The sequence below is a fragment of the Miniopterus natalensis genome, chromosome 3 (genome assembly GCF_054644295.1).
Source record: "Miniopterus natalensis isolate mMinNat1 chromosome 3, mMinNat1.hap1, whole genome shotgun sequence".
Lineage (NCBI taxonomy): Eukaryota > Metazoa > Chordata > Mammalia > Chiroptera > Miniopteridae > Miniopterus > Miniopterus natalensis.
Genome location: NC_142083.1, coordinates 76390916 through 76655237, shown reverse-complemented (window position 1 = coordinate 76655237; position 264322 = coordinate 76390916). Strand labels below are relative to the sequence as shown.

The 264322-nt window shown below is 47.7% G+C and overlaps 6 protein-coding genes and 1 non-coding gene across 11 annotated transcripts; 2 read left to right on the top strand and 5 right to left on the bottom strand.

Moving 5' to 3' along the window:
* Positions 1–31895: 31895 nt before the first annotated feature.
* CLIP2 (CAP-Gly domain containing linker protein 2) lies at positions 31896–100921 on the bottom strand. Of its 2 annotated transcripts, XM_016199034.2 has the most exons (17): positions 100836–100921; positions 82847–83037; positions 67754–68307; positions 60823–60947; positions 59173–59386; positions 58380–58577; positions 57137–57240; positions 55273–55333; positions 49047–49151; positions 46442–47377; positions 44241–44298; positions 40873–40956; positions 39760–39916; positions 37180–37339; positions 36144–36329; positions 35639–35701; positions 31896–32028 (listed from the first exon to the last, which is right to left on the bottom strand). In XM_016199034.2, the coding sequence occupies exons 2-17, from the start codon at positions 82968–82970 to the stop codon at positions 32017–32019; spliced, it is 3141 nt and encodes a 1046-aa protein (XP_016054520.2). In that variant the 5' UTR covers positions 82971–83037; positions 100836–100921; the 3' UTR covers positions 31896–32016. The 2 variants fall into 2 exon arrangements, with proteins under 2 accessions (XP_016054520.2, XP_087671728.1); XM_087815602.1 differs by lacking the exons at positions 31896–32028; positions 49047–49151 and having other exon boundaries at positions 34952–35701.
* Positions 81512–81850, top strand: LOC148093528 (pancreatic progenitor cell differentiation and proliferation factor-like). Of its 2 annotated transcripts, XM_087815103.1 has the most exons (2): positions 81512–81638; positions 81676–81767. In XM_087815103.1, the coding sequence occupies exons 1-2, from the start codon at positions 81512–81514 to the stop codon at positions 81765–81767; spliced, it is 219 nt and encodes a 72-aa protein (XP_087671229.1). The 2 variants fall into 2 exon arrangements, with proteins under 2 accessions (XP_087671229.1, XP_087671228.1); XM_087815102.1 differs by having other exon boundaries at positions 81512–81850.
* Positions 100922–125726: 24805 nt separating the features above from the next.
* RFC2 (replication factor C subunit 2) lies at positions 125727–144931 on the top strand. Its single transcript, XM_016199033.2, has 11 exons — positions 125727–125833; positions 128214–128283; positions 130439–130480; positions 130805–130911; positions 133981–134082; positions 135099–135199; positions 139511–139668; positions 139924–139989; positions 141680–141760; positions 143025–143138; positions 144547–144931. The coding sequence occupies exons 1-11, from the start codon at positions 125727–125729 to the stop codon at positions 144655–144657; spliced, it is 1059 nt and encodes a 352-aa protein (XP_016054519.2). The 3' UTR covers positions 144658–144931.
* On the bottom strand, positions 133049–133157 carry LOC148093527 (U6 spliceosomal RNA). Its single transcript, XR_015714339.1, has one exon. It is a non-coding gene; the product is annotated as a U6 spliceosomal RNA (small nuclear RNA).
* Positions 144932–147159: 2228 nt separating the features above from the next.
* Positions 147160–162115, bottom strand: LAT2 (linker for activation of T cells family member 2). Its single transcript, XM_087815204.1, is given in 18 exon segments — positions 147160–147443; positions 149845–149968; positions 150508–150575; positions 150892–150958; positions 152323–152378; positions 152913–152943; positions 153022–153057; positions 153295–153332; positions 153565–153625; positions 153793–153836; positions 156409–156448; positions 156934–157042; positions 158803–158817; positions 159302–159402; positions 161037–161144; positions 161147–161172; positions 161174–161201; positions 162064–162115. Coding segments are annotated over 17 exon segments (987 nt in total). The 3' UTR covers positions 147160–147443; positions 149845–149861.
* Positions 162116–168610: 6495 nt separating this feature from the next.
* On the bottom strand, positions 168611–191910 carry EIF4H (eukaryotic translation initiation factor 4H). 2 transcript variants are annotated; one of them, XM_016199031.2, is made up of 7 exons: positions 191806–191910; positions 177530–177717; positions 175650–175714; positions 175472–175568; positions 175111–175170; positions 170850–170987; positions 168611–170573 (listed from the first exon to the last, which is right to left on the bottom strand). In XM_016199031.2, exons 1-7 carry the CDS (start codon positions 191862–191864, stop codon positions 170434–170436), a joined length of 747 nt encoding a protein of 248 aa, XP_016054517.1. In that variant the 5' UTR covers positions 191865–191910; the 3' UTR covers positions 168611–170433. The 2 variants fall into 2 exon arrangements, with proteins under 2 accessions (XP_016054517.1, XP_016054518.1); XM_016199032.2 differs by lacking the exon at positions 175111–175170.
* A 40807-nt stretch (positions 191911–232717) lies between these two features.
* On the bottom strand, positions 232718–257682 carry LIMK1 (LIM domain kinase 1). Of its 2 annotated transcripts, XM_087815601.1 has the most exons (16): positions 257602–257682; positions 255728–255824; positions 249017–249155; positions 248560–248669; positions 247212–247418; positions 243004–243109; positions 242738–242904; positions 241436–241619; positions 240228–240314; positions 239767–239898; positions 238576–238635; positions 238241–238306; positions 235591–235747; positions 233908–233963; positions 233518–233675; positions 232718–233419 (listed from the first exon to the last, which is right to left on the bottom strand). In XM_087815601.1, exons 1-16 carry the CDS (start codon positions 257654–257656, stop codon positions 233257–233259), a joined length of 1944 nt encoding a protein of 647 aa, XP_087671727.1. In that variant the 5' UTR covers positions 257657–257682; the 3' UTR covers positions 232718–233256. The 2 variants fall into 2 exon arrangements, with proteins under 2 accessions (XP_087671727.1, XP_016054516.2); XM_016199030.2 differs by lacking the exons at positions 255728–255824; positions 257602–257682 and adding an exon at positions 252383–252494.
* Between the last annotated feature and the right edge of the window lie 6640 nt (positions 257683–264322).

Below are 264322 nucleotides of genomic sequence, written 5' to 3'. Positions count from 1 at the left end.
CCTCCATTGGCTGTCATTTACATACGGGATTAGCCCGCCCGGCCCGCCCCGCGCCCCAGCCTGGGCACCGCGGGGGGAGCGCCGCTCCCCCGCCCTGCGCTCCGCGCCCCAAGCGCGCGCCGCCCCAGCGCCAGCCGCCAGGGTTCCTGCGGGAGGGGCGCCCGCGGCCTCGGCGCCCCCTGGCTGCCTGGCGAGGCCCCTCCATCGCCCTAGCTCTGGATAGGGCGGATTAGGAAGCTGGGGCGCAGGGACCAGGCTGGAGGGTCAAGGTCACTCAGCGGGCGCGGGGAGGATCCCAGGAGGAGAGGCCGGGGCCTGGAGCAACCGCATGTAGGCCCTGGCGCCCCGTCTGGGGAGACTAAAGTCAGCACAGCTGGTCAGTCCCGCTTTGCCCAGGTATTCGTCCCGTGGCTTGGCCCAGGTACCTCTTTTCCGCCTTTGTCTCCTGGGATGTGGAGGAAGGCGGTGACATGCCCAAGGTCGCAGCAGATTCAATTGGACACACCAGGTCTCATCTCGTCTGGGCAGACCTCCTCCTGATCCTCTGACCCAGCCAGGTTTTTGCCACCACTTTCCCCTGCCATACCAGGTGTCCACCTCCCATCCTCTCCAAGGCCATACATGTTAACTCAGCATAAGGAGTGCCCTGAGCCCTGTGCTAGGTCCTTGTTATGCTGGACACTGAAGGGAGGGACAGAAACCAAGCAGGCCCCAACACCAGGGAACTCCTGGCCTAGATGGAGAGAGCCATATGTAGATTGAGAACTACTAGATCCTAGCAAAGCCCACAGGGTCTACTCCTGGCCCCCTGGGGCCCTGTTGGACACACAATGAGCACTTGGTAAAGGCTAATCTTGGCTGCCCAGGGCTCCCCCTGGCAAGTCCACAAACCCACCGGCATGAGAGCCCCTCCCAGACAGGCCATGCCAGCAATCCCCAGGCCAACACAGAGCCCAGGGGGGCTCTTGTGCCCACTGGATGCCTTGCCCACAGAGGGTGTGTTGGCTAGAGAAGTAGGGAATGAGGCCACCGACACTCCCTCCATCCCATGCCATCCCCTGACCTCTTGGGGTACCTCCTCATCTCCTTCATCACCAGGAGGCCTGGGGATACTTTGAGATATCCTGTCCTATAGTCCCTCTCAGACCCACATCTCTACCTGCCCTGTGCTCTCCCTGGCATAGCAACCTGGCTGAGAGGGGAGAGTCAAGGTCAGGAGCCTGATTGTTCAGGTTCAAATCCTGGTTCTTTTACCACTGTGTGACCTTGAGCAAGGCACATCACCTCTTTCGGTCTCCATATCCCCTTTCCTGAAGCCTCTCAGTCAACTGTAGTGTGGCCCCAGGGTGGATAAAGTGATGATGGCCACCTTTGTTAAGCGTCTACTAGGCACTGGGCATACTGCATATAAGATCTCTGTTCCTTACACTAAGCCTGCAAGGGGTGTCCTATTGGCCTCATTTTACAATGAGGTGAAGTGACTTGCTGAGGGACATATAGCATGTGGGTGGCACTGCTGAGACTGGCTTCATAGCCCTCGTTCTGCACGTTCACCTGTGGTCCCTGCATCACATCTACAGCTACACATGAGGTGCTGGGAGTAAGGCATGGCCTCAATGGGCCTGGCTGGGGGAAGTTGATCCCAGGAAGGGCTGGCTGGCTAGGCTTTTGGTTTCTTGGCAAAATGCTTCCCAGACCCCAAGTCCTGGGGCAGAGAGCCAGAAGCCTCTGGAGCCAAGGGCCTAGAGGAGCTGAGGTCTGGTGTGTGCTCAGTACTGCCCTCTGCAGGCAGAATCCAGAGCAGCAGTAATACAAGTGAACTGTTGGGGGTAGATACTACCCTTCTGCCTCTGGTCTCTCTTCACTGAGGCAGCAGCCAGCCTAACCCTAACCTCGTCCAGGCAGAGGCTGGGGGTAGTGTGAACAGCAGAAAGCCCTGGTCTGGCATGTCTAGGCCCCACTCAGTCACATGTGACCAGGGTATGAAGACTGGCTCCACGCTCACTGGCTGTGTGTCCTAGGCTTCTCTGGGCCTCAGCTTCCTCATCTGTAAAATGGAGCTAAGATAGTCCTTCATAAGATTGCAATGAGAATTAAATACATATAATACAGGAAAAATGGTTAGCATCATGCCTGCTGCATAGTAGGTGCTTGATAAAGGGTAGTTCTCACTTTCTTATTTGTTGGCTTCACCTAGGGATGAAATCAGAGTCAGAATCTTTGCCTGAACTGCTCTTCCTGGGGAGGTAGAAATGCTAAAGACAAGGTCATGGACATGGACATTTTTGTTAAGTTCAGTTCCTTCTCCTGAGAAGGGCAGCTGTAGCTCCCTCAGCTGCCAGAATTTTGGTTAAATCCTTGCCAGTGGCTACTCCCCACCTTCAGGAACTTCTCCTGCCAGCCTTTTGAAGCACATTTGCACTGGCCCTGCCACATCCTCCCCCAGGCCTGGCCAGGCTCCCCCGACTGTGCAGGTGTGGAAAATGAGGCTCCTCTCACTGCTCCAAGACTTGAAGCCACAGGACTTGAAGCCATAGGACTTCTCCCACTGCAAATCTCTTTCCATGCCCTCGCCACTTAACCAGATGGGCTTGACAGTACCCATTTCACAGATGGGAAAGTAGGATGTTGGGTCATTTGCGCAAGTGAATGTGTACCTGGGTGTCCTGTTTCCCCATCAGCCCAGGAATGCCCAAAGCAGGAGCTGGTCTCTTCCTTCTGGCCCAGTGTGTGTGTTCCAGGTTCTCTGACCAGCAGACTGGCCACCAGGGAGAACTGCCTATATGGACTCAACCCCCTGCTCCCCTGGGGTTTGGGCCCATCCTGGGTGCCTGACCTCCATGCATATTTTCCTTTCCTATGACTCTGGGCCAATTCTGGTTCCTTGTTCCTTGGAGACAAGACTCTATGGGGGGTGGGGAGGCAGGTAGACGGACAGACCAGCTATTCCCAACAAGGTAACCTTTCTCTGAACATTAGTGCAAACCCAGAGGTAGCCTTGGGCTCTGTTGCCCTATATGTGACCACAAGGGTCCAAAGGTGAGGACAATGAACCCAAAACTCTCATCTTTTGGGTAAACACACTACAGTACCCAGAGGCGAAGGACTGACCCACAGCAGCCCAGGGATAAGTGGCAGGGGTGGACCTCAGGACTCCCCATCCTCACTTGACTTTCTTTTACCATATCTATGGCTTTCCTTGTATTTTCAGGAATATGATTTTATCTGATAATTGTTATTTATCCTTTAAAAATGAGACAAATGGTTTCTGGAATCAGCAACTGTTTTCAGAGCAGCATATCTCCTATTCCATCACAGAAACCAAAGGGAAAGTAAAATTTGATGTTTGGGAATATGCTCTCCAGGAAACATGCAGGATCCCTGAAACAGGGAAAACCAGTTAGCCATAGGCGTGGTAGTCTAGATGGTAAATGTCCTGAGCCAGGGCGCTCAAGTGATATGGGGGACACAGAGGAAAAAGGGTGATGGACTTGCTTGGGGGCCCCAGAGTCTGTGACCCAAATCTGCAACCTCCTTCCCCGACGAAGAGCCATCCCCAGGCCTGTTACCTCTTTTCAATCCCTGCCTGAGCTCCATTTTCCCGGATCTTTGTCTCCATGGCTTGTCTAGGCTCTAAGGACAGAAAACCATTTCCCTCACTGGGGTATTTGATAAGCAGTGTACCCTCTTAGAGTCCTCTAAGCCTTCTGGAATCCGAAAAATAAAGCCCTAGTGTTGGGATTTCAGGCACCCTGACAAGCTGGGGCGGGGACAACTTGGATGCAGGGAGGTCTTCCATTAGGACACAGGCAGAACTGCAGCCCAGCCTCGCAGGCCCTAGGGTTGGCCCTGGTGAGTAGTCTAGGGCAGTGCTGGCCAAAAGAAATAGGATGTGAGCCACAAATGCATGCCACAGAGGAAATCTGAAATTTCCCAGTAGCCATGTTAAAAAAGTAAAAAGAAACAGGTGAAATTAATTTTAATAATATATTTTATTTAACCCAATATATCAAAAATACGCTCATTTCAACATGTAATATTTTTAAAATTGAGGAATTTTACATTTATTTCCTTGCACTAAGTCTTTGAAATCCAGTGCCTACTTGACACTCACAACTCAATTTGGATAAGACAGACTTTAATAGGTGTCTAGCAGCTACGTATTGGACAATGCAGGTCTGGGGGATAATTTTTCAACTCTTTTTATGCCACGGAGCCTTTTCCAATAGATTCTCACATAGAAATTCAGTCCATACAAGAGATAAATGTGGTGCTTCTGGGGTGGGAGCAGGAGTGGGTCTTGGAGATGCCCTCTCAAACCCCTTCATCTGCCAGTTCTTCTGAGAACTGCTCCTCAGAGCAGACGCTGAAAATACTAATAATAACGATAACTGACATTTTTGAATCTTACTTTAAGCCACGTGTGCTGCTAAACATCTCACATCATGCCCATTCTATGGAAGAAATGGGCTCAGGTTAGTGCTTCAGGTTAAATACTCAACTTCACATGTCCAACAACCCACCCAGCAGTGGGACTCACTGAGGCTGCCTGTGAGGCCTTCGTGACCCCTAGCTGCAAGGAGCTGGGATAAGTGGGGAACAAAGTCATTGCCCCTTGCACCCTCCCCCCCACGAGGGGCCCCTGTTTCCCAGGCCCGAGCACCTGCAGCCTCTCACCTGGGCCCAGCCCCCAACCCTGGCAGGAACCAGCAGGCTTGGTTTTCTAGCAGCTGCTCTGCTAAGCAAATTTAGTTATAAATTAGTGAAGACTTAGAACAACTTCAGGGCCGGAAAAGGGAAAACCAGGGAAAGCACTTCAAAGCTACTTTCCCAGACACTGCTGGGAAAAAACAAGGTCTGTCAGAAAGCTCTGGGGCATCTTGCTTGGTGTGTGTCTCGGTGGAGGGTCGGGGAGAGGGGGATGTGAAGCAGGCAGGCACCTTCTCCCTGCTAGAAGCTGAAACTTAGCACCATCATTTGGGGTGGTTTCTCCTTTGAGCCTCAGTTTTCTCATCTGCACAGGGGGTTTCTCTCACAGCCCAACGCCTACAGTGAGTTTAGTCCCAGCCCTGGTGAGTGGTTAGGGCCGTGCAGACAGGGACAAGCTGTGGCAAGTGGACGAGCCAGACCTGGGGGTCATGTGGTAGCATCTTCCATCTCAGCTCAGCCACTGATTTTGGGGGACCTGGGCCTCAGTTTTCTCACTTTGTGTACTTGTTAAGAGCATAGATCCAGACCCTTCCAGATGTGTTGGCTCAGACACGAGGGGTAGGGGCGAGGCCTAGGACTCTGCATTTTAGAACAGCGTCCCCAGCTTTTTCTGATCCATTCCAGTTTGGAGAGCATTGGCCTTCATGTTCCTGGAGAGCCATTCAGCCTCTGGCATGTGTGGTCTAACCCCACAGCCACGCAGTACTGGCCCTCAGCGCATCCCTTGTGCCATGGGGCACTTGATGCTGGCTCCTCTGTCACAAGCTGCCCGACTGGCCCTGAAGTGGTAGGGCCCGATTCCACACCAAAGCACCCTCTCTGCACCCGGTGTCGTGTACACCCGTCCCTGAACCTGGGAGCTCTGGTCCAGCAGGAGGGGCCCTTGGCACTGGAGCCGGAGGGGCACAATTCAGCCTGATGATGGAATGGGGGTTGCTGCGACCCCATGGGGAATGGTGAACCAACTGGGTCCAGCCTCCATGCCAAAGACCCACTAGTTCAGGGCCCTAGCGCATGCTAAAATAGTTCTCTCCCACCCCGGGATTTTGGGGAACCCAGGAGCCTGCACTCACTTCACCCCAAGGGAAGACTTATCACACTGGTCTCCCTTTCTCCCCCCCACCGCCTTCCATACCCTCCATGCCCCAATGAGAGGTCTTGCCCAGGTCTTGGGCCCAAGTCCTTGCTTTTGCATCAGCAAGTGAAAGTGGGCGTTTGCACAGTGTCTGCACACACAATCCTAAACCCAGTGCCCTGCCCGCCTCCACCAGGTCAGCTCCTCACCTCCCATCTCAGCCGTCCTGACTGCACCCACAGGGTCCCCTCCCCCCCAAAGGCTCTCAGAGACCCTTAGGAACTCTGAGCACTTGACCTGGCAGAAATTTTACATTGAGCCAGCAATTATTTGATCCCTGCCTGCATCACCCATTAAACTCTAAGCTCATGTGAGGCCAGAGGTGGGATGTGGGGGTTGGTCTTCGTGCATCTTGGTGTCCCCAGCATCCAGCCTGGCACACAGTAGGGCCCTACAAACATTTGCTGAATGGATGAATGAAAACAGGATTATCTGTCTACCCTTAGATGACTTGTTGGACTCTATTTTCTCTCTTTCTCTCCATCTGTTTGTTGCTGTCTTTTTAGGTAGCTCTTCCAGCAAAATGTGTGCGTGGGCCTGATTCTATGCCCTCGTTTTCGCCTTGGCTTCTGTCTCTCCTCCTGTATTCTCCCCATGTTTGATCCTGGCTCTCTCTCGATTGTCTCTTTGTCTCTCTGTCTAAATCAGCTGCGTCTTCCTGTGAGGTTTGCTGTCATCGTCATCTCTGAGCCTTTGGCTTTCCTCAGGTTTGTTATTTCTCTCTGTCTCTGGGGCTCGGTCTCTGTTGCTGGAGGACTCCGTGCCCATAGCTCTGCATCTCTCCCTCCTCGGACCTCTGTCTGTCTCTGTTGTCTCTGTTGTCTCTGCCTCCTCCTCTGATTCTGTCCTCTGGAATCTTTCAAGAACAGCGAGAGGCATGTAATTGAGCTGGGGCCGTCTCCATGGTTGCAGCTGTGGAGTAACTGAAAGATCAATTTGGAACGACTGTCTCTATAATAATTGTGCCTTAATAGTTTCTGTGAGGCGGAATGGGGCTCTGTGTGAGGTTGCCAGGACCACCCTGGGACCCTGGCAGGAAAAGGCCACCTGGGTTCCCAGTATCCCTGGGCCAGGCTCTGGAGGGGACGCTTGGCCTTGGCCAGAAACAGGAAGGGCATAGGAGTGGGTGAATGGGAAGGGGGGCCACTCTCAGCCCCCCATGCCCTCCCAGAGGTGCGCCTGCCTCTCTGCTTCTACCTGCTGTGCCCTGCTCCTGTTTATAATTTATGCTTATGATCAGAATTATCAGCAATAATGATAACATGATTATAATTGCCGAGCTGCCTGGCTCAATTGCAGTGCTGTTGGTAAATATTATGATAGAGAGTAGCATGAGGTCACTGCCTCCCAGAGCTTGAGAGATGGCATGGGGGATGGGAGTGCCACAAGGGCTACATGGTCCCTCCCCCTGCTCACAGCCAGACCCACCCATCCCTCTGCAGAGAACTCCCTGCTCCATCATTCGCTCATCCGTTTTAACGCCAGCAATCCTCCCTGTGTCTAAGTTCAATCATTTCTGCTTTAGGCTCAGCAGTAGCCATTTAGAAGGCTATGGGGTGTGGAGGCACGTCATCTGCCCCTTCACCAATAGAGGGCACTCCAGAGCTGTGGTGTGACTTCCTCCCGGGAGTTGAAGTATCTCAAAGAGGATGGTCCTTCCACACCTGAGTTAGGTTTGACTGGTGACTCAGTCCCCTAGGAGCTCAGAGGTGGTCTGGGGGATCTTGTCAGAGGGCCAAGGCAATGGACAGCACCACTGCCCTAGGCACAGGTCCTGGGAGATGGGGGACACTTCTAGCATCCGGAGACTCCCTTTCTGCCTAGGAGAAGTGAGGCTGAAGGCCAGGGTAACAGCAAAGATTGCAACCTGCCTCAGACATAAAAATAGCCCCTTTAAGAGAGCCCATCCATGCCCAGCTGGTGTGGCTCAGCTGGTTGAGCATTGGCCCATACACCAGGAGGTGGCCAGTTCAATTCCCAGTTGGGGCACATGCCTGGGTTGCCGGCTCGGTGCCCACTGGCAGGGCCGGAGGGAGGAGGCAGCCGATTGATACATTTCTCTCTCATCAATGTTTCTATCTCCCTCTCCCTTCCTCTGTCTGAAATCAATAAAAAAACATACTGAAAAAAATATAAATGATTTTAAAAAAGAGAGAGAGTGGTCATCCACATAATCCAAGGACAGGGTGAGATGTGCCCACTGCTGCCACCCAATGGCCCACTCTAAACAGAGCCCCCCTCGATGTCAGTGGAACGGGGCCCTCACTGCCTGTGTCCCCAGCAGTCTGGAATTACTGTCAATCTCTGCTGCTATCATCCATGTTTAGAAAAGGCTGGTGGGCTCTGGGGGTCAGTGAGGCCGTGAGCAAGGACATCAGTGCCCAAGGGGAGGCAGCACTGAGGACAGCACCTGCACTTCTCACTGCCCTGTGGGTGGCAAGAAGAGGCCCAGTGCCCCTGTTATATCTGGGGGCTCTAAGGCTCAGAGAGACCTGCCCAGTTACACAGAGCAGCAAGGGGCAGGGCAGGATTTGTCCAGGGCCCGTCTGTGGTGACTTGGAGCCTCTGGGACAGGACGAGCCAGCAAGGCCCCAGTCCCCGTGTGCTGCATTATTCATAAGCCCCACATTCCCCCCCGGGGGAAACATTCAGAAGGAGCATTTCAAACCCACTTGCCTGCTCTGAAAACAAATGAGCAGAGAACGCCGGCACACACGGAGGTGGCGGTCCAGGCTCCTCAGAGCCCTGGGAAAGTCCACAGGTGGCCTGTTTCTGTCCCCTCACCCAGGGCCCCTGAATGGCGGGGCCTGAGACCCATGAGCTTGGCAAGTTGGGCCAAGCCTAAAGAAGGGTCTGAGGCCAGACGCCCCTCTTTGCCCACTTTTTCTGTCCCGGGCTGGGGACAGTACAGCCCCCAACATCCCAGGTAACTGTGACTTGGGACCTGTTGGTTCCGGGCAGTTGGTACAACCTGGGGTCCTCCAGAAACTAGGAAGCTGGTCAGGCCCTGAGAACGCCTTGGCTCCTTGCTAGAATCAGGCTGATACACACTTAACTGGTGATTTTGTGGCCTAAAGATAAAGAAAAGAGGCACTACGCTGCTGTCTCCATCACCTGGAGGATGCCCAAAGCTGAGCCGCCTCTGTACTTCCCCACCCTCCCCTCCAGAGGAGCTCGCTACCCGGGAGGCCCTCAGCACCCACAGGGCCTGGAACTCCAGGGAGGACCTTTCCCAGACTGCATCCAAGATGGAAATGTTGATTTAGTTAAGCCCACATCAACATCGATTTTCAAAAGGAGGTCAGAGCTCTGAACCAAGGTCACAGAAAAGGACCTTGGTTTCAACAGCAAGAGGGCAAATTGCAAACTGCTGATCTGAAGTTCTAGGGGGGTGTGGGTCAGTCAGGGATGGGCGGGAACTGCACCTTCAGGGCTGGGCTGCTCAGATAAGGGGGGAAAGGGGAAGGTAGCCTAGGTAAAAAATGTGGAAGAATATATTCAACTAACTTATCAGCTCCAGCCCTCAAGGAGATGGCAAAGCGTGTGTCCTAGTTCCCCAGGTGTCAAGGGGAGCAGTACACAGATGCAGAGAGCCAGAGCTCCCTCGGAATCCCCATCACCACAGCTCCCACCTGCACCGGTGAGCTGAGTGTGGGCTGGATTTCTGCCACCGTCTGCCTCTCAGCACAAAATGCCCCTCGGCGCAGACTGCCCACTCACCAAGGCCTCACCTGCCAGGTTCCCCAAGGCTGAGGGCTGGGACCTTTTGAGATCTCGGAATGGAAATGTCCTTCAGGTGACAGACGGGGACTATTCGCTCCACTCCCGAGCAGGGAGGCAGGAGTTGCTGTGCAACTCTAGTCAAGTCTCTTCCCCTCTCTGAGCCTAGGTTCATTATTTTGTAAGATGAGAAGAGTTATCTAACATTCTAAGGGATCTCCCTTGGCTTCATTCTAAATGGTCTAAAAGGGGCCATCTAACCAGAACCAAAGGGAACCCAGAGATAAAGAGAAAGGGCTCATTGGCCTACAGGTTAAAAGTGCAAATCCCAGCGCTGCCCCTTACTAGCTGTGTGTTTTTGGGCAAATAATTTCATCTCTCTGTGCATCAGTGACTTCTCTGATCAAATGGGGACGAGGAGCTTTCTGCTTTTTTCAGAGCTTCCCAGCTCTAGGTCACCAACCTTCTGCCTGCTGGGCCCTCCTTAGAGGTGCTCCTTGACCCTTTTGGACATCTGGGTCTCTTGCCCAAGCTCCTTGAGAGCAACATCTGGCTCTGAGAAGCAGTGTGTCCAAGCCCACGCCATCTGAAGCCCCTCCGGACCTGGAGCTCCCTGTCACCACCGACGGCCGACACTGTCTTTCCCCAAACTCCTGGTCCTTTCCAGCTAGCTGTCCCCACAAGGCCAGGGCTCTGGTCTGTCTTGTTCTCTGCTCTATGTCCTGCACCCAGAATACCACCTGAAGAAGCTCAGTAGGTGTGTGTTCATTGAATGGGGGGGGGGGGGGGGTGCTATCTAGGGGCTGGACTGGAGCCCTGGGGCCCCCGTCTCTGAGGCATGATCTTCCATGCTTGCCTTGGGATGGGTTCTCTGGGGCCAGTGCTGAAGGCCTCCTGGAGTTGCTGTTCAGGTGGACACATGTGCCAGGGCCAGCCAGGCACTCAGAGAACCCTGAGGCTCCTGGATGGATGACCACCGGGTCAAAAGGCCCTTGTCTGCCTACCAATATTCTGTTCTCTTTAGACCCAGCTCTCCTGTCACTGCCTCCAGAAAGACGTCCCCAAACTCAGGCTGGTCAACGGTCTGTCTGGGTCCCCGCAGGCCCACAGTCCTGTCCCCCTGCTCAATCTGATTTGTAAAGAACTGGATAAAGACACAAGGCATGCCTCTCTTCCTGCCTGGCCCCTGAGTGGTTCAGACCCAGAGCTGGGACCAGCAATATAACTGCAGAACGAGAATGTGGGGCACCTTGTTTAATAAGCAGGAAAAACGTGTCCTCCAAAATACTGAAACAGCCCTGGCTGGTGTTGCTCAGTGGTTAGAGCATCGGCCTTTGGACTGAAGGGTTCCAGGTTCGATTCTGGCCGAGGGCGTGTACCTTGGTTGCAGGCTTGATCCTTGGCCCTGGTCAGGGCAACCAGTCGATGTGCCTCTCATTTCTCTCTCTCTCTCTTCCACTTTCTCTGAAAAGCGATGGGAAAAATATCCTCGGGTGAGAATTAAAAAAAAAATACTAAAACATGAAATTTTTCCTTTCTTCCATGGTTTCTCTTTCAACTTCTCATGTTGATTTTTTGTTTCGATTTGCTATTTGATGTCATTCTAAGTAAAGAAAAATTAAAGTGTTTAATTATTCACGTTGTGGCATCTCGTTGTTTACCACGCATCTTTATGTTGTTCAGTGCTGGTCTTGAATGCAGCTATAAGAGCATTTAACTCGTATGTGGAATCGTCAAATTTACACGATTCGTATTGTGGTTTGTACGTGCATATGTGTTTCCTTCTAGCCCCAGCAGTGGAACAAAACAAAGACAACTGTTTCTACTTCACTTTTTCTTTTTCTTTTTTAAACATATATTTTATTGATTTTTAGAGAGGAAGGGAGAGGGAGAGAGAGAAACGTCGATGTGTGAGGGAAACATCAATGGGCTGCCTCCTGCACGCCCCCCACCAGGGATGGAACCTGAAACCAGGGCAGGGGCCCTGACTCGGAATCGATGTCCAACCAACTGAGCCACACCGCCCAGGGCTACTTCACTTCTTCTTCTTCTTCTTTTTTTAATATATCTTTATTGATTTCAGAGAGGAAGGGAGAGGGAGAGAGAGAGAAGCATCAGTGATGAGAGAGTCATTGATCAGCTGCCTCCTGCTCACCCCCAGCTGGGGATCAAGCCTGCAACCCAGGCAGTGGCCTGACCGGGAACCGAACTACAATCTCCTGGATCCCAGGTAGATGCTCAACCGCTGAGCCACGCCCGGCCGGGTGCTACTTCACTTCTTACATGCAAACATTCACCCAGCTCCCTCTACCTTTGACTTACGATGTGTAAGGACTGAAAGGAAAAAAAACTCTGAGCGGCCCCGTCTTTCCTTTTCCTTCCCTGTCATCCTCTTGGCTAACACGGGGAAGTCCCGAGTGAGTGAGGATGTGATGCGGTTCCTCAGTCCTTTGTTTCTTAGGAAGCCATCGCCTTTCTGTGTTCGGAGCAAGGTCTGGTTTGAACAGAAGTGGGACCTCTCAAGGCGCTCAGGGGTTCATTGCTGTGACATCCTAACCTTGCACTTGCCCAGCCTCGCTGAACTCCTGCCCGTCATGGGCCATGAGAATTCCGCGCCCGGGGGCATCACCAACACTGTGTGTGAATGTGGCGGCGTGGAACAGGGACGCATGCTCTGAGTAGCCCCTCTCTTCCCATTCCTGCTCACTGTCCTGTTGGACTCACTTGCAGAACACACATTCAAAGATGAAACTATGAAGAATTTCCAAGACAGCAACAGCAGAGCATTTAACTGAGCATGGGGCCCTTCTGAGCACAAGGCCCCGTGTGGCCCAAGATTAGCCAGCCCTGCCAAGGGGAGCGTGATTCACTCATCCGCCTGATTGCACTTCCACCCCAGGACTGCATTTTTCTGCCAGACCCTAGGGACCCAGCCCAGGCCTGCCTGGGGCCCCCACCTGAGGCTGGTCAAAGCCATTGCCCCCAGCATGGCCTCCCTGGCTCATGGGCCCAAGCTTCAGCTTCCAGAGCCCTTTTGCTATCCCCACCCCCAACCAAACCTCCTTTTGCCAAAAAACCAGAAACCTGCCTCCCCACCCCTGCTGCTTATGACCTGTGCCACCTTGGGTGGGTGCCTCCCCTCTCTGAGTCTCAGGCGGAGGCAGTGACATGGGTTCCCTGACTGGCTCCGTGAGCTCACTATCAGCCAGGCCGGGGGAGCGGTTGTCCTCTCTCATCCACCTCTTTGCCATACTTGGGGACACTTTAGGGAACGGTCGATGGTCACGGTCATGTAGATTTCACTGTTCCTGGGCCTGGGGCAGCCTAGCCCCCTTCCCAGGTGGGGGGTGTTCATCCCACGGTGCGTTGGTTTCCTTCCCAGTTGGAGTTCCCACTGGCGCAGCCGTATTTTCAGCGCTGGCACTGTGTATTTAGGTCAGGCCTATTTTAATTCCGCTGGGACTGCTGCTGGGTTGAGACCGCCTTCTGGGCTGACAGAGAAGGACTGGGTTGGTTCAGTGCAGCTGGGCTGCTGAGAGTTTGGGGAAGTGGCAGAGGGAGAAAGAGCGAGGCAGGAAGGGGTAGGTTGCTTCAGTCCCCAAACTCTAGCCCATTTGAGGCCCCTTCCCCTGTCCCTTCCCTATGGAGACCCCTGACACACACACTTAGCTGGAAAGGAAGGGACAGGGTTTATGTTCCACCGACGTGCAGTATGATTTTGGCAGGTGGCGTCATCTCCTGCCTCAGTTTCCTCACTTGTGTCATGAAGGACTGCTTTGATGATGTTAGCCAGCATGTTTAGTGCCTTGTGTCCTTGTGGTTAAGAACACAGGCTGGTGTCCTGGTACTGCCACTTTCTAGCTGTGTGACCCCATAAAGTTACAAAACCTCTCTGTGCCTAAATGTCCCCAGCTGCAAAATGGGGATAAAAATAGGACCAATCTCAAGAGGCTATTGGGAGATGACAGAGGCATGTGAAAGTGGTCACATGGCCCCTGCCTGGTGACTGGGGAACTGCTCAGCAGGAGGTGACTTGTAGTAGTGACGTTATATTTATTACTGGTCACCCACACAAGGTGCCCCTCACCTGCCAGCCCCTCCTCAGCCCAGACTGAGCCTTAGAGGCCGGCTGCTCATTGACATTCTGACCACCAGGATCTGTACCCAGCCTGAGTAAACTTACCCTGCATCTATCACCAGATCTGGTAATTAATACCCTTGACGGTTTTTATTGGAATGAAGCAGGACCTGCACATGACTTGCTTTTTAATTAGTAACCAGTCTCCGTCCTCACTCGCCTCCCTCCCCCTGTTGTCCTTGAGGACAGGCTGGAGTGGGGGCCCAGGATTGCCCAGGCCTGTCCAACTACCTCTGGAGGAAGGGGTGCATGGCAGGGCACAGGGAAGTGGCCCTTGGTCATTCACCTACATAGACCCCAAACCTTTCCTATGCAGATGGGAAGAGCCAGCTCTGGGTGGGGCCAGGACCAGGGGATGTCCAGAGGTGGCCCCTGAGCTCGGGGAGCAAATAGCACAGGGTGGCCAGATCCACAAACACACCGATACCAAGAGCAGGTGCTATAAGAGAAGTCTCTGGAAGAGCAGAGCCAGAAACAACCAGCTTGGCCTGGAGGCACTGGGGAGGTGCCTTTGACTGATGCTTGAAAGGTGACTGCAGCTCTACTGGTGGAAAAGAGGAGACACTGCTGTTTCAGGCAGCAGAAATGACCTATGCAAAGGCTCAGAGTCGGGGCGAGGCCAGGCTGATCAAAAAGGGCATTCCCTCAGCTAGAGAGATGAGGAGCTCTGGGGACATGGTGAGATGAGAAGACCAGGCAGGATGGGCCTGAGCACTGGCTAAGAGCCTAGTTTTATCCTGAGGGCAACAGGCAGCCTCAGCAGGTTGTATATAGAGGAGCGATGTGGTCGGATCTGATTTTTAGAATCACTGCTCAGGTGTCCAGTGTATGAAAGGGACTAGTGGGAGCAGGACTTCAGTGGGCACCCTGACTGTTAGAGCTAGGGTCCATGATTAGGCTCTGAGGCCTGGTCACCCCACCAGGGGCCCAGGAGCCCAGGAGCCCAGGAGCCCAGGAGCCCAGGAGCCCAGGAGCCCAGGAGCCCAGGAGCCCAGGAGCCCCGGAGCCTTGGAGCCTGTACCTTCTTAGGGCATAGGGCCTGGCAGCCTCCTTGCACTCCCCAACTTATCTCCTTCCTTCTGCTATTTTTAATGTAGCACCTTGTTGAGATTCAAATGAGCATCTCCAATCTGGGCTCCTTTGCATAATTTCCTTCAATTAACATTTCTAAGACTCCAAAGAAGATAGCACCCGCCCCAACTGGGGACCCCCTCACTCTGGAGGGACCCAGCTTCTCTGCAGGCTCACACTCCCATCTTCCTGAAAGCCGAGTCCCAGAAAGGAACTTGTGGCGCTTGACTGAATGCTCTTGTGTGCGCCGTTGGCCTCTCTGGGCCTCAATTTCCCCATTTTTGAAATGAGGGGGCAGGCAGCATGATCTTTAAGGAGCTCTGCCCACTTCTGGCTCAGAAAACACGCACAGTCTTCTTTCCTCCCAGCAAAGTTGTGAGGATGATGAACCCATTTAACAGCTGAGAAAATGGAGCCAGAAAAAGGGAGAGGTATTTCCTGGCTTCGCTCAGGGCTTTGGTGGGAGAATTAGACCAGTCCTTTCATTTCAGCCAGTTGGGTCTTCTGAGCTCTATGGGCTCCTAAGTTATCTGGGGAGATCAGGCCCCCATGGGAAAATGATGAAAGGATGAGGCAAGCCAGGGCCACAGTCCCTGTGGATTGGGGAGCCAAGAAACCTTTCCTTTTTGTTCGCCAGGTCTCAGCCCCAACTTGCCTCTTCCAAGAAGTCTTCCCAGATCTCTTGATTTTTTGAGCTACTTTGTCCCTTGCTGTCCATGTTGTCCACCATCACCTGATCCCCTCGGGTAGTCTTCTTCTCCCAGGATGCTCTGGTTTCCTCACTGGACTAAGGCTTCGCTGAGGGTAGGGATGGAATCCCCTTTGTTCTGGGCCTTCCTGCCTTCCTGTCCCATGTGAGGTTTAGCAGACAGAGCTGGCTGTCCCTGAGTGCCTGCATTTCCAACATACAGCAGGACACTCCACATGCACTGGACATGTAAATGAATCCTGGTCACTGGGCGCTGACACAGGTCACCCTTTCCTCGGCTGGACCAGATGCACCCCGAGGGCAGGGTCCACGTTGTCTCTTTTTGGTTGCCAAGTCCTACCCTACAGGGCTGAGTTTACTGTTAGTGCTCAGCAAGACATTTGGGGACTTAGGTCACTTTGCCTCTCAGGTCCATGTCTCCTTGCTGAAAAATGAGAATTTACAAGTATTTTAGGGAGCATCTGCTATGTCAGGGCACAGTGATACACCCTGGGACCCACAGAGGAAGCAGATCTGAACATCCCCACGCTCTTGAACCTAAGCTTAGTTGGGAGACAGGCACATCTAGGAATGTTAAATACCAGGTAATTAGATCGATGCTCTGAGGAGGGCAAGTAACAGGCCCTGGGGATATGAGAGAGGAGGGGGTTGGGAGAAACACTGGTGTTTGAGCTGGACCTAGATGATGGGAGGAGGGTGAGGCCAGACCAGGAGGAGGGAAAAGCCTCAGCACAACCCAGGACACAGAATAATAAGTTGTCCAGCTTGATCCGAATGTGGGAGGAAAGGCAGGAAAGGGGAGTGGCAGACCTAGTGGGAAGGACCCTAAAGTGTGAGGGGGTTCAATTGTAATATTGGGGGAGGGACATGGCACAGTTTGTGGCACTTATACACACATGGCTGCGGCTGTTGGTGTCCTTCCTCTATGCCGATGGCCAACCTGAGGTCACCTGCCACGGCTTCCTGTGATTGCCTGAGGGTGATGTCTGGCTCCTGGTGAGTGCCCTGGGAGACCCTCAACCACTGAGGTGCGGGAGCTGGTGGCCTAACCCCTGAGCTGCCTCCGTGGTAGGACAATCCTGAGGTATGTTGTTCCAGCTTCCAGAGGGTCCCTAACAAGACAGAGCCCCAAAGGTCCTCTGCTCACCAACGCATTCTTCACTGACTTTACTCCCTCACGAGCACCTTAGCGTCACCTCCCAATCACTTGCACCCAAATTCTGGGGAAATCCGAGTGAAGACAGAATTTCCTCTTTCTCTGGGGTTGACTTGACCAGGAAGGGGAAGAGGCATTGCAGACAAGGTGGGAGAATGGGTCCAAGAGGGCGGAGCCCCAGGAGCCATGGATCAGGGGGGTGTCTGCAACTATAAAGGTTGAGACACCCAGATGTAAGGGTCTGTGGGAAATAGCATCTCCACCCCTTCATTTAGTCAGTGATCTGGACTGCACCTCATTTCAGAGAGGATTTAAAGCCACTTTTAACCTCATATATTTAACACATGTTCATTGGGGCCATTCTGTGCCTTATGGAGCAACATTGTCCCATTGCAGGGTTTTTAAGGTCACCACTTCAGCCTCCCACCCTGAGGTGCAGTGTTAACATTGTTAGTTTGTCTGGTACCCCTGCTCAGACCAAAGCCATTCTCTCTGGTCTCTGTTGAATGTTTTTTTCTTATTGATTTGTAGGAATTCTTTATATATGATAGGTCCCAATCCTTTGTCAGTTATATGCACTGCAAATCTTTTCCCAAACTCAGATTTATCTTTCATTTTGTTTTCAATATTTATTTATTAAGATAATTTAAATATTTTATTATAAGTTTTAGATTTTAATTTAGTCATATTTGTCAATATTTCCTTTTTAACATTTGTGCTTTCTGTATCTTGTTTCAGAAAAACTTTCTATGGAAATTCTATTGTTGGTGTCCAATATCCGTTCTACTTAACTTCCTTAGTAACAAAAGTCCAGGTTTTAGCTGGACACATGGCCGCCCAGCTATAAGACCGCATTTCCCAGCCTTCTTTCCAGCTGGGTGTGGCCATTGGACAGACATCTGGCCAATGAAATGTGAATAAAAGTGGGACTTCCCAGACATTTCCCTCCCTCACCTTCCTCATTCTGCCCTCCAGAAGGTAAATTTGAGCTGTAGCAGTCATCTTGGCCTTCGAGGTGACTTCAGTATGAAAACAATATGCTGAGTAATGGCAGGGCAGAAAGTTAGAAGCCTATTTCTTGATATCACTGTGAATCTGTCGTAATGGTTTTTCTAGTTTTTGTTGTTGTTGCCTACCTCTAGAATGATCAGACCTGAGAGAGAAATGATCATGAATAAAAGAGCTGACTTAAGCCACTACTGCTTGGGTTTTCCAATCTAATATATGTCCCTATTTTACATCTGCTTTTAAAAGGTTCACAACTTTACTTTTCACACATAGCTCTTTAATTCATCTGGAGTTGATTTTTGCTTATGTGGGAGGTGAGAATCTAATTTTATTATTCTCCATATGTACAGCTAATTGTCCTAGCATCATTTATTGAATGGTCCAAAACAAAAAAGAAGGTATTTTGGAATAAATTTAGTAAAACTTGCTCAAGACCTTTATAGATAAACATTGTAAAATTAACTTAGGGGTGTAAATTTTTTAAATGCTTAATAAATGGAAAGATATATCATGCTCACGGATGGGAAAATAATTCTTCCCTGAATCAATCTATAAATTCAATGCCACCCCAATCAAATCCTGCTGTAGGCTTTTCAAGTCATAGATGCAAAGATAAAATAAAACAAAAAACAAGTTAGGAAATTAGGAAAAACAAGGGCAGGGAAATAAGATGAAGCCGGAGGGGAGAGCAGGTGTAACGGCCAGAGGTGAGCCACGCACTTTCCCCTGAAACTTTTGGCAACTGATACAGAGGGGAGTTTGATGAGTTTCCATCTAAAAGATGCAAGCATGTCATTACCAGGTAAACAGCTGTTCCTAGGGTTGGTGGGCAGGTTGGGGGGCGATGGCTCAGGGGCACGGGCCTTCTTTTGGGGGTGATGAAAACATCCTGAAATTGATTGCGATGTTTGCACAACTCTGTGACTACACAAAAAACCTTTGAATTATGTCTCAAGAAAGCTGTTAAAAGATAAAAGGGGAACAAAGAACACACACAAGGAGGCATCATAGGTGTGTGGGTGTGAGTGTTGGCTTCCCGGCGAGCCCTCCACAATAAATGGGCTCCAACCCAGGCCTTGGGAACTCAGTGGGCCTTACCTAAAAGCCTGTCCCATCCGAGCATCGCCCAGTCGTGAGCTGGCACGGCGGGTCTGAGCCCTCTGATGGCGACCATTAGCAGGCAGGCTAGACCAGGCCAGGCCTCGGGAAGGCCACATCCTCTGCCTGCAGGATGCTTCCCTGTTAGTTTTTCAGAGAAGTATTACATGCAGAAAAGTACACAGATCATAAGTGTGCGGCAGGCTGGATTTCATAAACCCAACAGTCCCATGTAACCGGCTCCCAGGCCAGGAGAAAGAATGTGCCAGGCCCCCAGAAGTCCCCCGATACCTCCTGCTGGTCACTGCCCTGAAGGAAAAGTACCTGGACTTCCAACAGCATAGATACCATCACCTGTTTTATTCCTTAGCCACACGGAGTCCTACAGTATGTGCTGTTTTGTCTGACATCTTTCAACTGTCTACTTGTTTTCTGTTCTTTATAGCTGGGGGGAGGGGTGGGAAAAAGCTGAACAAACTTGTCAGATGGACATTCTAGGGGGTCCTGGTGACCGGTGTGGGTCCTGGCAGCGAAGTGCTAGGACAGGGTATCTAGCTGGGTGGCCTGCGTCATGAGCCCACATATGAACCAATCCTAGGTGACCCCAAATATGATCCCTGTTTAGGAGAAACTCTGCAAGAGCCACCTTGGCCCTCAGCTCACCAGGATCCTCGCCCAGTATCACTGCCTGGCGCTACGTGAATAGCACCCTGGAGTTGTGCAGGATGGCGGCCCAGTTGTGACACAGCCTTTCAGAGAATAGGACCAGGCCATCTGGGGCAGCCTAGAGTAGCGGTGGGCCGGTGGCCTGCTGTAGACACTGTCCTGTCCTCCCTCATGCCAGCTCTCTGGACTCCAGCATCAGGTCAGACCAGGGTTCCTCTGGAGAGCGGGGGACACTGGTGGGACCTCGTGCCCAGTGTCCCCTCCTTTAGGTTCCTGGCATCCTCCTGGCACAGTTTGCCCTGACTCCAATGGCCACAGGTGTCAGAGACCACGGGTTCTAAAACATACAGGTGTTTGGAGGCAGCCTGGGTGGCATGAGATTTTAGACAACCATGTGCTTCAGTAAATCAAGGGCATTTACCCCCTTTGGGTCTCATTTGCTCATCTGTGGAGCAGGGCTGATGACCATCACAGAAGACCAGTTGCATGTGTGAGGATCTAGTGCCTGGACGATTAAGAAGTAATGACTGAGAAAAATAAGAATTTTGAACTGAGAAAAAGCAAAAGCCAACAAAGACTTATAATCAAGAATTTTCTTCTTAAATAATGAAAAAACTTTAACATGAAAGAAATAAAAGACTAGGACCAGGAGATGGCAATTTTATAAAGGTGAGGCGAGCTAAAATATAGTGTCCCCCCAAAATGTATACACACATTTAGAATAATTATAAAGGCAGTGTTTATTAAAATATATTTCATTTTCAAAATTGAGCTATCAGCTGTTAAAGTGTGTACATTTTTTTGGGACACGCTGTACAATGCAAAGTTAAAATTAGTAAATATAAAATGAAAATTAAAAAAACAGGAAGTCGGGCTTAAAAATTACCCTTAACAAGAGATAAAAGTTAAGAGGCTTAAAATATTGATAAAATAAAGTGACAAAATGAATGTAATTTAAGTTAGAAGATCAAAGCCTAAAGTCTGAGATTGAAAGATTAAACACAGGAAAGTTAAAGATGTAAGAGTTTAAGAAGATGCAGACGACCACCCATGAGATGAAGAGGGATTTTCAAGAGGCCAGGACCGTGTATGAAAACTGACATTAAAAATGAAGACAGTTATGTTTACCTTATAAACAAGAAGTAAACTTTAAAGACAATTAAGAGAAAAATCATTTTAAAGGAAGCAATAGCAAAAAGCTTGAAGATTACAGACACAGATGGTGAAATAAACTCAGATTACCCAAAAAAAAAAAATGAGGACAATTAAGTGAATTGTAAAAAGCTACAGGAGAAGGAGCTTTTTTTTAGCACGGAGAGCAAATCTGGGAATGCTTGGAGCTCAGGGAAGATGGCAAAGAGGAGGGCAAGATTGAAGATTTAGTGTGTGTGTGTGTGTGTGTGTGTGTGTGTGTGTGTGTGTGTAGGGGAATAGATCCATCTGACAACTGTTAATTGAGCACCTACTATGTGCCAGGCACTGAACTAAAAGCCAGGGGTATGGGTGAACCTGGAGAGAGAATATATCTTCAGACTGTGATGTATGCCATGAGGGTGTGGAAGAGTACAGGGGGGGAGGAAAACAGTGTGTGTGGTCATTTGGAAAAGCTTCTCTGAGGATTGGGGTTTAAGCCAGGATCTGAGGGTTAAGCCAGAAGGGGATGGGGTACCCAAGAGAGGTCCAGACAGGAGAGGGGGTGAAGGACATAATGAAGTCCAGGGTTGTGCATCCAGTGAGGGGGAAAATGCAGATACCCCTGGTATATTTCAGGCCCCAGGCTTCTGGGAAATCAGATCCCAAGTTGTCTGTGTGGGTCAGAGGGGAGGGTGGCCTCTGCAGCTGGGAGACAGAGTCTGTAAGAGGCGTCTAGATGGATGTCGGGGCAGCTGGTGAGAAGCAGGTCCTTCCCTCCGTTGGTATGCTTGAGGGAAAGAGCAGAAAGCTTTGCCCAAGTTTCCAAAGAAGATTCTAGAACTAAGTCTTTTGGTTATTTGCCCTATCCCATGTTGCCTCCTGAATTTACACTGGACCCCCAACTTCAGTTTTGACATTTTCAGCCACTCTTGGGGAGTAGGAGAGGGGCCAGGGTGAGAGCCCAGAGTTAGGGTTGGTAAGGGGGAGATAAAGGTCAAGTTTAGGTCAGAGATCCAGGCCCAGGGGGCAGCCCATGGAGGGAGCAGAGCCTGGAGTCAGGAGGGGCACATCAAGACCCGAGGTCCTGCAGGGTGGAGAGGCCACGTCCTGGTCTGTGGGGTCCCCGTGATGGAATGAATATCCACCCCCTACGTGTCCTCTGTCCCAGGTGGGTCCTCATGAAGAGGAACCAAGTCTGGGGGCCACAGGGGCAGAGAGCTCTAGGGCTATGACTTGGGATATCGAGGTCCCCACCTGGTTCTGGCCTGTGAACTTGGCCACCGCCATCTGTGCCTCGTCTCCCCTCTGCGTCCACAGCTGGTGGCTTGATGCACAGTAGTGAGAGGACTGAGGGTGACACCTGGTGGCGAGTGGCAAGCATCACAAGCAAAGCTTGGCTGATGGGTCACCGTGGAGCCCGGGGGCCTGTTCCACTCTCCAGCTTCACCCCCAGTTCCCTCAGGAGAAGGCCCAGGTCGGCTTCCCAACTGACCTGGATGGTCCGACTGATGTCTCCTGGGGCAGGCAGAGCAAAGAAGGAGAAAGGGACAAGAGAGGGCCCAGAGTCTGAGACAACCCGCTCTCCGTGAGATAGTCCCCGGGTTGCCAGGAGGAATGTCGCATTTGATGGCCACAACTCCCTGCAATGTGTTTCATTGTCCTGACCATACTGGAGGTGGGGAGCAGGGGCTCAGGGAAGTTTAAGGGTCTGGCGAAGGTCATAAACCAGGTAAGTGGCTGAGCTGCAATTCAAACCCAGATTGTCTCATTCTTAAGCCTGATCAGGTGCCTTTCACATCCCAAGGGGCACTCTCTCCAAGGGCCAGTGTGCCTCAGGGCAGGCGTGTCACAAGGACACCCCGCTCCTCACTGCAGCCCACAGTGATTCAGTCCCACACCTGAACACTGCTGTTCCAACGTCTGCTTAACCTTCCCTAGGAGAGGCCCAATCCCAGGAAGAGTGGCCCCTGCCACTCATGATTCCCAACATTTCCCTCTCTGACCATTCCCCCGCCTGAGGATCGTGCTCCCCACTTCACAGGTGAGGAGACTGAGGCCTTGCCCAGGGCCACAGGTGGGTCAGGGAGTCAGAGATGGGACCTGGGTCTCAGCGGCTGCACAGCACTGCTCTTGATGAGTGCAAGGCCCTGTCCGCTATCTAAGGCCCCACTGGGCGGCTCCCCTCATCAGGAGTATAAAGGGGGCCCCCGGATGTGGGGGATGAAAGAGTCAGAGGAGGGCTGCTTCGGAGCAGCATTTCTCAACCTCAGCACCACTGACATTCTGGGCCAGATGAGTCATTGTTCTGGGGGCCTGTCCTGTGTATTGAAGGCCACTTAGCAGCATCCCTGGTCTCTACCCACTAATTGCCAGTAGCATCTTCCCAGCTGTGACCACCCAAAGTGTCTGGGGACATTGCTGAATGTTCCCCAGGGGAAACTCAGGTCGGGTTGAGAACCCCTGACTTTGAGAGAGCTGTGTCCCACCTTGGCGAGGGCAGGGCTGCTACCTCCTGGTGGGAGCCTGGTAGGAGGGACTTTAACAAGACCCCTTGGAGAGCTTGTTATGCTTTCCTCAAAGTTGGGGGACACAGTCGTGAATTGAGACTATGCTTACGATCAAAGTGACCTTGGTACTCTCTTACCTTTGAGTGCCTGTGGGGGTGGAGGGGTCTGCCAAGCTCTTGTGCAGGGACGAGGCAGGAGCACCCCCACTTGAACAGGTTTCATGACAAGGTGGGAGACAAAAATAGAGCTGCTCTTATGATTATATCCTGTGAGTTCTGCAGATTTAATGAAACGTGCCTAAGTGTAGATGTCTCTTTATTTATAATGCTCGTGATTCTTTGTATTTCACATTTATATCCTTTGTCAATTCTGGAAAGTTCTCAGGTGTTTCCTCTTTAAATAATTTTTCAATTCTCTCTATTTTCTTTTGAAACCCAATTAGACCCATAGAAGCCTCTCTTTTATTCTCTTCGTCTCTTATTTATTCAGCAAATATTTATTGAGCACTATGCCAGGCATGATTCTAGGCATTTGGCCTAGGTAAGCACCCTTGTAGATCTTTTTAATTTTATTTTATTGATTTTAGAGAAAGAGGTTTGTTGTTCCACTTACTTAGCATTCATCGGTTGATTCTTGAATGTGCTCTGATGGGGGATCTAACCTGCAACCTTGGTGTACAGGAACGATGCTGTAACCATCTGAGCTACCCGACCAGGGCTGCCTTGTGGGTCTTAACCAGTCTTTTCTATTTCCCACCTCTGGGTAATCTTTTCAGATCTATCTTCTAGTTTTCCAACTCCCCATCAGCTTTGTTTAACCTTTTGTTTTAAATATTTATTGAATTTTAATTTCAGTAATGAGATTTTCCATTTAAAATTTCTAATTAGGTCTTTTCAAACTAGTCTGGTCTTTTTTTTTTTTTTCGTGATAGTATCATATTCCTTGCTCTTGTTTTTAATTCAATCTTATTTCGTTAAAAATTAAAGATAAGCATTTCATATTTTGTATTAAACAATCCCAGTACCCAAAGTTCTTTTTCTTCTGGCTTTTGTTGGCTTTTGCTTTGTGTGTTACGTTTTGGACTGTGAGCTCATGTTCAGTGGGGATGCTGGACGCCTGGGATGACGGCACATTCCTTCAGAGGGGGTCGCACTGGCTTCTGCCAGGTGCTCTGTACCAGGACCACTTGCAAGTCCTTTGCTGGTGCCCTGGCTGGTGTGGCTCAGCTGGTTGAGCGTCTTCCCATGCACGGGGAGGTTGCCAGTCTGATTCTTGGTCAGGGTACCTGCCTGGGTTTCGGGCTCCATCGCCAATAGGGGGCATGTAGGGGGCAGCCGATGGATATTTCTCCCTCTCTCCCTTCCCCTTCCTCTCTAAAATCAAGAAAAACATATTAAAAAAAAGAAAAGAAAGTCTTTTGCTGGCTTAGTGTTTCCTGAATCACCCCAATGGCATAAATTCAGACTCCAATCTCTCATGAGGTTTGGGTTGTTAGAAAGTCTGTGAATTTTTTTCACACCCAGAGTCTAGGCCAAGACGCTCAAGTTTACTTGTCACCTCCTTTTGCCAGGGCAAAGATTTTTCTAGTCTGTACTTCTGTAGTTTTTGACTTTTGGCAGGCATCTTGGTTCCGATTTTCCGCTTTGCAAAGCCTTGCCTTCTGAGCCCCCTGTGGCCATAAAATCCCCAGCCTCTGGGTTTCCAACATGGGCGACTGCCCCGGGCAGCTGCAGCTCAACATCAGCTCACCGCTCTGGCTTCCAGACCTCGGTTTTCAGCTCTTAGGGATTTCCTGTATTTTCCTGCAAGCTCACCATATGCTTAACAGCATGTATAGTATATTTTATCTGGCACACTATATTGGGAGAAATTACATCGAGATATTTTTTTAAAATGAAGTTTAGTCTGCTGTATTGCCAGAAACAGAAATCTCACCATGTCCTCAGGCACACACTTGTAATTCTTCTGGATTCTGTGGTAGATTATTTTCAGAGGTTCCTTCTTCTATTCTGAGTCTCCAAGTGCTGTTCCCTTCCTTTGCTCTGCAGGGTTTTTATAGGTCCTATACTGCTGAGTGTCTCCCCCTCTTTCCTGACTCTCTGATGTGGGACTAGCTCAGTCAGTGCAGACAGGCAAGAGCAAGGGCCCGTTTGCCCCCTCCTGCGGTCGTCTTCGATTCCTAGTTGCAGGATGGGTGGGAGCTCAGTTCGCAGCCCGGCCTCCCCCTCGGCACCTCCCATGAGGCTGCAGTGGTGCTGGCCTCACTCCCCAGCACACAGGCAGTCCCCTGAGGTCCGGGTCAGGGGACTCCGAGGCTTCAATGTCACCAGGCCTCCTAGGTCCTGGCGTTAGGCTGTCTGTCCAACATTTTTTGGTGGTTGTTGTCAACCCTCACGGGCACAGGCCAGGCCCAGTCAGCTGAGTACCAGGCCCCGCTCCTCCCTACTTCTGCATTTGACTCCTTCATAACTTTTGTTTAAAATTTATTTTTCACTTAAAATTTTTTTCCAAAAGGAACATTGTGTTTTTATTTTTTCCAGCTTTACTGAAATATAATTGACACATAATATGACGTAAGCTTAAGGTGTATGATATGATGACTTGATATATGTATGTATAGTGAAATAATTACCATCCCTATAACTTAAATCAAGTAACATCAGGTAGATTCACTTGGGGGATGTAACGGACAGGATGGCGACTATAGTTACTAGTCCTGTATTGTATGCCTGGAATTTACGAAGAGAGTAGATCTCAAGTAATCTCACCACGTCAAAAAATGGTAACTATGATGTGTTTAATTAGCTTGATTGTGGTAATCATTTCACAATGTATACATATTAAAACAAGACGTTGTACACCTTAACATATATATAATTTTTTATTTGTAAATTATACCTCAATAAAGCTGGAAAAAAGCAAATGATAGGTACTGGCAAATGTAAAAAGAAAAAGTGGTATATATACATAGAATGAATATTATTCAGCCTTAAAAAGGAAATCCTGCTATTTGTGACAGCATGGATGGACCTTGAGGACATTATGCTAAGTAAAAGAAGCCAGTCACAAAAGGACAAATATTGCACGATTCCACTTATAAGAGAAATCTAAAGTACTCAAACTTATAGACACAGAAAATAGAATGGTGGCTGCCAGGGCAGAGTGGGGACAGAGAGTTGTTTTTAATAGGTACAGAGTTTCAGTGTTGCAAGATGAAAACATTCCAGAGATCTGTTGCAAAACCACTGAACAGAGTAAACACTACTGAACTGTATACTTTAAAATGGTTAAGATGTTAAATTCTATGTTCTGTGATTTTTAGCACAATTAAAAATGAAAAAATAAAAGATTTATTCACCCCCTGCCCAGCCCTCCTCTCACTCCAAGTCTAGCGTAGTTGCTGAAATGGTTCTTGGTCCTTTTCCCTTTTTTCTGTTAACATGATAAATTGCACCAATTGATACCCTCTCCCCCCAGGAGATGACCTGAACAAATGAAAATATGCACACATCACTATTTAGCAAAGATTCCTAACACAGTTTGGTGTTAATATTAACAAATCTCACTCTTTCCACAATCTTACTGGTACATATGTGAAAACATGGCAATGATCATAACGTAAAATTTTTCTTTTTAAAAAAAAATATCTTATTGAGGTGAAAATTACATAACATAAAATTAATCGTTTAAAGGAGGCACTCCACGGCATTCAGTACATTCCTAAGGTTGTGCAACCACGACCTCTATCGAGTTCTAAACCATCACTCCAAAGTGAATCTCGTATCAGTGAGCAGCCTCTCTCCATTTCCCTTCCCCTCAGGCCCTGGCAACCAGCAATCTGCTTTCTGTCTCTATGATTTACTTGTTCTGGACATTTCCTATAAATGGAATCATATGATACGTGTTTGTGTCTGGCTTCTTTCACTTAGCATAACGTTTTGTAGGTTTATCCACGTCGTAGCATGTGTCAATACTTCATTCCTTTCTATGGCCAAATAATATTCACTGTATGGAAATTACACTTTGTTTATCCATTACTCCACTGATGGACATTTACCTTGTTTCCACTCTTTGGCTATTGTGAATAATGCTGCTCTGAGAGTTTGTGTACAAGTTTTTGTGTGGACATGTTTTAACTTACCTTGGATATGTACCTAGGAGTGAAAATGCTGGGTCATATGGTAACTCTGTATTTAACATTTTGAGGAACAGCCAAACTATTTTCCAAAGTGGCTGGACCATCCTACATTCCCACCAGCAATGTATGAGAGTTCCAGTTTCTCCACATTCTCGTCAGCACTTACTAATGTCTGTCTTTTTTATTTTAGCCATCCTGGTGCATGTGATGTGATACCTAAGTGACTTGCATTTCCCTAATCATTAATGAGGCTAAGCATCTTTTCATGTGCTTATTGGACATCTGTGTATATGCCCTGGAAAGATGTATATTCAGATCCTTTGCTTATTTTTAAATTGAGTTGTCTTTTTATTGTTGAGTTGAAAGTGTTCCTTATATATTCTGGATGTTAGACCCTTATCAGATAAATGACTTGCAAACATTTTCTCACATTTGGTGGGTACTCTTTGGTGTAAAAAGTTTTAAATTTTGATGAAGTTCAATTAATCTATCTTCCCCCTTGGTCACTCGTGCTTTAGGCTCATATCTCAGTGGCTGATTCAGGGCTGTGGTGGGGGAAATACAAGATGAGTTTGGAGTATATTGCAGTACCCCAGAAAGTAAGGAGGTGCTTACAAAACAAAACAAGGGGGCATGTCAGAGACACGAGGTGGTGGTGGGGGAGCAATTGAAAGGGCTCCCAATGGCCAAAGCTAGCACAACTTGGACAACAAATAACAATAAGTATTGAATAATAACCCAAAGTATAAAATAAATATCCATGCATCCATAGTGACATAAATAAATAACTAGGTAAATGGGGGGAAAGAGATAGTTCTTCCTTACAGAAGAATTCCAGTTAATAGATGGAGATAGAATGAGGGAACTAGAAAATCACTATTAGAATATCACAGTGATAATTGCCTCAGGCAAGATCCACTGAGATAGTTAATAATCTGGCGAAAGTTTAAGGAGAAAATGGATATTGGCAGGCGGGGTTGGAGCCCCAGGGTGTCCAGTGCCTGAGCTCTTTCCAAGTGGTCTTGGCAGAGGTGCCTCTCCCACAGGGTTACAGCGCTGAAGGGTCATGGCTGCCTCCAGACCTTCGGCTTTGCACACACCTCCCTGAAGCCCCCACACCACATGCCTGGGGGTTCCCGGCCTAGAGGCTGGGAGCCCCCGAAGGCAGCTTTGGGTAGTAGTCTGTCATGGCCACCTCATGCCCCTCCTCCGCCTCAGAGGCCTCTCATCCTTCCTGGTGCTTTCCTTCCATCCCGCACCTCCTAGATGCACAGCCTGGGCAGACAAGGGCTCAGGAAGCTCCTTCTGGAAGATTCAAGCCCTTTGCCATCTGACCTCAAGTTTCAGGCCCCCTCAGCCTTGGTGACAGCAGGTAAGCCTTGCTCTGGAGCCTTGCCAGCCTGAGACGCCAGCTCCCACTCCCCCTGTGACAGTCCCTGCCTACTCCCCTTCTCCCTCCTCCCCCACCCAGCACCCTCTTCTTCACAGCAGCTGACACAACTTAGACTGCCCGCCTGGGAGCCACGAGTGGGTGGGGGCCTGGCTCTTCTCTGACCGCATGCCCCTGGTGTGGCGTTCCCACGGAAGTGAGTTCATTCTCTCTCCTGCAGCAAGCTGACCCCAGGGAAGGGTGACACATTTGGTGTCATCACCTCAAGTGACTGGGCTAAGCCAGTGGCTCCGGTAAAAGAAACCACAGGTCACAGTGGTGTTTGGTTTTAACAGGAAAGAACCTTGTTTGCAGCAGCTCTTTGAATTTCAAATGCTGGGCTGGTAAGAAAGTTCTGGAAGGACAGAGACCATATATATTCAAGGCAGCAGAAGCCCAGACAATAAATAGGGCACTTTAAATCTATCTCGTGATGGACACTGTGTTGATTGCACTCCATTTGTACCCACTCGGCACTCCCTCCATCCTGGCTGGGCCCCAGGGCTGGCCTCTTACCCTCCAACAGGCCCCTTGCCTTGGCTCTGGGTTGGGTTCCACTAAGAAGAGGCATCAGGAGGAGGGTGGGAGGAGAGGGGCCGGGTATTTACTCCTGCAGCTCCTTTGCTGCAGGGCCACCCACCTGCTGGAGTTCTTTCCACAGCTGCAGCGTTTGCCCAGTTCCAGTCACAGCCCCTTTGCTTTACCCCTGTGGGTAGCAGTGGCTCCCCAGAGTCCTTTGTGGGTTCCCTTAGCCCTGCCCACACCTGCACACATGGCCCTTTCTTTCAAGTCCTGTCCCACCCTGGGGTCCCACTGCTTGTCCCAGGACTGTGCTGATACAGCTCCCGAGAAAGGGCACAGTGCTTGCGGACACACTCAGCGGTGAGCCTCCAAGGCCTTGTTCAGTCTCCCGGGGAGGCAGCCTCAACTGCAAAGCCTGTGGAATGACCACAGAGCTTGCAGATGCTGACTGTTCACGTGACCTACAGACGGCTTGCTGCAGGAGACAGAGTTACCTCTGAACCTGAAAATGTTCTCACTCACCTAACTCAACAACTTGGTGCTAGCCCATCCCTATTTTGCGTATCAGGATTTTTTTTTTCTTGCAGGCCCACTTTTAACTCTTAACAGATTCAAGTTCAAACCCCTGCCCCTCTCCAAGAACTACTACAAACAAGATTTTCTGAAGACTCAGATTCAAATCCAAACAAGGCAGCTCAGCCTGGGGTGTCTTCAACATCAGCTCCTCTGAGGTCCTTGCCAGCCATTCACACTCAAGTCAAATTAGCTGGCAGGCAGCCCATCAGGAACAGGATTGAGACCAACTCCTGGCACCAGTGTGCTCACAAGCTGGGAGAGGCTGGGGAGCCCAGGGCACCGACAGAGAGAAGCAGACAACTGCACGGGTCCTGGACCTCAGTCACAAGCTTTATTGTCTCGAGCACGGACTCGCCACACTTCAACAATTCCACTTCGGGGAGGGGAAGGACCTGGGGAGGACTTGGGAAGGGGGCATGGCTGAGCCCACACTGGGCAGGCAGAGACGCTCACTGGGAAACCACTTCTTTGATACCTGCCACCTGCAAGCCCCTCCCGGTGTGGGCCTTTGGCGGTTAGTGGACCAATCAGCACCTCCTTTGGGTGGGCAGCTGCCTGATTTTGCTGGAAAGAGTACTATTAACTCTGGGTTAAGCCACTAAAGCATCGCTCCTAGACTGTTGTTAATAAAACCGCATGCGAGAGCTACCAAAAGCCAACAGGGAGGGGGTGGGGCCGATGGGACATACTGGTTGCCTCCAAGACGGGCTGCCTTCAGGCAGGTTGTGAGCACCACCCACCTGTACCTGGGAGCACTTTCAGGCTCCCTGGGCTGCTCCCTGGGCGGACTGCATAACCATCCTGGTGCACCTCGGGGGCGCCATAATGGGGCACCAGGCTTCCCCTGCAGCCCAGCAGCACTGCTACAGCACAAAGCCATAACCCATGGGCCCCCCAGCTCTAGTGGTGGGAGCTGCTGGGCCAAGGCTGGCTTTTCCTGCCATGCACAGGCCTAGAGAAACTCAGCAGGGCTTGAGAGGAAGAGGGAGAGGTCGTTCGAGTTTTCTCGCCAACAATATCCCTTGGGTTCTCTTTCTGGCTACAGGAGACAAGGTTGAGAAAGCTCTGGGCTGGTGCCTGGTAAGACTGAAGGGGGCTGTTGGTACGTGTGCATTTTGATGCGTGTGCCTGGCGTACACATCCCTGGACGCTCGCTGAGTGTACCGGGGGGTGTGCGCGCAGTCAGGTTGCAGGAATGTTTGTGGTGGTGCGAACACTACCTTGCCCGGCCTGGGGCTCAGTCCTGGAACCCAAGCATGTGCATCTGTGCGGCCTGAGCATGGCTGACTGCCAGCACCCCATCTGCATGGCCACGTATGACCCCTCTGAGTGTGCGTGTGTCAAGGGTCAGTGGGTGCATATGTCAGGGTGTGCATAGGTGTACCTGCGGTGGGAGGCCCAGTTTTGGAACATCTAGTCAGCCCAGGGGACACCAAATTACTGACCAGTCACAGCATGTCTGGACTACTGGTCTGAACTCCTGTGGCCACCCTACTCCAGCTCCAAGCCAGGTCAACTGTGGGGGTGAGGAGAGGGGCTTCCAAACTTTCCTAATACTGTGGCTCCTGGCCTTGGTGACCACCCTCTGGCCAGCAGCTTGGAGTGTGTGTGTGTATTGATGTTGGGGGGAAAAGGTCCTTGTACCCCAACACCTTGAACCTTGGACCTCGCTGGGCAGATGGGCTAAGGGGAGCTTGTACCACTGTCTGAAGGAGGCTCAGGATGTGGGGACAAGCAGCCCTGGGAACTGCCTTGGCCTGTAAATGGCTGCAGAAAAGGGGGTCCTCAACTGGCTCCTGAGGACTGGACTTCCCTCCTTGGTGCCTGCAAGGAGACCCTGGGCCTCCTCTGACCCTTTCCTGGGACAATAGCTCTCTGGGGTCAGTCTGAGCGGGACCCGGGAGAAGGAAGGGAAGAAAGGGAGGTTAGAGATGTGCCCAGGATGCCAAGATGGTCCTCAGGGCAGCTCGTTCTGGGGAGAGGTGCCTGGTCAGATAGCCTCAGCCTCCCCAAACAAACTCCAGAAACTGCTGGGGTGTCCTGGGTGTCTAGGCCGAAGGTTCCAGGGGCCAGGCCAGGTCTGTACCGCTCTCTGTGGAAGTTCGTGCTTGAGGAAGCCTCCTGGTCCGGCAGGGGGATTGAGGGTGGGGGATTGTCCAAGGTGGTAGGTACGTTATTGTTACAAACACTGTTCTTGTCTCCAAAGTGACAGTCCTGGCCGCTGCCTGGAGGGGGCGCCATTGGGGCAGAAAGGAGTGGCTCTGGTGTGGACTGGGCTGCTCCATGGTGTCCCTCAGGGTCAGTGCTTGTCCTGGAGAGAGCAAGGGCTTGATCAGCAAGTGTCTTCAGGAGTGGCAGAGGGGGTAGGTAAAAAGGGGGGGGTTGGGGGAGGAGAACCCATCTGTGCCAGGTAGAGGGAACAGCATGGGCAAAAGCCCTAGAGCAGAAAAAAATCTCTGCTGTGTGTTGAGGAACGGTGAAATAGGAAGTAGCGTGGGAGCTGTTTAGGGAAAGTTGAGGAGAGGCAAGAGCAGATGGGTTTACAGAGCCCTGAGTTCATGTGTGGAGGTTGAATTCAAGAAAATAAAAATTGAACATGAGACTCTAAGCCTTGGTTTTCATGTCTGCAAAATGAGATGACCACCGTGCCTCAAAGGGTTGACAAAGCCACACAAGGTTTGGATATCAGCACCCTGCCACTTCCCCCTACAGCTCTGTGCCCCTCCTCACACCATTTCTCTCTGTCCCTCCCCCACAGGTCTGGCCCTTGGCAGATTTTATGTCCAAGGTTCTCCAGTGTCTAGGTGAGCACCTTTGGCCAGGGGATCTACTGTCAGGGGTGGAAGGACAAGTTCCTAACCCCACTCCAGCCTCACTTGTCCCAGGTCACATAGCAAGCCTGGGACAGGGCCAGTGCTGGGCTCTTCCCTCCTTACTGGGCTGAGGCCGGGCCCCAGGTGGGTGTCTATAACACTGTGGGTAAAAGCAGGTGTTAACTGTGGGGTGGAGGCCACCAGGTACCCCCTTAAAACATAGCAGTCAAGCAGAGACATAATAATCACGGGAGTCACAGGCACCCTTCAGGCCCTTGGAAGTTCTAGAAAACCAATTTTACACCCACAATTTTATAAAATGTAGAAATTACAGAAACTGCTTAAGGAAGAGAGAAAATGCTTATGTTTAAAATATTCAGTGAAAAATACAGGAGGTGAAACTGAATATAGAGTGTGCGACTTACTCTATTGAAATGATGTATGTGCTGCTTTGCAACCATCGCAGTAAAGGCTGGCTCAGGGGAGAGTCATCCACGGACGCTAAATGTGGGGGAGGGGGCTCAGTGAGGAGCAGGGAATTCACATGGTCTTAAAGTCTCCACAGACCGATTGTTAGAAAAACCCACTAACTATACAGTGGAGAAATCAGGTAACTCCTTGACCAGGTGATCAAATTCACATGAGGCGTGCACGGCTGATGGACATCATGTCCCCATCTGGGTGCCGGAGGACACGGCATTGACGAAGTGCTCCAGCTGAGATGAGATGTAGGGCCTGGCTCGGATCACGAGGACCCATCAGACAAGCCCCAAATGAGGAATCTTCTATTAAAAAGAGTGGGGACTATATTTCAAAAGTGTCAATGTCATAAAAATCAAAGGGAAATTGAGAGCATGTTCCAGATTAAAGGAGACTAAAGAGCCATAGTAGCTCTTTAGTAAATGCAGTAAGCTGACAGCCTGGGACTAATCCTGCACTGAGGGGAAAACGGTGGGAGATGCTCCTGGGTCAACGAAGAAAATGAGCACGGAGAGCAGAATGGATACAGATTGATAACTGTACTGTCGTTATGTGTAATCATGCCCTTCTACTCGGGAAATACAGACCCAAGTGTTAAGGCCACGACACATGCACTCATGCTCGAATGGTTGAGAAGAAAAGCACAGGCACTGTGACACTCACATCTACACCCAGAGAGCAGGAGGCGAAGCCCACGGGGCAGCACCCTTACAGCGTTAAGGCGGAAAGCGCATCCGCCTATTTCCATCCTTGCAGGTTTGTTTTGTAATTTTGAAATTATTTCCAAATGAAATTAATGTTTACACACATGGACATACCTATACATATACATATAACAGCTTCCCATTATTCACAGTAGTTATGCTCTGTAAAGTCACCAACGCTGAATTATCAGATATCACTGCCACTGCCCTCGGGGGAAATACGGGGGTAGAGTCCTTCGAGCCTCCTCTGATCATGATGTTTTAGTCAACTGGTCATACATAACCATGTTTTGTGTGATTCTGTGTAAAGGCACCTTATTTTTTATTATTATTTTAAAATACGTTTTTATTAATTTCAGAGAGAGGAAGGGAGAGGGAGAGAAACATCAGTGATGAGAGTCATTGATGGGCTGCCTCCTGCACCCCCCTACTGGGGACCAAGCCGGCAACCGGGGCATGTGCCCTGACGGGGAATAGAACTGTGACCTCCTATTTACCACTGAGCCACTGCCACCTTATTTAATACATACTGTTGACTCATGAACTCAAGGCCAATAGTATGGCAGGTCTTCAAATAACATTGTTTTGTTACGTTGGTAAGAAAAAAGAAATTTGATTCTCGGCCGGGACCACAGTCTGTATGGCATCTGAATATCCTCCCCATGTCTGTGTGGGTTTTCTCCGGGGACTCTGGTTTCCCCCCACATTCCAAAGATGCGCCTGGGAGGTAAACTGGCATGTCTGAACTGTCCCAGTGTGAGTGGGTGTGGGTGTGAGTGGCCCCATGAGGAAGGGCGTCCGGTCCAGGACGGGTCCTGCCTTGTGCCCTGAGCTGCTGGGAGAGGCCCAGCCTCTTGTGACCCTGAACTGGAAGAAGCGGGTTGGAAAATAATTATCTTTCCTATTTTTATTCTTCTTTAATGTAAGTGTAGCTCACATTTATTTCAATGTTTAATATTGTAAGTGGTTTAGGTCTTTATTTAGAAGTTTGGTGATGTTTTTGTGACCAGAAATAATGCTGTAGGAACTTAACTCTTGTTTATATCAATTAGCCAGTGGTAAAGCTGGTTTTGTCATATGTCATTTTGCTTAAAGTTGCAATTTCTAAGAACCTGTGAATGACCTTAAGTGAGGACTTACTGTGTAATTCATGCCTGAACGAAGCCTATTTAAAACACTGATTTTCTTCCTAAGGCACAGAGCCATCTTCTCTCATTTAGAGACACTTCAACACTGCACTTGGGGGGTCATTTTAAACAGTAGAAATCGCCAAGAAAAAACACCAAAATGTGAAAAATGTGGCACTAAATTGATTTCAAAAAGGACATGTTTGCAGTATGAGAACTGAGACAAGAAGGCAGAGGTAGCCTTGTTACTCCTCAGCTGGGAACATGCAATTCAAACTTTGCTCTGCTCTGTGCATGTTCATGAATGACCACAAAATTGTTGCAAATATTGATTTTGGAGTCACAAATAAATCTTAGTGAGTAGGCAAATTTGCAAATGTCGAATCTGTGAATAATGAGAACTGACTGTACCCATATGAGTTACGCACATACACATACTTAGGAAAGTTCAGGAAGGCTACCACTTACAAACACTAACCTTGGTCATCTCTGAGTAGCAGGGCTACTAGCATTTTCTTCTTTATATATTTTTGTGTATTTTTCCCCCCAAAAGTTTCCCAATAGGCATGCATTACTTTAGAATAAACATTTTTTAAAAAAGGAAACAAGGTTAAAAAAGCAGGATAAATTCTGAATTAAGATGAACTGCACGGGTTCCTCTGTGAGAGTCCTATTGTAAAGCCTTTGCATAATGCATCTTTGTTTGTATTTTTGGTGACTTTTAAGGCTTTTTTTCTGCCTGTACGGGAGGGTGATGGGAGTTCCAGGGTGTCCCCTGGGGCCAGAGTGCCCCTTACCTCTTGTTTGTGGGCCTTGTCTTGCTGGTGGATGCCGTTTGCAGAACCAGAATTGCCGATGGCCTGTAAGAGTCATGGGCAGATGCTGAGGTTCGCCAGGCAGCAGTTCTTAGTACGTCCGCTAGATGGCGAGGTCTTCTTGATAGGATCACCTCAGGCTCCAAACTGACCAGAGCTCTTCAGAATGGGTGACCCAGGACCCCCACAGACCAAGGCTCTTAGGGTGAGGCCGCATCTCTCCCCTTAGTCTGAGATCCTCATGCCAAAGCCATGTACCTCTTGGGCTGGAACTCCCAGAGCACATGCCTGTGTCTCTCCCCTCAGACCAGGGTTTCCAGGACAGACAGGGCTGCCTCCCCCTTCAGACCGGGGTTCCCAGGATAGACAGAGCTGCCTCTGCCGCCCCCACCACCCTGTGGACCAGGGTTCCCAGGAAAGGGCCCTGCTCCATGGGAACACTGCCCTCTGGTTTGCCTGGTCAGCCCAGCCCTGGCCCATGGCTCACCGGGGACTTGTCAGGACTGCTCCTCATGGCCTCCATGAGCTTCTCCACCTGCTGAGCCTGGTCCAGTGCATCTCGCAGTGTGTCCTCTGTGCTCATCAACTGGTGCTGTAGCCGCAGGAGCTCAGGGGCTGAGGACGGGTCAATGAGGGAGTAGCGCCTCTGATCTGACAGTGACTTCTCTTTGTCCTGGAAGTGGCGGGAGAAAGGAAGAGCGTGTGTGCGTGTGTGCCTGTGTGCATGCACATGTGTGCCCGTGTGCATGTGTGTGCCAGGGGAGGGAAACCTCTCCTCCAAGCAAGAAACTCTCCTGGCCCCACCCCATCTCTGGGCCAGGCCAGAGCATCACCGGGACATTCCTCACCCCTCCCTCCCTCACTTGAGAGTCCCCACTGAAGCAGGCTCTGTCATATGCTTCACATCCTCCAAGTCCCGAAATCCAGACGCCCTCCTTCTTTCATTCTTGACCCTCACTTCCTCCCCACTGTCTTATATGGATCCCTCCTCTTCACCGTCAGACCCAAAGCCTCATCACCTTTTACCCTCCAGCCATCTGACCCCCTCCGATAGTGACTTCCACACCCCTCCTCCCAGCAGGACACAGCTGCCCCACCCACCATGGTCCCCGGAGACACACCTGCCTGGTTCCCACTCAAACTTGCCCCCCCCTTCCTCACATTCATGTGTGAATCCCCACTGTAGGACCCTAAACAAGTAGCTGCTTTCTGGTTACTTCTCAGGATGGGGAGCTCACAACCCTGCAGTAGCCCATCTTACCTCTGGATAGGCCTGATTCTTAGACAGTAGCCCTTTGCATTGCATCACCTAGACTGGCACACAGCAGCCAGCCACGATGTCTGCAAAAGCAGCTGCCTGTAGCCCCTCCACCAGCTATGTCACCGACCCTTTGGTTCTAGGGGATTTTGAATGCTCTCTAAGCTTGGTTGTTCCTGGGGTGGATCCAAGAGGTTACCACTCTCCCTGGCCTGACTGCAGGGCAGCCTCAGCCTCACCCTAGCATTCCCCTGCCCTCACATACCAGCCCAGTCAGCTTTTCACGAAGGCCCCGGATGTCATCCTTGAGTTTCTGCTCCTTGATCCGCCACTCAGCCTTGTGGACCTCACGGCTCAGGTCCCTCTCAGGCCCTGGGGAGTGGCGATTGGCCTCCAGCAACAATACCCGCAATTCGTTCAGACTCCTGGGGGAGGAATGTGGGGGGGCACAGAATAGCTACAGTCAGCCTCAGCCCCTCTACTCCCATACTCCAGCTATTAGCCTAATGCCTAGAGACTGGCTATTAAAACATCACCTGCGCCAGAAGGGGCCAGAGTGGAAACATGAGGCATGAAAAGATTCGACCATAGCCTCAGAGGGGCCAGGATTTAGGGATGGGACAGTGAAGGGGACTTGGCCTTTCCTAGAATATTTTAAAGGTTTTTTTAAAAAAGAGAATATTTGCTTAACTAAAAAACTTAAGCAAAACAAAGCAAAACAAAATATTTATCCAAGAGAGCCCAGAAGCAAGACTTTAAATGACGGAAATCAGATGAGTTTTATTGCCCATGCAAGCCCTTAATCAACTGGCAGTAGCTGCCTGGAGTACTGTGATAGAATGATTCTCAGGCACACTGAGGCCCTGTGGTGGTCAATCAGCAGTGTCTTCAATAGGCAGAGGATTAGAGAACAGAACACACTCCTTCTAAGCCTGTTCTCTTGCCTGCATCTACTATAGAGGAGGGGAAAACTCCCTTACTAGGTGGCGATGGGTAGTTGAGAACAAAGTGGAAATCTGCTGGTACTGCCCCTTTCCCTTTCCTCCTCCTTTCTGCTATGAATGTGATGGCCGGAGCTCCAGCAGCCACTATGCACCATGAGGAAGAGTCCAAGAGAACCAATTAGTTAGCACTGATTTTTTTAGCCACTAAACCAACTGTCATCCACAGCTACTCCCAGATTTCCTGTTATGTGAGAAAAATAAATCTCTACTTGTTAATCTGGCAACACATTCCTGGCTGATTTTCTACTCTCCTCGTTAGCACCACAGGAGCATGGAGAAGCTCATGGTGGCCTACTTCAATAAAGAAAGGCTTCAAGAAAGAGATGGGCTGTGAGCTAAGCCTCAAAAAATGGACTGGATTGAATAAAATGTCCAAAAAGAAGAAGGTAGGAATTGAGTGAGTGATGAGAGACAGAGGAAAAAATAAGCCAGTTGACAGCAGGAAGACAAACACCTCAGGGGAGGCAAGACTGGACGGAGCACAAAGAATAAAATATCTGATTTGGATGGGGGAGGGTATGGGGAGCAAGACATCAGTGGAGCCTTAACTGAGGAGCCTGGCTGGTCATGAGTTCATGTTGGGAAGGAATGTTCCCCAGTTGCACCTGTTTAACCCCCTCCTGGGATGGGCCACATTTTCTAGAGAGGTGTTAAATTTGAAGCAAATCTAGCATAGAAACTCCCAATGTGTACCTCAGACTTAAGAGGAGGGGAAGAGACGGCATTTCCTTTATAAAAAGATGCTTGTACTTTAACAAGATTCCTTTAAATCAGAGGTTGAACCTCAAATGTTTGCAGGGGCTGGTGAACCATGTCGGTGAGTGGGTGTAAGTAAAATAATGAAGAAGGGTGGGGGGCTTAGGAGACTGAAAGGGCCCTGCCCACTGAAAGGGTGCAGGTGCTCCCCAGCAATGGCTGGTTGTTTCTAGGCTGGAAGTCAGCCTAGTGTTGTCAAAACTTCCAATTTTTTTAAGGGAATCTGGAGAAATCTAAATTTTATGTGCAATCTTCTGATTTTTAAATGCTATCTAGTTTGTTTGTTTTTTTGTTTTTTTTTCTAAAGCCTCATATGGGTTACACAAACCATGTCTATAAACTGGAACCAAGAGGTTTTCCAAGTGTGGTATAGGGAACACTCAGGGGTCCCCAAGACCCTTTTAGCGGTCCATGCGTCAAAACTATTTTCACTATCATTTCTCATGCATATACAATGATTTCCCCCCCCTGGGGTCACATGGCATATTAATGATCTGAAAACAATATTAAAATACACTCTTTTCCAACTACATATCACTGTAAGGCCAGATTTTCATAATATATTTCAACCAAAACAACAAACTGCAAAGACTGAATACAAAATGTTAAACAATGCCACTATTCTCATTAATTTTGTTTTGTTTTGGAAAACAGTTACTTTTAATCAAAAGCATGTTATTTATGTTACATGCAATTGGTTTATTACTTTTAAATGAATTAATAAATATTTTTAAATTCCTTAATTTTAATTTCTAATGTGATAGATATAGAATAAATAAACACAAGCTTTGTGGGAATCCTCAATAGTGTTTAAGAGTTTAAAGGCATCCCTGAGACAAAGAAGTTTGGGAACCACTAATCTTTTCAGGAAGTTCTTCTTGGAGAGCTGTGTGAAGGAGGATTCTGAAGCTTCACCTGAGCTTGGCAGAGGAGACTACAACAATCGCTGGTGATGCCAGCCACCTGTCCTACCCAGTCCATCCTTGCCCACCTCTGGAGAGGACTGGCGAATGTCAGGGCCAGAGGGGAGACAGCGGGGTGGCAGGGCCAGGCGGGTCCAACTACCCTGCTCACAGCGGACTCACCGCTCCTTCCGGAGCAGCTCCTGGCTGATGAGGACCAGCTGGCCGGAGGCGTCGTGGGTCTTCCGGGACAGGGTCTCTAGCTCTGCCTCCAGGCGCCGCTTCTCTTTCTGGAGGGTGTCTGCCTTCTTCTCTCCAGACTTGCACCTGCTCTCCAGTGCTGAGGGTCAGCCAGCAGGAAGGAAGGAGACGGTCAGGATCACTGTGGGAATCTGTCCCACTCGAGGACCAAGGCCCGGGCAGGGAGCCAGTTTTCTCGGGTGGGGGGGATCACAGTGACACACTCCAATGACTGGGTCTCTCTCTCCTGCAGAGCCAGGCAGCTAGGGGTCACAGTGACACACTCCAATGACTGGGTCTCTCTCTCCTGCAGAGCCAGGCAGCTAGGGGCCGAGAGAACAGCCACAAAAAGCAGACCAGGACCCCCAAGCACAGCAGCGTGGGCCCTGTGGTGGTGGGAAGCAGTCCACCCTTCCTGAGACAGGACCCGGTGTTACACTGTTGCTTCATCTCTGCCTTGGAGGCATCTGAGGTCAACTGACCTTTGTTGGAACCAACTATGCCATGTGAACGTGATGGGAACTGGAGAGACGTGGGGGTGGGAACCATTCCCCGGGGTGGGGTCATCTCATGGACACTACCACTGGCACTCCAGCAGACAAGAAGCAGGGCCAGTCTTGCACCAAATCATAAATTCCTTGCCTCACCCCAGGCTCCCCTCTGTCCTCACTTCCCCTGTGTCTTGCTCTCTGCTGCAGCCGGTGTCCTTCCCCCCATTCTTAAATCCTGGTACTTCCTCCAGGGGCTGGGGGCAGACAGACTATACCAAAGTAGCCTATGAGAAACCAAAAAATCCTGATGGAATTTCAGAACAGAGTGGCCACTGGCGAGAGAAGCTGGCTGCGGTCCCCAATTGTATTATGGACCATGAGAGGGCTACCATTCCCCCACTCACTGCTGCCCAGTGGCAGTCCAGTGAAGGTGAACTGGCCCAGGCCACCTCCTCAAGGCAGAGTGCGGGAGGGCACCCTGACCCAGGCGCCAACCCTCTCCACGCTCCACTGACACGTGGCCCCATGAAACCCCCCGCATCTGCCCTGCGGGAGGGAGACTTACCACTTACTTGGGCCTTGAGCATCTCAGTCTGGGACGTCAAGGCTGTCACCTCTTTGTCCCTCTTGTTCAGCTTGTCCTGCAGGCCTAGGGGAGAAGGGAGAGACGAGGAGCCATTCATGCTCCAGGTTCAGTGCTGCGGTACAGTGGTCGCCACCCCTCACTCTGGGTAACCCACTCTGAAGTAGAGGCTCCACTACTGTGTGGTCTCAGGCAACTTAACTCTCAGAGTTTCCTCAAGCAAGAAATGGAGATGATAATAACGGTGCCCATGTCACAAGGTCATGTGCATTCAATACTGGATAGCCTCAGAGCCGTTGTAAAAAGATAATGCATGGGAAGTGCTAGAAACACATTAACTTTCCATAAGTTAATTTATAAGTTTAAGGTAATACCAATAAAAATACGAACAAGTTTTAATGCTTGTAGAACTAGATGAGCTGATTCTAAAATGTCTTGGAAAAATAAGCAAGAATAGTCAAGAGAGTTTGGCAAAAACTTCTTCAGATTTACCATATGACCTAGAGAGTTACCATATGACCTAGCAATTCCACTCTAGGTGTATGCCTCCCAAAACAGATATGCAACAAGTACTTGGACATGCATGTTTATAGCAGCACTATTCACAACAGCCAAAAGGTGGAGAGAGCCCAAATGTCCATCCACAGGTGGATGGATAAACAAACGGTGGCATATGCATGGGATGGAATATTACTCAGCCATAAACTGGGATGAAGCACTGACTCATGCTACAACATGGATGGACCTTGAATACATCATGCTATGTGCACTAAGCTAGACACAAAAGGCCACATATTGTAAGATTCTATTTATAGGAAATATCCAAAATAGGCAAACCCATAGAGACAGAAAGCAGATTAGTGGTTGTCAGCAGCTGGAGGGAGGGGAGAATAGAGTGACTGGTTTTGGGTATGAGGTTGCCTTTGGAAGTGACGAAAATGTTTTTGAACTAGATAGAGGTGGTGGGTGCAAAATACTGTGAATGTCACTGAATGTTTGCTTTAAACTGTTTAATTTTATGTTATGTTAATTTTTCCCTAATTAAAAAAAATGGTCTGGCCGAAGTGGCTCAGTTGGTTGCAGCGATGTCCCATGCACTAAAAGGTTGCTGGTTCAATTCTGGGTCAGTGCACATACCTGAGTTTTGGGTGTAACCCCTGGTTGGGGCACGTACAGAAGGCAACTGATCGATGTCTCTCTCCGTTTCTCTCTCTCCCTTCTCTCTCCTCCCCTTCTTCTCTCTACGCATGTTCTCAGGTGAGGATTAAAAAAAAATGGCGAGGAGAATTTTGAAAAAGCAGAGTAGGAAAGACTAGGCTTACCAGGAACTAAAAACCAAACCAAGCTTGAATAATTAAAACATTATAGGCCCTGGCTGGTGTGCCAGTTGGCTGGAGCATCACCCTGTGCACTGGAAGGTCACAGGTTCGATTTCTGGTCAGGGTGCGTATTGGAGGCAACTGATCGATGTGTGTGTCTCTCTCTCTCCCTTTTCCCCTCTCCAAACGCAATAAAAATAAATTAAAAACAAAAATGTTATAGAATTGGCACATGAACAGATAGAAAGGTCATTGGAAAGGAATAGACAAATTCAGAAATAGAGTCAGTTATACAAGAAAATTTAAAAATAATGCTTGCAATTCAAGTCAGTAGAGAGGGGAAGATAAGTTTTTCAAACATGGTATTATGGTATTGGGACAAGTGGGTACTCTTTTAGGAAAAAAATAAAAATGGGTCCCTACCTCATACCTTATAGAAGGATCAATTCTAGATGGACCAGAGATTTAAACATATAAAAAGTACTAGAAGAAACCATGGGATACATTTATAAAAATAATAAATCCAGAAGCCAAGAAACAGATCAGTTTAAGAAAATCTGCATGGCAAATACCACTATAAGAAAAGTCAAACAAGTGGGGGGAATGTTTGCAATGTCATATGTAAGGAGTTTCTAAAAATGAACAAAAAGATCAATAATCCAATAGGGGAAAAATGGGCAAAGGATGCCAGTAGAAATGGAAATGGCGCTTCATGCACAGTGAGAGAAAGGTAAACTGAAATTACATCAGGTGACATCTTTTACTGTTCAGACTGGCAGAGATCACAGTTTGATGAAACAATGTTGGTGAGGCTTGTGGGAAAACCCACTTTCAACCACAGCCAGTGGGAGTTAAAACTGGTTGAGCCCAAGGAGGTGGTAACTTGTAGTAGCGATGTTTGCAATAGGCAAAGAATAAAAACGACCTACAGTAGGAAACTGGCTAAATATACAATGGTGGCTCCACACAATGGGATATTCTGCACCACAGAAAAGACTGTAGTGATAAGGAAGAGTCTCCAAGATACATTATTAAATGGAAAAAAGTAAGGAGCTGAAGAGAATGAGAGGTATGGCACCATCTGTTACCTATTTGCTTGTATGTGCAGACACTCTCTGCATGGGGACAGACAGAAGTTGGCCGACGCTGTGCCTTTGGGAAGGGAACCAGGGAATAAGAGACCCTTCACCTTATGCCCTTTGAACTATTTGTAGTTTATACCTATTTTATTTTGTTAAATTTTGGGGGGGTGACATTGGTTAATATGATCATATAGGTTTCAGGTGTGTTTCTTTTTTTTTTTTTAATATATCTTTATTGATTTCAGAGAGAGGAAAGGAGAGGGAGAGAGAGAGCTAGAAACATCAATGGTGAGAGAGTCATTGATCAGCTGCAGCCCGCAACCCGGGCTTGTGCCCTGACCGGGAATCGAACCCTGATCGCCTGGATCCTAGGTCGACGCTTAACTGCTGAGCCACGCCCGGCCGGGCTCAGGTGTGTTTCTATGTTACAAGATCTGTATACTGCACTGTGTGCCCACCACCCAAAGTCAGATCTTCTCTTGTCACCATATGTTAGTTTTTACCTATTTTAAAAATAATGTAAAACCAGCCTGGCCAGCGTGACTCAGTGGTTGAGCATCGACCTATGATCCAAGAGATTTCAGTTTGATTCCCGGTCAGGGCACATGCCCGGGTTTCAGGCTCAATTCCCAGCAGTAGGCAGCCAATCAATGACTCTCATCATTGATGTTTCTGTCTCTCCCTCTCCCTTCCTCTCTCTGAAATCAATAAAAATATATTAAAAAAAGAAAAGAAAACGTAAAACCAAATAAATAACAGGGTATTTGCATGATGCCCAGAACTCAATAAACGGAGCCACAGCCCTCCTCACCTGCGGGGTGGCTTGAACATGCAGTAGGCACCTCTCACCAAATGGCAGATGGTGCAAAACCAAATGGCACCCAGCTCAAAGGCAGAACAAACCAGCCTGTCCCCAAAGCCCTGTCCCACCTGCCCAGCAGCCACTTACCCTCCACAGTCTCCTTCATCCTGATCTTCTCCCCTGAAATGTCATTCGACTCAATCATCTGAAAGAAGAGGCCTGTAAGGGGGACGCTCGCTTCCCCTCTGTCCCCAGCCCCAACCAACCCAACAAGCATGCCCCACCTTCACACTCCATAAGGGGACTTGCTGTGGCAGGGAGCACAGGTGTCCTTGATATAACCCCCCAGCAACAGAGGACCCCTCCTCTGCTCCCATCACCCCCAAGGCTGCTCTGTGGTTTCCATGGGCACACCTCCTACCCCTTCCTCTGTTGAAAATGTCTATTATATTAAACAGATGTCTCCTTCCCTGGGATACCTACAGAGGTGGGTCCTGAGAATCTGTTTCCACCAACATCCAGAGGCAAAATTCCAGCCTCAGTTTCCCCTCCATGAAACAAGTATCGACTGCCATGGGGAAGTGTGTGCAGGGCAAGCCCAGGGCTAGCTCCTAGAGGGACTTCAAGAAATGCTACTTCCTTTCTCTCCAACACTTCTTTTAAATAATAAACCCAGAAGCCGAAGAAGAAAATATTAAGAAGAAAAAAATCTGGGCAAACATCAACTGGCTCCTTACTGCTTCCTTCTCCAGAAGTTTCTGGCCTCCTGCTCATGCTGGCTGTCCTTTGAGCTTGTAGTTTGCCAGAGTCTAACACTGCAAATCAAGACAGCACAGAGCTGAGGAGGCAGTCACCTCCATCCACCTGTCCCTCATACTTTTCTTATACATCCCAACCCCCATTTTAGTCTCAGATAGTGATAACTAAGCCCCCTCGATCTTTATTTACAAACACGGCAGGGAAAATAAGGCACACACTAAAACATTCTTTAAAAATTCTCATACTTTCTACATGAGACCAAAAATCTAGTGTCCCTGGACATGTGGGTCCAGACTGAGACACCGTGTGTGTGGAAGTCAAGAGAGGTCTTCCTGAGGTCATCACCCATTCCTCAGTCCAAGGTTTGTGACTGAGGAGCAGGAGGCCACCCTCCGGCCTCTGTCCCCTATGCTCTGTGGAACTAGAGCAGCCACAAACCTCTCCTGCTAAGGGAGTCCAGGTGTGGGGTCCCAGGCCTGCCCACCCTGCCCTGAGAAGCCAATCAGGCCATATACACATAGGCTAACCTGGGGCTCTTCCTTTTCCTTCTGCCCAGGATCCTGGGAGAGCACTTGCTAAAAATGGTCACTTCCTAGCAGAAGGGGGCCAAAGGCTACTACATTGGGACCTCAAAGCATGACACAAGCAGAGCTCCTTTTACAAAAAGGCACCCTGTATTTGGAACTTCTGAAGACTTATTGCTGGAATGCTAAATTCTAATGTAAAAGTACGAGGAACTGAAGATCAAGAATCCCCGGGGTCTGTAAAAAGGCAATGATCATACTGCTAGTTGTCCCACTAGTGGGCAGAAACCCTGGAAAGATTGGCTCATCTATGAAATGGAGCCCATATTGACCTCATGGGAGTGAAAGTGAAATGGGGCAACACACGGCCTGGCACAAGGTGTAGTGCCCTGAACCACTCAAAGGCCCTTCCCAGCCCCACTGGAGAGAATACACCTGTATGGGCCTCCTTAGCTTGCTCATCTGAGATATCTACATTTGGAGAAAAGCTAATATTGTGGCAGTAGCCTCTCCAGGGCCATCTCCCTCCAGCCTTCCAGACCCCACTCCAGGGACCCCCACACTCTGGGGAAGTGACCACTGGACTGTTGCTCAGCCCGTCCTTAGATCCCCTTGGTTAGCACTCGAGTTGGAGATGGGAGCCCCAGGACTGGTCAGGGCTTGTCCTCCACGTTAATGCCAGCCTCATGGCATAAGAGCCTGCAGAGGACAAGTCCCTGGGTACATCAGGGACTTGGGGACTTGGAAGAAGCCTGTTCTCTGCTCTGAGGTACATCTCTCTCCAGGCCTGGTCTGTGGGGGACCCAACCAGGTCAGCTCAGACTACCTTGGGTCCCCACAGTCACCTAGGTCAGCTGCCCTTCTGACAGAGGGAGAAGAGGCTCCTCCTCTGAGCCTGATGCCCCCAGATTTCAAATGGGCATGTACCTGAGGGCAAGGAGAATGCTTCCCTGGGCTGGAAAAAAGAGGTCAATAAACACCTAGGCCCTCCCCAGCCAGCCCTCAGGCCTGAGCTGCTGTTGCCTGTGGGCCCCCACACAGCCCAGCAAGAAGGGTGCTGCATACGTTGGTGTGCTGGGACGAGCACAGGGACTCGACAGCTTGGAGTCTGTTTTCAGCGACCAGCAGCTTCTCCCGCAGCCTCTCGGCCTCCTGCTTGCTCTGGGCCTCCGACCGCTGTAGCAGCTCGTAGTCCAGCATCTTCTTCTCTGCCAGGGAGATCTGCTCCTTGAGGAACTCGATGGCCTGTGCCTGGCCCCGGTACTCCGCGTCCAGCTTCTCCAGCTCATGCACCCGCAGCTCAGCGTCCCGGCGCTGGTCCTGGGCCTCCTGCAGCTCCAGCCGGTGCTGGCTGGCCTGCACTTCCAGCTGGGCCCGCCAGTGCTGCTGCAGGCCGGCCAGCTCCTCCTGGGCCTCCTGCAGCTTCTGCCGCAGGCCCTCCTTCTCCTTCACGTGCATGGCGGTCTCAATGTCGTGCTTGGCGCGCAGGTTGCCCAACTCCAGCTGGTGCTCCATCTTAATGCCCTCCATCACAGCCTTCAGCTCCCCAATCTCCTTCTGCTGGGCACCTGGGCCCGAGTTCAGGGTGGCCTTGAGGTCCTCCAGGGACTTCTGGTGGTCCGAGGCTAGCGAGTCCAGCTTGGACTTCCAGTTGTCCATGAGCCCCATGTTCTCACTGGTGGCCTGCTGGACCTTGGCCTTGAGGTCCACCACTTCCTGTGCATACTTCTCGTTGGCAGCCCGGAGCTTCTCCAGCTCCGCCTGGTAGGCCCTCAGGGCCTTCTCATACTTGTCTCGCAGCACACCGCTCTCCCTCTGGTGCTCCTTACTGGCCGACAGCAGCCGCTCCCGCAGCCGCAGGGTCTCTGTGGCTTCAGGGTGGTCAGCAGGCGGTGGGCCCGAGTGCAGCAGGCACTGCTGCAGCTCCTCGATCTCACCGCGCCGCAGGTTCAGCTCCTCCTCCAGCTGCAGCACCCTCGACTTCTCGGCCACTGTGGTCAGCTACCAGGGAGAGAGGGAGACAGGATCAGCAGGCCAGCTGGAGAGCAAGGGGGATGCAACAGGAGTTTAGGGGGGGCTTCCTCACCACTCAAGGGCCCCAGCCCCAGTGGCAGAAGGTCATGAGAAGGGAAGGGCATCCACCCTTACCCGAGTGCTGGTTTTTCTCAGGGGCCTTGCCCACCACAGCTACCAGAAAGAACCCCCTGGCTTGTACCCCAGTGATTCAGGGAGTCAGCTGTCCCTGCTGCACTAGGCTTGGGGCAAATTGGTGGTTAAAAGAAACCACCTATTTGAGGTTATGGGTTTCTTTCAGTTCATGTTCTTTTTAAAGAGCAGAGACCATAGGGGATTTTTGCATTATCCTGTTCTCGAAAGTCCCCAGCTGGAATGGGTTGATTCAGAGGGGCTGTCTAGAGGGGGTAGCCAAAGGGTTGGCTTAATGTTTAAAGCAGAACAAAATTAATGCTCCCAGGCCTGCCTCCTGATAGAAAACTCTTGAGATCAGAGGTTCCACCCTCCAAAAACCCACACCTTGATCACGCCAATGGTCACAGATTTGGAAACAAAATATTTAAATGTTTTATATCTTTTACAAGCTTAAAATTTTTGTTTCTGAAGCTGACCTTTAGTTCAATGAACTTGTTTTTCAATTAAGTTGAAGCCTAGATTAAGATGCCTTGGTGTGGAGGGCTCCAGCGTGTCAACCATGACCAAGTCAGTTTCTGCAAGTAGCCTCTGTGCACATGCATGTGTACTGCATGAGCACACACGGTCACTGGGCAACAGTTAGTGTGTGTAAAATGAGCTCTGTGTCCCCAGGTGCCCACTGCCTGCACACACTCCCCTGTGTGCTGAGGCTGACATGCAGAAACTGACCGCTCCGCACACCACACTGCATGCTGTTTACACCCCAATCACTGCTCGCTGGCTGTTTAGCTGTTGCCAGAATTGCAGCTGGGCTGTCCCCTGGGCTAGAACAGCCAGCTGTTGGCATGTGTGTGCCTGCACAGGGGCCAGTCCCAGGATATTCATGGGCTAGCTGGGCCTGGAGCCTGGACTTGGAACCAGGCCCTGGGACTCAGGGGGAACTCACCTCCAAACAGAACTTTCCTTAGCTAGGAACTACTCCCTGATCCACAACGGCCATATCCTGGGCTGACACAGAAACCTAGATCCCCAGCCCCAGGTCCTTCAGGGGGCCCCTCCTGCCACCATATTCAAGACCTTCCAGGCTAGAGAAACCTGGATCTACAGTCCCCCAACCTCCAGCCTTCCCCAGCTGGGAGAAGGGAGGCATGGACAGGTTGTCTCTGTGCCTGCCCACAGAAGGCAGAATGTTCCCAAGAGACCCATGATTTCTGAACATGACCAAACTGTGTCATGGCAATGCATGGGAAGGGAGGGAGGCGGAGGGTCTCACAGGACATTCCCAGCCACTGGACTAGCTGGGGAGCAAAGTCACAGAGAGCCAAGCCCCCTCCCCCAACAGGCATCCATGGCAGTGGAGTACTGGCGCATTTCTGACCCTCCACTTCCCTCCTAGAAAGGGCGCAAAAGGAAAAAAACAATGAAGACAGCAGTCAAGGACAGAGAAAATAATAAAACAGAGGAGGCCCAGGTATGTCCACAGGCCAGGGCGCTGGCGGGCCAGAGGCGGAGGGCGCGTTACCCTGTTGTCGGCTAATTCTCGGAGCAGCCGCTCGGCCTGCGCCTTCTCCAGTAGCAGGCTCTGCTCCAGCTCCCCAATGCGCGCGTGCTCCAGCTGCGTCTGGGTCTGGTCCACCCAGGTGGGCGGGGAGGTAAGGACAGGGCAGAGGGCACAGGGAAAGGAAGCAGGAGGAAGAGAGAGAAAGAGAGAGAGGTGGCGTCATCTACCATGAACAAGACAGGAAAACAGGTCAAGGAGAGGAGGTGGCTCAGGGAAAGAGGAGGTCTGGGGAGGTGAGCCTTCCCCCTGCCCCTCAGCGTCCTGGCTGGGTTTCTTTAAGGGCAGAGGACAGGCTGTAGCACCCTGCCCAAGCTGGGTGGCAATGGGCACCCTGGGTCCCTTTTGTCACCTCCAGGTGGCCCTTTCCCTTACAGCTCTGGGAAGGAGCCCCAGCCTGCTCCCACTCCCCAGGAGAACCCTGTGGGCTGTTCATCATGCCAGGCACAGGAGGCCGCCAGGAGGGATGAGCAAGTAAATGACTGCAGGATTCTTGGTCCCCAGGCCTGTGCTGAAGGTGGACGAACCAAATGAATGGGAGGTTTTCAAAAATGTACCCGCACCATCATGATTCTCCCAGCCTGGCCTCCCTGGTGGAGGCTGAGCTGTGCCTCCCACTGCCCAGCCCCATGCCCAGCGCTGTCAGTGCCCACCCCCCAGGGCCCTGCAGAGAAAGCCTGGTCTCCCGAAAGCACAAGGGCATTTTTGTCCCAGCTTCACAACCCCCACTTCACACACTAACAAAGCCTGGCATTCTCCGGGCATCCAGGCTGGCATTTGGGTTTCCCGTGACAGATCTGTGAGCATTCAAAGCAGTATGGAGACCAAGTTCAGGTTAGGGAGAAGCTAGAGAATCCTCCTCATCCCCCTGCTTGTCCCGTCACCATCCAGGAGAAACAAGGTTAAAGCAAGTCTGTGTGGCAGCTCTGAAGAGGCAGGCTTAGCAACATAGCACGTATCCCTAAAAACAGGAATACGCACCCGACACTAGCATGGCTGACGGCAACGGTGTAAACCGATACCTCCCGTCCCAGAAACTCTTGCAATTTATCAAGAGCTACAGAGATGTTCATGTGCTTTGGCCTGTGACCTTATTTCTGTGAATTTTCCTATAAGAACAACTAAAAAGTTTCCCTCTTTCTCTCTCAAGAGGGCAGTACACCGCAGTGCTAACCAGCAGCCACACTCAGGCTCTTCCAGAAAATTACAGCCTTGCAGGGCATGTCCCCACCCTCCTCTCACTGAGGGTGGGCACAGTAGCGCTGCCCAGGACCCACGCTAGATGGAGCATGATCATAAATGCCCTACTGGTGACCCCATGGGCAAGAAAAAGCCCCCAGCTTCACAATTTTAAGGGCAATTGCATTTGGTGCCCCCCAACAGGACTCATCTCCATCACTTTCCAAACTTCTAGCTTCCTGGTCCATGGGCTGCAGTCTGTGGGGACACATGGGAGCTCAGTGGAGTTGTTTCCAGTACTCATTCAGTGAGGATAAATTCAACTTAGGAGCTTGGGTGGGGCAGCCTTAGAGGCTAGATTTTAGGTGGGTGGACGATCTAACCTCCATTCTGCTCCAGGGACACTGAGCAGGGCCTGAGGGGTGGGGGCCACCACCCTCCTGTTTTAGTCAGTATCGGGTCTCCTGGAGTTGATGTTCTGAAAACCACCATCAAGGCAGGCTCCCCATCCTGCAAGAGAGGCAGGCCACTCCAGGCAGAGAAAGCCTCGAGCTCAGAATCACGCTGCACCTTCGGGCAGAGCAAGGTCCAGACTCAGATGGCTGGACCTCAGAACTGGCATCTTACCTCAGACCATCCTGACTCCACAGAGGGGAGGCAAGGTTTCCGGCAGCCGCCTGGAGCAATGAAGGAGGCTCCTGAAGTGGGGAGCTCCCTGTCTCTCTGCCCCATTCCCAACCCTGGAAGCTCAGGCCAGCCCTGCCTGAGCCCTTGCCCTGCAGCTCTTTTCCTTCTCCTCACACAAACCATGTCTACTCCACTCCAAAGCACACCGCCATCCCTCTCACACTATTATTATTATTAACTAAATGGGGAAGGAGTTTCTCCAACCGCACGAGTGGGTCCTGAAGGTCACGGGCACTGTCATACCTCTTGATGTCCCTTCAGGCCTCGCACCAAATCCTTCTCAACAAACGCTGATTCTGAGTTCATAAAATTGGCTCTCTCTGCTACAATGGGTGTTCCCATGCAAATAAAAAATAACACTGAGGGGGCTATTTGATTAATAAAACAATAACCTGAACCCTGGTGGCAGAGAGTGGCACAGGTTTCCATGATGCAACATGGCAACACCCTTTTGAGAACCACAAAACATATCCCCAGCCTCTGCCCTATGATCCCACTCCTGAGGAGCACCTGACCATGCTCCTGTCCTGCTCTGGCATTGGGGATATAAACGTAAACAAGATGGACAGGGTCCCCACCCTCAAGGAGCTCACATTCTAGGGAAGGATGCAAACAATAAATGATTAGTGACAACAACTTCAGGTTGTGACTCGAATTAGGAACAGAGCACCAAGTGGAGAGCAAGTGGGATGGACGTAAAACGAGGAGGCAGGAAAGGCCTCTAAGAAATACAATTTAAGGTGAGACCTAAAGGAGAGGTAGGGACCCAGGCATGGGGAGGAGAAGGTCAGGCAGAGGAACCAGCACGAGCAGAAGCTCAGGGGCAGACAGGGCTTGGGGTATTCCAGAGGCAGATGGGAGCCCTCTGTGCCTGGAACAGATGTGTGTGGCAGGGCTGGGTCCCGAAGGTCCTCCCTTGGCCACTCTACAGAGCCTGGCTTTTATCTCAGGTGGTGGCCTGAGATGTGTGAGCAGAAAAGGAACTGGGTCTGATTTATGTTTTTAAAAGATGTGGTCATATGATGTCTGTGGTTTGCTTCAAAATAACATGAGAAGGGGCTGTGGGTGGGGGGTATGGCTGAAACTAGTGGCTGTGAGTTGAAAACCGTTGAAGCCGGGTAATGTGTAAATGGGGGTTCATGACGTCATCCTCTACTTAGAGATTCAAAATTTTCCAGTGTTAAAAATTAAAAAGACACTTTTATAAAGTCTATCTGGCTTCAGTGTGACAAATGACAGTTGAGGACTAAGAGCAGAAACAGAGCAGCCAAGAAGAGGCTATGCAGCTGTCCAAGGCAAGGCGCTGTGGCCTGGCCCAGGAAGGTGGCCGTGGGGATGAAGATGACTTTGGCAGCAAGGTCAAAAGGATTTCTGATAAAGGGAGGAGGGAAAAAGAAGGTTCGAGATAAATTTTATTTATTTATTTTTAAAATATATCTTTATTGATTCAGAGAGAGGAAAGGAGAGGGCAAGAGAGAGATAGAAACATCGATGATGAGAGAGTCATTGACTGAACCCACAACCCGGGCATGTGCCCTGACTGGGAATCGAACCCCAATTGCCTGGATCCTAGGTCGACGCTCAAGCTGAGCCACGCCCGGCTGGGCTCGAGATAAATTTTAGCTGTGGGGCCTGAGCAACTGTGTGAATTGTGGGCCAATTGTGAGATGAGAAAGGTAAGGGGAGTGGTGTTAGGGGGAGAGAGGAACAAATGGAGAGGTCTGCCTGGGACAAGTTACATGTGGGCTCCTGTACTGGGCTGAATAGCATCCCCCCAAATTTCATACCCTCCTGGAAACTCAGAACATGGCCTTGTTTAGAAATAGGGTCTTTGCCAAGTAATTAGTTAAAATGGGGTCATACTGGATTAAGTTGGGCCCAAAATCCAATGACTGGTGTCCTTCTAAGAAGGTCATGTGAAGAGACATAGGGATGACCCTGCCCGCACCTTGATTTCGGACTTCTAGCTTCCAGAATTGTCAAAGAATAAATCTATTCTTTTTAACCACCAAATTATAGTAAAAAAAATTTTTTTTACTGCAGCCCCAGGGGAATGCTAAAGGCGCTCATCACTTACTTGTCCTGGTGGAAGTGTCCAGCAGGCACACCCGTGCAGAGATCGGGCGAAGACCAGGGGAATCATGGGCTTATAAAGGGCATTTAATGTCACAGACTGAAAGCTCTCAGGGAGAGTGTAGACCAAGAGGCATGTGGGCCCAGACTGAGCCCTTGGACAGGCCAATGTCAGAGGTCAGGAAGGAGGCTGAGAGGCTGGAATGCGGCACCTCCTGGGGTTGGGGGATTGAGGTCAGAATAATGAGCAGGCAGATGGGGCGATAGAGCTGGAGGGGGACCAGGTGTTCTGAGTTTTATTTTTGACTTTTAAGATGAGTGGGGATGAATGGAATTTTGAATCAATTTGCCTTCTGCTTACCACGAATGTGGTCACAATAAAAACAGCAGTGACAGGACTCTTGCCCTTGGACTGAATTAGCTGTCAGTCATTGTCTGTCCCACCCCCTGTCTCTCCTAGCCAGGGCCAATTGGATCTGGGGTGGACAACTGATCTAAAGTCAGCCAGCGCATTAGCTAGTCTAGGACCAATCAGATTCTCTTGAGAGGACAGCTAGTATATGGTGGATGCTGGAGTCTGGGTGGGTCCAAGAAGCTGGGTAGGCAGTGGGGAGAGGGAGCAGATGTGCTAAGGGACATGGAGACACAGTGAGAGAGACAGACAGATAGGAAGCCTGACCACAAGTCATGAGGAGACCCCCGAGCAGGCGAGAATGGGCTTGGATCCTAATGCTGTTTCTTGTTCCAGTTCCCTGAACTGCCTGTGAGATTTCCCTTGTAACCTTTCCCTGCTGTTGACTGGAGTTAGCAGGAGGGGTCTCTTTCTTACACCTACAGGCACTCTTCCCAGAAACCCACCCCAAGTCCTGCAGGAGGCAGCCATCCAGGAGGAAAGCCAGCCAGACATAACCACATGACCTGCCCCCTTAGCTAAGAGGGAAACATCCATCAATGAGAACACCCTGGCACTGGGCTGGGGCCTCTACACCCGGTTGTGCTCTGACATCCATCCTTTAATCTTAAGAAGCAAAACCTGCTCCAACAGGAGTAGCTGGCAGTGACCCTATGTAGATCATACATGTCCCTCTCTCAGCTGGAGACAGGACAACCATTCAAAAGCTTTTGCTGTGCAGTGAAGTTATAAGGGTCTTAATATGGCTCTTTTGCAAAATCAGACACTGCAATTTCCGATTTGAGCTCAGAATGATCTAGTGCAGTGATTCCCAAAGTGTGGTGCCTAGACCAGCATCACCTGGGAACTTGTTAGAAATGCAAATTTCAGGTGCCACCCAAACTGGCTGAATGGCCACTCTGAGGCTGGGGTCAGCCTCTTGTATCTGAACAAGTCATCCAGGTGATGAATTCTCACTGACCTACTTCAACCTCTTCATTTTATAGCAAAGCAAACTGAGGCTTTGGAAGGGAAGAGGCTGCCCAAGGCCAGTTAGGGCAGGTCAGCATGTGGAGAAGGGCTGAACTCACTGTCACCTGCCCCGTCTGACAGCTCCAGGAGTCTGACAGACCCAGCTGTGGCCTAGTGAGCCCAGCCGTCTCTACATGCTTTGGGGAGGGCTGGGATGGGGGTGCTCACATCACTAATTGATGTGAGCACCCCTATCCCTGGGCTCAGAAAGGGTGGGTTGAAGAGTGAAAGGTCCGCCTGTGCCCAGACCACTTGCCCAGGTGTTATAACCAAGGAGGTGCTATAACTGGCATCCTTACGGGCTGAGCTCAGGAGTCAGGAGTCCTGGTCCCTGGTCCTAGGGGCTGCTGACTTGCTCTATTACTGGGTGAGTCCATTTGCCTTTCTGAGCCTGTTTTTCCATCTGTAAGTTCTGTGACTCAACAACAAGCTAATTTTAGCCAAAATTTTACCTGGAATCAAAGATGACTAAGGGCCCAAGGGTCACTTTTACGGCTATTACCCAACAAAGCAGGGACTGGGGAGTCAGCCAATATGTCCTCAGACTCAGCCCTTTGGATACCCTTGGTGCATCCCACCCAGTGGCCACAACCCCTCAGGCTCCTGGAGCTGAGCCATTCCCACCTATGACAACCGAGTCTCTTATGACCAACCCCCTTCCCATTCTCCCAGGGTATGACCTTTGACCCTTCTTTATTTCTCCCCCAAAATCCCCATAGCTCTCTCCCAGGGGGCCCAGAGTTGCTGCTTGAATCTCATGGCCATTTGCCCTACAAGGGCTGGGCCTGGGGTGCCAAGCAAGCTGGGGGTGGTGTCTTTGACTATTACCTCCAGGTCTCCCTTGGTAATGGACTCCTCCTCCACTCGGAACTGCAGGTCCTCCACTTTCCTGCAGGGGGAGAGGGGGTTGAGTGGGCTTTGCCCAGATAGATGGGCTTCCTCAAGTCATCAGTGACAGAGGTGAGGCCACAGATGGCCCAGAGTCCGTGCTCAGACCACGCAGAAGGTGCAGTCCCAATGGAGTAGGCGCCTGCCTGGAGCCATGTGGCTGATGGGGCAGAACACCCTGCAAACCTCCAGCCTTCCCAACTTCCTGACCTGTACTCCATGCAGAGACCACTGACTTCTCTAAAACAGGACTGTTTAATGCAACATCCTTCCTCCCAGGGTGGTTGTGGGAATAAATGATGGCATGATTGTAAATGGAAGCAGAGTGATGCTAGAGACCACTCTGTTTTCACCACTGCAGGGAAGAGACACTGCCATGTGGAACCGTTGGGGGGGGGGGGAGGAAGGTAGGCTCCTTCCCCTGCTGACCCTATGCTCACCCACAGGCCTCAAAATTGGGGACCAGAGTTCCAATTCCCACTACTCCCTGATGTGGAGGGCGCCAACCTCAGGGAGACACGTTCACCCACTCGCGTGCCAAGACACCACAGGGGAGACACAGGCATGTTATAGCTCACAAAGCTATTCTTACTGGGGCCTCTGACAGCTCCCAGCACACAGATGAGGAAAACTGAGGCCCAGAAAGGGCAAGTGACCTGCCCAAGTAGCAAGTATCTGGGACTTGTACCCAGCCTCTTCTTGAACACAACTCCCACAATGTCTTAAAGATTTGTTTTTGTTTGTCAGCAACAGGCACGTTGCCATGAGAACCAGATGTGTGGGTCCTGACAAGCAGCTCGGGCAGATATAAATAAGCCCTGCCCTCCCCTCCCCAGTCAGATGGTAAGAACAGCCTGTGGAGCACATGCCTGGCTGAAAGCCCCAAAACAGACCCATGGCGGGGTGGTGGGGGGAGAAGGGCGGCTGAGGTGGGAGCTGCCTGCTGTATGGGGTAGGGGAGAAAGCCACAGAAATCTATGTCAGCCAGGAAACAAAGAGAGGCTCCTGGGCCAGGGGAAATCCTGTCCCTTGTCAGCTCTGTGTCCCACCAGGAGACCCAGGACCAAGCCAGGCCAGTGTACCCACAGAGAGGGAACCATATCCCCACTAGCCACTGTGCCAGGGCAGAAAGAACCAGCAGCACAATTAATAGGCTGGTGGCCTCCAACAAGTTCCTTCCCTGCTCTGAGCCTCAGTTTCTCATTGGTGACATGAATTAATACCTGCCTCCTGGGCTAATGGTAAGATTGAGACGATGCAGTACAGCACTCAGCATGGGGCTGAAACCCAGGTACAAGGCATTTCAAGCACCCTTTTGCTGTTGCTTCTTTAAGCCTCAGTTTCTTGACATGTGAAATGGGAATGAGCTCCATGCACAGAACCTGGCCCAGCTGTGTGGAGCTGGTTCAAGGGGTGGGGACATTGGGTCTTCTTCATGGTGCATGTCTCCCCAGGGGCACGGGAGCCACCCCTTTCCCTGGGACATTCTCCTCTTGATAGGCTGCCTGAGCTGTTCGGGGCAGGAGCAGCAAACCCCACACAGGTGGGAAGGATGGTGTCCCATGCGTTCAGCACCATGCCGGGTGCTTTACTGGAATTATCTTGTAAGTCACCCCAACAGCTTGTAGAGTTGGGGATCATCACCCCACTCTATAGAAGAGATGACTGAGGCCCACAGAGAGCTCATGTCACTAGTCCACGTGACACATTCTGTAAGTGGTGGAGGCAGGAATTGGACCTGGGTCATCCTTAAGGAGGCTCAGAGAAAATGTCCTCCCAGGACCAGGGCAGGCACAGCACATACCTCCTCTCCTCCTCCAGCTGGTTGGACAGGTCTACCTTCTCCTTCCGCACACTCTCCACCAGCAGCCGGGCCCGCTGCAGCTTCTCCTCTGCTTCTGCAACATACTGGACCCCCAGCAAGGGCCAGAACCAGGTCAATCTCTTTCTGGGGACTAAGGGCCAGTGGGGGAAGGGTGGGAGAGGGCAGGTGTGGTTTGAGGAGCCGGGTCTGGAACCCCAGCCACCCCTAGTCCCCTGCCAGCCCTAGGTGGGCATGGACTGTGGGCCTGATATAAGGGGGTGGGCCCAGCTGACTCCTCACCCAAGGGGAACCTCAAGTCCACCTGTCCCCATATCTAGCACCCCAATAGCTGCCACCTGCCCCAACCTCCAAGGGCCTAAAACACATTGTCTTGTGAAGGCCCCTGTCACGATACACATGTGAGCTTGGCTTTATTAATTCCAGCACCCAAGAGAAGGGTGAGCTGGCCACAAATGGGGACAAGGGCTCAGGAGGGGGCTTTCATGCAGGTGACAAACATCAGGGAAAAGTAGACATGTGACAGCAGATGACCCAAGGCTTTGGGCAAGGGCTTACTTCCCTGAAGCCCAACCCACGAATCTGTTCGAAAGCACAATATGAAATGTGGATGGTTATGTACAAAAAAAACATGTACACAAGTATTATTTATAAAAAGTGAGACATTGGGAACAATTTAAACAAAGCAGGAGACTGGCCACATCAGCAAGGATGCAGTCTGTAACAGACGGCAATGTCGCTGTTCAAGCCGGGAAGAATTTTCCATAGCCAAGGAAATGCCCGCACTAAGGAAGTAGAAAAAGTTTATATCCAGGTTCTTTTTTTTTTTTTTAAATGTATCTTTATTGATTTCAGAGAAAGGAAGGGAGAGGGAGAGAGAGAGAGAGAGAAACATCAATGATGAGTCATTGATTGGCCGCCCCCTGCACGCCCCCCTTGCTGGGGATCAAGCCCGCAACCCGGGCATGTGCCCTGACCGGGAATCGAACCCCGACTGCCTGGATCCTAGGTCAACGCTCAACCGCTGAGCCATGCCTGGCCGGGCTATATCCAGGTTCTTAAGGTGTGTGAACCTATCCACTGGAAGGACACTCGCCAGGAGGAGGAGGAGTCTTCTCTGCACACCCAAGCCCTTCACTCCGAGTGTGAGTGAGTGATCTACAAGCCTGACCTGAGGAGGCTCTAGGTGCCCTCTGGGTGCCCACTGCCCCATCTGCCCACCCACCTGCTCGTGCTGTGCCTTGAGCAGGGCGATCTCCTTCTCCACCTCGCAGATGTGGCTTGTGGCCTTGGCCACCTCAGCCCGCTCCAGGTCCCGTTCAGCCAGCAACTGCTCAATGTGCTGCTGCTTCTCCTTCAGTGCTTCTTGCAAGGCAGTTGTGCCAGAGATCTTGCGGGCGTAGCGTGAAGAGGTCTCCGTGAGCTGCAGGAAGGCATGGGTGCAGGCAGGACTCAGGGATCTGCAGCGCCATCCAATAACTGACAGATACCCAGCAGGTAGGGGCCCAAGTACCTGGGTTTCCAGGGTCCTGCTCCTCCCCCTGCTAGTGCCCCTGCCTACTTATGCAAACAGAAGCATATTATTTCAGATTTAGGAAACGGCCCCCTCCCAGGAGAATCACAGCTGGTGGCCTCGTCTGGGCCACCTTCTCCTCGGCCAGGAGGAACTTTCCATTCTAGACTAAGCTTGGATAGAAGGCTCTCTGCCCAGAAGGGCAGCCTCACCTTTTCCCCTTACCCAGGGTCACTGCGGCAACCTTTTTGAAACCACTGCCCTGCACCTCCTTAACTCCCAGGAAAGGGCTTAGGCTACTGAAAATCAGTAATATAAAAATAACAATAATGTAAATGGAACAATTTCCCTTGTTAAAAGATATACACTTTCATCTTTGCTCAAAAACTCCAATCTGAGGATGTCTGGAACTAGTGCAAGTCAGGGGCAGATTGGGACACCTGGACCCCTCTGTCCCCAATCCCCATATACACACCAGGGCATCCCTCCCCAGCCCCAACCTCACCAGGCCACTGCGGCTTGGCCGGCCCCCCACAGAGGAAGCCACGGAGCTGACAGAGCTGATGGAGGAACTGCTGGGACTGTGGGTGAGCGCTGAAACACCCATGGCCATGCGCTTGGTCTTCTTGGCCTTGGCTGGACTGGTGGATGGGAAGCCGATGCGGATCACCTTGTGGATGGGAGCGAAGAGACCAAACTTGGGTGGGCACTGGAAGTACCTGGGGAAGCAAGAGAGACCCATGCTGCTGTCATGGCCACATGGCCTAGAGCCTCCCCTGCCTCCCCCACCTCTTTAGAGCCCAGCAGGGAGGCTCATCTTTGGGGCCCAATCACCCATATCCCAAGCCCAATAGATGGGACTCCCAGAAAGAGAATAGAGGTAAGTAGGGCCTGATTCTTTGCAGCTGTGAACAGCTGTTGGGCATATTTGGGGGGTGTAGGTGAATAACAGTTACTAAGCACATACTCTGTGCTAGTCCCTTTTCATGAATGCTCATTTCAAGCCCCCGACCATTCTATTGTTATCTACATATCAGAGGAGGAGACTGAGGCTCAGAAAGGTTAAGTAACTTGCCCACAGTCACACAACTAGTCAAGTGGCAAAGCTGGGACTGGACCCCCTGACCTGCTGGGCTCCAAAGCCAACTATGCTTGGTTCCCACACACCATCCAGAGGCAGACCCACTCTCATGGCTGCCTCTGGACCACCCGAGACCCTAGGAACTCCGTCAGCTCTCTGTCTATGGAGCTCCCTGCATAGAGAAGCAAAAGCCTGAGGGAGACACCGTGGGGGTGGGATGGGGACTTCCACCACCCAACCTGCCCCTGAATTCAGAAAGCAGGAGTAAGTTGAGAGAAACATCTGTCTTGAAAACAGGAAGGCAAAGTGTTATTATGGAAACTCTGGCTGGTCGTCTTCTCTTGAAATCTCTCTGGTCAAGGATTCTACACGGGACCAGGGGAGCTAGACCTGTCTAATTTCTGACTCACCTTGAAATGGCCACCCCATCCCTCCTCTTCCCACATTAAGGTCTTTGCTTGGGTTGTCCCCCGAGCCTAGCATATCTTCCTTCTCAGAGCTGTCACAGCCTCATCTGGGCCACAGAATCAAACCCAGGGACGGCCAATGCACAAACACAGGCCACCTAGCCTTAGCCCCACATCCCTGACACTGTTCACCCATCGTCTCATCCTACCCCACCCCAATGAGCCCAGACACAGCCTTAGACCCCCCTGACCCAGCATTCCCGGCAGTCATTTCCCTTTCATCAGAGATGGCGTGGAACCTGGAGCCAGTTGTGACCTACCCTTGGCTGCAAAGCACAGCTCACTGTCTGATTTCCTGTATCACCCAGGGAAATCCCTGGGAGGCAGGGACCACCACCTATCACAGGGTCTTCTCTTGACTGTGTGACCTTGAGCAATGACCTCTCTGGCCTCCGTTCTCTCATCTGTAAAATGGGGATGATAGTCCCACCATCTGCCCTGTGTGCTGCTGTGACAGAAGGATGGAGGCAGCATCTATACTGTGATGTCTGGCACAGCCACCCACACACTCAACACTGGCTTCCTCAGATGCCCCATCCATGTCCCCTGCACCCATCCCAGGCAAAGACGAGCCCCCTCCCACACTCCTGGGCGAAGCCCACCGTACCTGGTACCCGCCACCGCCCCATCGTTCTTCCCAAGGGGCTCATCCAGCTCCACGCCACACCACTCGCCCTTGGCAAAGTCCGTTTCCCCCACGTACCGCACCACGCCAGTCTTTGTCCCGCCAACCTGTTGGCACACAGAGAGACTCAGGTCTAGGGGATAAAAGTGGGCACAGGCAGAGATGGTGCAGGGACCCAGGTGCCCAGGCTCATCCCATCCCTCCCGTCCAGTATGCAGGAGAGAGGGGAGTCAGGGGCGGGGAGGGGGAGAGGCCTAAGGACAGCTGGGAGGGATACAGGTATAACCAGTACTTCCCAGGGCTGTCCCATGAAAGAGCTTGGAGACAGACAGATAGACCTGCATTTAATGCTGTATAAGCTTCGGCAAGTTACCTAACCTCTCTGAGCTTCAGCATCTTCGTCTTTAAAAAGGGGTTTTGTGAGGATTAAGTGCTGCATGTGCAGTATGACACATACTAGAAGTCTCAATACATTTTATCCTTAAAAAAGGTTCAAATGGCAGTGTCCAGGGGCTGGCAGGAAGAGGGGAAAAAAAGAGTTGTAGTTTAAGGGAATAGAGTTTCATGATGAAAAAGATCTGTGGATCTGTTGCACGACAGTGTGAATGTACTTAACACTAATGAAATGGTTAAGAAGGTAAATCTTGTTATGTGTATTTTACCAGTTAAAAAACTCACAGTACAGGCTAATAAGTGTGAATATTACTGTAAAAATAGTTAAAATCTCTTAAGATTAAAGTTATTTATACATAGATTAGAGAGTCAAATACTTCCAAAGGTTTAAAAAGCCCTAGAAGTTTCTCCACCTCTCCCCAGAAGCAAAACTTTAACTCTTTAAGCTGAACTTTTTGGTATTTTACCTCTGTATTTCTAGACAACATGCTTATATTGCTACTTCTTGCCTTTTCGATTTTGGGTGCCATTCATCGACCTCCCATCAAGGAAGGGGAGGTGTTAGTTCCCCATCACCACTGCTTCACACCTACTTCCAAGCTTGCCCTCTTCCACATGGCAATGTCTTAATTTTGATCAGATCTGGGTTTACGGTGCTATGACTAAGCAAACACTACTCACAGGTCCCTCTCGCCTCGTGTCGGAGTCTGGCTAGAGCACTAATAAGCCCTCACCAGCCCCAGGGATGTGTTGCTGCAACCTTAGTGCTCAGCGCCTCTGGAGCTGAATCCTTGTCAGTCCCTCCCTGTCTTCATTGGGATGAAACCAGGCAGGTATCTTCTTAGAGATGGGAGCAAAGCAGGAAGAGTGGGAATGTTTCCAGAGGGGACAGGTCTGGTGCCAGACCTCTGCCAAGGTCAGCACAACCTGGGGACGCTCATCTCCCTGAAGCCCCAGAGACTCCCTCACTGAGACCCCACCATGTGTGAGCCAGGCCTGCCCTCCAGTGATGAGACCTGTCTCTTCTCCCTTTATTTATTATTTTTATTATACTTAATTTAACTTAAAAAAAGAATACTTTATTTTTTAGAGAAGTTTTAGGTTTACAGAAAACCTGAGCAGAAAATACAGAGTCCCCATATATCCCTTCACATCCCTCCCTAGAGCCTCCCCTTATTAACACCCTGCGTCAGTGTGGCACATGTGTACAATGGTGAGCAAATACCGATCAGGACTATTAACTAAAGCCCACAGTTTACATTGTAGTTCACTCTTGGGTCTTGACAAATGTATCCGCCGTTACAGGCTCATACAAGATAGTTTTCCTGCTGTAAAAAACTGCGCTCTGCCTATTCTCTCTCTCCCTCCTACCACTTGATCTTTTTATTGTCCCCAGAGTTTGACCTTTTCCAGAATGTCATATAGTTGGAATCATACAGTCGGTAGCCTTTTCAGATTGGCTTCTGTCATTTAGTCATATGCATTTAAGGTACCTGCATGTCTTTTCATGACTTGGCAGCTCTTTTCTTTTCAGCACTGAATAATATTCCATTGCCTGGATATACCAAGGTTTATTTATCCAGTCACCTATTGAAGGACGTCTTGGTTGCTTCCAAGTTTTAGCAATTATGAATAAAAATTCTATAAATATTAGTGTGCAGGCTCTTGTGTAGACATAAGTTTTAAGCTCATTTAAATAAATACCAAGGAGCACAACTGCAGAATGGTATGGTGAGAATATGCCTACTTTTGTTAGAAACTGCCAAACTGGCCCGGCCGGGCGTAGCTCAGCGGTTAAGCGTCGACCTAGGATCCAGGTGATCAGGGTTCGATTCCTGGTCAGGGGGGCTGCAGCAGATCAATGACTCTCTCATCATTGATGTTTCTCTCTCTCTCTCTCCCTCTCCTTTCCTCTCTCTCTGAAATCAATAAAGATATATTAAAAAAAAAAAAAAAAAAGAAACTGCCAAACTGTCTTCCAAAGTGGCTGGACCATGCTGCATCCCATCAGCAATGCAGGGGAGTTCCTGCTGCTCCACTAAGGGGATGTCCCCTTCACGTCCACCCCCTGCATGCCAGGCCCAGTCTCCTGAGGGATGAGCCCCACCCCTTCCTTTTCCACCATCTGGAGGTCGCCTGTGGGCTTGCAGTCCCTTCTGGCTTGGGAACTAGATTCTAGGTCCCACGGAGTAATAGAGGTGGGAAAGCTGCATTAATCTGTGTCTCAGGGACTTTCCTCTGAGGAAGTCAAAACTGTTGACTCACTTAAAATAGCGACCTGTGCCTCGGGTGAGGGTCTCATCCACACAGTGAGGGAACAGCGCCTTGGAGCTGCCCAGCTCTGTCATTAGGAGGCTGGATGAGAGCTGCTGTGAGGGAACAGTGAGGGGTCCATGTTCGAGGCCTGGAGCAGCCCCTACTGGGGAGCTGTGGGAGGGGCAGGAGTGCTGGCAGGGAGGAGGCTGGCCAGGAGAGAACAGCAGGCGGCATTGGGCCACACTCAGGGAAAGGAAGGGACTGAGGTGGTGATCCTCCATGACAATGTCCACAGTTGCTGAACTGAATAATAGCTACCGAGAGTATCTGGGGTTCGACTAGTCTGTGGGGCACTGACATCATACATGTGGTGCCTTGCTCGCTTTCAGGCTCTGTAGTAGGAACATGGGAATGAAACAGGTAAGACCCCTCCTTGTGGAGCTCCCGGTCAGGGCAGGACACAGACAGTAAAGAAGGAAGTAAATAAATGTTGTTATTCCAGGTGGATGACAAGGGCTATGTGGAGTAATATGGGAGGCCTGTGTCTCCGAGGAGTGACAGTGACACACAGACCTAATTGAAGTGGGACAGCAAGCTACAAGCAGGCAGCCAGGCCTCTTCCTTCCTGAGACAGCTTTCTCTGTTCCTTGCTAATTACACCCCATACTGTCGAGTACAGATGACCAAGACATTTCTATCGCCACCCTCCCCACCCCCTGCTGAGACTCCTGGGCACACTGAAGGTCGAGGATACAGGGAACATTCCTAAGCCAGTAGGTAGAAGCCAAGAGGCCCCATCCCAGCCTTGCCCATGCCCTGCTTTATGACTCTGAGCAAGTACTTGCCCTCTCTGAGCCTCACTGTCCTCACCCATACAACAAACAGTTAGGACCTGGTGGCTTCTGTCCCAGCAGGCCTATGAGTCTGGATTGGCTCTCACTAATCAATGACCCTCTGGTCGGGTTGTCTTCCCAACCCCTCCTATCACTAGGTCTCAACCTGCCCTCTTGGTTCCTGCTGCTCTGTAATTCCAACCTGGAATGTCTTTTGTCTTCCATGACCTCAACCCTAAACTGGTGGCTGTGAGGCTGGCCCCTGAGTCTGCCACACCAGGCCATGCTGCCTCTGAAACTAACTTCCCTAAAACCCATGCAGACAGGCCACCTCCTAGGATGGACTTTCAGAACCATACCCTGGGGTTCCTACAGGGCCCCACGGGGACACACACAGCAGCTTTCCACGTCTTAGGTCAGCCAGGCAGCCAAGAGCCCTCCACATGTTCCCTGGGCCTGGAAGGTGCCCAGGACCAAAGGCAGTGGAGGGCTATCCCAGGCAGAAGGAAATGGAGAGGGCCTGGGGTAGCAGGGTCCCACCTGGCCTGGGTCCTGTCTCAGATCTGGTATGGTCTAAAAGGCTGTGTTACCTTGGACAAGTCACTGCACCTCTCTGCTCCCACCTCTGCCAGGAACCCCCACCCCAGACACCCAGAACCCTTGAATGCTCATCCAGAGCAGGACCCCAAACTCACCCAGGCTAAGCTTTAAGACAACTCGGGAGGAAGAATTTTAGAAGAGGAAATTGGGCAGAACAGAGCAGACCACTGCTAAAGAAATTTCAGGCGTTAGCCAGAAAGTTTACCTGTGTGTGTACTGGGGCTATGGAGGGGGCAGAGGGTGGGAAAGGACAAGGCAGGACAGCTAGCCTGTGGGCCCAGCTCAGTCACATCCACTTTAGGTGCTGTTGGGAAACTCAAGTCTCTGAGTCTCAGACCTCAATCTGTGAAATGGGCTACTGTGAGAACCATAGGTGAGCCACACAGCACAATGCACAACTCCAAACCACACCTGAAAATCTGGCTTAGACAGGCGTGTGACAAAACTTCCAATACTTAAGTGGCACTATTCCGGAAAGGTGAGGCATGTTTCTCCTGGGGCCTCCAGGTCTCCCTCTCACCCTCCAGAGGTTCCTCCAGGGACCAGGGTCTCTCAGGGTTGAAGAGGAAATGGATTATGCATGTAAAGTTCTTGGCACAGGGCTCTGTTCACAGTAAGTGCTTGACCAATAGAAACTGTGTGACTGGGAGGCTCCCTGAACTCTGAGGCCCTCACTGCACCTGGGACCCCATGGCCAAGGAGAATGCCCACCCATCATGGACTTTAATGCTGACAATAGCTAACACTTCACAGAGGTTACACAGAGCCACTTGAGGTAGGTGAATTATTATCCCCATTTTATAGGTGAAGAAACTGAGGCAGAGAGGATAAATAACTTGCCCATGATTACTTAGCTAGTACATGGACCTCATGGGTTAATGTTGAGGCCCAAATGAAACCAGGATTTAGAGGTATCTTTAAAGGGCAGCACAACTTAATGAACACAAATACCGTTACTTATGTTCATAAATAATAAATACTGCTCACGCCTCTGACCCAGGTCAGAAGCAGATTTGTGGTTGGTGAAGCTAACAGAGCTTAGGCATCAGGGACCCTCACCTGCACTGGCCCCTTCCAAGGACCTGACAATGCATTCATGGGAATCACATGATTTATAAAATTTGCAAAAGCAGTATTTTTTCTTGTTTTTCCTAGAGTTCCCCCATCCTCAAATGGTTTAAGTGCAGGCCTCTACAGTCACCCATGTCCAGGATATAATTTTTTGAGGGCGGGGTAGGGACAGGAAGGTGAGGTGTCAGATATTCACAGCAGGTACAGAGAAGAAAAGCAAGTGCCAGAGTCAGCCAAGCCAGCTGGGTCCTGGCAGTATACAGTGGACCAGGCCTGGAAGACTAACCCAAGGGAAGCTGCAGACTAGGGCGGGGTGGGGGATAGGTAAGGCCTGATCCTTGCGGTAGAAACAAACCTCCTGTTCAGATTCCTCTCCCTCACCCAGAATCTGAGCACATCCAGGGTAGGCACAGCTGATGAGTGAATAAAGGGATGAATGGCCCATAACCTCCTGGCTGTGTGTCCCTGGGCAGGCTGTTTTCCAGGGCTGAACTCAGTTTCCTCATCTGTAAAATTGGGGGGATAACCCTTACCTCATAAGGCAAAGGGGAGAGGACCCAAAGAGATAAGGTACAGAAAGTGCTAGGCACAGTGCCCAGTGTGGGGTACACCCCCAAGAAAACAGTGTCTCAAAGTGAGGATTCAACCTACTTGTGGGCTGGGAAGTCAATGGGGCCTATCTGCTGCTACTACTGCCAGCTCTGATGAAGGGATAGGGCCTGGCGGAAACTTCTAGAGCAGCGCCTGTCTTATGCCAGTTTGAGTGCCCCCTGCTCAGTAAGTTCAGTTCCCACACCCTGAAAAGGGACCAGGTACAAGGAGAGTTCTAGGCAGAATCAACGGGGTAAATCCTCCTGCTTCCCCACAATCAGGGACCAATCAGGGCTGGTCAATAACCCCCACAGCCGCCACTTCCCACCCGAGGTCGCAGACCGCCCCCCAGGGCACTCCCATGACACTAACCAGGCCTTGCACAGCCAGAGCCCTTCGTCACTATGAAGCACTCCCACATCCACCGGTTCTTTCTATGCTCCAACAAAAGCATCACATGGCGCAGGATGGTTACTAGACTTACTGTGGTGACCACTTAGTAAAATACATAAATGTCCAATCACTGTATTGTACACCTGAAACTAATATATTGTACGCCAACTGTAATTGAAAAAGAAATTATTTTTAAAAAGCATCACATGGGTGCTAACTATGCAGTTTTGCTGAATGGATAGGTGATGAATGAGTGAAAAAAATGAATGAATAAATGAGGATGAGGCTTGGTTAAGTGACTCTCTGTTATAGTTAATTAGATGTCTGAACCAACCACCCAACACTTGGCCAGGGGTCTTGAGCACTCTAGTCCCTGGCCTTTTCCAATACAGGCCTGGCACATCTGCGATGGTAGGCTAGATCAGTGGATATTATCAGTAATAGCTAACATTTATGGGGCACTTACTAAGTAGCAGGAACCATCTAAAGGCATTACATGTATTAATGCATTTCAACTTATGACAGAGGTACTATTAAAATTCCCATCTTATAGATGGGAAGACTGAGGCCCAGAAAGGTTAAGACACCTGCCCAGGGTCACACAGCGACAGTCTGAAGATCCCACTTCACCTGTTTCCCTGGTCCCTCTGTGTGGTTCTAACAAGGAGTGGGTGATCCAGCCAGGATCCCACCCAAGCCTCTTGAGTCCCCTCCTTACCAGTCCTCTCGGTTCAGCTTGCCCATGTGGGGTGTAGCAGTGGGGGGAAGGGACTCACCAACACGCGGTCTCCCAGGCGCAGGTCCTTGTCACCCCGCTTCACGGATCCACTGTCCGAGAGGTTGGAGCCTGACTCGTTGCCTGTCTTGACGGAGCTGTTGAGGACGCTCTCCCGGAGCGGGATAACGCGGCTGGTCAGCGGGGGTGTAGCTGTGCCAGAATGCAGTGACAGGTTCTGGGCAGTCAGTGACTCTACCGAGTGGGTGTCGCTGCCTGAGCCCTCGGCCGTAGGCTGCCGCGTTAGCTTGGAGGGCCGCGTGAAGATGCCCTGCAGGGCCGGGCACTCGAAGTAGCGCACGCCACCCACAGCGCCATCGTTCTTGCCCACAGGCTCATCCAGCACCACGCCGGCCCACTGGCCGGGTGCGAACTGCGTCTCGCCCAGGTACTGCACCACGCCCGGCTTCACGCCGTTCACCCATACCCGCTCGCCGACCTCGAAGTCCCCCACGAAGTCATCGCCCACCTCGGTGGCCTTTGGACCAGGCTTCTCAGGGGCAGCGGGTGGGGCCACAGAAGAGGGGCCCGAGGCCTGCTTATGCAGGGGAGAGCCTGTGGGGTGAGAAGACAGGCAGCAGTTAGGTCTGAGTGAGCGCTGGAAGGTATCAGTGCTGGTTACCTGATGGGGAAACTGAGGCAGGTGTGGTTGGCAGTGTGGCCTTGATCAGGTCTCATTCCTTGTGGGCCTTGGGTCCCATGAAAAGGCTGTCAACCTATCTGTGGACAGCTGGCCACAGCCACAGGCATCTTGGGGCAAAGAAAGAGCCAGGAAAACTCTCTTACTCCAGCCCTAAGCCTCCCTTCTCTTGCCTCCTCCTTCCCAAGCCTGAAGCTCCCGGGCTGCACAGACCAGGAAAAGTGGGAGGGAGAAGGGCAGGAGGAGGAAGTAAGTATGTCACCTCATTGGGGCTCTCTGGCCTGAGCTGGGTCCCCTGATCCAGCCCCTCCTTATAGGAAGAATGACCGTGAGGCTGAGAGAGGCAAGGGCCTTGCCCGAGACCACAGAGCAGAAATGGAACTCAAACTCTCGGAGGGGGGACTACCTCCCAGCCTGGGCTCCAATGCGCTCCAAGACACCGAAGAGAAAGGGAAGGGAAGCAACTTTCTCAAGGTCACTCAGGAAATGACAAAGTAGGGCTCAACCCCACCATGCTGTATGTGTATCTGGCTCTTGGGCCCCAGGCTCCTCGGCATGTGGGAACTCAGAAAGTCTGCCTGTTTGTGCCTCAAAGTCTGGAGGCCGTCCCTCCTTCCTGCCAGGGCAAGCATCACGTGGAGGAGGTCTCCTCTCCTCCAGAGGCTGACGGGCTTATGAAACACAGATGGGGACAGGGGCAAGCAGACGCTGCCACGCCCCCATCAGAGATGCCTATGTTTCTGGTTTTTTCCATGGGCAGCCAGTGGAGGGGGCACAGGGCAGCGGCTCCACCCGAGTCCTCCTTTCATCCAAGGCCAACGAACCCTGGTCCCCAGGCCTGGCTGGATGCTCTCAGGGCTGGAAGCCAACCCTTAAGGACAGAGCTTCCGGGGCACGAGGAAGCCACACGATTCCAAGGCAGGCCCAACACATGAGGACAAACAGGCAGGTTCTCCCTCTGGGCACTGGCAGCGGTGGTGGGAAAGCACATGGCCACCCAGGACCCGGGCAGCCAGGATGGGGGTCCTGACCAGGGGGGAAGGGGCTACCTCTCACCTGTGAGCTGGGCTCCTGGGAGATCGACGACCTTTGCTGCTGAATTTGATTAACAACCTCTATTATTGCACCCATTAATTAGTGCTCTGTGCTAAGAGGCTGACATACAGCAGTTCATCTGACCCTCACAGTTAACCCTGTGAAGTGATTTTGTTGTCCCAGTTTTAAAGATGAGGAAACTGGGGCTCAGAGATAACGGTGCTTTATCTAAGTTCCCAAGCAGTAGGCAGCAGAGCCAAGCTCTGGCCAAAGGCCTCTGGCTCTTGGTGCAGAGCACTTTCAATCATCTAACAAATGTATATGAAGTGCCCACAATGCCCAGCCCCAAACTACAACCACCCCAAATCTTGGACTCCTCTGCATGGACCTATTTTCCAGAATCTGGCTAAACCCTACAGTTCCCTGCAACCAGGAAATAATCTCATCTATTACTTCTTCCTATGTAAGGATGTCTCCTTCCATTTCTTGTTTATATGAGAACCCTGAGTGGGACGCTGGTTGGGGGCCCCAAGGCTCTCTTCCACCACTTAGATTCCATGAGGTCCCAGTGGCTGAGGGAGCAGAGCCTGGAGACCCGCAGACCTGCTCTCAAACCCAGCTTCCCCCGGCCCCATCTGTGTCCCTTACCTGCACCTCTCTCCTGGGCCATGTGGGATGATACGGACAGTGCCTGCTTGGCCCATACATGGACCCATGAGTGCTGACTATTGTTATTTTCATGAGAATGGCTTATATAAAAACTAAAAGGCTAGAAAATAATTGAAAACCATAAAAGGCCCAGGAGGCAGAAGAAGGGCCTCCAGGCAGGTTCTGGTCATCTTGGGCAAGTGGCTCTACCCCTGAGTAAAATGAGGCGGCTGTCTGAGACCTCTGAAACTGACATAAAACACCAAGTGTAAGTCAGCTAACACAGACCCCATCCAGCTGGTTCCCTGCTCCTGGGCCAATCTCCTGGGAGTCCTCAATCCTGATCTAGGACAATCCTGTATCACAAGGAGCTTCTACTGGGACCTGGGAACCCCACCCACTCCCCCACAGTGGCTTTCCACCTCACTGGGTCAGGCAGGCACCTTCCTTAGACAAAGCTGCTCTGAAAAGCAGCCAGATGGGAAGGAAGCCCCCAGCCCCCTCACAACACTGCCCAAGAAGCCTGTGGAACCCATCAACAATGAGATGTCAATATTGTCATTATTTAAACAGCAGCTCCTACCCTGGCTGGTGTGGCCCAGTAGTCAGGGTGTCAGCCTGTGCACAGAAGGGTTGCAGGTTTGATCCCTGGCCCCAGTCAGGGCGTGTATGGGGGCAACCAATCGATGTGTTGCTCTCACATCCATGTTTTTCTCTCTCTCTTTTTCCCTCCCTCCTTCCCTATATGAAATCAATGGAAAAATATCCCTAGGTGAGGATTAACCAAAATAAAATAAAACAGCAGCTACCATTCATGAAGTGCCTACTGCACGCCTCCAATGGACTGGGTACTTTTTACATATTACATTCTTATCTTGCAGATTAGGAAACAGAGGTTATGAAACTTGCCTAGTTACCTAGGCAGGAGTCAGGCCCAGCTGGTCGGGCTCAGAGCCCTCCCTATTGATGACTCCCCAATAAGGCACACATACACGACAGGTGCCTACCAGGTGCCAGTGCCGTTCCCATATCCATTTCTAGAACACTTCCCTGTGTCGAGGGGCTGAGTGATGTCTGCTAGCTGAACAGAATGGTGTGACCCAGGTAAGAGCCTTTCCCCACCTTTCCTTTTGCTTACAGAGGAGAGTCCCAGGTCGAGGGGGACCAAGCTATTCTGGGCTATTCTTGGCAAAAAGCTCCTCCTCAGCTGTTCTCCTCAGCTGTCCCAGCCCAGGCAGACCCTCAGGTAATCTTTCTTCCCCACTCCACCCCTTCCAGGGGTCACAGGCCCAGGGACCAGTTGTTTCAACAGCTGCTAAAATCCAGGTCACAAGCTTTTGGCAAACGCGCTCCAGTATTTTGCTCCATTTTTCCTCTTTGGTGCCCCTGGCTGCCTGTCTCGCCAGGGCAAACCCTCGTCAAATCCCCCTCTCACACTAAGGAGCTTTCAGCAGCCTGAGCTTGGGAAGGCATGGAAAACCCTTATAGAGCCAAAAAGAAGGAAATCTTGCCTTTTGCAACAGCATGGGAGGACCTGGAGATTATTATGCTAAGTAAAATAAGCCAGCCAGAGAAAGACAAATACCATATGATCTCACTTACATGTGGAATCTAATGAACAAAATAAACTGACGAACAAAATAGAAACAGAGGCATGGATACATGGAACAGACTGACAGCTGTCAGAGGGGAGGGAGCTTGGGGGCTGGATAAAAGAAGGTGAAGGGCTTAAGCAAAAAAAAAAAACAAAACACAAAATTAAAACCAGTAACCTAAGACACAGACAACAGTGTGGTGACAGCCAGAGGGAAAAGGGGGCTGAGCGGTAGATGGAGGTGGGCAAACAGGAAGAAAAGGGAACGAAAAGAGACTTTGCCCGGGGCAGCGGGCGCACAGTGCAGTGTGCAGATGATGTTTTGTTGAGTTTTACACTTGAAACTTTTGTGAACCAATGTCACCCCAATAAATTTTTAAAAACAAAACACCTAAAATAAATAAATAAAATTTTAAAAAATATATAATTAAAACAACATCAACAAAAGCTTACAGAGCCCCCTTCCCTCCAGGGAGCCATTATAACACATTGGCTAGGCCTGGCCAAGCCCCTTCTCATATCTGGGCCTGTTTCCCTATGGGACAACAAAGAACTGGGTCAGAAATAGCCAAGGTCCTGGCCAGCACTGATAGTCTATGGGTCCCACTTCTTCTGGAGGAGCTATTGTGAGTACTCAGGCTATCAGACCTGACCATACTCTCACAGCTCTGAAGCCAGGATCTGGGCTCTGCTCCCTCCAAGTTCCTGCACAGGCTAGCAGTGGCTCAGCACACCCCCAACGGCAGTGACAGACCTAAACCTCACAGGAGCAGCTGATCCTTCCCCAGACACAGGCATGAGGAAATTTATTGCTGGTTTCAAGTTCAAAGTAGAACTTTGATGAAAAGGGCTAATGGACATGGTGTAGAGTGGCAGCAGCTGGTGGCCTGGTCTTCCTGGGACCCACCTCCCCATCTTTCCCCTCTCCCCCAACTGGCTCTCCAACAGAGGCCAGAGCCCATGTGTGGCATCGACACGCTCAGCCCGCAAAACAGGAGCTTTCCCCTCCTGCCGTCACCTACTCTCCTTCCCAGCAAACAAGCTTTCCTCTCTCTATTTAAATGTTTATTACAAAGATCATTCATACGTCCACTGCAGAAAAATTAGAAAACATAGGTTACTGATTTTTAAAAAAAATGAAAGTACCTATAATTCCATCATACAAACATAACACAGTTAAAGTCTTGGCATATGTTTTTCTAGGCTTTATCTTGTGCATATACATTCATATATACTGCATAGTTAAAAACTCAAGTGAGGCCATATTTAGATATTACAGTACTTGGTCTTCTGCACTTCGCAAGGTGGGTATTTTTCGATCCAGAAGCATCTAGAAGGAAGTGGCTCTATCCACTGAGAAGACTCTGCTTCCTAGGCCCTCTCTGACCCTCAGCTCCTGATCTGTGCCCACTCCGGATACTGCTCATGGGAGGATGACACTACCTGTTCCCTACAGGGCAGTGGGCCCTTCCTGGCCCTGTGGTTCCTGTCCCAGCTATCCACCATGCTCTGAAAGTTCCCTGTTCCTATGACAGGACTGGGGGCCTCTCTGCCTCCTCCACCCGTCCACCCTGATGGTTCTTCCCAATGGGGCAGTCTCTGTTCATTCCTTTTTCCACCTGTGTTCCAGCCAGTGGTGTGGTGGTAAAGGCTTAACAACTAGCTCTCTGGGAGAAAATAAATAAGCAAGTCCGATTTGTAGCATTTGCCAATTTCCATGGTGTAAGTTCTCCCACCATAGCCAATTTCAAACTACTAGCATGATATCACAGAACATGGAGTTGGAAGAGATTATATAGTATTTCCACCACAGAATAAATAACCTCAAAAATGCAGATATTGTAAATCTTACTACTAGTAAATAGTAGTAAAATATAGAATTATTAGTGTATAAACACTAATAGAAGTACCACTAGAAGTCATGAGTTTTGACTATTACCTATGTGTGTTTTGTGGTGGTTGTTTTTTTGTTAATCCTCACCTAAGGATATTTTTTCCATTGATTTTTAGAGAGAGTGAAAGGGAGGGAGGGAGGGAGAAAGAGAGAGAAACATTGATGTAAGAGAGACACAATGATTGGTTGCCTCCTGCATGTGCCCTGATAGGGGCTGGGGACTGAAGCTGCAACTCAAGGACAATACCCTTGACCAGGAATTGAACGCTTGACCCTTTGGTGTGCAGGCTGACACTCCAACCAGTGAGTCACATTGTCCAGGGCCCTATGTTTTTAACAGAATTTATTTAATTGTAAATCCACACAATCTGATTTTTAAAATAATGGCCATGTTTAACATCTGGCTGGCAAAATTCCTGAAATTTCAGGAGCTGGCATGGGTTGGCGCTACCACACCACCGGTCCCCGCTCAGCCCACACCCTGGATGGGCGATCCATCCAGGCCCCATCTACGTTCTCTCTCTATCCCATGAATGAGACACAGGAAGAGGAGACAGAGAAGCACCAAGTCCCTGACTTGTCTCCACTCAGAGAGCTGGTGGGGAAGGGGTGAGAGGCAGAAGAAACATCCTTCTCTGGTTAGTACCCGGGGAACCCTGACCTACACTATGCTTCCCACATAATCCTACTCTCTCCTGAAGCTTTAGCTACTGCCTGTAGGCTGACATACTTCTGCTTTTTTAAAGACACTAATAAATTCTCCTTGTTAAAGATCTAAATGGCACAGGAAGATTAGAATGAAGTTGGGCCCCAATTGCGTTCTCCAGCCAAGATACCTTCCCTGGATACCAGCCATGCCCATCCAGCAGCTGCCTCCCCCAGGATGTCCCCCAGAATCTCACACTCGATATTCTGAACCAAAAGACTCCCTCCCTCTAAGAGCTCTTCCTCTGTCCTCCCCATCTCGGGAGTGCCCCCCTACCCATTCATCTACTCAGGCCACAGACCTTCATTACTCCTTCCCCTCCCACCCCATCAATCCAGTTATTCATCAAGATCCAGCAATTTCACAGAAGGAATAGCTCTTAAATCCACACCTCCATCTCAGGTCCTTGAGATTTCACACCTTGCCCAGCTCAACAACCTCCAAAATGGTCTCCCAGCCTCTAGTCAACCATCTTCGCTCCAGGCCCTTCTCCAGAGCCTTAGACAGCCCTCTGCAAGGCAAATCTAATCATGTCATCATCCCCCCACCCCATCCATTTGAAATCTTTAGATACAGATCACTTTTTATGTTAACTTTTTACTTTTTTAATGCTATTTTTAAAATAAAATACACTAAAAATGAAATACAACATTTTCAAAAATAAAAAATAAGGAATGTAATCTTCGGCCTTTTTCCCAATGAAATAATTTAGAAAGAAGAAACTGACTCACTGTCTTGTCATTCACAAAACAACAAAAAACAAAACCTGAATCTAAGTGCCCCAAAACAGGAGAGCAGTGATGTAAATTATAGTCAAGTCTTTCAGATTATCAAGCAACCTTTAAAAATAATTCTCGTAAGGGAAAGTGTTTCTGATGTGATGCTTGATGAGAAAGAAAGGTTTAAGAGTGTTCCAACACAGCACTGAGGCATGAAGGCCTGGAGCTAGGGAAGTGGGAACACAGGGAACAGGATAAAAAGGAACCAATTTGAAAACACACAAGTGAGGCTTTGCAGGGACCCACAGTGACAGATAGGCTGTGCAGTCTGCTTCCTCAAGGAAGCCGGCTTTCCTACCATGTTCCCCCTGAAAGGCCAGAGGGACCAGAGCATACCTATGCTTGAACCTGGTCCCTTGAGGAGCTGGTCAATTCACTAAATGTTCCACAGAACATAGTTCCACAGGGTGTTAACAGGTCTAGTGAAGAAAAAAATTTAATCTCCAAATTCAAACTAACTTTAGAACCAGTGGCTTAAACAAAGTTAAGGTTCTGTTGCTGCAAGACTTTTCAGAGCCTTTAATGTGCACTGTGACTGCTTAAGAGGGGCTATAAATAAGATAACCACACGATTCATCAGCCAAAACCAGACACCTTGGAGAAAAAGGAGGTGTTATTAATATAGCATCATGCCAAGACCACAGGCATAAACTAGGGCTGCCCCGGCAGAACATGGTCACCCTGGCCTTAAAGTACAGCATTTTCCTGTCTGTGCCTGCCCATCAGACCAGCTCTAATAGCCCTCATCGACAGCCACCCCCCAGGGCTCCATTCTTCCTTGGTTTGCATAGCCTGCCTCCCAGGATGCAGGGGTACGCATCTGCACCCCACCAGGAACACAAGCCCTGGGAGGTGGGGCCCATACCAACTCCCCTCTCCATCCTTGGAGCCCCAGGACCAGACTGAAATGCAGGCTGGCCATGACATTGAACTCCCCTCCCTGGTGGCCCCAAAGCAACAAACATAAATGCTGGCAAATCCTGAAGCTGCTTTCTGCTCTAAGGACCCCCTCCCGCACAGCAGGTGCTCATGAAGGAAGGGATGAGGTCTCTGTGGTCTTCCTCAAGGGAGCCGGCTTTCCCACCAGGAGCCCCCAGCCCAGTTCACCCCGAGTTCAGTCCTGATGGCAACCACCGATATGGCCTCCAAGGAGAGCTGAGCCCATCCCTCCCAGACCACCCTGACCAAGCAGGGTCCATCCCTTCTGGCCACCACAGGCCCTGTATCCCCCTGCCACGCTGCCTCCAGCCAGCCAGCCCTGGAGAAGGGACCGGCTATCAGCCACTGTGGAGCGGGCCTAAGTCCCAGGGATTGCTCATCACTTCCTGAGCCGAAGGGAACTCAGGAGTCCCCTTCCATCCCCCCTACTCCAAATCAAGAGAATAAAGCCCCTCCCAGCAGATTCAACCGGGGACCCAGGGAAGAAAGAAGTGGGTGGCTTACCCTGGAAAGAGCAGAGCCAGCTCCCCATGGAGAAGCCCTGCTGTGGCCACACACAGCAGGCAGTGCTGGCAGCTGGGCCCCCACCCCCTGGATCAATACCAGCGACGTCAGGAGCATTAGGAGGCTTCGCTGCCCCTCCTCCACACAGCCCAGCCACAAAAAAGCTCAGCTTGGCTTTCCCCATCCTGATGCCATTAAAAAGTTTAGGATGTGGTTAGGGAGAGCCAGAGAGGTTGACCTTGAAGGGAGTGAGTGCTGCCTGGGGGCTGTGCTGCTCTGCAGGAGCAAGGGCTGGAAGTAGTCCTAGTTCTGCCCAGGTTTGCACAGCATCTGGGACAAGTCACTTAGAATGTGGATGATGCCTCCCACCCTCCTAGGGAGCATGGCTACCAAGGTGAAAGACAACCCTCTGGGGATGGAGTGGGGTGGGGTCAGTGTCTGAGACTAGAGACCAGCTCTGGGGGTCCCACATGGAGCAGGGCAGGCTGGCTGCCACGTCTGGAGCACCGAGAGAATGCAGGGGCATCTGCGCCCAACTTAGTAATCCAGAACTAAAGCTCTGGGGCCAGCCCTGTGTGGGCCCTTTGGGAGGGATCAAGATATAGGGGTGAACCCCAACCTGAGTGGCCTGTTCACTGTCTGAGGGGGAGTCCCATGTACTCTTCCTTGACCTCCTGTGTCCTGGGTCTGCAGCACGAGGAAAGGCTGAAGGTAACCTGGAGGGCAGCTGTGACCAACTTAATGAATACAGCCCACTCCTCCCACCCTGCCCACCTGAGCGGGGCATGAGCTGAGTGTGTGAAGCTGGAACTGAACTTGGGGCCCCAGTCACCCCACCCCCGGGGTGGGACAGCAGGTGCTGGTGTAGTGAGACAGCTTTAGACCCAGCCTAGCCTGAGTCTCAACTCCCACTCCACCACTCTCTGGCCCTGCAACTCTCAGCAACTCAGCTGAGAGCTCAAAGCCTCAGTTTTCTCATCTTTAAAATGGAAAAAAGAGCAGTTATCTCACTGGTCTGTTAATGAGAAAAAAATGTGATAAGATGCCTGCTGCAGAGCCTGCTTGTGACATAACAAGGGTCAAATGTCATCCCTCCTGGACAGGACATCTACACTACAGGACAGCACACTACAAGGGATGGGAAAGGTCCTTCAGGGACCTACCTGCTCCTTCGGAGGAGCAAGGGCAGAGAGAACTCGACAGTGGTCTGTGGTCTGCCCTGACCTCAGGCTCAGAAGTGAACCCCATGGAAGTGCTAAGGGCCCCTGCTCACAGTGTGCTGCAGCTTCTTCTTTTCCACAACTGCGGGGCAGTGTCCAAACCTGCCTGACTACTGCAGGCTCCTCCTGACCCAAACGGAGGGCCATACACCAGCAGCAGTCTCGGGCCACCAGCTTGGAAGCCTGAACTTCCTCCTCCTTCAGGCACAGGCTAGATTCCAAACCCCCAGGCGCGCCAGTCACAGCTACCCAACTTCCATCTGGGGCCCTGACTCCTGCCCTAGCCCATTAGTGACACTCCCCTTGTCCACTCAAGCCGCTCTCTGGTTCTCAGACATCTCAAACCTCAGGGCCTTTGCATCACTATTCCCTCTGCCTTGATGTTCTTTCCCTAGTCATCTGGGTTGGCTTCTGTCACTCAGATCTTTGCACCAATGTCACCTCCTGAGAAAGACCCTCCCTGACCTCCCAATCTGAAGCTGCTTCCAGGTGCTCCATCCTGTCCAGCTGGGATGTCCCTGACTTCCATGCCCCACCCAGGCCTTTGTCTACAGGTGGGTCCCAGATCGCCCTCTGCACACCTGCTTTGACCACTGGATCACCACATAGTATGACAGACTCCATCCAACGGTCCCCTTGGCTTTGCCGCTCCCTGTGTGTCACAGCTCTGGGGACTGACACAGGCCCTTCCATCTCCATGGGGCAGGGGGCGGGGGCATCAGTCCAGGCCCAGCCCTTGGCCAGACCCTCTGCCAGGAAGCTGAGCTCATGTTTTGGGAGGCAGCCACTGCCGATTCCCAGAACAGATTCCAACTTTTAACTGTCCCCCAACCCCAGCCAGGCTCTAGTCTCTGCCAGATCCATCTCTCAGTGCCCTGGTGCCCCTCACACAGGGTCGCAGCCTCTGATGAGGGCAGCACCTCCAGCACCTTGGAGAGTAGATGGCCAGTTCCAAGGGATGGGGGAGGGAGTCTGAGGGGCCAACATGGGGGGTGGGGGGTGCAGGCACAGTCCTACGCTGCTGCTTCCACCCGCCCCTCCTCTCCAGAGACTCTTGTTATAAGACCTGGAGCAGGGACAAAAGTAGCTCTGGGTGGCAGAAATCTCCCTTCCCCTCTCACAGGGTTTCTCTGCCTCTGCCAACTCTCCCAGCTCTCCACTCCCCCTCCCCTAGCCTGGGTGTCTGCAAAGACAGCTGGTGCCAGAGGAGGGAGGGCACCACCAAGCCCTGCTGCAGCCTTTCATGCCCACGTGGAGCATGGGGTCATGGCTCTGTAATTAATCAGACATTCATGGAGTGGCACCTCCTTGCTCTGGAACAGCCCTTTAAGGTAGGAGGGCCCAGATCAAGTCAGACCACCCTCAGGGGCTCCCAGACCACTGTGCAGTGTGACTAGGAAGCAACCAGCATGCCACACTGTGTGCTCCATCCCCATTCCCTGGCTATGAAGGATGGCAAAGACTGCAAGCACAGTCAAAGGTGGAAACAAATGATGCAAATATGGGTACAATCCATGACTCAACTACTTAAAACAATATCTGCGGTAGGAAAAAAGATCAGAAGGAAATAAATCACAGCAGTGGCTGTGATTAGGTTCAGTGGAGGGCTTATCTTCTTTTATCACTTTCACGTTTTTTTCTATAATGAGATTATAGATGGATGGAAGGAAAAGAAATTACTCTTTAATGAGTTTTGTACCTACAGGCACTTCACATTCCTTAACTGACTTGATCACATCAGAGAGACGCTATTATCCCATTAGTGGCTCAGAGAGGTTAGGTAACTCTTCCAGGGGCAGAGCACATTAGATTCGGATCAGAGCCAGATTCAGGCCCCTCTTGATCAGCGAGGGAGCAATGAGGAAAGAACGCCAAAGGTGCTGTGGGACTCTCTCCACTAGAGAAGAGGGTCAGGGTCAGGCCTAGCTGGTGCCTTTCTCCATAGAGTGGCTACACAACTGCCACCGTCATCCCTAGCCCCCACTGGACCAAGCTCAGCCCATTTGATGCCTTTGCCCATGCTCTTCTCCACTGCCTGAAAGTCTTCCTCCTCTACAACACTTATATTCCCCCATTCTCAAGGCTAGGCTCTTTTAGGCTTCCTTCAGGAAGTCTTCCCTGATGGCCCACTCAGGTAGTGGTGGTCAACCCCTCAACATCTCAGAGCCCTGGCAGTGAGTGCTGACATCCTCGCCTGGGTGACCACATGTCACTGGTCTCTCCAACCCCTGCTCCTAACCCCTGAAGCCCGTTCTTCACATGGCAGACTTAGGGATGTGTACATCCAGTCATTCCTCGGCTAATATCCTCCAACAGCTCCCATCACACTTAAACCCAAACCCCCTGCTCTTCATAATCTGCCTCTGCCACCCTCCCCAACCTCATTCACACTCCTCTCTACCCACACTTGCCTTCCTTCCCATCAAACATAACTCATTCCTGCCTCACAGCCTTTGCATCACTTCTTCTCTTCCCCTGGAACATCCTTCCCGCCCTGTTTTCTCTCCTAGCTTCTTCTCATCATTCAGGAGGGCCTTCCATGAGTAAAGGAAGGTTTGCCACTTGGAGGGGGAGTCTGGACCTTTAAACAAGGATGTACTGGGCAGACCTGCCCATGGGACACACTGTACAACTTCCTTACCCTGTCATGCTGGGTGTTTGGATCTGCCAGGGGCATGGTTCTGCCAACTGCCCAGGCCTTTGGCTCAAAACTTTCCTTGACCCAACCCAGAGGCCAGATTTCCCAAACTTCTGTTCCAATCAGACAAGATGGATAGCATCTTACCTTAATGGCTGCAGTATAATCAGAGTGAGGATTTGTGCCCAAAGATGTTCATCACAGCATCATTTATCAAAGTGAAAAGTAAAAAACAATCACAACTTTCAACTGCAGAGAATGGGTTAAGAAAAGTTTTTCAATTCCTCCTATTATATTCCTCTTGATTTACAACCCTCCAGTGGCTTCCCACTGCTATTAGGATGTTAGTAAAACTCCCCGCATAACGCCAAGCTGCCCCCACCCGGTCCACCATCTCACCAGCAAGCTTCTCACTGGTTATGTTTCAGCCTCACTTACTTTTTTTCCCTTCCTTTTACTTATCATGCTCCCTCCTGCCACTGAGCCTTTGCACATGCTGTCCCTCTGCCTGGAACACCCTCCCCTCTTCATCTAGTGAACCATTGCCTTCTAGACCCCAGCTCACACATCCCTACCTCCCAGACCTGGGCAGGCCCCCATTACTGGATATCATGACATTCAGTCTCCCTGCCCAGACTGGCAGCCCCTGAGGGCTGGGATCTCAACCAGTTTTGCTCAGAATGAGAGCTCCAGAGGCTAGGGGTTAGGACTATGTCAACAAAGCAGGCCCTTGACTTACATTTGTTGAATGAACAGAATATTTTACAGCCATTAAAAATGATGAGCAGCCCGGGCGGGCGTGGCTCAGCGGTTGAGTGTCGACCTGGGATCCAGGCAATCGGGGTTCGATTCCCAGTCAGGGCACTGCCCGGTTGTGGGCTCGATCAATGATTCTTCATCATTAATGATTCTGTCTCTCTCTCTCCCTCTCCTTTCCTCTCTCTGAAATCAATAAAGATATATTAAAAATAATAATAAAAATAAAAATAAATAAATAAAAATGATGAGCAGACCCCCATGTGTCGGTCATGGAGCGGCGTCACACGGACTCCTCCGCAAATGGGCTCTGTGGCCTAGCGCCCCCGTTCCTGCCACCCGGAATCGCGGGCCGAGGCCCACGGGGGGTCGCCACCGAGGTTTCCAGCAGTCCGCGAGCAAGAGCATGGCAGCCATCCCCTCCAGAGGCTCGCTCGTGGCCACCCACTACCAGCGCCGCCTGGGTTCCACTTCCAGTAACAGCTCCTGTGGAAGTGCTGAGTACCCTGGGGAAGCCGTCCCCCACCACCCTGGTCTCCCCAAGGCCAACTTGGGTCACTGGTGGGCAAGCTTCTTTTTTGGGAAGTCCACTCTCCCATTCACGGCCACAGTGTTGGAGTCACCAGAGCACTCGGAATCTCCTCAGGCCTCCAGCAGCATGATCACCTGTGGCCTGGCTTGGGAAGCCACAAGGAAGCAGCTTGGCGGCCAGCCTGGCAAAGCCAATACCAGGTCCCCATCCTGAGTGGCCACCACCAGCCACCAGACTTCTAGGGGTGCTAGGTTCTTTTGAGCCCCTCCCCCTCTATCTCTTTCCCCCCTCCTTACCCCACCCCATAGACTAGGCAGGCTGCAGCAAGCAGAAGCAATGGGCTCTTTTATAACAAAACAGCAAAACACCACAAAGAAGTTGAGAGCCCTGCTCTTTACTACCCAAGCCACACTCGAGCCTTCTGACACCCTGTAACCGTGTGCCTTGCACCAAGTGGAAAATAAACGACAAGCAGCCAGCATATAAAAAAAAAAAAAAAAAAAGATATGAAAAATTCACCTGATCATATTAAATGGAAAAAAGCAGATTTTCACATTGTAGATGCAGCATGATTACAAATAGTTAAGAAAAAAAAGAGTAAGAACATAAACACAAACCAAAATAATAGCTGCCTCCAGGGGTTGGGATTATAGGTAATTTTACTCCTGCATCAAACTTTCCACATACCCCACAGGGTCTGTCTTACTTTTATGATCAGAAAAGGCAAGTTACTAACAGCTCTTCTCTACCATTTGCCCTCAGAGCTGGTGCCTCCAGCCAGAGTGCCCTCTGCCCACCAGCAGGAAGACTAGAGATCAGATACGGAAAGGTTAAAGGGCATGGTTCTGGGTGGCAGACAAGAGGGCTGAGGGGAAGATGGGGCTGGCTCCACTAGGACAATCTCAGACCCTGGAAGGAGAATGAATGGGGGGGTCTGAGTGACCTTGGGCAAGATGCCAGGCCTCCCTGGAACTCCATTTCCTCATCTGCAGTGGAGCCAACAGTGGTACCCAACTCCTGGGGTGGTGGAGAATGAATAGGCAAGTGCGCATCAGTGTTTATCACCAGTTCGTTGTTCAAGGGATCACAGTCAGACTGAAATAAGAACTTCCAGGTGCTACTGGCCTCCAGGTTGGTCACAGAGCGGCTCTTCCAGGAGATCCACGTCCCCACCCAGCCCCTCACCCTACCACCCTTAGCCATGCGTACCTTCCTTGGAGCCGGTGGATGCCGCCGTGGCAGAGGCAGAGGCTGACCCAGTGGACGTCCGACCCATTGGGCTCGAGTGTTTCCCCCCACGGCCGGGGGGCTTCAGGCCACTGGGCTTCTGCATGGTGGTGCCACTCAGTGGGTGGGAAAGGGCCAGTGCAGGTCACGTTCTCTCTGCCATCGTCAGTCACCTGTGGGCAGATAACAGTAGTGATCACCCCAATGCTGACACAGCAGGATTCCAGCACTGCCAACACTGTAAGGCACAGACCTTTTCCTACGTAGGGAAACTGAGACACAGAGCAGTGACAGCAAGAGTGGGTCCAGTGTAGCAGCGGTGTGGCCAAGTGTACTGGTCTGCTGGACTCAGAGGTCTGGCATGTTCTCTCTGCCTACCTTCTGGGCCCAGGAGGTGAGAATCAGGAGCAAACTGGCTTGGAGTCTGCAGCAATGCTGTATGAACCCCAGCAATCCCAGACAAGGACCTCGAGGGCCAGCACAGCCACCAACAGCTGAGCGTGGCTCTCACTACAGAGCACAAGCTGGCGTGGATTCTGACACACACGACAAGCTGGTGAGTTCCTCTCCATCAGCCCCCAGACTCTCTAGGACTAGCCAATAACGCACATTCCTCCTGATGCAGGCTGGACAAAGCAACATCAGGCTACACTCCTGCTCTTGGGCTCACCTTCCCAGCACCTGCCCACTCCACCTGGTGTGCGGACATACACACAGAGAGACCTACATCCCTTGCCAGGATGGACTCATGTGCCCTCTGCTTGTCCTTCCACCGTTATAGCTCCCTGCCTATATAACTAAATAGAGAAGGGTGTGATGCATACGGTGTCCACGATGAATGGGGCACTAGCATTTGACAAAAGGGACACCTCCAGTCTCCAAGGTGATCAGTTCAGGGTACCAGATGCCAGCAGGACAGGGCTGGATGCAGGGGGACTGAAGGAGAGGCATGAAGGACAGGGCCGCCAGCCCCTGGCCTCCTCCAGCTCTGTCCCATGTGCACACCCTCTCTTGTACCAAGTGTCTATGGCGGGAGCACCATGGGCCAGGCCCCGTCCTGCCCCAGAGCCACAGGCCTCTGCCTTGGGAGCACACTGGGCAGTGGGGAGAAGGAATGCAGAGCACCACGGGACAAACAGAGGATGCTGGATGAAAGCTTCATCCCCTTGGGACCTGAGAACTGGAAATCAATGCCCTCTGGGCACCCCACTCTGATAGGGTCAGGGATGCCACACCCTCTGCCTGTCCAGCCATCTTCCTATCCTACCCTTGGTCATGGAACATGATTCCCTTTTAGAGAACCCTTTCCTCCACTCTTGATCCACATGATGTGTGTGGCTGAACCTGCATACACTCCTGGAGTAGACACGACCCAGGCCAGGTCAGAGCCCCCGCCCCTCTCCCCATGGTTAACTGAGGGGAATCACGTGACCCAAGCAGCATCAGGACCTGGACTCTGGCTGGAACCTTTAGGAAGAGGTGCTCTCCTTGCTCTGGGGCTGCATCGCTGTGGGATGGACGCCAGGAACTGCAGGGCCATCCCAGTTACCTCATGGGAGAGCCACCAGGAACGATGCCAACACAGAGAAAACAGAGCTGAGTGGCTGGATTTAGAGGGCCTGGATCCAGCTGAGCCTGAAGATGGTGACTGAGCCCCTCGCTTACATCAGCCAATACATACTTACACACACATGTATTGTTTTCTCTTTTTGTCTAAACTTATTTTTAGGGACTGTGTTGCTTGCAACCACAAAGTTCTGACTAATACAGAAGCCAACCTACAATGCTCATGGCAGGAATACGCAGTGTCTTCAGAATGGCTCTCAGTCCAGCAAGATGAGCCAGCAACACTATTATCTGTTCCGGGAAGGATCAACCATGGGAAAGATCAGCTCCTTACATGGGGCTGCCAGCCATAAGAACAGAGGAAAATAAGCTCCCCCAAGGCACAGAGTGATAACACCTACATGCCCAGGTAAGCTGAGAGGAGAATGGGGCATTTTTGCCTACCCTGATCTGGCCCTGGAGCCTGCAAATCCAACATTACAATCCCCTGATCCATGACTCTGATACCTCAGGAATTCTGGGGCCCAGAGACATTTGGTCAGGTTGGAGCATAAGCCTGCTCCCTTGCTCCCCAGAATCTGGCTCTCCAGGAAGTTCATTCACTGGGGAATTGCCCCATAGTTTGTGACATCTATCTCTGAGCCTGGTTAGGCTGTGTTGGAATCCCCAAACCTGACAGGGACTCGCTGAGCCAACAAGGGCATGTCTCTGGCGACAGCGAATGGGTGGCCACTCTGTGGGTGGCCAAATGGGCTTCCTGCTCCTGTGGCTTAGCTGGGGGGCCCTCTGACCTAGGAAATCTTGATGCAGAGCCCACATGCCTGAGGCAGAGGAGAGTGTGTTGCTGGAACTGAAGCGAGGTGTAAGGACCCTCTCCCCATGCCCATGGCCCCTTCTCTGCCCAAGACCCACTCAGAGAAAAAAAGCTACAAATCATATATCTAATAAAAGACTTGTATTCAGGACATATGAAGAACTCTTAGAACTCAGTAATAAGAAGACAACCTAATGAAAAATGAACAAAAGATCTGAATGCCATTTCACCCACCAAGGAAGATATGCAAACAGCAACAGGCACAAGAAAAGATGACCAACGAGGACCAAAAGCTCAGTGCTGCCACTTCACACCAACTGGAAAGGCTAAAGACAGGGAAACTGACAATATCAAGTGCTGATGAGAATGTACAGCAGCTGGAACATGCATATTGCTGGGGGAAATAAAAACGGTACAACCACTTTGGAAAACAGTTTGGCACTTTCTTAAAAAAATTAAATACATACCTACCATATGACACAACTACCTCAGAGAAATAAAAACATATATCCATACAAAGATTTATTTTAAAATGCTCATAGAAACTTTATTCATAATAGCCAAAGTGGTAAAAACCCAAATGTCCATCCTCTGGTGAACGCACAAACAGTACATCGATGTTATAGTATAGCACTCAGCAACAGTAAGAAAATATTGACTTATGCATTATACTAAGGGAAAGGCCCCAGACATGATTACATATTGTATGATTCTATTCACATAAAATTTCAAAACTATAGGCAGAAAGCAGATCAGCAGTTGCCTGGTGGTGGGAGCAGGGACTGGCTAGAAACAGATAAGAGAACTTCCTGAGTGGAAGAAATGTTCTAAAACTAGATTGTGGTAATGGCTGCACAACTGCTTATTTATATTAAAAGTCATCAAACTTTTAATATAAAAGTCACCCACTTAAAATGGGTGACTTTTATATCATGTAAATGAACCTCACCTTAAAAAATATATATTAAAAAAATCCTTGAAGCCTCTCCATAAAAGTTAGTACAATGGCCTTCAAGGCTCTCCTCACCTCATCTCCACCACTATCGACCCTCCCTCACCAACTCCACTGGCCTCTGGTCGCTCCTGGATCACACTAAGAATGTTCCAGCTTCAGGGCCTTTGCACATGTTGTTCCCTCTACTTGGAATGCATTTCCCTCAAATATTGAGGTGTGCTGCTCATCTCCTTCAAGTATCTGCTCCAGTGTTCCCTTCTAGGATTACAACCCCTACCCAGTCCTCCTGACCCTGACCCTGTTTTGTTTTTCTCTACTGCACGAGGACAGGGACTTTGGTCTGTTTTGTTTGCTGTGGTACCCTTAGTTCTGACAAGGGTGTCTACAGGAGCTCAATAAATCACTGTTGAATAAGTGATGCTGGCCCATGGCCGGGAGAGGCCCAGAAGGTCCCCCTCACCTCCACAGGGCCCAGTGGCTGAGTGGCTTGTGGTGATCAGCTCAGCTGGCTGGCTGATGCCATGGCATTTCATGTAGCTGGTCTGACCTCTCCACTAGCCAGTGTGCACTTGGAGACAGCAACCAGGTGTTATAACCATGTCCTTGCATTGGAGGCTCCCCAACCAGGCTTGCTGATGACCACACAACTGACACTTTCCCACGTCCATTTTCTCCCACCTGTGTTACTTCACCTATTCCAGCCACCTATGAGAACACCTAGCTTGACGCCTCCTCCTCTTCTAGGAACTCTCCCAGATTTTGGCCCACAGAGACGTCAGGACACACGCTGAGCTAGGAGAAAGGATATTGTTCTCATTTACCTTCATCTTGCCTCCTGAGAACTCCCAGGCAACCTCAGATGGGGTCACAGTCTCTCCTCCAGAACCCTGCCCCAGGTGAGGTCTGGCAAAGAGCCTATGATCAGGAAACTCCATAGAGAGCACACCTGCAGTGGCCCAGAGGACAAATCCCCATGGACACTCCTCCCAGAAAAGGCTTCTGGAGGCTCCCACAGTTGCCCTCCTGCCCTCCTACCCCGATGATCCCAGCAGACTCCAGTAGGAAGAACCTATTATGTACCAGACCTTGTAGAAACATGGCCTCATTAGTCCTCAAGAGCCCTGATGAGACAGTGCCCATCTTAGAGGCAGAGCACCTGAAGCTCAGAAAGTTCAAGATTCATCCAAAGTCACACGAAGCTCAGTGTCTGAGACCAGACCCTGGCCTGGCCCTCCCCTGCCTCCTCACACTGCCAGGCCCAGGCCTGGAATAACATTTGTGAGACTCCTGGCCTCTGGAGAAAGTGTCCACATGCTTTGTGCCTTGCTGACAAAGGGGACCAGAGGAGCTGGCGGGAGAAGAGAACCGAGGCAGCATTGACTCAGTCCAGCCACCACTGCTGAGGGTGTGGGGAGGCGAGGGGAGGAGAGGCAAGCAGCCCCCCCCCCCCCCCCCCCCCGCTCCAGGGCCTCCAAAGCTGGGGGAGATGAGAGAAGGCTGGTGAACAGGAAGGTGGGGGAGGCGTTGGGCAAACTGGCCTTTGTGACTCAGCCCTGTTCCTGGGGTAGAGGAAGAGAAAGGGATTCTTGGAAAAAGCTAGACATGGTGATAAATTGGCCTTTGGCCACACTGCAGTTGGTGGGGGAGGCCTGGGAGGAAATAAATTTAAGCTTTGTGGGTAGTCCAAACCCCAGACCCAGAGCGGCTGTGGGAGCTTGGCCTAGTGCCTCAGTTTCATCACCTGTAAAATGGGGTAAAAGTATTGCTACCTCAAAGAACGCAGCCCACAAGTGTCCCTCGGTGCCTGGCACACAGGAGCTGTTGGGAAGGGCAACTGTCGCTGCTGTCAGGCCTCTATTATGATCTCTGAAGGCCCGGGTGCCCACACCACCTCCCCCAGGGACTCGGGCCCAGACGAGGCAGGCGTGGGAGAGGGCGGGTGGCATTCAGGCCAACAGGCCCCCTTTGTGCTGCCCTCAATTACCATTTACTGAAGACAAGCCCAGGCTGCATTTCAGGGTTTCCATTTCAGCTGCCCAGGGGGTGGCACACCGAGGTTTCAGTGGAGTTGAGGACCAAGAACTTTCTGCCAACTGGCGGCCCAGGGTGGGGCCCTGACGGAAGGACAGCCAGTGCCAAATAGGGCAGCGGAAAGCCCATCTCTACATGACAGCCTGCCCAGAGGGCAAGAGAGGCGGCATCTGGAAGGGGGCTCCCAGGGCCAGTCTCTGATGCGGGACTGAGCCACAGCTCACCCCGGAGCCTTCTGCTTGGAAGGGAGGGCACTTTGGCAGGACACTGCTACTGGCTGAGGCAGCATGGCCCAGGCCTCATGGACACCCCCCAACAGTGGCAGCTCTCCCTGAGCTGTTCCTCCTCCCCCTTCAGAGGTTCTGGCAGCCATGCTCCCTGCTCCTCTCCTGAGCCTGTGACCAGAACGCAGACGTGTAGTGTCCAGAGGTGAACTTATAGCATGGCCCCTGCCCACTGGCGGAAAGCCCTGAGGCTCAGGCCACAACACACCATGCAGGCGGGGTGGGGATGGGGGCGGGCTCTGTTAACAGGGAGCGGGGCAGGGGTGAGGGGACTGGAACAGGCGAGGCACAGACCACACTCTGCCAGGTTGATCTAACAGCAGAGGACTTAGTGGCTAACATGTGTGTACAGGGGTGGGATTCAGAGGCTAGAAGGGACAGTGATGAGGAGGGGGAACTTCCAGTGCTGGCCACCAGGCCAAGGCTATTCAAACAAAGGTGAGCCCAATGTGAGAGGCTGGAGAGAAAGAAGAAAGGCATCACCGGGTATGGACTTGAGGGTGCCCCAACAACAGAAGGGCATGAATGGGGGAGCTTTTAAGGAGAGGATGTCCAGCTGAGCTGCTGGGCCTCCCAGTCATCAGGAAAATGCAAGTCCAAGGCACAAGGAGCTCCCATTTCCCACCTAATCAGGTGGGAAACAAGTCAGAAAGCCAGGTGATGCCAAGTGCTAGAAAGGCCATGGAGCAAGAGCTGGTGGGCCTGGGTGGGCACAGCCTGGGGGGCGCTGCAGTAGCAGGAGACCCAGCTATGAACCTCGGCCATGCATCCTGGGAGGCACCTACAGGGTGCTTATCACAGCCCTCCATGCAACAGCCGGGAAATGCGGTTTGGGGCTGGGTATTGGACTGGGAGGGGTAACTGGGGCTTCATTTCTATTTATAAGATTTGTTTCTTAGGTCTTACAGGATGTACATGGATGTTCATTGTATCCTCTCCATTCCTTTATTTGAATGCCTGAAATATTTCAAATCACTTCTTAAATAAACAAAAAAAACAAGTAAAGATAGACACAAGTGGAGAGCAAACAGTCCCTAAACGGAATGAACCCCCACAGGAGCTGGCCACCAGAACAAGCTCCCAAACTGAAGGTGAGCCCTTATGTGGACATGGCACAGGCTACCCCTAGCCCTGTCCCACTGGGCACCCCAACACTCATGCCTGCAACCCAGTGCTATCCCAACCCCCAGATACAGCAGGGTCCCAAAGATGGATGTGACCACCGCCCCCACAAGCCTACTCCCAGCTGGCACCTCCTGCCCATTCAGCTTGGAAGGGAGGTTCATTGTCTGCATCTGACCGAGGCTCAGGAAATTGCACCAGTGGTAACGCTAGAATCCCCAAGCACAAGCAGGGAGCAGGATAGGGCCGGGGCGGGCTCCCTTGAGTCCTGCCAGCTTGAGTCAGAAGCCAAAGCTCTGAGCCTCAGGCTAGCTGCCCCTCCAGCCCGGGAGAGCGAGGAAGATGGCGCCTGTCTGCTTGGGCCCCGTCCCAACACACACCCTCTGCTTTCACTGGGTTGTGAGGCCCTGCGGGAAGCTGCAGCCAGCCTGGGCCATACACACTCAGCACACTTGCCAACCAGGGGAAGGCAACAGGGGGCCCCAGAATGGGGTGGTAGGGTAGTAATGGACCTTGCTTGGGGTCCTGAGTTGCCCTGGCAGTACCAAGGGTCCTGGGAGCCATCCAGAACTGGTGTGGAGAAGGGACCCTCCCAAGCCTCAGAGCAGAACTGGGGCTGGAACCCAGGCTCCACCAGCCGATGTGGCTTCAAGAAAAGGGAGGGAGAGTGAAGCTGGAAAGACATGGGGCAGAGCAGAGCACACGGTGCCAGCAGCATGGATGAGAATGCAAGGGCACTCGTGGTGCTAAGCAGGGAAGGACAAACCAACCCAAGAGCCCAGGTCGACTCCTATCTTCTCTGGCACCTGCAGCTGGGAGACAAGCAGGGCCTGAGTCCAGAGCCTGGCTTCCAGTCCCACATGCCCACCATCCTCACAGCCTCTGAGCTTGAGTTGCAGGGAAGATAAAGTGTGCGTCTTCCCTGTCCTGCCAACAACCTGGAGCGACTGCAGAGCCCTGGAAGGCCAGTCTTGCCTGAGCTGGACCATCTTCCGTCAGGTTTGGAGGGATCCTATCTCCCAGCAAAGAACAAAGGGGGTCAGGGCTGTGCCAGGTCATGGGAGGGGAAGGGACGTCAATATATTTTTCTGTCTTTTGCAGGCATGCACGTGTGCGCAAGCGCGCGAGCGCGCGCACGCACACACACACACACACACACACACACACAGTTGGAATGCTCAGAATCAGGGCACAGCCATGGCCCCAGAGCCTACTCCTGGCTGTGTGGCTACCCATAGCCCTGCCAACCAGACAACTGGAGCTCTCCTGCCACTGGCCCAAGATGCTGGGCAGGCATCAGCATGGCTCTGCCAGATGGGGTCTCCACCAGGTCTAGGGAGAAAGGCTTGGGAACAACACAGCTCAAGTTGCCCTCTGACCCACCTTTATTCCCATTTCAAAGAATGAGAAACTGAGGCCCAGAGCAGATTCACCCAAGGTCACAGAGCAAGTGAACAGCACACTGAGACTCAAGTGTCCAAATGAAGAAAACCCTTGTGGGGCAAGAGGATCCCTGAGATCAGACAGAGGCCCAGGGAGAAGAGAGGCCTGCTAAGATGACCCAGCAACAAGGACAGAAAGGAAGGAATGGGCTCCAGTGTCCTGCCTCCCAGGCCAGGATAGTGACCCAATCGTCTTTCATGGTTGCCTCATCCACTTCTGACTTCTGTGGCAGCTCCATCCAATACATCTAGACCAGGTGGCTGCAAGAAAGCCACCCCATCTCCTGAGTTCTCCTCTCCAACCCAGTCTGCACAAGCAACTAAAAATTACCTGTGAGCAAAGGTTGGTCTTTACAATAAGTGGTGCTGGATCAACTGAATAGCCACATAGGAAAAATATTATGACCCCTCCTGTGGCTGGAAGAATAATGGCCCCCCCTAACAATGGTCCCCCATAACTTGTGAACATGTTTACATGACAAGAAGGAATTAAGGTTAGAGATGGAATTAAGGTTGCTAATGAGATGACCATGAGATGGGAAGATTATCCTGTACTATCCAGGCAAGCCCAATGTAACCACAAGGGTCCTTAGATGTGGAAGAGGGAGGCAGGAGCAAAAGAATCAGAGATATGGCAAAGAACTCAGCCCAATATTGCTGGCTTTGAAGATGGAGGCAGGGACCACCAGCTGAAGAATGTGGGCAATCTCTAGGAGCTGGAAAAGGCAAAGAAATAGAATCTTTCCTAGAGCTTCTAGAAGGAACCTGGCCCTGCTAACATCCTGATTTTGGCCTAGTGAGATCCATTTCAGACTTCTGACCTCCAGAATTATAAGATGATGCATTTGTGTTGTTTTAAACTACTAAGTGTGTGGTCATTTGCTATAGCAGCAGAAGGAAACTGATACTTATTTCACATCACACACAAAAATCAATTCCTCATGGAGAGCAGATCTAAATGTAAAAGGTAAAACAATACAGTGTTTAGAAGATCTTCATAATATCGGAGTAAGCAAAGATTCCTTTAACACAGGAAGTGCTAAAGATAAAGGAAAGAGACGGATAAATTGGACAAGATTAAGATTAAGAGCCTCTGTGCATCAAATGATATCACTGAGAGAGAGGGGTGGGCAAGCCACAAAAGGGGAGAAGACACTGGCAATTCCTGTAGTCTACAAAGGATGCATATTCAGAATATAAAAAGAATCCTGAGTTAGAAAAATCAGCAAAACACTTCACAAAAACAAAAGACTGATAAACATATGAAAAGATGTTCACCTTTATTAGTCATCAGGATAACAACATACACCCACCAGAACACATAAAATGAAACAGACTGACCACACCACAAGATGATGAAAATGTGGGTAATCCAAAACGCTCAGGCACTGCTAGGAGGAGTGTAAGTAAATTGGTACAAGTGATTTGGAAATCAGTTTGGAATTACATACTAAAGCTGGACATACCTAACCCTAAGACCCAGCAATTCCCCACCTAGGGTATACCCCCAACAGAAATATGTACATATGTGTACCCAAAGACATGCTCTTTTCCTAATACTCCCAAACTGAAAATAACCCAGATATCCACCACCATCAGAATGACTTAATAAGTTGTCACTTAGTCACATGTGTAAATAAATTTACACAATGGAATAAAACACAGCAATGAGAATGAATGAACTGCAACCACAGGAAACAGTGTGCATGAATCTCGTGACTATAATCAAGTGAAAAAAGCTGGATATAAAAGACTGCATGGAGTATGACTATGCTTCCATTTAAAATGAAGTTCACATTACTAAGATTAAGAACAGGACATTTAAAAATTTTACAGTTTAGGGCATATTTTGGACATGTAATATACTGTATTAAAGTGTCTCCTGTTAAAATGAAGTCCAAGGGCAGGCAACATTTATTTATTAATGGTGTTAGAAATCTGGGAAGGGGTCATGCTTGGGTCAGGCGTATTGACTGGAATGGGTTTCTGGGAGCTGGCAGGTTCCGGATCTGGGTACTGTTTCGGTCATTTCACTTTGAGAAAATTCAACCAGCAGTGCACTTATGACATGTGCACTTTTCTGTATGGGTGTTGTACTTCAATAAAAAGTTTTTAAAATTTTCCTGGGAAGGAGTGGAGGAAGTAGGGGTGGTCCCTGCTGCTCTGGGGCCTTCCAACCCATCAGACTGCCCCAGCTGGCGGCACCTAACCAACCATGCGGACCTACTTGAATGTCTGCCTCCCCACAGTTCTGTGAGCTCCCTGTGGGAAGGCCCAAGCCCATGGATTTCATGTGCCCAGTGTCTGGCATGCAGTGGTGCTGTGCTCACTGAGCAAGCTTCCCAGGCACCAACTTTCCCTAAAGAAGGCCTCTTAGTCAGCCTTCTTTCACACCTGAGCCTTCCCCTGCAAGGGGTGGGGAGGAGGTTGAGCCCACTGAGGTCCAGGCTTGGCGCCTCTGTGGCATGAGAGGCCCAACCAGAGGGGAGGGGTTGTAATCCAGGGCCTACAGGAAAGGGCCAGGGTGTGGCAGTCTGGTGAAAGGATGAACCAGCCAGGGGTCCAGGGGCACCATTTACACCTCTGAAGGGCAACCCAAAGCTGCTGGAGGGTGGAGGAGGGAAGGGTGGGGAAGGGGCAGAATTTGGTGGCCCTAGGGGTAAGGTCAGTCACTAACAAGCCCTCAAAGTCATGTTTTTTAAGTTGCTTTCAGAAAGGCAACCCCTGCCCTCCACTCCCTCACCCAGCTATCAAAATCTGGCAGAATGCCAGGCACCCACCCACGCCCATACAGACTGTCCCATCTCCAGGCCTTTATACACGCTGTTCCCCCTGCCTAGAATGTCCTTCCTCTGTGCCTCTGGCAAACTCCCTCAGCTGTCACTGAGAGCAGCTTAAGAGGTCAGGTTCTTTGCATATCTCGTTCGTGGCTGGGCACTCGGTACCTAGGACAGCGCCTAGCACTCACAGGAGCTCAAGCTGGCTAATACGGGGAGGAGGGAATGAAAATGCCTCCTCTGCCACCTGTATTCTCCCCACATCAGCCGGAGGCCCAGAGCAGCTAGTTCACAGCCCACAGTGGTACTCACCAGCTGGCTTGAAGCCACGTCTGGGAAGGACAGAGTGGAGCAATTCAAGGTTCTGAATGACTCGCATCCTGCAGGAAAGCTGGCACCAAGCACATCTGATGCACACAGCACACACCAGGTGCTCACTGCTGTGAGTCCAACGAGCGAAGAGGCAGGCAGTGAGCCCCCCATCACTGGATGGGGTTAAGCAGAGACTGAGGCCTGTTCTCAGAGCAGGTTTCTGCTCCAGTCGGCACCGCTTCCATAAGAAGCTCTCCCAAACTCATGCAACTATTATTACGTCAAAAACCACATTAGCAGGAACCTGCTGGGCACCCTCCACCTCCCAGGGCCAGCCCACCGCAGTGGGGGAGGGCGACCCATGTCCACACCTCTCTCTGTCATAGGACTTTGCTTCTTCATTATGCTTGACACTGAATGTGTGTGGGTGCACTCAGTGTGGGGCTCAGGTGGGATGAGGCCCCATCCTCCACTGAGTTGCTCCAGCCTAAGCAGCTGCAGATCAGTAACATTTGTTCTGCTCCAGGCACCAGTCTAAGTGCTTTATAAAATTAACCCATTTAATCTTCAAATAGCCCTGTGAAGAAGATACTATAATGAACCCCAATTTACTAATGGGGAAACTGAGGCCCAGAGAGGTCAAGCCACTTGACCAGGGTGAAGCAACAGATGAACAGCGGAGGTCTCATTGGAACTCAGGCCCCCTGGCCATGGAGCCTGTGCTCTTAACCACTTCTCTTTACTTCCTCAGAACCAAGACCAACTCTCCTCCAGGTACTGGGGTCAGGGGGACAAGGGCAAAGATTCAGGCAAGAGGTTAGACGGGCAGCCCACAGCCCTCTGCCAAAGCCACAGACTACAGCACTTCTGCCCGATGACCCAGCCCTCAACTGCTCTGCCCTTGTTTCCTGGACCCCCTTCCCCCAGCGCCCTGCATTCCGGCCTCCCTAAACTTCTCAGTGCTCCCTGAGGCACCCCATCCCATTGCCTGTTCTGCCAGAAATGCCTTCACCACTCTTCTATCCCTTAACCAACTCCTAGGATCAAGCGGGTGTGCCCAGACCTCTCTGCACTGTCCTGTATCACAGCCCCCCACAAGCTGGGGATTCTCGGGGCAGGGACCAGTCTGGCTCCTGGTTCACCGGGTCTCATCCACACCTAGAGCCCGTTAGACATTTGAGGGGGCTGGCTGCAAGTATCAGCCCTGCCACAGCTGCTGGCCAGGACTGTCCACGAGGAGGGTTAGAAGGAGCAGAAGGCTGCTGTTGCCCTCCCGCCCACCCTCTGCATTGTGGACATCTGTCTGTCCCAGGACCACACGATCCGGCTCCTCCCTGGAGGTGCTATCCCTCATTTAGGCTGTTGTTTTATACGCAGCATACAAAGCCACTCCAAACTTCCACTTCCCCCTCAGATCCAGTCGCGAGAAAGCTCAGAGTCAAATTACCTCCAACAGAGGGTGCAAGAAGTCCCCTTGGGCTTCATTTGACTTTTGCTACCCTGCGTTTCCTCTTGCTCCAATTTTCCCATGCCTTTTTTTTATCTCATTATACTGTGTTTACCTTTGCAAATCACCTCAAGTCTTTTTTGGAATCAGACAAAGAACACACATGACCCTCTGGGATGTTTTCCCTCCTCTATTCCTTGTTCCCTGAGCCCAGCACAACCACTGGTCTGAAAGCAGCTGAGTGTGAGCCCAGTGACCCAACCTACAAACAGATGAATTTATGAAGGGAACAATCTACCTTAGAAAAGGACCTGAGCAGAATCAGGACACAAGGCAGTCTTTCCCTCCCTCACCACAGGGTCCCACAACTAGACACAGACTTGGCTCCTCACTGAGCCCCCTAGCCAGACACCCTTCCCTCTCCTGCCCACACTTCACTTTTCTCCCCCTGCACCAGCAGTAAGGTCTTCCTTAACTGCCCCAAGCTAGGCCATCCTTCAAGATGCAGCCCAGGCATAGTCCTCCAGGGAGCCCCTAGACCATCTCCTCCATCTAGCGCCTTACCTACCTGAGTAACACAGAATGACTTGAAACCATTGCCAGGGCAATGACCCCACTGGGCACTGAGGCAGCTCTTCTACTCTGGCCTTAAAATGTTTCTCAAAGGTGCTGATCTTGTTTACATTTTCAGGAAGGGTGCTGACGTCTTCCTAATTCAGTAAAAGCTTCTCAAAGGCAGGGTCCAAAAGTGCTCTGTGCTCCCCACACACCGAGAGGCTGGTTTCTGCACAGCCATCACCCACTCCCACGCTTAATGTACATGTTGGGGGAGGGGGCTGGGGCCAGGCTGGGTCCAAGCAGGAGCAGATCAGCCCTGGCCACTCTCGGCACCGCCACCTTAGGGAAGGGAGGTTGGAAAACCAGGCACTCCTCGTGAGCCTGAAATTCCACCCTCTCACAGCAAAGAAGCCAAAAGGGCAAAGAGAGAAGTGGGACAGGAGTGGGAGTCTTTCTGGCTGCAGCTGGAGTCAAAGGTAAGATTCCAAGGATGGAGCAAGGGCTGCTCAGTGAAGACGGAAGCCAGTAAGTAGACAAGGCCCCACACTTATGCCTTGTTAATAAAAACCACCTGCCATGCTCTGCTTTCTATCCAGAAGGGAACCATTTCACTATCATTTTGAAGCATTTCTTCTGAAAACTTGAGCTTTGTATTACTGTTTCTGTGTACTGTCCCTGGCAGCACAGCCCAGAGAAGGGAACGGTGGGACAGGGTAGGTCCCATGCTGGAAAGAGGAACCCCAGTCTCCAGGTGCTAAAGAGAGAGCCTCCTCAGGTCCCAAGCCAAGGCTGGGGAGAACCATGAGGCACAGCCCCCGCCATCCTGTCCTGCCCCTGGAGATCAGCGAACTCCAGCTTCTCCCAAGGAATCACGGTGCCAAGTGGTGGAGACCCACACTTCATATCCTGTGGCATCTCAGTAAATGGCCATGGGTCTGCCTCTCCCATCATACTGAGAGCTCACAAGGAACAAGATGCCCCCACGTGCCCGTCCTCACCCAGAACACACCATGTGTCATAAATGCAGCCGACACTGTAGCAGAGCAGCTTTGCCCAGCGCTGTCTCCCACCCCCAACCCCAGAGACCATGTGACCTGCCCTCCACCAGCTGAATGGACAGGGTGGGCACCCTCACCCAGGCCAGGCCAATTGGTTTCTCTGGCACCCCAAGACCAAAGGGACTGCTCCTGGGAGGTCCTGTGGCCTCAAGCTGAAGCCACCATTCAGGTCAGCCACGCCAACAACCCAGAGAGAGCCAGCCTACAGTGGGAGATGGGGCAGATGCACCAGAAGAGGTGGCAAAAATGAAACCACCGTCCAGAGAGGAAAGCCAGAGGAGGGGCCGCCTGCCAGTTTCCCATGTCCTGGGGGAGCCAGGCTGCCTGCAATTGTTTGCTACACAAGTTCCCTTTCCCGCCTCTTAACTCTCCCTTCACTTAACCTAAGTGGAAGAGGTTTCCGTCCCTGGCAACAAAATTATCCGAGAGACATGGTCAGAGCCTCCCCTCCTTCCAGCTCAAGGGCAGGCCTACTCATCAAGCCATGCCCACTACTCAGTTTACAAGGTGAGGCAGGTCTGGGTAGGGCCAGCACTAGAGCGCGTGCTGGGAAGGCAAGAGAGCATCTGTACTTTGTACTTGAGCAAATGGGGTAGAGATGTCTGAGGATAGCATGGCCAACATTGTGCTTTAGGGAAATGAACATGGGAGGTGGCTCAAATGGCATGTAGGAGGGGAGCATGTCTCCTAGGTACACAGTAGATGCTTAACAAATGCATGGAGGGCAAACAGGGAAACCTCTCTATGCCTTGATTTCTCCATCTCTAAAACACAGGGAGTTATTAAGATAGCCACAAACTAATACATGCATTTAAAGAGCTCAAAACAGTTTTTGGCATACAGTGAACCTTCAATATGTTTTGTTTTGTTTTTTAAACCTACACAAAGACTGATGTTCTCCCCAAGAACTCCTGGTCTAAATGTTTGTGTCCCTCCAAAGTCATATGTTGAAGCCTAATGCCCAATGTGATAGTGTTAGAAGGTGGGGCCTTTGGGAGGTGATCAGGTCATGAGGATGGAGCCCCCATGAATGAGATTGTGCCCTTATAAAAGAGACCCCCCCAGAGTTCCCTTAGCCCCTTCCACCATAAGAAGATACAAGGAGATGGCTGCAACCTGGAAGAGGGCCTTCACCCAACCATACTGGCAGCCTGATCTCAGACTTCTGGCCTCCAGAACTGTGAGGAATAAGTTTCTGTTGTTAAAACAGCAAAATGGCAGTGAACCAGGAGGGTCAAGAATGTAGTTCCCCTCCTCTGGGCATAGAAGCAGAGGTAGGGTAGATGGCATCAAAAGGGCAAGGTCAATCATTAGGGTGGCAGGGCCAGGGAGGGAAGGGAACTGTCTCCTACTTTGTGGTGCAGAGTGGAGGGAACAGGAATGGCAAGGGCTGTAGGGATGGTGGCCTTCCCATTGCCAAGGGAGGTGCACCAGAGTGGAGGGGGCAGCTGAGTGGGGAGGCTGCAGTGAGGCAGAGAACGGGGCCTGGGCGGGGATAACAGGCGAGAGTGCCTAACAGTGGACAAACAGATGGGGAGAGAATGAGCTCTGTGTGTGTGTGTGTGTGTGTGTGTGTGTGTGTGTGTGTGTCTGTAGAATGTAGGGCCACCCAGCACAGCCACAATAACAAACATTGGATATTTGCTCCATGAAGTGAACATATTTCACATACATCCATTCAATTCTCTCAATAACCCTAACAGGTAGAAACCATAAGTATCCTAATTTTGATAGATGGGAAAAGGCAGAGAGATGTATAGTGACTTGTCTGAGGTAACAAAGCGAGTAGGTACCAAAGCTGGGATTTGAACCCAGGCTGTCAGGGTCCAGCATCCAAACTCTTAGCCTCCAAAGTGGACAGGAGATACTGGAAAAGGATTGGTGCCCAAGGGTGAATCCCCAACTTGCAATCTCAGGCTCTGGGTATGGAATTCTAAGCACCACCTTCCCAGCCTGCTGGGTGGACCTGGGGGTTTGCAGATGTGCACTGTGTGCCTTAGGTTCCCTCCAGGTCCTCTCTGCCAGGCTCTTGTGTCTCTGAAACTCCTCTCCATCTCTACCCCCCTTCACCTGTCACAGAGCCTGGACCCCACCATCACTTGTAGGCCAGGCACTGCAGACAAAATGCATCCTAGCTCACAGCTCATGAAGGCATATGAGGGGCCCCACCTGGGAAAGTAGGAAAGACAGGACAATCCCTTCCCTCAACAGAACTCCCCTGCCTTAAAGCCCACACCTAAATCCTTCACTGCTCCTCTAGCCCAACAGCTCTACCAGGCCTCCTGTCCTCTTCTCTGACTCCAGACCCTGCCCATGCTATTTCCCTGTCTGAAGCCCCTTGGCATTCTGGCAGCAAACTTCTGCAATGGGCTCCATCAAGCTTCCTCTCCATCTCATCCTCCAGGTGTCGGTCCTCTGTGCTCCCAGCTTCCCCACTACTTCACTCAGTGATGGGCTGTGCACCCTGGGGGCAGTGATGCCCCAGCCCTGTGTACCTGCCAGCCCCTGGCAGTGCTGGGCCAGGTGACAGCCGCGGGGTGAATGAAGGGTTCATTGTTTACTTACAACTGGTGAGGAGTATGTGCACACATGAGGTGAGGCAGCCCCACGTGGTGCTCCCTGAACCCTCCTCTTCCTCTGCCAGCAGCTCTAGGCCAGCCCATCCCCATTAGCCTCCTCTGGGCATCTTACAAGGGTGAGGGCAGCCAGCACCCCTCATTTGGACTCCCATTTCTCACCCAGAAGGGAGAGGTAGGAGCTCAGAGATTGGGGGATGGGCGCTGGCTGTGTGACTCCTCACGAGGTGCCCCTCTGCCCATCCTCCCCAGGGTGCGGGTGGGGCAGGGGCCAGCGTGGCAGTGCCCAGTGAGCACCCGCCCCACCCAGGCCCCGCCTGAAGGGACCAAACGGGCGGGTCCCGGAGGCCCAGCAAAGCATCCATGCCGGCCCGGCCCCTCCCAGTGGGGAGGGCAGAAAATCTGCTGCCTCACCAGCCACCAGCGCCAGCTTGGGGGGGGGGCACCCCCTGCGGGAAGCCGCCCCGCCCCAGTGTCCCCCTAACCCCCTCCGCCATACACTTCAACCAAGTTTTGCAAAGGGCATTGGCCAGGCGACTCCGGCCGCGGGCGAGCGCTCCGTGTCCTCCCAGACCCCGGGTCTGGAGCAGGGAGCTAGGGAGCCGCGCCCACCAGGCTGTGCCCCTCGGGCCTGTGAGCCCAGCGCCCTGAGGCGCGTCCAGCGGCCTCGGCTGCCCTTGGGAGAGGGGACGGGCGGCACCCCAAGCAGATACGCCGAACCCCAGCCTGTTGGTGGGGGAACAGGGTACAGGCGATGCCCTCACCGCGGGGACACGCAGCCGGGAAGCGCCTCCCAACACCAACAGCACCCCTTCCTCGCTTGCAGGCATATGGAAGTTGGGGTGCATCTCAAGACCGGCTCCGCTCACGCCCACCCACCAGCCCCGACCCTGCGGCCTCTCCCACGCCCGGCAACGTCCCGGGGCCGACGGGCTTCTGCCCAGGCTGGAGCCCCCGCCGCCTCCCGAATCCCTCGGTCCTTTGTTGTCCGACAAGCCCTCTCCTTCGGGGTTCCCCCGCTGCTCCTACCTTCGCCCCTCCAGCTTCAGGCTGAGCTGCGGCGACCCGGCACCGGCCTCCTCCTCTGCGGCCCGGCAGCCGCGGGGGGAGAGGATGCTGCGGCCGCTCCCCGCTCCCGGGCGCCCCACCCCCGGCGGAGCCCCTGCAGGCGCCGGGATACGGCGCTCGCGCTCGGGACCCGGGCGTCGCGCCGCGCGTGGGGCCGGCCGGCGGCGGGAAAGCAGGAGGAGCTGACCCGGGCAGCCCCGCCGCCGCCTACGCGCCCCGCGGCCGAGCCCAGCGAGCCGAGCGGAGCGGAGCGAGCGGCCCGGCTCCGGGAGGGAACAAAAGGGGCTGGCGCTGGGAAGAGCGCCGGAGGGCGGGGCCTGGCGCGGCGGGGGCGGGCGCGCGGGCTCACAGCTTTGCGGTTCTCGGGCCAAGGCGCCGAGCCGTCAGTGGGCGGGCGGGCAGAAAACGCCGCGGAATCTCCTAGTCTGCTCACAGTGGTCAGTTGAGGGTGTCCCATGTACGACAACACCTACTTAAGCGCGGGGCACCTATTGGTGCTTCAATCATGTTTGGCAAAGAACACTCTTCAGCCTTGCTCTGCTCACAAGGATGCCCAGACCTTTGGGAGAGATGGCAGCTTGGGAAGCTGGGGGAGGAACTGGGAAGTCCCAGGAAGGCTTCCCAGAAGAGGTGACGCTGGACGGGACAGGAAGAAATGAGGAGGGGATGATGTGACCGAGGTTCAAACTCCAGGTCTTACGGAGCTGTCCTGAGGCCAAAGTGGGTGGTGATAAATGACATGAGGTTCTTGGGGATTTGCTGCCAACATGTATTTGCAAAAAGTGGTACCCAAGACACAGATGAACCCTGAGCCCTCCGCCCCACCCCACCGCCAGGATCTCTCTCCTATGATATCAGAGAAGTTGACAGCTGTGCCATCCACCACCCTGAGTGGGGGAGCAGAGGCTAAGTGGTAGCCAGAGATAAGAATTACATGAATCCCAACACCCATAGGTGCCCGGCTGTGGTTGGCCTCTATGTCTTAATAACCCCTGAGCCTTTGCCTTGCTGGTTCTTCTATCAGTAGTGTGTGTCCCCCCTTAGACAAATCATCCCTCCCCTTCAAAGCCTAGCTCAAATTCACCTTCATTTCCCTTGAGCATGGGAACATGGGTGTGTTGGGGGAGATTGTGGTCTGTACAGTGAGACTCACTCGCTCTGGAGGGCAGGCACCAGGCACAGTCCCGTTTATATCCCCTAAGGCACCCACTACAGTTCCTGGCCAAGGGTAGATATTGAATGACACTTGTTGAATGGATGGATTTACTAAGTTGCCACCAACCATCCTTCCACTGCCATGGTATCCATAATCTTTGAGAAATGAGTTAACCTCTGGAACTCGGTTTCCCCACCTATAAATTGGAGATAGTGTTTCACTTCAGTTCAACAAATATGTAATGAATGGTATAAGATGGAGGCTGGAGGAGGGCCCCAGCTGGAGAGGGGTGCCAGACCTGGAGACCAACTGGGGAAGAGGGTGCAGAGTGAGCCCAGAGGAGAAGAGACTTCTGGAGGAGGTGTCAACTGGATGGGAAGGGAGGGAATTCGAGGTGGAAAGGGCTGTGTTCAGGAACAAGGGAGCAAATTGTTCCATGTGGCTGAGTGGTCCCAATATTAAGAGATGAGACCCAAGGCATCAGGCAGGGGTAAGAATCCAGCTCCATCACCTCCAGCTGATGGGCAATACTCCCTAGGCCTCTGTTTCCCCATCTATAAATGGAGCTAGTGTTAGATTGCCTCCTAGGGTTGTAGTCAAGCCCTTCACATTAATCTATGTGAAGGGCTTAGAACAAAGAGTGCCTAATGAGTAGTTAGCAGTTAAGAAGTGTGAATTTTTTTCAAAGAGCAAGGTCACAAAAGGACTTTGCATATTAGGAGTTTGGATTTTCTCCTGTGAGCTTCTCTCCCATGGAGAGGACAAGCACAGAGACTGAGGAGCAGAGCTTTTCTGGTTGCCCTCTTCCTGAAGTTCTGTCCACCCCTCCCTCTCTGGGAATTAGTGGTGGGAAGGGAGCCCAGGATGGCTGTCAGGGCCATGCAGATCCTGATGATGGAAAGCAGGTGAGGCCCGACCAGAAGCCATTCTGAATGTTCTCCTGGCAGCTCATGGGGACAGGCTGAGATCCTGAGAAACCAGCTGGAAGGCTCTGGGGGTCCAAGCTAAAGCTGGGGGGCTGGGACACTGTAAGGGTGAGGGAGCAGCAGAGCAAACCAAAGGAGAGGCCAGTCCAGGTCAGATTTAGGGGCACTCCTTTGAGACTGAAATCCATGGAGACTTCCCAGAAATATGTGATATGCTTGCATGCACACACACACACACACACACACACACACACACACACACACGCACACAGTTTTGTAGACAGGTCCAGGCAGTTCACAGACCCCTCGAAACCCCGCCTGGTCTGTACACCCAGGTTCCAGGGCGAGAGGGAGTGCTCAGAAAAAAAAAGGGCAAGTGGGATGGAGCTGAGAGTGTGATTTGTCCAAATGGGTGGGTTTCTGACCCAGACCAGATGGCACATGAGCCCCAGAGACACCCCTCCCTTCTTTGACACCCGAGCCTTCTGGAACCAAGAAAGTGGCTGAAGTTCCCAGGACATCAACACATCAGGGGTGGACTGAGAAGTTTCCTTATTAGAAAGGAAACCATCATTTTGTCCTGACCCCTCCTTGCACAAGTGGGTTAAGAGAGGCGAGGATTTCAGGTCACACAGATCCTGCTGCGATGCACCTGAGCTCACCTCCACCCAGCCTGCAGGTCCAGCCAACCCCTCCTAACTTCAGAAGGTGGGCAGAAGACCCACTGGCCCCCTCCCGCACTGACTGCCCTCAGTTCCTGCAGGGTACTCACTTCTTACCTGGGCTGGGTGGGCAGAGCTGCAAAGGCGCGACTCACCTGAGAGGAGCACTGATTGCCCTTGTGGCTGCTAGGCCTGTTCTAAGTGAGCTGCAGGCTTCTATCCTGTTGAAGTTTCAGTCTGAGTTTTCTGCTTCCTGCAGCCAAACAATGATGCAAATCTGGAAGGTGGAACTGGGCATGATGGGGTGGCAGGGTAGAGGGGGCTGGAGCTAACGGGAGGGAGGCTCGCCCAGCACACCTCTCACTCAGGCCTTTTGTCTCCATGGAAAGTGCTGATTTGACTATTTTCTTGCTGACACTGGCCATGATCAGCAGTCCCACATCAGGAATAACTGGGGGCTAGGGCAAAGGTCTCAGAGGCCTGCAGTGGGACAGCCACAGACAAGGCCTGGCTACCTTGCAGGTTACTGGCTCTCCAATATACTTTTTATTGTTTTATTTTATTTTTTAGGACCAATAGGATATCCACATGATGGAATATTTTATAGTCTCTGAATCACTGTTTATAAGAAGTTTGTAACAAATGGGGAAACACTCCTATATTTATGTTAAGTGAAAAATGCACATACAAAAATTGTGGATACAGTAGAATCTCAACTGTGTAAACTATAGAGGAAAAAAGCTGGTCACCGTGATGAGCTTTGCGGGGAGGGGGAGGGGGAACCATGGGTTTTTTTCTCCCCTTTTCTGCATTTTCCTAAACAAGCATGTGATACTTTTAGAGCCAACAAAAGAAGTTTTTATAGAGAAGCTCAAAGATTCCACCAAAAAAAACCTACTAGATCTGATAAATGAATTCATTAAATTAGCAGGATACAAAATAAATATCCAGAAATCAGTTGCATTTTTATACGCCAATAATGAACTATCAGAAAGAGAAACTAAGAAAACAACCCCATTTACAATTGTATCCAAAAATAAAAAAATAAAACACCTAAGAATAAGTTTAACCAAGGATGTAAAAGACCTGTACTTAGAAAGTTATAAGACACTGAAGAAAGAAAGTGAAGAAGACATAAAAAAGTGGAAGCATATGCTGTGCTCATGGATAAGAAGAATTAACATAATTTAAAAATGTCCATAAATTGTTTCTAAATGTGTATTTGTTGAGTCATAAAGCTTTTGATTTGACTCTTTTGTTTTCTAAATAAAAGATTTGCTTTAAAAGCTTTTCTAATAAAAATATTTAAAAAAAAGTCCATACTACCCAAAGCAATCTATAGATTCAATGCAATTCTTATCAAGATACTAATGGTGTATTTCACAGAACTAGAACAAATATTCCAAAAATTTATATGGAACCCCAAATAGCCACAGCAATCTTGAGAAATAAGAACAAAGTTGGAGGAATCATGTTACCTGATATGAAACTATACTACAAAGCTATAGTAATCAAAACAGCCTGGTATTAGCAGAAAAACAGATACATAGATCAATGGAACAGAATAGAGAGCCCAGAAATAAACCCACGCCTTTATGGTCAATTACTATTTGACAAAGGAGGCAAGAACATACTGTGGGGTAAAGACAGTCTCTTCAATAAATGGTGTTGGGAAAACTGGACAGGTAAGTACAAAAAAATGAAATCAGACCACCCTCTTACACCGTACACAAGAATAAACTCAAAATGGATTAAAAAACTTAAATGTAAGACTGGAAACCATAAAAATCTTAGAAGAAAATATAAGCAGTAAAATGTTGGACATTTCTCTTAGCAATATTTTTTTCTGATATATTTCCTCAGGCAATGGAAACAAAAGAAAAAGTTAACAAATGGGACTACATTAAACTAAAAAGGTTTTGCACAGCAAAGGAAACCATCAACAAAATGAAAAGATAACCTACTGAATGGGAGAACATATTCACAATGATCCATCTGATAACATTTTAATATCCAAAATTTATAAAGAACTTATAATACTCAACACCAAAGAAACAAACTCCAATTAAAAAATGGGCAAAGGACCTGAACAGACACTTCTCCAAAGAGGACATACAGATGCCCAATAGACATATGAAAAGATGCTCACCGTCATCACTAATCTTCAGAGAGATGCAAATGAAAACCACAATGAGCTATCCCCTCACACCTGTCAGAATGGCTCCATCAACAAATCAACCAACAAGTGTTGCTGAGGGTGCGGAGAGAAGGGGATCCTCGACACTGCCGGTGGGGATGCAGACTGGTGCAGCCACTGTGGAAAACAGTATGGAGCTTCCTCAAAACACTAAAAATGAAACTGCCTTATGACCCAACAATTCCACTTCTGGGACTATATCCAAAGAAACCCAAAATACTGAATCGAAAGGAATAGATGCACCTTATGTTCACTGCAGCATTATTGACAATAGCCAAGCTCTGGAAGCAGCTCAAGTGCCCACCAGTGGATGAGTGGATAAAAAGCTGTGGGACATTCACACCATGGAATACTATGCAGCTGTAAAAAAAAAAAGGGGGGGGGAACTCTTAACCTTTTGTGACAGCACGATGGACCTGGAGAGCATTATGCTAAGTGAAATAAGCCAGGCAGAGAAAGACAAGTGCCACATGATCTCACTTACACAGGAGTCTAATGAACAAAATAAGCTACAAACAAAAGAGAAACAGACTCATAGATACAGGGAACAGACTGGGGGCTGGGTGAAAAGGTGAAGTGATTAAGCAAAGGAAAAAAACAACTCAGGCACAGAAAAGAAAAATAAAGAAATTTAAACCCAAATCCTTTTCTGTTGAAAATACAAAAAATGATTGGATGTGGTCAGTGGCCCGGTACTGGGAGTCACATCACCATGGAGATATCCGCTGAGGTCATCGCTCTGAAGGCCACACCCCCACTTTCAAACGCGGGGGCTTTGCGGGGGTCCTGCTCTTCCTTCCCTGGAAGAAGAAGCCCAGGCGCCTCCTTGGTTGATCCAAGCCCATACAGCCTGTGGAGGAGGGAACCCTTTTGTCACTACAAAAGGTGTCTGCTACTGGGTGCTATGGACCCTTCCTGTGGGGACTTCCAAGGTCCTGGAGATCTTTTTCCATGCAGCCTCCTCCATGTGATCCTCAGGATTCCCCAAGAGCAGCGTCCATTAGTGGCCCATCCACAGCTGCGGGTCTGAAACTTGTGCACATTCAGGTGGCAGGTAGGGAGTGATGCCATGTGGGGCCCAGGCCGCCTGGGGCCAGAGCTGGTGTTTCAGTCCCTACATTTCCTGCCTCTGCAATGAAGCAGGGGCTGTGAATGGGCAGCAAGGGGGCACCTGCAATAGTCCAGGTGGCACAAACCCTCAGCTGAGACCTGCTAAGGTGAGTTGCTTTTCTTTGAGAGACTCCTGATTGGGTGTCTTCAACAGGAGACCCTGGAAATGAGGGAATGCAGAGGGAAGAGGCCACCCCCTCTGTGGGTGGACAACAGCCACAGTCACTAGGGATCAGGTGGACACATGTTTAGGGACCTGCTGCTGGGGTGGAAACGCCTCTCTGGGAAGAGGCCTCCGGTGCTCATGGCCTCCACTCCCCCTGGGCTCCTTCCTCCTTGGGTCCTGAGCTGGGCTGCGGCCCCCAGCCTCCTTCTGCCAAAGGAAGTCTCTAGAAGGCGCTGGCTATGGAACTCTTCTCAGTCCCTCGGTTTCCAACCTCAAGACTTTTCTTCACAGCTGCTATTCCTCATGTCCCCAAGTTTGCACATCTGTGCATTGCATCAGTGAGTCGAGGTGGTGACACATCCCAGAGGTATGTTCACTCCGTGTTCCTGTGAGCCTTTGCCTGGGGACACTGCCAGTGTCTTTCTCCCCAGGACACTGCCCACTGGCCCCCGCTGCTCCAAGGCTGCCCACCCCTCCAAGGCTGCACTTTCTCTGCAGCTCAGGTACAAGGGGACATTTCTTTTGGGTCTTTGGGGTCCTTCTGAGAAGTCAAACATACCAGCCACCCCACTGAAAACACAAAAATTAGAGACTCACTGAAAGTGACTAGTTTGTTATTTTACCATGAAAAGACACTGGAAAAAATAAGTGTGCTATTGTACAAGAAAAGATGTTTTAGCATGAGATAAAGGAAGGAACCTAATTTTGGAATACAGGACAGCCCTTTAAACTAAGTACATCTGGCTTTCTGAAAAATTCTTGTTCTGTTCAACTTTGCTGCTGGTGGAGGAGCACTTGGTCAAGGTTGGCAGCTGTTCCTGGAACGTTTGGGAACCAGTATCCTGAGGAGGCTTCCTCTGGCTTGGGGACCCCTGATGTGACTTTCCTAGTCCCACTCCCTCCCCTTCCCGGTGCTCTCAGCCACCTTGGTTTCCTGGGAGAACTGCACTGCTTTGTTTGGCTGCTCTTGGACCGGTTCACACACCTTTCCATCCTCCCACACTCACACTTTCTGGGGCCCCCTGAGCCTTGGATGTCTGTGAGCCAGATGTTTGGAGAGAAACTAGGAGGTCATTTGTGCAATGCCTGTTGCTTTTCAGCAGGAAAGATAAAGTTCCATTAGACAAAGCACCATTAGGAAAGATACCAACTCTCTTGAAAACTGCAGCCTCCTCTCTCTACAGGTTACCCCTGCAGCTTCATTGTTCATAAACTTCCCCTTCATCCCACAGATGTGGTCCATGTGTGTATAATATACGAAGTTAGAGCTCATATTCGAACTGCTGGTGTCCTAGCAACAAAACCCTTTTTACTGCTTTCAAATACTTTAGCTCCTTTTCTGCCCAGTGTATGGCTGCACCTGTCTTTTCTCATTGGGTGGACAAGGAGAGGCAGAAACAGAAATGTTAGTCCAGAGTGGGCAGCTCTGGTCAAAGCTTTAGCAAGGGAGTGAGAAGGAAGGAACCAAAATGAACCTTTTTTGTCTTTGGCAGGAGAGAGGGTACAGTGTCTGTGAATGTCATCAGTGAGCTGGTTCCTTTCCTCCCCCAGCCTGGAGAGCTGAAAGCAGCCTCTGCAAACCTTCCATGGGACCCTATGGAAGACATGTAATTGCTATGTGCCTCGGTTTCCCCATCACACTACCACTCTCCTTTTTCTCTTTTAGTCAGCTCACTCCAGCCCTCCCCACAAGGTACCAGGGCTGGTGCCCACATAGCTGAGAGTGCTCCAGCCCTGTGCAGGGGGAGTGCTGACCGGGAGCCCTTGCCCCACAGCGCCCACCCTACTCCCCTTAACCCCTGTGCCCCGCATGCTCCTTTTCCTCTCTGCAACTCCAGCCTCCCGCTCAACCCTGGGAACTGAAGTCCCCAGAGGCCCCAGAGGAAGTCATCGTGGCTGTACAAATCTAAAGGACATTATCTACCAGCCAGCCAATCAGAAGCATAGGTGATCACCTGGACTGTGACAGCCTCTGAGGTGGAGGGAGAGGGGTGGTCTTGTGGAACTGAGCCCTTTAGCTGTGGAGTCTGCACCAACACCAGGTAGATAGTGTCAGAATTGAATGAAATTGTCACACACCAAGTTGGTGTGGCAGAGAACTGCTTGGTGTGGGGAGTCCACACATCCGGTGTCAGAACTGAATCAACTTGTGTGAGGAGACACAGGGAGTTCCCTATAGTGGGGGAGTCTGCAGGTCAGGGCGGGGGTGGGGTGGGGACTCTAGATCAGGGTGGGGCCGAGGGTGGAATCACTGTATGACTTTGGGCAAGTTTTCGCCCCCACCATCCTGGTCCTTGGTTCATAGATGGGAAAGCCGTGTGGTAAATTGCTTTTGGTTTTGATTATAAAATATCACACATATAAAGCACATTTGTAAGCATGACTTAAAAGTAATAAAATAAACACCTATGTTAAGAACATCTGGCTTAAGAAATAAAACTTTACTAGGACCTTGAATCCCCTACCCACACCTTTCCATCCCATGTCCTCCCCAAAAGTACCTGGGTGCAAATTTGGTTTTCCTTCCTTTGCCCTGCGTCTCTTTATCTGTTCACACCCCTCAAACAGTGCTGCGTCCGTTTTGCACACTTTCACCCATGTGTGAATAGAGCCCCAGGTATCCTGTGATTTCTCTTGTGCTGCAATCTGATGTTTGGGATTCAGCCACACAGGCGAGGGTGGCCACGGAGTGTCCCGTTGTGTGCTGTCCCTCAACATACTTCTTCTGCTTTTGATGGAACTTTAGGTTTTTTTCCAATTTGGGGTCGTGTTTAGTTTCAGTTTTTTTGCAAAACTCTTGGTGTTCACTGCACAGATGTCTCTTGGGGGCACAGCTAGGAGAACACAGTTCTTTTGGTCCAGTGTCCATAGTAACACTGTGTATTGTCAGACCTTTTCATTTCTGCTGGTCTGGTTGTTGTAAAAAAACAAAAAGAAAGTAAAACAAGCAACCAAAACCCGACTACAAATGAGGTATCTTTCAAAAGCCTCCTCTTCTGTGAGATAGTTATCTGTGCATTTGTTTGCTCTTGGGTTGTTTGTCTTTTTTTCTTAATGATTTGTAGGATTATTTACATATCTTAGACACTATTCCTCTACCAGTTTGAAGAATTGCCAAGACCTCTCCCAGTTAGTGGCTTGTCATTTAACTTTATCGAATGTCTATAAATGGGCAGAAGTTTTCAATATGAATGTAGTAAAATTTATTATCTTTCCCCCCACACACAGTTTAAGTCTTTGAGAACTTGTTTAAATCAGAGATTTTCAATTTACTTTTTAGCAACATGGCTCTTTGTTCAAAAGAAACCACATGTGGATCCCCACACAGACAACCCAACCCTTACAGGGCCAATTCTTTCCTTGATGAAAATTTCCTGGGCTAACTTTCATAAATCAAAGCTCTAATTGCCATGGAGATTAATGCTACACATTTTTCAATAGTTAACAAAATAAACATGCGGTGCTTATGTTTAAATAATTGAATCATTACTGCAACGACAGCGAGGAAACCAAGTAAAGACAAAGAAATCAATGACAGTTCTGCAAAGGCTGCCCAAAGTCAGCCAGCGCTCAGTTCACAAACCAGGCCAGCTAACCGCCCCCAGGCCAGGCTCCAGGTTACTCTGACTCTTCGGCCTTTTTTTTTTCCCCAGTAGAATTAAGTTAATTCACTTTACAAAATGGTTCTTTGTTTTGCGAACTAATTTCAGAACATTGGTAAATAAGCTGTGGTTATGCACTTAAAATATATCTATGTATATTTAATCCAAGTTTCCAGGGAAAGTAACTGAATAAAGCTTAGAGCTTGCTTTAAATAACAAATGTATAAATGACACACAATCACGGTATTTTGGAATGTTATAGATCCTGGAACATTTTGAACACATTTCCTCATGTTATGAAATAGGAGGCTAAGGTCGATTTTCTGAAGATCCTGAGTTGCAAGAAGCCCACAGCAAGCCTCAGGAAGATGAGCTGCCTAGAAGCAGAGGGGTACCAAGGAAAGCCCTTCCGCTTGGATGGGCTCCTCAAACCTCAATGGCTGAATGTCAACATGTGGCAGCCTGCGAAACTCATCTCAGCCACCTCATTCCGGGACCTACATCCAAGTGAGGTGCCTGCCCTCCTGCCCCTTGGGCCCTGACAGTGGGCCTGGTGTGCAGGCCGTCAAGGTGCCCTTTGGACCCAGTCTCCCTCACCTCCCGGCCCTGCCAGCAGCAGCACCACTAGCAGGAGGTGAGTCCCCACCAACTTCACCCAGACTTTCCTTCCACCGGGGTTATGGTCTGGCTGGCTGTTACATTGTGGACCCGGCCATTTGTCTTCCAGCTGGATAGCTCAGCCTTCATGTGGCAGCAGCCAGGGGTGGGCTGAGGTGGAGAGAGCACTGTCCATGGAGTCCAGGCTGGGAAAGTATCCATGAATTCCATGGCTGCTCCTTCCTACCATCCAACCAGACTGGGGCCACAAACATCTGGGACCCCTCATCCCTGTTCCCCACTTTTTGCCTCAAGTAGGAGCTGAGATGACACCTAAGGCCCATGTCTCAGTGTACTTTCTGGGAAAACATGGGAGGTCTGGGGTGTCTTTTCAAACATAGAGGCTGCAGGGCTGGATAATGCAGCCTCCGGGGACTGTCAGCCCCCCTTAGAATTCTGGCCCTGCTCCTCACTGTCTGTGTGACCTTGGACAATGACCTTCATTGTTCCGTGCCTCAGTTTCCCTCTTTGAGATAGCATTTTCTCTAGGGCTCTTCACACAATACCTGGCAGGCTGTAAGTGCAAAGAATTATGCACTCACAGAGAAGGGATTGCTGGGAGGAAATGACTATACAGTGCACTGCCAGGCAGGCTCTCCAATGCCCCTGAGGTTGTTTCATCGACCCTAGCCCTGATGTCTGTGTCCTGCCTACACACACACTCACACAGCTTCCCCACTAGTGAGTGGTGTCTGTGCTCCTGCCTCCCTTGCTCCTCTCCCATGCCCCCAGATGTTGCCCACTGACCACCCTGATTCCCACCCCCATGGGAAGCAGATCTGGCCCAGGGCTGTTTGCAGGCTCTAGCCCCTCTCCCTGAGCTCAGAGTGAAGCTTGCACAGCCAGGCCTATGGCAGGACTAATCTAGTACATTCCCAGGTGGTCCATTTAAGCTGGAATGCTTGACTTCCTGTTTTGTTTTCCATAAGCAGTTCTCAAACAAAACTTTCTTTCCCTTTAAAAGTATTTCTTCAGATTACTGACACTCATCCCACTCTGAAAAGGAGGGAAATTCGGGACACTTTTTATTTGGATAAACATTTTATTTTTAAAAAATCTTTTAAATTATTTTAATTTATATTTATTGATTTTGAGAGAGAGAGAGAGAGAGAGAGGGAAAGATTTGTTGTTTCACTTATTTATTCATTGGTTGCTTCTTGTATGGGCTTGAAACCTTGGCGCACTGAGACAATGCTCTAACCAACTGAGCTACCCAGGCAGGGCTTGGGTGAAAATTTTAAAATGAAGGACTGCCCAAGGAAACAGTGGAAGTTCAAAGCCCTGGTTTGGCCTGGTGATCTGTGTTCAGATCCCCCCTGTGGCACTCGCTGGCTGCCTGGTTTTGGACAAATTACTCAGGGCCTCGCTCAGTTCTCTTCTGTACCTTCATATAGAAATAGAAAGAATTTCTTCACTATAGACTTGTACAGATGAAAGCAAATGTCACAGTAAATGGCTTCCCTACCACAGAGCCTGGCACAGGAAAACATTCAATGGCCAGGGAAACAAAAACTTCTCCCTAACCTACTCCCAATCAAGGTTTTGTAGAGTAGTCGAAACAGAGGACAAGACGTGAGAGGTAAAAATTCAGGAGGAGAAATTCACGTTGAAAAAAATTTTAATAGAAGGCATCAGAAAGGCGAGAGAGAAGAAACTCTGAAGTCCAAAATACAGCTCAAGGCACCAACCTGAACCCTTCCCTAATTATAACTAAGGAAGAATTTTGTGTAATTTTCTAAGAATTTCCACGTCTTTGGAAGGAGCCCAACATGGACAAAGAATGTGAAATATTCAACCAACCTATAAGATCTCCATTAGTCATAAAGAAGTTTCTATGGGATATATATGTATGTAAATGTAATGCATATTGCCAAGTGAAAGAAGCCAGTCTGAAGAGAGACTACATACTGTATGAACCCAGCTCTGTGACATTCTGGAAAAGGCTAGACCATGAAGATGGTAAAAAGATCAGTGGTTGCCAGGGGCTGGGGGGGAGGGGAGAGGATTGAATCGGTGGAGCACAGGTGGTCTTTAGGGCAGTGAAACTACTCTGTATGGCACTGTAATAGTGGATACATGACATTATACATTTGTCAAAACCCATAAAACTGATGAATATTAAGAGTGAACCTTAATGTAAATTGTGGACTTTGGTTCATTAATTGGTTCCTTAATGTACCACATTAATGCAAGATGTTAATAATTGGGGAAACTGTTTGCCTGAAAAGGGGGTATATGGGAGCTTTCTGTACTATCTGCTTAATCTTCTGTAAATCTAAAACTGTTCTAAATACACAGTCTATTAATTAATTTAAAAATCGTGTGCTTGCACAAAGTATGATGCTGTGGAGAGAACATGGGACCAGGTGACAGGGAACCCTGACAGATGATCAATGATTAGCTGAGTGACACTGGGCAATCCCCTTGCCCTCTAAGCCCAGTTTTCTCATCTTTAAAATGAGGCATACAATGCAATATATAGATTTTGTACTATAGAAATGTATACTTGAAACCTATATGATCCTATTAACCAATGCCACCCCAATAAATTTAATTTTTAAAAATGTGGGAAATAAAAATAAAATAAAGTAAAATAAAGGCTCTTAAAAAAGATAATAATAATAAAATGAAGCATTGTGCTTGATTATCTCTGAACATCCCCTCTGGCTATGAAATGCTCTGACTTTACTATAACAACATTTCAGAAGAATCAAGAATGAAAGTCTGAGTTTCTCAGGAAACAGCCCTATGAATAAGTCCAGGGAATGTGCTCCGCAGGTAGTTTCGTTCCAGGAATCCCCCAGGTAGTATAGAAAATGCCAATTCTCCTGCCCTGTCACCTTGACCGGCCAATTCAAATTTCCCCAAATACCACACGGGCGGCGACAACAACCGAAACAATAAACTGCTTCTGGTCCCTACCAGCTGGCGGGGTTTCTTCCCTTCTTGGCTCAGCCTAGAAACTCATATTTTATTCATGAAAATTGAGGCCCTGGGAGGCCTCGGCATAAACAGGATGTAAATATTTGCGGGTGGTGGCGGAGAGGTGGTATTTGAGCGGGGACTGTCCAATGTGGGGACCTCTAGGACAATGCTTGCTAGGGACCCGCCCACCTCCATCTCCTCCATAGTAGGGGGGTGGGGGGCTTGTGCAGGCTGCAACCCCGACTGAAGACCGAGTTTGGGACTCCAGTTCCCTCCAAGTGAGTGGGGATGTTGCTTCCCCTTGTGCTGCACCCCATTTCCCTAATCACGGGGGTCCCTCCCTCAGCTTCAGACTTAGGATTGATTGGCTTTCTGGCACTTGCAGCAGTGCCAGGCCTCCTCCCTAGCCCCTCAGCGGCCCTTCCTACATCTGGGCACCCCTTGTTTCAGCTTTGTGAGATCCCCTACCATTCCCCAAATTGTACCTTCCTATAGTGCTGTCCCTTTGCTTATTCCAGTTGCTACACCTGGTGTGAACTACCCCTGAGGGCTTCCACTGACCAGGTCAGATGTTTGCAGGGACAACACCCTTTCCTGGAACTCAGGGCCTCCCCACCTCTTGGGCTAGATTGGGAGAAAAATCCCTCACGCCCTCCCCCCACAGCCTGTGCACCTAGGACACTTTCTGGAACATAATAAGCGGCAGTCTTGGAGTCTCCCAGCGCAAGGAGGATTTTCAAAGTTACACCCTGCACCCAACAGCCTCAGGTATGAGGAAAACATTTCTGTGAGACGCAGTCTTCTTGGAAATGACACCCTCTGGGGATTCCTACAGAATTCGGTGAGCGTGTATGCGCTCGAGTGAGCACGCTGGGACTAGCTGCGTTTAAAATGTCCTTGCCACATTTCAGATAATGAGACCACGCTTGGGTACTTCTGAGATTAGGAAAAACATAAACTACACACCCCAAATTGGAGCACCATCCAGCTAGGTTGAACTCAGCTGAAGTACCCCATTTGCAGAGGGAGGTGGTATTGAAATGGTAGGTGCAACCTCAAGCTGAGGAAATAATGTCCTGGGGAGGTTGCTATAGAAAGAAATGTCAAACCGCTTAGGTGAGATTTTTTTTTTAAGTGTAGTTAATCAACCCCTAATTGATCCTGTGTGAACAAGTAGACTTTTTTCAGTATGTGTAAGACTTCTTAGCTTAAAGTGGGCTCCGTGATCTAGCAGTCCAACTATCCCACACAACTGAGAGCCCAACAGGAAGCACAAACAAACAACAACAACAACAAGACCCCTGCCAAACAGCCTAGAGGGCTGGCCCACCACTCACACTGTCCCAGCATTTATGGGATGTCTTTGAGCAGCGGTGCAGCCCTGCTGTGTGATCAGGCCTCCAGACCCACTACATCAGAACTTCTGCAGTGCTCCCCGGGCTCAGCATTTGTGTAAAACTCCCCAGGTGATTCCGTCCAGCCAGGCTTGAGAACCTTGGCAGTGCCACCTGAGACTCTGCATTTCTAACCCACTCCCTCCCAGCTGAAGCTCATGCTGCTGGTCCCTGGACCACACCTGGAGTGGCGAGACTTTATTTAGGCCGAATAATATTTACTTGAAATCAAATTTTTAGGACACGTGCAGTTCACAAGCAATTCTTATCATAGAAGACTAAAGCTAACAGAAATGCATGGAGTGAACCGTGAGAGAAAGTCTACCTGGTCCCCTTGAGCAGAGCCCCTTCACACCGCTGTCCCCCCCAGGTGGAGAGCAGCTGACGCTTGTTGCTCAGGCAGAGATACGTTTCTTTTAGATACATTACGTTACGTTTTTTTCTGTGGCTTTTTTTTTTTTTTTTGGCTTGTAGTCAGTGTACGTAGATGGCCTTCGTACTTTGGTGACTCCGCAGCATGAATGAGCGTCAGTCACCTACCCATTCCAGTACTGAAGGCGGCCCTGTCATTTCCTGTTTCCTCATGCTCGCTGGCTGCAGTGAGTATCTTAGTGCACATGTATTTGTGCACATGTGCCAACAGTTCTGTAGGACAGTTTCTAGAAGCAAATTCTGGGTCAAAGAATGAATACTTCTAAAGCGTTGCTAGAAACTGACAAATTGCTCTCCAAAGAGCTTTGCGGTTTGTACAGAACAGAAAAACGGACCAATGAACAAATTGCAAAAGAGATCAACACACATTAAATGTAAAAGGTCAACACATGTTAAAATGTGCTTATCAAGAAAATGAAAATTAAAACAGAAATTTTACATATATATATATATATATATATATATATATATATGCACACCAGACTGTCAAACAAAGAAAAATATGCCCTCCCCTGTCTCATCTGCCTTTGATGGAGCGATAACTGGCTGTAATGGGAATGAGCTCGGTGCTCTGGTCCCCCAGCCCTCCGCAGGTTTAGAAGTGGCCACGTGGACACCAGGGCAGAGGGGCTGCCGGAGGACAGGAAGTAGGGAGAGCTTGGATAAATAAACAGAACAAAATTAGAAGTAAAGAATCCAACAGCCTCATGATCCCTGCTCTAGAGTGTAGGGGCAAAGAGTCCCACGCCATAGCCTGAGGTGGTCCCCACATCACAGCACACAAATGATGTGGCCTGCAGTAATAGCCCTAAAGCATCAGGAAAAATTCTGTACCCTTGTTTCTAAGAGGGCGTGGAGTGTGTTAAGCAGTTTTCAAAGTTTCCCAATTGTTAAAAATTAACAGAACTGTTGGCACGAAAAACTTTGCATGCAGAGGCACTTAACCAGGACAGGGCTTTATGTAGAATAGCTTGTTCTCTGGGAGGGTTATTAAAGTCTCACTGTTCAGGATTTGCTTAAAGCAGGGCAGGCTCTCTTTGAAAGCACCAGTCTCACTCACTCTAAAATGCCACTTTGTGAGAAAAATTAAATGTCTTTTAAAAGATGCATCTTAGGGTATTTCGTAAACATCTTCCCTGCCCCTCAAAATAGAGGTGTTGGGCCCGGCTGACATGGCTCAGTGGTTGAGCATCAACCCATGAACCGGAAGATCGCAGTTCGATTCTGGGTCAGGGCACATGCCCGGGGTTTCAGGCTCGATCCCCAGTAGGGGGAGTGCAGGAGGTAGCCGATCAATGACTCCCTCTCATCACTGATGTCTCTGTCTCTCTCCCTCTCCCTTCTTCTCTCTAAAGTGAATAAAAACATATTAAAAAAGAGAGAGAAATCTGTAAAAAAAATATAGAGAGAGGTGTTGGGGGATGGGACCAGAGCTTTTCTGCTGAGAGGTGCAAATAAATATTTTAAAATAATTTTTTACTGATTTCAGAGAGAGGAAGAGAGAGGGAAAGAGAGATAGAAACATCATTGATGAGAGTCATTGATTAACTGCCTCCTGTATGCCCCCTACTGGGGATCCAGCCTGAAACCCGAGCATGTGCCCTGACTAGGAATCCAACTGAGATCTCCTGGTTCATAGGTGGATGCTCAACCACTGAGCCACACCGACGGGGCAAGGTGTAAAAATTTTAAAAACAAGGGTCCTCTTGGACACGCTGGTTCAGGAGCACCAAATTTAAACTTGAACTGTGCTTCCTTTCAAGGCCTAACTCACAGGTCATTTCCCTGTAGAGCCTTGACCACTCCGGCCACAAATTACCCATCCCTCCCTGTGCTCTTCAGGTGTCACCAGTGGTGTGTGGGACACCTGAACACTTGCCAGGATTCTCGGACCATGAACTTGTTGTCAAACTCATTTTTGCATCTCCCACCATTGTCAGAATAGTGCTCCCTGAACAGTGCTCACACAGGCATGGTCCTTTGTGGACTGACCATGAGAGAGTCACATCCAGACTCTATAGCAGGGCCTGTCCTTGTTGAAAGGGCTGTCTTCCCCAGGCTGGATGCCTGTGCCTGTGGAGACAGCCCAGCTGGAGAGCACCCTGTGACCTCATTAACTGAATGACAGAAGCAAGAGACACAAACACACACATTCAGGGACACACACCGGATTCAGGGATTGGCTCAGGGAGGCAGAGACAGGCATAGAGGGAGGTCCTTTCAGGTAGCAGGTGTGCCTCCTCTGTGGATAGAGTGACCTCAACCCCAGGCCACCAAGCCCCCCAGGAAGTTCCTGGAGAGGCCAGATGCCCTCAGAGAGGCAGACATGAGAGTGGCTGCTCAGACACAGCAAAGAGCAGAGGCTCAGGCTTGGACCTTTAGGTTGGATCCTAGCTCCATCTTCTACTTATGGAGAAACTTGGGGTACCATGTGCCTTGGTTTCCAAATCTGTAATGGAGATAATAACAGCCTCTCAGAGAGGTTTCAAGGAAAAGTGTAAAGTCCTTTTCCTCGGGGCCAGTTGTTAGTTACTGTTACTGACCCTCAGCAGGGCCTGAAGACTGTCACCAGCCCCAGACTCTTTGAGAAGATGCCAGGTTCAGCAGGCTGAGAGGCAGCTCCCCAGGGTGGGAGGAACAGGCCCGAGGTAGGAGCTGGGGACTTGAATCCCTCCCCAATGACTCAGCGTGCGTCTGCGGCAGGGCCTCCCTGAATCTCAGCAGCCCTCGGTTTTATCATCTGTAATAATAATAGTGCTTGACCTTTGAATAGCACTTTAAAAAATTACCTCCTGATACTGTGGGTAGGAGTATATGCTGGCACAACCCTTCAGGACACAAGTAGCAACACCCACTCGGTGGGAATGTGGGTTTTCTGGTGGGCCCTGAGACAACTTTTATGCGTTGAAAAGTCTATTTGGAAAGTTACTTTAAAAAATTTGTTTTGCCTTGTGAAGTTACAAATTTGAAAAACTTCATTCTTCCTCAAGCTTTCAAGTTCACTTTACAGATCTTATTTTTCTTTTTATAAGTCTGGCAAATTTTGGCAATAACTTTTAAAGGTATTTTGATTGATTGATTGATTTAAAAATTTTTTTTATTGATTTCATAGAGAGGAAGGGAGAGGGAGAGATAGAAACATCAATGATGAGTCATTGACCAGTTGCCTCCTGCACGCCCCCTAATGGGGATCGATCCTGAAACCCTGGCCTGTGCCCTGACCGGGAATTGAACCGTGACCTCCTGGATCATAGGTTGATGCTCAACCACTGAGTGAGGCCAGATGGGATAAAGGTCTTTTTAGATATAATATAATTAAATTCTCTGAAATGTTTAAACTAAACTTACAAATTTAATATATTTTATTCCCTTTTTAAGTATTTCAGTTATCTGACAAAACTTCCAAGTACTTAAATATATCTTATAAATCTAATAAATTAAACTCGTAATATGTTGAATCTCAAGTTCTCTTAAACATCCTAATACTATTTATAAATTTGGTAAATTTCAACCTAAAATCACTTGTTTAACTTAATTCAAATTTACATTTAAATTAGACTCATATATTTGCCCTGTTAGACACTAGTATGCCAAGTTCTCGTAAGCATTTCAAATCCTTAACATATCAAATAATAACAATTATGTATGGGTGCTACAAAAAATACTGATACAAATTTTTACTTTCTTCATCATGTTTGTACTTCTGAAACTCTCTGAGATGACTCATTCATTCAAAAAATATTTATCAACGTCTGTAAAGTGCCAAGCACTCACTATTCAAGGCACTGACAACAGCAGTGGCTAACACAGAGGAATTCCTTGCCATCATGAAACCTATTCCAATGGGGGACACACATACAATACATACATAATACATTATCAGCTAGAGTTATATGTTATAGAAAAAGGAAAGCAGGGTAGGGAAGAAAGGAACTGGTGGGAGGAGGAGAACAGGGGAGACTCAGTAAGTAGATGACACCGAGCAGAGACCTGAATGAGGCAGAGCAAGCCATGTGGACATCCAAGGGAAGAGTGAGGGCAAAGGTCCTGGGGTGAGGATGTATTGGGCCTTCTCATTTAGAGCAAGGAGGCCCATGTGACTGGAATCGAGTATATGCGGGTGAAAGTGGTGGAAAGGAAGTCAAGAAAATAACTGTGGAAGTAAGACATATGGGGCCTTGGAGGGCTTCGTTTTCTTTATTCTACCTTGACCCTGGATATTTTGCGAGAATTTGTCTGGAGACCTTCTCCAAAAAGTCATTCTAAGGATCCTTATTAAATTGAAGATGCCCTTCCCTGGGACCCAAAAGTTTCATTTCTAGATATCATCTACTCTCAGAAACACAATGGAATACTCTGGAGCAGAAAACAAATTAATTCATTCAGGAAGTTTTTATTGAGCACCTAATCTGTACCAGGCAGTGAACAAAAGAGATAATTTTACATTCTATAAGATAAAATAAACTAATATAGATAATTCAAAAATATAATGCTAAGTGGAAAAAAAACAAATTGAAAGTTATTCATAGAATGATTCAATTTATGGAAATTTTTGAAACCCACCGAACAATAGTACATTATGTTAACAGATAATCTGTGTCTCATTAAAGTACAAAAGTATGTAAAGCATATAGGCCCTGGCATGGCCAGTGTGGCTCAGTGGTTGAGCGTGACCCATGAACCTGGAGGTCACGATTTGATTCACAGCTTGGTTCCAGGTCAGGGCACATGCCCAGGTCGCAGGCTCAGTCTCAGTAGGGGGCACGCAGGAGGCAGCCAATCCATGATTCTCTCTCATCATTGATGTTTCTATCTCTCTCTCTCCATCTCCCTTCCACTCTCTGAAATCAATAAAAACATATTTTAAAAATGAAGACATATAGGCCCTGGGCTCCGACCACCTAGTCTAGATCCAAGTCTACTCCCTACTCACCAAGAGACCCTGGGGACCACAGCTTCACCTCTTTGTGCCTCAGTTTCTTCTTCTGTAAAGTGGGAGTGGAAAAAGGAAGAGGAAAGAACATGGTGGAGAGCTTTAGCAGTATCTATAATGTTTTCTCTTTTTTAAAAAGATGGCAAAATTTTAACAGCTGTCTCGACAGTGAGAACATGAATGTTGATATTATTTTCAGTATGTTTGAAATGTGTTATAATTTAAAATTTAGAGATTAAAAGATCATAAAACAAAAACAAACACTTCTACATACCTTTTCTCCACATGCACCCTTGCCTTCCTCCAGACCACTTGCCACATGGTAACCAGAGTGACCTAAAATATAAATTAGGTGGGGTAGCTTTTACCTAGCCTCCTCCAGGGGCTCATTGCTCTTGTCCCGCACTAGACTTGTCTCTCTCTGACTCTCACTCATCCCAGATCCATCTGGCTACTGTGTGCTCCACTCTCACTGTCATTCAGTCATTCCATCCCTTCAGGACATACAGTACACCTACTCTGGGCCAGCCATATAGGCAACAGGGTACCACGGTGACCAGGACAGAGAGAATTTCTTTTCTCAAAGAGCTGCCATTTTGGGGGGTGGGGGAGACAATAAACAAGGCCATAAACCCAGATAATTATAGATTGTGGGTAAGTACTGAAGAAATAAACAATGCAGTAGGGGAGGGAGCAGTGAGAGACAGGGAGGTTGTTAGAAGGTGTTCAGATCTCAGATTCAGGGCTCAGATCTTGGGTCAAATGCCTGTCCCCAGCAAAGCCCTTTCTGATTTCCCAGGTGGGGTGGTACCCGATTGCTGATATCCTAACAACCAATCAGTGCCTTTTCTAATACATCATAATTATAATTAAGTAAACATATATTTGGCTGCTTGGTGTCTGTTTCCCTCCCTAAATGTAAGCTCTTTGAGGCCCAGAAGCTTGCCCTGTTCATGAATCCTGTGCCTATGACAGTGGCTGTAGGCACTAAATCAATATTTGTTAAAGACAGAAACCAAGAGTCAGACTAAATGATTACCAGTTTCCAAATTCTAAAAACCTATTCAGAGCAATTCTCGAGGACAAATGTTACCCAAATGATAAATTCTTATACTATAGATACGCTTAGAAATATGCTTTTTCACCACATAATGAGCCTTTTAATATTGAAAATGCTAATAAAAACGTCAGAATAACTCCGACGGTGATGGAACACTACAGTGTTTGAGAGACAACAATTATTTCAGTAATAGTGTCACCATTTAAAAAATAGCTAAAATTAGCCCAGCCAGCATGGTTCAGTGGTTGAATGTCAACCCATGAACCAGATCGCAATTCGACTCCCAGTCAGGGCACATGCCTGGGTTGCAGGCTCAATCCCCAGTAGGGGGTGTACAGGAGGCGGCAGATCAATGACACTCATCATTGATGTTTCTATCTCTCTCTCCCTTTCCCTTCCTCTCTGAAATCAATAAAACATATTTAAAAATAAATAAATAAAAAATAACTAAAATTAATGAAGAAATCCACTGGAAACCAAGTGAATTTTTAAAAAATCAATGTAAACAAAACAAACAGCATCAAACAGGTTCAACATTCTGGGCCAATGGATGGGTGGAAAACTAGTAGTCCTGGTTTTGAGATCCATCCAGATTTTCAACTCCATCCAGCAATGGGGGAAGTGGGCTATCATCTAATGGTTAAAGTCATGGTGTCATTTTAACCAAGATTTGTTGCCTGTCCCATGTGTTAGATTGAAAGGCTCTGGCTTTAGGTAAAGGATTTTGTTTTCAATTTTATCTCCTTCCCAGTCTTTCCTCTTGTGTATAACTAATTGCCCTCTTGTGAGAAAATAATCTGGAGGCTTAGCCTGGTGGTGAATTCAGTATCCTGGGATTTCACAGATTTGTTTGGTGGGAAGAGTAGGAATTCACTTTGGCTCATTTTTGCTCTTTCACAAGAGCCTGTGGTTTTCCCCAACACTCCCTGGCTGCTGTGTGGCCCTAGGGGCTGCTGTGTGGCCCTAGGGGCTGCTGTGTGGCCCTAGGGGAGGCTGGAGTTCTTAAGCTCTTAGTTCTGTCTGGGCCCAAGTCCAACAAGTCACAGAAGACTCAGTCTAGGGAAAAGAAGAATGTTCTGATAGTGCAGTTCTGCCCCAAAGGTCACCTCCTTCTCTGATCCTCCTGGCATTCCAAGCACATCATTGAAAGCAAAGTCCTGGGAGTGTCAACAGGCCTCTTGTAGAGAGGGGCTTTTGGAAAAGAACCATAAAGGGGAAAAGAATTGTGCACTGTTTTTTAAATTTATTGAAAATGTTTAGTTTCTAATCACAAACATCCAGTGTATGTGGTGGGAGGTGTGTGTCTGTCATAGCTGACTATAAGGAAAATATGAATATTATTACTACATGGGAACAGTCCCAAGGAAAAACCACAAGGAGACATTTCAAGAGAAGTTTATTATTTCAAGAAAAATTTATATATTCTCCTCCAGAGAATTAAAGGACCCGTGAACAGTGATTTTAAAAATATGCAAGATGGCTCCATCAGTTTTAATAGGAACGGAAGAGAGACAGTCAACCTCAAGCATTTTTTCCAAACCATATAAAAGAAGAAAAACACCAAGTAAGTTCTGAACCTGGAAACTTTAATAATCACCACTATTAAAACAAACTGCTTCAGAATTTGAGTCATTTGAGGTTCCTGCTAAGTGGCAATAACTTGACAAGAATGAGGAAGCACATGTTCTCGTCCCATCTCAAAGGATACAATTGTGAATTGTGCCTGCTGCTGATACCTTGCTGGCCTGGCTGCATCACTGGAAGGAGCAATCGGCAGACATCAGCTTCATGCCTACTATGGACGTACACGGGCAGAAACTAGGAATAGGGGAAACGTACCATGTCCCCAAGGAACTGAACGCTCAGGTTGGAAAGATGAAGCACAAAATTTACAGATGAAAAATAAATATAATATGCTCTTCCCCAATAAATTTCCATAATGGACAGGGCTTTCCGGGGGTAATGAAAACTAAAATATAAGGATAAAAATAGAAAACCAACCCTGGCCAGTGTGACTCGGTTGGTTGGAGCATTGTCCCGTACACCAACGGGTTCGATTCCAGGTCAGGGCACATGCCGGGGCTTCCGGTTCAGTCCTGGTCTGGGCATGTAGAGGAGGTAACCAGTCGACCAGTTTCTCTATTGAATCTGTTTCTCCCTCTTTCTTTCTCCCTTCCTCCCTCTCTATAATCAATGAGGATAGTCTGGGGTGAGGATTAGAAAAACATAATAGCAAAATAGAAAAACGATCACCTATAATATAGATTCTGGGGCCCACATTTATTTGAATGACTAATCAATAACCTAGAAGACAAGGTCTTCTGCCTGTAACATATTGTGGATGAAAAAGGGGCGACATACTAAACCTGGCAAGTCATGGCAGGCCTTAAAAACATAAAAATTCCTAACTCAAGTGGGTCATGATGAGCAGACATGCCCGAGGCCTGTAGCTTCCTTGATAAAGATCAATCTTTACCTTCAGTAAGCCTGTTTATCATCTTTTTGCATCTAAGATAACATACTTTTGAAATGTCAGAGTAATCATCTTTTCCAGACCCCTCAAGGCACAACTGCTGGTACCAGAGCATGAGACCACAGAACCCCTCATTGTTATTTCATTGCCCCAATACCACCTCTGTAAGCTGTAAATGTTAATTATTAACTATTCTGTACCCACCAATGTAAAAGAAGTATTTGTTTCTTTATTTTCCCCGTTCACTCAATCCCAGAAACTTCTCCGCTTTGCTTTCTCCCGTCCCCTTAATCTACCACCAAGGGATTTCAAGTAATAGTAAGTGATCATCATTATTCATATTTTTAATTATTCATCATCATTATAACATTTGAGCTATGGGAGGGAAGGTTAGTAAAATAGGTAGAAAACCGGCCTAAAAGAATGCTCAAATCACTTGTGAATATGAAGTACCTATTTCTCAGAAATGAAATCGAGACATCTTACAGAGGGACAGTTGCCTCCTCTGCAAAATGGGAGTAATCCCCATCCGGCAGCACTGTGAGAATTCCCGGTAATAAACGTCAAGTTCCAGGTCGAACACAGAAGCGCACCCAACGGGAGTTGGTGTTGCATCGGAACACTCTGAGCAATCGGGAAACTGGGCACCGCGGGTTCCAGGCGTCAGTTTCTGCCACCGAGCACCGCGGGACATCAGTCCCTGTCCGCGTCCGCCGCTGGGTCCTGCACTTGGACGTACTATCCACAGGCCCCTGCTCCTCCGCACCGAGCAGCCCGCGCGCGCCTTCCCCGCCAGGCCTGGCCGGGCGCGCGGCCCCACCTTGGCCGAGCTGTTCTCCGGGTCGCGCGGAGAGAGCTACCAACGAGTCGCACGTGGACGAAAACCGCCGACCGTTCCTGCCCGGAGCGACCAGCCTTCGCCGACGCTACGCGGTCGGGTCTCGCTTTCCTCTCTCTTCCAGGCCGGATGCCAGGTCTCCCACAGCAACCGCGGCCCTTTGCAACAGCTGACTAGCCAGGCCGTGGCTCTCTGCGCAGGCGCGAAAAAAGGCGTACCCAAGACTTCCGCTCGCGTCCAGCGTCCCTCGCGTTCCGGGGCGGGGCTTGCGTGATGGTGTCATGGGGCGGGGCCTCGGGCGCGGGAAGAGGCGGCGGGAGAATGGAGGTGGAAGAGAGCGGCTGTGGCGTAGCCGAGCGTGGGGCCCAGGACCCTGCCCCGGCCCCCAGCAAGTCCCCCGGCAGTGCCGGCCACTACGAGCTGCCGTGGTGAGGGCTCGGGCCATAAGTGATGGGTGCTCTGGGAGCGTAGGTGGGCGAGAGGCGGGTCTTGTCCCGGGGGAACCCTGGGGCGGGAGATCGTTCGGGAGGCTCCCGGGTGGCGACCGGGAGATTATTTGAAGAGGGCGAGGGACGTGGGTCACTGAGCCCACCTGGGGTCGAGAGTGGCCGGTCTGACCCCTGGAAGCAGAGTGTCCGTTAGAGCACTGCGTAGAGAGGGGAAGGGAAAGAGAAAAACATCGACGTGAGAGTGAGAGAGAAACATGGGTTGGTTGATTGGCTGCGACCGGGATGGACCGTCAACCTTTTACGCGCACATGACGATGCTCAACCAACTGAGCCACTCTGGCCAGGCCACCCCTCTTCTTGATGAGAGCAGACACCTGATAGTTTAGCTTATTGTAATGTCTATAGCTGCGTTGTGCAGTCCCGCAGTCACTTAGCCACGAGTCTTTTGAGCCCTGGAAATGAGGCTGGTCGGAATTGAGATGGGCTATAAGTGTACAATATACACCTGGATTTTGAGGATTTAGTATTAAGAAAAACTCATTAGTAATTTTTATATTGTTACATATTGAGAATGACACTTTTTAGTATATTAGGTTCAATAAATTATATTAGTAAAGTTAACTTCATCTGTTTTCTTTTACCTTTTTTAATGTGGCTACCAGAAAGTTTAAAATGACCTATGTGGCTGGCATTATATTTTACATGCACAACACTACATGTATAGGATATTTAAGTATACAAAACAAACTCTGCTGTCATGGAGCTTACATTTGATAGAGAAAGACAAAGTAAAAAAATAAAGAAGTAGATATATAGAATATTTGATGGTGACAAGTGCTGTGAAGTAAATAAATAGCTGTGGTGTTCAGGGAAGGCCTTTGATGAGACAACATTTGAGCAAAGACCTGAACTCAGGGAGTAAGACGTGACTATGTGGAGAAAACTTTCAGGTAGATGGAGCAACTATGAAGGCCCTGAAAGAGGAGCATCTTTGTGTTGTTCAAAGTCCAGCTCAAATTTCAGCTCCTAACATTCCCAGGTAGTGATTCTCTCCCTCCTCTGGGCTTCCACAGTCCTTGGCTTCTATAAGTTTAGCACTCTAGTGGGACTTGCTAAGCTCTATCTCCCTGCCATTGGGAAAGCCCTTCAGAGCAATAACTATGCCTTGCTTATCTCTGTATTATCTGCTTTCCTCCCCTTGAGATCTCTACCTCCTTTCAGAGTGCTTGGCATCTGGAAGGGGTTGAGTATGGAGAACAAATGAGTAGGAACAATCACGCTCCATCTGCTGGTCTTGGAGAAGAGCTGCCTCTATATCCTGTAGTATGTGACAAACAAGCTTCTTTAGCATCTGCTTCTGGAGCACAATCAGTACTTGCATAATAAATAAGGGAGTGTTATAAAGAACAGAGGAAGTCCTGATGGTCAAATCATTGCAAATCTACTTCACTCCTCGTTGAAGAAAGTCATTTTCTCTCATAGCATAGCTTGCTTATTCATTTAAAAGAGAGAAATATTGCCCTCGTTGGTGTGGCACGGAGGTTAGAGCATTGGCCAACGCACCAAAGGGTCTGAAGTTTCGATTCCCAGTCAAGGGCATGTACCTGGGTTGCAGGTTAGATCCCTGGCCCTGGTTGGTGTATGCAGGAGGCAACCAATCCATGTGTCTTTCTCATCAATCTCCCTCTCTCTTCTCCCTCCCTCCCTCCCTCCCTCCCTCCCTCCCTCCCTCCCTCCCTCCCTCCCTCATCTCTAAAAGTCAAACGTCAATGGAAAAAATATCCTCGGGTAGGATTAACAAAAAAAAGAGAGAAATATTGGTCTGACTAGGTCACCAGCCTGTCCACTCCACATAGCCTAATAGGGTCACAGGATAGTCCTATGGTTTCTGTCTAGCCAGCCCTGCTGTGCACTTCGCCAAGTCTGCAGAAACTAGCAGGTAAGGGGTGAGAAGGGGGCTCGGTTGCACCCATGTCTGTCAGATCAAATGATGTCAGTGCTATGTGTGCTGGACCCCTGTTGTGACGGGCAGACTGTGCTGCTGCACAGTATCACATTGGTCCAGATGGCCTGCTCTGGCCCTTCTCCAGCAACAACAGGTATTTCTTTGTGGTGGTGTGTTTGGAGCCTCTGGTGTGTAATTCTCATGCACTTAACTTTTTAAATGGCAGTTGTGCACCCCTTTAAATTTAAAAGCTCCCGCCATTTGGTATATTTTTATTGAAATATATATCATCTGACAAAACTCTCAGATAACCTCCCCTCAAAAGAGCAGCAGGATTGCTGCTCTTTAGTGCTTCCTTTTGCATAGCATGAAAATAGCTATGTCAACATCTTTAATGCATTTTCTTAAAAACAGGGTTGAGAAATACAGACCAGTGAAATTGAATGAAGTTGTTGGGAATGAAGACACTGTGAGCAGGCTGGAGGTGGGTGTTGTTTTTTTTATAGATAAACTTGTACCACATTATTGAGCCTTGATAAGCTTAAGGCATTTGGAGGGGGGTGAGCCACAGATCCAGAAGAGTTGAGGGAGCGGGAGACATTCAATTTGGAGATGCCTAGAAGTGGTGGGTAACTTCAGATGTTTGAAGGGCTGGCTTATTTGAAGGGGGGTTATCTGACTTACATTCTTCAAGAGCAAGGGTGGCAAACTCTTTCTGTAAAGGCCAATTAATAGATACCTTAGGCTTTTTGCAAACTGTAAGATATTTGTCAAATATTCTTTGTTTATTTTTTAAACAATCCTTTAAAAATGTGAAAGCCATCCTTAGCTAGGGGTTTTATAAAAACGGGCCTCAGGCTGAATTACCCCCATTCCCTCCATCCCCTTTTCACCATAGTTTGCCACCTCCTGCCTAGAGAGACTAAGTGACAAGGCAGGTGGCTTCAAAATGGGCAGGCAGAAATGTTTAGCAGTAGAGCAAGCTTAGAATTCTGAGCCCTAGAGGTCTTTAGACAGAACCTAGAAGCCCAACTATTTGAGACATGACCAAGATAGTCTCTGTAGTAATTGGGGCTTAGATTTTAATAGCTACCAAGGTATTTATTAATTTTATAAATTTATTCATTTTACAAATATTCGAGTATGTTCTCTGGGCCAGATATGGTGCAATGTTAGGAACTATTGATATAATAGTGAACAGAATAGACATTCCTGCCTGAGTGAGATTTTTAGTCTAATGGGGCAGCATTAAAGTCAGCAGGGAATGTGATAAGCACTCTGCTGGAGGAGGTACAGGGTACTGTGGGAGCACATGGGAAGAGGTGCAGGGAGATAATCTCACAGTATCTTTATTCCCAAGTGGAAGAAGTGATACCAGAGCTTGAGTGTGAATTCACTAGACTTGGAGGGGAGGGGTGGAGAGAGAAGAGGTAGCAGGAATAGCATGTGCAAAGGCCCCAGGTGAGAAAACTTGACTTGTTCTTGGGAGGGGGTGCCATCTGATTGTAATAGTGCTTTCTAAACATTAATGAGCATATGAATTGCCTGGGGATTTTGTTAAGATGCAGATTCTGGTGCAGTAGTTCTGGAGTGAGGCCAGATTATGCCACCGGTCCATGAGCAAGGCTGTAGAGTCCATGTATTAGGATGTAAGAAATGAGGTGGTGAGCTGGGCAGGGCTTGGTGAGCCATGTTTAAGAGTTTGGGCTTCATGAAGCCAGCCTAGCACACCCCTTAATTTACATTAGAAAATCTCCAGCTCTCTTCACCTTTTTCACCCAGCCCCACAACCCCCTTGCCTTCTGACAGCTGCCAGCCTGTTCTGTCTGTGGCTCTGTTTCTATTTTGTTTGTTGGTTTATTTTATTCATGAGATTCCACATATGAGTGAAATCATAAAGGTAAAAGGATTAAGCAAAAAACAAACAAACATAGACACAGACAACAGCATGGTGATTACCAGAGGGGAAAGAAGGTGGGGGCAGGTAGACGAGGGTAAAGGGGATAAGTGGTGATGGAAGGAGACTTGACTTTGGGTGGTGAACACACAATACAATATACAGATGATGTGTTATAGGATTGTACACCTGAAACCTATATAATTTTATTAACCAGTATCACCCCAATAAATTCAATAAAAATGAATAAATAAGAAAAAAAAACAAGTTTGGGCTTCATGATGAGGGCAGTAAGGAGTGATCCCAAGGGTTTCAGTCAGGTAAAAATGTTTTAATTAGACGTGTGTTTGAGAAAATTGGCTATGGTTACAGTATGGGAAATGGATTGGGGAGGGGCAAGGTTAGAGGCAAGGAGACTAGGAATGACTATGCCTTTGTAATTAAGGTGCTCTGTGGGGGGAGGAGGAAGGCCAAACCAAGTGATAGTAACCTCCCAGTTCCTGGCTTGGGTGATGGGGTTGATGGCATTGACAGTCCATGGAAGGGGAAATATGGGTGGGGCCTCAGGTTTATAGGGGAAGATGATGAGTTCAATTTTGAATGTGCTGAGGTGAGAGTTCCATGGTGCATTCACATGGAGAAATTTGTGGCCATGTTTACTGCACAGGCCTACGTGGCTTGGAAGGCTTGGCTCCTTAAGGTTTACAGGTTAACTAGTTTTAATGGACATTTCTTCTTTCAGGTCTTTGCACGAGAAGGGAATGTGCCCAATATTATCATTGCTGTGAGTACTCAGTCTCGGCCCTGATGGATGTCTTGTAGTCTCATTTTCTCTTCCCTCTGAAGTGCTTTCTTGTGCAGAGAGCTTCCTCCTCAGAGAGGCCTGATAACACCACAGCCCTCACATTGCCCTCTGCAAAGAAAACATTTCACCCAAGTTGGTCAGCAGGCCTGTGGGTTGGTTGCTGTATTGATTTGGTGTGTGCTGTGGGTTGGGATTGAGGGTTTGGGGGGGGGGGGGGAGTGCAAAAAGTGCTGAACAGTAAATCAGGAGCTACGTTAAGTTCATTCTGCTGGCTTGAAGCACTTACTGGGATCTCATTCCTAGGGCCCCCCAGGAACTGGCAAAACTACAAGCATCCTGTGTTTGGCACGAGCCCTTCTGGGCCCAGCTCTCAAGGATGCTGTTTTAGAGCTCAATGCCTCAAATGACAGGTACGTTTGGGAATTAGCACTGAAGGGCAACATTTTGAATTGTTCTAGAAACGGCCTTTTTTCCATTCTATGTATATTATTTTTAATTATGGTAAAATGTACATAACATGAAATTTGCCGTCTTACTAATTTTTTTTAATCCTCACCCAAAGATATGGTTTTTTATTGATTTTTTTTTTTTTAGAGAGAGGAGGAAGGGGGGGAGAGAAAGTGAGAGAGAGAAACATTGATGTGAGAGAGAAACATTGATTAGTTGCCTCCCATGTGCACCCTGACCTGGGAATTGAACCCAAAACCTTTTGGTGTATGGGGTGATCCTCCAACCAACTGAACCACCTGGCCAGGGCCATCTTGCTCATTTTTAAGTGTACAGTTCAGTAGTGTTAAGTATATTCACATTGTTGTGCAGCCAATCTTTAGAACTTCTTCATCTTGCAAAACTACAACTCTGTACCCATCCCCATCCCCCTGCCCCTTGCAACCACCATTCTATTTTCTGTTTCTATGAACTTGATTCTATTGCAGATGCCTCATATAAGTGGTTTCATACAGTATTTGTCTTTCTGTGTCTGGCTCTTTTCACATAGCATAATGTCCTCAAGACTCATCCATATTGCAGCATCTGTCAGACTGTCTGTCCTTTTTAAGGCTGAATAATATCCCTTTGTAATGATAGACCACTACACTTTGCTTATTCATTCATCCATTGATGGATGTTTGGGTTGCTTTTATCTTTTAGATATTGTGAATTGTGAAAATGCTATGAACATGGGCACAGATATGTTTTCAAGACCCTGCTTTTAATTCTTTTGGATGCACACTTAGAATTGCTGGATTATATCTGGTAATTCTGTGTTTAATTTTTGGGGAACCTCCATGCTGTTTTCCATTCCCACCAACAGTACTCAAGGGTTCTAATGTCTCTACATCCTCACTGACAACTTGTTATTTTCTATCTTGTTGTTAGTAGCCATCCTAATGGTATGAGGTGCTGATTTACTTTTTTGTTGTTGTTGTTAATCCTGACCCGAGGGTATTTTTTCCATTGATTTTTAGAGGGAGGAAGAGGGAAGGAGAGAGTGTGAGATAGAGAGAAACATTGATGTGAGAGAGACACATTAATTGGTTGCCTCCTGCATGCTCCCCAACCAGGGCCTGGGATCGAACCAGCAACCCAGGTACGTGCCCTTGATCGAGAATCGAACCCACGACCCTTAGGCTTGAGGGCTGACACTCTAATCATTAAGCCACACCGGCCAGGGCTGGTTTACTTTTTAACATGAAATAGTAGAGGATTATGAAATGAGGACCTGTCAAATAAAAAGTCTGCCAAGTCTGTCTTTGGTTATTCCTTGAGGATATAGTTCTCAGCTCTTTAATATTATCCTAATTTTGAAGATTTATGTATACTTGAAGCAGGCAGTGTCCTTGGAATTCAACTAACTGCTCGCCAGCTGTCACGAATGAGCCTAAAGTCAATCCATTTTGTCAGTGTTACCTCTTGTTCTTCTCACACTTGCATCATTAAACTCACTATTTTTGAAAACTTTGATGGCTCATAATTTTCTTAAAGAAAGAATGGCCCATAATTGTAAAATATTTTCAATTTTAGATTTATAAACACCTATTTGAATTATCAATACAATGACTTTTTTGCATTTCTGTATCATCTGTTTCCTTCCACTCACTTTTGTATACAAATCTGCCTTCAGCTTTTGATCACTTACAAACTGTACCCTGTAAATGTTGGTGTACAAACATCATAAAAGATGAAAGAGTACTATCACATTTTTTTTTATCAAAACTGAAGGTCCAAGTTCTTATCGTAGGATATTGGGGAATGAAGTCCTTCCTGTTGAGTGACTAACCGGATGAAAATACATTTAGTTTTTGTCCTTAGAAACATTGGTCACTCCTTGATTCTTTCTTAAAATTTATTTTTTATTAAAATAACAGTTAATATACACTATTATATTAGTTTCAGGTGTACAGTATAGTTATTCAACACTTATATACCTAATGAAGTGGTCACCGTGGTAATTCTCGTAACCATCTGACATTGTCTGTACAAGGTTATTCAGTATTACTGACTATTTTCCCGATGCTATACATTACATTCTCATGACTTACTGATTTTAAAAATACAGAACATTTCACAGATTTGCATGTCATCCTTGTGTAGGAGCCATGCTACTCTTCTCTGTGCCATCCAATTTTCATTATATGTGTTGCCAAAGTGAGTACACTCCCTGGTTCTTAAGTTTGAGAAAATTCATCTAGGATTTTGGCATCTGAGGAAACACAGTCTGAAATGTTGCTTATCTGATCAATTTCACCGTCCTTAGAGTCTAGAGTGCTATATGCTTCCCTGCAGTCATTTTCTGATTTGTCTAATAATTATGAAACATTTTCCTGTCAACTTTTTTCTCTTTGACATTGTGGGTGGAAAATGCAAAGTTTTTATTTTTTTTTAGTTGTGACCAGTGAAAGCTTTAAAAAAGATAGCAAAGACAGAGTATCCGAACTTCTTTTATGACTTCTAGAGAGTTAATGCAGTACTTCAGGCAGCACAATGAAAAAAAGGAAGGATGAGACAATAGTAATAGTATTTTTTCTCCCACCATTGCATTATTCTTCTAGGCAATTCCATCATTTCTTTCATTTTCTTATTATTTTAGTTGTTTTTCGTATAGTTGGGAATAATTGATGAGTAATGAGGAAATAATTACTAGGATGATGAAATACCAAACAGTTTCACGGTATAGGAAGAATAAGATCACTAAGACCTTAACATATATCTAAGATTATAAAATGATCCAATGGACCCATAAGGTAATTGCAAGATAAAGTTAGTTTCATTGTATTTTAAGTAGTAAGTAAATATTTCTTTCTTCTGAAGATCTCCAAAAAGGAATAAAAGTAATAAAATTTCAATTCTTATAAGTAGTTAGACTTGTTCATAAAGGAAACAACTAAATTGGTTCCATGGTGATGTATGCGAGTTAAAAGTTCCCGTGAACATAACTGAATTTGTCTCAAAGGTGACAGTTAAATTCTGGCTCGTTTCAGGGGCATTGATGTTGTGAGGAACAAAATCAAAATGTTTGCCCAACAGAAAGTCACCCTTCCCAAAGGACGACACAAGATCATCATCCTGGATGAAGCAGACAGGTAGAGTGCCTTGCCGAACATTTTGACCTTGATCTCTAAATCTCTTGTCTGGCTTTATTAAATCCACCTTTGCACTTTTGTGATATGTTTGCTTATCTTCAAAAGCAGTTTAATAGGGGCTTGAGCCCTAAACCCATCTTAATTAACTTACATTTGTTTAAGATAGTCTGCTAATGTGTTTGTTCCAGCATCACTTATATGATGAATAATTTAAATGTTATTTTTTTTTATCGTAGTGAAGTACACACAACATAAAATTTACCATTTTTAACCATTTTAGTGTATAATTCAGTGACATTTAGTACATTTACAATGTTAGACAGCCATTACCAGCATAAATGAAAAGTTTTGAATGACATTAAAAAACACCAGTAACGCATATTCTTTCAAGAAAATTTAGAAAATATTATTAATATCTTGCTTTATTTTCTTTTTCTACACTATGTATTTTTACATAGTTTAGATCATAATGTATATAATTTTTGTATCCTGGCTTTTCCTTTTAACTTAAAAAGCATTGTTCCACGTTATTATATTCTTATTCGAAACATAGTTTGTAATAATCCATAGTTCGATGCACCTTAACCTATTTACTATAAGATAGCAATAATAGCTAACATTTTTTGAGCACTTATATGTAAGCATTTACATTATCCCAGGCACTCTGCGAAACACTTTACATGTTTTGATCGCATTTAACTGTCATCACAACTCTCTGAAGTAGGCAATATTCTTATCACCTTATAGGTGATGACATTGAGGCTCAGATGATTTGCCTTGTGGTCCCAAAACTAGCAGATGAAGGAGCTGTGAAGTGAGCCCAGGCAGTCTGGGCGCAGAGCCTCTGCTCTATGCTGGTGTGCAGCTTGTCTATGAAAGACCCAAACAGGGTCCTGAAGAGAGACTGAGTGTGTTCATTCAGGAGGTCAGGGTTCCCAGGCTCTATAGGGAGGGATTTGTGTCCAGTGGGCTCTGGGCCACAGTTGCAAACTGCACTCCTATGTTTTTCTTCTCAGCATGACTGATGGAGCCCAGCAAGCCTTGAGGAGAACCATGGAAATCTACTCCAAAACGACTCGCTTTGCTCTTGCTTGTAATGCTTCGGATAAAATCATAGGTGAGCATCAGCCCTGGGTGGCTTGGAGTCCACATGGTGCTCATTTGGCTCCTTAGAAGAGAAGAGTAGGGACTTTTTGATTGCCTATCAGGAGCCAAGCACTGTGCTGTATAATCAATTTTTTCATTTAATCTTACATAATTATTTGCAGAGGTATTATTAACTCCACATTAGAGATGAGAAAGTGAGCTCAGAGAGGGTGAATAATTTCCCCACGGTTACATAGCAAGTGGAAGAGCTGGGATTGGAACCCCATGTCTTTCTTCCTCTTGCGCCATTGCAGGCACATGTGACATTTTGATATCCTGCGCACAGTGTCAGAGTCACTGCCCCTCTCCAGACCTGTTCCTGCACTTTCTGTGTGCCTGAGTACTTTGTATGCACTGTGTCTAATATGCACACCAGGACTTGATTATTACCAGGGATTGCCTCACCTATGAAACCTTACTTGTTAGTCTCCTCCTACCTGGCATTTGTCCTTCCAGTTCCCTCCCCTCCATCAATTTGTTTACTCACTGCTGTGAACCCCCACCCCCCACCCTAACCTTTCAGCATCTCAGCTTCCTGGTGATTTCACATCCTTCCCTTTCTGATACAGACTTCAGGCACAATTCAGCTTTCTCTCTCCATTTCTCACAGCTCTCTTGTCCTGCTGTCCTTGCCTCACGTCCTTCCTGCTACACCCCAGCCTGTGTGAACTCAGCCATCTGACTCCCCCCTCTCCCCTCTTGGTCATTGTATGCTGCTGTGGACAAGCTGGTTAACTGTAATGCCCCACAAAGTTGGCAGGCTCTTTGTGTTACCAGGATTCCTTTAGGTCCTTTTACCTTCCCTAGATAGTCATTATTTGTTCATTAATTTATTAAGCTATTTATTCAACGAGCATTTACTCTGTTCTCAGTAGGTGTCAGGTACCATTAGTACAGAGCATTCAGAGTTTAATGAGAAACATTCTCTATCTTTAAGACATCAATGATGTGGTGGAGGAAACTGCTGAAAGTTCTTGATTGATGGATATGTATGTAGCTTGTCTTCTTAGCCAGTGGTAATCTGTGAGGGCAGGGGCTGTATTATACTTATTGACCTCCCCACCAATGTATTTTGCATAGGACTGTGCATTAATGAGTTACAGTGATTCAAAACTATATTTGTTGGTGGAGAAAGCTCTGGCATTCTCTTTTTATGAAAGTAATTTTTGTGATGCCTACAGCATTCAGATTATTTTTAATTTTTAAAGGGACATAGCAAACATGAAATCTCTAAAGGAATTAACTTCTCAGCGTTAGAGGAAATGGTTCATGGTCAAATTGCTGCAGAGTTGATTTTTGAAACTTAGCAGCCAGATCTCACTTTGGTTCCTAGATTCATACAGGTAAGAGAGAGGTATACTCTAAGGAAGGCCATGGCTGCCTTATTCTGACATGTATTTAAATTCTGCGAATTCAGCTTTTGGAACTTCTCAAAAGTTAAAAATCAACTAAAGGAAACTTCTAGTGTAGTTGGAATATTAATTGCTTTAAAATATGGACTCCAGTTTCTTTCTTTTTTTAAAAAAATATATCTTGCCCGGCCGGGCGTGGCTCAGCGGTTGAGTGTCGACCTGGGATCCAGGCGATCAGGGTTCGATTCCCGGTCAGGGCACATACCCAGTTGCAGGCTTGATCAATGACTCTCTCATCATTGATGTTTCTGTCTCTCTCTCTCTCTCTCCTTTCCTCTCTCTGAAATCAATAAAGATATATTAAAATATATATATATATATATCTTTATTGATTTCAGAGAGAAGAAGGGAGAGGGAGAGAGACAGACAGAAACATCAATGATGAGAGAGTCATTGATCAGCTGTAGCCCGAAACCCTGGGCATGTGCCTGAACGGGGAATCGAACCCTATTTCCTGGATCTTAGGTCGATGTTCAGCCGCTGAGCCAGCCCTGCTGGGCTCCAGTTTCTAATTGATCTTTCTCTTATATGTGCTGATAAATCAAATATGCAAATAAAGTTCAGTTGTGAGGCTTTCTGCTTTCAGATAAGTCAGCGATTTTCAACCGGTGTGCAAGAATTTTTAAAACACACAATACCTGAATATTTAGTCAGGGGCACTGACCTCTTTTCCCTTAGATTGTCAAATAAAAAAAGTGATAACAGCCAACACAACAATAGCCATCTGGTGTGAATGGATTGGAATTACACCTTTTTGTGTGTGTCAGATCTGCAAAAAATATGCTTTTTGGTGTGCTGCAGAATTTTAGTAATGAGTTTATGTGTGACATGAGATGAAAAAGATTGAAAATCACTGAGACAAGTTGAGCTGGACTAAGTCTTAGGAAAGCCGCTTTTTGAAGTCTCATCCCCTTGACAGATATGTACACAGCATCTATTCTGCACAAGTCACAGTGGAGGCTACTGATCTGTGTGAGGCTCTCTCTCTGCCCTCTAGGAGCTCATGCATGGATAGGAGAGGGGCTCCCCAAACAGCAAGCCCTGATCCATATCAAGTCCTCCTTTTTCTGCTCACCGCCACAGCCAGCCCTTCACCGAAATCAAATCCAAGGTGGTCCCACCTCCCCAGTATCTCAAACCCCTACCCTCTTTTCCTCACTCCAGATCTGGCCTCACTGTTTTTCTCCTTCACTGGTGCAGTGTTCCTCCAGCTTCTGTTGCATCAGAACTAGCTGCTCTCTTGCATGTGTGCTGGCTGCTGAGGTCATGACAGCACACCTGACCCTGCCACTCCCTTTTAAACCCATTGCCTACACAGCCATGCCTCTCTCCCTCCCGCCAGGCTAGCACACAGGACCCTGTTGCCTGAAGCCTCATCCCTTTTATGCGCTGCAACCTCAGTGTTTTGTTTTTCTGAATCCCCTGGGCTCTTTCATTGCTTTTACCTTTGAATGTGCTGTTCCTTCTGCCTTTCCAGCCTAAAAACCTCATCCCTAAAAACCCAGCTCAGAACTCATCTCCCCTGAGAAGCTCTCCTCCCCTAGGCTGAGTTGATTGCTCTCTGGCTGGGGTTCCCAGAGCTGTTCCTAGAAACCTCTGCCAAGACCTTGTCTTTTTTTTTTTTTTTTTTTTTTTAATATATCTTTATTGATTTCAGAGAGAGGAAAGGAGAGGGAGAGAGAGAGATAGAAACATCAATGATGCGAGAGTCATTGATCTGCTGCAGCCTGCAACCCAGGCATGCGCCCCGACCGGGAATCGAACCCCGATCGCCTGGATCCTAGGTTGATGCTTAACCACTGAGCCACGCCCGGCCGGGCAAGACCTTGTCTTATTGTGTTGTAACTTTATGGTTTATATCTCGTCCTATCCCTATAAACCTAAGCTCTGAGGAGCTATGACCTCATAATATTTATCCATTGCATTCCCTAAACCTGAGGAGGTAACTGGTTTCTTTAATGCAAATAAGCTAACAGAAATATGTTCCTTGGAAAGTGTGTGAACAGAGGAGGGGAGGCCACTGCAGGCTGGGGAGATCTGAGCCGGCTCCAGGAGGAGGGAGTTTGAGAGAAGCTTTCAATGATGGTTGTGATTTAAATGGGAAGAAACTGGAGGAGATGCAAGGTCTGTTTGTTCTAGGAGAGACAAGGTAGCAGACTTGGAGTTAGGAGAGTAGAGACAGGTGAGGTTTGCAGAAGATTTTACATACAAGGGTGAGAGGTGAACTGTGCTATAACATTAGGGGGCTATTAATGGGTTTGCCTTAGCAGGAAGAGGTGACAGATCACAACATTTTGAGGAAGGCCAGTGTGGCAGCAGAGAGAGATCAAACTGGGGCTTAAAGAACCTATTGTCGTAGTCAAAACCAAAGGTAAAGGACAGCTTCCAGGATTCTGCATTCATCTGTCTAGTGGTTCTCAGTCCTGACTGTGGTCAGAGTCTTCTGTGGATCTTTAAAGAAACCTCACAAGTGTCTTGTGCTTACCCGATTGGCTGGGTTGTGACCTGCCCAGAAGCGCCCTGATGCTCAGCATATGTAGAGTGATCTGGGGTCCACCTGGGCAGCACTGGCTCACCTGTAGGCTGTGGCACGTGGATGTCTCTATCTTGGAGGATCTTTCCCTTAGGGAAGCCATGGCCAACCAAGGTTGTCCCAGGCAGTGCTGGTTGAAGTCTCTCTTGTGGTTATTGGTGGATATTTTGAAATTTAGTTCCAATTAGTCAGTCACTGGTGAGTGCCTGCTGGCTAGAGAGAGTGGTGCCAGCACGACTGGGCTGTGTGGGTTGTGCAGCTGCTTCCGAGTAACTAAGGAACCAGGAGGGTGATGCCATCCTTGGCCCAGGAACTTCACTCTTCCTGTCTCATTCAGAGCCCATTCAGTCCCGGTGCGCAGTCCTCCGCTACACAAAGCTGACCGATGCCCAGATCCTGGCAAGGTTAATGAGTGTGATCGAGAAGGAGAAGGTGCGGTACACTGACGATGGTCTGGAAGCCATTATCTTCACCGCCCAGGGAGACATGAGGCAGGTGTGTGCTGTCGCTGCCCCTGAGGCCCCGACTTCCTGGACTTGCCGGCCCTCCTGGGCCTACCGTGCCCCTTATTTTAGGGGGAAGAGGGAGGTGAAGGCTGCACAGAGCCGAACCAGAGTGGGGAACGTTGACCCAACACACCGTTGGGCCTTGGGCTGGTTGAGAGCAGACTTTCAAGGAGGGAGTTCAGCTAAGAGAGATGGGGAAGGGCCTAGATTGAAAATCACCCTGGATGTTTTTGTTTCTCAACAGGCATTGAACAACCTGCAGTCTACTTTCTCGGGATTTGGCTACATTAACAGTGAGAATGTGTTCAAGGTACAAAAGCTGGCTTGGGCATCACAGTCTACAAAAACAATGTTTATCTGCGGGGGCCAGTGGGGTGGAGGTGGGACGGTGCTGGAAGGAAGGGGTTGGACACGGTGTCGCTAGTGTGCTGGAGCTCGCCCTCAGCGGGTAGGGAGATTGCTCTGCTCCTTTGTGTCCACTTCACTCCCCACACTGGAGAGCTGGGAGGGACTTTGGAATGCCACCAGTGTATGATAAATGCAGGTGCTGCCGCTGCTGCCTCAGGCTGGTGCTGGGTGCTCTCCCATGTGCTCTGATCCTCAGCACCCCTGCACACACGTGTTCTCATCAGCATTTGTGGCCGAGGAAACAGACCCAGGCAGACTGCCTGAGAACAGCTGGATGATTGCTTGAGGCCAGGAGGGAGCACAGTGCTTTCCCCTTTACAGGTTCTGGCTCCCATCTGAGACTTTCCCTCAGCACTTTCTGCACCTGGAGGGGGTATCAAAGCTCTTCAAAGCCAAGCCAAAAGATTCTCACTCTCCCACATCGGCAAAGGATTTTCTTTTGGGGAATACTTTTGAAAACTGATTGGCACATCCAACACCTCAGTGTCTGATTTCCCCCTAATTTGGGGGTAAAAATTGGGAGGGCTGTCCATGTGTTTCATCTATAGCTTTGTCTTACCAAGGTTTTGGGTAAAGAAAGCTGTCCTAAAAACCCCTGCTTAGATCTTGGCAGTGTTGTATTTTCAAGGACACTGAGGGACACTTGTTTAGTCACCTGTAGTGATTGTTAAGGTCTCATTTCCTCGTGGAGCACAGCATTGAGGGCTCTGCAAACCAGGACTTCTGAGGGAATTAATTGAACTGGGAAGAGAAGGCCATTGGCAGGTATAGGCACTGCCTTGAGATATCAGAAGGCTGTCATTTAGATTTAAATGTTGATACTGCACGAGAGGGTAGAATCTAAGGCCAGTGGAGGGAGTAGCAGGAGCCAGCCTTTGGGCTTAGGGAGAACTGCACTGGCACTCAACAGGGTGCTCCTCAGGTCACACTGAGGCTGGGGACCCTGTCCTGGGAAAGCCAATTGCATTTCTGGTGGGAGAGTGGCCCAGAAGACCTCCCAAGTCTTAGTGGGTTCTAAGTGGTTCTGGGCAAGTGATCATCCAAGTTCTCTGAAATGTTACTTTAAAGCTGCTCCCGAGCTAGATTCTTCAGTGGCCCTTGTTCATCTTCTCTTGGAGAAATTGGTTACATGCTGTTAAGCCTTCCTCACTATAGTAGGTTGACATCATATTCTCCCCCCCCCCCCCCATATATCTTTATTGATTTCTGAGAGAGGAAGGGAGGGGGAGAGAGAGAGAGAAACATCAATGATGAGAGTCATTGATCGGCTGCCTCCTGCACACTCCCTACTGGGGATGGAGCCTGCAACCTGGGCATGTGCCCTGACTGGGAATCAAACTGCGATCTCCTGGATCATAGGTCGATGCTCAACTGCTGAGCCATGCCTACGGGGCGACATTATATTCTTTTTATTTGGTGACTTGGTTGGTGGTGAGGAGCTTTATCCACCTGATTCTGCTTGCTGGAAAATTTGATGAAAAAAACAAGTTGAGAATTTGGTTACATAGATCACCCAGAAGTTGGTATGTCAGACAGGTCCTCGTCAGATGGTTCCGTTGGTCGCTGACTCGCCTCCTTTTCTGTTTGGTCAGGTCTGCGACGAGCCACACCCTCTGCTTGTGAAGGAGATGATCCAGCACTGTGTGAATGCCAATATCGATGAAGCCTACAAGGTCTGCCTCCTTCCCCCTCTCCTGATTCTAGAGGGACCTTTCTCCTTGAGCAGGGCAGAGGGAGCTCCCTGTGCTAGGGACTTACATGCATCGCTCCCCTTAATTCTTAAAGTGATACTAGGAGTTGGTACAACCTACAGATGAGAAAACCATGACAGAGGTTAAAATCCCTTCTCTCTGTCACACTGCTTAAAAGTAGTAGGCCTGGAATTCAAAATCATGTCTTTGTACTGTAATTATATTCTCTGCAACAGGAATTTGTCCACATAACACATGAGGCAAGACCAGCCCAATTCCTTACGTTGCAGTGAAGCTATCTTTCTCTGTTAAGGGGAGATTTTCCATCCATCCTCCCAAGTAGGCATCCTGGGAGTAGGCATCCTGGGACCCAGCAGTCTCCAGTCACCTAAGAGAGAACCCAGGAGGTGTCTGGCCTACTATAGATTCTGGTCCTGTGAGCAGGTTCCAATGGGCACCATTGGGGTTCAGGTGACCCTCAAGTCATGTGGATGGCAATGGTGTGGTCTGAGGCCATTGGTCTGATCACAGCCAGTTTCCCTGCTCCCACTAAATTAGGCTAGAAGTTGACTGAGTTTAGCACAGGGCTGGACCTAATGTGAAACTGGAGTGCAAGGCAGGGAGACTGAGGCAGAGACCCAGGTACCTGGACTAGGTCACTAAGTGACCCTGAAGGAAGCCTTTAGATGTAGGCACACATAGGTTCCCCACCCCCGAATTTACCCCGAAATGCTGAAGCAAAGACAGAAACAACTTGACTCCAGACCCTGTAGCCCAGGTGGGGTGGAGCCGGGGTTGAGGTGGCGGAAGGCCAAGACTGCTGTAGTCTCTGCCCTGGGCAGGATGTGTTCAGGGCTGTTCCTGCAGGGGGTTAGGACTATGGCTAGGGAAAGCAGGGCAGATAGAGGGTTCTGCTGCTTCTGCTCAGGGGTATACTGGGATGATTAATAAGTGTTTAAGGGCCTTGGGGGCAGTAGTAGACCTTGCAATACATTTAAAATCCTTTGCAATATTATCTTCCTGCCTGCTGGAAAAATCAGTTAAATTATTCCCTCATGATATATAGGGCATGGCCCACCAGCTCTGTGATGTTCAGCTGATTCTCATCACTTGGGTTTTCTAGGATGATCTGTCAGCTCCCAGCAGTGTGACAGGCCCAAGATTAGTGTGGCTTTAACCTCATTTCCACTGAGTATCCTTGTCCTTCACACAGTTCAGCAGCCTCAGCGTGTCCTCTTTTGTCTAGATTCTTGCTCACCTGTGGCATCTTGGCTATTCGCCAGAAGACATCATTGGCAACATTTTTCGAGTGTGTAAAACCTTCCAGATGGCAGAATATTTGAAACTGGAGTTTATTAAGGTCAGTGAGAATATAGCCATGCCTCTCTCCTCAAGTATGTGTGCCATGCTGTGGTTTTCTTTGTTTTACTTACAGGCCTGTCACCGGGAAGATGCTCAGTAAGTGTCCTCGACTCCAATGAAGCCCGGTGGCTGCTTATCCTGGGGGCTGGGAGTTTGTTTGAGCCCATTCTGCCAGTCAGTGACCTGTTGTTCTGTAGATGACTCCCTTCATTAGAGATGTGTTTATTTATCTTTAAGGTCAGATTAGTTGAAGTGTAATTTACATAGAGTAAAATTCAGTCTCTTAGATGCCTTCTGCTGACAAAATCATGCAATTGTATAAACATGACCCTCTGATCCCCCCAACTTTACATGCTCCTTCGTAGTCAGTTCTTCCCTCTAGCACCTGGAAACCACTGATATGCTTTCTGTTTGGGGGCAGAATGTTTCAGAACATTATACAAATGGAATCAAGCAGAAACATAGTCCTTTGAGTCCAGCTTTTTTACTTAGCCGAATGCATTTTGGGTTTGTGTGTGTGTTTGCTGTGAGGGTCTGCGGATCACTATTGCTGACTAGTATTCCATCGTATGGATGTGAGGTTACTTGGTAGAATGGTAAGTGTAAGTTTAACCTGATAAGAAACTGCCCAACTTTCCCAGAGCGGCTGAAGCATTTTGCATCCTACTAGCAGTATGTGAGCATTTCAGCTGATCCACATCCCAGCCAGCACTTGGAATGCTCAGTTGGTTTTTTAAAGTCATTCTAATAGGTGTGTAGCTCATGGCTTTAATTTGCATTTACCAGTAACTGATTATGTCAAGCATGTTTTCATGTGCTTATTTGCCATTCAAAATCTTTGATGAAGCATTTGTTCAAATCTCCCATTTTTAAAAAAAATATGTTTTTATTGATCTTGGAGAGAGGAAGGGAGAGGGAGAGAGAAATAGAAACATCAGTGATGAGAGGATCATTGATCAGCTGTCTTCTGCTGGGGATCAAGCCCACAACTTGAGCATGTGCCCTGACCGGGAATCAAACTGCAATCTCCTGGATATAGATTGATGCTCAACCACTGAGCCACATTAACTGGGCAAATCTCCCGTTTTTAATTGGGTTGTTTTCTTATTACTGAGTTTTGAAAGTTCTTTGTATATATGGATGCAAGTCCTTCATCAGATGTGTTTTATAAGTAGTTTAATATTGCCTCCTTTTTTTTTTGTATATTCTTAACAGTATCTTACAAAAAATACCAACATCCCAGTTAATTTTAGTTCAGCATAATCCATGACAACTTAGAGTTCATTTTCTAATTGGAGTTGGAGTTCATTGAATTAATTTTGAGTAAACCACTAACTAGTACAAATTTAAAAAAATAAATCCCTCCCTCACTTACTAACCAGATTTAAATTTGATTTGGTTTTCAGGAAATTGGATACACTCATATGAAAATAGCAGAAGGTGTGAACTCCCTTCTGCAGATGGCAGGGCTCCTGGCCAGGCTGTGTCAGAAGACAATGGCCCCGGTGGCCAGTTAGAGCGGAGAACTCATTGATTATATTACAAGAGTCCCTGAGAGACAGGAGTCACAGCCTCTGCTTTGGAAGAAAATGCTGCCCAGACTGGCACTGGGACTCACCTTTCATCAACATGTCGTGGCCTTCCTGGTGCTTCCACACACATCTCCAAGCATTTGCATTCAGCCCCAGGCTCAGGGACATGGGGACAGGGGGCAAGGCCCCAGAGAATGTCCAGGGCATGGCACCCAATTGGGCATGTGTTGGAATTTTAGCTAATAAAACTGTATGTACACTTTTGTCTGCAGTAATGTGACAACACAGGGCTGCAAAGAAAGCCAGCTTCCTGTCTCTCTGTGCCCCTTGCATCCTATAAGTAGAAAAGGTGATTTAGATAGTAGACTGGACAAGCTAATCTCAGTTTTTCTAGAAGCCTAGAGGACAGTTCCATGGGGTGAGGGCAGGGTTTGCTATAAGTTACTGACTAGAAAAAGAACAGCCCAGGTCCATGACTTAGAAGAAAGGACTTAGGGGAATCACCGAGGAAAATGGTGCAATATAAGCACACAGAACTCTCCCGCCATGTTGCATCTTCTGTGCAGTACTTGTTGCTTTAGAATTTCCCAGTAAGTTTTATATTAACTTGTAGAATTGCTGTTTTTGGTAAGGTACTATTTTTTCCATTTTTTAAATTATGAAAAATATCAGTTGTACATAAAACAGAGAAAGATACTCACATATTCATCATCTGTCTTAACAGTTATACAGACACATGACCAATCTTGTTTCCTCTGTGTTCCTACCGCCCCACCCCATTTCTGGGATTGTTCTGAAGCAAATCCCAGACATCATAGAATGGTGGTGGCGGTTTTGTTCGTTTGATTGTTTGTTGATTTTAGAGAGGAAGGGAGAGAAAAAAAACACATTGATGTGAGGGAAACATCGATTGGTTGCCCCCCGTACATGACCTGACCAGGGATCAAACTCATCACTTGAATATGTGCCCTGATTGGGAATTGAACCCACCACCCTTCGGTGCATAGGGCTATGCTCCAACCAACTGAGCCACACGGGCTAGGGCTAGAATGGTGTTTTTAAGGGAATGGGGGTGGGAGTCACTCATTCTGTGATTAGTGATCTCGTGAAAAGCTTTGATTAAAAACACTTGTGTGACATGCTGGCTCTCCCTGCCTGTGGGTTCCCAGACAAAGGGCTGCAGCTGTGTGGCCATGTGTGCCCATGCTGCACATAGTGCCCGAACAGCTGGGTGCGCCCACCTGCTTTTCTCCCTGCCCAAGCTTGGTTCACAGGCTTCTAACGCTCTAGCCTGAACATGTGGAGGAAGCAGGGAGGGGAAGGGCCTGCTGGCACGTCTACTTACTGCTGTCCCTCAGGCTGGTCACTTCCCCAGAACACATTGTTGGATAGGGACATAGAAAAGGCTCTGAGATTACCGGCTTTTGGGGTTTGGTTTTCAATTAAGAGGAAAAAATAAGGTCCTCAAAAACAGCAAGGTGAAATTTTATAAAATACACATACTTTCTCAGTCTTATTTTTTGTTTGGAGCCTCGGGATCCCTGTGAGGTGAAGGAATGGTTGTGCCCAGTTTGCAGGTGAGGGGCCTGAGAGACAGGGTTTCCACACCTATAACCAAGGAGGGACTCCTACCTGAAGTCTCTCCACAGCACCCCCAAACCCCTGCTCAGGCCTAAGCTGCCCTCTGAGCTTGTGAGGACAAGTGGCCACAGCTGTGTTCTAAGTGGTTTTTTATTTCTAATTTCCTAACTTGTGGCATTAATTTCTCATGGAAAGAATTGGTGTGGCATCCTGGAAAGAGCTGGACTTGGGGCCCAAGGTTCTATCCCCAGCCCTCCCTCTCTCCAGGCCTCAGGGTCCGTTTCTATGAAACAAGAGGCCGATTCATTCCCCTGGTTTTGCATGAAGCAGAGAAAGCAGACACTGGAGAATTACGGCTCAAACTGAAAAGGTTTATTGAGACGTTTCCACTGGAGGAGGCATTTTTCCCTGACTGGCTTTTCTGACTCAGGTCCCATTGGGCCTCTGCCCTTCCCATGAGACAGTCATGCTGCCCAATCAGCGAGCCGAGGCTGGCCTGGAGCAGAGGAGGGGTTCCGGTCAACGGGGCACCACTGCACCCTGCCTGCCCCTTCGGCAGAACTGAAACTGTCCACAGGATGTGCCCACTGACAGAGCATATGGGTGCCTGTAGCCTCATCTCTTCTTCTGTGAACTGAGGCCCAAGGAAAGGAATGCCAGGGCTCCCCAAGTGTCTGCTGAAATTAGAACATGTAATGCTTATAGGAGACAAGATAGACAAAATCTACCCTGGAAAGTAGAATATTAAATATGGCTCCACCTATATAAATTAATTATACAAACTTATCAATCACAAAAAAATCCCAGCAACCGACTGGTAAGCAATTTGGGATCCAAATCCAAAGCAGAAAGGATACGAACACCAGTACTGTAGATGTTTTAGATGTGGGAATGCGGATGTGACATGCCCTCAGCGCTGGGCATTCAATTACGGCGGGAGCTGCACTGCCCTCGGCACCGGGCTCCTGCCCAGCCCCAGGAAAGCAGATTCCACGTGTAACTGCCCTTCCTCAGGCTGGTCCCATGTGGCCAGAGCGATGGTCCGTGGGACATGTTGGTGCACCTCCCATGAGTAACTGTGGTGGGGTCCAGAAGTAGAGCAGCTCTGGAGAAGTGATCTTTGGGAGACGGTAAACATTCCTATGAGCTCTGGCTTCCTTGGCTCCTTCAGCGAAGATGAAAATGGTTGGCTAGAAGGAAAGTGGTTGGCTAAAAGGCCTGCTTGGTGAGCACTTTGTTCCCTTGGCACGGGAGTGACTGGTTCCGTAGTGGGAGGGATGCACAGTGATGGTCAGCATTCAGCTGCCCTCCCAGGCTGGGGAGGGAGCCACCCATGAAGCTGAGTTTATCCTAAGAGCTCCTCTTTTCCTTTAAAATCCTGACTGTGCTCTTTGGTCCTGGCCAAGGCCTGGGTTCTTCTGACCTGTCTTCAGTGTCTATCTCCAGCCTGACTTCCCAACTCCAGGCGCTGACGCCCATTTCATATTTCCCCCGCATGGGCCTCTCCAGTTAACAGGCCTACAAAACCCGCTCTGCCTGTAGCCTCCCAGATCTTAGTGGCTGACAGACACCCTCTCATTGCTCAGGCAAACACCTATAACCCTCTTCAACTCCTCTACCTAGCACCCACATCCAAGGCATCAGTGATTCCTACTGACTCCCCTAAACACTCAGTATCTGCCTCTCTTGCTGCCTCCCTGGGCCAAGATGGCATCTTTTATCCAGACTCTCAACTTTCGGGTCTCCCTGCTCCCACTGCTGTCCCCCTGTATAGCTGTCCCTTGGTATGCTCAGGGGATTGGTTCCAGGATCATCCCTCCCAGCCCATCAGATACCAAAACCCGAGGATGGTAAAGTCCCTTATGTAAACGGTGTATTTGCATGTAGGATGCAGCAGGGTACGCCTACACTTCCTTTGCGTGGATTCAGTGTAGTGCTCAGTGTGTGGCAAATTCAAATTTAGTTTTTTGGAACTTTCCTGAGATTTTTTTCCCTGAGTATTTTTCTGAGTATTTTGCAACTAAGGTTGGTTGAATCCATGGTTTTGGAGGGCTGACTGTATTCATTTCTCTGTTCAGTAGTCAATGATCCTTTAGAAATATCAAGTCACTCTTGTGTTTCAAACCTTCCCATGTTTCCCCTTTCCCTTCCCAAATCTCAGAAAAACCCCAGGTGCTGGCCTTACATGATTCGCCTCCACTTCCTTCCTCCACCTCTATCACTTCCCCATCACCCCACCTCCCTCCCGCTGTTGTCAGAGCCTCTGAGCATGCCTTTACTAGTCCCTCTGCCTGGTGTCCTTCCCCGGAGTGTCCTTCCAAAAGGCTTCCCTGACCTCCCTACCTAAGTCCCACACTGCCTGTCTCTTCCCTGCCGGATTTGTCGCCACAGGACTTATTACCATCTAGCATGCTCTATTTCCTCTGTCCTATCTCTCTCTTTTTAAAAATATGTCTTTACTGATTTCAGAGAGAGGAAGGGAGAGAGGGGGGGGGGAGGGGGGAGGGAGAGGGAGAGGGAGAGGGAGAGGGAGAGGGAGAGGGAGATAGAAACATCAATGATGAGAGAGTCATTGGTTGGCTGCCTCCTGCACGCCCCCACTGGGGATCGGGGATAGAGCCTGCAACCTGGGCATGTGCCCTGACCGGGAATCGGACCTGGATCTCCTGGATCCTAGGTTTGTGCTCAACTGCCAAGCCACACAGGCTGGGCTCTCCTGTCTCTTAGCTCACAGGGATCGGTTGTATCTATCCACCACAGTGTCGGCATTTTGTGTGTTGGGTTTACTATTGTGTCCCTAGCACCAACGGCAGGACATGCCCCTGGCAGGTGTGGTAAATATTGGATGAAAATGAACAGTGGGCCTCTGTATGTTGGGCTCAAATTTCTGTGGCTGGCTCCTGGCAGGCCCAGCCCACCACCCACCAAGAGAGCTCTGGAGTGGATCCTGCCACTCTAATGTCCTCCCCCTCCACTTATTCTAAGTGTGACCTTGGGCAGATGGCTTACAGGGGAGTGAGGTGCTTCTCTTGGGACTTGCCTCTGGGTGGCAAGAGATGGTGTGTGTGAACACTTGACTCCATGCTGGCCTGCAGAGTGGCTTAACACAGTTCAGCCACCATTGTCATAAGTACCATCATCTCCCAGTCCTGCCCCTTGTCCCTGAGTACAACGCTGGCCAAGCCCTGCTGGGCTCATGCTTTATGTGCAGCGTCTTGTCTAAGACACAGGTCCCATTGGCTCCATTTTGCAAGTGAGGAAATAGGTCTGGGGAGGTTGTCACTCCCCCAAGGTTGCAGAGACCCACCCAGAGCCCAGCTTCACCCGACTCACCAAACTTCCCTGCCTGACAACCTCACAGCCTGAGATCTTTGTGCTTGCGATGAATCTGTCACCTTACCAAGTCTGCCATGGGAGTTGGGGACAGGGTAGGCAAGCCCAGCACCCTGCAGAGCCACCCCATTTCGGCACCCATGGGTGCTCCCCGTTGACCCCCACCATGGCTCTTCCAGCCTGAGGTCTCATCTTTTTCCCGTAGAATGGGGCTCCTCTGGCCAGTGAGGCCACCACCCTGCACCAGGGCAGTTGTACCTTCTCCTAGGTCTGCCCTAGGCTTCCGTGGCTGCCATGTCCCCGTTCACATAATCGGGCTCCCCCTCGTCGTCCTCCTCTGGGCTTCCTACAGGGGAGGGGGGTGCTTCTCTCTGGACTTGCCCTGTGGGCCAACAGGCAAACTGTCAGTTGGTTCACAGGGACACACCCGGACCTGTTCCCCGAGCCAGAACGCCCAACGGGGCTCAAACCCCCAGGTGCCACAAAGCAGCCTGAAGGCAAAGGCTGCTCTGGATGGTGTGTCTGTCCCTATTCTGGGATTTGCTAGAGATATGTCCTGCCCTGGAAACAGAGCGAGTGGGCTCCATCCACACAGCGAGACCGGCAGCCTGTCCAGGAGGATCTGACCTCAGGAGGCCATGGCCACTGAGAGACGTCCTGGCATGGTTCAAGGCCAGTGTAGCCACCCATGTGCTGAAGGCTTTATTGTGAAATTAGCTGACCCAGCTGCAGGGGAGCCCACCCTGGCCTGGCCCTCCCAGGCCAGACCCCTCCCCCGCCTCCCACCTCCCTTCCTCCCCATCCTGCCAGGCCAGACACCCCCCCAACTCTAGCCTCCCTTCCTCCCCATCCTCCCAGGCCAGGCCCCTCTGAGCCTGCTGAAGTTGACCACTCAGGAGCCCCTGCTCTTGGGCCACACACCTATGACCTTTCTGGACTCCCGCCACTTCTGGATGGAAGCTGAGTTCTGATAATCCTCTTCGCCTGTAGGGAGAGAAACCAGGAGAGGGCCTGCAAGGGGGGAAGCCACCAAGGGCTAGTCCTCAGGCCAATGAGGTGCCACGGCTCCTCCAGAGAGGCATCCTGTGCCCTCGTGCAGGCAGTGCCTTGGGACAGGAAGGGCTCCCCATAGAGCATTCCCACTGAGGCCCAGGATGATGGGGCCTCCTTCTGGGACACGAGGCAATGCTTGACCCAAAGGCACTGGAGGTACCCGTGACCTTTTGGGCTTCAAGGCGGGCCACGCCTTTGAGCCACGGGGACTTCAGATCTCACCAGTCCCTGCCCAGCTCCGGGCTGGCAGCCTCACCTGAGTCAGGCTCGTGCTGCTTGCAGATGAGCACATTCTCATAGGAATTGGTATCATCATCATCTGCTGGGGAGAGAGGGCTTCATCATGGCAGGCTCTGATCGTCAAGCCTGGCTCTTCCTCCCTCCCTCTGCCCAGCCCTCCTTAGCCAGCCCTGCTAAGCCCACAGCCCTCTGGGTCCCCCAGGGCCTTGAACATTTCCCTGGATAAGCTTAAGGGGTGCTGGGCTGGCTTAGCAGCTGCCACCCTGGGCTCCTTCTCTGTCCTCTAAGGTTGCCCCTGAATGCACTGGGGAGGGGAGGTTAGGGGTTGGGGCTGCATTCAGGCCCAGGATGGATATTTGTTTTGTTTGGTTTTTGTTGTTGTTGTTTTTTAAATATATCTTTTATTGATTTCAGAGAAAGGAAAGAAGAAGGAGAGAGAGAGAGAGAAACATCAATGATGAGAGAGTCATTGATCGGCTGCCTCCTACACGCCCCCAACTGGGGATAGAACCCGCAAACTGTGCATGTGCCCTGACTGGGAACCAAACCCCGATTGCCTGGATCCTAGGTTGACACTCAACTGCTGAGCCATGCCCGGCTGGGCGAGCCCAGGATGGAGATTTGGATGAAGGGAGGCCTGTCTATCAGGCAGTAAGAACCATGTTGGGCCAGGAGAGACAGGAACCAGATCTAAACCTATCTGGAAGCAGAACCCTTCAGGCAGGGCTGGGTGGACTGAGAGCCTTTGTCCAGGGGCCTAGGCTGGGTATGGCATATCAGAGCCTGGCAACCCAGCATTGACCCCCATTCCAACTGGGAAGCTGAGTCTAACCACTATCCCACCCAGCGTCCATTTACATCAAAAGGACTCTGAGAAATGAGGGCCCCACCCCAGCTTGGAAGTGGCAGGGGGAAAGAGAGGACCTCACTCCCTGCCCACCACGGCTCCTCACCCCCACCCCAAAACGGCCCAGGCAGGAGCCCAGGCCTGTACATCTCTCAGCAGGCACTCCCTGCCCTCAGTCCTCAGTTTCTCTTTCCTTAAAGCAAAGGTGTTAAGGGCCTAGAGTTCCAGCATCCTCAGAGCCTGCAGGGCTCAGCATCCATCAAGTCTGCCCATCCAGGGCTTTCCTCTGAGGTCCCATATGTGCCCAGCCCCGAATGGGGCTTGTATGACAAGGGGCCCAGCTTTCCTCCTGTCCAGAGATCTGTCTCTTGCTTCCTCACCCCTGTGGCCCACCCCTAACTCCCACACGTCCCTTTTCTCCTCTGCTCCTGGGCTCCTGCCCATGGTGCCAGCTCCCTCATCTTCCCCAGACTCCTCAGTGCATCCAAACCAAGGCCCAGTCTCCACCTCTGAGTCTCCTAAACGCCTCTGGTCCCACCAGTGAAGCTGAGCTGCGTGCCCCTCCTCCCTACCCCTCTCCTCCCTCTCTGCCTCACCTTCCCGGAGCTTCTGGGACTGCCCCCAGTTGCCATAGTCCATGTTGATGGGGTCTCTGGCAAGAAAACACAACACCAGTTGCTGGGCAGGTCATGGTCGGGGTAGGGGCTTCCTGGGGAGGGGGGGCAGTGAAGCAAGGGCTGCTCCGGCCATCATTCCCCAGGGGCCCATGGGGGCTGGGCCAGGGTCTCCTTCAAACCCTCTATCCCACTTCCCTGGACCCCTGAGCCACCTTGGGGCTGAGGGGGTGGTGGCCTGGCAGTAGCCACCTGGCCATGTGACCCTAGGCAAATGTCCACCTGCCCTGGGCCTCAGTTTGTCCATCTGTGAGATATCTGAAGACTGTTCCTCTCTGGGGTTCTAGGTGCCCCTGTAACTTGTCTCTGACTGGGTGATGCAGGATGAATTCCCACACACAGGCCGTCCCCAGAGTAGGACCATGTCCCTGTCTCTGTCCCCATTCCCACAAGAGCCTGCCTGGGCCTGGGCTGGCGGGTTCTAGGGCAAGAGACCTTCATAAATAAGGAAGTTCAGGGCAGGTGTAGGCAGGGATGGGACGAGGTGCCAGGGCTGGGAGCAGGCCACTCACATGTATGATGCATCTGATGTGTGTCTGCGTCCTGCAGGAGGAGGCAGAGTTAGGCCTAAACTCCTGGAGGTGGCCCCACCGCAGCCCCCAATCCCTGGAGCCCACCTACCTTTCCTGAAGTTCTGGTACCTCGGGGACGCAGGATCTGGAAGAAAGGCCAAGGGTTTCTTACCTTCGCACCTTTGCACCTGTTCTCTGTCCCCTCCCCTACTAGGCCAATCCCATCAGGCCTCCCAGCCTGGCTGTGTGTCTCCTCTGCCCTGGCTCCCCTGGTCCTCACCCAACCTCCCCTGCACCCCTGCGCAGTACCTGTCCCGCCAAGGATTTACCTGTCTCAGTCTCACCTCACCCCTGCCCCACTCCTGGTCCAAGTGTCACTCACCCTCGAGGCTTGGGGAGAACCACAGCAGCTTATCCTTCCTGCAGGGGAGGGGGGAGTAGGGGCTGAGGAGGGCCTGAGGGGTGAGGAATGGCCCTAGGGTTTTTCAGGGGATTTGAAGGCCTGCTAGGGCTCTAGAATCCAGCTTGAGGTCTGAGGAGGGAGTAAGGTCTTGGCCTGGACTCAGCCAGGTTGGGACCCCCAGGGTCCTCCTCATTACCTCCAGTGGGGGCTGTGACTCCCCTGGGCCCAGGACAAGGGGCTCATTCCTACCTTGCTGGTGCCAGGTCAGAGGCTGTTTCCATCAGGGAGCCTGGCCAGGCCTGCCCGGCCACTGCAAAGGACAAGGAAGTGTTGGCTGGACCCCCCAGGCCAGCTTGTCAATGTAGCCCCCTCACCCCCTCACCCTACCAGGTCAGGTGTGGCCACCACCTCAGGGCGATGAAGGCAGAAGGGACTTTGATACGAAACCCCCACCCCGAGCCCGGCCCCTGGACTCACAGGAGTAGGTCCGGGTCACTGCAAAGTTCTGTTGGTTCTCTTGCCTGGAAACATACGGGACTGTTCTGAGCTAGGGCCCGGCCTCCCACAGCCCAAGGGACAGAGAGGAGAGATGGACCGATGGGGTCAAGGAACAGAGAGGAGGGATACACCAGAGCAAGAATGAGAAGGAATTGCCACCCCTCCGGTCTCAGAGCCTGAGCCCTGCCCCCTGGTGCCTCGTTCCCTGGACTGCTCCCTGCCCCTGCCCACTGGGTGCCTGCACTTTCCACATGGCCCTGGCCTGGAGCAGCTGCCAGAGACCCCCAGCCCTCAACATGGCCTACCCAGGAACCCTCCGAGATGGTCAGGAGGGTCTGTGGGCAGGGCTGGGGAGGCAGCCCCGAGACTCTGGGGTGTGATGGTTGGGGTGACTCCTCAGGGACCCAGCGGTGACTTCAACCCGAAGCAACAAGGAGGCTGCCCCTTACCCCCATCTACCACCCCAGGAGTGTTTAACATTCCTAAGAGAGCACGCCCCTCAAGCACACCATTTACTACCTAATAACTGATGGGGCTACTTCAGGGTGAGCAGACACAGCCAGGTGTCTGGCCATTGCCCAGTGTCCCCTTCTTCCTTTGAAACACAACCCTGACTTTTGTTTAGCCAGCAGCACGCCCATCTACAAGGCTGCATTTCCCTTGCCCCTGAGTGTGGCCACGTGATTAAACTCTGTTCAATGAAATGCAAGCCAAGGTTGTTGGGGTTTCCGGGAAAGTTCCTTAAAGGAGTCACTGACAACTGGAGTACAGCCTTTTTGCTCTTCTTCTTCACTCTTACTCCTGCCTGAAATGCAGAGGTGAGGGCTGGAGCCCCAGCTGCCATTTTGGACCACCAAGTGCCCTTGAGAATGGAAGTCACCACTAAGGATGGTGGAGCAGGTTAGTTAACCATGAAAGAATTTTGGGCTCCTCCCCTGGACTAATGTGGGTACCTGGCCCAGCCTTCCAGGAGCTCCTGGGGTGCTGGGGGTCAAGATGACCTGATTTAGGAAGGATGCTCTAAATTTACAGGACAGAGTCAGGCATGGCTTCTCGGAGGAGGTATTGCAGGAGCTGGGCCTGGCACACATAGCAGTTGTTTCGTATAGGCTGGCAGGACTGAACCCTAGGGAGGTGGGGAGAACCCAAGCTTCCCTTTTTACCCCCTTCCACCCTGGCCCCATTTTCCCACCCCTACGTGAGGAGGTTTAGTCCACAGTTCTAAGACCAATTAGGGGCCTTGAGTGGGCAGGGACTGAGGGAGGAGGGGAGAGGGGAGACACTGAGGAGGCCTGCCTTGCCCCAGAAGAGTAGGGGACACCAGGGGAGCCCAGCCCACCCCTGGTGGAGTTTGTGGGCCGGCAATCTAGACAGCCAAGTAGCCAAAGATGCCCAGAAAGATCCAGCCCTGGCCCCAGGGGTGGGTCTGGATGGGGAAATTCTATTTTCAAATCTCACTGTGGTTTTTCAGTTGCAAAAGGAAATGAGAAAGGGTGTGTGTGTGCGTTTGTACGTGAGTAGCCACCCGGGTGTGCATATAGTGCTGCATGTGTGAGAAGTGCACGCATGAGCAAGTGTGCAGGGAGCGTGTGGGTATGAGTGGGCGTTCAGGCCTGTGCACATGTGCACACGCAGGCCTCAGGGGTTCCCCAAGCCCTCCATCAGTCCCTCTTCTAGTCAGTGTAAGGACGCCAATGGCCGCTGCCCGCTTGCCTGGGGTTGATCTAGGGCCAACCTGGTCTGCAGCGTCCAGCACTGCTGACCCTTCCAGGACTCACAGAGCAGCCCCTCTGCTCTCAAGATGCCTGGGGCTCCGTCACCTGGGTCCCACCACTCTGCTGGGTTCACTGACCCCATATTTCATCTCTACCCCATCTCCCTCCTTCTTGCTGCACACAAGCCCCTGCTCCCAGCTCTTCTGTGGCCCCTTTGGCCCTCAGAACGAAGGCCAAGGCCTCTCCCCACCCTCATCCAGCTCATCTCTCCAAGACACACGGTACCTGCCACCTCATCCCTGGAAGACAGTGTCCACCCTGGTCCTCTGTCAGCGACTGCCCACACTGTTCTCTCTCTCTTTCTCTGGAATATCCGCTTTTGCCTCTTTCTCTCTTAAAATCTTTGCCACGTCCTCTATCAGGCCTTCCTTAATGCCCCGAGGGACATGCCCACAGCCTCCCCTGAGCTCCTTTAGCATTTTTCAGGGGAGACTCAGACACAGTTCACATTTTGCTTTGTGCCCAGTCTCTGTCCCCCCCCCCCCCCCATTGCACCAAAGGGCCAGATTCCTCTGTCAACCCCCCCCCCCCAGCACAGCAGGCTGCCCTGGGCTGGGTTCACAGGGAGGATCTCGGGAGATGCTCTTGGGCCAGCTGGAGAGTGGCATCCCCTCCTCCCGAAGCCCCTGCTGACCAGTGGGGCAGGGCCTGGACAGCCCCTGGGTGCCCCCTCTCCTTCCCTTGACTGCTTAGGACCCACCAGAGCCAGCATGGAGGAGGTGTGAGTAGAGGGGTGAGGGACAGCATGCTGGGACGGCCAGGTGGATTCCTACACCTAGGGCACACAAAGTCACTGGGCCAGGGACACCGAGGCACTCACAGGTTCCTCTGCTCATAAATTTTGTCGGACCTCTTCGCACCTGCAAGAACGGGACCGGATTAGCAAGTGTTCAGAGTCAGGGTGGGAACTGAGACTCCTCTCATCCTGTCTGCCCTGTGCCCTGTGCAGGCCTAGGACAGGACACGGGGCCTGCAATCACTGTGGGCCACCTGACACTGACAGGGTGTTTCTCACCGTTTATTTAGGAGAGCAGGGCATAGAGAAGGTGGACACCCCAAGCAGCCCAGCCTCCCCTCCCTTGTCCAGAGCAACCCCCTCACCCCCCTCCCGGGCCCCGGACATACCCCTTGACCCAGCAAAACCAAAGCCTGATTGTATTCAGGGGCAGTTTGGGGCCAGCCCTTGGGGGAGTCGCCCCCCCGTATTGTGAGGCTTATCTGACTGACCCTTCTAACTACAGCTGGGTCTGGGCCTGAGGGGGTTTCTGGGTACACTGCCTCCTCCATTGTGCCCATGAGCCCCCCTCCATACCCACCCCACCAGCCATCGTAATCCCTCCTTTACCTGGGCGGGAGCAGCGTACACACAGGCTGGCCACCAGCCCCAGCAGCAGCAGAAGGGCCACTCCGGGCCACAGCAGCTCCGTCTCTGCACTCATGTCTGCTCCTGGCCACTTCCTGCAACACTACAACATGGGGGCCCCCATGAGCCAGTGTGGGAGGGCTAGAGGGCTACCACTCCAGGAACCCGCCCAGTCCCACACCCTCAGATTTCTTAACCCCACTGTCCCCTGACAGCCCCACAGCTGAGTCTACGCTGTGGGAGCGCCCTGCGCACCCTGCTGGAGGACCAGACCTATTCCTCCATCTGACCTCACCAGGGCCAGCATCAATACGTGATAAGTGCTGGAAGGTTCTGGGACCCACCCGACGGCACCATGTCATGTGCACACTCCTGTATATGCTCTTGCTTAATTGACACAATTGCCCTTTGAAGGACAGGCTTACTCCATCTCACAGATAAAGAAACTGAGGCCAGAGATCTCACAATTGCTAAGTGGAAAGACAGGACCCAGGTTCCAGTATCCAGACCCTAACTCTGGCTTTGCCTACTGCATCTCCTCCCTCCTATAAATCCATCTTTCTTTCCCAAGCTCAAAGTCTGTGGACACCCTTCTGCATGGGAGCCCCTAGCAACCCTCACCCAAACCTAAGGCAATTTTCCGCCTCATCCATGGCCTCCTGGAGAAGGTGGGGGTGGGATTTCCATTCATTAAACATCTGTGCACCCAGATTCCTCCCATCTTGGGAGCTGGGAGGAGGGAGATCAGGGAAGGCTTCTTGGAGGAGGTGGGCTTGAGAACATGGGAGAAGCGTGCTCAGGGCAAAGGGACCTGGCATGTGCACACGGTGGCTCATGGTGGGATGTGGGGCTGGAGGAGAGAGGCTGCAGGGCAAGGAGGCCCTGAATCCCCGACTACTGACTGCTGACTGCTGTCTTAATGGCTGGTCCCAGCCACGGCCTCAGTGCCACACTGCGATTGTTGGGCTTTGGCGATCAAAACCATGCACCAGGGTCAGGTGAAGGCAAGTGCAGCCTTCTTGAGGGAGTTTCCAAGGAGAATCATTGGAACTGAAAGGAGATTTAGCCCCCTCAAAATATTCAGGACATAGATGAAGGGCAGCAGGGGGTGTCTGAGGGGGCCATGCCCCAGGTAGCACATGGAGCCCCCACCACTGAGCGTCCACTCTGTGCACACCTGTGTGTCCTGCATTGAGCATCTGGGAGGAGGGCTCCCCCCCCTTACAGCTGGGGAGGGGTAGCCTTGGGGAGAAGATGAACTTCGCACTGCCCACCTCTGGCTTCAGGCTCCCCTGAAGCCTGTGTGCCCCTACCTGCACCCTCACCTCTTTGAGCTTCCTGAATGTCTGGCAAAGACAAGAAATCGTCACGCGGTGCGGAGCCCCGCTCAGGGACGGGTCACAGAGAACCACTTCTCCTTCCCCAGAACGCTGAGTAAGTCCGTGGGAACACAGACTTCCCAAATCTCGTGACGGAGCAGCCTCCACGGAGAAGAAAGATCGACCCCTGTCATGCAGGGTGTTGTTTGAGAGGGATCCGCTTGCCCTCCTCTCAGAGGCTGGGCACTGCTGTCCTGGTCTGCACACCTTGCCCTGCCTCCTGTGGCCGCCGCAGGGCGGACTCCTTCCCAGACTCCTGGGTAGCCCAAGTCCATCTCAGGCTGTTTGAAGTTGGGGACACCTGCCTTAGAGGGAGGTCTCCTGGGGTCAAGCCCTGCCTGTGCCTCAGCACCTCTTGGCCTCAGTATTCTCATCTGTGAAAAGGGGGTGAAGCACGTCCAGCCAGGCTCATGGCTGCGCTTCCTTCAGAGAAACCTACTGAGGGTCTTACTTCCAGCTGGCTAGTTTGGACAGCTCCCTCAGGATCCTGCCCCTCAGCAACTTTATCCTTTGGTTAGGACAGTGACTTTCTGTCCCCGAAGGAGATTTGGGCATGGACACACGGGGTGGGTCACACACATGCCCATCCCTGAGAGCTGGGACATGAGTCCACCACCGGCCATCCCCAGAAGGAAGTCCATGCTTTCGACTTGGCCCTTGAAGGGCTGGCCTGCTGACCTCTGGGGAAGGGTGGCCCTCCACCCCGGGGTCCCTGACTATGGGAGAGCCCTCTTGCTTCCTGAGGTGAAGCACACTCAGGGGTGGCCCCAGCCCTGGGCCACCTCCACCCACCTGGCGCTGGGGGAGGCTGGGGAGGGGAGCATGCAAATGCAAATTCTGCCCAGGAATAAAAATTGAATCCCCGTGTCATGGGCCTTTGGTCACCCCTTTGTTAAATGAGGGAAATAATGACGCTCTTCCCGTAGGTTTGTCACATGAGGCCTGGCATCGAGATGATGAATGGAAGGTGCTAGTGCAGGGTGGGGCACAGTTGCCTGTGACCACCATGACTGGCCATCACCTCGGTCCTAGGGGCAGGGGCAGGGGCAGGGGCAGCCTGTTGGGGCCAGAGCTGCCTTTGGGCCTGCAGCGAACAGTGTGGAGCAGCTCTATCCAGTGCCTTCTCCGCCTGGTCCCCGGACAGGCAGCCTGAGCCTCCCTCCATTGCCTTGTATGGGCGCTGCGCTGGGGCCCGAGAGGAGCTGGGCCCCAGGAGAGGCAGAAGAGAGAGTGGGATCGGAAGAGAGAGTGATCTTGTCCCAGCCCCTGTTAGTTGTCACAGACACCCGCAGCATCATGTGGGAGATGCCAGGCCCAGAGAGGTATGTACTCTGTCCAAGATCACACAGCTGGCCAGTCATGGAGCCAGAATCCAAACCCAGGGCAGGCTGCCTCTGTAGGCCACACTCCTTCACCTTTTTCTTATATTACATTTTTAAGAACCAAACTTTTTTTAAAAAAGAGACTAATTTGAGGGAAACTCCTGTGGCTCCCCCCCACCCCCTGAATAAATCTGCCCTCTCTCGTCACTTTCCACCCATGTCCTGAGAGCAGGCGGGGTGGGGTGAGGTGGAGGGAGAGGAGGCTGGGCCCCAGGAGAGGCAGAAGCAACGGCTTCAGGAGGCCCCAAGAAGCCAAGCAGGGCTGGGTGGGGTAGGAAGGGAGGCTGCTACAGCCCATGGCTTCGCAGGCCAAAATAGCTCAAGGGGAAGTGGGCAGTTTTCATATGAACAAGGTTTGCAACAAGCTGGCTGTGGGAAAGCCCTTGGTGCTGGGCTATGCGGGTCTCAGCGTCTGAGAAAGGCCCACTCTCCCAGCACTTGTCATACTGTAGATGGGGAAACTGAGGCCCACCAGGACTGCAGGGCAGGTTGGGGGTGGGGGTAGAGTGGGAGGTCCTGGGCTGAGCCCTGGAAAGGCTTTAGCTACCGAGCTCTGCTCTGGGGTATGTTTGGTTTTCCCAAATAACCTTGGCCTTCGGATGAGGCTGCCGAGAGGCCTCTAATGGAGGCTCTCAATGCTCAGGTGACTGATGCAGGGTCTGGCAGCCCTTGTTCCAGGGTAGCAGTTGGGGATGGTGAAGGCCAGGCCACCTGTTGACAGAGCTGGGCACAGGGAGCTCCCCAGGGCCTACACCTCTCAGAACCCCAGCAGGGAGTTGGCAGGCTGGGCTGGGGATTAGAGAGGGGGTGGCAGGGACAGTTTCCATTTGGCCTGGGGCAGGACCTGCGTACACTTGCCTGTGAAGCCTCCCCCATGCTCCCGTAGTCCAGTGTCTGGGATGCTACAGTTCTATTTTACAGATGAAGAAACCTAGGCTCATGGGCATGGACCTGGGGAGCCACTGTCCTGGCCCCTCACCAGTCTCTGGAAGGGATGGGACCACCCCGGAGGCTTCCTAGGACTGCAGGCCGGGCGGGGGAAGGTAAGGGCCGGAAAGCAGCTGAAGCCCCAGAAACCGCTGCCCCTCTGAGTGCTACAGGGTCCAGGGTGAGGGCTCCCTAGTCAGGGGTGCCAGGGCAGGACTGGGGCCAAAGGAGGGGGTGCCAGGCGTCCTGACATCTTCCCACCTCCCCCAGCGGGCCGCCAAGTGCTCAAGCTGGGCCCGTGAGGCGACTCTAACCCCCATAGGGTGTCGGGGATGGGGGTGGCCTCGGGACCCCTGTCCTCAAGGCCGAGCTCCTGACACTCCTGGGAAAGGCTTACCTGGGAGCTGAAGGCTCTTCACTGCGGCCACCTCATCTTGAGCCCACACACCTGCTGGAACTGACACTAACGCCACAGACACTTGCGGGCAGCAGGCAAGGCGGCAGACTTCCTGTCAGCGACTGAATCATCCCTCACATCCGCTGCCCTGCCGGACAGGCTCTGCTTGAACAGAGGGAGACACAGGCCCGGGGGGGGGGCGGGGGGGGGGGCGTGGGAATTGAGAGGCAGAGACAGGCGCAGGGAACAGGAGACATGGACGCGCACACACACAATTTTTTTTTAATCCTCCCCCGAGGATTTTTTTCCATTGCTTTTCAGAGAGAGTGGAAGGGAGGGAGAGAGAAACATCGATGTGAGAGAGAAACATCGATTAGTTGCCTCTGGCATGAGCCCAGACCAGGGCCAGGGATCGAACCCAGGACCCTTCGGTCTGTGGACTGATGCTCTAACCACTAAGCAAACTGGTCAAGGTTTTAAAATTTTTTTTTTTAATCACACACACTAAATACACACATGTAAACACAAGTCACATGGGAGTAAGAGAGACACAGAGAGACAGGGAGAATGAAATGGGAGCGTGCACATGGGCACACAGGCAGCGAGAGCAGGAGAAGCACACACTAGAGAACACACAAATGTACACCAACACTGAAAACACGCACACACAGAGACCTAGAGACACAGAATTGGAGAGAGAGGGTAAGAGAGAAAAAGATAAACAGTCAGGGAGAAAATGAGAAAGAGGAGCACACACACAACATACAATGACACAGGGGGACAGATAGAGAGACAGGCAGAGACTGAGACTGAGATCAACCAAGAGCTTCAGACTGGGAGAGAGGGGGAGACACAGGAAGACAGAGAGACAGAGACCCACAGACTGTCAGAGACACATTGAGAGAGCCGAGGCCAAATACTCAGAGAGCCAGAGTCCTAAGAATGAGACATACAGTACACACACACACACACACACACACACACACATACACAGAACATGGGACATGGGTGGACAGAGAAGACCTACCAAACAGCTGGAGACAACAATAGTTGACAGGGGAAAGGACAGCCACAGGCATTAGAGGGAGCAAGACAGGCAGCCAAGCTGAAGGTCAGGAGAAGGAAGGACAATCACAGCTTCTCCAGTCCTGGGTACCACATCTCATCACCCCCATTTTCCAGACGAGGCTCACGGGCAGAGCAGGGTGAGAGCACTGGCAGCGTGAGCACAGCCTCATTCTGACCGGCGGCTGCCCCTGGCCAGCCCCTTCCCTCAGCTGTGCAAGGTAATGTGAGGTCTGGAAGGCTCCGGCTCGCTGGGAGAGATTGGTAACCACGGGAGTGGGCTCCAGTGTTCATGCTGCTGGTCATTAGTAATTTGCTCAAGGCCAGGAAACTATTAGTGGCATCCCGACTGCCAGGGATCCCAGGGAAGCCTCTGAGGGTCCCCTAGCACCCCTCAGCCTGGCACTTCAGAGTCTGGTCTCCCCAGCACCGGGCCTGGGATTGGGTGTCTCTCGTGGCCCCAGCAGGGGTGGCCAGACTTCCCGCAGTCCAGGCCCAGCCAGCGCTGGCGCGGGGCCAAGTGCAGACAGGAGGCTCAGCAGGAACCGAAACAGAAACCAAGGGCTGGGCCCGCTGCCGCCACCCCGTGGGCGAGGAGGGCAGTGCGTGACCTAGAGCTTGTTTTGGGAGATCCTGTGGGCGGGCCCTCACTGCCAGGAGCTTGCCCCCATGCCTGAATGTGGTGAAACCAGGACTAAAACTAACCTCACCTGACTCCCAAATCTGTGCCCGTGCAATCACCACCACCCCTTATTTCATGTGGGCGAGGCTACATTTAATCCCCATGGTCACTCTTGCTGGCTGAAAATTAGTTTTTACACAGGTGAGAACACGTTGCCTCAGAGGCTAATGGATTTGAACCCAGACCCCAAAGCGTCCAAAGCCCATTATCTTTCCACCACCTGAGTGCAGGGACATCAGTGGGTGAAAGCCAGCAGCCCTCCTCGCTGGGCTGCCTGCCTGGCCCTTCCTCACACAACTGGGACAAGCCTGGTAGGTTTCCATCTGTCCCAAGTGCTTCCCAGGGGTTTCCTGCCTGCAGAGATGGTCAGAAGCTCCAACACCTCTAATGGGAACGGAGTTCTGTTCTACATTCCTGGCTTCTGTCTTGGGCCTTCACAATGGCAGGTGCTGGAGGAGTAACTGAGTACTGGCAGGCTCCAGGTCTGACCACATGTGACCAGCTCTCTTGGATCCTCTCTGAGCCCATTTTCCACCTACAAAAACAGGGACCTGTCAACCTGAAGACCCTTTTTGACCTGGGGCAGAGGAGCTTGCCCCCTTTCTAGGTACTTCTCAAATTCCTCCAGGTTCTGTTTTATTTATAAACCATTTACTTGTGAATTAAAGAATAAGCTTAAAAAAAACAACAAACTAGACAGTTCATGTCCAGTTGTAGAAATTCTAGTGCACTTTGTTGTTTTTGTCTTTTGTTTTACAATTCAATGGGTTTTGGTATATTACATTATATGTAACATAAAATTTACCACTTTAACAGTGCAATTCAGTGGCATTAATTATACTCACAATGTTGTACAACCAATAACTATTTCCAAAACTTTTTCATCATTCCCAACAGGGCTGTTTAGCTTTTCAGCTCACAGCTGATTAAGCTGTGTGCACACTTGTTACAGAAGCACAATGCCTAGGTAGGAGGAATGTAACAGCTCTAAGAACTCTAGTCCCAAGGATGAGAATCTCCTGGGGTCACATATACCTTAAAGGCTAATGGGAAGCTATGGATTTTCTTCAGAAAAAATACACCTTAAGAAGTACACACATTCTAGAAGCCCCTGGAGCCCACTATGAAGTTGTCTCAAGGTGCAAATGAGCATGACTCCCACCCCTCATCCCCAGCCATTTATGACATTTCTCTCTGGTAATTAACTCACTACCCAATGGAACCTAGAATATTCCATTCTTTTGCCTCACCCTACCTTTTATAAAAATTGGTTTTGTGATGTTATTTCTAAAGGTTTTTTAAAAATATATATAAAGAAGTGACAAGGCCTGGGGTGGGGCAGGTGGAGGGTGGTAATGTGGGAAAAAGGGGGGGATATCTAATATTCTCAACAATAAATATTTTTATTTTTTTAAAATTTATCTCTATTGTTGAAAGTATTAGATACCCCTTTTTCTCGCATTGATCCCCTCCACCCTGCATTTGCACCCCCCAGGTCTTCACCACACTACTGCCTGTATCCATGGGTTATGCATATATGCATATAAGTTCTTTGATTAATCTTTCCCTACCCACCCACCCCCACCTTCCCACTGAGATTCATCAGTCTGCTCCATGCTTCTATGTCTCTGGTTCTATTTTGTTCCTCAGTCTATTTTATTAGATTCCACATATGAGTAAAATCATGTAAAACTAAATCAGGAAGAATCATAAAACCTGAATAGGCTAATAACTGATGAAATCGAAGCAGTAATAAAAAAAACTCCCAGCAAACAAAAGCCCTGGTCCGGAAGGCTTCACAGGGGAGCTTTCTAATTCTTTAAGTTGTAGGGTTAGATAGTTTATTAGAAATGTTTCTTGCTTTTTGAGGTAGGCCTGCAGTGCTATGAAATTCCCTCTTGGGACTGCTTTCGCTGTGTCCCATAGATTCTGGGTTGCTGTGTGGTCCTTTCCAGTTGTTTCCAGGAAGTTTTTGATTTCTTTGTTGATCTTATTGGTAACCCATTCATTATTTAATAACATGCTCTTTAGCCTCCATGTGTGTGAATGTGTTTTTTTACTGTAGCTGGTTTCTAATTTCATGCCAGTGTGTTCCGAGATGCTTGATGATTTCAATCTTCTTGAACTTGTAGACTTGTTTTGTGTACTAACGTGGTTTATCTTTGAGGATGACCATGTGCACTTGAGAGGAATGTACATTCTGCAGCTTTGGGGTGAAATGTTATGCAAATGTCAATTAAATCCATCTGATCTAGTGTGCCATTTAGTCACTGTTTCTGTGATCAATAAAGATTTTTTAAAAAGGTGTCATGCTGTAAGCATTTGGCACTATTACCATAACCACGACCCATCCATATTGTGGTGAGTGGCTGTAGTTCATTCCTTTAAGACTTTTGCACATTCCATCACCTGAATATAGGTTTTGCCACTGTGAACGTTCTATTGGATATATACCTGGGAGGGGAACCACTGGGCACAGAGTATGAAAATTCAATTTTCAAGTTCATTCCCAAAGCAGCTGCACCCATTTACACTCTTATCTGTAAGGCCTAAGAGACCCACAAACTCTCCAGCAATTGACTTGCCATTTGAACGTGTGTAAAGTATTTTATTTCTTTAGTCTTGATGTACAATCCCTTGATCTAATGAGGTTGAACATCATTTTGGGGCCATATTTCCTCTTCTGTGTAATACCTGTTAACATATTTTGCTTATAGTTTCCTATTGGGTTGTCTTTTACCAGTCTGCAGGAATTTTTTACATATCCTTCATTTTTTTTTCAGTTTGTCATGTCTTTCCCTTTGTTTTGATAAAGTATTTTTTAAAAAATTTATTGTGTGTGTGTGTGTATATATATATATATCTACACAAAAAATTGATTTTAGAGAGAGAGGGAGAGATACAAACATTGATGACCGGCTGCTTCCTACTGTGGGTTGAGCTCGAAACCTGGGCATGTCCCCTGACATAGAATCAAACCTGGGACCTCTTGGTTCATGGGTCGACACTCAACCACTGAGCCATGCTGGCCGGGCTAATGAGTATATTCTTAATTTCAAGAGTATAATGCATGTGAAAAAGAATTCTACCAATTTCAAGGAATCTTGGTGCTATTTACAGAAACACTGGGCTATCTAAAAAGCTTCTCCGATCCCCCTCCCTTCTAATCCTGTTTAGAAGGATAAGCTTCAAGGCCAGTAATGATTTTATTAACATTTACTTTGTCCCCTGCAGTGAAAAGAACAGGTATAGGAAACAAATTCTCTCTAGTGTCCAAACCAAATACCAAAGAGTCTGCTGCTGTGAAACAGTTTGCTTTTTTATTTGTATACTTACTATTTTACAGTTACGGGGTGGTTACAGGTGGAGGAAGATAGTAGGTTACAATTAAGTACAGTCTCCATTATTTTGATTCATTTCATGACAAAAAATTGCAAAAGGAAGGCTTTAAGATACCAGATATGTTTATAAGCCTGTTAACCCCACACAAATGAGAAAGTAACTCAAACATCTCAACGCTGTAAAACACTGACCAAGAAAACATGAAAAATAAGAGCAAAGCTCCCACCAAAAAAAGACACGTGGCCAGGTACAAGCCAGCCACTCTCTTAAGCACGAGGAGCCCAGCTGAGCAAGCAGCCCGCCCTCTGTGCAGTCTCCCTCTGGGGGATGTTAGAGAAGCCAGGGTGATAGCCACCAGTGACACACACCATGGACTGCTGTCCTGTACTAAAGATGCTTTAGAAAGTCTGAGATGTGACAGCCCGTCCTTCTCTCTTCCCAACTTCCCGGAAAGAACCCTGGTGAGAACTCCACGGAGGACACTGACACTGAGCCTGTCAGCTCCTACTGACCTTGACGTTCCAGAGTGAACCTTGTCACAGTGGCAGTGACCCTGCATGACCTCAACAGTCATTGGAATTTGAGGACTGAGGGGAAAGACAAAAGTTTATTTAAAGTACAATTTATGAAAAGAGCAGATTATAAAGCTGTTTAAAAACCAAACAGGCACAGGAAACTCGAGGCTGCAGAGCAGTCTCATCACACTGCAAAGAAATGCTGCTTCTGAAGAGTCTCAAGCCAGAGTGGCTTTACGAGTTGAAGTTGATTAGCTTTTCTGGTTCTAGACTTATCCTCTACCAAGTAATCCCCTTCACTGAGAAAACCAGGTTAGTCCTTAAAAATCACAAATTGAAAGTGGACACTAGGTAACATTTCCAACACCTCCCTCCTGGCTCCTTGAAGAAAAAAAGACATTTGAGTCATGATGGGAAAGCCAGGATTCTGGAAGTCTGCTATGGAAACCATTCCTTTCCTAGCACCTGGAGAAACAATCTGGCCTCTGACAAAATGGATTTTGAGGTAAGAACATTCTTAGAAACTCGAGCCCCTTGATAATAAAGGGGCATTTGTATCTTCATTAAATGTTCTCTTAAGCCAGCTCAATAGCAGAGAGAAATCAGACATCAAGTATCGGTCTCAAACCTATCTCTGGAATATTCACATAATAGGTGCAAACGTTTATGAAAGTGATCCTATTTATTTAGGTGCTTCTTCGGGGAAAGATGTACCCTCCTCTCTTAATTCAGTTAACTTATGGATGGGTGGCAGATACTAAAATGCTTTCTGTAATATTTAGTATTACATAAATATTATACACCAAGGGAATAGATGCTTGTGAGAAGCAACCACTGCAAAGTTATGGCAACATCTGGGGGGAGGCAGGAAGACAGCTACACAGGAGTTTCATTTCAGCTATAAGGAAACATCTGGCCCTGGCTGGTGGTGGCTCAGTTGGTTGAATGTTGTCCTATGCACCAAAGGGTCACCGGTTTGATTTCTGTTCAGGGCACATACCTGAGTTGCAGGTTTGATCTCTGGTAGGGGCATGTACCCCAAGAACAAAACAAAACAAAACAAAACGAAAGAAACTTCTGAATTCCTGGGAAACCTAGCTGACTCTTTCAAGGGTCTGAACATTTCACAGGCCCTTCAAAGTTGGAATCTAAAAGGGCCTTTGGAAAGAAGTCTGACAGAGTTGAATTTCAAGCGTCTGGCCACCGGGAAATCCCTCCAGGAGACAAAGTCTCAACTTCTCAACTTAGGGCAGAGGATTTTTAGTCTTAAGGTCTCCCTCTTAAAGAAAACACCAGTAGGCAGAAAGTCCGTTCTTCCATGCTCTTGGATGGGTAGCAATTTAAGTACACAGTCACTCAATGCACCGACCAGAAGAGCACCCACTGCCCCCACCCTATTTCTCCAGATCAAGCTGCAGCCAAGGTTCTCACCCTAAGGCAAGTGAACTCTGCACCATGCCAGGTCCTCTACCACCACCCTCCCATGCCAGCCTGGCCTCTCCCAAACAGCTCAAAGCTCTGTACCTTGACCACTGAGTCATAAAACCATCAAACTACACAACAGTACTTCCCAAAACATGATCTGCTTGCGATGGAGTAGCACCCATCACTGTCATGAAGTGTCTAGAATTTCTTCTAAAAAGCAGTTAAAAGAAGCAGGTGCACATTGTGCAAATATTTGATTTCCTCCATATTGGGGAAAGAAGTCCTTTTACCCAATCAAAAACTACAGCCACACCGTATGTAAGGGTTCTATGTTAGGCAAAATATATTTTTAGAAAATGAGGGGGGAAGAAGTTGGCATCCTATTTCTAATCATCACTAGCTCTTTTTAAGGTAGTATCAATAATCCTGTAACTTCTAAACGAAGCTTTTCTCTTAAATTACAGCACTCTACTAAATTTAGATAGTTTAAAAGTTAATTTCATGAGCAGCTAAAAATAACTCAAAATAAAGACAAGCATTAAATATTACGTAAGGTTTTCTTTTATTTAAAAGATCATTCACAAAATACCATATCCATAGATTTACTTTCTGTCATATAGCTGAATGTGTTAAGTGTTTGGAATTCCATTCTTACATTTAAAAGTCAACTGGGTTGCCCAGAAGTTTAGATGAATTTGTTTTGTTCTTAATCTTTTTTTCCACATTGAAGATATAAGTAGGTCATCTGAAAGCATCAGGTTTGGTTACAACCACATAATGCATGTCTTTCTTAAGTATTGGTGTTACACAAATGGTTCTTATTTCAGAAGCAAAGATGACAGGTGGAAGGAAAGAAGGGAGAGAGTTCTGTAAATTGCTGAGACCTTGTAACAAAGACAGAGTGGAAGCCAAGGATGCCAGCTAGTGACTACTACCTACGCAGGCCAGGATACCCCTCAGTCATGCTGGTGAGGATCTCTTTTCTCTAGGGCTCTAGCTGCTGGCTTACCCTGAATTTCTCCCAATGAAACAAGTGGGACTCAGGTGCTAAAGAATTTGTCTGCACATGGGTGTTCAAGCTCAAAAGCTATTGCCTGGCCCCCAGCCCTGGGTTAACACCAAACACTGTGGGAACAATGGACTTTGTCCCAAAGATGAGACCTAGTAACTTACAGCCACCCACCAATTATTTTAAGGTTCTTGATAGCTCTGCATAGTAAAATTCTCAATTCATCAAGTGAAACAGAGTAAAGTGCCAGATTCTAGGCCCATTTTCATTATAAAATTAAAGGGTGGTGGGAAGCACAGCACCTCACTGTTAAACTAGGGAACAGATAAATGCAAAGGAGAGATGCAGAATATACAGATAACAGGGATTTGGAAAGAGCAATGTCCACACTCTAAAGCTAGCCCAGCACAGCTCTAACCATTCCCACCCTTTAGTCTCCTGAAGCATCTGTGCCCAGTGGAAAGGAAACCAGCAGCAGACAGTTTGATACATCCAGCCAGATCGAGGAACCTCTGATACAGCTGGTGAAAGGAGAGAACCAGTCTGGACAGTGTCAAAAAAGCAACAATAAAACGTGTGAACACAAGTAGTGCATTCGACTGATCTTCCATGTAAACTCTCTACCAACACCTCACATTACCCTTTAGGTCTCACTGTTTGAAATTTGAGCCTATTCTGCTCAAATAATCCATTTGGGGAGAGGGCAAGAGAGATAGTACTACCTATAAATAGGGGTGGGAGGAAATTTGCAAGAATCAACAGATATTTTATCCTTGTTTTGAAAACAAGGTGCCTCAAAATCTGTATGTTGATCAAAGCTGAATAAAAACAAGATCCTATCCAACTGGTGACTTCTTTTCTGGTGTGTGTGTGTGTGTGTGTAAAAGCCACAGAAATACAGAACTCAACATGCAGGTTGGAAGAGAAGCACTGAAAAAATCAAAGGAAGTGACTGGAGTTTGGCCAGTGTGTTTAAAGTAAAAAGAGAAAGCAAAGAAGAAAAATGAAACAGCACCTCAATCCAAAGAGCTCCCACATGGTGGCTGCCTTTGTCCCTTTAGAGAAACTCATGTGCTGGAAGGAAACGAGGAGCAAGAAGGAAGGAGGACAGAAGGAAACGAGGGAAGGAGAGGCAGGAGAAAAAAAAAGCACGGAACAGGCACTAGATACAGCAAAGCCAAGAATGTACTAAAAACCACTTGTTAACTGCTGACATGCACTCACAAGCTCTGTTTCCTTTGTAAGAAAGGACGACAAAGGTCAGGTGCAGGAATGGTAACTGCAGGACTGCGGTCCGGGGGCTGGCCAGGCGGCCTCGCTCTAACTGCCCCCGCGCCCCATTCCCGCCCAACCGTGAGCTCATTCTTGCTCCTTGTGAACAACTTCCTCTCTGGGCCGGGCTCCCCCGAAGATAGCAGAGTTGGGATTGGCTACTTGATTGAGGGGCGTTGCAACTGTTCGAGGTTTAAGCTGGAGCCTTGGTCTCTGTGCTCTTTCCTCTGGGGGGAAAAAAAGGTTTATAAAGAATGGATCCCATTCCCATTGGGCAGAATGACCAAACTGATGCTGATCTCTACAGCCCAGCCCAGTTTTGAAAAATTAACAGCCTTGAAGAACTATTCCACCCCTAGATACACTCGTAAAGGTAAACTTCCTATTTAAGACTAACGGTGGTCTACAGTAACAACTGTGCATGGCTTAAGAAAGCAAATGTCCATGTGGTACAGTCAAGGTATCATGAAAAGGTACCCCCCATTTACAAGCTGTCGCCGTACCTTCTGTTGGTTCTCTGAAATCCATATTGGACCCTCGAAGGGGAGGGCCATCTCTGAAACGACTCCCCATTGGGGGGCCCGTTCGCCGGTCACCTGGGCGACTCCCTCCCCTGCCTCCTAAGAAGTCGTCCCTGAAGCCTGAAGAAGAAAGATGACACTGAATTACTTTTTAAACCACTGTCTCAAAGTTGATTACACAGCTTGAGTAAATTGTTTCTGACTTCAAAATTTTAAGTTCTTCAGTTTGTCCAGCATCTGAAGTTTTTCCAAAGTACAGTGCATTGAAAATGAGTCCAAATGTGAAACTGGTAATTTCAATGCTAATAGACTTTTTAAATAAAAAAGACTCTTAGGAGAGAAAAATTATATAAGCCGTTTAAATTCTTAGCCTGTAGGAAAAGTGGAAAACACTATATGAGGTCATATTCTAATATGGCTTAAAATAATACGAAAATCCTCAAAGCACATTTTATTCTGTTTTCAATTATAAATCTATACAGTTATTAAAAAGATAAACCTGAAATTTAGAAGTTACAATTTAAAATGCAAAGTCACAAGAAAAAACTAGACACGAATACAAAATAAAAATACGAAGTCACCTCTGGGTGACACTCCCCATTTTCCTGTTCCTGCTGCGTTTCAGTGTGGATCATTCTAAAAGCAAAGCACCTGTGTGGTAAACAAAGCAGTTATCGGAGTAAGGCCCACTCCCTAAAGGGGGCAACAGTGAAGAGCAGAGCACCTCATACACAACCTGTATCTCACCTCCTCTGGTGACAAAGGGGTTTCCCCCATTCATTTGTGTATCTGCTAAAACAATTACCAACAGAAGTAAAATGCACCTCATTTACAAATGGTAAGAGTAAGTTACAATCTTTACCAGTGTGTAGAAGAAAGAGTATTTTCTCAATGGACTGAAGAAGCTTAGGCTTTATAGTTTTGTATTTCAGTCCTTCAGTTACTGGGGTTTAAGCTAATTAACCTTTTAACAGTATGGCCCATTGAAATTAGAGTTAACTTCCAGTAAAAATGTACATAAGACTGTAATTGAACAGAAGTGCCTGCCCCCTTTGTTTAAGCTCTCAAAGGTGACTACTTTGACTCACTCTAAGGATGGTGCCAGTGCTTAAGCTTTCTAGGAGTGTATCTTTGAGAAGAATCCTGAGCCTGAGGCATTCTTCTATAGAGCCGGTCCCCATTATTCAGAGATTTTCTATTTGCAAATTCATCTACTTGCTAAAATTTACTTGTAACCCCCAAATCAATACTTGTGTTTTTGCAGCCATTCAGACATCCACACAGCAGTGAAAGACTTGAGTCGCCCAACTCTAATGTTCTCAGCTGAGTGAAACAAGGCAATACTCTGCCTTGTTTCAGCTCATACTGTAAATATATCCTTTCCACAACCTATTTCGTGCAAGGTTTTTTTGCTTGTGTTTTTGTTGGTGATTTCTGTTTAAAATGGCCCCAAGCCCGGCCAACATGGATCAGCAGTTGAGCATTGACCTACGATCCAGGAGACTGTGGTTCGATCCCCAGTAGGGGGTGTGCGGGAGGCAGCAATCAATGATGACTCTCTCATCATTGATGTTTCTCTCTCTCCCTGAAATCAATAAAAATATATATATTTTTTAAGAAAAGGACCCCCAAACAGTGCTGAAGAGCTGTCATAGTGTTCCTAAGCATAAGAAGGCCATGATGTGTCCTAGGGAGAAAATACATGCTAGATAAGCTTCATTTGGGGAGTTATAGTGCTGCTGGCTGTTGAGTTCAATGTTGATGAACCAACAATATATAGTAAATATGGTGTCTTTAAACAGAAAAACACATTAAACAAGTTTAAGTATACATCTGCTGACAAAATGCTGTGATCAGACTCAAAGGAGCCTAACCTTGTTATTTCCCCTGGGAAATCAGTATTTGTTAATTTGGTATTCTCGTTGATTCTATAGAACCTAACCAGTGCATATGTGGAGAATCAACTCTATCTGCAACAGTGGTACTTTCCCTGTTCTTTAAGGGTGGCAAGGATTTTGGAAATATATCAAGTTATTTAAAAGCCAGTTCAGAGACTGAGTTGAACAATATCCATTTTAACAAAACAAGCAATCAAAACAATTCTAAAAAAAGATTTAGACCAAATAGGAGCACTGCTTTGGGGGAAAACACACTGGGATGCATATAGTCAGGCATAAGATTCTTCAGTCTTTTAACCTGACACTTTCCCTAAACTAATCTAAACTGTGAAGTATACCTTTCGGTGTGAGTATGAAGTTACTTTCCTTTAATGAAGTTAAACAGTTTTTGCTGCCAGTGTTTAGTAAAACAAATCAGCTCACACCCACAATGACAAGGCAGATAAACACAACTGCTATTTTGTCCAGGTGTATGAGACATAGTAAAACACCAGTGTACATTATCACAACTTCATTTCAGAGTATCTTATGAGCACTGAAAGACTATGAGAAAAGCAAGGCTGACATTAACAAATATCTTTTAATCAATCTGATGAGAATTCCAGGAGGCACTATTCATGAGAACCTTCTGAATTTGTTTTTTGGTTTGTGTTTTTTTATAAAGTTTAGTTTAACACACTGGCTATTTCTGGTGGTGGGACTTTTTAATTTTTACTTGATGCTTAAATTTTTTTTTTAACCAGCACATATCATTAAAAAATAGCATCATTCTTTTGAAAAGTAAAAAATATCTATTTTCATAAATAATGTATACAGGCATTACTCTACCATGTGGGCACTTCATCAAAACATTGCAGTTCATACCAAAACTGGTGGGTGGCAAGGCAGTTTCTCTGGCTATGTTCACTATATGTCTCTGCTTAAGAGTGAAAGCCCAAGCTATGCCAATTTTAGAAAGGCATTAGTTAACTTTCACAGTTCCAGAGCTACGAGCTCCCTGTGCTCTTTCCATAGTACCAGGAAATGCACAACTGGCAAGTCAAAGACCACCACTCACCAAGCCACTAACTGCTGCACCTGGATTGGCTTTGAGAAGACACTTGTTGCATGTTTCAATCAGAGACTAGCTTATACATAAAATTACAGGTTTACTGGATTATACTGTACTTTTATGAATAAGCTCATTTCTAATTGGCTATAGGACTTTTAAAAATTAAATTATTCAACAGATATAAACAGTCATCTGTTTAGCTAAAGCAGTACTGGAAATAAATTTAAAAACTTTTTAGACTCAGAAGACACCTTGCACCAGTTTCCCCATACTTACCCATTACTTTATAGAGTTTTGTTTTGATTAGGGGAAGGTGAAAGGGTCGGTGGCTGCATGTGTTGATGTTCACATATATTGAAAGAGTACTGAAATAACCTCGTTTATAGGAAAGAAAACACTTATTTTTAATTTTCTACCTTTCTGTTACAATTGACATTTTTACCATATATGTGAATTACTTAATTAAAAAAACAGATGAAGAACTTTAAGAGATCTTTCAAAGCAGAGGTGTGGCATGCAAACTGCCCCCTTGAGTTGAGCCAAGGAGGCATCTATTGGCCTGCCTTGATAAGTTAAAAGGAATGGTAGGCCCTGGTCTGGTAGCTCCGTTGGTTAGACAGTCATCCCGATACACCAAGATTTCGGGTTCAATCCCGGTCAGGGCACATACAAGAATCAACCAATGAATGAATAAATAAATGGAACAACAAATTGATGTTTCTCTCCCTCCCTCCCTCCCCCTAAAGAAAAAATAATAGGAATGGTAAAGTGGATCATTCCCATCATAAAGGTATGAGTTCTGTGCCCCTCAAGAAAAAAGCAGGTCACCAGGACTCTCTTACCATCTAAGAGGGAGCCATCATGAACCACCAGTTATAAGGCTTTTTGTACGTTTCTAGCACCTCCATACTCTATCTAGAAGTAACGAACAATATTTCTATTTGTGCCATACACACAAGAGCCACCAAGGAGTTTCCTTTGGCTAGACCCGGAGAAGACTAGAAAGACTACTGCATGAGACAAAGTCACTGTGAGAATGAAGAGTCGGCTAAGGAAAGGTAACAAAACAAGGTGGATCAGCCTAACTTGCCCACGGTGTAGAACCTTTCAGGCCCTACCCCAAGTATTTAGGTTCTAACAGAGGCTTATTGCATGCCTGGGTACCTTTTGGGAAAGTTTCATTTGTCAAAGGAACTAAAGAAGTAGTCCGGCCAGGCCGGCTCCTCACAAGAAATGTACAACAGCAGCAAGGCCACTGAAAAAGGTTAAGTGGTGATACTTTAAATACTGATACCGGAATTGAAGTCATCCCGGGACTCCCATCCACCTCTAGATTCTCGAGAGCCACCCATTCCTGAGGATACACAAAAAAGATAAAGTTGAGGTTGGATCATTACCTTGCTGCACATACATGGAAAAATTCACTGGGACGATGTACAACTCATGTGATGGGAAGTTCAACAAAATTAAAAGTTTTTGCTGCCAACAGAAAAAACAACCCCAGGCTTGCAGAAGCATCATCCATTCTAAGATTTTACATTTATTAAAGCTCACAAAAACCTATCAGACCTACAAGACAGAGTTCTATTAATAACCTTCCAGAGTTGTAACCAGTAAGTTTAAATTTTATGCTCAGTTTTAGAAGAACCAATCACCTCTGTCATCTGGTCCACCTTTCCTGAATCCAAAGCCACCTTTATCTTGTTTTCTGCCTTCTGCAATGTCCACACGAAGTGACCGATCACCCAACAGCTAGTGATAAGGGAAAAACAGTGTAAGTATAAGCAAGAAAAAAACCTACTAACACGACAGAGAAAACATGAACATACTTACTGCACCATCGTAGGTCAAGGCTTCCTTAAGGGAATCCACCTCGTCAAATTCTACATAGCAGAATCCTGTAAGAGAAAACAAACTCCATTTCCTCAAGAAATTATGGGTTAAAATATGGTGGGATCCCTATTTGTATAATCATCCACATCAGAACTACCACTTTTGTTGCATCTAGATAACTGCAGACTAATAGAGCCTAAAAGAACATGTTTTACTTTTCAATAAATAGAACTTGATTGGTACCCCTCCCTCTCAGATATATTTTATCAGGAAGTGCTAATCAAACAGGCACTAACGCAGCAGCTGTGTTTTTGTAAAACTTTCTTCTGTGTTTTAACCATATTAAAATCTTTCTTGGATCGCTGCAGTTGTTGGTTCTGATTTCTGAATGACTTTAATATACCCTAACTGGGGTTTTAACACAGATTTCAAAGTTGATACTGATGTGCTCTGAAGGAGAGGCTGAAAGTGCCTACTCCTACTTAGGTAGTTGGTATAAAAACCTCTGAATAAGCCTTTCTTTACGCGCAACACTCTTGTCCATGTTCCTTCTTTGCCACCTGGAGTCTACATCTGGGTTAAGTACTTCCCCTGCCCTACTATGCTCACACGGCACCCTGCACACGCCCACACCTGTCAGAGGATTCTCATCCTATGTGTTAATTATACTTTACCTTCAAAGCCCACTACACCACAAGAGCTTTGAAGGCCTGGGTCCAAACTTTCCTGTTCACCATTTGTTCTTTAAGTACTTACACAAAGAATGTACTGCTTGGCTGGGGAGTGTCCCCTGCCCTCCTGCCTTCTTCCCTAAGTGGATTCAATGTTTAGAGAAACTGAGAAAACCACTCTAAAGCTCAAAGAGGCAACAACCACCCAGTCACACATCTCACCCTAGAACTGCTGAAGATGATCCTCTATGAGACAAAGTCTAAAACCTGCCACCAACTCAGCCTAAAGGCTGGCTTATTTTTACCTTAAGTTTGAATTCCTAATGCTTGTTAGCAAGCAAACTGGGTGGGACTGACTTACAAGTTTAATCATTATATTTGTTTTCATTGTTTGACCACTTGATAACAAAGTTTCAGGTTCTAAAGTCAAAAGGCTTTCAAAAAGTTAAATATCACTACACAGAGAACCACGCAGATGAGCAACACCTCTGCTTTTTGTACAGCTCCTCACTGTAAGTCACCATAGTGACTTTCCTTTCTGTGGATACACTTATGGATAAATAATGTAAACCAAATGCCCTTGTACCTTGTATCATGCACTTAACGATCCAGGCACATTTCCCTTCCTACAGCCTCGAAAGTCACATGATGATGCCATTTGATTCTCCCTCCTCCTCCTCCTCTGCTCAAGTGCCTGAAGATGCTAATCCACAGGCACTAACTTTATCTGAAATCTGAGCCAACCCTCTCCTGAACACATACTCTGAAGTCACAAATGTTTAACGGTAACATTTACTGGGTTATCTTTTGGATTTTACAATAAATATCTGAATTATAGGAAAACTACAAAGAAAAATGCATGAGTCAGCTAAGGTGAAATACACCTGAGAAGTCCTCAGATTTATCTGTTCACTTCTCTGCCACACTAACTCCTTTACTGTCAGACAACACTGCTATATAGGTCAGGCAAACAGCAGGTTTACTTGGACATATGCTACATATTTCTAAAAATTATATGATGTGTAAAACATTTTTCCTCAAGTAGAACTGAAGGCCTATGAGTTGAAAGTGCTGTTTATTTAGGCTACTTGGACCAAGCAAACATTTAAAACACTTTCATAATTAGAGCCCTGAGGTTCACTAACACATTTTGGTGTAGACCCTCCTCCCCCCTTACAATAATGTAAAAAGAATTTCCCCCAAACTCACCTTTGAATTTGTCTGTGTCTTTGTCTCTGACTAGTCGTACACTCCTTATGCTGAGATCCTTAAAGATAGCATCTATGTCGCCCTGAACTGTATTAAAAGGTAGATTTCCTACATATGCTGTGTAGGGGGGCTCTGTGGGCAGCTCCTTCTGGCTGCGGGAACCATGGCCACCAGCAGTGCCGCGGGACCTAGGAGGGGAAACAGACAGGATTCAAGTTTGCCCATGTGTTCCTGTCCCAGATCAGGAACAATAAAAATGCCTGCCAGGCAGCTACACTACCCAAGTGACTTGCTCCACTCTAACGTACAATAACATCATCTAGAAATTCTGAGTATTCCAAATACAGTTATATGAAAAAGGTACTTGTTTTTTAGTGACAGAAATGTCCACAGAATCACAGGAATCTATGTAAACATACATTTCTCTGGAAAATCAAATCCAAATAGAACATATGCTCCTATGGTTCTCCTGTATTCACTTACAATCAGCACCTGCAAAGTGTTTATGTTCTAAAACCTAAGCAAATGCCCTCCCTCACACCCAGTAATACTAATACATACACAAATGGACTGTCCAAGAGTCATTGTGTTGTACTCAGGAGGGATTACGGAAGCTGCTGAAGTTTACCGCACTCATATACAATTGTTTCTTGACATTGTCTATGGATAACAACACTCGAGTGGTTTACTTGTCCTTGGTTACAGGGCTAAAAAGTGGCAAAAGCAGGACCTTGACTGTGCCTCATCATTGATAACTTGCAGTTATCAGTTTAAATCCCAGCTCTGCAACTTACCAGCCATATGATCAAAGCTTACCTTCTCTAAGCATTTATTTGTGAAACTGGGTTAATACTAATAAAGACCTTGAGTTATTGAGAAATAACAAATATATGGTGCTTCAAACACTGCCTAACACAGTATATATGTAGAGAGTATCAAGTACCATTATCACTGCCAGCTACAAGCGGACCTATAGAATGTACACTAAGAGTAAACCCTAATGTGACTGGACTTTGGGTGATAATAACATCATGAATGTAGAGGTTCTTTGATTGTAACAAATGTACTATTTATTACTCTGCAAACAGGAGGCTGTGCATGTGCAAGGGCAGGGTGTATTTAGGAACTGTGTAATTTCTGTCCAATTTTGCTACGAACCCAAAATTGCTCTAAAAAATAGTCTATTAAAATGAATGAATAGAAAGGGGAGCTATCCTTTACATCCATCAGTAAGAAATGTCGGCTAATAAATGTAGAAGGAATTACATTAATTAGAAAATCACTACACTCTGCAATGTAGTTAGTAGTAACCAATTCAGGTTAGGACCATCAATGGATGCCCAAACCACTGATAAACTGGTTTTTGAGGAATAAGATATTCACATGATCTCAAATTATCATCCCAGAGATTATTAATCTCAAGGGGGGGAAAAGTTCCTTCTCAAATGGAAAAATCTGGCAGTCACCACCTTAACCAGGTGACTGAACTTAGTATCACTAATAATGAAACAAGCTTACATTATATGCCTTCTATATTGGCCTGGTTCTTCAAATATGTCAGTCAGGAAAGACAAAAAAGGCAAGGGAATAATGAAATGTGACAACCAATGCTACATGTGATCTTTGGATCCTGAAATGCACAGCTATAAAAGAAAAAGCAGATGAAGAAATTTGAATATGGCATGTATAGATATTACTGCATCAATGTTAAATTTCTTACGAGTGACCATTGGTACTGCAGTTAGCAGAATGCCCTTGTTCTCAAGAGTCTTAAAGTATTCACAGGGGTGATGTGTTGAGACAGCCAACATTTCTTTCTTTCTTTTTAATTTTTTTTGTTATTGATTTCAGAGAGAGGAAGGGAGAGGGAGAAATATCAACGATAAGAGTCATTGATCAGCTGCCTCCTGCACGCCCCCTACTGGGATCGAGCCTGAAAACCACGCATGTGCCCTGACGGGGAACTGAATCGTGACCACCTCATTAATGGGTCCACACTCAACCCCTGAGCAACGCCGGCCAGGCCCAACATTTATTTTCAAAGGGTTCACCATAAAAGACATGTGAGTAGGTATGTATATATAAAGCAAATGTGCAACCTGTTAATAATCTGTCAGAATCCATTATATCATTCCTTCAACTTCAGTGTAGATTTGAAAAATTTTCAAAATAAAATGTTTGCAGAACATAGGAAGGAAAAAATTAAAGAGGAGGGTATTTTTTCTTTTAAAATTAATATTTAAAACAAATGAGTCTCCTCACAGCAATCAAAGATATGCTCAAAGTCACCCTTTTTGCAGGGGAAACAGGAACATTAGTATTGGAAAGCAACCGGATTTCCATATATTGCTAGAAGTATCATGAAAGAAATTCTACATCTTCCTTGAGATAAATTCCAGGTAAGTATTTGGTAATAAATATTATTTTTTAATCCTCACCTGAGGATATTTTTTCCATTGCTTTTCAGAGAGTGTTAGAAGGAGGGAGGGAGGGAAGGAGGGGGACAGGGAGGGGGAGAGAGATCAAGATGAGAGAGAGACATCGATTTGTTGCCTCCCACATGTGCCCCGAACAGGCTGTGAATAGAGCCCGGGACCCTTCAGTCTGTGGGCCAACACTCTAACCGAGCCAAATCGGCTAGGGCAATATTATTTTTTTAAAAATTTATTTATTGATTGATTGATTTTAGAGAGAGTGATGGAGGGGGAGGGAGGGAGGGGAAGAGAGAAAAACATCAATTAGCTGGTTCCACTTATTTATGCATTCATTGATTGCATCTTGTGTGTGCCCTGACTGGAGAGTAAGCCTGCAAGGTTGGTGTATGGGGATGATGCTCTAACCAACTGAGCTACCTGGCCAGCGCTCACTCTTATTCTTTAAGACAACATTTTTCTGAAGCAGAAGAACCAAGCCATGATGTAATTGTTAGATGACTAAAAATTTTAAATTTAATAACAACTCAGAATTCTGCTACTTCCCAACAGAAACTATTAAGTATTGTTCTGCATTCTGTTCTAAGAACACCAGAAAAATAGGTTTATAAGTGAATTGCATCCCACTTCCCCCTCTCCAAAGCTTAGCAAATGTTACTTATTTTGCATTTTTAACACTGCTGATAGCATACAACACAACTGTTATTATCTTAATAGCCATAAAACCTAAATTATTTTTTTTTTATCCTCACCCAAGGATATTTTTTCCATTGCTTTTCAGAGAGAGTGGAAGAGAGGAAGAGAGGAAGAGGAAGAGGGAGAGAGGGGGAGGGAGGGGGGAGAGGGAGAGGGGGAGGGAGAGAGAGAGAGAGAGAGAGAGAGAGAGAGAGAGAGAGAGAGAGAGAGAGATTGATTGGTTGCCTCCCTCATTCGCCCAACCGGGCCAAGGATCGAGCCTGCAATCGTGGTACATGCCCTTGGCTAAAACTGAACCCAGGACTCTTTGGTCTGTGGGCCAACACTCTAACCACTGAACCAACTAGGGCAAATCTAAATTATTTTCAATACGATACTCTTTGGAACTGAACAGTGAATATATAAGATACAGTATAAACATACAGGAAAATGTCAAAATGGAATACGAAAAATGAACACTTTGAATTCATTTATGCAACATTTATTAAATATTTGATGGAAACTAGTCCCTGGCCTTCAAGCACTCACAACTGAGTATCATCTACAAAACACAAATAACTGCGTGTGTTTGTGTGTGTATGTACATATACAGCAAATTCTCACTAATCATTGACAGATTCTGCGACTTTAAGCAAAACAACATAGAACAAAACCAGCTGGATAGCTCAGTTGGTTAGAGCATCATCCTCATATGTGCCAAGGTTGCAGGTTCGATCTCTGTCAGGACACATACAAGAAGCAACCAATGAATGCATAAACAAGTGAAACAAATTGATGTTTCTCTCCTTTCCTTTCTCTAGAAAAATCAATAAATATTTTAAAAAATATATAACAAAACTAATTTTGCCACAGGCTAATATAAATCAAGAGTTAAGTTTCTACAGCATCACACTGTTATTAAGAAACCACACTGAATAAAATGACTTTGAGGGCCTGCTGTATATGTAAAAAAAGCAAAAAGCTACAATGATTTTTTAAAAAAAAAAATTTAAGGTGAAGGGGACGATATAAAGATGATAAATTCCATGTGTATGTTTAATAAATCAGGAAATGGAGGGAGGAAGGCTTGCTGAATGGGCATATTAAATGTTTACATGAGAACTTATAAAGGGTGCTCCATGTAGAACTGAAAAGATAGGGTCGGATGACCTCTGATTAAGTATAGGGAGCCTGGAGAGCTTTTGTAAGAATTGCTGCTGCCTAGATGAATGGTAATAAGATGGTGGGTACACTACTAAGAATGTAGTAGGATAAGAAGCCAGCTTTGGGAAGATAGAAGAATTCCATTTTAGGGAAGCAATATTTTAAGTACCAGAGATGTAGAAAAAGCTAAATTAACCCAAGTCCAACACTTTGCTCATTTCACCCTAGCCTCACAAAACCACCAATGGCTTAATACTCTAGATCAGCGATTTTCAACTGGTGTGCAGCAGTAATTTTTAAAACATGCAATATCTGACTATTTAGTCAGGGGAAGTGACCTCTTTTCCCTTAGACTGTCCAATAAAAAAATGACAACAGCCAATACAACAATAGCTGTCCGGTATGAATAAATCAAAATTACACCTTTTTTTGGTCAGATCAGCAAAAAAATGTATTTTTTGGTGTGCGGCAGAATTTTAGTAATTAGTTTATGTGTGCTATGATATAAAAAGGTTGAAAAATCGCTGCTCTAGACACTTCCAAGAATTACTGAAGCAGTCCTAAGTACTACCGTATCTGCCTGGGCAGCATGGCTCAGTGGTTGAACATCGACCTATGATCCAGGAGATTGTGGTTTGATTTCCATTCAGGGCACATGCCTGGGTTGCAGTCTCAATCCCCAGTAGGGGGCATGCAGGAGGCAGCTGGTCAATGACTCTCTCATCATTGATGCTTCTCTCCCCCCCCCCGAAATCAATAAAGATATATTAAAAAAAAAAAAAATACTACCCTACCTGATGTAGTTAGTTCTATAGGACTTAGGTATTTCTTAGCTTTTCATTGAGCAGTTCACTGAAGACACTTCAGGGCAGTGGGACTGGGGCAATCTAGGTAGATTTCAGTCTATCCACTCTAACATTTATGTAGCATCTACAATGTGCCAGAAACTTAAGAGACAAATACCAGAGAGTGCATGTGCATATAATATACGTTGTTACCAACCAAATAAAAAAATCAAATGTCAGAAAAATTTTTGAGCTAAAATTCCTAGGAGATACTTTTGACATTAGTTTAAATTTCGAGGGGATTATTACTCAAACAAATAAGCTGTGTTATATGAAAGCACTTTCTGAAACAGGTTAAAAATAACACATAGAGAAGACTCATTTGAGACTTTAGATAGCTTGGTGTGGGACCTTTTCCAAATCACCTCTCTCTACCTCAAGTTTCCTTGTCTGTTATATTTCAAACCTTTATTTTATAATGAAGTTTAAAATTGCCCATAAAAACACTTCATAAATACTGATTGCTTCATAGAAGTTTAATAACAATTCTGAAGTATTATTAGAAGACTAAACCTGCTCTAGGCTACACTGTTCGAGTGCAGAAGCAGGTGTACTAGCAGCAGTATCAAACAGGAAACAGATATAGGTGGCAGGCCCCGGCAGACCCCCCCGTGCCCATTCAGAATAGACACTTGAAGGTCTGTGCGGCAAGCTATCAGGCCATACCATACCACCTCTGAGCAGTGATCCTCCCTGCTCATTACTGTCCCTTGGGGACAGTCTATTGATTTTTAAAACAATGACAGTTTCTAAGGTAATAAATGACACCCTCAGTATTAGAAAATCTAACTTTCAACTCCAAGTATGACCAAAATCCTCTACAGACAAATCACTTTTCTTCACTCAAATCAACTAAATACCTGAATGTCCATGAGGTATAGGGGGCACAAACCTAAGATTCAGTTTCTGCCCTCAAGGAACTGGTAATCTGACAGAAGGGGGGGGCGGCAGGTGCCTAGGAAGGAGAAATTCCATTCCAAGCAAAAGACTGCAGAAAATTGAGGGGACAGCAATGAGAGCAGTCTATGCAGAGTAGAACAGGGACTTGGGATTCTACTTTCCAGATAGTAGATATGGAGAGAACTGAACTCTTAAGGAGATGATAATGTGAATAAGCAAAAATATGTAGGGCTGAAAAGGGACTAAAGAGTGACCATAAGAAAAAATATAAAGATTAGAAATTATTAGGGCTGGGATTAGATCTAGTAAGTAGACGAAAGAGAAAATTAAGTATTCAAGACTTACTTCCAAAGTATAAAAGTTAATGAAAAATGAAGGACACATGCTAAGTTATTTCTGGAAAATTTTTTTACAAAGATTTCTAGGTGCATTAGAAACTATACACAATTTAAACACGTTGCTGTCAATCTTATTGGACCATTAGGTGTTCTCCTTCTATTACCTCTAGGTGATAACTGAGATTCATTTCATTAGGGCTGATGAACAACTCTGGTCTTTCAGGTGCCATCCAGAAACATTAGTACATATAATTTGGCATGTGGCACTATGCTAGATCCTACATAAAATCACAGTAAGACTGCCTTTAAAAGAGTAAAATACAAGTAAGCAACAAAGATAGAACCCATTGAGCATGCTTAAAAGAAAAAAGATTTGTCAAAATGTGTAACCTAGTTTCTAGACAATAAAAAAAAGGTTAAGCTCTCAAAAGCCAAGTCCTTATTTCATTTACACTACCTATTATTAACATCTTACATAGTTATAATCATTGAACCAATGTTGACAGATTAACCAAAGTTCAGTTTATTCAGATTTCCTTAGTTTTTACCCAGTGCCCTTTTTTTCTATTCCAGGATTCCGTCCAAGATGCCACAGTAATTTTAGTTGCAGCGTTGTTTAAAAACTAGCCCCATACAACTTGAATTAAGGCACTTTATTTTCAAGTAGATCTCCCTCTAAGTATATGCATTTTCCAAGGCCTTCAATCAGCATTCAAAATTAAATCCTTTCATCTGGATAACTGGCATTTACTACTGGATGTGCACAGGATGTACACTGGGGGCGGGACAATGTCTACGGTGAATTCTTCAATGTGCCCTATCTCAAGGAGCTCTTTTCTGCTGTGAATGAGATCTTAATAATTCAATCACATTTATAAGATAAGAAAAAGCCTTGCAGGGAAATGCAAGTAGCTCTAAGGCAAGAACTCTGTGGTGTACTCTGCTTTATCTCCCCAATTATTTTATTATCTGGTACTCACCAGGGGTGGAAGCAATGAAGTCACAGGCCTAAGCAACTACTTTGGCATTGCAAATAACACCTCTTACCAATATGGGTATTCTTATTTGGAAAAAAATTTAAATACAACAGAGGGTTCCATGTATCAATTAGGTAAGTATTTTTCAAAAAAATTTTTTGGCTGTGACTAACACCAAGAAGTACATTTTATATCATGACTTAACACATGCATATATAAATACATGTCTACACATTAACTATACAAATAAAAGCTTGCCCAACAGCACTAACTCAGTAAAATGTACACTATTCTCTATTCTATTTCATCTTTAAAAATGCTTGTCAGGACCCACTAAATTAATCTCATCATCTACCAATAGGACACAATAGGCAGTCTGGTAAGCTTTGTTTTAAAGGAATAGTGAACATAAGGGGAACTTCTAGTTTACATAGTCTTTTAGGGAATTTTCTTACTAGGAAAAAGGCATGTATCATAATATACTAAAGTTTTGGATTCCCACACACTTAATGAAAGCAAATAAATAGGTTATTAATAACTTCATGTGGGTAAAAGGTTTACTCAACCCAAAAGTCCCAGATTCTCCAGAGGAAATAAAATCTTAATTCTCAGACCTATTTATTGGTCCTCAGAGAATAGTGCCACAAAAAACATTTGTCTTAAAGCTACGGTGTAAACTATTTCTACGGATTAGTTCTGGACTTTACAGGCCAAGAGTTCTTTTTTCCTAAATTAGAATGCTTATTATTTGATTTGACATTCTACAATTAATTTTAAATGAAGCTTCACATTTTCATTCAATGTTGGATTTTATATGATCCACAAACAACTTACAACTAACTACAAAATCTACTTTAAAACTTCCAATTATTTAGGTAACTACAAAATGCCATAGGAAAGACCACCCCCATTTAAAATCTAGAGTTCATTTTTAAAAATTTTTTAAATTGATTTTGAGAGAGAGGAAGGGAGAGGGAGAAACATTGACGTGAGAACAAAACAGCGATAACCTGCCTCCTGCATGCCCCCCTACTGGGGACCAAGCTGAAACCTGGGAATTGAACCAGCAACCTTTTGGTGCACAGGATGCTGCCAACCAACTGAGCCACACCAGCTAGGGCACAAGTTATTTCTTTAAAACACATATGTATTAAAAAAAACACTTAAGCCCCTGGCTGGTGTGGCTCAGTTGGTTGGAGTGTTGTCCTGTTCGATGAAGGGTAGTGGGATCAATTCCATCAGGGCACATATGGGAGGCAACCAATCAATGTTTCTCCCTCCCTTCCCCTCTAAAATCCATTAAAAACAACAACCCCCCCAAAACATATCCTCAGGTGAGAATTAAGAAAAAACCCTTAATAATTATGTATGTCAACATCAGACTTAATTTTAATTTATACCTACTTCACACATAATTAAAAGTACCTGGAGGAGGGGAATATCTGGGGGGGAAAAAAGGGCTATACATACTCTCCCTTTACAAATAGCCAAGAAAAAGAGAAGAACCTATCAATTAAGATATTTAGAAGGCAGAATGACCAAATGCAATGCACAAACCCTGTCTGGTCCTGACTCAGATCAGCTGCACATCAAAATATATGAGCTAATCAGAGAAATCTAAATATTTACTGGGCTATTGTTAAATTATGTTTTCAGATGTGATATTAGTCATATTTTTAAAAATTTTCACCTTTGAAACTTATACTGCAGCGCTTCCAAATGAAATGACACTAAGATTTGCTTTAAAATAATCCAGAAGTGTGTGGAAGAAGAGTGAAGCAAGGAGGTAGAAGATGAAATAAGAGTGGTCATTTTTCTTAAAAGTGGGTAATGGATACATGAAGTGAGTCATTATACTAGACTTTGCTTTTGTGTTTTAAGTTTTCTATAATCAAATATTTTTGCAGATCCAAACAAGCCAACTATATAAATTAATCTTTTAGACAATTGGGAAAAAATAAACATGGACTGGGTAACAGAAAAACTGCTAGTTAAAAAACTCTTCTCAATCAGATATACATACTCAAGTATTTCCAGTGTTTTAAGATTGAATGATAGGATGGCTGGGATTGGCTTTAAAATATTCTATCCTCTCACCACAATGGGGAAGACAGATGAAATAGGAATAGCAAAAATGTTTATGAAGTTAACTCTGAGAAATGGAGAGTAGGTTAGCTTAATGGGTAGTTTCTGTTTAGGATGATGCACAAATTCTGGAAATAGTGGTAACGACTATACACCATTGTAATTATTGAATTATAATCACTGTGAACATCAGTGACACTGAACTGTACACTTAAATGGTAAATTTTATGTTATATATAAAGCCACACACACAAAAACTGAATAAGGGCAACATGAGGGTCTCTACTTCTGGTTATGTATGAAAATGTTCAGATTAATTTTTAAGTGTTAGGTAAAATTAGCAACTGGTAAATTCCAGCCCAATCTAGACCACATTGAGGTTCTTCCATTAACAGATTACCTCAGGTAGCAATTCTTTGTATCTTCAGTCCCTAAAGAGCACTAAAATGTACTTCCTTTGGTTCCAGTTCTGTCTTCCAGAGCCACATATTTCTTCTATTTAATAGTACCTTAGGTTTACTAGGTGTGGTATCCCTGTTAAGTTTTCCCTTATCAGAGACCTACACTGATCTTACATTGGCCTTAGCAGGAATCAAGAAGGGGGAACCAAAACAAATTCATGCTTCATGTGCAGTATTGGGGGGAGGAAGAGCCACCTTCAATACTGTTCTTGATAAAGCAGTAAAAATTATTAATTTTATTAAATTATGACCCACTTTTTAATGTCTCATGTTATGAAATGGGGACAAAGCACATCTACTGCTTAGAAGTATAATTGTTATCTCCAGGAAAAGCACTCATGTGAGTTACAAGCTGAACTAGCTACTTGTTTCATGAAACATCATTTTTACCAAAAAGAACCGACAAACTGGTTATGCAGACTTGGGTATTTGGTAGACATTTTCTTGAAAATGAAGTGAGCCTGTCACTTCAAGGAAAACAACTATAATAGCGCCTGTTGCCAATGATAAAATTGAGGATTTCAAGCAAAAAACAGAATTTTAGAAAAATGTGTATTCATCAACATAAGCTTGATAGGCTCCCAATACCTGAAATTTTTCAGATGAAATTGATGGTGATAGTAATAAATGTGATTTTTGATACCACATAATGGAATGTGTCAACATTTGGAAGATCTGCACAATTCGGTTTACTGGTATCTCCTAAATGGCCACTGTGTATCATGTCATTCAACATATAAGACAGACTGGCCCTGGCCAGTGTGGCTCAGTTGGTTAAGTGTTGTCCGCTGGGTCTGTCGGGGTGCATATGGGAGGCAACAGATCCAAGCTTCTCTGTCATATCGATGTTTCTCTCTCTCCTCCCTTCCTCTTTCTCTAAAATCAATAAAAATATATTTAAAAAAATAAAACAGATTGAAAGATTTTAATGTAACAGTATGAAAAGTCTATTGATAAAGCTTTAGATTATACATTGCAACGAATCTTTATGGAATCTGTCACTTGTTGAGTTTTGATATAACAGCAAATAAGAATATCCACAATTACCTGAAAAGGCTATTAAAATATTCCCCTTTCGAACATCTTATCTGTGTAAGGCTGGAGAATATATACCTTTGTTCATATACCTATGTCAACCAAAACCTATTTCAGAAGCAGGTATGAGAAACCAACCATTTTCTACTAAGCCAGATATTCAAAAGGCTCCAAAAATGCAACTGATTAATTACAGAAGAGTATGTGCAGAACAAGGGAGACCAGAGTCTCTATCTACCCTATACAATGCTTACTGGAGGTGCCGTACATCCAAAGGGCCCCATCAAAAAGAAACACTTTAGAAACTGACATGGGGAAAACTTCAAAGAACCTAGGACATTCAATTTTAAAAGACAACTTTAATGAAAAGGTCAAGAGGCAGGGCAGACTCTCTGGCACAACTTTCCCTCCCATTTCTTAGGGGAAGCTGGAAACTGGAAGATGGAATCTGATCTTGGACCGACACCCCCCAAAACGTTCTGCTCTGGATGTTCCAATCTTATGGGAAGACTTGAATTACGTCAAGTCTTCTCAGAATATTAAAGTTAATTTCAAATAGAACTATAAATGTAAAAAACATATTAAGAGCCCTAGCTGGTTTGGCTCAGTGGTTAGAGTGTCAGCCCAAGGACTGAAGGGTCTTGGGTTTGATTCTGATCAAAGGTATGTACCTCAGTTGGAGGCTCCATCCCAGGCCCAGTCAGGATGAGTGCGGGAGGCAACCAACTGATGTGTCTCTCACATCATTTCTTTTTCTCTCTCTCTTCCACTCTCTCTGAAAATCAATGGAAAAAATATCCTTGGGTGAGGACTGAAAAGAAAAAGAAAAAATATACTGAGAAAATTTTAGAAATTTCAGAGGCATAAATTCTGTTAACAAACCAATAATTTCAAAGAACAAATTACTTAGTACTTGTCTATAATACGTATGTTACCCTAGATGAAAAGATTTCTCTTACTTAGATTTAGATACATTGCTAGTTGAATAAAAACTCACTCCAGCTAACAATTATTATTTTTTGGCTAGTCCTCACTTGAGGATATTTTTCACTGATTTTGAGAGAAAGTGGAAGGGAAGGAGAGAGGGGGAGAGAAACGTCAACCTGAGAGACACATTTACTGGTTGCCTCTGCCACCTGCCCAGCCACCAGGGCATGGGATCAAACCTGCTACCCAGATACGTGTCCTTGACCTGGAAAGGGACCTGAGACCCTTCAGCCAGGACTAGAGCTATCAATTATTAAGCATTTTTAATGTACTAGATACTGTACCTTGCACTCTGGCTATATGTCTTAACACTCCCAACAATAGAGGAGTTTCTATCTTACATGTGGGGAAAATGAGGCTCAAGAGAGGTAAAGGAACTCGTTCCAGGTCAGACAGGTACTTACACTCAGCTCTGGTCTGCCTGATTCTGAATGTAGGGCTTTTGTGTGTACTGTCTCCCAGAGAATTCTTGGTAAAACCAAGTATTTGTGGTAACACTTTTCATAGAGGATTGTTTGGAATCAAGCACTGGGGAGACAAGGGAGTGCAGAGAATGATGACAATAAATCTAAACAACTTGCCATTTGATAGGCAAACAGAATTTTTTCCCCCCATTGATTTTTTTAGAGAGACTGGAAGGGAGGGAGGAAGGAACGGAGGGAGGGGAAGAAAGTGAAAGTGGGGAGGGAGATGGGACACACACACACACATTAATGTGAAAGAGACACATCGATTGGTTGCCTTCTGCATGCACACCGACCTGGGCCAGGGATCCAACCTGCAATCCAATACATGCCCTTGACTGGTAATTGGACCAGAGACCCTTTGGTGCGCCAGGGGTAGCTCTAACCACTGAGCACACACCAACCAAGGCAAGAGAATTTTACTTTTGATCACTTTGTATTATTCATCACTCCAACTGTCAAAATTGACACCCAGTAAAAGTCTAACTTGAACACCTCAAGTTAAGAGAAGAGACGGCAAACTCTGTGAAAAGGTAGAATTTAAAAAATCTCCAGGCTCAGTATAATGTGACTTATTGTAGTCCCTAACCAATTAAAACTCCTTCGGTCTACCTCATATTGAAGTACTTACTCTGTTTAAGAGTAGTTTCCTTGGGTACTTCTAAACGAAAGTAGGAAAAAAAATCCTGGTTATTAAATTTCAAGTACAAATCTGTCGTCTAGAAACCTACCCCAAAGGCAACAATTTCACGTCATCAAACATCTATTTCTTTTTTATTAGCAAATAAAATATTCTTTGAAATAACAGGTGGCTCCACTTCCATGTTATAGTGTAATGAATGATATTGGGTACACTCCCAAACCCAAACAAGCCTCTGTTGTGAGCCATTCCCAAACCAAGGCATTAAAAGATCATTCTTCACCAAACAAAGATACTTTTGGGATTGAAACCCAGGAGACTGGACACCTCAGTAGGTACTATTGTGGTGTTATCCTGGGAAAGTAATCCTTTCTGTAAAAGCACACAAAGGCCAAGTGTGTCCTTGACAAATAGCAAGATGTTTATAGCCTATCTTCTAAGTTCTGTATAAGGTAACTTGTATTAAAAAAAGAATCCAGTGTGGGTTCCTGGAATTAAACACCATAGCTTTTTATTCACTAGTCAAAGATTTTTCTTTTAAACAAGGCGCCTCAATTATATGTAGTCTATACATGGCCAGAATCAGAACGAGGCTAAATGAGATTCCTTCTCTAGGTCAGAACGACAAGCCGGCGAGAAATAAAATTTTCTGCCAGCAAGCACGTAGTACCTGTCAATAATAAAAAATGCTCTGTTGTATTTGTTTTGGTTGGTCTCCCCTCTCCCAACGTGAATCTGGCTCCAGCAGCCAAATCCCTGCCTCACACGTAAGGGGAAGGGGATCGTCCCTCTCTGGGCCTCCCGACCTTACCCAGTTGGCCGGCCTCATGGTGAAGGGGGTCAGGACGCCTGCAGCACAGGCAAACAACAGGAGGGCCGAAGCTGGGACCGGGACCGGGACCCCGAGAGGAGCAGGCCGCAGCCCCGATCCCGCGCTGCAGCAGAGCCCCGTGGTGGCTCTGCCGGACTGGGGGATGGGGTTGGAAGCGGGAGCTAGTCTTCCCGGGCGCTCAGCGCCGCTACGGCTTGGCCTTGCGCCCGGAGAAGGGGGAAGACTAGACGCTGTCGTAGGCAGAGCGAGGTATAAGCCCTGCGAGCAAGACCCCAGGATCCTAACCGCCCCCTCCCCGAGCGCGCCATTTCCAGGCCCCAGCCCTCCAGGTACCTTTCCAGTCCTCGCCGGCTCGGCCTGGACCCTACCTCTAGCCGCCCTGGGGTCCCCGACTCCGCCCGCCCCCCACACCCGGCCGGGGTCCGCGCACGGCCGCCTCACCCTCTGCCGCCGCCGAAGCTGCTGTAGGCCCGATCGTCGTAGGTATCGAAGTCCGCCATTTGCCGTCTCCGCTCCGAGAGGAACCAGGGTGAGCGAGGAAGGACCCCGCAATATAACGCCCCACGCCCTGCCGCCGGGGCTGTCCGCAGCGCCGCCTGATCGCAAATCGCATGCACGCACGCACGCGCGCGCGCACGTACGCCGCGCCGCGCCCGGCCTGGCGCGCTCTGCAGCCCACGTGTTGTTGCGGCGCGTTTGCCCCGCTGCTGGCCTCGCGCCCAGGCCCATTGTGTGCTAGCCCAGCGGCTTCACCTGAAGCCGCCTGGTGTCGCCGCCCCGCCCCACCCGTGGCGCGAGGCTTGCCCTACCTCGGGAACCTCCAGTGGCTCGGTCCCCGCGCCTTGATGGCCGCTCTCCCGGCTGGCCGCACTCCAACACCCTCTTCCCCGCCTGGGGGTCGCCGGCTAACACCTCCTCCAGGTTGGAGACCCCAGAGCTGGGCAATCGCTGAGAATGCACAGGGGCAAAGGGCTTTGACGGGGTGAGGTTGGGGTCAGGATCCGAGCTTGTGAGACGATGGGAATGCAGATATGAATCGCCTTCCAGGGGTTTACTCGAGGCCTGGATATTGGGGTTGGGGTAGGAGTGGGGAATGAGGTTAGAGTGTAGGTTGTAGTTGAATTAGCAAGAGTCGGTGCATCTAGCTTTTGCAGAAGTCACTGGTCTGGAATTCGATCCTGCTGTGAATTCCATCTAGCAGTAACAAAAAATGGATATGCAATGATAATTACACTGGTAATTGCTCAGGTTTGTGATTGAGATTGCGGTAATATCGGATACCCCAAACCCTAATGGGTCTAGGCACAATTTTAAAAAACCTCAGAATTCTTGCATAGTATACTAAGGCCCTGGTCAGTGTGGCTCAGTTGGTTGAGCGTTCGCCCATGCTCTGAAAGGTTACCGGCTTCGGGAGGCAGCTGATCGCTGTTTCTCTCTCACATCGATGCTTTTCTCTCTCTCTTCCTTCCTCGCTCTCTTTAAAAAAAAAAAAAATAATAATAATATATTTTTTAAAAAGAGTATATAAATGCTTTTAAATTTTAACATTTTCTGCTATTTTATCCCAGTAACAGGATTCACAGAGCAGCTATTAACTAATTTTTTATACTTTTGTCTCTTTTTCTTTTCAAGTAATAAAACCACTTTACTCTTAGATAGACCCAAAGTAACCTGGATTCTGCCTCTTAACTATCTGTGTGACTTGAAGCAAGTTCCTGAACCTGTTTAATGTCTTAATTTTATCATCTATATAAGGGGAGGATGTCACCTACCTCCTCAGTATTATAAAGATTAAAGGAGAAAATTTTTGTAAATTTCTTGGTCCACAATAATCTATATTGAGTGTCTACCTGTTATGTGCCTTGCAGCATTACGGGTGTTTTGCATATATAATTCCCAAATCTCTTATATAAGTTATGGTTGTGAAACACCCAGGGAGAGGAAGTGGCTTGCCCAAGGTCACACAGCTGGAACTTAGCACATGACTCAGAGAACAGTCAATGGTTTCTGCTTTCCTTGCACAGTTTTAAATTTGGACCCCTCCCATCTCTTTCCCATAACTCATTTACTTTTAAACGTGAACTTAAATGCATTTGACTAAATGAAAACCTTAATATTTATTATCGAATGGCCTTAACTTTTTTATTTCAAAGTGTCCCAGGCCAAAGTCACCTACAGGTGAGATCCTTGAAGACAGGAACCATGTTGAGAGGGTTCCTACATGAGAAGAAGGGCATAATTTATCATTAATGAAGCAAAAGGAGGGAAGACATCGAGGAAGACCTATGGCCAAGGCTATCTCAGCACTAGACCGTCCATGGATCATCCCCTCCCGCCTGGTTCAATCCCTGTTTCTACCCCACCAGCACCCAAAGCCAATCTCTTGGGCCATACTCCTGGTCCATATACCCTTTTTCCTTCTATTGGTCTCCAGCCCACCTTCCACTCAGGATCCAGAGGATTGAGGCCAACACTACAAACTTGCATAAACATGGTGACTGACTCCATGGCAAAGTTAGATGTCCAACCTCTCCTGAGGTTATCTTCATGAGCCTTGATTCTAATTTGTTCTCTAACTCCTTCCCCAGAGTAGATATCTCAGCCTTTACCAGTTCCCTTGAAGGCCCCACTCAGATACTACTTTCTCTGAGAAGCCTTTAGTGTAATGGTGAGCCTGAGGGTTGCATTTCAAACTGCCGGTGTTTTAAATCCTGGCCAAGCCACTTACTAGCTGTGTGACCTCGAGTTGTTTAATGTGTCACTTCTTTGTTATAAAATAGGAATAATAGTCATTGTGATACCAGTTTTCAGTGTTCATGCTATTTTTAAGTAGTGAAATGTTGGTGTTTTGTTGGTATCATACTGTTAATTTATCTAAAATAATCTGAAATATGAATCATTTTTATGTTGAGATTAAAATCAATGATTTAAATATTCAATTTATGTGCAAGAACATATTGATACTCTACAAACTATACATATCCACTCCTGAGTGAATCATAATATTGAGCTACTGCAAAGCTTCTGTTACAAGCACGAGTGTTACTCAAAGACCTTCCAAACAGGCCCTGACCTTGTAATTCAGTTGGTTGGAGCATTGTCTCGATATCCCGGGTCAGGGCACGTACAAGAATCAGCCAGTGAATGCATAAATGGAACAACAGCCCTAGCCGGTTTTGCTCAGTGGTTAGAGAGTCTGCCTGCGGACTAAGGGCCCCAGGTTTGATTCTGGTCAAGGGCCCGCACCTCAGTTGCAGGCTCCATCCCTAGCCCCAGTCAGGGGTGTGCAGGAGGCAACCAACCGTGTCTCTCTCATGGATGTTTCTCTCTCTCTCTCTCTCTCCCCCCCCCCCTTCCCCTCCTCTCCCCCTTCCACTGTCTCTGAAAAAGCAATGGAAAACATCCTCAGGTGAGGATTAAAAAATACAAAGAACAACAAATTGATGTTTCTATCTCCTTTCCTTTCTCTCTAAAATCAATAAAAAAAATTTTAAAAACATTCCAAACAAGTGAATACGAATGTGAAAAAAACTGAAATTGACACATGTAATCTCCATCTATACATAATGAAAATAAAGAAGGAAAAAAAGTACTGAATATGCTTCCTAACCCAAACTGTAGCTCGCTAGCACTAAAAATATGCAGATTTTGCAAAATAACTAAAAAACCTTCAAAAATATATCAGATAAGAAGAAATATTTGAAGAAGGATGCTTCAACTCTGCCTGTTTGGTCTATTTTCCACATAGCAGTCATAGCGTTTCTTTTTTCCCCTCCTTTTTACTGAATTAATTGGGGTGACACTGGTTAACAAAATTATACGTTTCAGGTGCGCAATTCCACAACACATCATCTGTGCACTGTATTGTGTGTTCACCATCCCAAGTCATAGTGTTTTGTCTTACCAAAATCAGAGCATGTCATTGTTCTGCTCAAACCCTGTCATTTTTTGAGTAGGAAGGAGCCAAAGCCCTTGTTATGGCCTAAAAGGCCCGCATCGGTCTACTCCTGCTCCCAGCCCCTCCTCCCTTCTCTCCCATCACTCAACTGCCCAGCTACACTGGCTTCTTTGCTCTGTTCCTCTAATGCCCCAATCACCTTCCCACTTCAAGCCTTTGCTTTTACTGTGTCCTCACACCCGCATGGTACCCGCCTTCGCTTCCTTTAGGTTTTTCTTCAAAAAAACCTTCCCTAACTGCTCTATTTGAAATAGCAACAGCCCCCAATTTTCTCTTTTCTCCTGGGTGGTTCCTTTTCCAGCACATGTCTCACCTGAAATAAATATCTCATTTCCTCCCAGTCCTCAACTTGGGTAGCATTGCAAAGAGCTTCTGTAGCCACTGCAACTCACTGGTTAAAAAGACTCAGTGACTCAATAATTCATGTGCTTTATTGGTATTATATTTAAGTTTTAATGAGATATAATTCACATACCACAGAATTCACCCATTTAAAATGTACAGTTCAGCCCTGGCCGGGTCATTCAGTTGGTTAGACCGTCATCCTGATACACCACATTTGCAGGTTTGATCCCTGGTCAGGGCATATACAAGAATCAACCAATGAATGCATAAGTTATGGAACAACAAATTGATGGTCTCTCTCTCGCCCCTCTCTAAAGTCAATCAATAAAAATAAATAAAATGTACAGTTCAGTGGTTTGTAATATATCCACAGAGTTGTACAAATATCAACGTAACCAATTTTAGAATATTTTTTTGTTACCCCAAAGAAATCCTGTTCCCCTTAGGCTTGATTCCCTAATCCCTACATCCGTCCTCAGAGCTAGGGACTAATCTTCTTTCTACCTTCACAGATTTGCCTATTCTGGACATTCCATATAAATGGAATCATACAATATGTGGACTTTTGTGACTGGCTTCTTTCGCTTAGTGTAATATTTTCAAGGTTCATCCGTGCTGTAGTGATGTATCAGTACTACATTCCTTCTCCCCATCCCCCCCTTTTTAATCCTCACCTGAGGATATGTTTACTGATTTTAGAGAGGAAGGAAGGGGGAGAGAGAGAGAGAAAGGGAGAGAAACAATGTGAGGGAGACAATGCTCCAACCAACTGAGCCACCTGGCTTGGCCTTTGTTCCTTCTTTATTGCCAAAAAAATTCTATTGCATGAGTACGTAACAGTTCATTTATCCATTCATAAGGAGATGAATATTTGGATTGTTTCCATTTTGGGCCATTATGCTGCTATGAACATTCACGTACAGATTTTTGTGTAGACAGGTGTTTTCCCTTCTCTTGGGTATATACCTAGAAGTGAAATGCTTGATCATGTGGTAACAGTATGTCTAACTATTTGAGGAGCTTCAAGACTGTTTTCCAAGTGGCTACAATATTTTACATTTCTGGTGGTGTCTGATGGTTCCAGTGTTGCCCTGTCCTGGATGGCATTTATTATTTTATCTTTTTGATTATAGCTATCTCATGAATGTGACGTGGTATCTCATTGTGGTTTTGATTTGTATTTCCCTGATGGCTATGAATATCTTTTCACGTGCTTATTGGCCATTTATACACCTTATTTGGAGAAACGTGTATTCAGATCCTTAGCCCATTTTTAAATTAGGTTGTCTTGTTATTACTGAGTTGAGTTGTAAGAGTTCTTTATGATTTGCAAAATTTTTCTCCCATTCTGTGTTTTCCCCCCACTTTTCTTTATGGTGCCATTTTGAAGCAAAAAATTTTTAATTTTAATGATGTTTCATTTTCTTTTTCCCCCTTTGTTATATATGCTTTAAATGTCATATCTAAGGAACCTCTGCCTAATCCAAGGTCATAAGGATTTATGTCTGTTTTATTCCAAGAGTTTTAAAGTTTCAGTTCTTATATTTAGGTCTTTGATCCATTTTTAAAAATATGTTTTTATTGACCCTAGAGAGAGAGAGGAAGGGAGAGGGAGAGAGAGAGAAACACTGATGTGATCCAGTTGCCTCCCGAACATACCCTGACCCGCACTGTGAGCATGTACCCTCAGCGAGAATCAAACCAGCAATCTTTCGGTGCACAGGACAAGGCTCAGCCAGCTGAACGACACCTGCCACAGCAGTCATGGATCCATTTTGAGTTAATTTTAGTATATGTGTGACAAAGGACTCCAACTTCGTTCACATGTAGATATCCAGTTCCAGCACCATTTGTTGAAGACTATGATTTCCCCATCTAATTGTGTTGGCACGCTTGTTGAAGATCAGTTGACTGTAAATGTGAGAGTATTTTTGAACTCAATTCTGTTCCGTTGGTCTATATGTCTAGCCTTATGCCAGCACTAACTGTCTTGATTACTGTGGCTTTGCAGTAAATTTTGAAATCAGAAAGTGTGAGTTCCCCAATTTTGTTCCCCCCGCCCCCAAGATTGTTTTGGCTATTTGGTGGCCCCTTGATTTTCCATATGAATTTTAGGATCAGCTTGTCAATCTCTTGAAAGAAGTCAGCTGGAATTTTAATAAGCATTGCATGAATCAGTAGATCGATTTGGGAAGTATTGCCTGCTTAACCATTTTAAGTCTTCCTATTTTTTAGTATGAGATCAATAAAAATCTATAAAAATTAATCTCATACTCAAAAATGATTATACATGCAAATCTGTGTTATAGGGCAACAAGGGCATGTGCCCTGACTGGGAATCGAATCATGACCTCCTCGTTCATAGGTTGATGCTCAACCACTGAGCCACACCAGCCGGTCGAGTATAAGTTGTTGTTTTTTTTAAATATATCTTTATTGATTTCAGAGAGAGGAAAGGAGAGGGAGAGAGAGAGACAGAAACATCAATGATGAGAGAGTCATTGCCCGAGCCCGTGACCCGGGCATGTGCCCTGACCGGGAATCGAACCCCGATCGCCTGGATCCTAGGTCGACGCTCAACGGCTGAGCCGCACCTGGCCGGGCCAGAGTATAACTTTTGCACTTCTTTTGTTAAATTTATTTTGAAGGAAATTTTTGGGTGTTATTGTAAAATGGAACTGTTTTCTTAATTTCTTTTTCAGTTTGTTCGTTGCTAATGTATAAAAATACAATTGACTTTCCTGTATTGATCTTGTATACCTCAATCTTGCTGAATTCATTTATTCTAATAGCTTTTAAGTGAATTCTTTAGAGCTTTCTGTACACAAGATCATGTCATCTTGCAAATAAAGATAGTTTTACTTCTTTCTTTCCAATCTATATTCATTTTTATTTCATTTTCTTGCCTAATTGCCCTGAGAAAAATTACAATGTTGAACTGAAGTGGTGAGAGCAAATATCCTTGCCGAGTTCCTGATCTTCAGAGGAAAACATCCAGTCTTTCACCATTAAGTATGATGTTAGCTGGAGGTTGTTCATAGGTAACTTATCAGATTAAGGCAGTTCTCTTCTATTAACCAGTTTTTTGAGTGATTTATCATGAAGGAATTTTGTCGAATACTTTCTGTTTGAGGTTTTTTTGTTTGTTTTTTTAGGTTCGTCCTTTATTCTATTGATGTGGTACATTATGTTAACTAATTTTTGGATATTAAACCAACCTTGTATTTTTGGTATAAATACCACTTGGTCATACTGGGTTTGATTTATATTGTTGAGGACTTTTGCATCTATAATCATAAGAGATATTGATCTGTAGTTTTCTTGTGATATCTGTCTGGTTTTATATGCTTGATATTTTTTAGATGACCCTTTTAAAAAGAGAAAAACATTTCCATTTTAATTTTTTATGACTTAATGTTCTTCATTAAATGGTAGTGTTAGGTTATTACTTTTAAAAATATACATTTTTATTGATTTTTTTAGAGAGAGAGGAAGGGAGAGGGTAAGAGAGAAACATCAATCTGCTGCCTCTTGTACACCACCCCCACTGGGGGTGGGGATCAAGCCCGAAACCTGGGCATGTGCTCTGACCAGGAATTGAACCAGTTACCCTTTGGTGCATGGGAAGATGCTCAACCAACTGAGCCACACCAGCCAGGGCCAGGTTATTACTCTTGAATAATGCTTTATTTTTATCCTTTTAATCTGCTAATCATTATTATTTTTTATAAATGTAAGTTTTTATTTGATATGTTGTTAAAATATGTTGGAAATACAACACATTTAGTTTATACATCCTAAACACTTTTTTAGAAATAAATCTTACGAAATTAATACAGAAAAAGCAGTATTGTCCACATTGTCATAATCTACCTCAGGAGGTTATCAGTATTAAATGAGATCAAGTCATATAATGCTCTTAGCATAATGCCAGAAATGGCAATAAAGTTATAAATATTTTCACATATATTATTATTACATTTATAACATTTTCCTCTTTCCCAAGTGTGAACTCTCCCCCCACCCTGCTTTAATGTCCACATTGTAATCTTGCAGCCAGGCGGTATTGTGGCAGCCAGTCATTTTACATTTTCTGCCTTGCCCACTGGACAGTTGTCTCCTTCAGAACAAGGAGGATTTCAGCCTTTTGAGGGTTCCCTCTGGCCCCCTGAGATCTGGTTCCCCAAGGCTGTGGGTCACAAGAGAGGAATGGGGTGGGGAGAAGAAGGAAGGGATGCTCAGGGCCATAGCCGGGGGTCTCTTGGCTCGGAGGACCCTGGTTGTGAGACCTGTGTGGTAGAACAGACTGGCATTGTGAGGCCTGAAGTCAGAAGGATGGAGTTGTTCATTGGGCAGAAACTAGGCTGCTTTCAGGGTGGCTGATCCAGCCTGTCTTCCTCAGAGCTCCGGCTGAAACCTGTACCTTGTCGTGGCCTGGGCAAAAGTCACACACTGGGGTTAGGGGGCTAGAAGGGGACACAAACCAAATTTGACCCTGCTACAGAAGAACCTCCCCTTCAGTCTTTCAAAGAATTGGAACATAAATGGCTTGATTTCTTGTTTGTCTTCCAAAATTGGGAACATCTGGTGGCCCTGGGCCTTCATTTCTTCATGGCACCAGGCCATCCTGAGCCTCCAGTCCTCCTGGCCTCCAGGGCCCTTACCACTCCCTAGTGATTTACATTCAACCCCTTTCATCTCTAAAGAATAAATGTTTTATTTATACATTCCCCCACTAGGACCAATTGGTGATTGGATATTAAACTACCCAGTTAAAAAATGGTTATAGGCTTATTTGGGTTTTCTATTTCTACTTGAACACATTTTGGTAAGTTATATTTTTAAGATAAATTATTCCAACCAAGATTTTAAATTTAGCCCTGGCCATTTTGACTCAGTGGTTAGAGCATCAGCCTGCGGACTGAAAGGTTTCAGGTTCAATTCCAGTCAAGGGCACGTACCTCAGTTGCAGGCTTAGCCCCCAGTCCCAGTCGGGGCGCATGCAGGAGGCAACCAATTATGTGTCTCTCTCACGTCGATGTTTCTCTCTCTCTCTGTCTCTCTCTCTCTCCCTTCCACTCTCTGAAAAGCAATGGAAAAAATATCCTTGGGTGAGAATTAAAAAAAAAGAGATTTTAAATTTAATGTCATAGTACATTAAATTTCTATAATATGGCCCTTTCCTCCCCAATAGTTTTTATTCATATTCTTTCTCTCCCCCACCCCCCAGAAGATTTATTAGGTTTTTAAAAGAAGCACTTTTGGGTTTATGGACCCTCTCTCTTGTTTCTTTCTTCTCTCTCTTGTGGTTTCCTTTATTGTTTTTTGGTGATTTTTCTGTTTTGCTTGTTTTGTTTTTCCCGCTCTAACTCTGTGAGTTGGATGCCCAGTTCACTGACGTTCACCTTTATTTCTAACATATGCATTTAAGGTTATAAAATTTCCTCTAAGAATTCCTATGGCCACATCCTACAGCTTTTGTTATGTGGTGTTTTCATTTCTTCTCTGTCTAGTAAATACTAAAAGTATATTTTAAAGTTTCAACTGTATGGGGACTTGCTTATGTTTTCTCTCATTGGGTTCTCATTTTATTGTATTGTAGTCAGAGAACATGGTATGTATGCTATTAATTTTTTCCTATTTATTAAGGCTTATTTCTGACTTAATAGATGTGTATTATCAAATTGTTGAATATGGAGTTTTATGAAGGTAGTTTAAATCTGTGTCACACTAATTTTTCTCTGCTTGATCTAGCTCTCAACTACTGAGAGCAATATATTAAAATCTTCCACCGTGATTGTGGATTTGTCAGCTTATTCTTGTAATTCTGTAATTTTTGCATTATATATTTGGAGACTCTATTGTTACATGCATATAAGTTTAAATTATTTTGTCTTGGTCAGCCAATCCCTTCAACATCATATAGTGAGGTTTTTTATTTTTACTAGTGTTTTTTTTATTTTTGCCTTAAAGTCTATCTAAACATGTTCATACTAATGTATAGGACGCACATGCACAACAGCTTTCTTTTACCTAGTGTATTTTTTCCTTATTGCTTTACATTTAGCCTTTCTGAATCTTTATATTTTTAGGTGAGCCTCTTATGAATAGTATGTAGTTAAATATAATTAATAGCATATGATCAGATTATGTCTACCCTTCAATTGGCAAGTTAGTTCATTTTCATTTATTGTGATAATTCTCTTTCAAATATTTTAGAATTTAGAAGTTGTCGTTCAATTTCCAGCATACCTATTTGATTTTAAAGTCTAAAATTAATCCCAGCCTGGCCACTGTGGCTCAGTGGTTGAGTGTCAACCTATGAACAAGGAGGTGACAGTTCAATTTCTGGTCAGGGCACATGCCCGGGTTGCAGGCTCCATCCCCAGTAGGGGACATGCAGGCCGTGGCTGATCGATGGCTCTCCCTCATCATTGATGTTTTTATCTCTCTCTCCCTTCCTCTCTCTGAAGTCAATAAAAACATATTTTAATAAAATAAAATAAATCCCAAACAAAACGAGGACCCTAAAATTTTTAATTACTCTCTTGCCATCTGTAGTAGGTTGAATAGTGGCCCCCAGAAGTTATGTAAAGATGGAGGCAGAAGTAGGCATGATTCAGCTACAAGCTAAGGAGTGCTAGCAGCTACTAGAAACTAGAAGAGAAGCATGGAATGGATTCTCCCTCAAAACCGCCAGAAGGAAGCAACAATGGTGACACCTTGATTTTTGGCCTCCAGAACTGTGAGAGAATACATTTCTGTTGTTGTAGGCCGCCCAGTTTGTGGCAGTTTGTTGGCACAGACCTGAAAAAAATGAATACAACATCTTGCAAGTTATTTATTTCCAGTATTTTATTTTCATCACTAAAATCGGGTTTTTTAAAAGTCTATGTTTATTAGATTTATGTACATATATACTAATGTCTTTACTGTCTTCACATCTTGCAACCCACCACTTCATTCTGAATTCCAGTTCTTTCTTCCTGGAGTACATCCTTTCAATTCTTTTAGAAAGGCTTTATGAGAAATGCTCTCAGTCTTTTCTGAAAATAAAATTAATTTTACTTTCATTATTGAAGGATGATCAAGCTGGGTATAGATTTTATGGTTGAGAATTATTTTCCCATAACATTTGATGATGTTATTCCATTGTCATTTTTGTCTTCTGTTGTTGCTATGGTTCCTGTCTGTTGTCAATCTTATTGTTAAATAATCAGCATTTTTTCCCTCTGGTAGCTTTAAACATTTTTGCCTTTTGCCTTTGTTCTGCAATTTCACTGTGATGGTTCTAAATGTAGACTTACTATTTCTAAGCATGGGAGGTTTTGTGCTTCTTGTGTCTTTTGTCAGTTCTGGAAATTTATTAATTGTTCTCTCTTTCACTATTCTTTCCTTCTCTTTATAGAATTCCTTTAGATGTATGCCAGATTTTGTTAGTCTCTCTTCTATGTCTCCTAACTTCTATATTTTTCATCATTTTAGCTTTTTGTGCATTCTGGCACAGATAATGTGTTCCTCAGATATGTCTCCCAGTTCACTAGTTTTCATTTCAGGTACATTTTACTTGATATGTAACTCATTTCCTTTTTAAAAATTTGTTTCATTGAGTATGTCTTTCATTTTTAAAAGTTCTTTTTAGTTCTTCTACAAACCTGCCCCCCCTGTGAAGTCTAATTCTATAAAGTTCTGATTCTAGTATTTTTCCTTTAATCATTTCTTAAATCATTTTATTGAATTACAACATACATCCTGAAAAGTGTACAAATTATAGGTGTACACCTCACTCAACTTTCAAAAACTGAACAAACCCTTGTAACCAGCACCTGCATCAGGACACAGAACATTCCAGTAGCCCCAGAAGCCTCTCTAATGCTCACTCCCAATCACTCCTTCCCTCCAAAGGCAGACACTCCTTATAATCATTTTAAAGGCATTTTGTGTTCTCTTTCAGGTTGCTGTGTATTCTGGAGATCTGTTTGTTGGGTCTTCCCAGTTTCAATCCTAGTGGGTTGTGTCCCCAGGGAAATTGAGCTTTCTTACTGTGAGCTTATCCTTAGGGTGGTTGATTCTTAATTATTATTTTTTAAGATTTTAAAAAATTGAATTTTAGAGAGAGAGGAAAGGAGAGGGAGAGAAAGAGAAAGATTGATGTACGAGCAAAACATTGATCAGACGGCTGCCTCCTGCATGCCCCCTACCAGGGATCGAGCCCGCAACCCCAGGCATGTGTCCTGACCTGGAATCGAACTGACATTTGGGCACCTGGCCCCATGCCCAACCAACTGAGCCACACCAGCCAGGGCTTAATTACTTTTTTTAAAATTTTTATCTCCTGTAGACTCTGTTGCAGCCTTGGATGCTGGGAGCACGGCTTCAGGGCTTTTCCCTTTTTGCTCATGCCCATGCCCCCAGAGTATCACTGGACTGGGCCCTAGTGTATCGGCTGGGGAGTTTGTGGATTGTCTCTGCCCAGTAAATTGACATCCCAAACCATGCCATGATGGGTTGGGAGTTTTGGATTCTCGGGCTGAAACAGACAAGCTTGCTTGTCGCCTTCTTATAGATGTCCACATTTTCTCAAGTTTGCCCTTTTGCTGAGAGTGTGGCTTTTCAAGGATCTAGCTTTATGCAGGGATCTCAAGTCCACTCTGACCTTAGGTGCACCCCAGGGCTGTCTCCTGTCCCTACATGAGCTTTAAGCAGGAGCCCTTGCTGCTCATTCCGTCATCCAGGACAGACCCATGGTGAGCTCGTTAGCTTTCATCCGTAGGGGTCAGTCCTCTCTTGTTTCTGGCATCTTGTTGCTCTTTCTTTCATGGAAACTCAGCTGTGCATTTTAAATAATTTCTGTTCTGTTTCGTTGGCCATTTTAAAGAGTATATGATGAGAAAAATTTTAGGTTTTTTAATTTGCAAAGTCAGAAATACCTGAGCTATTTAATACTTGAAAGGTAGCTAATGAGGAACTGATTTTTACATTTTATTTCATTTTAACTAATTGACATTGAAATTTAAATGCCATCTGTGACTAGTGTCTCCTATATTGGACATTATAGCCTTAGAGAGGAAGGAGGAGCTGACCACGGCCACACAGCCTTGGCAGGCTTGGATCAGGTTCATTCCGGGGCATGGACAACCTGCATTCCAGCCTTGGTCCAGGTCTCTGATGACCCTGATGGAGGTCAAGTGGGAAGCATGTCATTTGGCCTAGATTCCATTCTGTGGATTTGGACCAGTCAGCCTGGAGGACAGGCCTGAGAGGATGTGTGTTAGACCCCACCTATTCATCTGCTTGGGGCGTGGCAGAGTTCTGAAGGATCAGGGACACCTTGTGCTAGAGTCAGGACCCCGAAGGCCTTTTTGCCCTTTAAACCTTGACTTTTCCCCTTTCCTTTGTCTCCCATTCTGTCTGAGGATCTTTTCTGATCCTCAGACTCTTCCTGGAGAGCCCCTCCTGCAGGGGTGCTCCCACCCAGGGGGCTTCAGCTCCCTGGTATACCTCAGTTACCTCAACTACAGCCTCACACATTTCCTGATTCCCCAGACATCCTGCTTTCCCAAGCCTGTAGTCCTTTGCCCTTGCTGTACCCCCTTCCTAGCAAGCCCTCTCTCTTACTCCCTACCCACTTCCCTAGTGGGTACATTTTAATTATCTTTCAAAATCAATCTCAAATGTTACTTCCCCTAGAAAGCCCAACTTCTGTACTCTAAAAAATACTCCAATCTATATATTCTATTCTAATCTGTATTTATACATATACATATTCATATACACATACACATATATACAATTTGTTTTTAAAAGGAACCTTTATATGCACAATGTGCAAAATTAAAAATTCATCCATGAGAATATGGTGAAAAGTTTGTCTCCCCCTCACCCTAGGTTCCAGGCAGTTCCACATCCAGTTCTTCCCAAGGGCAACTGCTATGGAACACCCTCCCTCAGGGACCATGTGTTTTTCTTTTGACCTGCCAGACAGTGCCTGGAGGGCAAGGATAATCTTGTTCATTCTCTGCAGGCTGCAGGTCACTAAGGAAGGATTTGATGCTTCGGCAAACCAAAACCTCAGCCATCTGAGGACAGGGGTCTGGGATAGTAACAGGGAATATAATGGAGTTGTAAGGAGGGGTCTGGCCCTAGACTCAAACTTGTGAACCCCAGACAGAAGAATGGATGACAGTGCTACTAAGAAACTTACCCACCAGCTTTCCAAGGGCACCAAGGATGGGAGCTGGCATTTGTTCCTGGGGAGGGTCTTATGCATAAACATCAGCCATTGTTCCTCATGTGGTCCTGGACAATAGGACACATCAGTGCTGCGGATGAAAAAGGGGAGCTGTAACAATTCTAACCGAAAGTAACCTCACAGGGTGATGTGATCATAAATTCCTAACTGGGCAGGTCATGGTGGTAGTCACTGCCCCAGGCCTGTAACTTTAGTAAAAGGTTTTTAAGCAAGCCCTGTCCGTTGTTGCATCTAGGTTAACCTTGCTGACCTGTTATTTTGAGCCAGAACTCGCCTGTGTAGCTGGTTACTTTTCTGCACTTGAATATTAAATGAAAGCATCTGAGTAAACTTAAATGTACTTTATTTTGTCATATCTCATATTTATATTACCATATATTGAAATTCAACATATTGCATATATTTTAAATATTTTATTTTAAAAATATTTTTTAGTGTTATATATTGTATAACATATCTACATGCAATGATACTAAACAAGTTTTATATACATATTGTGTTTCAGTAAACTTCCCCTTAGAAGAACATACTTTACACACCCTAGTGGGATTTTTTTTTACCACTGGTTACTATTTTTTGTAAAACATGATCTTGCACCTCTTATAATCTGAGCCTAAACAATAACTAAGAAAACAGTCTAGAGCGCTCTTTTAAAACTCTACATTGCTTTCAGACCTTAAAATTACTTAATGTAAGTGTAGACACAAGTTATCTCGTGACTGTTCAACATCTGGGAATGGAAACATGAGCATACTCATGACCTGTCAGCAAGGTGTTACTAAGACACCTTTGAAATGCCAGAGCGATACTCTTTTTCAGACCACTCTTAAGGGAGCATTTGAGGTCTTGCATATTCTCAAACTGAGGCTTATGTCTCTGTTTGGCTCAAATTCATAAAAAAATTCCCTACAGGTTTGGACATTTCTTACATGGTCGACAGTACAAATGTTTCAGCTTGGATGATCCCACCTTCTCTGGAATACCAGTGGAAACACGCTTCCTTTGATAAGGCGTCATGGATTGCTACATTCATGGGAGGGTAAGGGTTTGCGTTGGCGAGACCCTGTGGAACACGTGCTAGAATGATGGCTGTATTGTAAAAGCCAAGGAACTTGGTGACTCTGGGGCCACAGGTATCACCACGCTTGGTCAGAAGTCACCATCTGGTTCTGCCTGTCCTACCAGCCTTATCCCCAGCCTCTGCCACGCTGCATCCGACAGTGCTGGACTACTCGTGGTTCCGAGCCACTCCAAGTCCTTGCTCACAAGCCTTTGCACACACTTTTCTTAGAATTTCCCTTTCCCTCTCTGTCCTCACCGCTCCCACGTGTCTACCAGGCAAACACCTACTCCCCTATGCTTATTGCAAGTACCACCTCCTCTGGGGAGCTTCTCACAGCATTGATTTTACAACACTGTCTGTTGACATGTCTGCTTCCCCACTGTGCTGTGGGTCCTCTAGTTTAAGGACAACATGGGGTTCCCTTCCCACCCATCTACTGAAGCCTGGCAAATGAGTGTGCAACATGTTTGCCAAATAAATGGAGTTTTGAAAAAGTAACATTATTTCAGGATAAATGAGACCTGGCTTTTAAACTGTGTTGATGTGGCCCTAGCCGGTTTGTCTCAGTGGCTAGAGCATCGGCCTGTGGACTGAAGGGTTCTGGGTTTGATTCCGGTCAAGGGCATGCACCTGGGTTGCAGGCTTCATCCCCAGCCCCAGCCCGGGGCCTGTGAGGGAGGCAGCCAATGAATGTGTCTCTCTCACATCGATGTTTTTCTCTCTCTCTCCCTTTCCACTCTTTCTGAAAAGCAATGGAAAAAAAATCCTCGATGAGGATTTAAAAAATAAAATAAACTGTGCTGGTGTGGAATTTGTAGTCATCTGTAAAGTCATCTCTCATTCTGAGACACAGTGAGCTCCGGTTTCCAAAAAGCAAATGCTGTCCATCTTTAAGGTAAGAGACGTCCACTGATCTTCATCCTGCCAGCATTGCTGTTTCTCACACGTTCACTCATCTACCGTGGGAAGACGGAGGATCCAGGTTTGGGCAATCGTTGTACCTGTCTTCCTGGGGACAGTGATTGTCCAAGTAGTGTGCACATGACCCAACAGGTCAATCAGCGGTTTTTCCCGGACTGATGAACGTTTGCAGGGAGGCAAACCCTCCCTTGCTGGGGTTGCCTTGCCGAGGTAGGACTGCTGTGTGAGCCACTGGATTTGGTTTTGGTTTTGCTTTGTTTTTCTTAAGCCAGTTTGAGTTGGTTCTATCATAAACGACCACAAGAGTTCAGCTAATAAAGGTTAAATCAAGTAAAATGAATGCTCCTGGGCTGGCGAGGGAGCATATCAGCTCTGAGCAGGACAGTTTGAGTTAAATAAATAAAATGAGGCTCCTTCCCCATATGTTGAAAGGCCTGGAAACCATGTCCTATATGTAAAATGAGGAAGACCTGGGGATTTTTAGCCAGAAGAGAAAGCTGAAGCTGAAGAGGGGTTAGGTTTACCATCTACATGTTGAGGGAAGTGAATTTGGGTAGTAGCTGAAAGAGACAGGAGGAGAAGGGACTAGACAGTGACCAAAAGCCCGCCTTGCAAGGCAGTGAGATCTCCCTCACTAGAGCTATTCCAGCAGAGGTATAATATGACTCAAGAATTCTGATGAGGCAGTTTTTGCGCTGGTTATAACAGTAGTCCCCAGTAGGGGAAGTCTTCTCTTCCCAATGGGAAATGTGTGGGGACTCTTTAATTTTTTAAATTCTCTCAGTGACTAGAGAGTGCAGTTGACATTTCATGAATCTGATTCTTTGGACCAATTCACACAGTAAAGATTGCCCCAAATGGAAAGAGTGCCTGTATTTAGAAACACTGGGAAGAAGAGTTAGCTTGAAGAGTAGTTTTAAATTTTATTTTAGTTATGGAACAAATCTTATACAGAACCCTAAAACACAACAATTCCACTTTCAATATATTCATACTCATGAGAAATGATATATGTACAAGATTATTTCAGCAAAAAAGTTAGAAGTAATTTAACTATCTATAAATTAAGGTTCATCCACATAGCAATTTACTGTGCAGCCCTAAAAATGAATGAGGCATCTACTCATAGGTACTTATTTATCAGAAATACCTAACAGAATTTTGTTCATCAAAAGACATGTACTAGAATGGGCACAGGAGCGCTGTTAGTTATAACAACCCCAGAACCCGTCCGGACGCCCACCAACAGTAGACTGGGTGAATTGTCACGTATTCCCTGGAGCAGCTCACAGAAGTGGGAATGAATCAGCTACAACTATACACAATGTGGATGAGTTTTACAGACACAATATTGAGTAAAAGAAGCCAAACACAAAAGAGAACGTACTCCGAGTCTATTTATAGAATAAAAATACAAAAGCAGGCAAAACTAAACTCTGATGTTAGAAGTCAGGCTAGGGGTTGCTTTTGAGGTTGCACGATGCTGGTTCTGGGCGGCCGGCGTCTCCTGTGTCTTCATCTGGGTGCTGGTCACACGGGTGGGTTCACTTTGTGAGAATTCATCGTTTCTCTTACGTGCATTTTAATGTATCTGCAGTACACTTTAAAAAGAGATTACAAAAAAGCAAAAGGAATGAGAGGGCTGGGTGGAAGTGGGCAAAGGCAGGGCAGAGGGGGGACACCTGTAATAGTGTCAACAATAAAAATAAAGTGGGGGGAAAAAGGAATGAGAAACACTTTCATGTACTGGAATGAAATGATCTCTGAGGCCAGGAGTTGGAAAGAAGCAAGGAACAGGAGCATGTGCCCATTAAAAACAAGTGTGTGCGGGGAGCTGGGAGAGAAGATGCCTCCGTCTGCTGGGGACAGCTGCCGTATAAATTGTTTGCACCTTTTGACTTCTCTACCATGTGAATGTATTTCTAATTCAAGAGAATAAATGAAATTTGAATTTGGTTTTAAGGGACAGAGAGCCCCTGCCATAAGCCAGGCACTGGCTGGACCATGCTTCCTGCAGTCCTTGTGAGAGCAGGTGGGCACTGCTGAGCCTGAGAGGGTCGGCATTACGCCTGCAGGACCTAGAGCCTGAGCGATGGTGGCTGGGGAACTAGCGTGGATATCCGACTCCTGTGGTAGGGACAAAATTTTAGAAGCATCTGGATCTCAGGCCACCAAACTCAATGGTTTTCACGTGTTCTTTGGTGCCTTAGGGTTCTGGAGAGGGGCCACGGTGGGAGCCAGCCTGGCTTTAAGCACTGTGATTCTATTCTGTATTCTGGGTCTATGAGACATTTGCTTGAAAAATATTATCATTGCTGAAAGAAGGTTGAAAACCATTTTCTAAGTAAGCCTCTCACCCAGAAGTTCTCAGTTCCTTTATGGGACTGGCCCATAAAACAAACGACTGTTGGAGGCAGACAAAGCAGATCTGAGGCCCTAATGAGCTCAGGAGCTACCATCCCTAGGTTAGAGCTGGAGGTGAGTTAGGAGGTGTGATAATCCAGATAGTGCTGGCGGCTGACCTCAGGTGATGGTGAAGAGGGTGACTGGCAGAGGTCTGATTGTGGAGATACCCAGAGGTGGACTCCATCCAGGAGACTTGGTGACTTGAGTGGAAAAGGGGAGGGGGGCAGGCAGAGTCCAGGATGACACTCTGGAGATGGAATCAGAGGACAGAGTGTGTGGGAAAAGGGAGTCCCTGTCTGGGCACATGGCCTTTGAAGGGCCTTGGGGCCCTCCTACAACAGGCTGGAGACCTGGAGAGAGGATGAGCTGGACCCTTAGGGTAGGCAGCTGTTCTGGAGGAGGGAAGTGCTGAGGACAACGGAGGAGAGGGGAGGGGATGAGAAGGAAAGCTAAGACTTTATGGGGCAAAAGAGACCATCCTGGGTGCTGACTCAGTGTGTTCCAGATCCTTCACAACTCTGTGCTACACCCCAAACAGAATAGGTGGGGCCTAATACAGAGTCCTGACACACACCCTAGGTAGGACCTGTCCTCCAGGCTGACTGGCCCATTCATCAAGTGTTGGTGGGTCCAAATCCACAGAATGGAATCTAGGTCAACCTACATGCTTCCCACTTGACCTCCCTCAGGGTCGTCAGAGACCTGGACCAAGGCTGGAATGCAGGGTGTCCACACCCTGGAATTAGTCTGACCTGCGCCTGCCAAACCCACGGATTGGTGGTGAGTTCCTCTTCCCTGTTTTAAGGTAAGTAACTGTTGAGCAGTGCCATGTGTTGGGTTATGTCAGGCACTGTCTGGTTTGATCGCATATCAGCCCTACACAATAGGTGTTCTTGTTATTTTACACTGATTACAATAATCACTGTAAAATCAGAGGACAATAATCAGTGTAAGATCAGATGGAATCAGAGGACAGAGTGTGTGGGAAAGGGGAGTCCCTGTCTGGGAGCAATCCATTCATTCATTCATTCATTCATTCATTCATTCATTCATTCATTCATTCAGTATACATTTACCCACTATCTTTTATGGGCCATGGAACTGCATTAGGCACTGGAGATACAAAAGTCTGAAACACCAGGAATTGAATTGGAACACTAGAGAAGTGGGTTGTGTGTTGTTTTTCAAATTACACAGGAATGATCCCCACTTCCATCCCATTTCTGGCCCAACTCCACCCAGATTTTGCAAAATCCTTAGGGGGCTGTATCAGAATTTTGGCAGGGGAAGAGGGGCTTTGAAACATACTCTGAAAAACCTCCCCATATGTTTCTGATTTGGCAGGCTAGGATAACCAGAAATTCTCCTATTAAAACTCTTTGAAATGTGTGATAAAATTTTAAAATTTTATTTTAAATGCACAGCTGAGCTCACATGAAAGAAAGGGAAATCTCAGGAGTCCAGAAAGAAATAGGGGATAAAACATTGTAGATGACAGCCAGTGAGTTGATAATGTGTCTTCCCTTAGGTGTCAATGAGAGTCAGTAACCAGGAGTGACAGGAGATGAGGCTCTGCACTAGGGTTGCCAGAAAAAAAACAACAGGATGATACAGGATGCCTGTGTGTGTGTGTGTGTGTGTGTGTGTGTGTGTACTGAATACACAGCCCTGGCCGGTGTGGCTCAGTTGGTTGAGTGTCATCGAGTGCATCGTAGGGTTGCTGGTTCGATTCCTGGTTGGGGCACATGACCAGATTGTGGGTTCAGTCCCTGCTTGGGGTGCATACGGCAGGCAACCAATTGATGTTTCTCTCTGTTTTGTTAGTCCTCACTTGCGGATTTTCCATTGATTTTTTTTTGGAGAGAGTGGAAGAGAAGAAGGGAGGGGGAGAGAGAGACATGGATTAGTTCCCTCCCACACCACCCAGACTGGGGCCAGGGATCAAACCTGCAACCTAGGTATGTGCTCTTTACTGGGAATTAAACTAGAGACCCTTCTGTGCACAGGCCAACATTCTCACCACTAGGCAACACTGGCCAGAGCCGATGTTTCTCTCTCCCTCTCTCTCCAAAGTCAGTAAAAATGTGTGTGTGTGTGGGGGGGGGGGTTAATCCTCACCTGAGGATATTTTTTCCATTGCTTTTCAGAGAGAGTGGAAGGGGGAGAGAGAGAGAGAGAGGGAGAGAGAAACATTGATGTGAGAGCGACACATCAATTGGTTGCCTCCCTCACACACCCTGACAGGCCCAGGATCGAGTCTGCAACTGAGGTATGTGCCCTTGGCAAGAATTGAATCGGGGACCCTTCAGTCCATGGGCTGACACTCTAAGCACTGAGCCAAACTGGCTAGGGCAATAAAAACATATTTTAAAATGTTTTTAATAATACACAGACAGACATACCATATATATATGTTAGCTTGGACCCAACTATAATGGAAATTGTACCCAAGAGCCATATAAAACTTGGCCCTTGAAAAGCCACACTTGTCCTGCTGGATAGCTCAGTTGATTAGAGCAGCCTCCCCACAGCCAAGTTTGCAGGTTGAACCCCCAGTCAGGGCACATACAAGAAGCAACCAGTGAATGCATAAATAAGTGGAACGACAAATCGATGTTGCTCACTCTCTCCTTCCTCTCTCTCTCTCAAATAAATTTTTTTTTAAAGTTGAAAGAGAGAGAAAAGCCACACTGTCAGTGAAAGGATAGACTAGAGATAATGTGTCTATCCAGGGAAGTGATAAGCTCGCCTGCCTCAGCCTGAGAATTCAAAGCCCCTGACCTGGATTCACATATCTGTGGGATTCCAGATCACTTCACAGAAATGGTTCAATAACTAGCAAGCCCAGAAATGAACAGAAATAAGGGTACGCCCGAGGAAGGAAAAAAAGTGGGGCTGGGGGGCTGGGGAGCCCTAAAGATATGCCCCAGGCTGCAAGGGATCCTCAAAATAAAATAAGAAACAAAAATGATGAGTTTACAGTTAATAAATGCTGAAGCCCTTGAGGGAATAATTTTCTACACGTGAGACTCAAAGTACAACTGTTAAGACAATCAGAGCCCCTAGCTGTTAAGATAATACAACAACACATGAAAGAGACTAAAAATTCACTATGTTGAAGATGACTAAAGACATAAAATAAGAAATCGAACCTTAAGAAAATAAACTATAAAACCCCCAGGATTTGCCAAAGCACCAAGTAGAGTTTCTAAAAATAAAAAATGTAGTCACTGAAACAAAGATCACAATAAAGCCCTCAATGGGTGGATTTAACAGCAGATTGAACACAATAGAAAAGAGTATTAGTGAACTGGAAGAGAGTTTTGAAGAAGCACAGAGAGATGAAATGATGGAAAAACATGAAAAAGAAGTTAGGAGACACAGACAATTGAATCGGAATATTCAACATATGTTTAATAGAGTTTCCAGAAAGAGTATGGAAAGAATGAGGTAGAAATAACATTTGAAGATACAATGACTAAGAATTTCCAGAATTGTTGAGCCATAATTCCCAAGAATGAAGAAACACTATGAATCTTTAACATAATTTTAACTAGGCCCGTAAGAAAAAAAGTTTTAATAAAAGATTTTATCTCTCACAAATTTTTTCTGAAAGAATTGCTAATGGAGCTACTTCACAAAGAAGAAACTTCTACTTAGAGTACAAAGGGATGAAGAGGGGAAGTGACAGAAGGAAGACCTTGGCGCATCCTCAGTCTGGCAGAATTATCAAATACAACCATTTTAGTACTTTGGAAGTTAACTAAAGGCATACAACAAATTGAAAGGCATTTGTTCAAGAAAAACTCCAAAACCTTGATAATAACAGTGGAATCTGTGGCATTTTATCTTCAAACTGCTCCCCCTCCCCTCCCCTCCCCTCCCCTCCCCTCCCCTCCCCTCCCCTCCCCTCCCCTCCCCTCCCCTCCCCTCCCCTCCCCTCCCCTCCCCTCCCCTCCCCTCCCCTCCCCTCCCCTCCCCTCCCCTCCCCTCCCCTCCCCTCCCCTCGACATCGTAGCCATGAAAACTGGCAGCCTCACTGCTGCTGGTGGGGTTGACCTGATTTGAAGGTCTGCAAAAAAGCTTATAGTGTTGAAAATAATATCAATGGGTGGCAAACAACTGGGAAAGGCTGATGTCACAGTCGCCAAAGGCTACAATGCTGTCTGGAGCAAGCAAGAGACCAGTTTAATTTTTAGAAAAGAGATGTAAGGTACAAGTTAGCCATAGGGGGCTTTGAGAAAGCTCCAGTATGTTCTTGGGGATCTCAGAGAGTGCACACACTAAGGGCTGCATGTGCATGAAGGAGTGGATCTCAACTCCAGGTCCCTGCTGATCACGAGGCCTTGTGAAGCAGTAAAAGTCAGACTTGGAACCTGCCTGAACTTTGTGTGTCCCAAACACGTACAGATCCTCTTGGCAAAGGTGGAAGGCACTGACTCAAGGTGTTTAAGGAAAATATCTGACTAACCATTGGTTGCTCACTAAGCTATGCTGACTCAGGGGTGAGACCTGGGAAGATGGGCTTAAAAGTAAAAACAAGAGTTAAAAAAACAAACATCTGTGAATAAAACTGAACAGAGTCCTAGCCACTGTGGCTTGGTTGAGTGTCATCCTTTGCACCAAAGGGTGGCCAGTTTGATTCCCAGTCAGGGCATGAGTGCAGACCCCAGGTTGCAGGTTCAGTCCCTGGTCAGGTGGGAGGCAACCAATCAATGTTTCTCTCTTTTCCGCTCTCTTCCTCTCTCTCTAAAAATCAATAAAAACATTTTAAAAGCAAAACAACAAAAACTGAACAGAAACTTTGGTGGTGGCACACTATAGGAAAGGCAAACTATGAAGAATTAGTTTAGGGAAGAAATGAAACAAACAAGCTAGCCATTCAGCAAACAGCAATGACCACAAAATCTGCAACCATGACCCCTGGGACATCAGAATCCAGAATTATGATATTTTATCTAAAATATCCAATTTTCAACCAAAAAAATTATGAGGTAGATCTAATTTGATCCCCCCCCAAAGTGGAGTTTTTAGCTCAGGTTTTGGGAAAATGAAGTTCAGAGAGGAAAAGTAGCTTGTTTCATATCATATAGCTGAAAATAGAAAACAAAACAAACAAGAAAACAGGTCATACAGCTGAGCTGACACACAAACTCTGGTCTTCCTGCCATGCAAAGAAACAGGAATGTATAGCCCAAACACAGGATAAGGCAGTAGCTAGAAACTGGCTGAAGGGGACCAGATTCTGGGCTTAGTAAACAGACTTTAAATCAGCTATTATAAATATGTTTGAAGAACTATAGGATATAGATTTAAAGAATTAAAGTATGACAATTACTAAACAGAGAGGGTCAATAAAGAGAAGGAATTATTTTCAAAGAACCAAATAGAAGTCCTGGAGTTGAAAAATACAGTAACTGAATGAGAAATTCACTAGATGGACTCAACAATAGGTTTGAGCTGATAGAAGAAAACATCTACAAACTTAAAGATAGTTCAGTACCGATTATTCAGTTTGAAGACTAGAAAGAAAAAAGAATAAAGAAAATTGGCAGAGCCTCAGAGCCCTGTGAAATGCTATTAATTAAATCAACATACATGTCCTGGAAGCAGGGCTGGCTACGTAATGTGTGGGTCCCAGTGCAAAATGAAAATGTGAGGCTGTTTCCTTTATTCTGCAGTCTCTGTTGCCCTTTCAAGGTGTTTTTATATGCTATTAGCGTCCACTTCTAGGCCTGGGAGTACTTGTGGGATGAGTGCAGACTCCTGTAGGCACCTCACAAGTCAGCATGTGGGACATGTATCACATCCACAAATAAGTCCTTATTGGGGACTAAGGGTGTCAGTAGTCACTGGGTGGGGAATGGGAAGTGGGTGCCTGAGAACCCATCCTGGGGAGGCAGGGAGGATGGTGGGAGGCTGGAGTACATGTGAGCTGAGTCTCCAAGCCCCTGGTGCATGCTGCATTATTTCATTGGACTTAACTTACGAAACAAATTCAAAGATAACAATTGTTAAGAATTTCAAGACAGTGACTGAAGAGCATTAAACATGAAGCATAAGGGACTCTATGAGTGTGGGGCCCTGTGTAATTGCACTGGTTGCCTGCCCATGAAACAGGTCCTATTCACAAGGAGAGTGGAGGAAAAGGGGAAGAAAAATATTTATTTTTGAAAATCCCCCAAAACTGCTAAAATTTGATGAAAACATTTACCATCCAAGAAGGTGAATGAACTCCAAGTAGGATAAACTCAGAGATCCACACCCAGACACATTATTGTCCAACTGTTGAAAGATGAAGACAAAATTTGAAAGTGGCAAGAGAAAAAGCAATGAGACACCAAGTCATGGGTAAATTTGTCAGTTATTAAGACAAGTCAAATCCAAATCTGCCCTGAGAAAACAAAAACAGATTTTGGGAATGAAACTAAAATAGTGGATGTTAATAGGTTAAGATGGGAAGAAAGTGCCCGGCTAGTGTGGCTCAGCAGAGATCGCGGTTGGATTCCGGGTCAGGGCACATGCCTGGGTTGTGGGCTCGATTCCCAGTAAGGGGCGAGCAGGAGGCAGCCGATCAATGACTCATCACTGTTGTTTCTCCCTCTCTCTCCTTCTCCCTTCCTCTCTCTGAAATCAATAAAGACATATTAAAAAAAAAAAGGTGGGAAGAAAGTGATTGGAGTTAAAGATCCAAGGTTCTTGGAAGGGTAGGGAGGTTAATTTTATACTTTGCTAAGTACGCAGCTAGAGGTTGAATGGCCATCGCCAAAAGGTAAGAAAGAGTGTATAATAACAAAAATTATGGGACTAAGCAATATACACCATACATTTATTAAAAGGCAGGATTGGTGAAAAAAGATAAGAGCACAGAAAATAGAAAGCACGAATGGTATAGTATAAATAAATCCAAATATCAGTAATGGCAAACAATGTAAATGGCCTAATTTATCAAGCACAAGGCCAATATTGTCAATATTGTCAATTTAAGTGAAATCAAGTGGATGCTATTTATAATAGATTCATGTAATATATAAGAATACAGCCCAGCTGGTGTTGCTCAGTGGTTGAGCATCGACCCATGAACCAAGAGGTCACTAGTTTGATTCCCGGTCAGGGCACATGCCCGGGTTGCAGGCTTGATCCCCAGTAGGGGGCGTGCAAGAGGCAGCAGATCAATGATGTTTCTCTCTCATTGATGTTTCCATCTCTATCCCTCTCCCTTCCTCTCTCTTTAAAAATCAATAAAAACATATTTTAAGAAAATAAAAGAATACAGGAAGAATTAAAAAGATGGGCAAAGTGTTACTAGGCAAATACTGACTAAAAGAGAGTTGAAATAGCTTTATTAATACAGGGCTATTAAAAATATACTGCAGGGCAAAAGCATGAATTAGTCGGAATAGATGGTCACTATATAATGATAAATAACCAAGCAGATAAAATAATTCTAAATGAGTATGCAAATAATAGAGGCCTCAAAATACATAATGCGAACATTTCCTGTATTCTGAAGTGCAGCACAGTTAACATACTTCTCAGTAATTGATAGCTAGATCGAGCAGACAACAACTGACAAAGTTATGAATATTTGAAGAACAAAGATCTGAAAGTTGGTATAATGACTTGTGATACTGTGATATAATAATAAATATATATTTGGTCTTCACCCCCAGTCCCTGAGAGATAGCTTCTAAAGCTCTAGGAACTTCCTTAGTGTTCGGGGTAAAAGGAGCATCTTCGTTATTTATAAGCCCCTTTCAATTATACCAGAGTTTATGCTACAAAATGACTCTTAGGGGGCTGGGGCTGGTTGCCATAGGAACCAGCTAGGTGATTAGGGGGGCTGGAACATTTAGCTCCCACTCTCTGACCTCTGATGTGGGGAGAGGAACTGGAGATAGAGTTAATCACCAACGGCCAATGATTTAACCAACCATTCTTACTTAATGAAGCCTCCATAAAAGCCCCAAATGAATGTTTTTAGGGTTCAGAGAGCTAGGCTGGTGAATAAGAACATATCCACATTGCTGGGAGGGTGGCCACAAACTTCACAGGGACAGAAGCTCTTGAGCTCAGGACCCTTCCAGACCTTGTCCTATGTTCCTCTTCATCTGGCTGTTCATTTGTATCTTTTATAATAAACCAGTAAATGCTAAGTAAAGTGTTTCCCTGAGTTCTATAAGCCATTATAGCAAATTATCAAGCCTGAGGAGGGGGTTGTGGGAACCCCTATTTGTAGCCAAGTCAGAAGTGTGGGTACCCTGTGGACCCACTACTTACGATTGGCCTCTGAAGTGGGAGGCAGTCCCCACGGACTGGGCCCTTATCCTGTGGGGATTGTGCTAACTCTAAGTAGTTCGTATCGGAATTGAATTAAATTGTAGGACACTGAGGAGAAATGGGGAATTGTTTTAATATAGGAGAGGGGGTGAGAGCTATACAAGTTAACTAAAGTCAAACAAAGTTGAGTCAGGAGCCTGCTACGTGCTGCCTGACATGGAACTTAGCTGACCGGAGATGCAAGCAGACCATGAAGAGCCTCGGGGCAAAGAAAATTCCTGCAAAGATTGACTAATATCTACTCACTCATACCTTATTGTTTACCCGAACCATAGTGAGAAGACAGACCATGAAATATACCTTGTAAAAATTAAAGTCAATCCTAATGTTCCCCCCCCCCCCATATCCCCATACCAGCAGTTTTACATAGAAACCACAAATAGATATAAGCTCAACCTCTAGAGATGGTTGGGGTCGCTCTTCCTTCTCTCATGAGGAGACTCCACTACTCTGTCTGTAGAGTGGCTTTTCTTGCCTGTCCTCACTGCTCAATAAAACTTGCTTCCGCTTTAACCTCTTGTCTGGTTTGTGTCTTGAATTCTTTCCTGCGCTAAACCAAGAACCCCCTAGGCTCATGGCTTGAGTCCCCACCAAGGGCTCGCCCCTCCAACATCTTTTTGGTATGGAAAACCCACATATTTGGTGTCAGAAATGAGTGCAGAGAAACAGTTCTCCTTTTAGAATATATATCTAAGTGGGTTTAAGTCATACCCCCAAATTAGAGAATAAGCATGTATAAAGAAAGCATTTACAAAAATTTACCACATGCCATACCACAAAGCAAATCTCAATGGGTATTTTAAAAAACCAATATGATACATACCAATTCTTTGTCTACACATAACAAAATTAGAAATCAGTAACAAAAAAATTACCAAGATATCTCTTGACCTTTGGACCTTTTAAAACATGCTTCTAAATTGGAAGAAGTTATCATGTGCATTGGAAAATTCTTCAAATGAAATACCATGGTAAATTGAAAAATGGCCCCCAAAGATACCAGGTCCTCATCCCTGGAACCTGTAAATGTTATTTCATATGGAAACAGGATTTCTGCAGGTGTGATTAAATTAAGGAATTTGACATGGGGAGATTATTCTGGATTATCCAGGTGAACCCTAAATGTAATCACATGTATCCTTGTAAGAGGAAGACAGAAGAAAAGGCAATGTGAGCAGGAGGCAGAGTGATCAGAGTGATGTAGCCACATGCCAAAGAATGCTGGCAACCAGCAGAAAGCTGGAAAAGGCAAGGAACAATTTCTCTCTAGAGCGTCTGGAAGGAGCATGGCCCTGCCAGCATCCTGACTTAGGCCCAGTGATACTAATTTTGGACTTCCAAAAATGAGAGAATACATTTCTGTGGCTGTAAGCCACCAAGTTTGTGATAATTTGTGACAGCAGCCACAGGAAACTAATGCAAACACTAAATATAAAAATTATAGGAGTGTTTTTAAAATGTACAGCTATAAATACATGTATTCAAAAATAAGATAGAGCCTTGGCTGGGCGGCTCAGTTGGTTGGAGCATTGTCCCATACACCAAAATGTTGCGGGTTCAATCCTCAGTCTGGGCACATTTGGGAGGTAACCGATAGATGTTTCTCTCTCACATCAATGTTTCTCTCTCCCTTCCTCTGTCTCTAAAAGTCAATAAATGTATTTTCAGGTGAGGATTTAAAAAAAGGTATATTTAAAATGATAAACAGTGAGCTAATAATCTCAGAAATTTATTTTAAAAATAGAGTGAATACAAAGAAAACAGAAGGAAAGAAATAACCAAAATAAGAGCAGAAACTAATGAACCACCAAACAAATAAATGAAAAAGATCTACAAAAAAGAAACCTGTGGCAAAATTACCAAGAACAAAAAGAGGCATAAAAACACTTTTACAAATGATAAAGAGGACAGGGGGAGTACAGATTTAAACTACTGTTTTCTAACAATAATTTAAAATCTTAGACCAAATGGTGAGTTTCCTAGAAAAAGGTAAATTATCAAAACTGACTCAAGATGACGTAGAAAATCATCAAAGAAGCTGAGTGGCATTTTACACCTTCCTAAAATGACAACAGTCACAACAACTTTACAGTTGACTTCTGCTAAACATTCAAGAAGGCACACAAGAGTGTAATAGATCCTCTCAGAGAAGAGGAAAAGAAAAACCCCCCAAAGGAACAGGACCCACAAATCCTGTGAGGTTAGCAGAGGCTCAATGCTGAAACCAGGCAAGGACAACAGGAGAACGGAAAGTTAGAGGCCCATCTTTCTCTGAATTACGGGTGTAAGTATCATAAAAAAACCACCTTAGCCAATGGAATCCAACAATATATACAAAAGTGAATACATTATAGCAATACTGGGTTTGTTCCAAGAATGCAAATTTTTAATATTAAAAAAATCAATGTAATTCTTCACATTATCAGTTTTAAAAAGAAAACCCATATGAGTATCTCAGTAGATGAAAAGGAAATGTCCCGTACTTTTCAAAATCTCTCCATGCTATGAACTCTTGGCAAATGATGAACAGAAGGGAACTTCTTTCATCTAATAGAGTATTTACCAAAACCCTGTAATACGTATAATTTTCAAAAGAGAAAAATATTGAAAGCAGCTCTTTAAAATTAGGGGGAAAAGGCACAGAAACAAAGACACAAAGTGAAGCCAAAGCTTTCACTACAGAAAAGTTATGCGCGGGCCATGACCACCCACCAGGACCTGCCCAGTTAGGAGTTTCGGGTCAGATCCCACTGTGAGGTGACTTTCCAGGGAACCCCTTCTTTCGCCCACATGGTCTATACGGAATGATCTTGATAATGCAGAATAAGACAGAAGTCTCTCAAATGTTTTTGTGAACAGCTTTTAACGAATAGGGAAAATGCTACAGAAAAATGCTACCTGTTATACAAGGCAGTAAGCAAATATGCTGGTGGCCGTGTCTGGGTGGCGAGGGGTGACGTACATCTTCTTCCAGATGTGCACGTATGTGCTCTGGGTCCGCAGCACTTACATGCTCAACATCTTGAGGTTCATTAGTGAACAAAACAAGGCGGTTAATATAAGCCCTACAGGAGACATGGCACAACGGCCCTAAATAAATAAGTAAATAAATAAATAGAAATGAGGAAAACGCTTGCTCACGTCCCCGCTCTTGTTCAACACCGTGCAGGCGGCCACAGGCGGTACAGTAGGACAAGGAAAGCAAACCGACGGTATTCGGGTTGGAATAGGTCATCTTGGTTCACGGAAAAAGCATTATATATATGATTGTCTGTCACTGAGGGTTTCCCTGTTTATGGAAGACTTGCCAATGTTAACAAAATTACTTTAACTTGTTATTGGCATGCTTGAGCTTCTTAAAGTAGACACTTAAAGCTTTTCAGGAGCAGTTTGGGGCCAACCTCAGAAGGAAAGAGCACATTTTGTGTACACACGATTGCCTGCTGTGTTAACTCCTCTGCTGGCAGGAAGGAATGCACTCTCAAAGAAGGAAATTATGTAATTTAGAAGCCATATTAATTTGTATAAAACAACTGGCTCTGCTATAAACTCCGGCAAAAAGACCCAGTAATTTGATTTCGCACTTAAATGGTATTTGGTGAAAATTATCGCTAAAGTGACATATGATTCCAACAAATCCAACCTAGTTTTATGTTATTGTGAGGTGCTGTATTGATTTGCCAAAATTTTGTCATTTGGCAAAGGAATTACCTTCTTTAGATTTGTATTTCCACGTCTTTATGATTTAGAATGCTGTACTATAGTCTGATTATGTTAACCGAAAACTATTACCTACATTTTGCAGCACTCTAAACTTAAACAAAGGGACAACTGTTCACATATTTTAGTATTTTACATTTGCCTGACTTATAAAATTGCCATGTGTCAAAAGTCACACTTCTGTAACTGCTAAGGCATGATATGTCAGTTTATTGGAATGTATGTACATTTTGAAGTAACTGTGACCACAAAGCACTCTTTCTAAAAGGACACTTGTGCATTATTTGACTTATAAATCAACTTCAGCGTAAATCCCACATACTTAATGCTTTTAATAATATGATGCCGCAAGGGGAAAAACAATTGACTTACGTTAACCACTAAACGTAGTGCAGTGTTTTTTTATCCCTGGGAAACCCTTATTTCCGATAATTGAAGGCCAGGTGCCACCTGAAAAACAATACAGCAAGTTCCTATTTCAGGGCGTGTCATTACAAACACTACATAGTGTTTCTGATACTGGCAGTTGTTGCATACAGAGTATTTTGCCAAAAGGCAATTAGCTTTAGCTGTTATTTTATAACGCTTAATGTAAGTGACTAACTTGTCAAGTTCCCTATAAAAGAGAAAGTTCATATATGCTTGGAAACCACAGATATAGTATACTAAGCTATTTGAAAACTAGTGTGGTTTTTTCTACTTAAAATATTATCTACAAAACCCACATGATTATTGAAAACTAGTGTTTTTTTCTAATTAAAATATTATCTACAAAACCCACATGATTATTTCAAGAGATGCAGCAAAAGCATTTGACACTCTTTTTATGATAAAAACACGCAACAAACTAGGAATAGAAGGAAGCTTCCTCCATATGATGAAGGGCATCTAAAAAAAAACCCAAACAAACCCCCATAGTGCCCTGGCTGGGTAGCTCAGTTGGTTGGATCATCCTCCCAATACAGCAGGGTTGTGGGTTCGATCCCTGGTCAGGGGCACGTACAGGAATCACCCAATGAATGTGTGAGTGGAACAACACATTTCTCTCTCTCCCTTTCTCAAATCAATCAATAAAAAAAAGTTTAAAAGAAAACCCTATAGCAAACATCATATTGAAAGCCGTCCAAGACCAGGAACAAAACAATGATGTCTGCTCGCGCCACTTCTATCCAACATTGTACTGAAGGTTCAATTAGGGAAGAAAGCAAATAAGGTATCCAGACTGGGACGTCTCTATTTGCAGATAACATAGTCTTGCTTATAGAAAATCCTAAAAAGTCCACAAAAAAGAGCTAATTAGAGTCCAGCCAGGATACGAGATTAATATACAAAAATCAATTCTATTTGCATTCACTTAACAACAAACAATCCAAAAGGAAATGAAAACAATTTCTTGAAATTCTTACGAATAAATTTCACAAAAGAAGTACAAGATTTATACACTGAGAACTACAAAACATCACTGGAAGAAATTAAAGACCTCGATAATTACAAAGACATAATCATGGATTGGAAGACTTAATATTGTTAAGATGCCAATACTCCAATACTCCTCAATTGACCTACGGTCCCTATTAAAAGCTTCAACTTACTCCCCACTCAGCAATGGACAAGCTGTTCCTAAAATTTATGGAAATTCAAGGGACCCCAAATAGTCAAAAACCTACTTCTGTTGAGGATGCAGAGAAACAAACTCTGGGACATTGCTGGTGGAAATGAGCAATGATTCAATCACTTTGGCAGTTTCTTAAAAAGTTAAGCATACACTTACCATATGACTCAGTGCTCCCACTCCTGGGCATTTGCTTAATAGAAATGAAAACATACGTCCTTACAAGGATGTGTATGTGAATGTGTGATAGCCAAACCCCAGGAACACTAAAACGTTCATTAACAAAAAATGTATAAACAAATTGTACTGCAGTATATTCATATAATGGAATACAAATGAGCCACAAAATAATAAAATGCAACTGTACTCAACAACAGGGACACCCTTGGAAAGAATTAGGATGAACAAAAGAAGCCAGGCATAAAAAGGTACCTGTGGCAGGTTTCCATTTACTTGTAGTTCAAGACCTGGCAAACGTGTTCTAGCGTGATGAAACTGTCACAATGGTTGCCGAGAGGCGCTGGTGGGAACTTATGGGAAGAGCACCGAGGGAACTTTCTGGGGTATAGAAATCTGTATCTTTTTAAAAAAACATGTTTTCATTAATTTCAGAGAGAGGAAGGGAGAGAGAGAGAAAAACATCAAAGATGAGAGAGAGTCATTGATCGGCTGCCTCCTGCACGACCCCACTGGGGACCGCAACCGGGGCCTAGGCCCTGACCAGGAATCGACCCCTGACCTCCTGGTTCATAGGTTGACGCTCAATCCCTGAGCCATGCCGGCCAGGCTAGGAATCTGTACCTTAATTGGTGTGTGGTTATGTGGGTGTATAGCTTTATTACAATTCTTCAAATTCTGCACTTAAGACTTATGCACTTCACTGTGTGTGAATTTTATCTAAGAATTGTCTTGGTGGTTCATGCTCCATATTTTCTATTTTAGGCTCATTAGGCCTTCCCTTTTTTTCAGTGCTAACAAAATTCTAGGGAGTAGGCTTGAAAATGCTAAGAAGAGGCTTAGAAAGAGGAGTATACAATACATGCTCTTGTCCTACAGCTGCAGAAATGCAGACATCATGGAGTACCAGGAAACTATTTCTGACAAAGAATTAAATCGAGAGATTCATAAAAGTATCAGTTCTGCACTCCTGTCTGATGTGAGAGTGCAAATGTATAAGCCTCTTCTAGAAGTGGCGTTTGTTCAAATGAGTCTTCTAAGACACCCAGGCTTCAGGGCTTTTTACTATATTCTGTGAACTGTAACCAATAATCCATTAAAGTCTGCATCCTGGTTTCTTTGTTTAATAATTTGTTGCACTTGTAATGATGTTTAATCTGATGTTATGCTCTCTGAAAGATACAAATAATTAAGGTTCATTTTGTTAAGCCAGAAAAAGGATCACTGGCACTTTTTTCCTTTTCCTACCAACAAAAATTGAATGAAACTCAAAATCTATTGGATTTCTTGTTCAGAGGGTTGTAGAGACTGAGTCTCATTTAAATTTATAGGACTGAAAAGTAAGTTTATAAGGCTAAGAAGTGGAAGCAGAACATCGAGAGTAAACGTTGAAAGGTCTAATTAGTGAACGAATAATTTAGCTGCTTATTTGGAGAGTAAGATGGCAGCTGGGTATCCTAGACCTTGTAAGTTCAATTATAAATTATTTTGTTCTTTAATTTACCCAGCAAATACTTCAATCCCACTCCTGGTACCAAGTACTATTATCAATCAGGGAGCAGTCAGGATAGCAGAAACCACAATTTATAATTTACCAGGACCTAGGAGCTCTCAGTTGAATCCACACGCAGCTGGTGTTCAGAACCCTGAGGAGCCCTGAGGACACGGTGCCCTTGGGTGGAGCCCAGACTACTGAGGAAGCGGTGTGGGTGTGTGTGTGTGTACGTGTGTGTGCGTGCGTGCGTGTGTGTGTGTGTGTGTGTGTGAGTGAGGTGGGCAGGGGAGTGGTGGTGGTGGTGGTGCTGTTACTGGTGCTCAGACTTCTGAGGAGAGAGCTATGGGCTATGTGTGCTGCAAGTAGCTGGGGGCAGAAGCCAAATGTTTGCTATTGCTTGAGAAATACAATCCCTGGAAAAGTGAGAGGAAATCCTTTTTCCCCTTTGTCCATCTTCTGAGGTCCCTTTAGTACTTCCTGTTGTTAGAAGAAAGACAGCTGGCAAGACAGATAGACCTTCATAGATGGGGTTGTGAAATTTATTTGGTTATGTCTTTGACCTTGAGCTCAGCGCTGAGCACCTCGCCAGCATGGATGGAATTTTGGTAACCCCTGGCCTACAGAGACATCTCAAATAATCCAATTACCACTCATGGTTGCTTGAGTTGAAGTGCCTGTTGAACCCAATGCCATGGAAAAACAAGTGGCTAAGGAAAGCTTTAAGAGTGATGAGTTGGGCTGGCTATTTCTGACTGCGCTGCAGAGTTACAGAAAGGGAAGGATTAGCTTGGGGCTTTCAGTTCTCAGCTCAGGTCATGGTCAAAGAACCAGAGAGGCTTTGTGGTGGCTGTATCAGCTATCAATTGCTGGGCAGCAACTTATACTAGAATTTAGTGGCTTAAGATAACAACAAACACTTGCCTCACAGTTTCTGCGGGTCTGGAATTCAGGAGTGGCTTATGCGGGTAGTTCTGACTCGGGGTCTCTCGCATTGGCTGGGCCACTGTCAGCTGAAAGCTGAAGGATCTGCTTCGAAGGCACTGCTTCACATGACTGCGAAGCTGCTGCTACAATGCCTATTCTTCCTTTCAGTTCTAGCAGTCTTCGCTTCATGTATTTCAAAACAATGTTTTTAGATGCATACCCATTTCAGATAGTTACGTCTTCTTGGTTAGTTGACTCTTTTATCATTAAGTAATTCCCTCTTTATTCTTAATAATTTCCCCAGCTCTGAAGTCTACTTTGTACTTTATTTGATATTAATCTAATCTAAATATAGCCAGTCCATCGTAAAAAAAAATATGTTTTTAAATCCTTACCTGAGGATGTGTTTATTGACTTGAGAGAGGAAGGGAGAGAGAGAGAGAGAGAAACATCGATCCCGTACGTGCCCTGGCTGGGGATTGAACCCACAAACTGGGCATGTGCCCTGACCGGAAATCGAACCCTCAACCTCTGGGTGTGGGATGAGGCTCCAACCCACTGGACCACACCGGCCAGGGCTAGCCAGTCCATCTTTTTAAAAAAAATAGTGTTTGCGTAGTGTATCTTTTCCCATCCTTTAACTTCTAACCTTACTATATCATTGTATTTCCAGTTGGTTCATTGTAAATAGCATACATATTGTTTTAAAATCCAATCTGATGATCTCTTTCTTTTTGGTAGAAACACTTCATATATTACAGAATTCTTTGACTGTTGTTTGCAAATTTTTCTCTTGGCCTGTTATCTACTGTGGTTAGGTTTTAAAAAAATTATTATATAAAAGCTTATGAAGAGTAAAATTTGACTTCTTTTTCTGCTTACAGTTCTATGTGTTTTAGCGCATTTATAGGTTCATTTAATAACGACTGTAATTAGGATACAGAACAGGTCTATCACCCTCAAAAACTCCCTCCTGCTGTCATATTGTAGTCAAGTCCTTCCCTCACCCCTAATTCCTGGCCACTGTTTTATTTATTTTAATTTTTAAATTTAATTTTAAAAAGTGTATCTTTATTGTTGAAAGTATTACAGATGTCCCCATTTCCCCCCCATTGATCCCCTCCACCCCACATCCACCCCACCCCCAAGCCTTCCCCAGACCAATATCTGTGTCTATAGGTTGTGCTTATAAACATGTAAGTTCTTTGATTAATCTTTCCCCACCTGCTCCCCCTCCCCACATTTTCTCTGAGATCCCTCAGTCTGTTCCATGCTTCTATGTCTCTGGTTCAATTTTGCTCCTCAGTTTATTTTATTAGGTTCCACATATGAGTGAGATCATGCCATTGGTGATCTGTTCTCCATCCCTATAGTCTTGCCTTTTCTAGAATGTCATATAAAGGGAATCATACTGTATGTAACATTTTTTCTTTTTTAAAAAATTTATTTTTATTTATTTTTATTTTTTGCATGTAAATTTTGAAACTGACTTCCTTCACTCAGCATAGTGCTCTTGAGATTTATCCACATTATTGCATGCATGAATGGTTCATTCCCTTTTATTATTTAGTAGTTTCCATTGTATGGAGTTACTGCGATTTATTTTTTCACTTGTTGAAGGATATTTGTGCTGTTTCCAGAGCTTGGCAATTACGAATAGAGCTTTTAGGAACATCCATGTACTTACAGGGTTTAAGAAAATTGTGTGTGTGTGTGAACATAAGTTCTAATTTTCTAGGGAAAATACCTAGGAGTGGGATTGCAGGGTTATATGGTAAATTATAGGGTAAGTATAGGGTGTGTTTAACTTTGTAGGAATTACTGAGTGACTGTATCACCTGGCCTTTCCCCATACCAATATATGAGAGCTCCAGGTGCTCCAATATTCACTGACACTTGGTATTGCCAGTTTAAAAATGTTAGCTATTCTATGCCCTGGCCGGTTCGCTCAGTGGCTAGGGTGTTGGCCTGCGGACTGAAGGGTCCCAAGTTCGATTCTGGCCAAGGGCATGTACCTCGGTTGCAGGCCCATCCCTGGCCCCAGGTAGGTTGGGGCGCATGCAGCAGGCAACCAATCGATGTCTCTCTTTCTCTTTCCACTCTCTCTGAAAAGCAATGGAAGAAATATCCTTGACTGAGGATAAAAAATAAAATAAATAAAAATGTTAGCTATTCTAATAGGTGAGTTGAATCTCATACTCATTTTAATTTGCGTGTCCCGAATGACTAATGATGTGAAGCATCTTTTCATGTGCTTATTTGACATCTGTATATCTTTCTAGGCGGAGTGGTTATTAAAATCTTCTGCCTATTTAAAAAAAAATCCTCACCCGAGAATATGTTTATTGATTTTAGAAAGAGGGGAAGAGAGAGAGAAAGTCAGGAAGAGAGAGAAAAAACCACCTCTCCTACTCGCCTGGACCGGGGATTGAACCCGAGACCTGGGTCTGCGCCCTGACTGGAAATGAACCTGGGACCCTTTTGGTGTATGGGACGATGCTCCAACCAACTGAGCCACCTGGCTGGGGCAATCTTTTGTTTATCTTTAAAAAACTGGGTTGCTTTGCTTTGTTGTTTTTGAGATTTGACAGTTATTTATGTTCTCACAGTTATTTATGCCCTTTGTTGGATATATGATTTGTAAATTCTTTCTTCCAGTCTGTATCTGATTTTGGTATGAGGGTAATTCCGAACTCAAAATAAGTTAAGAAATGTTTCCTTCTATTATATTTTCTGGAAGAGGTAAGAATTGGTATAATTGGTGTTTTTCCCTCTATGAATTTGCCAGTTACACTATTGAGGTTTTCTTTTTCTGAGGGTTTTAAACTACAAGTTTAATGCATTCAGTAAATAGTCACATTTTCTATTTTTGCCTTGGTGAGTTTTGGTTGTGTCTTTTAAGCAATCAGTCCATTTCATCAAGATTTAAAACTTTTGTGCATCAAAGGACACTATCAAAGAAGTGAGAAGACAATCCACAGAATGGGAGAAAATGTTTGCAAATTATATACGATAAGGGATTTGTATCCAGAATATTTAAAGAACTCTGATAACTCAGTAATAATAAGATAAACAACTCAACTGAAAAATGGGCGAAGGACTTGGATAGACATTTCTCCAGAAAAGATGTACAAATGGTCAATGAGCATACGAAAAGGTGCTCAACATCATTAGTAATTAGGGAAATGCCAATCAAAACCACAATGAGATGCCACTTCACTCACAAGCTGTCTATAATAAAAATAATAGACAACAGTAAATGTTAGTAAGCCTTGAAGAAACTGAAACCCTCGTACATTGCTGGTAGGAATGTAACATGGTACAGCTGGTGTAGAAAACAACTTTGAAGTTCCTAAAAATGTTAAGCAGAGTTACTACTCTCAGGTATACAACTAAGTGAAATGGAAACATACATTCACACAAAAACCTGTACTCCATCATTTATAGTAGCATTATCCATAGTAGCCCCAAAGTGGAAACATCACACATCTATGAATGGTAATGGCACATCCTTACAGTGGAATATTATTCTACATAAAAAGGAATGAAATACTAATAGCATGATGTGACATGGTGAACCTTAAAAATATGTTCAGTAAAAGATGCCAATCACTGAAATCTACATACTGTATGCACAAAACTTTTCTAAATCTAGAGAGAGGTTGCCAGTTTGATTCCTGGTCAGGGCACATGCCCAGTTTTGGGTTCAATCCCCAGCAGGGAGGCATACAGGAGGCAGCAGATCGATGTGATGTTTCTCTCTCTCTCCCTCTCTCTCTAAAATCAATAAAAAGATATCTAAAAAATTGTGGTGATGTTTGCACAACCCTGAATACATACAAACTATTGAATTTTACATTTTAAGTAGGTGACTTGTATGTGAATTGTATCTCACAAGTGTTACAAAATCAATTATGACATCATAATCAGTTGTAGCAACGACTATAGCAGATCTGTGTATCTTCTCTTTGCTTATGTGTCTATCAGCTCATTTTTCCATCTCTCTAGTGTTTTACAAAGCATTGATGATGACAATGATGCCTTACTATTTAAGTCTTTCAGCTACGGAATATTCAAGTGGAATTTTGACTGGAATTAACAGTGACAGACATGATGACTATAGAACTTTGTTGTCCCTCTTTCAGGAAGAGAATGGCACGTGTGTGTGAAGGATACTTGCACAGTGTTAGGTGGAAGCATGAAGTTATTGGAGTTGGATGGAAACTGAATATGGTGGAAAGATGTGTATGGGTGATGAGTAGCCAAATGGGGTGGACTATGCTGGTTACTTACTGTATCTGAGCCCCGAACCCACTCCATTTTGCTCTGTGATGCTGTTGCATCCTGAAAACTATACTTCCCAGACGTCCCTGCCAGCTGGCTTCCTGTTAAGGTCACCCTAGAAGGGGCCAGCTGAGGGCGACTGGAAAGTGAAAGGGAAGGGACTTCCTTCTGCTCTCCAGCACTAGTCATCAGTAGCAGGTATTTAACTCCAGCATTGACCATTTTTGCACCTACCTTCTTAGAAGTTACAGCACCAACTGCTTAGAGCCCAACCCTTTCCCCCATTACACACCAGAAATCCGTGTATTGGTCTCATGGGGCCCCTCCCTGCAGGTTTCTGGCCTGCTTCCAAGATGATCCCCAGTGATTCCTACTGGTACTGGCATTAGCCGCCCTGTGTGGTCCCCTCCCATGTTGAATCAGGGTTGGCCAGTGTGACCAATGGAATATGGTGACAGTGATGCTGTGTGATTTCTGAGACTAGGTTATGAAAGGCAGTGGAACTTCCACTTTGCTCTCTTGGGATATTCACCCTAGAGGATGCCGTGAGGACACTCAAGGAACCCTGTGGACAGAAGCCCAACGCCTCAACAGCCAGCTCCAACTTGTATCCATGAGTGAGCCACATACAAGAGTCCTTAGAAGTGGATCCTTGGGCTCCAGCTGCTCACTTAAAAGACTGAAACTCCAAGCAATACCTGATCGCAACCTCAGGAGAGACCCCAGACCAGAACCACCCACCTATGCTGCTCCTAAATTCTTGACACAGAAATTGTGGGCCATGAGCAATCACTGTTGTTTTAAGCCATCAGGTTTAAGGGGTGATTTGTTGAACATCAGATAACTAAAGTCATCTCCTCTTTCCTTAAAATGTCATTGTTTCAACAGCTGTGTGAACAATTCCCTAGATTAAATGCCCTATATTGGAAATAACTAGTGTGGTTTCTATTTTCCTGATCGAACACTAAGTTTTGGGAAGATAACATGAAATGAAAGCAACACATTCCCTAGTATCTGCTCTTCCTCTCAGAAACCCAGCTTTGGGAGTCTTCACTTGTCTGGCTGGACCACCACTTCCACTACTGCCCTCTGCATCTTCCCCTCCTCCCCCTCCCTTCTCATCTTCCCACCAGGCTTCTAGTCACAAAGCTCTGCTCTCCTCCTATTTCCTCAGGGCCCTCAGACACACATTGTGACACAGGATCTGGGGGGGGGGGGAGTACGGAATTGAGTTTATTCTGAGTCTGGGTTTTGTTCCTTAGACATTTTTCCTGGATGGAGGTGACTGTGTCCTACCTCCCTGAGTTGCAGTCTGGTGGGCCTGTTTAGGTTGTTTTCCAGGTTCAAAGTGCACTGAGAAGGCTTCACAGTTTTTTAATACTTCCTAGATGCTCAACTGAGGCAAAGTGATAAAATGGCCCCCCACCCCCACCCACCCCAAAAATAAAACCCCAAGCCCCCAGCAGCTGCTGCTGCAGCCGTATGAAAAAATAATACAAACTCTTCTTAAAAAATAGATTACACAGAAAGAACCCAGAGGACAGAGGGCTTGGGGAGAGGCAGGGGCTGCTCCAGCTACTGATAGGGAGCCTCGGGGAGAGGTCCAGGAGGGGGCACTGAGATGAACTTCAGGGGGCTGGGATGCTGGTGGACACCTGCCTTGTCCTCTCTGCCCAACCCCCTCTGCTGCTCCTTCCAGCAGCTCTGGCCCAGGGACCCTCCCTTCACCCTGAGGCCTAGTACCTGCTTCTCACTAAAGTGGCTTCAATAAAGAAACAAAAAGACCCAAAGCAAGGAGGGCTGCTGCCCAGCCAGCAAGGATGTCCCCTTATAGGAGCAGACCTCTCTTTGCTTTGGGGGTTTGGATAGTTATCAATACCTGCTACTAACTAGACACCCCTGGGGGTAGGGGGTGACAGGCCCCAGATTCCCTTATGGCTCCTGTGAACACAGCCTCTTCCTTGACACACACCTTCCTGTGTACCCAGCCGTGACATGGCATGGTCTGAAGCTGTCCTCCAGCCTTGGAGGAGCTGCAGACAGGTGGAGCGTGTGCAGGATGGCTGGGGCGATGGGGTGTGGGATGGGGCACAACTCACATGGACCCTCCAGCTCATGCAAGGAGAAGCAAGAGGGGGCAGCCCCACCGAGACAGAGGTAAGGCGGGGCGAGGTGATGGTGTGTGTGCAGCCAGGCCAGCTCTGGGCTGGGGGCAGAGGCAGGGCAGGGGCCACAGCCCACAGGGTAGGAAGAGGCAAGTCAGGGCCTGGTGCTGGGGAGGGGTCTGGGTGCCCGCTGCCCGCTGAGAGCTCCACACCCGGCTGCCTCCTGCAGAGAAATCTGGTGCAGGCTGGATTCTCCGCAGTGGGGACAGGGGCTGCTAGGTGGGCCGGGCTCAGTCAGGGACCTCGGGGTGGGCAGGCAGTCCACTTTCACCACGCCGGTAGGTCTCCCAGAAGCCCCTGTCCAGCTGCTCCAGCTGTGAACCCAGTGGCAGGTGGCCAGCCAAGTGCATGCGGAGGGTCTCCAACCATTGCTCCAGCTTCACGAAGGAGGGCCTGGGATGACAGGTCAGGGGAGAGGGACGGTGGGTTCTGGCTCTGCTGGGGGTCAGCCTACCCCCAAGGCTGCCCAAGCTGAGCCCCACACCACTCACCTCTTCTCAGGGTCCAGATCACAGCAACGCACGGTAATGGGGAAGAAGCTCGGGGGGCAGTTTGGGGGGCAGTAGCGGTCCAGGAAGCCTCGCACATTGAGGCCAAAGTCCATGGTGCGAGGCAGGTAGTCAGGGTCAGCGTTCACCCGCCCAATGATCTGTATAGCAGAGGGCCAGCAGTTACCCAGCAGCCCTTGGGGCTGGGTGCCACCCAGGTGGGTTTGAGGGCAGGTCACACTGGACCTAGATGCAAGTTGCTGTGGGCAGCCCAGTTCCCAGGAGCATCCCTAGCCCGAGGCCCCTGCAGACTTCCAGCCTGCAGCGTGGGAGGGCGGGGAATGGGGAGGAGCCAACAGCCCGATGCCAACTGCTGCCCACCCCTGTACCTACCTCGCACAGGACGATTCCAAAGGAAAACACATCCACCTTCTCATCATAGCTTCGGCCTAGACAAAGAGACTGACTGTTAGAGGGTGATGCAGGGACAGGGATCCAACTAGCAGGAGGGCTGGGCCAGGGACTGGAGAGCCGAGTGGATGCCCTGCCAGCAGGCCAAGACCAGGAAGCAGATGCTCTGCCCCGACACCACCAAGTATGAGCAAACTTCTGGGGGGTGAGGAGGAGAGCTCTGGGCAAGGGGTTCCAGGCCCAGCGAGGTCACTGACAAACTATATGACTCCAGACAAGTCATGGACTAAATGGTGGCCCTGAAAGAAAACTGTGTCAAACCCCTGGAACCTATGAATGTTCCTTTATTGGAAAGAGGGTCTTTGCAGATATGATTAAGGCTCTTGAGATGAGATAATCCCGGATTATTCAGGCAAGCCCTAAATGCTATCACAAGTGTCTTTATAAGAGAGAAGAAAAGACACATAGAAGAGGAAGCAGTGGTCATGGGAAGATGGAAGCAGAGATTGGAATGACGTGGCCTAAAGCCTGGGATTGCCAAGACAGCCACCAGAAGCTAGGAGCAGCAAGGAAGGAACTCTCCCCGACAGTCTCTACAGGGAGCACAGCTCTACTGGATTTCAGATTTCTGGCTTCCAGAACCTTACATGAGAGAATAAGTTTCTTTTGTTTTAAGCCACCTAGTTTGTGGTAATTTGTTACACCAGCTTCAGGAACTCTCTAAGCCTGTTTCCTCATCTGTAAAATGGGAAGAATACCATTTACCTCACGATGTTAAAAACAATCAATACAGCCACTCATTTACGGAATGCTGCCTAGTTTATAGCCTTATTTAATCCTCACACCGCCCCTTAAAGATAGAGGATGTTAACCCCCCTTTACAGGTGAAGTTATTTGGGGGGCTATGCTAACTTTGGTCAGAGCTGGCACTGAGATGACCTTGGGTCTGCTTGCCCTGACCCTGTGTTTGCGTGCCACCTGCCTGTGGAGGGGCTTTATGGCCCACGGTCTAGGCATACATGGGACCACTGTGTGACAGGCCTGATAAAAGAAAGGGAATGGGAGAGAGAGGGCCTGTCCTAGACTGAGTAACTGCCCCCAAAGATGTTCATGTCCTGAGCCCTGGAACCTGCAAATATGCTGCTTTATATGGAACTGTGCAGGTGTGATTAAGTTAAGGCTCTCAAGATGGGGAGATTATCTTTGATTACTGGGGTGAGCCATGTAATCACAGAGGTCCTTATGTGAGAGGGAGGAGGGTCAGAGTCAGGGAAAGAGATGTGACACTGGACACAGACGTCAGAGAGAAGATGCTTGGCTGCTGGCCTTGACGGAAGAAGGGGCCATCACCCACGCAATGAGGCAGCCTCTAGAAGCTGGAAAAAGGAAGGAAACAGATTCTCCTCTAGAGCCTTCAAGGAACCAGCCCTGATGACAACTGACTATAGCCCAGTGAGACTGATATTGGACTCCTGACCTCCATAACTACACAATAGCTTGTGTGTTTTAAGCCAAGTGTGTGGTAATTTGTTACATCAGCAATGAGAAAATAATACAGGACCCAAAGAAGAAGCGAAGAGGCCGAGGCCAGGGGTTGGGCAGCTGCTCTTCTGCCTGGGATTCCCAGGTCCCAGGGAGATGTGACAGGTGGGGCCACCCACTCACCATTGATCATCTCGGGTGCCATCCAGTAGGGGTTGCCTACCACCGTGTAACGCTTTTTTCGGTCTGGCTTCTTGAGGCTTCGCAGGTCCTCAGACTGAGTCTTCTCATCCACCATGAGCCGTGCCAACCCAAAGTCAGCCACCACCACATTCTTGTTCTGGGGTGACGAGGAGGCAGGGCCACACTGAGCATGTTCCTGCCACCACCAGCTACTTGTTCCTAGCCCGGACCCCACATGAATCCACAGACAGCAGCTGCAACCCCACTGCTCAGAGGGGCTCAGGTGTAGGGTAGGGACCTCCTTCTTTCCCCAAAGCCCTCTGCTCTTTGCAAATGGAGCTGCCCAAAGCTTCAGAAAATACCAGTGTGGCCCCACTCCCCTATTTATTATTTATCTCTTGATTCTCCAACAATCTAGTACATGTTACCTTACAGATGAGGTGACTAAGGCCCAGAAAGGTTAAGAAAGTTGCTCAAGGCTACCCAGCTAGTCAATGATAGGACTGGGATTTAAACCCAGGGCTCTTGAGCCCCTGGCTCTCCTGTTTTAGGTTTGTAGGAACCCTGGCAGAGTTGAGATGCTGACAGCTACATCTACCAAGATGGTAGTATCAGGGACGGAGCCTCCTGAGAGATGATAGACAGGCAGGGAGGCCTAGGGCACAGTGCCAAGTCAGGGGGCTGGGGAGGTCTTCCGAGTGCCCCAAGGCCAAGCCTCTTTGCTTGGTGTCTGGGACCCTGGAATTCTGGACCCTATTTGCCAGCTCCAGGATTAGCCACTGTTAGGTGGACACCGAAGACTGGGCACAGAGAGGCTGAGGTGGCAGGGCCCCAGACAGGTGGGAGTTAGAGCCAGGCTCACTCTGAAGGGAAGGACCCTGTGCTGCCTTTGGGAGGGACACAAATGTGGACAGTCACCTAGAAAAAACTCTACAAAGATGGCAAATGGGTGAGGGGATGAATTTGCATTCTGGGCTCACCTCGATGGGGCCTCAAGTGACACAGTCCCTCTAAGGGCTCCATCTCCTCAGGTGTAATACCAGGTGAAGGTTAGTTGAGGGATCCTGACCTGGGTTCCTCAGACCCCTGAGCAGTGGTTCTTGAAGACCAGGGTCCATCAGGACTGTTCAAATGGTGGTTCCTGCCCCATCCCTTTCAGGAGGCCTGAGGTGAGGGGCTCAGGACTGTGCACTTTCAATGAGTCTCATAGGATCTAATGGTACAGGGGGTCCACAGACCCTGCTATGGGAAACAGCTCTAGGGAAACCAGCCAGGGCAACCACTGGATTCTCAGAAGCTCCAAATTATAGGCAAAGGTTTTGGTTGTGCATAGATGAATTCTGGGGACAGGAGGACTCACAACTCTCATCAGATTCTCAAGGATGTGATAGGTCACTCTGTCTTCACCATGCCCAGCATATGGGCTGGACCTTGCAGTGATACCCACTGCCAGCAGGGGCATTCTAAGCCCCCTCCCTGGGAGGTCTGTGATCTAGTCTCAACCACCTCTCTGTGCTCACTGTCCACTGCTTCCCACAGCCCAGAGGATCCCAGAGTTGCTGGGACATTCCCAGAGGGCTGAGACCCTCACTGGACAGTGAACAATATGGCTTTCTGAATGTGATATTGCTGGGCCTTTGCATGTCTCATTGCCACCATCAGAAACACTCTTCCTGTACTGAATTCACTGGGCAATCACCTGTCTGGAGAACCTCCTCCTCCGGGACTGGATCTCTACCTGTCTGTAGTGTGATAAATCATGTCTCCAGAAAATTCCTGTCCACCCACAACCTCAATGTGAACTAATTTGGAAATAGGGTCTTTGCAGATACAATTAGTTAGGATGAGGTCATACTAGATTAGGGTGGGCCCTAAATCCAATGACTATTGTCCTTATAAAAGGGCACACAGACACACAGAGGGAAGAAGGCCATGTGAAGATGGAGGCAGAGAAGGGGAGTGATGCAGCTACAAACCAAGGAACGCCAGCAGCTACCAGAAGCTGGGGGCAGGGGACAGATTCTCCCTCAGAACCGACCCTGTCAGCACGTTGCTTTTGGAATTTTGGTTTCTGAACCCAGAAGAATACATTTCTTTTCTTTTAAGCCATCCAGTCTATGGTCTTTGCTATGGCAGCCCCGGGAAACCTCTCCAGTTGGGCAAGGTCAGTCACTCACTCCTCTGCTTTCTGTGAACAGCCTGTGGTCCTTCAATCACCACCCCACTTAAGTATGTCCCTCCAAAGCTTCTTTCAGGAAGCCTGCCCTGACCACTGCAGCCCACATGCCCAGGTCCTACTCTAGATTCACAGCTGTGAGTGCTGCCTGGTGCAGGCCTGGCCACTCTGCCATGGGCCATTCTCTGTGAATGCCAGACTCCTGGTCCATTACGGGTTACACGTCAATTTCTCCTTCACTGATTTGTCAGACCCTCCTTCAACCTGCAATGTCAGTGGCTCAGAGAGTTGGAGCCACACTGCAAGTAAATGGCATAGCAAGGTCTTTGCCTCCTGGCCTTGAGTTGCTTTCCCTGGGGCCAAACTGGAGTTAGGGGCATCTACCCAGGGAACCCAGTTCAGAGAACACCTTGAGGCTAGGAGTGTGGTGGACAGGGCTCCTGCTGCCCCCCCTCCCAGGCCCAGGCTGCTCACCTCACGGACCAGGCAGTTGTGGGAGTTGAGGTCCCGGTGGATGATGTTCATGGAATGGAGGTAGGCCTGGGGGTGGGAGGCATAGAGGTCAGGAGGCAGCTGTGCTGAAGGACCCCAGCCCTGGTCCCCAGAGGCTCCCATCTCCCCTACTCAGGCCAGTTGGGGGGTGCTCTTCCCACTCTCCATTTGGTCCCCTCTGCCCACTCTCAAAGCTTCCTTGTGGCTCTCGTTTCCAAATTCCTTGTGGAATTTTAGGTTAGCAGAGAGAATGATTTTATAAGTGGGGTTGGATCACCCAGCTCACACACAGTAAGTCAGAGCCAAAACCTACTCACCATCCCCGAAGCGATGTCCTTGGCAAAGCTCACCCTCTGACTCCATGGGTACTGGCTGTCCTGGGGGTGGACAGACAATGGCCAGGAGGGGCCAATGAGGCCAGTGGTGGGACAAATGGGTAAGAGAGAGGCAGTAGGGACAAGTGTCCTAGAGGGACCTCTACTCTCTTCTGCACCCACACCTGTTCCTTCTAATGGGTGGGGGTGCATAATTCAAAACAATTTTCCAGCAGAACTGATTTCAAACAGTAAAGGGGGTGGGGAATTCTCCTCTGTACTTCCTGATCCTCCACCTCTGAGAATAAAAAAAGCTCTTTTTATCTTCTACAAAACCCCACTCTTTCAAGCTTTTAAAAAATCTGAACCTACTTTTATGGACCATCATAGATAGATGGGCCTGGTGAGGTCACCTGCAGAGTGTTGGCCATGTCACTCAGGTGAGCAGGGCTTTGGGCTCAGTCATTTGGGGAAACAGCTTCTTCCCTCACCTCATTCCCTTGGGGACCTCCAGCGGGAGGATGACATCAGAGCGTATTAAAGGCTCAGCGTGCAGTTAGGAGGCCTAAGCTGGTGTAGCCCAGCATTTCTAAATCACACTTGACCACAGAATCCCTTCTGAGAAGCTCTGTTAGGAGCCCGCAGGAGAGACATTTTGGCAACATCAGGTAATTCAGCCGAGGGGCAAGGAATCAGCGGCGAGCGTGGGAGGGGGACAGGATTTTGAGGTCTTAGGGTGACACTGAGATGGGCCTGGCACTGGATCCCAGAGGCAGTGCCAGCAGCACGAGTGTTCTGGAAGCTCCCTTCCAAGTACTTTGTTTCTAAAGATGGCTTTGTAATTTTTTCCAATTTTATGGACCATGGCAAACAGTACAAATGATTTGGTTTCACCAAAAGCAAAACAAAGGCCCACTGTGAAGAGGTAACAGGAAGAGGCCTCTCCTCAGGTGTTTGACCTATGGCAGGTATGGCTGGGTCTGGCATGTGGCCCTGCAGGATGACTAATCCAAACCAGCCTGTGTCCCCTCAGCATAGCTGTCACCCTTCTCTGGGCCCCAACTTTTTCCCGGCTTTGGATGGAGTCAGCGCAATTCTACTGGATTCCAAATCAGGGTTTGGAGGGTCTTTGAGACCAGAGGCTGACCCTACTAAAGAGGGGAGGTGCCCTGCATTGGGCAGCCCAGCACTCACCATGCTCTTGATGATGCCCCGGAGTGTGCCCCCCTTGATGTACTCAGTGATGAAGTTGAGCCTCTTGTCCTTGTAGAGCACCCCGATGAACTTGAGCACATTGGGATGCTCAAGGCATCGCATGACCTTCACCTGGTGGGGAGCAAACACGCTGTGCCTGGGGCTGTGCACACATCATCTCCCTCCACTGTCCCACCAGAGGCCACAGACAGTGCCATAGACGGGGGAGCCTCCCCACCCCATTGGGCTCCCGCCACACCCCCTGGTCACTGTGCTTTGTTCGAGCTGCTCCCACCCCTAGGGGTGGCCCTGCCCTTCTTGCACTCCTGGCAGATACTGTCTCTTCTTTCACTGTCTGACTTAAGTATCACATCCTCTTGGGGCCCTCTGCCACTGGCTCACAATGGTGGAAAGGGGTGGGGAAATCTGGTGAAGAGGGTGTAGCAGTTCCACTCACTGACCTCCTTGAGAAATGTCCTCTGTGTCTCCTCATCAAACCGAATCAGCTCCTTCATCACCATCACCTCACCCGTCTCCCGGTGTGTCACCTGCGTGGGGACACCGAGGCATGGAGATAGACAGACAGAGGTTCTGCTCTAAGCCTGACTTCTCAGAGCCCCATCCCTACCCTAGGCATGCCAGGGAAATGAACAGTCAGCTTCAGGATTTTCACAGACATTTCATGTGATATCCTGGCCCTTAAGGGCATTGAACTTAATACCTTCATAGATGAAGAAACTAAGGTGCAGGGAAGTTTCCTTGCAGGGCCCAAGGTCACCCAGTTGGCAGGGAAGGGGGGTGGCTGGGGCTTGGGTCCAGGACCACCTGACCCAGAAGCCTGCTCTCTTTACTGTGCTTTGCTGGGCTGTCTCCCGGAGGCAGAATGGTATCTCTACCAGAGACCTCCCCTGGCAATGGGACCAGGGACCAGGGACAAGGGCTGGGGGCCAGGGCCTATCTGGACAAGAGCACGTGGGTGACCTGACCAGCACCTTCTGTATAATCCTGAATCTTCTAGCCTAGTCATAGCCAGTGACAGGAGAGCCAGGAAAGGGCTTATCTCTTCTGGGGAAAGTATGAAGGGGAAAGCAGTCCTGAGTCCTGAGTGGATTGGCATCAAGCTCAGTACGAGGCCTTCTGGGTCTGGCTGGGCTGCCTTCCCACCCCCCACCTTCCACCAACCTCCTCCATATAAAGTTCTGGGTCTAGCTCTAGCTGGTTTGGCTCAGTGGTTAAAGCATTGGCCCGCAAACTGAAGGGTCCCAGGTTTGATTCCAGCCAAGGGCACATACCTCGGTTGCAGGCTCAATCCCTGGCCCTGGTCAGGGGCGTGCAGGAAGCAACCAGTCGATGTGTCTCTCTCACATCGATGTCTCTCTCTCTCTCCCTTCCACCCTCTCTGAAAAGCAATAGAAAAAATGTCCTCTGGTGAAGATAAAAAAAAAAAAAAGAAGAAAAAAAAAGTTCTAGGTCTATCAGGAGTAGGTTCCCTCCCCCTCATTAGCTCAAGAAGACCCAGGTGGAGGTTGAGTACTGGCTAGGGAGTCTAGAAGCCCCTTCCATGTGGATTCCTGGAGGCACTGGTGGGAGAAGGCAGGACTGATAGGTCGCACCCAAACTGCCCCCCTGCTCCCACTCTTGGCCCGTCCCTGCCCAGCATGCCCTGTACCTTGATGGCCTGGCCGAAGCAGCCCTTGCCTAACACCTCTCCGTGGATGAGGTCCGACGGCCGGAAGATGCGGTGTGGCCTGCAGACCACGCGAAGGGACTCAGAGCGTCCCAGGTCCTTGCACTGGGATGCAGGGGAGCCCAGCGAGCTGGCACCTGGAGACCTGTCGATGCTGTAGCTCCTCCTGAGGGCACACACACATGCCCAGTGCCACCAGGGGCAGGTGGACACCTGGCTCAGGCCCCCTGGGGGAGGCTAGGCCTCATCCTGTCCTCTTTCGCTTGCCTGTCATGCTCCCATCTATGTCAGTCTACGCTTAGTCATTCGTTCTGAGAAGGTAGCACAGGACAGCTCTCCTGGGGTGGTCACAAGACTTCCCAATCCTGATGCCAGCACCTGGTGCCCATCCTGCTCAGCCTTCCTGTTTGAGGCCCACTATTGTTCAGGTGCCCTTGGTTGGAATGTTTGTCCTTGGGCTTCTCTGCTTGGTGGCTTTGGGTCAGATAAACTGTCTCCTAGCATTTGGGTCCTGGGGTGCAGAAGCAGATGATCTGCCCAGGAAGCCCATAACCCTGCAATACAGGTGGCCTTACAGGGCGGCATGAGTTCTAGACAAACACAGGTGAGGAGGAAATACATAATCTCAACATCACTATTTCAGAGAGTAAAGGCTGTTCCCCTGCCTGCTCCACAAGTCTTTATCAGGATTCCTGAGCGGGCCCACAGGAAGTACAGTGAAGACCAGGCTGCTTCTGGGTTTCTTTCTCATGTCCTGCAACCCCCTGCAAGATGGTACAGGGCACCCTCCCACCTGGACCACTGCAACAGTCCTCTAGCTTCCTCTGGTCTTGGGTACCCTTCCACACAGGGGTCAGAGTGGTCTCTGGGAAATATCACTTTGCTGCAACACCCTTCAGTGAGGCCCTGTGACATGGACAAGGTCCAAGGACCCCTGCCACATCTAAAGCCCTGCAATTAGCTTCTGCCTTGAAACCCACCCCTCCCAAACCACACCCAATGCTCCCATCATCCTGAGTTACTCGCTTGCTGCTCCTTGAAGTCAAGGTGCTGCTCCACCCTGGAAAGCTCTGCAATCCCCAGCTGGGGGAGCTGCTTCCACCTGTTTTCCTACTTCTCACTACCTTTCCTTCCTCATAGTCCCCAGCACCTTTTGTTGGCATGCTTTTCTGCAGGGGTGACTCCCTCACAGACTGAGCGACTGGAGGGTGGGGATCAGGCCTCATCCCGAGGTCCAGAATCAGTGAAAGTACCTAGATACACCAAGAGGCAGGGCTGACTTACAGGACAGGTTTCTGCCGGGCAGAGCTGCCTGCCTCTCCACTGGGAGTGGGAGCTGGGGAGCCCAGGGGGCTGGGCTCAGGCCCTGCCACATGGCCCAGTGTGTCATGCGGGTCGTGCTCAAGAGTCAGCTGGAGCAGGCGGCTGGTTTCCTGGATCAGCAGATCAATCTGGGGAGAGCAGGTGTGTGGACAGGTGAGTCCCAGGTGGTGGGGGCCAGGCATGAAGGTACCACCTCCAATCCTGCTTACCAGACTCAGGACCCATACCTCATCCAGGGGCACGTTCCGAATGGGTGTGCCGTTGATTTCCAGGATCCGGTCTCCAACATGAATGGAATTCTTCACATCTGGGCTCATGCAGCCTGGGTCCACTCTGTGGACACAGGGCAGTGGTCAGAGCCCTGCCCGCCTGCCTACCCTCTAGAACCCTGAGAGGAAACTAAGGCCAAAGGAATCAGATTGGGGTGAGTTCTATCTTGTGTTATCAGTAGGTGGCAATGGTCCAGAACCCTGAGTTCTGGTTTGGTTGGAAGAATTCTGAAACTAATTACTGATGTCTTCTGCTGTGTAAAACTGGAAAAGGTGGCACACCCCTAGGCATTTGATGCCCCACACTAGATGCTCAGGGGCTCCTGTGCAACAGAGCATTGTCTCTGCCGTGGAGAACAGACCAATTCTCCAAACTTCCTGGTATGCTTGGGGCAGACAAATGTCATGAGTCTTAAAAGGGTCTGGATCTACTGGCTTCCTACCTGACTCCCAAACTTGCCCTGCAAGATGAGGTGAAGGCTCCCATCCCTTGGGAATCAGCAGGAAGACGCTAGTAGACTGCCCTGAGCCACAGTTGTAGAGTGGAGATGGGATGACGCCCTTGCTTAGCTGGCTATAAGCTAACTCATGGAATGGCCAATTTGCCAAATTTAATTGCTTCTTTTAACTCTTTGGTGTTAATTATCTGGCTTTCCTTTTGTCTTCATAAAAGCTTTTTAAGGAATGTTCACTTTGCCTCTGCCCTGAGGTAGGAAGGGGGGGCGGGGCAGGACAGAGAAGAGACTGAGGACTTTAAGGAAAACAGACTCATAAAAAAACTTCATTATCAAGAGCATATTCTCACATGAGGGAGCGCTTCCTTATACGGGAAAGCCAGGTAATAAATGCAGAAGAAAGAACAGAGTTAGTAAATCACTATTTTGTAGCCATCATGGTAATAACTGATGCAGATAAGCATCATCTATGGATGCCAGCACCATTTGGTGAAAGGTCCTTGGGGGACAGGATATTTACAGTCAAATCTCATAAATGACTTATTGATTATATTACAAAGAGGAAAAAAAATCCTTTACATCTGAGAGGATTATTTGCATGTTGGTCCAGGAATTAAAACTGACATCCCCAATAAAGAGCACAGAGAAGGACCCAGCAGCACTTATGCGGTATCAGGCCAAAATGCATAACCTAAATCTAATAAAGAGGAAACATCAGTCAAAACCAATGGAGGGACATTCCACTTAACAACTGACCTGCACTCTTCATAAATGTCATGAAGGACAATGAAAAGCTGAGGAACTGTCACAATTTAAAAGAGACTGAAGAGACATGAGGATTCAGTGAAATGCATGATCATGGACTGGATCCTGGATTGCGGAAAACTTGTAAAGGACAGTACTGAGACATCTAGCAACATCTGAATATGGATTGCATATTGGATAAAAGTACTGTATCAATCTTAAATTTCCTAAATGTCATGATTATATGCAATTGATATTTATGTAAGAATGTCCTTGTTTTTAGGAGCCTTTCTGGGGGAGGAAGGGTCAATAGTATCTGCAACTTACTCTCAAATGATTTAGTAAATAACAACAATATGTACATATATATGTATATATAAACATAAGTCAGAATACATATGTATACACACACATAAATGTAGAGGGAGATATACACATATACCCCAAATGCAGCAAAAAATTAAAACTGGTGAACCTAGGTGAAGGTGTATAGGTATTCAATATACCTATTTTTTAGCAAATTTTCTGTCAATTTGTAAATTTCAAGATAAAAAGTTGAAAAAACAATGAATATATTTTCATTGATATGAGCTTCTCACGGATAGAGCCTAAAAAATATATTCCTTAGACTCCCCATTTCCCCTCCTTCAGTCTCCTGTTAAGGCAGCAGGGGGCTGGGTCACAGATAAATTAAACTTTCCTTAAAATGCTGCTATAAACAAAATGAAAAGTGGTCAACTAAGACTCACTTAAAACAAGTAAATCCAGTCAGCAGCCTTAGGGCAAGCTAGGAGTTTCTGAGAAGGGGGTGGTTTTGCAGAAATTGGAAAGCAGATGCTGTCTGGAAAGAATGCTTAGCCAGTAAGGGAGATAGGGGGGAGGTGCCATTGGCTCTCTATTTCTAAAATTCTGCTTGGTTGTCAGGGACCAGCTGGTCTGGGAGTTTCCCCATCTCTCTCACAGTCTGTCTGCTTACTTCTGTATGTAAGGCAGCTGCTGGCCTGGCAGATGCTCAAGCTGGGGGTGGAGATGGAGAGTTAAGCCCGACAGCATCCTCCTTCCCCAGTACCACCTTCACTTCTTACCAGCTCCTAGGCATGGTGCCTGGTACCCAGCAGGTATGTGAGAAAGTTCACTGAATCCAATGGAAGCTGGCACTTGGTTCCCATGTCCAGACTTGGGGACATGGGAGACATTTAAAACTGCTTCTCAAGAAGTCAATGAAGGCCTTGGAGAAATCTTAGAAGGCTCCAAGTGTCCAATTTTCTCACTGTTCAAAAGACCCAAAAGCCCACAGAGGTCAAGGAGCTGCTCAACATCACAGTGTGTTGGTAACTGGGCTGGCTCCCTGATCTTCATTCCTTCTGGCATCTCAGATCTTTCTACAGCCTTTAGAATTTTCTTTATGGATGATCTGCTAGTATCAAATCTTGGTTTTGTCTGCTTTAACATGTCCATGTCACCCTCATTCTTGAAGGATATTTTCAAGTACAGAATTCTTGGTTGATTTTTATTTTTTGCTCAGTGCATTAACTATATCATTTCACTGACTTCTGGCTTACGTGGTTTTTGTTGAGAAATCAGCCGTCAGTCCTTTTTAGGAGGTAATTTGTCTGTTTTCTATGGTGACTTTGAAAGTCTTTTCTTTTGCGTCGTTTCACTAGATGGTGTGATCTATGCTTGGATTTCTTTCTATCTTGCTATTTAGGATCTACTGGGCTTGAGTCTGTGGATTGGTGTCTTTTATCAGTTCTGGGAAGTTCTCAGCCATTACATCTTCAAATAGTGCCTTTCTCCCATTAGTTCTCTCCTCTTCTGGGGTCAAATAAATGATTTGATCCTCTCACTGTCCTCCATGTGGCTTAATCTCTCTTTCACAGTTTTCACCTTTTTGTGTCTCTGCTTCTCTCTCCTGCTGTATTAAACCCTACTCCACTGTTAAATGCTTGCATTAAAATTTTCATTTTAATAATTATACATTTCATTTCTAGGGGTTATATTTGGTTCCTTTACAAGTTTATTACTCTTTACTCATTTTTCAAGCATCTCTTTTTTATTAAAACACAGTGAGCATAATTATTTTATATTATGTCTCATAATTCCAATATCAGAGGTTTTAAGGTTCTGCTTCTTGTTGTTTCTGCTAACTTTTGCTCACAATGCCTTGCTTCCTTAGATATATGTCCGGTGATTTTTGACTGAATTGCTCATGATCCTTGAAACACTAACCTAAGTAAATTCAATGAAGCCTGAAAGTGGGTTTCTTCAGAAAGGATCTGCATCTGATTCTGTCAGGGCTTGGGAGCACTATCAGTTGGGAAGCACTTTAAACTTTTATAATTTTGCCTTAAGGTTTTTTGAAACACCCAGATATATGAATTTGGTTTGCAATCCCAAATCTATAAATTTTTAGATACCCTCTCCCCTTCCATTCAGGTTCAAATCAGTTTATTTTACAGTTCTCAGGGGGCTGACGAAAGGTATGGTTTATTTCTCATTCATCCTCACCTTGAGAGCCCTCTTGGGGTTCAAGCTTAGTGGGGGAGGGAACAGCTCTCTTATTAGACTAGTTTCCTTAGCAGGTCAAAGCTTTGAGAAACCCAGCCGTGAAAGAACTTGAAAAGTGAAGCTTAAGTTCACTCAGTTTAGATTTGCCCTCAAAGCATGGCTACCTTTAGTATTCTGCTGACACCCCGGGCTCCCTCCTTCACTTATTCCAGACCTGGTTACTTCTCCTTCTTATTAGATCATACATGAATTAAAGAAAATAGTTAAAAATATTTTTTTAGCATTTGTAATGGTTTTTAGAGGAACCAGGCATCTGGTACACCAGGGTGTCAGAGCTGGGCTCTATATGGACCTAAGTGCTACCCGTTTTCAGAGCCCCAGTCCCAGAGTCGGTTACCCATCTAAAGTATCCAGGGCTATAACCACACCAGCTGCAGCCTCGGCAGGCCAGCCACTCACCCTTGGACGCGGACGGTGTGGGAGTGCTCCGTGCCACAACCTGGTGGGCCATGAGGTGGGTCGATGGAGACTGAGAGGCCACGTTTGCCATGAGCTGAGGCTGGGATGGATACTAGGGTGACTGTGTGGGGCAGGTGAGAGCTGGGGGAGTCAGGCAGGATCTGCTCGATGACGGGGGTCACCACAGTCTGGTAGTAGCAGTGCCCGCTGCAAGAGCCACAGGCAGTAGGGACCCAAACAGTGGAAAGAAAAGAGCATCAGCAGTCACCAGCATCACCACTCCCCACCCCCAAGTCCCAGGCTCCCGCTCATCTCCTTACTGCTCCCCACAGGGGGAGGAGGGCCTTAGCTGCCTGGTGGACTGGGAGCAGAAACTGAGCATGTGCAGCCCTACCCTTGCTCCTCACTGATGCTCAGTCTTCCTGGGTTTGCCTACTCCTGTAACATTGTAAACTGACCAGAAAGAGGCCTGGGGTTAAATACAGTTCAGGAGTAAGTCATTAAAAGTCCATTTGGGATCAAGCCATGCTGCCCTTGAATCTAATTTCTCTGGTCTTTGTTCTCGGTTTCTGGGAAAGGGGCTCTAAATCCTTGGAATAAGAGTGTCTTTGTTTTTCCTGACCTCAGACCACACTGAGTTTATGTTAACAAGATGATTCTGGATGGGGGCTAATCACCAGAAAGACCAATCTTGTGATTAGAAGGTTGGGGCTTTGACCTAGTCCAACCTCTGAGAAAGGGGGAGAGGGTCTGTAGATTGAGTTCAATCATGTGTCCAATTATTCAATCAATTCTGCCTACCTAATGAAACCTCAAAAAAACTCTGGTGCTGAGGTGGGGGGTCACATGTCCTGATTCCATGGGGAGGGTGCATAGAACCTCTGCTTTTGGGACCCTCTCTGACCTTGCCCTTTGCGTTTCTTCATCTGGCTGGTTCTGATTTGTACCCTTTATAAAAAACTGAATCGTAATTATAGTACTTTCAGAGTTCTGTGAGTCATTTAGTGAATTATCAAACCTGAGGGGGTTGTGGGAATCCCTGATCTGTAACTAGCTGGTCTGAAGTGGGAGTGGCTTAGGGACCCTTCAACTTGTCTCAAGTAAGGGGTCTCGTTGGGGACTGGGCCCTAAACTTGTAGGGTCAGTGGTGGGTACCAGAACTGCACTGCAGTAATACATCAATAAGAAAGGTTGATGTATTACTTTAGGCTTTCTCGGTGTGACTCTTATGTCACATTTCCCAGTCACTTCTAATGACTGCCCCACATGGGCAGGGAAAGGGCCGTGGTGTGGGAGACCTGTGCTATAGGTGGGCACAGCAGACTCAGACAGGGGCCAGGGCACTCACCAGTATAGCTTGGAGTGTTCCACCAGTGTGTATGTGTCCCCGTCACCAATGAAGGTCCCGCATGTGAGGCAGATGAAGCACTCGGGGTGGTATTTCAGCTCCCCAGCCACCTGGCAGAGGGGTGGGAGGACAACCCAACTTAGCCCCTTCAGCTCCCATATCTCCTCCGCTTGGCCTTCTCTCAGAAGGGCAGCCCCAAAAAAACTTTGAGGGCCTGGTTGGTCAGCTGCTGAGCTCCTGGACAGAGCTGGCTCTAAAGAAAGGGGGCTGAGGGATACAGACAAACGGGCTAAGAAGGCATGGGGGAATTAGAGAACCAGTGAAAAGAAGAACAAGAGAGATGATGGGAGAGAGACCTCGAGCAGAGAAATCTGTGAGGACATGGACATGGACACGAACACACGGACATACACGCACAGACCAGGTAAGGTGGGCAAGCGGGGCAGGGGGTGCTCACCATGACCAGTCCCTTGGTGATGTGTTCCGAGCACCCATGGCAAGACTCGCCATAGCGGGCCCAATAGTCTTTCTTGCAGAAGAGCTGCCCATCTTTCTCATAGTACTGGTGTGAGAGGGAGACACTGCATTCACAACACCTGAGTGAAAGAGGAACTGGGACTTAGCATGGCCCACTCCCACCCCTCCTCCATAGCTGGGTCTGCTCACAATCTATAGGCACCTTTGTGAGAATTAGAAAAAGGTGTGCCCTTTGGGGAGAGGCAGCCTGCACTGGAGCACAGGGCTTAGCAAGTGAAGTCAGGGATGGATTCAGCCCCCCATGGCCCCTTGACCAGAAGCCTCTGCAGTGCACAGCCTGCACAACCACCCATAGCAGTTCTGCACCCAGAATGTCTGGCTACCTACTAGCCCCCAGTGAGCAGTACTCCTCATCTGCACCCCTATCCCTAGTCATGTAAGAAAGATGGCCCAGAGAGGGCAAGCGACTTGCTCTTGGTCACCAACCAGGTGGAGGGGGAAATGGAACCAGGGAGACCAGGATTGAGATGGTGAGCCTAACAAACCACAGGCCCCACTCCTCTAGTCTGGTCAGCTTCCTCTCCCTCTCCCTCTCTCTCTCCCCTTCCCCACCCCAGCAATGTGGAAGCAGCTTGAGCCATCTGACGTATATAAAAGTGACCTGTTGAGCTGTGAAGACCTACTAAATGCTAGCACCTTCCCACTGTCTTGGTTGAATTTTCTTAATCCTCACAGGCCACCATGAGGTAGCAATGGGCATCCTCATTTTACAGATGAGGCAGATGAGCTTTACAGCCTTTAAACTGCCCAAGGTCACACAAAGCCACTCCCTGTTCCACTAAGGTATGAGGCAGGAGTTCAGCTCAGCAGTGACCCTCTAGGATCAGTCTAGATGGGATCTACTGATTTCCTAGCCCCTAGTCAGCCCTACAGGTGCTGTCAGTCACAAGAAGGGGACTTAAGGGGCAGCGCAGCATGGCCCCTCCCTCCACCTCAACCAGAGCCTTAGTCCCCACACCTTCCTTCAGAAGAGTAGTAGTGCTGTATGGAGGATGCCCAGATGTGCAGGATCATCAGAGCCACAATCCCCCTGCCCCATCACCAGGGTCTACCAGGGAGGCCTAGCTGATGGGGCCCCTGAAGAGCAGATGGAGAGGAATGATATATTAGCTTCTTGGTGTCATCCCATAGGCCTGGAGCTAGCTAGAACTCTTTCCACTCAAGTGTCTGTCCCAGTGGGTAGGCACCAACAGCCCAGCTAAATCAGGATGAGCAAATGCAGAAATGCGGATCCCAGTGAGCCCTCAGGGGCATGTTTTCAAGAACCTGACCCAGGGTCCTAGGGACCAGAGGACACACCATACAGAGAACCCATCCAGCTCTGCTGCTGATTGTGCCCTCTGGGTGATGTGCCAAGGTCACAAAGGGACAGACAGACCCAGGCTCAGAGCTTATGGCTCAGTAGGGAAATAATCCAGGGGAGAAGGGGGCAAGAAAGACTGGGACCTGAGTGAGATAGCTCCATTCCCCAGGGAACCCTCCACTCTACACAGCCTGCCTTCTTTCACTGCTCCCTAACTAGGGAACTGGGGATGCCGAGAGAGAGGACAGCAACCAAGAGTGCTGGTGGGACACTGTCCCTTTAAGAGGATGGATACAGCCTGTTCCCCATTGTTTGGGAGCCTGAGGGCGTAGGGCAGGTTGGTGGGGGGAAGTAGCTGCAAGGGCAGGGGCAGGGAAGGCATAAAATGCCTGGGTTCAGAAACAGGGTGTGTGTGGGGGTGCTCTCAGAATGGAGGTCTGATGCCGTTTCCCTATGAGAGAGGGGGGAGGAGTGGAAAGGGAGGGCCTGGGGAGACAGCCCTGGGCTGTGAGAGGAGGCAGCAGAGGAGGCAGCAGAAGCAGCAGCTGGACCAGAGCCCTGACGTCATCCCCACCCTCCCGACCCTTCCTGCCCTGGGCCATGCAGGTGGGCATCTCACGGCAGAAGGGGTAGGGGGGAGGCGCAGGCAGTGCAAGCACTACACCCTGACTTTGGGGAGGCCCCTCATGCCCTGTGCTGATCAGTGATTCACTTCACCCTGCCACCAACCAGACACATCATGTCACAGGAGTGTCACCACAGGAGTCTCCCCCTCACTTCCGGGCTGCCAGGATGCAGGAAGTGGGGACTTGGTCAGGCTCAGGAGCAGCTGCCTTCCTCCAGGGGAGAGAATGCTCTTCAACGACCTACAAACTCCCACTGCTTCACAAACTCCTACTTCACAAACATTCATCACCGCAGCAGCCCTGGAAGACCCGACCACACTGACTCATCCAAGAGTTCTGTGAGTGTAATCGCAACCTGGTCACCACTTCCTTGAAGCCTGCTCAAAGGCCTGGCTAGGTAGCCCCCATCCCCCCAGCCTGCACAGTCAGCCTTTGTTGGCCCACCAGTCTTTACCATTAACCCGCAGCGGGGCTCTGAGGTCCCAGGCCAGGCATCCACAAACACTGGACCCCAAAGAAAACATAAGTGGTTCCCACCAGAGAGACCTGCTCTGTACACTCCATCTGGAGCAGCTCCCACTCCTAGCATCCTCAGAATTGCTCCAGGGCCCCCCAGCTGGGCCTCTTATCTCAGACAGGGGACAGGGGACTTCCATCTCAAACAGGGATTCTAGTCCAGGCTCACGTAGCAGCTGGGTGGCTGGCACTTGTGGCCTTGATGGACCTTTGCTAAAGGAAGGCACCCAGGAGCCCTGACCCTGTCGATCTCTTCACCCCTCAGGTCCACATCCAGCCAGAAGCCAGAGGAGGCAGGTAGGGCAGGTAGGCCTAACTCTTAGGGTTGCCCTACACATGCCCCTGCTCCCACGAAGGACATCAAGAGAGGAGTGCCAGGTACTAAGTGTGTATAGAAATGGCCTAGGGACAGACAGAGAGGACAGTTGTCTATCTGCCCTGTACAGGGTACCCCTCCCTGAGAGCAGAAGACAAAGCCAGGCTCAGGCATTGGGAGGGCATAAGAGTGCTGGCCTGAGAGGCAGTGGCAACCTCTGCAATGACAGGTCCGTTCCTCCCACAGGTGCACTCTAACCAGGGCCACATCCCTGGACATCAGAGATGAAGAAGGAGTAGTTGGAGGACCAGCCTCATGGAGACAGAAGCTTTTTGTACCAAAAAGGCCAGAAGCTTCAGCAGCGGCCTGCTTCCTCTCTACAGGAGGCCAACAGTGACCAAGAGTTTCAGTTCTCCTGTCCCACAGGCAGGACCCAGGTCAGTCTGTCCCACGGTTACCTCTAGCCCGAGTCCTCACAGCCTTGTTTAAGGTCTGGGACAGGTGGGGAAGGGACTTTCCACTTACTTGGCCCCTCTAAAGCAGCGCCTTCTTCTCAGGGGCGAGGCCAGCATCCTTTTGTAGCTCCCCGCAGCTCCCCACAGCTCCAGTGGCTCTGGAGGCCTAATGGGGAGTGCACGGGCAGGGGTGGGCCTACGAGCTGCTTCCCCATCCTACTCCAGGCACGCAGGATTGGAGGCTGCAGAGGGTGGGGCCAGCGTGGCCACCAGCATGGGAGGAGAATGCAGCAATGTGGGTGCCGGACGACTTGGTCTGAGCCCACAACAGGAAGCAGTTGAAGGGCCTTCTGCCGGGACTCCAGTGCAGGCAGGGAGGCTGTGGCAGTCACTCTGCCCTCAGCCTTACACACCAAGGCACACTCCATGCTCTTTGGTCTCTACTTAAAGGCAGTGAGGGCTCAGGGCTCTCTGGGGACAGGGACAAGCTCAAAAGTAGCTGCTTCTTCCGGTGCTGCCCCTAAGAGAACAGAGGTCAACTTTCATGAACAATCTGTCCTCCTTGTCTGAATCGTCCCCCGAAGAGGGGGAGGCTGCATTCTGGCCCAGGCTCAGACCCACAGTGCCAGCTGTGTGCTCATCTCTCCTCACCCAGGGCCAGCCCACCCAGTCTCCGGGGAGATGTTGTCAGAGCAACAGCAGCCTCAGGGCTCAAGCACTGCAGGCTGCTGGGAAGGGACCTCCCAAAGGCAGAAGCTGGGCCAAAGGGAAGCCTGGACCACTCTGAGTCTGGCCATAACCTTCCAGGAGGAGAGGTCCACAGGGTTGGGGTGCCTGGAACAGAGAAAGGGGGGCCTAGGGTGACAATGACACCCAGTGTTAATGCCAGAGGCATCCTGTGTGCCCACAGCAACTCTCCCACTGCAAGGCCTCAGAGCCCAGGGGCTGGTGCCAGCCCTATCTCATGGCACTGAGATGCTTCCAGGGAGAAACCAAGCAGAATCTGGAGCCTTGGGCATCCCATTGAGAGCCAGACTGGATGCCTACTAGCCATGGGGACCAGGCAAACAGTGACTCCTGTCTGAATTGCTTCTCTAACTGTCATGGGATGTGGACACTGTTGGCCTCACCAGTTTTAGGGGCTGTTGGGAGAACCACACCACTGGGTCAGAACACTCGTGCAAGCCACACTGTGGAACCTGTGGCTCTTACTGCCTGTGGGCCCTCCTCACCATGGAAGCCTTCCCTGTGCTGGTCATACCAGGGATAACCCAAATATGCCTTCTTCCTACTGTCTCCACCAGGGGCTTTACCCCTCTCCTGGTTATGCAGGGCAGGGACCCTTCAAAGCTAGGTTCCATGCATTCTGTCCCTCTACTCTACTCCTGTGGCTTGCACGGTTATACTCCTGGCCCTCCCGCATGTCTCCTAAGGCTCCATCTCCCTCCCCACCAGAGGCACAGGGGCCCCTAAAGTTCTTCCCCTGATCTCTCTTGGCCCCATCTCAACCCCCCTACCCCTCTATCTCTGTGCCAGCCCTAAGCGGGCTGTTCTCTCTGGCCTTCTCACCTCTGACTGGCCTCAGACGACTTTGGCCAGTTCTGGGCAGGGCACTGCCACCCTGGATAGTCCACTGCACCTCCAATTCAACAGGGACAGGGCACAACTCATCACTAACCCAGCTCCTGACTCCACCAGAGCCAACAGACCACTGCCCTCCCCGGCACCAGGGCAAAAACCAGACCACTTTCAATTCAGCCCCTGCTGTTCACCAGCCCCCAGCCCCACTCCAAGGCCCCTCACCTCTTCAATTCTGCAGTGATTTGGAATGAGACAGACATAGGTTCAAGTCCCAGCTCTAGCTGTTGCAACTTTCAGTAAGGTACTTGATTTCTCACATACGAACTGGGCAAATAATGGTACTTCATTTGGTTATGTCAAAGGTTTAATGAAATGACATTAAAAGAGTGCTTAATAAATGGTGGCTAATATGACTAAAAATTGCCAAACATTGTCCCTTCTAAATCTGCAATTCTCTCCACTCTTAGTCACTGTCTTAGGTCAGGCCTTAAGTACAGATCCCTGAACTACTGTGACAGTCCCTTCCCTGCCAAGTTACCATCTGCCACTGGGATGGCACTTTTCAATAGCACTTCCACCCACGTCCCTCCCTTGCTTTCTGCTTTCTGGATCCCTTTGCTGGCTTCCTACTACCCTCAAAAGGTTCTTATCTTGGTGTTCAGGGCCCTTCACAAATCAATCACAAGTTTGCCTCCTCACTGCATCCCTCGGCTCAATCTATTCCAACCAAAGGAGCTATTCCCGTTGCCTCAACTGCCCATGCTATCCCACCTTCCTGTCTATGCAGACGTGGTTTTCTCTGCCTACTGAGAATCCCCTGCTGCCTGAAGACCTCCTGAACCACTGCCTGGGAGTCCCAGGGCCTGGGGCCTACCTCTCTTCTCGCCTCACTAGCCAGTGGTGTGGGTGCTGTGTATTCATTCACTCACTGGCTGTGAGACTTTGGTCAAAAGAATTAACCCCTCTGTGTCTCAACTAATGGAGAAAATGCAATATATAACTATCCTTACACCAGTGCCTGGTCCTTAATAAATTGTAGAAAATGTTAAACATTATTCTTAAAAAAAAAAACACCACCAAAAAAACCCCTCCATCAGCTGGTGGTCGATGCCCTGACCCCAGCTGTGCCTCCCAACTTCACTTTCCCCTCTTTGCAATGCATTTCCACCTGAACTGTGCTGTTCACTGACTGAGCCAGGCCCTGTCACTCCCTTTGCCCCTGCTGGGTCCTTTGCCTGGAACTCCTTCATGCCTGGAATTCCTTCCCATGTGGGAAATCTCACATCCTTTGAGACCCCCAACTCTGGCTGTAGAACCAACTCTAAGGCTATCCCTGATCCTGCTTCTAATTATGGTTCCATTGGGTCCCATGTGCTCAGCCACAGCCCTGACCCCTCTCTCCAACACTTGAGAGTTAGTGTCTGGGCTACATATCTTGACAACCAGCTTGGGGCCCAGTGAAGGAGGCCCAACTTACCCCAAGACTATGTTTGTCTCCCTTCCTCTCCTGGAGCATGAGCATCCAGAAGGCAAGAGTGCACTGCTCTCCCCCTCCTCCCCCTGCCTAGGTGCCTGCAGGCCTTGGTAATACTGGTGGAAAGACAGGTTTCTCCCCTCCTCTCCAAAGAGGTATAGAATGACAAAACAGAGAGGCCTTTAGGGATCTTCTAGTACAAATGCCTATTTTACAGATGGGGAAACTGAGGCCAAGGACTTGCTGGAAGTCAAGAGACAGCACCAGGGAGTGTAGCCAGCTCTCCCAGATTGCTTGCCTAGCCGCTTGTCTTTGGTAGGTCTTGCTTAGGGTACTCCATCCCTGGCCAGCCCACCTTACCTGAAGCAATCTGCATGCCAGTCAGTGTTCAGGGCCTGGAGGTACTGGCCATCATAGATCCTCTGGCCACAGCTCGCACACACGGGCAACTCACTTCCTGCAGGGGTGGAAAGGGAGCCAGGAACCATTCTTAGCAGAGTCACGGTTTGGTGTAGGCGCAGCCTGCCCTGTTGACCCCACATGCACCTGCACAAATCTTTGTGTACACCCACACAGCGTACCCAGGCTGGGCAGTCACTGTGCTGAAGGAGAAAGGAGGTAGGTTTGAGAGTCTTGCTAAGACCTTGGCGAAATTACCAAGCCTCTCTGGATCTCAATTTCCCTATCTATAAACTGGCTGTAAACTGAAGAAGAGGATCAGATGTCCACTCTCCAGCAATAGCATTCTTCAACTCAAGGTAAACAGGGAGTCAGAAAGCAGCAGGATTTAGAAGTAAGGCAGCGGGTGACATTGTCACAGCTCCTTTCCTCCCCTGCCTGCTCAGAAAAAGCTACTAAGAAGACCTTTCAAGTCCAGGTAGGGACTAGACAGGACTGGATTGGTGCATCCTGAGTTGAAACCCCTGGGAGGGGAAGGCAGGAAGCCCAGAGGTGCCAGCCCCAAATGAGCCTTCGCTATGTCCTGGCCTGACCAGAGGCTGGGACTGCAGAGCTGGGCACTCTTCAGACACCTGCTCCAGGGAGCCTGGCACCTCCACAAGCTAGTCAGTAGGCATGCTTAGTCATCCTTGGAGCCTGGCACGATTGGAACTGGGTGGGCCCTGGAAGATCTTCCAGGCCTGTTCTTCCTCATTGTATGGACGGGGAGACTGAGGCCTAGAGAGGTTAGGCTTGCTAGATCATACAGCAGCCTCCCAGACCATGGCCTGCCCCTCCATGAGGACCCAGGGACCCCCGGTAGGGGCGAAGGGGCAATAGTGAGGTGGGCTCTTGCTCCAAGTAGGCCTTCGGGGGCCTGGTGGGCCAGCTGGCAGTAGCCCTGGTGGAAGGCAGGGCTAGAGGTTGTCTAGTCAGGACCAGGTGGCCTACGTGATGGTGCAACTGAGGAAATCCGGGGAAGGAGACCTGACCCTGCTCTGGGCTGGGGGGGGGGGCTTTGGGGGTCTGGTCTTCATACCCTAACTCTGGTGGAATCCCAAGTCTTGAGCCTCAGTAAGGGGTAAGGGACTGAAGAGGAGGCTGGGATTCGTCATCCTCCCAGCCAATACTGACTGTAGGGAGAGAGGGGGTGGGGGCCCCAGCAAACTGCCAAGGACTCCCTGGAGGCTCAGCCAAGCTCTGCCTGTTCGGCGCCCAGCCACCAGTACCGGGGACCAACTATTCGGTCCCCAACTGTACAGCCGGGGAAACTGAGGCCCGGCAGGTAGCACCTGGCTCAAGGTCACAGAGCCAAGCAGGCGCCACACGGCGACACTGACCAAGGGCTGCGGCTTCCCTAGAGCCTCTTTCTTTCCAGACTCAGTTAAAGACCAGATAAAGGGTGGCCTGAGGCAAGCCTCCGGTGGACGCAGCCTGCTGATGGGGGCCGGGGCCGGGGACACTGCCTGTGGCTCTAACGGGATGGTCGTCGGTGGAGGGGACAGGGGAAGGCGGGGAAGAAAGGGAGGAGGGGCTCTCCGCCCTCGGGAGGGCAGCCCACCCGGGGCCGAAGAGGGGAAACTGGGTAGGAGCGTGTCAGGGAGGGGCCTGCGGGCCTCAGAAGGTCGAGCTCATCCCCCCGCCCAAGGAAGGAGGGGCGCGGCCTCCGGGCAAACCCGGCCTCCGCAGCGGCCCGGCCCGGCCCGGCCCCCTCCCGCGCCCCCCGCCCCCAGGGAAGGCGCCCCCGCCCGCCAGGCCTCCAGGTCGGCGCCCGGCCCTGCCCGCGTCCCGCGCACCTTCCTCTCCCATACGTTCTTCCCTCCAGGTGCAACAAAGTAGCGTCAACCTCATGCACTCGGCGGGAGGCGGGGCCCAGCGGGGCTGGGGCTGGGGGCGGCCGGGCCCCGCGAGCTCGCCCGCGGCCGCCGCTGGCCCGGGAGGCAGAGGCAGAGAGAGCGGGCCCGGGCAGGTGGGCTCCGGGCTCGCGGCGCCGCAGCCGCCTCTCGGACACCGGCTCCGGCACCGGCTCCGCGCCGCGGCTGCCTGGGGAGCGGGCGGAGGGGCGGGCCGGGGCGGGGCCTCGCGGCTGCGGCAGGAGGCGGGGCGGGTGAGGCGGCCAGCGGCCGAATTGCCCTGCGCGGCCCCGCCCCGCTCCTCGGCGGCGCCCCGCCCCCGGGCTCCTCCTCCCTCATTCATCTCTCCCGGGGGACGCCCGCCCGCCCAGCGCCCGAGGCGGAGATACGTAAACCGAAAACTGCGGCTTAGGAGGGCCGAGGGCTCCGACGCGGCAGCCTGGACAGGTTTAGAAGCCCCCCAAAGGGGCCTCATTTTCCCGGCGGGGACCCCTTCTGACCCGAGGCAGCTGGATGGAGGCCAAGAACTGGAGGAGACTTTGCGGCCCCTGAGGACCGTGGTGGCCGCCTCGGGGAGGGAAGGCGATGCCCAAGCCTCAGGCCCTCACCCGCTAGGCGAGGCCAAAGGAGCTAAAGAGGCAGAACCTAGGGGAGGAGTGACCTTCTGCCAGACAGTGACAAATGTGCTCTTTCCACTGCTGGCGACTTGATGCAGGCGCTGCCCAGCCCAGGGTTCAGAGGGGAAACAGCTGAACAGGGTTTTGACTGAGTGAAGTGGCAAGAGGACTTGGGTGGTTCCCAAAGCACAGGTGCCCAGTCCAGCCCTGGGAAGGTGTAACACCCTGCCTAGAAGTGGAGAATCCTAGAATGCCCCCTGGGGAGGTAGCAACCCTATCTACCCCTAGGCCCACCCTCCTTCTTCATCCTATTGCCCAGGAAGCTAGGAGCAGAGAGGTTGAACCATGCGCCCAAGTGCACCCAGTGAATAAAGGCAGAGGCAGCCAGACTCTGGTTTCAGCCATCACATTTGCTGGACTTCTCTTGCCAAGGCCCTGGCAGGTTACCTGTAAGGTGGGGCACCCACTCCGGGGTGCAAAATAATTACCTTGGGGTGGGAGGAGAAAATATTCAAATTTTGATTTCTAATAATAAAGAAGCTGGGCTTTTAAAATATTTAATATTTAGATTGATACAGTGCTCTCACTGCCTTCTGCTCAGATGGTCCCAGAGCACTTACAGGAAAGTGTCCCAAGGAGGCATGGAGGTCCTCAGAGGCCGTCCTCAGAGGCCGTACAGCAACGTTTTTGCTTGTTTGTTGCTTTTCTATAGGGTATCTCTCAGACAGGGTCCTGGCAGGAAACAGGAGCACTCAGTGGAGATTACTGAGGAGAGTTTAATAAAGGGGATTTTACAACTGGATTGGGCAGGGTTAAGGGAAACCAATGAGGACAGGCACTCTCAGCGGGTGGCAGCAGTTACTGCCCTAGGGTGAAGGGGCTTAGGAGAGGGCCACAGTGCAGGGCGAAGGAAGTGCTCAGAGTGGATGTGGAGGGGCTATGGGCCTGTCCCCAGTTAGCTGAGTGATATTACCTAGTTTTAACAAAACTAACCCACACAGAACGGACTTGTATCTGCATAAGATTGCTGAAAAGAAAGCAGAGATCGACGACAATGCTAATACTGCAAGAATTCTGAAAAAACAGAGCTGGCGTTTCTATCCCTAGTTGGAGCTCCTTGTCAGCAACATTTCCTGGTGAAACCAGTGACTGGCTCATCAGACCTGACATATTTAGCCACATTGCTCATACAAGGTATTGTATTTTTTTAACTGAAAGCAAAAAGGAATTTTGTACTTTTAACAAAAAAATAATTCAAAAATTGTTTATCTCATCTTTAGAACACTCTTCTTAAACTCTTTTTGCATTAATATGTGATGAACATATTTTATTATTACTTGTATAGTCAAGTATGTATATAATATAGAAGTGAATATGTCTATGTGTGTGTGTGATAGGGTACACATCTTAATTTGGGTGCAAATTAAGAGCTCTGGCTTTGATGTGTTAAGTTTTAGGTGCCTATTTGCAATCCAAGTGGCAAATATATATGAGATTCATGATAAAATTTTTCTTTTTTTTTTAAAAAATATATCTTTATTGATTTCAGAGAGAGGAAGGGAGAGGGAGAGATAGAGATAGAAACATCAATGATGAGATAGTCATTGATCGGCTGCAGCCCACAACCTGGGCATGTGCCCTGACTGGGAATCGAACCCGGATCTTCTGGATCCTAGGTCGATGCTCAACCGCTGAGCCATGCCCGGCTGGGCTGTGATAAAAATTTTCTAGACAAGGGGTTAAGAGTCCTGTGAGAAAAGTTGTATTACTCTAGGTCAGTGATTAGTATTTGTCCAAACTGGTGCCTGGCTGAACACAAGCTGGTGACAAGCGAGAGACTGTAAGGACACTGTCACAGGATGAGCCCAAGACTGTTGGTACCCAGAACAGGGTCCAGAGCCTGAGCTGACCTAGCCTAGGGGGGAAAAAAGGGCTGGCATCATGGGATCTCTGCTGTCAGACCCAGTCTGCCTCCTCCTCAAGCAGACACATGGCTTGGTGACTCTCACCCTCTCCTTGAACTGCAGACACAAGTACCCAAATGTCTACTTGGCGTCTTCACTTGAATGGCAAATGGACACCTCAAACTTAATGCATCCAGGCCAGAGCTCTTCATTTGTGCCTGGATCTGCTCCTCCCCGGGTGTTGCTTATCTCAGTAAATGCCACCACGGTCATCTAGAGTGTTTCAGGCCCAAACTTGCCCTTGACTTCATTCATTCTCTCTCCTTACTCCTTGCATCTGATCCATCAGCAAATCCTATTGGCTCTCTGTACAAAATCTATTCAGAAATCTACCACTTCTCCCCCCTCACTGGTCTAGCTGGACTTTCAGTGTAATAGCCCCAAGCCCGTCCCCCTGTTACCCTTCAGAGCCTCTGAACATATGGATGGAAACATGACATTTCCTTGCTTTCAAATCCAAAGCCCTTACTTCAGCCCTTATGGGACGTAGCCCCGGGCTACTTCTTCACCCTTATTTTTCCGCTTCTTGCTCACTGTTGCTAAGGAAGGTGCGCCTCTGCTGTTCTGACTTCCCAAGCTTGTGCTTATCACAGGGTCTTTGGCCTGAGGTCAGGTGTCCTCAACCATCCCAAGTATCTTAACATTCTTTGTCATTCTCTGTCGCCTTCCCTGGCTTTTAATCTTCATAGCATGGATTCAGTTGACATTAGAGTTAAGCATTTAGTCACTGTACTAGTTTCCTGTAGCTGCCATAAGAAGTCACCACAACCTTCGAAGCTTAAAACAACAGAAATTAATTTTCTCACAGTTCTAGACGCCAGAAGTCCTAAATCAATTTTCCTGGACCAAAGTCAAGGGCCACACTCCTTCTGGAGGCTCTAGTGGAAAATCAGTTCCTTTCCTCTTCCAGCTTCTTCTTTAAAAAAAAAATTGTGGTAACGATCACATAATATAAAAGTGTACATTTCAATAGCCTTCAGTATATTCACACTGTTGTGAAACAGATTGCCAAAACCTTTTCACCTTGCTAATCTAAAACTCAATACACATTAGACAACTATCTTCTCTCCCTCCCCGAGCTCATGGTCACTACCGTTTTACTTTCTGTTGCTATGAATTCGGCTATTTGAGATACTACCTATCAGTGGAATCACACAATCTTGTCTCGTGACTGGCTTATTTCACTTAGCATAATATTCTCTAGGTTCATCCATGTTGTAGCATGTAACATTTCCTTCCCTTTTAAGGCTAAATAATATTCCACTGTATGTGTGTATCACATTTGTTTATTCATTTGTCTGTAGACATGTACGTTGCTTCCATTTCTTGGCTATTGTGAATAGTGCTATTATGAACAGGGGCATGCAAATATCTCTTAGAAATCTTGTTTTCAATTCTTTTCTGTGTATACCCAGTGGTGAGAATGCTGGATAATGTGATAGTTCTATTTTTAATTTTTTGAGGAATCTCCACACTGTTTTTCATGGTGGCCTCACCATTTTACATTCCCACCAACAGTGCACAAGGATTCCAATTTCTGCACAGCCTCATCAACACTTGTTATTTTCTGCTTTTTTGATAGTAGTCATCCTAATGGATGTGAGATAATATTTCATTATGTGTTGTTTTTTAGAGACTGGTTCAGAGTTTTTATTCTTCTGTAATCACGATGTATATTTGGGAATGTGATGTAATTTAAATATTCACATCAGAAAAATTAGTAAATAGATTGGTTCATTCATAAGTACCTTATGAGAGGAAAAGTAAATAAAGATGTTTAACAGAGGAAAAGGTTTAGTAGAGATGGGTTGTCAATTTAGAAAACTTCTTTTCATCTTTTTTATCTTGACCTGTAGAGATTCCATAGATATATCTGACAAGTTTTAATTTCCCTCTGCAATATTTCAGCTATTTTTTGAAATGTCAGTTAGTGCTTTGTGGTTTTAACTTGCATTTCTCTGCTGATTAGTGATATTAGGCATCTTTTTATTTGTTTGTTGGCCATTTGTATATTATCTTTGGGGAAATGTCTATTCAGGTCCTTTGCCCATTTTTTAATCAGGTTGTTTGATGTATTGTTACTGAGTTGTAGTTCTTTGTATATTCTGAATATTAACCCTTTCTCATATGTAGGGTGGGGCAAAAGTAGGTTTACAGTTGTGAGTATGAGAAACACAGAGTTTATTCTTGTATTATTTCAATTAATTATTGTATTATTTTCCATATGAACAACTTTAAACCTACTTTTGCCCACCCCTGTATATGATTGGCAAATATTTTCTCCCAGTGTAGGTTGTCTTTTCACTCTGTTGACCATATCCTTTGATGCACCAAAGTTTTAAGTTTGATGTAGTCACATTTGTCTTTTTTCTTTTTTCCTTGTGCTGTTGGTGTCATATCTAAAAAATCATTGCTAAGTTTAATATCATGAAGCTTTTCCCCTATGTTTTTTCTAGGAAACATAGAGTTTTCCTAGGGGAAACATAGTTTTGAGTCTTATGTTTTAAGTCTTTAATCCATTTTGAGTTAACTTTTGTCTGTGGTATAAGATAAAGGTTCAACTTCTTTTGCAAGTGGCTATCCAGTTTTTCCAACACCATTTGTGGAAGGGGCTGCCCATTCTCCATTGAGTGTTCTGGGCATCATTGCCGAAAATCATTTGACTAAATATGTGAGAGTTTGTTTCGGGGCTCTGTGTTCTATCCCATTAGGCCATTCATCTATCTGTATATCGTTATGCCAGTACCAAATGACTTTGATTATTGTAGCTTTGTAATATATTTTGAAATCAGGAATGTGAGTCCTCCAACTTTATTCTTTTTTTTTCCAAAATTCTTTTGTCTTTGAGATTTCCTATGAATTTTAGGATGAATTTTTCTATTTCTGCAAAAGATACCATTGGGAATTTGATAGAGATTGCATTGAATTGGTAGATTGCTTTGGGTAGTATGAATATCTTAACAATATTAAGTCTTTTAATCCATTAATATGGGATTTTTTCCATATGTTTGTGTCTTCTTTAATTTTTCAGCAATGTTTTATAGTTTTTAATGTACAAGTCTCATTTACATAAATTCCTAAGAATTTTTTTCTTTTTGACATTGTTGTAAATGGAATTGTTTTCTTAATATCTTTTTGGATTGTTCACTGTAGATGTACAAAAACACAACTGATTTATTTTTAATTTTTAATTATTTTATTTAATTTAAAATTTTCCCTCAGTTTTTTTGGCAACTGATTTTTGTGTGTGTTAAGTTTGTATCATGCAACTTTGCTGAATTCATTTATTAGTTCTAACAGGTTTTGTGTGTGTGTGTGTGTGTGATCTTTAGAATTTCCTACATATAATATCATGTCATTTGTGAACAGAGATAGTTTTATTCCTTTCCAATTTGTATGCCTTTTATGTCTTTTTCTTGCCTAATTGTTCTGGATAGAACTTCTAATACTGTGTAGTAGAAGCGGAGAGAATTCTTCTGCATCTGAATATCCAATATCCAATTTTTCCAACACCAGTCATTGAAGAGACTCTCTTTACCCAATTGTATGTTTTTGGTACCTTCATTGAAGATCAGTTGACCATAATTGCATGAGTTTATTTCTGCACTCTATTCTGTTCCTTTGGACTATATGTCTGTTTTTATTACTATAGCTTTGTAATATATTTTGAAACCAGGAAGTGTGATTTGTCTAGCTTTGTTTTTCCTGTTCAAGATTGCTTTGGCTATTTGGGGTCTTTTGTGGCTCCATACAAATTTTAGAATTTTTTTTGTGAGAGAAAGTGGGCTGAAGACCTCCTATTTTGCCATCTTGCTGATGTCACTGCTCTGTAGTTTATTCTTCTGGTGTCTGTCTGGCTTTGGTAGCTGAGTAATGCTGGCCTCTTAGAATGAACTTGGAAGTGTCCTCTCCTCTTCAATTTTTGGAAGAGTTTTAGGAGGGTTGACATTAATTCTTTAAATGTTTGGTAGGATTCACCAGTGAAGAGAAATATCTGGTCCTGGCTTTTCTTTATTGGGAGGTTTTTGATTACTGATTCAATCTCCTTACTTGTTATTGGTTTGTTCAGATGTTCTATTTCTT

Coding starts and splice junctions, on each gene's coding strand:
- EIF4H (XM_016199031.2), bottom strand. CDS start 191,864: ATGGCGGACTTCGATACCTACGACGATCGGGCCTACAGCAGCTTCGGC. Junction 177,718..191,805: donor AGCTTCGGCGGCGGCAGAGG/GTGAGGCGGCCG, acceptor TTCCCCTCCTAG/GTCCCGCGGCACTGCTGGTG. Junction 175,171..175,471: donor AGGTGGACCAGATGACAGAG/GTGATTGGTTCT, acceptor GTGTATCCTCAG/GAATGGGTGGCTCTCGAGAA.
- RFC2 (XM_016199033.2), top strand. CDS start 125,727: ATGGAGGTGGAAGAGAGCGGCTGTGGCGTAGCCGAGCGTGGGGCCCAG. Junction 128,284..130,438: donor ACACTGTGAGCAGGCTGGAG/GTGGGTGTTGTT, acceptor TTCTTCTTTCAG/GTCTTTGCACGAGAAGGGAA. Junction 143,139..144,546: donor TGAAACTGGAGTTTATTAAG/GTCAGTGAGAAT, acceptor TTTGGTTTTCAG/GAAATTGGATACACTCATAT.
- CLIP2 (XM_087815602.1), bottom strand. CDS start 82,970: ATGCAGAAGCCCAGTGGCCTGAAGCCCCCCGGCCGTGGGGGGAAACAC. Junction 59,387..60,822: donor GGGGCGGTGGCGGGTACCAG/GTACGGTGGGCT, acceptor TTGCTTCCCCAG/GTACTTCCAGTGCCCACCCA. Junction 57,241..58,379: donor TCAAGGCACAGCACGAGCAG/GTGGGTGGGCAG, acceptor CTGGGGGTCCAG/TATGTTGCAGAAGCAGAGGA.
- LIMK1 (XM_087815601.1), bottom strand. CDS start 257,656: ATGAGGTTGACGCTACTTTGTTGCACCTGGAGGGAAGAACGTATGGGA. Junction 240,315..241,435: donor GCTTCGGCCAGGCCATCAAG/GTACAGGGCATG, acceptor GTCCCCACGCAG/GTGACACACCGGGAGACGGG. Junction 238,307..238,575: donor AGGACATCGCTTCGGGGATG/GTGAGTAGGTTT, acceptor TCCCACCCCCAG/GCCTACCTCCATTCCATGAA.
- LOC148093528 (XM_087815102.1), top strand. CDS start 81,512: ATGGCAGCCATCCCCTCCAGAGGCTCGCTCGTGGCCACCCACTACCAG.